The 219463-nt window shown below is 51.1% G+C and overlaps 44 protein-coding genes across 44 annotated transcripts; 25 read left to right on the top strand and 19 right to left on the bottom strand.

The window, feature by feature from the left end:
* Positions 1-15872: 15872 nt before the first annotated feature.
* SEC23_2 (GTPase-activating protein S23) lies at positions 15873-16582 on the top strand (the record flags this gene model as incomplete). The annotated part of the gene is made up of 2 exons (XM_065758877.1): positions 15873-16034; positions 16091-16582. Coding segments are annotated over 2 exons (654 nt in total), but the record flags the coding sequence as incomplete, so codon positions are not given.
* Positions 16583-16778: 196 nt separating this feature from the next.
* On the top strand, positions 16779-17979 carry SEC23_1 (GTPase-activating protein S23; the record flags this gene model as incomplete). Its single annotated transcript, XM_053196647.2, has 2 exons — positions 16779-17723; positions 17776-17979. 2 exons carry the CDS (start codon positions 16779-16781, stop codon positions 17977-17979), a joined length of 1149 nt encoding a protein of 382 aa, XP_053045802.2.
* A 1072-nt stretch (positions 17980-19051) lies between these two features.
* RPL12 (60S ribosomal protein uL11) lies at positions 19052-19755 on the top strand (the record flags this gene model as incomplete). Its single annotated transcript, XM_053196648.2, has 4 exons — positions 19052-19055; positions 19129-19162; positions 19221-19341; positions 19423-19755. 4 exons carry the CDS (start codon positions 19052-19054, stop codon positions 19753-19755), a joined length of 492 nt encoding a protein of 163 aa, XP_053045803.2.
* Positions 19756-44130: 24375 nt separating this feature from the next.
* N0V96_010202 (uncharacterized protein) lies at positions 44131-45033 on the top strand (the record flags this gene model as incomplete). Its single annotated transcript, XM_053196650.1, has 1 exon — positions 44131-45033. The coding sequence occupies one exon, from the start codon at positions 44131-44133 to the stop codon at positions 45031-45033; it is 903 nt and encodes a 300-aa protein (XP_053045805.1).
* A 12488-nt stretch (positions 45034-57521) lies between these two features.
* Positions 57522-57910, bottom strand: N0V96_010201 (uncharacterized protein; the record flags this gene model as incomplete). Its single annotated transcript, XM_065758876.1, has 2 exons — positions 57522-57826; positions 57907-57910. 2 exons carry the CDS (start codon positions 57908-57910, stop codon positions 57522-57524), a joined length of 309 nt encoding a protein of 102 aa, XP_065612643.1.
* Positions 57911-59188: 1278 nt separating this feature from the next.
* On the bottom strand, positions 59189-60498 carry N0V96_010200 (uncharacterized protein; the record flags this gene model as incomplete). Its single annotated transcript, XM_065758875.1, has 2 exons — positions 59189-60373; positions 60490-60498. The coding sequence occupies 2 exons, from the start codon at positions 60496-60498 to the stop codon at positions 59189-59191; spliced, it is 1194 nt and encodes a 397-aa protein (XP_065612642.1).
* Positions 60499-69627: 9129 nt separating this feature from the next.
* Positions 69628-71613, top strand: srp72 (Signal recognition particle subunit SRP72; the record flags this gene model as incomplete). The annotated part of the gene is made up of 2 exons (XM_053196655.2): positions 69628-70370; positions 70428-71613. The coding sequence occupies 2 exons, from the start codon at positions 69628-69630 to the stop codon at positions 71611-71613; spliced, it is 1929 nt and encodes a 642-aa protein (XP_053045810.2).
* A 658-nt stretch (positions 71614-72271) lies between these two features.
* On the bottom strand, positions 72272-76014 carry N0V96_010198 (uncharacterized protein; the record flags this gene model as incomplete). Its single annotated transcript, XM_065758874.1, has 2 exons — positions 72272-75863; positions 76010-76014. 2 exons carry the CDS (start codon positions 76012-76014, stop codon positions 72272-72274), a joined length of 3597 nt encoding a protein of 1198 aa, XP_065612641.1.
* Positions 76015-79461: 3447 nt separating this feature from the next.
* ECM14 (putative metallocarboxypeptidase ecm14) lies at positions 79462-81148 on the top strand (the record flags this gene model as incomplete). The annotated part of the gene is made up of 2 exons (XM_053196657.2): positions 79462-80058; positions 80114-81148. 2 exons carry the CDS (start codon positions 79462-79464, stop codon positions 81146-81148), a joined length of 1632 nt encoding a protein of 543 aa, XP_053045812.1.
* Positions 81149-81917: 769 nt separating this feature from the next.
* Positions 81918-82261, bottom strand: N0V96_010196 (uncharacterized protein; the record flags this gene model as incomplete). Its single annotated transcript, XM_053196658.2, has 2 exons — positions 81918-82122; positions 82227-82261. 2 exons carry the CDS (start codon positions 82259-82261, stop codon positions 81918-81920), a joined length of 240 nt encoding a protein of 79 aa, XP_053045813.2.
* A 1107-nt stretch (positions 82262-83368) lies between these two features.
* On the bottom strand, positions 83369-84108 carry N0V96_010195 (uncharacterized protein; the record flags this gene model as incomplete). The annotated part of the gene is made up of 2 exons (XM_065758873.1): positions 83369-84083; positions 84104-84108. 2 exons carry the CDS (start codon positions 84106-84108, stop codon positions 83369-83371), a joined length of 720 nt encoding a protein of 239 aa, XP_065612640.1.
* Positions 84109-86168: 2060 nt separating this feature from the next.
* Positions 86169-87507, bottom strand: N0V96_010194 (uncharacterized protein; the record flags this gene model as incomplete). The annotated part of the gene is made up of 3 exons (XM_053196660.2): positions 86169-87192; positions 87254-87349; positions 87401-87507. The coding sequence occupies 3 exons, from the start codon at positions 87505-87507 to the stop codon at positions 86169-86171; spliced, it is 1227 nt and encodes a 408-aa protein (XP_053045815.2).
* Positions 87508-88599: 1092 nt separating this feature from the next.
* SMC1_2 (Structural maintenance of chromosomes protein 1) lies at positions 88600-89339 on the bottom strand (the record flags this gene model as incomplete). The annotated part of the gene is made up of 2 exons (XM_065758872.1): positions 88600-89313; positions 89334-89339. The coding sequence occupies 2 exons, from the start codon at positions 89337-89339 to the stop codon at positions 88600-88602; spliced, it is 720 nt and encodes a 239-aa protein (XP_065612639.1).
* Positions 89340-89341: 2 nt separating this feature from the next.
* On the bottom strand, positions 89342-92572 carry SMC1_1 (Structural maintenance of chromosomes protein 1; the record flags this gene model as incomplete). Its single annotated transcript, XM_065758871.1, has 2 exons — positions 89342-92360; positions 92565-92572. The coding sequence occupies 2 exons, from the start codon at positions 92570-92572 to the stop codon at positions 89342-89344; spliced, it is 3027 nt and encodes a 1008-aa protein (XP_065612638.1).
* Positions 92573-94412: 1840 nt separating this feature from the next.
* On the top strand, positions 94413-96095 carry N0V96_010191 (uncharacterized protein; the record flags this gene model as incomplete). Its single annotated transcript, XM_053196662.1, has 1 exon — positions 94413-96095. The coding sequence occupies one exon, from the start codon at positions 94413-94415 to the stop codon at positions 96093-96095; it is 1683 nt and encodes a 560-aa protein (XP_053045817.1).
* A 940-nt stretch (positions 96096-97035) lies between these two features.
* On the bottom strand, positions 97036-98981 carry CDH1 (substrate-specific activator of APC-dependent proteolysis; the record flags this gene model as incomplete). Its single annotated transcript, XM_053196663.1, has 3 exons — positions 97036-98402; positions 98455-98582; positions 98641-98981. 3 exons carry the CDS (start codon positions 98979-98981, stop codon positions 97036-97038), a joined length of 1836 nt encoding a protein of 611 aa, XP_053045818.1.
* Positions 98982-106957: 7976 nt separating this feature from the next.
* N0V96_010189 (uncharacterized protein) lies at positions 106958-108202 on the top strand (the record flags this gene model as incomplete). The annotated part of the gene is made up of 2 exons (XM_065758870.1): positions 106958-106966; positions 107006-108202. 2 exons carry the CDS (start codon positions 106958-106960, stop codon positions 108200-108202), a joined length of 1206 nt encoding a protein of 401 aa, XP_065612637.1.
* Positions 108203-111699: 3497 nt separating this feature from the next.
* On the top strand, positions 111700-112327 carry naa20 (N-alpha-acetyltransferase 20; the record flags this gene model as incomplete). Its single annotated transcript, XM_053196666.1, has 2 exons — positions 111700-111868; positions 111924-112327. The coding sequence occupies 2 exons, from the start codon at positions 111700-111702 to the stop codon at positions 112325-112327; spliced, it is 573 nt and encodes a 190-aa protein (XP_053045821.1).
* Positions 112328-115004: 2677 nt separating this feature from the next.
* N0V96_010187 (uncharacterized protein) lies at positions 115005-116992 on the top strand (the record flags this gene model as incomplete). Its single annotated transcript, XM_065758869.1, has 2 exons — positions 115005-115008; positions 115194-116992. The coding sequence occupies 2 exons, from the start codon at positions 115005-115007 to the stop codon at positions 116990-116992; spliced, it is 1803 nt and encodes a 600-aa protein (XP_065612636.1).
* A 2064-nt stretch (positions 116993-119056) lies between these two features.
* Positions 119057-120351, top strand: N0V96_010186 (uncharacterized protein; the record flags this gene model as incomplete). Its single annotated transcript, XM_053196669.1, has 3 exons — positions 119057-119301; positions 119378-119733; positions 119792-120351. The coding sequence occupies 3 exons, from the start codon at positions 119057-119059 to the stop codon at positions 120349-120351; spliced, it is 1161 nt and encodes a 386-aa protein (XP_053045824.1).
* A 1724-nt stretch (positions 120352-122075) lies between these two features.
* N0V96_010185 (uncharacterized protein) lies at positions 122076-124965 on the bottom strand (the record flags this gene model as incomplete). The annotated part of the gene is made up of 3 exons (XM_065758868.1): positions 122076-123141; positions 123279-123435; positions 123486-124965. The coding sequence occupies 3 exons, from the start codon at positions 124963-124965 to the stop codon at positions 122076-122078; spliced, it is 2703 nt and encodes a 900-aa protein (XP_065612635.1).
* A 552-nt stretch (positions 124966-125517) lies between these two features.
* On the top strand, positions 125518-125988 carry N0V96_010184 (uncharacterized protein; the record flags this gene model as incomplete). Its single annotated transcript, XM_053196671.1, has 3 exons — positions 125518-125545; positions 125602-125741; positions 125842-125988. 3 exons carry the CDS (start codon positions 125518-125520, stop codon positions 125986-125988), a joined length of 315 nt encoding a protein of 104 aa, XP_053045826.1.
* A 3370-nt stretch (positions 125989-129358) lies between these two features.
* APL4_2 (clathrin associated protein complex large subunit) lies at positions 129359-130413 on the bottom strand (the record flags this gene model as incomplete). Its single annotated transcript, XM_065758867.1, has 3 exons — positions 129359-130186; positions 130352-130358; positions 130409-130413. 3 exons carry the CDS (start codon positions 130411-130413, stop codon positions 129359-129361), a joined length of 840 nt encoding a protein of 279 aa, XP_065612634.1.
* Positions 130414-131140: 727 nt separating this feature from the next.
* On the bottom strand, positions 131141-133798 carry APL4_1 (clathrin associated protein complex large subunit; the record flags this gene model as incomplete). The annotated part of the gene is made up of 4 exons (XM_053196673.2): positions 131141-133295; positions 133349-133537; positions 133603-133726; positions 133789-133798. 4 exons carry the CDS (start codon positions 133796-133798, stop codon positions 131141-131143), a joined length of 2478 nt encoding a protein of 825 aa, XP_053045828.2.
* A 1520-nt stretch (positions 133799-135318) lies between these two features.
* Positions 135319-136315, bottom strand: CMD1 (Calmodulin; the record flags this gene model as incomplete). Its single annotated transcript, XM_053196674.1, has 7 exons — positions 135319-135353; positions 135417-135558; positions 135609-135679; positions 135748-135873; positions 136026-136041; positions 136124-136180; positions 136313-136315. The coding sequence occupies 7 exons, from the start codon at positions 136313-136315 to the stop codon at positions 135319-135321; spliced, it is 450 nt and encodes a 149-aa protein (XP_053045829.1).
* A 1401-nt stretch (positions 136316-137716) lies between these two features.
* On the top strand, positions 137717-138971 carry tlg2 (t-SNARE affecting a late Golgi compartment protein 2; the record flags this gene model as incomplete). The annotated part of the gene is made up of 3 exons (XM_065758866.1): positions 137717-137757; positions 137871-138415; positions 138484-138971. 3 exons carry the CDS (start codon positions 137717-137719, stop codon positions 138969-138971), a joined length of 1074 nt encoding a protein of 357 aa, XP_065612633.1.
* Positions 138972-139182: 211 nt separating this feature from the next.
* Positions 139183-141601, bottom strand: N0V96_010179 (uncharacterized protein; the record flags this gene model as incomplete). Its single annotated transcript, XM_053196676.2, has 2 exons — positions 139183-141418; positions 141594-141601. 2 exons carry the CDS (start codon positions 141599-141601, stop codon positions 139183-139185), a joined length of 2244 nt encoding a protein of 747 aa, XP_053045831.2.
* Positions 141602-142841: 1240 nt separating this feature from the next.
* clc1 (Clathrin light chain) lies at positions 142842-143678 on the bottom strand (the record flags this gene model as incomplete). The annotated part of the gene is made up of 3 exons (XM_053196678.2): positions 142842-143306; positions 143360-143583; positions 143636-143678. The coding sequence occupies 3 exons, from the start codon at positions 143676-143678 to the stop codon at positions 142842-142844; spliced, it is 732 nt and encodes a 243-aa protein (XP_053045833.1).
* A 1156-nt stretch (positions 143679-144834) lies between these two features.
* Positions 144835-146285, top strand: N0V96_010177 (uncharacterized protein; the record flags this gene model as incomplete). Its single annotated transcript, XM_053196679.1, has 4 exons — positions 144835-144932; positions 145007-145098; positions 145185-145385; positions 145435-146285. 4 exons carry the CDS (start codon positions 144835-144837, stop codon positions 146283-146285), a joined length of 1242 nt encoding a protein of 413 aa, XP_053045834.1.
* An 836-nt stretch (positions 146286-147121) lies between these two features.
* On the top strand, positions 147122-149521 carry MDL1 (ATP-binding cassette permease mdl1; the record flags this gene model as incomplete). The annotated part of the gene is made up of 1 exon (XM_053196680.2): positions 147122-149521. The coding sequence occupies one exon, from the start codon at positions 147122-147124 to the stop codon at positions 149519-149521; it is 2400 nt and encodes a 799-aa protein (XP_053045835.2).
* An 849-nt stretch (positions 149522-150370) lies between these two features.
* N0V96_010175 (uncharacterized protein) lies at positions 150371-151322 on the top strand (the record flags this gene model as incomplete). The annotated part of the gene is made up of 3 exons (XM_065758865.1): positions 150371-150377; positions 150521-150527; positions 150587-151322. 3 exons carry the CDS (start codon positions 150371-150373, stop codon positions 151320-151322), a joined length of 750 nt encoding a protein of 249 aa, XP_065612632.1.
* Positions 151323-153071: 1749 nt separating this feature from the next.
* Positions 153072-154478, top strand: N0V96_010174 (uncharacterized protein; the record flags this gene model as incomplete). Its single annotated transcript, XM_053196682.2, has 1 exon — positions 153072-154478. The coding sequence occupies one exon, from the start codon at positions 153072-153074 to the stop codon at positions 154476-154478; it is 1407 nt and encodes a 468-aa protein (XP_053045837.2).
* Positions 154479-159277: 4799 nt separating this feature from the next.
* Positions 159278-160373, top strand: GLG2_2 (glycogenin glucosyltransferase; the record flags this gene model as incomplete). Its single annotated transcript, XM_065758864.1, has 2 exons — positions 159278-159285; positions 159557-160373. The coding sequence occupies 2 exons, from the start codon at positions 159278-159280 to the stop codon at positions 160371-160373; spliced, it is 825 nt and encodes a 274-aa protein (XP_065612631.1).
* A 433-nt stretch (positions 160374-160806) lies between these two features.
* GLG2_1 (glycogenin glucosyltransferase) lies at positions 160807-161823 on the top strand (the record flags this gene model as incomplete). The annotated part of the gene is made up of 2 exons (XM_065758863.1): positions 160807-160814; positions 160956-161823. The coding sequence occupies 2 exons, from the start codon at positions 160807-160809 to the stop codon at positions 161821-161823; spliced, it is 876 nt and encodes a 291-aa protein (XP_065612630.1).
* An 860-nt stretch (positions 161824-162683) lies between these two features.
* On the bottom strand, positions 162684-164936 carry HRD1 (E3 ubiquitin-protein ligase hrd1; the record flags this gene model as incomplete). The annotated part of the gene is made up of 2 exons (XM_053196684.2): positions 162684-164341; positions 164393-164936. 2 exons carry the CDS (start codon positions 164934-164936, stop codon positions 162684-162686), a joined length of 2202 nt encoding a protein of 733 aa, XP_053045839.2.
* A 21464-nt stretch (positions 164937-186400) lies between these two features.
* Positions 186401-188662, top strand: N0V96_010170 (uncharacterized protein; the record flags this gene model as incomplete). Its single annotated transcript, XM_065758862.1, has 2 exons — positions 186401-186908; positions 187326-188662. 2 exons carry the CDS (start codon positions 186401-186403, stop codon positions 188660-188662), a joined length of 1845 nt encoding a protein of 614 aa, XP_065612629.1.
* A 3084-nt stretch (positions 188663-191746) lies between these two features.
* N0V96_010169 (uncharacterized protein) lies at positions 191747-192589 on the top strand (the record flags this gene model as incomplete). Its single annotated transcript, XM_053196687.2, has 1 exon — positions 191747-192589. One exon carries the CDS (start codon positions 191747-191749, stop codon positions 192587-192589), a length of 843 nt encoding a protein of 280 aa, XP_053045842.2.
* Positions 192590-194856: 2267 nt separating this feature from the next.
* Positions 194857-198541, bottom strand: N0V96_010168 (uncharacterized protein; the record flags this gene model as incomplete). The annotated part of the gene is made up of 3 exons (XM_053196688.1): positions 194857-197859; positions 197909-198318; positions 198376-198541. The coding sequence occupies 3 exons, from the start codon at positions 198539-198541 to the stop codon at positions 194857-194859; spliced, it is 3579 nt and encodes a 1192-aa protein (XP_053045843.1).
* Positions 198542-199090: 549 nt separating this feature from the next.
* On the top strand, positions 199091-201423 carry N0V96_010167 (uncharacterized protein; the record flags this gene model as incomplete). The annotated part of the gene is made up of 3 exons (XM_053196689.1): positions 199091-199214; positions 199267-199434; positions 199481-201423. 3 exons carry the CDS (start codon positions 199091-199093, stop codon positions 201421-201423), a joined length of 2235 nt encoding a protein of 744 aa, XP_053045844.1.
* A 1959-nt stretch (positions 201424-203382) lies between these two features.
* N0V96_010166 (uncharacterized protein) lies at positions 203383-204232 on the top strand (the record flags this gene model as incomplete). Its single annotated transcript, XM_053196690.2, has 2 exons — positions 203383-203590; positions 203652-204232. 2 exons carry the CDS (start codon positions 203383-203385, stop codon positions 204230-204232), a joined length of 789 nt encoding a protein of 262 aa, XP_053045845.2.
* A 1586-nt stretch (positions 204233-205818) lies between these two features.
* Positions 205819-208473, top strand: N0V96_010165 (uncharacterized protein; the record flags this gene model as incomplete). The annotated part of the gene is made up of 1 exon (XM_053196691.2): positions 205819-208473. The coding sequence occupies one exon, from the start codon at positions 205819-205821 to the stop codon at positions 208471-208473; it is 2655 nt and encodes an 884-aa protein (XP_053045846.2).
* A 797-nt stretch (positions 208474-209270) lies between these two features.
* RPL17B (60S ribosomal protein uL22) lies at positions 209271-210029 on the bottom strand (the record flags this gene model as incomplete). The annotated part of the gene is made up of 3 exons (XM_053196692.2): positions 209271-209429; positions 209519-209920; positions 210024-210029. 3 exons carry the CDS (start codon positions 210027-210029, stop codon positions 209271-209273), a joined length of 567 nt encoding a protein of 188 aa, XP_053045847.2.
* Positions 210030-211045: 1016 nt separating this feature from the next.
* NOP1 (Small subunit processome complex component) lies at positions 211046-212255 on the top strand (the record flags this gene model as incomplete). Its single annotated transcript, XM_053196693.2, has 4 exons — positions 211046-211217; positions 211293-211408; positions 211476-212136; positions 212197-212255. 4 exons carry the CDS (start codon positions 211046-211048, stop codon positions 212253-212255), a joined length of 1008 nt encoding a protein of 335 aa, XP_053045848.1.
* A 473-nt stretch (positions 212256-212728) lies between these two features.
* Positions 212729-213565, bottom strand: N0V96_010162 (uncharacterized protein; the record flags this gene model as incomplete). The annotated part of the gene is made up of 1 exon (XM_053196694.1): positions 212729-213565. One exon carries the CDS (start codon positions 213563-213565, stop codon positions 212729-212731), a length of 837 nt encoding a protein of 278 aa, XP_053045849.1.
* Positions 213566-219463: the final 5898 nt, after the last annotated feature.

Genomic DNA, 219463 nt, shown 5'->3' with positions numbered 1-219463 from the left:
TAAGTATTTTATTTAATAATATTACCTTTTTTATTTCCAATAAGAGTAATAAAAATAAGTATAATACTCTTTTAGGGACCTTATTATTAATTAAGAAAAGCTATATAATATTAATAAGCTAAGTAATATATTTTATATATTTTTAAAAAATAATATCTTTATTTAAATACTTAAAAAAAAGATTAGTTTTAGAAATAAATAGAGAGCTTATTATAGAAGTAATACTTTTACTAATATATTAAAACTAATAAAAAGAACTTTAGGCTTTTATTATTATTATTATTTAAAAAAAATAAAGGATATTAAGTATTTTATTTTATTTATAAATAAGTTAGTATATTAAAACTAAAGTATCCTTAGAGCTACTTTATACCTCAAGTTTAATAAAGTATTATTTAAATATATAATAAGTATTATTATATTTATTATTAGTAGTACTAACTTAAGAATTACTTTTTAATTATTTAATATCCTTATGAAATATAGTATTAATATAAAGGGTATACTCCAACTACTTCTTTATATTATAAAGCTTTTTAATAATAATATAAATAATTTTAATATTCTTTTTAATTATTTTATAAAGCTGCTTAGTATTATTATTTAGTTAGCTAATTATAAAAATAGTATTTATTTAAATTACTATTAAGTAATATATATTTTTAGCTAGCTCTTAACTTTAATATAGAGGGTAATATTTTTATTTTAATTATATAGGTCTTAAATAAATTTAAAATTAATTTTATATTACTTAATATTACTAAATAATTCCTTATTATAAATTTAAATAAGAAACATAAGTTTATTAATAATATAATAAAAGTATATAAGCTAATTATTTATATAATAAAAAAATAGAAATTATTTTATAAACTAATTAAAAAGATCGACCTTAGGGTTAAATATAAAGAGCTTAGTATTCTTATTAATATTTATAATACTTTAGTACTATTTATATAAATAATAATTTTATTCAAAGTTACTAATATAGAGGGGTATTTATCTTCCCTAATTTTTATTTTTAAACTATAATATCTAATAAAAGGGGTATACGTATTTAGGAGTATTAATTACTTTATATAATTAATTAATTAATTATTACTTAGCGTCGTATTTCTTTTTAATATAAGTAACGATTTATTATAATAATTTCAAAAAATTAAAATATTATCGTTCTATTTTAAAAAATAAAACTTATAAATAATATTAAATAATATTATAAAAAAAACTTAAAATAAGTTAAGATATTATTTATATTAATTTAATAAATATAGTTTAATATAAAAAAGAAGAAAGTAAATTAATAAGCGGAATTTAGGGCCCTAGGGTTTTAGGCCTAGCGGTTTAATAATTACGTAACTTATAAGGGGTCTACTAAGTACTTAAGGCCCAGGCATATAAGGGCCTAGTACCAAGCACTATAACATTAGTAATTTAGTAATTATCTAATTTATAAAGGGTTTATTAAGTACTTAAAGCCTAAGTATATAAGGGCTTATTACTTAGTATTATAATATTACTCCCCTTTAATATAATAAGTACTATTTGTTCATTTAGTTATTTTACTTTTTACTAATCGCTCGAGTAGTTTTTAATATCGTTTATATAATAATAATATATATAGTGGTTTTTTTTCCGGCTTTATAGGCATAAAAAATCGACCTTAATAAGATTAGGCTTTTAAAAAAAAATTATATAATATAGTATACTTTTTTAATTATATAATATATATAATATACCCTAAGTATGCACTTAACTTAATATAATAATTTTAATACGAAAACCGCTATATAATTCAAGATAAGTAAGTTATTTTACATAGTAATATTAGTTAATAAAGTTAATTATAATAGTTAGTTATAAAAGTTAAAAATAGCCTTTTTTTAATTATAAAGGGTTTAAATTTTAATAATAACGTAGAGGTTTTTTGAAAAAAAGGGCTGAAAGGGCTAATATTTAGCTATTTTTTTTAGAGCTTATAAAAATTCTTTTTATTTATATTATTTCCTATATTACTTATAAACTACTCTCTATTTAAACTAGGTAAATTATTAAATAAATTACTAAGTAAATTACTAAATAAGCTTTATTAGTATATAAACTAAGTAACTAACTAAGTAACTAATTAAGAGGTTAGCTAGTTAAATAACTATATTAATAAGAACTTAATAATACCCCTTGATAAGTTTACTCCCTTAAACTAGGCCCCTTTTTAATTAGCTTAATATTATAGCTATTATAATTAATATAAATATACTAAAGAAATAATAAAATATTTTTTAAATAATATAAAATTTAGCTAAGTAATAATATAAATACTATAAATAGCCAGGTTAATATTAATATTAAATTTTAATAAATTAATATTAGTCTAGCTATAATAATTAAAATAAGTAAGTTAGAAATATAAAAAGTTATAGTAATAAACTAATATTTAAAATAGTTCTTATGAGCTCCCCTAGGTAATAATAATATTTATATAAAAAAAGAAATTATATTAAATTTAGTTATTTACGTAGGTTAGTATTAAGAGGTATTATATATATTAAAATAAATAAAGCTTATTTTTTTAAATAGTTAGAACTTAAAGAACTTTACGTAATAAAAGGTTGAGAATTAACAAAAAAAAAGAAAATAGTCGAGTTAATTAATTATTATTTTAGTTAGTAATTAAGTATAGAGCGTAATATACTTAGTTTTCTTTAATACGTAATATATAATACTACCCCGGCAGATTACTCCGTCGGGGGGATAATAATAATATATAATATTAATAAATATTTCTATCATTTTAATAAACTATTTTTTTTAGATTTCTTTTTTAACTTTCTTTTTTATAAAGTTTATAACCACGGATCGAGGCGCTCTTTATAATACTTAGTTATTTATTTCAAGCTTTTATAATTATCTTTTTATAAGCTATTAAAACCTAATTAATTACTTATTACTTGCTTTTTATTCTATTATTAACTAATAAAGCTTAATACTTAACTTTTTTATAGGTATTAATAGAATAAAAATTAATATTAGTATAGCTTTAGTTTATTAAATAGTAAATAGTAAAACTTATTACGAAAGGGAACTCGAAGTAAGTCGGAACGTTATTATATTAACTTAATAAATATTACTTAATATAAAGAGGAAAAAAAGTAAACTAATAAGCAGAATCTAAAGTATTAAGTTTTTTAAACTTAATAATTCAATAATTATATAATTTATAAAAAACTTTACTAAGTACTTAAAACCTAGGTATATAAGGGCTTAGTACTTAATATTATAATACTACCCCCTTTTTTATTATAAAAAAGCGTAATTTATAATATTTAATTATTTACATAAATTCTTTATAATTATCTCTTTATAAGCTATTAAAATCTTACTAATTACTTATTATTTTCTTCTATTTTATTATTAATTAATAAGCCTTAGTATTGAATATTTTTTATAAACGTTAATAAAATAAATATTAATATTAATATAGCTTTAGTTTTTTTTAAGTATTAAATAATAGAATTATTATAAGCTAAAGCTTATTTTTTAAAAACGTTTATTATAAGCTTTATAAAATTTTAATAATTTAAGTATTATTATTAACGTTTTTTTATATTACTATTATAAATAAAGAAATATTAACCTTATTAAGTATTTTTAATTATTATTATGACTTAAGTATACTAATTCTTTATCATATTACTCTTTTATACCCTTACTATTATTTTTTAAGTCCTTTTTTAACTTAGTTTTTTAATAAAATATTAAATAATATAATTTTATAATTATTAATAATTAAAGTTAATAAAAAAAATAAAAATTGTTTTATAATTATTTACGTTAACTAAATAATTATAATTGAATTATAAAGCTTATTAATAATAAATAATATTCTTTAATAATAAATATAGGGGCTTTTATTATACTAAAGGGCTTCAAAGTAGTTAATTATATTTAATATTAATATTAATAAGTTAAAGTAGTATATTATAGCGCTTATAATAGTTATTATTATTATTAATATAAAAAGAATTCTTTATTAATTTTTAAGACTAGTTAAATTAATAAAAGAATATATAGTATTATAAAATAAAAATTTTAGTTTTTAAATAGTAATTTTAAATTCCTTAGTAATAGCGTTTTAATAAAGTTATTAAAAAAGAGTTTAGTAAGCCCTTTAGGCTTTTTAAATATTTTTTATAAATTTATTATAATAAAAGTTATTATTATATTATTATTAGTTTATAATAAAATTAAGCTATTATTAGCTACTATTTTTTAATTATAATAAGAGGTTTTATAATAGTCCCTGTAGTTATAAAATATTATTAATAAAAAACTTATAATATTACTAACGTATTATAAAAGCTCTTTATATTATATTATATTAAGTTATTATTATATCCTTTTTAATTAGCTTAGTATTATAATTTATTATATTATATTTATAATTAAATTTATTATAAAAGAGAACTCGAGGTAGGTTAGAACACTACTTATATTAACTTAATAAATATAATTTAATATAAAGAGGGAAAAAAATAAATTAATAAGTAGAATCTAGGGCGCTAGGTTTTTAAACTTAGCGATTTAATAATTATATAACTTATAAAAGGTCTATTTAATAAAACCTCGTACTTAGGCTTATTTATATTATAATAAATTAATAGCGGGAGGGTCTTAGTATTATTTTAATAAGGGTCTTTTATAATTTTTTATAATTTATTTAAGTAAAAGATTTAAATAAGTTTTATTTTTTTATAAATAATTTTATAATTTATATATTATTTAAGCTAGTATTAATAATAAATTAGGGCTAGCCTAAGGTTATTATAGTTTATTAATATTTTTTAATCTTTTAATAAAATATATTTATAAATACTTTATTATTAATTTTTTAAGTTATTAAGCTATTAATAATAGTTTATATATTTTTAATATCTTATTTAAATAACTTTTATGTTACTTTTAGTAATTTCTTAGGTTTTATAAATATTTTAGGCTATTTATTAAGTTTTTATATAATTAAGCTTTTTTTTAATTATATTAAAGCGTTTAGTTCTAATAACTTAAGTAAAAAATAGTTAGGGCTAGTAATTAAATTTAATTTTATAAAATAATAATCTTATAGTTTTACTTAGCTAAGCTACGTAAATAAAATCTATTATAAGTAATATATTATTTTAATTATTTTAATAATAATTAACTAGGGGTTATAAATACTAAAAAATATATTAATTTAAGATCTTAATATAGTTATTTATTTATAAATAGTTTATTATTAATAATTATAATTTAATATTATAAAGCTTATAAAGCTCTTTTTAAAAAAAATTTAATATAAAATAAGAGCTATAATTAAAAATAATAATTTTAAATAGCTTAAAAAATTAATAATACTTTTTTTATAAAATATTTTATTTATATTTCGGGCTATAATAATTTTATAATAGGGTACTAAAATAACTCTTTTATTTAGCTTATTAATTATTATATATATTAAATTATATCTTTTTTAATTAGGGATATTATTATAAAATTTATTAAAATTTATTATTATAAGTAGTTAAGTATAAATAAAGCCTTAGCTCCCTCTAGGGGCTTATTATAAAACTTTTAAAAATAATAATATATATAATAGTTTTTAATATATTAATATATATTTATTATAAAGCTAGGTTAATAATATTATTATTTAATTATTTTAATTATTTTATTACGGCCTAAATATATAAAAAAGTTTTTTATTTATAAATTTTATAAATTATTATAATATATAAGTTCTTTTTAAGTATAACGAGCTTATTATTTATTATAAATAGCCCGTTATTCTAAACTTTTTAAATATTTATAGCCCTTAGTTATTAATACTGTATTAGGGTTAATAATATTATTATTAAGTTATAATTAAGTTTTAGTACTTTTTTAATTAATAAATACTTTTAAAACTCGTTTTTTAATATAAAGGACTTAATAACGAGCTTAGGCTATTAAGCTATAGTTTTTAATAATACTTATAACTTAATAATAATATTTAATAATAATAAGCCTAGTAATAATAAAACTTAAGTATAATTAGCCTTTTTTAATACTTATTAAATCTTAATATCTTCTTTTTTTTATAATAATATATTTATTAATATATTTTCTTACCTTAGTTAATATTAAATTTAAAAATTAAAATTAGCTAGGTATTAACTTAATAGGCTTATTATAAATTTAAAAGGCGCTTTATTATAAAAAAATAAAAGTAGTTAATAATTTATAATAATATTAAACTTTTAATAATAGCTAACTAGCTCTATGTATTATTTTTTTAAATAAATTATTATTATTAATATCTTTTTATTATATATAATATAATTAAGCTTTATACTATTTATAATTTTTTAAATAAAACGTAACGAGGGTATTATAAGCTATTATTTATTTATTACTAAATTAGAGCCCCGGTATATACCGAGTTTAATATATTAATTTCTAAATATATAAATAATTCGGGTTAAAAATAGTAAAATATAAGTATTATAATAAAAAAACTAGCTTTAGTACTTTAAATATATTATTATAATCTATATTAAACTAAAAAAATATTTTTATTAATTAGTTTTATTAATAGCCTAGCTAGGTATTTATAATCCTTTATAAACCTTTTATAAAAAGTTATAAAATCTACATTAAATACCCTTTAATAATATAAGTAGTTTTTAATTTTATATTATAAAAACCTTATTCTTATTTAATTATATATTATTAATATTAATTACGAACTTTAAGTACTTTCGGAATAATAATATTAAATTTATATTTTTTAATATTTATTTATAGCCTGGCTTTTTATAATTAGTTTAGTATTTTTACAATATATTTATAATATTATAAAAGAGTTATTTAAAAAAATAAGAATATTATTTATATATATTATATAAAAGTTATTTAAGTACTTTATTAATAATGTTATTTATATATTTCATAATATATAATTAGCTTATTATAAAAGCTAAATAATAATATTTATATTTATATACCCTATAATAAATATAAAACGTTATAAAGTCTTTTAAAACAGGGTTAAAATAAATATAATAAAAGGCTTATTTAATATTAAGTTTAATAAAAACCTTAGTTTAGCTTGATTATAATAATGTTTTATTAATTAGAAATAGAGGGTACTAATCCTTTTTATAATCTTATTTAGCTTTTTTAAAATTAATATAAAATTATAAACTATTATTGTATTTTTTAATAAATAAAGTTAGTAAAATAAAAGGGTATTACTTAGCTTAATAAATCCTTTTATAAAGTACTTTAAAAAATAAGCTCTAATTATTTTTAGCTCGGGTAGTAATTATTTATAAAGGGAGTAATAAATAGCTTTTTTAGCTTCCCTTTATAAGCTTTATTTTATAATTATAATTATGGTATAATACTAATATATTACTTATTATTTTATTAAAGATATTTATTTAGGGCTTTTAAGGCTCTAAAAGCTTTATAATAATAAAATCTTTAGTTTTTAATTATTATTATTTAAGAGGTCTTTTTTATTTTTCTTATTTATTTTTTAATTATTTAGTTTAGTTTATATAATAAGATCGATTTTAATTTTATATTTTTTATATTTTAAATTGATTTTAAACACTAGGGTATTAATAAAAATAATATTTAAAATACTATTTACTCCCCTTATATTAAATAAAAAATCTACGTAAGTTTAGCTTTTATTAAGGGTATTACTTAAGTATTAATAAGCGCGTAATTTATTTTATAAATACTTTTAATATTATTAAATTTTTTATATATATTAGTTTTATATATTAGGGGTTAATAAAGTATTTTAATAAGCCTAAATAATACTCGCATATTTTATAATTACTTATTATATTATATTATATTTATTTTTAAATATCTCTTATTATTACTTAGTATTAATTTAGTATTAAATATTAATAATTTTAGAGGTATATAAGTCCTCTATATCCCTAATAATAATAAAGGGTATATTTTATAATAATAATTCTTTAAGTTATATAAGGCGCTCTATAACGTACGTTAGGTTAACTTTATAATACTGAACTATTTTTATTTAAGGATTAGGTCGTAGCGCCCTATATTAAGTTAAAAAAAAGGGTATTTTTAAAAAGACTTAATAACTAATATATAAGTTAATAATCTATATTATACTAACGTTTTTAATTACTTATTATTAAGTTTAGTAATAAGGATAGGGACGTAGTAATTTATTAAATAAAGCTACGTAAAATTCTTATAATAATAGGGTTATGTAATTATTTATAAATCTATATATATTAACTCTTATATTAAGTAGGGCTTTTAAATAAATTTTATATCTATTAAATATTATTATAAGTTTAATTTTTAAAAGTTACTTTTTTATAAAATTTTATAAATTTATTAAATAAATTACTAATCTTTTATTTTTTATACTTTTTCCTAATTAAGAAATTATTTATATTAGGGGGGCCTAGTTTTCTAAGTTTAAAATATATTACTTATTAATAATACTTATAATAATTATAATAATAATAAGCTTTTTAAAAATAATCCTAAAAAACGTAACTAAATTTATTATAAATAAAATAAGTATTATTATTTTTAAGTTTTTAATATAAGGCTTTGAAAAATAATCTTATAGTTAATAACTTAGTTATAAGTATTTTACTTAGTAATACTACTTTTTTTATTTTTAATAATAATAATATAAATAAGTATAGTACTTTTAGGCCTTATTATTAGTTAACAGGGGCTATATAATATTAACGAGCTAGTAATATATTTTATATATTTTTAAAAAATAATATTTTTATTTAAGTATTTAAAAATAGCTTAGTTTTAAAAAATAAATAAAGAGCTTATTATAAAAAGCGGCGCTTTATTAAGACTTAGGAGCTTATTAACGTAAATAAGCTTAATAAAAATAAAGCGTTTTTTAATAAACGTCCTTTAATATAATAAAAAAAGTATTTAGCTTTTTAATTAGTATTATTTATAATAATAGGAGCTAGTATAAGCTAATTTAAGCTTATAAAATAGCTAATTTATTATAATAATCTTATTAAAAATTAATATAAAATAAATAAATTTAGTTATAATATTATTAATTTTATTAATAATATATTTTTAAATAATAGCCGTTAATATTAAAGTTCGTATTTTTAAAATACTTAGTAATATATTAAAGTTAATAAGAGAACTTTGGGTTTTTACTATTATTATTACTTATAAAAATAAGAATATTAAATATTTTATTTAATTTATAAATAAGTTAGTATATTAAGGCCAGGGGTACTCCTTACGGCTACCTTATATTTTTAAATTAAATAAAATACTACTTAAGTACGTAATAAGCTTTTATTATTATTATTATACTTATTATTATTAATATTAAATATAAAACTATTTTTTAATTATTTAATACGTTTATTAAGTATAATGTTAATATAAAAAGTTTTATTTAATTTTTTTTAATATTTTAAAACTTTATAATAGCTTTATTAATAACTTTAACGTTCTTTTTTAGTTATTTTATAAAGCCGCTCGGTATTATTATTTAATTATTTAATTATAAAAACTAATATTTATTTAAGCTAGTATTAGGTAATATATATCTTTAGTTAGCTCTTAACTTAAATATAAAAAATAGTACTTTTATTTTAATTATATAAGTCTTAAATAAACTTAAAATTAGTATTATATTACTTAGTATTATTAAATAGTTTTTTTATTATAAATCTAAATAAGGAATACGAGCTTATTAATAATATAATAAAAAAAATTAAGTTAATTATTTTATATAATAGAGAGTAAAAACTATTTAATAAGCTAGTTAATAAAATTAACCTCAGGGGTTAAATATAAGGAGCTTAATATTTTTATTAGCGCTTATAATACTCTAATATTACTTATATAAGTAACGGCCTTATTAAAAACTATTAATACGAAAAGATATCTATCCTCCTTAACTCTTATTTTAAATTATAATATTTAATAAAAAAAAGTATATATATTTAGAAAATATTAATTATTTTACGTAGTTAATTAATTAATTATTATTTAATATTATACTTTTTTTTAATAAGAGTAGCTATTTATTATAATAAGTTTAATAAGTTAAGATATTATTATTTTATTTTTAAAAAAATAGAGGTTATAAATAATATTAAGTAATATTATAAAAAAGAACTTAAAATAAGTTAAAATACTACTTATATTAACTTAATAAATATAACTTAATATAAAAAAAAATTTAAATTAATAAGTAGAATCTAGGGTACTAGGCTTTTTAAGCTTAGTAATTTAGTAATTACGTAACCCGTAGAGGGGTCCGTTTAATACTTAAAGCCCAAGCGCATAGGGGCCTAGCGCCTAGTACTATAATAAGTTATTTATAAAACTTTATATTTAAGCTTATTTATATTATAATAAATTAATAATAAAAGGTTTTAATATTATTTTAATAAGAGGTTTTCTATAGCTTTTTTATAATATATTTAAATAAAAAAACTAAATAAGCTCTATTTTTTATAAATAGTTTTATAATTTATATATTACTTAGGTTAGTATTAGTAATAAACTAAGGGCTAGTTTAAAATTATTATAATTTATTAATATCCTTAATCTTTTAATAAAATACATTTATAAATATTTTATTATTAACTTTTAAATCGTTAAGCTATTAATAATAGTTTATATATTTTTAGTGTTTTATTTAAATAAGTTTTATATTACTTTTAACAGTTTTTTTAAGTTTTATAAATATTTTAAGCTATTTATTTAGCTTTTTACATAACTAAAAAATTTTTTTTAATTATATTAAAGCGTTTAGTTTTAATAACTTAATTAAAAAAATAATCAGGGGCTAATAATTAAATTAATTTTTAAAAAATAATAATCTTGTAATTTTATTTAATTAAGTTATATAAATAAAGTCTACTATAAATAATATATTATTTTAATTATTTTTATAATAATTAACTAGGGGCCGTAAATACTAGAAGATATATTAATTTAAGATCTTAGTTTAGCTATTTATTTATAAATAATTTATTATTAATAATTATAATTTAATATTATAAAGTTTATAAAGCTTTTTTTTAAAAAAAATCTAATCTATATTAAAAATGATAATTAAAAATGATAGTCTTAAATAGCTTAAAAATTAATAATACTTTTTTTATAAAATATTTTATTTATATTTCAAGTTATAATAATTTTATAATAAAGTATTAAAATAGCTCTTTTACTTAACTTATTAACTATTATATATATTAAATCCTACCCCTTCTAATTAGGGAGTATTATTATAAAATTTATTCAAATATATTATTATAAATAATTAAATATACGTAATAGCCTTAGTTTTCTTAGGGGCTTATTATAAGGCTTTTAAAAAATAATAATATATATAATAACTCCTAATATATAAATATATATTTAATATAAAACTAAATTAATAATGTTATTATTTAAATATTTTAATTATTTTATTATAACTTAGGTATATAAGAGCTTTTTATTTATAAACCTTACGAATTATTATAATATATAAGTTCTTTTTTTTAAAATATAATAAGCTTTACTATTTATTATAAATAACTTATTATTTTAAACTTTTCAATATTTATAGCCCTTGATTATTAATATTTATAATAAAACTAATAATATTATAATTAAATTAGAATTAAGCTTTAAAACTTTTTTTAATTAATAAATACTTTCAAAACTCTTTTTTAATATAAAGGACTCCAATAATAAGCTTAGATTATTAAATTACAATTCTAATTCTACCCGTAGCTTAATAATAATATTTAATAATAACAAGCCTAGCGGTAATAGGACTTAGGTATAATTAGCTTTTTTTAATATTTATTAAGTCTTTATATATTTTATTTTTTATAATAGTATATTTAGTAATATATTTTTCTTATTTTAATTAGTGTTAGGTTTAAAAATTGAAATTAGTTAAAATACTGGCTTAATGAGCTTATTATAAGTTTAAAAAGCCCTTTAAGGTCTGGCCCTGCCTTATTAGGGGCCAACTTTACCCTTATAAGTAAGCTAGTCTTATTAAAGTTAATATTAAGTTTTTATTACGTATATAATAAACTTTATAATTAATTATAACTAGTTATAACGTACCTATATAGCGAGTAACGTATTATAACGAGCAACGCACTCTTTATAACTTCTTAACTATTTTTTATAAATTAACTTAACTATAATATACAAAATTAATTAAAATTATATATTACCCTCTTTTTTTATTATTATTCTAAATTATTTTATAAGTTTATATATTATATTTAAGTTTTTTATAATTATTATATTATTATATATATAGTTTAATACTCTTTATATAACCTTTTTTTTAAAAGTTATTCTTTTTTAATATTAATATTTTTTTTATTTTTATTTTTAGTATTTTTATTTTAGTATTATTAAATAACTTTTTTAAAATATAACTAGGTTTTTTTTATTTTTTTAGTACTTATTTAATACTTCTATCCTTATATAAAACTTACAGTTCTCTATTTTAATAATAATAAGCTTATAAATTAACTTATTAATATTTGTAATTTAAAAATTAATTACTTTATATATTAATATTAATAAACTATTTTAATATATTTAAATTTTATTTTAACTAGCTCGTATATTATTTTTTGCTTATTAAAATAAAAAAATATTATTTTAAAAATTAAAAAAAAAGTTATTTTTTTATAATATATAAAATTTATATTTATATTATTTTATTAATTTCCTTATTATATAAGTATTTTAACAGGGCTAAAGTACTTATTATTAAGAGGTTAAAGCTCGTATAATAAATAAAAAGGTATATAAAAAGTAATAATATTTTATTTTTTTATAATATTTATTAAAATTAGTTAATTTATAGCTATTATAATTATTAAAAATTAAGAAGTAATAAGAGCCTTTTATATAAGTTTTTATATATTAATTAAAATACTTTAGTTAATTTAAGCTAATAATATATATCATTTATTTATTTTTTATTTAGATAGATATATTATATAATTAAAAATTAATTATTAATATATTAAAAAAAGGAGATAATATTTACTTTTTTATAATAATATATAAAAAATAGTACTTAGCTATTTATATATATATTTTAAATAATAAAAACCTATTTTTAATTACTAAGCTATTTTATATAAAGCCTTTTATTATAATTAAAAGTTATAATAACTTTTATATATAATAATATTCTTATTAAGAAGCCCGTTTTATTAAAATTATAAATATTATTATTATATATTCCGTACTTTATAATCGTATTTTATATAAAAAATAAATTAGCTTTATATAATAATAAGATCTTTAACTAAGGCCCTTTAATAATTAATTTAATATTAAAATTATATTTTTAATTTAAAAACGTATTATATAAAGTTCTTTATTTATTATGGTTTAATATATAAGGGTTAATTTAGGGACTATAAAAATAAAAATAGCTCTTTATATAAATATTTTTAGGTCTTTTTTAATAGCTTAAAAAAATAAGGATAATTTAGTTTTTTATTTAAAGAGGATTATATATTTATATAAAAAAAAGGTATCCTAAAAATAATAAAAATAAAATTATAAGGACGTACGTCGCTTATTATGATACGTTACTTATTATATAAGTACGTTAGCTATATTAACTATTAATACTAATTAAATTTAAAATATTAATAAATTTATTATAATATATTAATTACTTTTTTAATAATTAAATATTACCTCTTATTTTTTTAAATTTTTTATTTAATAATAAGTTTTTTTAATACTTTTTATTTAATATACTTAGTTAATATACTTATATAGTAAGCGGGCTATTATAGCAGGCAGGCCACTTTTTATTACTATTTATACCTCTTCTTTTTATAATAACTTTTTTCTAACGTACTTATATAGCGAGCGGGCTATTATAGCGAGCGGGCTACTCCCTTATCGTACCTTAAAAAATCGATTTTTTAATTATTTATTAAAAATCGAATATAAGTTTAAAATATATAAAACTTTCTAATTATATTTTAATAAAAGTTATTATATAAAATTAAATATTTTAAAAATTATATATAGCTTAATTATATATATAAGTTTTTAAAGGTTTAAAAGCTATATATATAAATTATAATTTTTTAAATATTTAATATTATTATATAAATTTATTAAAAACTTATTTAAAAAGTTTTATATATTTTAAACTTATATTCGATTTTAATAAATAGTTAAAAATCGACTTTTAAAAGTACGATAAGGAAGTGGGCGACTCGCTATAATAGGCGACTCGCTATGTATATACGTTATATAAGTAATTATATAATATAAAAAAACTATTAACGTATTAGATTAACTTAAGACCCGCTTATTTAGAAATTTATTAATATTATATAGGTATATATATACGCGATTAGATAAGTAGAAGTAATAGTATATAGATAAATACAAAATCCTATAATATATATACATAAAATAAAGTTAAAAAAAATAAATATTAATAATATTAATGTTATTCTTAATAATAGTAATAAAACGATTTTTAATACTATTATCATAAATTACTATTATTTTAAAAAATAGTAAACTTAGTTAAGTATGCGGGCTTATGAAATAATAATAATATTATATATTTAATATTACTATTAACACGAGATTAATTCGTAATTATAAACTTTATAAAAAGAAAAAATGAATTTTTTTTTAAAAAATAGTTTATTGAAATAATAAGAGTATTTATTAATATTATATATTAATACTATATAAATAATATTTAGAATTATTTAAATAGCTAACAAAAAACAAAATATAAAAAATAAATAAAGCTAGGAAAAAACCACTATATAAAAGTTATTAAAAATAACTTAAAAGAACTATTTTATACTACTGATGGCCCCTTCCCGCTTACTCTCTAACCCGAGTAGGTAATATAAGATCCGAACTTTATCCTATAACTAGAGCCGAGGATTCACCGGTTCTTAGCCGTACTCAGTCAGCTGAACTTCTTGGGTGCCCGTGCGCTCCACCTCCTTACACACAACCGTAGCCGCGCGCTAGAGACCCACAGACTTGGTACCAGTAGGTCACTGGCAGGAACGTAGCTCCACCACAGCTTGTTCCTGACACATTGCCTCCACCCGTAGGCCACAGCTCAAAGCCACCGTCTTGTGGTAATTGTACCGTGGCCAAACCAAACCAACCTGCTTTCTCCGTCGTATCCTCTATTGGACACACTAACTTTCGCGCGCAACCTATTTGCTGGCAACTTAAGTATGAAATAAATGTACTATTGTTCCTGCTCAAACATCTGACACTGACCATATTTCTCAAGATTCACGCCGTATCCGCATCGCCCGACTATCGATCGCCGCAGGACAATCACACAACGATGGACTACGAAGCTCTTAAGGAGCAATGGAGCGAGGTCGAGGACCGCGATGGAGTTCGCCTGAGTTGGAACGTGTTTCCTAGCTCTCGCATGGTCAGTTGCGCTTGGCAAGGTGTCTTTCTTCATCTTCTGACATGTGCTTATGCAGGAAGCATCGCGCTTGGTCGTGCCGATTGGGGCCAACTACACTCCTCTCAAAGAGAAGCCTGACACACCACTCCTCCAATTCGAACCGGTGACTTGCAAGCAACCTTGCCGCTCCGTCCTCAATCCTTTCTGGTGAGTAAAACGATTTGAGTTATCTAGATCTAGAAATCTAACGTGGGCCAGTTCTGTGGACGTAAGAGCCCGTCTCTGGATCTGTCCCTTCTGCCTGTCGCGGAACCCTCTTCCGCCCCATTACAAAGACATCACCGCCAATGCGATCCCCCCCGAACTTCACCCTTCCAACACTACAATCGAGTATCGTCTCTCGCGGCCGGCTCCAAGCCCTCCCATCTTCCTCTATGTCGTCGACACCTGCCAAGAGGACGATAGCCTCGCTGCGCTCAAGGAGTCATTGGTCATGAGCCTGAGCCTGCTACCCGAGAATGCACTCGTTGGTTTAATCACATATGGCACGATGGTAAGTACCATATCCATCGGGTATCCCATGGCCCCCTTTGCTGACCACTTGTCAAGGCCCAAGTTCACGAAATTGGCTACACTGAATGCGCGAAATCATATGTGTTCCGTGGTAGCAAGGACTACTCTGCGAAGCAGGTGCAGGAGATGCTCGGCTTGCTCTCACCAGCAATGCGACCCGGCATGCCCCAGCAACAACCCGGAAGGCCTATGCCTGCCGGCCCTGCGTCGAGATTTCTCCTGCCCGTTCAGCAGGCCGAGTTTCAGCTGACGAAAGCTTTGGAGCAGCTTCAGAAAGATCCATGGCCCGTAGCCAACGACCGCAGGAGTCTGCGCTGCTCCGGCGTCGCTCTCAGTGTGGCTGTAGGACTTCTTGAGTCTTCATTCCAGCACGCCGGTGGCCGCATTATGCTCTTCGCCGGTGGACCCGCAACAGAGGGACCCGGCATGGTAGTTGGCCCGGAGCTGAGAGAGCCCATCCGATCGCATCACGATATTGACCGGGACAACATCAAGTACTACAAGAAGGCACTTAAGGTCGGTACTTAAATGAGGTTTCCCCTGCATGAAAAAGGCTGACACTAGTCGCTAGTTCTATGATATCCTGGCCAAGAGGACCGCTCATAATGGTCACATCATTGACATATTCGCGGGTTGTCTTGATCAAGTCGGTCTTTTAGAGATGAAAGGCCTTTGCAACTCCACCGGTGGCCACATGATTTTGACCGACAGCTTCACTTCCTCTATGTTCAGGCAATCGTTCATTCGTGTGTTCGAAAAGGATGGCGACGACAACTTGCTCATGGGTTTCAATGCTACGCTCGAAGTACTCACCACCAAAGAGTTGAAGGTTACTGGACTGATTGGTCACGCCATTTCACTTAACAAGAAATCGACATCTGTTGGAGAGACGGAATGTGGCATAGGCAACACATGCTCATGGAAGATGTGCGGCATCGACCCTAACGCAAGTTACGGCGTATACTTCGAGATTGCAAGTCAGGGAGGCCCAACGCAGCATCAACAAACGCCACAAAAGGGCATGATTCAGTTCCTCACTTACTACCAACACTCGTCCGGCCAATTCCATTTGAGGGTTACGACAATTGCCAGAAATCTCAGTGGCCCAGCTGGCGATCCAGCCATCGCACAATCGTTCGACCAGGAAGCTGCTGCTGTTCTGATGTCTCGCATTGCAGTATTCAAGGCCGAAGTTGATGACGGCCCGGATGTCTTGCGCTGGGTTGACAGGATGCTTATCAGACTCTGCTCCCGCTTTGCAGACTACCGGAAAGATGATCCATCTTCCTTCCGGCTCGAGAAGAACTTTACGCTGTACCCACAGTTCATGTTCCACCTCCGAAGGAGTCAGTTCCTACAGGTCTTCAACAATTCCCCCGACGAGACGGCCTTCTATCGCCACGTTCTCAACCATGAGGACGTAAGCAACTCCCTCATCATGATACAGCCTACGTTAGACTCGTACACGTTCGATCAGGAGGGTGGCCAACCTGTGTTGCTGGACTCGACTTCCATTCAGCCCACCCATATCCTTCTTCTCGACACTTTCTTCCACATTCTCATTTTCCACGGCGAGACGGTCGCCGAGTGGCGCAAGGCGGGATACCAGGACCAGGAGGGCTATGAAAATTTTGCATCTCTGCTCGAGCAACCCAAGGAAGACGCAAGAGTAAGATCCCTTCCTCCGTTAATTTTCCAGTATGTCAGTTAACACTATGTAGGATCTCATCACCGACAGATTCCCACTTCCTCGATTCATTGTTTGTGATGCTGGAGGTTCTCAAGCCAGATTCCTCCTGTCTAAGCTCAACCCATCGACCACCCACACTACTGGAGCTTATGGCGGCGTGGGTGCGCAAAACGCCCAGACTATCTTTACTGATGATGTGTCTCTGCAAACCTTTATGGACCATCTCATGAAGTAAGGAACCACTCAATCTTTATCCTCTTCTAATTGACTTGCTAACCCTGAGTGTTAGGCTGGCCGTAAGTGGTACAAACTAGATGACCGAGTTGCGTATCGTCACGGGCTGAAGGAGGATAGCGGTGCGGTGCCAGTAAAGGTGGTGGCCGTCTTGTTCGTGCCAAGATACGACAAATCCATAAGATGGGGATCCAGGGGATAATTGCAAATTGAAGCCTTGCTATTTCTGGCATATAAGACTTCTGACTTTGCCGTAATTATGAAGATAAATGCCAATGAACACTGAAGAATTCTGTGTATGACTTCACTTGCGCGAGCAGGGCGGAAAAATGGACCTTGGGCTTTGTGAAACATATCGGATTCATTCATGAAAGAATGGCATATGAGACGATCAGTTCAACGTTATTCAGTCTCTACCTAAGTTAAGGTATTTGACCTGGCATATGTAAAGCGTGACAGAGTGGGGATGTGAGGTAGCTCGAGGACCCCGCCCCCACCAACGTGATTGATTAGGTACCTACTAGGTACGGAGTGGGAGCGTAGCAAGGCAAGGTGATGCACAGAGCACACCAGGTACCTGTAATCGTACCCCAATTTTCCTAGGGCAGTGCCGCAATCGCTGAGGTGCAATCCGTACTTTGACAACGTTGCCTTTCTGACGTGTGGCTGGGATCAGGTAGCGAACGTGGCTTGGTCTACCTATTCGTCCGCAAGGTAAGGTAGGTACCTACCTACCTTAGGTACCTTGCCTTAGCGAGAACTGATAAGAAGATAAGATAGGTAATATTTATCAATCGGTGGCATTTTAGGTGCGAGTAAACCACGTGACAGTTGCGGCTTTCTTTGGCGAAAAGAGCAACAGTGGAGCGCGAAAAAGAGTCATTGGCCAGGCTTTTGTGCACCAATTTTCTCCACTCAGCCACAGAAATTGTGGCGCAGTATGTTAGTCTTTTTTGCCTAGGGCTGCGAGAAGGCGCACAGAACTAATCAACATTTTCCCCCGTCCAACTCGGCCTCAACTCCATCTTTCGACACCAACTTTCCCATCAGACCCAGATCCGAGAGCAGACACGATGCGTGAGTGACCCTTTCGACTGCACTGCCATGAGGCCGAACAAGCGACGACAAGGAAACTAATGGTTCACCACAGCTCCCAAATTCGATCCCAACGAAGTCAAGGTCATGTACGTCGCACCTTCCCCAAAATCTTGAATATTCATCTAACGCAATTTGCCAATATAGCCACCTCCTGGCCACCGGAGGTGAGGTTGGTGCCTCCTCCGCCTTGGCCCCCAAGATCGGTCCTCTCGGTCTGTCTCCCAAGAAAGTTGGTGAAGATATCGCAAAAGCCACTGGCGACTGGGTATGGCAATCTCTCCAACCATGAACTTGTTGACGCCTCCACAAGCGAGCCAGAACAGTACTGATAGGGATGAACTTATAGAAGGGCCTCCGCGTGACGGTCAAGCTCACTATCCAGAACCGTCAAGCCGCCGTCTCCGTTGTCCCCACTGCCTCCTCCCTCATCATCCGCGCCCTCAAGGAGCCCCCCCGCGATCGCAAGAAGGAGAAGAACATCAAGCACAACAAGTCTGTTCCTTTGGAGGAGATCATCGAGATTGCGAGAACCATGCGCCACAAGTCTTTCTCTAAGACGCTGGAGGGTGGTGTCAAGGAGATTCTGGGAACGGCAAACAGTGTTGGATGCCAGGTTGACGGCAAGAGCCCCAAGGCCATCACCGATGCTATCGACGCTGGTGAGATTGACAGTAAGTAACCCCTTGCCTCTACCCAGCTGCATTTCAAACCCGAAAAAAAGTTCTTGGAGTGGCCGGCTAACCAGAATAATAGTCCCCGAGGAATAAAGGAGGTCAATAGCAGCACACTCTCGCATGACTTCTGGAGTTTAGGATTGGTTCTGCATTAAGGGGACTACCCAAAAGGGATAACCTTGGGCAAAGAAAAAAAGAATTGCCAAATGACCAAATGATAAAGTTTCCAAAGACGGTTGTCGCAACCTTGCCCGCCGCGAACTATTGCGTTGTGATATCGAGGTCTTCGAATTGGGGTGGGGATTTCTACCCGGAATCTCGGATGTGCCGTGGCATACTTACGTTCTGGTTTCAAGATAGTCTGAAGCTTCTCAGCAGCAGAGCCATGTCCATAATAATGTACTGTACTCCGCACGCCAAATAGTTTCGTTTGGCATGGCCAAGAAAGATGCGATTGCAGCATTGGTAATGGCTTCGAAGAGTAGGCGACCTCGAGGAACCGGTTAAACATCTGTTCTCACACTCGTAAGGTAGATGACAAATGATGTTCGATGGATTGCGGGCTCTAGTGGTGGGCGGTGCCGAACCGTGGATGTTCGTGTGTTCAGTTGTGTCCTGTGACTACCTTATGTCCAATAAGTATGGTTTGATGCTGGCCAAAAAAAACTCTAGAAAAAAACTAAATGATTCAGACTGCGCAATTGGGTCACCAAAACATGGATGGGAATGCCCTCTTTGGTGCTTGCACAAGATGAGAAGAAGTTGACGAGGGAAGGAGAAATATTGCATCTGGTATAAGGTAGTAAATGCATTCACCAAGGTGCGTATGGTTGGTAAAATTAGCATTGTCTTGGGCAGTGCAGCGAAACCAACGTGTTTGGCACTAATGCATGGATCCAGGCTTGTCACCTCACCGGCGGGCGTTTAAGATTGATAAAAGGTCGGCTTGCTTCCATTGCTGGGTTTGCTGGGTGGTTTTGCCCGCCGTTCCCCATTACTTTACTTTACGTCTAACTAACAATGAGTGACTTGTCCACGACTGATGGTATCCGTATGATGTATCTACCTCATTCATTCAATGAATTTGCGCCCTCAGCCAAGAGCTTTTCCAAGTCGAGTGAGGGCCTAGTGTTACCTTGATGACTTCCCTGCTTGAGCAACCCCCCTCCCCCAATGGCCGCGCTTTAATACTGCCAGGTTTTGTTGCGGCATTCCCGTCTTGAACCGCTAGGGATAATAGCGAATAATACATACGGAATATCCGTACCTGTAATGTGTATAATCGCTCGTCTCGACTACTGCTGGAGGTTACGATGTCACCCTTTCCCAAAATATTTGCCATTCCCTCCTCCTTTGCATCCCTTTGTCTCAAGTACCTATGAGCCGCTGCCAGCCGCTGCCTCCTGTCCTGTAGGTATCCGTACCTCCTTCGTTACTCACCTTCCATTGTCTGACCGCTTTTGAGAAATATGGAGCACGCCCCAGTTGTGAACCCCCCACCTCGCCCGCCCCTGTCACCTACCTCGCGTCAAGCCTCAGGGTACCTTTCCTCACCTCATCACACCCACCCCAGTCACGACATCCGACTTTTGAGTAGCCAAACCCCCAACCCAAGGCACCCCATGCCCATGGTCCGCGCATACAAAATACTGCGCAGACATGTGTCTAGTATCCGTACGGAATAGTGCGCTGACCTTTCCTCACGCCGTAAGATACACTCTGCTCTTGGATACGTACCTCCGCGTCAGGCTGGAGGTCATAAGCTGGGAGAGAATCTGGAGACTTCTTGACAGATCCTCGAGACGAGATTGAATCTGGGCCATTGGGTAGCCTTCAGGTCAACTCGCTACATCGGGCTGCTATTCATTCCAATAGTCTGGCCGTCGACTTCTGACCTCCTATTACACTGCTGTGACTGCCGTGACTGCCTGAGTGGTCCGCCCAGATGATCGCCTTATCTATTTGACCTGCGCTTCTTGCTTCTCCCAACGGCTGCCGTGCTACGGCTACCACCACCACCACCCGACTGGGGCTAAACTGGGCTGAATCGCATTGTATCTTCCTACCACAACCAAACTTGTAGCCACGGCCACGGCTGCAAGCTATAGCTGTCATTCCCGCTCCCGTCGCGGCTACCGCCACCCACGGCTACCGTTACTGCTGCTACTACTTCTACTACCACTGCCGCTACAGATTTCGCACTAGTCGCATTGTATCTCGTTCCGCCCTCCACGTTGCTTTCGCATTCTTCTTCTCGTCAATAGAGGACCACTCGATCGACCGCCTCAACCTTTTCTCCTGCGATCTTTGTCGCTGGACACGTCGGTCAGGGAGACCGTCTTCAACGTTGCCGTCCTTCCATTAGCCTCTCCGGCCTCCCATTGCCCCGACCGACGAACCCGGCGCCATCTTTACGACCCAACGACGAACCTCTGTAAAACGAAACAAAAATAAATAAAAAACGATTTTTTCTCGACATTGCCTTCCGTCGCGCTTCGTCGAACTTGAACCACAAGGAATTCGGACCCCTAGGCTTGAAAAGGCCGCAGGGCAGGTGGCATTGCTATCGGGCATTGGCACAGCCGTTCGCTCGAGGCGTCCCAGAGGCCATGCCCGTCAGCCGGCCTGTCAGCCATGCTTTAGCCAGCAGGCAATGACAACTGGTTCCCGGATCGATATATCCAGCCCGGAACTCGCAGCACTCTCCTTCGTGCTGAGCTCGCTCATTCCGCGCTCCGCTTCATGATATCCAGAAGCGCCTCGTCGTCTTCATCACATAACCCATGTTGCCTCTAGTTCAGATGCACCATACGGTGCCACAGGCGCCAAACTTCGATTCCCTCCCGCCCTTCCAGCAGTCACAACAGCAGCAGCAGCACCAGCCAGAAGACTACCCACCGCAACAACATGACTACCATCTGCTCCCTCACTTCAGCACGTATACATTCGATGAGAACTTACGCTGCCTCCCAGCCGGCTCGGCGAACGCTCTTTTCCCTAACGGCAAGACGCCACGATCCTTTCCAGTCCGGACTTCACACCCCAATCAACCGATTCAACGCCGCACGACGGCCACAGGCCAGTCGCATTTTCTTGACGGACCGGAACATCAGTTGCGACGTAAGACGCCGAGTGGCACTATTGAAGCTGGCTACGATGGTTCACATGCTCAATACGCCTCGAGGCCTCCGCCCCTGAAGCAGATGGCGCTCCCGGCGGTTCAAATGGCGTATAATACGAATCGCCCTCGCCAGACCACCGACCAGATCCGCAACTCTTTGCCTGTCCGTGATCACGCAGGCGGTAGTTTGAATTTAACGCCTCCAACATATCAACTATGGCCCCTTGCACAGGACTTGACGCACCAGTCGATGCACTCTACCGTCTCTCCGGCCTCTTCGCAATATGGGTTCAACACTCCGGACACGGCTGCGCTGTTTGGCTCTACTCCTCAGCTTCATTCGCGGCCTTCGCTGTTCAATACCAACCCTTACTTCCCGGGGACTCTCCCTTCTGGAAATACCGGAGCCAGCATCCCGGGTTTACTACATGTAGCCAACTCGTGGTTTCCGGCGCATCAGCAAGAGCAGAGCTATGTCGGCCCGCCAATGCACCATACCCCGTCTCCGTCACCATCAATGTATGACCATCGTTACTCCAAGGTGCAGAATCAGATAATAGGACCATCTGCCCACTTCACTCCACCGGATCCTTACGCTCACCTATCAGCATATGGGTCTGGCTTTCTACAACCAGCACAAACTCATTTGGAGGCTCTTACGCTAGAACCGCACCAATCTATCGGCGCTGTTGATTCTATGAACAAGACACATCCATCCGCGTTCAGAGAAAAAGCGCTGGCTCAAGCGCACCGAAGTTATGTCGATTTACTCGCACTCTTGCATCATGGGCGCAAAACTCAGCAATTGAGGCCTGGCTCAGCTTTGAGCACTACCTCAAGAATGGTGGTATATCCCAAACCGCCTAAACAGCCCATCGTCACCTTGGCCCCGGACCTCTTTTTCCCGGGAGATGCGGCAATGATGGCCAACGCAAACCTCAGGAACACCCAAGACAGCATGCTATTCGGTCCCTTGGGAGACAAATTGCCACTCACCACGCAGCACGCTGGCTGGGACGGAGTTCAGGATTTCCGGCATGTCAATTTCCCGGTCGCGAACACAAGTGGCTCCTTGTATCCGAATCAGACCTCGAGAGGCTCACCTTTCGCGAATGCCAAAAGCTCCCTAGAGCTTCTCACTCGTTTATGTGAGCACTCCAAATGGAAATGGATTGATGGTGTTCTACTGGGCGGCTGCTTGCATTACGGCCTGGAACACTTTGAGGAAGCCTTAGAATGGTTTACCCGAATCACTTCCCTGGAGCCGAAGTAAGTCTCTATCCCACCTCTGCTATCTTGCGTCTGGCTTCTACTGTGATATTGCGAGCTCACTCTTACTGACTCGTCATGTAGCCATGTGGAAGCAGTGTCGAACCAGGCAGCGACTTTGTACTGCCTGAATAGACAAGAGGAGGCGGAGAAGTGCTGGTTGAAGGCGATCAAAACTCGACCGCAGTACCTTGAAGCGGTAGAACATTTGGTCGGTCTGCTGTACAAGAAGAAAAGCGTCGACGCGGTTGATGTCATCAGTTTTGTTCAAAAGTCTCTTAAGCTACCAAAGGGGTCAACAGGGGAGACTGGCTATGAACCTGCCGCTGCCCGAAGAGATGCTGCTTCCAGCCTGGCGGCTAGCCTTCTAGACGAAAGCCGAACCCAGCCTGGCTTTGGTTCGAGCGGTTATGCCATTCCAGGTACCGAAAATGGCCGCATCCTCGCATTAGTCCATGCCAAAGGGACAATGCTGTACAGTCTGAAGGATATCGCAGGGGCGTCTGAAGCCTTCGAGGAAGCTGTCTTGATCAGCGCAGGAAGGAGAACAGCATCTGTTCAGACGTTGGTCCGACAGATCCAGCAAGTTCTGGCACCAAACGGCAGCAATCGCTGTGTCAGTGATACGGCGACGCCGTCTCGCCCCTTGTTACTGCCACCTGAACAGGCGAGGCGCACGGCAAAGCTGGTTTTTTCTAACAACGGCGATCTCCCTGGACTACGGTTCGTGCCTGAGGGCGGCCCTAAGCGAGCGGCAATTCAAACTACGAGCAACTCGCTACTTTCTCTCGCCAAGATATTCCAGGACGCCATGTCCTCTGGCTCACAGGCTGCCGGACTAGTCAGGAAGTCGGCCGGCGTTGGTGACATTCTTTCTCTTTACTATCTTTCATTGTCACTTCAAGAGAGCCCATCTACGGCAAATAATGTAGGCATTCTACTTGCCAGTGTACAGCAGCCCATGGCAGCAACATCGAGTCAGACTTTATCGTCATTGCCTAGTATCCCTGGCATTACCCCTGGCAGTGGACTCGCTTTGGCTCTTGCGTACTATAATTACGGGCTTACACTGGATCCGAAGCATGTTCACCTGCACACCAATCTCGGCAGCCTTCTCAAGGATATTGGACAGCTGGACCTTGCGATTCAGATGTATGAGCAGGCTGTTCAGTGCGATGGAAACTTTGATATCGCCCTGACAAACCTTGCAAACGCCGTCAAGGATCGGGGGCGTATCAGCGATGCAATCACATACTACAAAAGGGCTGTTCACTCCAATCCAGAATTTGCAGAAGCAGTGTGCGGGTTGTCTACCGCCTTGAACTCGGTTTGCGACTGGAGAGGCAGGGGCGGCGCACGACTACAGGGGGGCACATACGATCGCTGGCATGTTGACAATGAGGGCATGTTTTTCGATGCTACAAAGGAAGACCATGGATCCGGCCTCACGAAGAAAGTTATCGACATCGTGTCTCGCCAACTCGCTGACGCGTCAACTTGGGGCGTTGGCGTTCTACAAGATAACGACATTGCCGTATTGGTTGCACAGCTGTGCTTGGTCGACGGGGAGTCGGAAGACGCCCATTCTGACTTCTCGACAAAGCTACTTAGCTGGTCCAAGAGTCCTTGGGAAGGATCGCGTCTGCTGAGGCTCGTGGAGCGTGGAGCACGGGCAGCGATGCGGCGATGGTATTGCGACAAGTTTGTTCGGGGCTCAATGAAGCCAGCCTCCGAGTACATGCGTCCTCAACTGCCGTCTACCCTCGCTGTACCGTCCGCTCCAACAGTTTTACCATTCCATACCTTCACTTGCCCCTTGACAGCGAAGGACATTCGCATGATATCACAACGCAACGCGTTCAGGATCTCATGTTCAACACTTCGCTCTCCCTGGGTTCCAAAGACAGTCTACCCGCCGCCTGCGCCTCCATCGCCTCATCTGAATGTTGGCTATGTTTCTTCAGACTTCAATAACCATCCCTTGGCTCACCTGTAAGACGGCTCGAATCGATTCCACGTTGCCTTGCCGCAGCCTGTACTGACATCTTAACAGTATGCAATCTGTTTTCGGTTTTCACGATACCACTCGCGTAAAGGCATTCTGTTATGCCACAGCAGCAAGCGATAAATCTGTTCATCGGCTGCAGATTGAACGTGAAGCGCCCGTATTCAGAGATGCCAGCACATGGACTTCGGACAGGCTAGTTGAGCAAATCGTTCAAGACAATATCCATATCCTTGTCAACCTGAATGGCTATACTAGAGGTGCCCGCAACGAAATTTTTGCTGCGAGACCTGCTCCGATCCAAATGTCCTTCATGGGCTTCGCCGGCAGCTTGGGTGCCGAGTGGTGTGACTATCTGCTTGCAGATGCCACGGCAATCCCCCCGGAGACATTACGCCCTTGGCGTGGTAACCTCTCTGTTAAAGACATTTTCGATGATAAAACTGAAGAAGGCGATGGAGACTGGATCTACTCGGAGAATATTGTGTTCTGCAAAGACACTTTCTTTTGCTGTGACCATGCGCAGTCGAGCGACCCCGATGAACATAAAGTATCATGGGAAGATGAGCAGTGTCGACGGTGGAGCATGCGGAAAGAGCTGTTTCCTAATCTGCCCGATGATACCGTTATCATGGGAAACTTCAATCAACTATACAAGGTTCGTCATTTTCCGCTTATTTAAGCATCACCACCGGAACCATTAGCTAATTCGGTTTCAAGATCGACCCTACAACGTTTCGGACATGGCTACGCATCCTGGCACAGGCTCCCAAGGCCATTCTATGGCTCTTGCGATTTCCCGAACTGGGAGAAACAAATCTTAGGAGGACGGCGAAGGATTGGGCTGGGGAAGAAGTTGCTAGCCGAATCATATTCACGGACGTGGCACCGAAGAACCAGCATATATCCCGAGCTCGCGTTTGCGATTTATTCCTCGACACTCCCGAATGTAACGCGCACACCACTGCCGCAGATGTATTGTGGTCTAGTACGCCTCTTCTCACACTACCACGATACCCCTACAAGATGTGTTCGCGTATGGCGGCTTCAATTCTCAAGGGCGCGCTGCCCAAAGGTCCTGTAGGTGTCGAGGCAGCAAAAGACCTCATCGCTGGCAGTGAAGACGATTACGAGCTCTTTGCCATCAGACTAGCTAATGACCTATCCTATCGAATTGGTCGTGGTGGTTATGGTGAAGGCAGGGGTCGGTTGGCAACCTTGCGCAAAACACTGTGGGACAGCAAATGGACCTGTGCGCTTTTCGATACCAGGCGATGGGTGGTTGATCTAGAGAGGGCCTACGACGAGGCGTGGCGGCGATGGGTAGCGGGAGAGGACGGAGATATCTACTTGTAGAGGCTCCAGCATTTCTTTCAGGGGCATGGCATCTTTGATTACGCTTTCATGTACTGGGACGAAGAGCTCGCGCCCAGTACTTACTTATACTTGCCGAAATCATGTTAGTTTTGGGGCAGTCTTCTTTGACTTTCATTCTGGATGCACCACTTGGTACTTGCAGGCTGGCTTAGGTGCTGGCCAAGTTTAGACATCAGCGGCGGGAGTCCCAGGCGGAGGACATGCTATTGATTTGCTTATACACCAGTCCAGAGCAATGCTGCTCGATGGGCTGATCATATCTTTCCCTGCTTTGACGTTACTGAGGAGAACTCAGTGTTGGTTGCGGGATGGAGTCGGCGTTTGGAGGAAGGCTTGCTTTAGAGCAGGCTATGATGTACATAATAATACCCTGGGCCTCTTTCCTCGTCCATGTGAGATGTGAGGCCCTCGCGATCCACGTTTGATTGAAATCGATTGCTTTTACATACTAGGCTTCTACCAGCCATCAGACCATCCCAATCAAGGTTGAAACTTTTATACTCTTTCATCACCAACACGCTCACGCCTTCCTCTACGGGCTGCATCTGCAGAGGCTTGAAAGCGACGGCCAGTAGACACGACGAGCGTGAGAAAGCTAGGCTGGTTTGAATGACGGAGGTCAAGACTGGGATGCAGCATAGAGCTATCGCCACTCCCTTTACCTCGGATGGAAGGGAAAGCGGAAACAGGATACTGATCCACCAAGCGGTTGTAGCCAGTACCACCGCACCCATCGTGGACTTGGAGTGGCATTCGTGCCATGGGAACACTAGCGTACGGGGGAAGCTAAGCAGGCGGTAAGAACACCGTTGACTCGTTTCGTCAACCGTGAAAATGCCCAACGTTCCGTATAGCAACCAATAGTAAGACGAGGACTTCAAAATGTTTCTCCCTCAGCATACGAACTACTACGAGAGGCTTCCAAATGGAGATGGGGGGTCGGCATGGCTCACTAGTAATGACGCTCGAACTAGGCTTGACTGAAGTAGATTCCCCCATTAGTTGTGCGTGTGTCTGTCCGAAGACGATTGTCGCACCGCTGTCGAACCATGCCCTTTCCTACTTAGGAGCACCGGGGAGGAGGATGAACGCCACGAACGTGGAAACTAGGTCTTGGGGCCAGATCCGTTTGCTCGATAGCACGGGGATAATGATCGTAGCCTGGTAGCCATCCATTCGACAACGTTTGGGCCGGGGAGTGAAAGGGAAAGCTGTATTGAGAAAGGCGTCATACTTCTTCCAGAGCAAGAGTGGGCGTGGCGAAGTAGTCCAACGACTCGGTGAATAAGACCATGTGCGTTTTCGTCTCCCAACGATAAAGACCATGAGGCGTCGTTAATTCGAGCAAGAAAGACAGGTCTGAAATGATGTGCGAGAAAAGGTCTACATCCTTCAATCAGCTCACTCGCCCTCCTCTTGTTAGCCCCCCTTCCCCGTTTTATCCCTGAGGACAGTGACCCGCGAACCCTCACGACAGATTCGGCCAATAATTGCCCATCTAATGGAAAACAGAACCATTAAGGGGTTCAGGACGATGATGCTTATTCGATGAGGAAGAAGGGCTTGTGCGAGATAAGAGTCGTGGGCCTGGAGGACGTACACGACCGTTCGAACCCGTTCAGTTAGATCTAGGTGGCACCCCGTGATGTCTCGAGGCCGCTGGCTGCAGTACCAAGAACCACATCAATTTGGCGTTCATGAGGTTCCTGTCTGTGTGGACATGGTCGGAAGTTCCATATTCTCCTTCCTCTCATGCTCTTAGTGTTGCAACATCACGACGGAACTCTAATAATAATCGCCATAACAACGAAATTTACAGCAGAAGCAGTAACAAACGGAGCAAACAGTATTATTTCAAAAGGAATCTTGGCGCATACGAGATTCATCGTAGTTGAGGTAAACTAGCAGAAGGTACCAGCGAGATCTTCCTGTCCACCATTTGCAGTTGTCGGCCGTCTTCAATGTCTCAGCAACATGGAAAACGAGATGAGAGCAAGTACATTAAGGATGAGGTCAGATCACATAGAAGTCTTCATTCCAGTCCCACGAAAGAGCTAGGATATGGGTTCACTGATTCACATCTTGTGGCTGGCTCGGGGCCAGGGAAAAGGGCACGAGGCGTAGGTCGAATCATGGCCACATTATTCGCGACGGTAACACTTTCATGGCACCCTCGTCGCTCGTCGATAGTCCGAGCGCATATTACTGGCCAAAGGGCGGGCTGGCTTGGTATCCGTGGATTTGGTTGGAACTGCCCTCGTTGGTGAAGCCATTATGACAGAAACGTGGCTGGCTAGCTAGACGTAACAGACCGTTGCTGGGAACCGTTGTGCTGGTAGCGCCGCCGTGGAACTAAATAACGAGACCTCGCTCGGACATTCGTCTGTTAATGCATGCCCCGGGCTGGTACTGGCGCCGAACCCATAAAAGCTTGGTCCTGGCTCATGCCAACGACATTGAAGCCGCGGTGAAGATGTATTTTTGGTTCTTCTAGTGGGCCGTCACCGAGTCGGAGAGGTAGGGTACGTCAAGGACGGCAGGAATATGGTCAGTAAAGCAATCATTATCTTGTGCAGCAGGAGTTCCTGCGAGAGGGCGTACTGAGGTAGACACGGAGGTGATGATAGGTCATCTCGGCTTTTCGAATCCTTACCATAGCCCTCGTGATTGTCTATGAGGAATTGGAGCCTACCGAGCAGCGAGGGCATCGGGGCGGCCTTTCGCCAGAGGACCACTGACCGCAGAGAGAATCGCTCTCATGCTATACGAGGGAGGGGATGCTCGCCCGCCGTGTAGACGACACCGCATCCATGATTCTGCTATGGCCATAAGCTGTAGCCGGAATATTCTCTCCACAAGGCCACTCCGACGGTTGGGTCTCCTCAGAGCTTACCTCACGGTGGGGAAAAATGACTGACTGCCCAGGTATTGGGTTCACCTGAGCGGAAAGAGCTCCAGCCCTTACCATTGGCTACTCGAATCCTTGATGTAATGGAATGGCGAGAGGACGGTGAGTGAACGTACGTAAACGATTTGTTGCTCAAGCTTCGGTATCGTTGCGTAGGGTGGAAAGGGGGGATGGATGCACGTCTGGCACGGAACGTTCTCGCCCCGAAAGTGCACCAAGGGCGAAAAAGACTGATTGGACGGCTGTATAAATGGCACTGGGCAGAAGCTGGAGTTTGGGAGACGGGAATAGCGTAGAAGCGCAGACGTACGGGGACGGGGATCCAGGAAACTGGTGCGAAGGTGAGGTGAGGAGAAGAAGGACAATGGCCAGGCGGCAGGGAGCCGGTCGGGGCGAGAGTGACGGTAACATGGCCAGGGTAAGGTACGGGGACAGTGATGAGGAATCAAATGCACAAGTTCAGACAGAGCTGATGGGAAACCGGCCGGTGCTTCTTTACATTTCGGAGCTGATATGCCCTGCATGACAATGGTGAGTTCCATTGTTGTATTCTTGCGGATACCTTACCTACGTTAGACTGAGGTGTATTCGTACATACAGCCAGCCTGTGTCCTATCACCCCGTGATGGTCAGGAAACGACGACGAGCCGGGGTCAGCTGGGAATAGATGCAGGTGAGGTGCAGCTGGAGGTGGGGATTCTTGTTTCATGAAACCGACGGGTCGGTTAAAAGCTAATGATTCTCTCCTGCTTTTGCGGTGAGATTCCCATGTGTACAGAGTAGCTATGTACTCGGCATGTCCTGGCTGGAGATCATTGGTAGGCCCAGGGGAGGGGGAAAGGGGCCAGGGATAAAAATTGTAGAGGTGGATCCGTTATGAACGGGGAATTTTAAGAAAAAAAGGACGGGGATGCAGCAGAGGGAAGGGGCAGCATATGAGGAAAATGCCAAATCGTCAAAATTCGCTTGCGATGTCTATTTGTGGCCTAGTCCAGCTAGCATGGGGTGCTAGCCTGTATCCGTACGGAGTTTTCTTTTTCTTTTTTCACCAAGTACCAATGGCCCCGGGAGAGGAGGAGGAAAGGGAGCCTAGTTGTTGGAGAGGATGTGGAGCTACTAATTGTACAATGGTAGGGCATGCTAGTATCATCCCAGAACAACGAGTCGACTACAACTATTGAATCGACAATACCATGCTACCGCCGTATGCATGGTATATGTGTGAGACGATGGTCTCTACAGCTGAATGCTGAATTTGTTGGAGCTGAAGTTGAACCTGCCGAGTCCGAGGAGGCCAGAGGAGAGGGGGGAGTTGGCGGCGCAATTTGTTTGGCAGAGGTGCTGACGGCGAAAGGAATATGGGCAAATTAACCCTCAGGTGTGACAAACGACAGCCAACCATTGGCATCATCGTCAAGACTTGCAGCATGTCTAATTGGATAGGGAATGCACTTGCTGTTTATTCGTATGTCATTTGCGCCTCCGGCCCCGTAGTGTCGGTCCGTCCGCTCGCCGGCCCATTGCCGTCAGCACGCTACAGCACACCCAACGTCGAGAACCATACAGCTGGAAAGGATGCCAACGGCCTTTGCTTGCGGGTTTCAACGTAGCCTATTCCTTGGTACAGCGGGTGCCACGACCCTAGGGGACCTAGCCGCCGGTGTCCCAAGCCCTCGGGCGCAGCTAACACGGACGAGGTACGCAAGCCACAATCAGCGCCCACGGCGTAGGGCCTGTCAAAGGATATGCTGCTGGCTCCGGCCGGGCCCAACGCCGCCGATCATGGCGTCGGACGAGATACCACTTTGGGCACAATTGTCCCGGAACACGCTCCAGTATCGGCGGAGGCAGAGTCGTCCGTCCTTCCAATACAGCGAGCCAGTCGGCAGTTGAAGCCGATCTGTCTAGGTAATCCGTCCCGACTCTTCGTTTTGCCGTAGCCGTGAGCGTGTGAGCGTGAATACTGTCATCCCATACTAGGTAACTCAGACATCCCATTTCCCAAGGGCTCGTTCCGTCGTAAACTCGCTGACACATATCCTGCATGATCGGGTCTTCAACCTCGCAAGCGTAATGGTTTATCATCATCCGGCCCATCCTCACGAAGCAGCATCAGTTTCACAAAGAAACGGTATTTGATCATTCAATGTGCCAATATGCGGCTGGACAAGCGTAGGAACCCGGAGCCAGGGATTATATCCAAGCAACGCTGACAGTATCCGCATTGATATGATGGTAGGAGATAGTGAATGACGGCGCCGTCACCCCTTCGCCGTTGAAAACCCCTCGAGCTAAACATCTGGACCTGGGGACTTAGGTCCCAGTGGAATGGGAACGAGGAGTTGGGCAGGCAGCCACGGCGTCCAGCCCAAGCATGTCGGCAAGCATCTACACTACCTGTGCCAGAGTTAGCGTCGACCCGGTAGCGGGGCACACCGTCGGGTACCAAGGTATGACAATTTCTCGTGGAATGGGTGTGTGCTACTTGCCGCTAGTGGGGGTCTGGATCCATAGTTACGGACGCAAGCCATGCCACCCCCTAGCATCCCGTTGCGGAGACCAGACTGTCGACGGACGTAACCGTGAGTGTGATGAGGTAGGTAGCCATAGGTACGTTGCGATGCCATGGGGGTGCACCCATAAACACGGACAAACAAGCCATGTATCGCTCGTTTGTCAAGCACTACCTTGTCAACTGGGTTCTGTCTCTTTTTCGTCTGCCGCGATTTACGATTTGACGCTTGTATTTGCTTCTTCTTCTCCATCATCTGCGATCGGGTTCTCTCGTCAGTTGGTCTCGTCCACATCGGCCTTGGCTCAGGAGGAAGAGTACCCAAGTACGAGACGCCATCCATACAAGTCTTATGCAAGGTGCCTGAAATGGGCTCTCTCTGGCGAGAGCGTGTACTCGCGTCAATGTCCGTCTTCGTAGAAACGTTCCGTGCAAGGAATGCGAATAGCTGCATGCTATGTGAATCATTATCCATCCCGCGGCCCCAAGGCCCATGCCAGCCGTGGTCCCAATCGTTTGGTTAGGATCGAAATGGGGCTTGAATATTTGGACTGGGGTCTGGCTACCCTACAGCCGGCTTGCGGTAGGACTAGGCGTTGTGGCAGAGGAGGAGCTTGGTGCCTCGTGGTCTGGAGAATCCTTTGTAGGCCGTTGCCTGGGGGCCGGCTAAGCCGCGATGGGTGAAGTCCCAGATGTTGATATTCGTCGGGGTGTTTCCCATTACTTCCGCATGCGTCGAGGTCTCGATGATGTAGATGACCGCTTACACTACGCCTGGCAGTTGCCGACAACGGGCGCAGGCCAGAGGCGGCGACTATGGCAGCGTTTCGAAGGGCTTGGAGATGTTGTGTCCGCATGCGGCAGCTTTCCTCGCAATCTAGCAGTGGCTCAACAAGATGAAAGGAGCCGTAACCAGACGCGGCGTGAAGTACGTGCGTAGTGTGACGGGCTGTCGTCTTTGGGATCCTTCTCATCGGCAGCAAGCAGTGATCTTCGGGTCAAGGCTGTACTTGGATGATAGGTCTCGGCCGGGCCCAGTACCTAGAGTCGTTGACAAGGACAATGAAGAGCAAAAAGTGAAGATCGAGACATAGCCTCGTGTGGGCATCCTGGCCCCACAGCATCGACGATGAGAGTAAGGTAGTGAGTGGGCGAGTGACGCTATCTCCGGATGGTATATTGCCGCGCCAGAAAGAAACATTGACGGATTGGGACTTCGTATCTCGTCGGCACCCCTGCTCCTCAATAGCTAATACTGGGCGTATGCCACCGTCCTTGGGCAGTATGATACTATCGTGAAAGATGCAGACCCGGTAAGGCGTGCAGAGGTGGCACGGGTGGAACCGACGCTCCAGACGTTGGCGGAATCCTGGCAGGTTCGGGGGCTGCGAAAACTAGAGAGACAGCCGGCATACGTACTTGTTGTAATGATTGTCATGTATTAACCTAATGTTACTTCTTCATCCTTAGCCTTGATCGGAAAGATAGCGAAGGGAATGGAGGGCGAGTGAAGGTTGTATCAGTAAAGTCGGAGAAGCACTGAGAGCCTCATTTCCCAAGGTAGCTGTTGTTTCTTGGTCTTCTCGTTTGTGGCGCGATACGTTGGTGGTGGTGCAGTCCCTAAGTTCTGGTTCAACGCTCCGGACGGTGCTGTCCTGCAGATGCCGTACCACCTCACTTCCATGCAAATATGCGTACATTGTGGTCCCTGCCTCAGGTTACCTCGCTCCTTTGGATACCTTCAGGCGAGAAAGTTCATAAGATAAGGTATGGACGGTGCCAGTGGTATACCTACCTAGGGTACCTTAGGAAGGCAAGAAAGGCACCTTACCTAATGTGCCCTGGGCGCATGAATTGGCGGGGAAAGAAGCCGCCGTTGGCTCTTTCCGGGCGGCGGGCGGTCCCAGCAGAATGGCTCTGACTTTTGGTTGGTCCCAACAGGAAGGAAGGTGTGTAAGCCTCCCGGCGATCCGCACAAGGACCTTCTTGTCTTTCTTCCTTTGAACGCCAACTAAAGTGCTCGAGGCACTATGGCACCCTGTCACCCGCACGCCAACCCCCCGTCAATAAGATCAGAGGTGCTATGAGGAAGGAATGACCATAACTGCACTATCTGTACTTAGTTTGCATCGACAACTCACAAATATCGTCTTCTCTTCGTCAACTTCTCATCTTGACACCTTCAGCTTGACAAGGTAAATTTGCATTTGTATCCGGACCGAGTTTGAGGGGACGACATCAAGTGACGGAGAGTTCCGGTGCTGACTGATACCCAAACTCTGGCAGGTTCTCGTCCATGCTTTGGTTACTTTGGGAGTGCCCAAAGCATCGTCCCTGTTCCGTAGACTGCAGACAATACCTTGGGTTGGATAATTGGGGTTCTGCAGACTCTGTACAAAGAGTTCTAGTATTATTTGCCTCCGTCTCCGCGTCCGCGTCCGCACCAGCTCTACCATATCCTGGCCTACCTTACGCGGAGAGCAACAAGACCAAGGATAGGTTGGCATTGGCAGTGTTCTTCTGCAAGGCACCTGTGGTAAACCCCACAGGGGAGGAAATAGGACGGATCCAGCCCAGGCCCCAGGGCTGCGGACCCCGGTGTCGACCTCCTTCGCTGCCAAGACGAGCCGCCATACTCCATATCTTATCCCTGCTCTGCCCGTGAAGAGAAGGCAAGAAAAGGCAAGGGATCCCCTGGAGAATTGCCAAGGGAAGTATCTCGCCTTGGCTATTGCGGCTTGCCGTTGATGCTGGTGCACGTACCCAAGGCAGGGTGTCTGCCAATGTAGGTACCTGGTTCTCGCCTGGATAGCCAATCAGGTCCTTGAGCCTCTCCAGATCTCGCATTGCCGGCCACATTCGGCAGGTGGTTCTTGCAGCTGAATGGAGTCGAGGGATACGTACTTGCCTAGGTACCTCACCTATTACCTAGGTACCTAGCAAACCCATCCTCCACTGCCTTCGCGGCTTCCATCTTACCCACCCGTCCTCACGGGCAGGCTCGTCACCATCCGTCACCTCAGCACTGACGTGTGTATTTTTACTCAGCATCCACCACGCCGAAACGACGCCAAAGATTCTCAGATGTCGGTCGGCGATGAAAAAAAAAAAAAAAAAAAAAGAAGAAAAAAAGAAAGCTGCTCCTTTCCATCCCACTCGTTGCTGCCTTACTTTTGGTTGAGATTGGGCCCATGAGAGGCTCGCTCTACCCTCTCTGATGCTCCATCTAGACGGATGCTGCATGCACTGCCATACTAGTCTCCATACAGACAGAGTGCAGCTTGAAGTCTGGGCTCTTGCACTCTACTCCGTGGGTACGCAAGATACTCCGTACTCCTTACCCCGGTTTGAATTCATCAACAAGACAAGATGCCATTCTCGCCAAGTATGGTCAGAATAGGAAAACGCAACGACTGCGGCTGCAAGACACTCATCCGTCCCCTGCCTGGCACTCTCACGTGCCTCGCAGCCTGACCCTCACTCCGTTTTGTTCTTACCTTGCCTTGCAGATGCTTCCGCACGCCGTACGCACACACTTTGTATAATAAAAACGAGAATTCAGAATGAGGCAGAGCGCGGTGGAGGGGAAACATGCAGCCCTTGGCTTTCTTGGCTACCTTCTCCCACTTTGGTCTGCTGGTAACCTATCTCACTGCTATCTTATGCGCTATCAGACGTTGCAAAAATAAGACAACAAGCTAGGTACCTCACCTCACCTTACCTTACCTCACCTTGCCTTACCTTACGCCACGGAGGATGAAGGGTAAACATAGACTCTGCAGCACCGTATGCCGGTCGATGTCCGTGTCTGCAATTCCAGTTGCGCCTTGCATATGCACCTCGATTTCAAATCCTATTTGCATTCTTCATTTCCTTCTCTCCGCCTCTCGTTTCTTTCTTTGCTTTTTCTGCCTGCATTTGATCTCCCTCTTTTGCCTCGGCAGCTCGGGGCACAGGCTGAGGTGCCAGCAATGAGCATCCCATCTCCGCATCGTCCGTAACTCTTCGGCCCTACCGCTCTCTGGACCCCGGAAACGCAGCAAAGCTTTAGGGTTTGTTGATTCCTCAAGCTCAGCGTATCTTGCCATGGAAACGGGGCGTGTGCATTCACGTGTGCGCAGGCATACATTTTATTGCGCTGCTTTTCGTTCCGTTCCACCCATCATGCGGGTGGCATGAGTCCGTGACGTCCAGTGGTAGTAGCGCCAGGGCGGCTATTGGAAGCTTGCGGCGAATGCGAATGCGCGCCCCAACACCGTCCATCTGTGAGGTACTGTCATCTGTGTAAACGGCCGCCGTGCCCAAGGCCAAATGTACCTCTCCACCCGTTTCTGCGGGCAATGAACATCCCTATCCGATCCCAGGTTTCACGACCTGGACTTCAGGTCAGGACTCAGCAGCCAAAACAGACGGCAGACGCGTCCATTTCTTCCCTCTTTCACGGTTTACCCCTCGTCTCGATACCGTCCAGAAGCTTGTCATGATTTGACATAGCTCATCTCATCATCAGCGGAACATCACCGTCGTTACATATCTTGGCGTTATACCTCGCGGGCGGATGAAGCACGACGGGTGAACTACGCCTCAGCCTTGTTCTACGTAATGAAGGCACCAGTGACATATCGGCTTAAAGTGACAGATACAGCTATCGTGCTATACCACCCCATTTCAAAACCAAGTCAGAGTTAACTGACTGGCTGCCTGTGCCCAACAGTCCGTTCACACTCTAACCAGTGACGCGGACAATACGCTCCGCCCCTGCCACCCGCTGGTCCCCTTACCTAGGCAAAGCTTGGCTCAAAGGACAATGGTCTGGTGTTTGGTACGAAGCTTAGGTGCTACGGTCGATGGCTAGCACCCGTTGTGTGAGTCTCCCACATATCTCGCCTCTTGTTCTTTCTATTGACTTGGTCGAGCCCTTGCGGCCCGTTCGCTTTGAATAAGGGCTGGGCATCTGCCGTGGCAAGCGTGGCTTGGAGTGAGCGGGGTCCTCTCGCGCTGAAGCCGGGGCACCGAAGCCACTATTCCCGGAGACATGCATCAACCTGTGTGTAGTCATCGCCTTCGCCGTCTGGAGTCTAATACACAAGGTACTTCGTGATGCAGGCAATATCAGTCCACGGGCAATGCGAGCGGGGTCAGAAACCGTCCTTTCCTCTTTCAACCTTGGTTCACTCAGCGTCTTTCAAATGGGCTTTGCTGAGGCATTACTCGACGGTCTAGGGTAGGTGCTACGGATACGGATACTTTGGCTTAGTAACTGGCTTTCCCCAACACGTTTATCTAACTCAAGCTACTGCCACCACCACCTTACAGTTCTGGGCCGTTTTTGAGTGCCGGTTTGCGTTGATCTGGCCATCTAGTAAATGGTATCCCGTGCCTTTGTAAATCACAATTAGTAGTCATGACACAGAGGTGCAAGGCCTGCTGCAGAAACAGAGATTGGACGTGGCCGAGATGCCATAACCCCCATATCAAATCCTGCCGTGCCACAGTGTCTGATCATCGAAACGACTCATCGACTGCTGTGCTGTGGCTCCGCTCTGATAGCAGAGACAGGCAGCTGAACCATGAGGTCAATCCACGACAAGACGACGTGATGATGCATCCGTGACCGCCGCCCGAAAACAGCGTTGCAATCGCCGTGCACACCAAATGCCATCTCGATGCTCTGAGGGACTCTGATGGACACAATCTTTGACGTTGCTATTTCCGGCGCGATAGGTAAACAAGGCAAATCCAGTCCGGCGCACTGTTAGCGCTAAATTCGTACGGATACGCCCGTTTTGAAGAGATACTGTGTATGTAGCGCACCTAGTGTTCGAAACAGAGGTACGTGCCTATCACGACTCTGGACAGGTTGAACACAGGCGGATGCGGGGGAAGGAAGGGTCCTGGACTCCTGGGGTCCTGGGTCTAGAATCCCGGGCGACTATTGACTCTCGAGGTAGGCACAAAGTCAGTCGCAACGTACAATTCACAAAGGCAAGGTTACCTATCTTCCAGTACCATCAGGCAGGTACGGATCGAGGCGTACCTTAGATGTACGGTTCCTGTGCGAACATGGATACGTACCGCACAATTACACATCTGTGAGCTTACTTAAGCCGCGGCATCAGAGGGCAGGGTAGGCATGCAGGCCAAATCCTGAGGTGAAGTAGAGACGGACGGGAGACCGGGCAGGACGCAATTCAAATTTCAAAGAGTCTCAGAGCTAGAGACCGATACCTAGGTACCTACCCTATCCGAATTCCATCATAAGTACTCGGTAGCTTCGTAGCACAATTCGTGGAGCTTGGCTCACTTGGCGAACCTGGAGTGCCTGGCCGGTTGATGTTGACGTTGACGTTGACGTTGACATTGACATTGACATTGACGTTTGACATCGACGTTGACGTCTGGCCGAACGCTTTGGTGTTCCTTTGGTCGGACCGTTTTCCTCAATCTCTCTCTGTTTCTGTCTCTGTGTCTCTCTCTGTGTCTCTTACACACACTCACACACGCACACCCTCACCCTCGGCCTATCAATAATTCGTGCTCTACCGCCCGGAACCGCTCCCCTGCGGTATCGTCCGAGAAGAGCAAAAAATCATTTGCAATTGTGCAACGGCGCCATGCCCATTGTAGCAATACGCCATCCCTATTCGTGTTCCTGACAAACACTACGAGGCCAATAAGGTGCCAGATGAGACCTGCCAGCTCGTCACAGACCAAAACCCGCCCCGACGTCTGATTCATGCACTCCCGTCACTCCTCTCCATCCACGACTGGCTCAGGCACGGAAGTCAACCACGACTATTCGTACCCGTACTTTACTTTACGTACGGATACCTATCTACCTCACTCATCCAAGCTACGGATATACGACGCCCACAATTCACTTTGACGTCAACTTGTGCACAAACACCTAGCGCGCTACCACCTTTTTTTTGGGGCCTATGTTCGGGGCATACGGCAGCACGGACTACGGTGCAACCAAGCCTATTTCCATTCACCTCCCGTCCTTGCTATCACCAGTCAGCGCTCATTCTTGCTGGCCAAAATCTTCACTTCGGCTACTTGCTGTGTTACAGAGGCATCGCCTGGCCCCGCCTGGCAGAAGTCGTGTTAAAGCTACCGGCAGCCATCATCCAATTTGGGCCTCCGGTCCTGGACTCCGACCTCTGTGTTTTTTTATCCTTCCAATACTGCGTTCGCTGCACTGTGATTTCTCTACTTTTGTTTATTCTTCGGTACCTGCTCGCAGAGTACTCCGCAAGGTCAAGCCGGCAGAGTAGGTGAATAGATGCCAAAGTTGACGGTTGAGGGGCAGAGCACATGATAGCTACCCTTACAGGGCCCACCAAGAGCTATTGAGATCGGATTGTTTCGATCACCCAACCAACCCCACCAATAACGGTCTTTCGTCCCGAGGTATTCATTCCATCCATCCACCGACGTCTCTGTTCACGGTCAGACCTGTCCTTTGGCCTCCCTGAATTGCAAATCTCTTGACGCCTGAATCCAGGAGTTGTTGATGCATTCAAATGCACACTGGCCAGAGTGCGATACGCCAGCCAACGGCCATGTTGCAGACCGAGAGACAGATTGGCGACGCGAAAATCGGGTATGTCCTACCATACCTCTTCTCCTCAGGCTTACAGGTCCCTCACGTTGCCACTTCTTACACCACACCTGGCATGATCGCCGGTCGCGCCCCCTCTCCCCTCCAACTGGTCGCATTCCAGTGATTGCCCATCCCGGCCAGCTGAACACAGGCAAGACGGGCCTCCCGTGACGACGAATGGGCGGACGATGAATGTATTAATGGCATGACTGTTGCTTCCGTCAACTTTTACATTCATGATTCCGGTCTTGTGTGAGCAGCGTAATGCAGCCGTTTCCAGCGAGGCCGGGCCTGATGCTCTCCGATCTGATCTCGGCCAGTCCATCCGTCTATCGTTCCTTGGTAAGACCGAAGGCGGACTGGGTCAGGAACGTGAACGGGAACGGCAAGAGTCTATAGGGGTACCGAGCAGGGCTCGCCGGAGAACGTCTGCGGCGTCGACGTGGGACAGGTGCGCTTCACGCTGCGTAGAGTATCGTGTCGACTCGCATCCGCATCGCACAACGCAAGCAAGCCGGGTACAGACACTGCAACTCCAGAAAGCTTGCAGATTCTGCACCAATGCGCGCCGCCATAACCTTGACCAACCAACCGTACATGCAGAGTCTGTGCAGTGTGCGACTCGCACTCGGTTGGCCTGTTGAGCTGGATCAATGTGAGATGTGCAGCTTAGCAACAAAGTCAGTCGAGTCCATCAGCTGAAAACAGTTCGAGTCCGACAATTCCATAATTTGAGAAATTCAAACTGAAAAACGAAGGAGATTACACAGAAGCAGGGAAAAGTCTAATGATGAACCAAAAGATCAATTCAAGATGAACAGATGTCAGCCTCATGGACGTATCGCTCGTGCTTCCGTCGTCTGTGCCCATCTCAAGAAGAGCAGTTTCAAGGTGCGTTGACCTCCGTCTGTCCAACGAAGGCAAGTGAACAGTATCAGACACATACGTTACATTTCGTCAGGTAAATGAAGCCTGATGACCGAGCCGACGACGATCCCTAAGCAGTTGAGGCTATCCGAATGCGCCTGGCAAACTTCGTCAGTCACCAATCTCTCAACTCGGATCCGCCCAAAGTGGCGCCTCGTTGGTCAGTCTCAGTTCAACCACAAACAGGTGAGCTGCAGCAGGTGAGTTGAGGTGAGGAAAGGTGAGGAGTACGTCTGAGATTACGATATCAGCGAACATGATTATCCGTCGACCAGATGCCACCTCTGCTAGAGCCAGAAGCCAGGAACGAGTCGGGGAGACGAATCAGCTATGCCTAGCCCGCTCCGAATGCGCCTGCATATGCCGTTTCTTGGGCACCTCTTGGATAGGCAAAAAACAGTTGGACCTCCACGATCGGCAACCCTCGTCGTTCATACTATGCCTCATCCGTCCATCCAACAGCGGCCGATTCCAACAGCGGGCCACAGCCTGGCCAAATCCTAGCCACATCCTAGCATCATCCTGGCATCAGATCAGAGGGCATCCTGTCCCGCTGGGTCCATGGCGTTGGCTTGGTTTTGGGCTGTGGCTTGAGCCGGGGCCGCTTCGAGAGCCAGGGACAGGCCCCAATGCCACAAGTCGAACAAGGATTATCATCATCAGCCAAGCTGGAGCCGGGATAGGGATGGTCGACAGGGACTAGGGCGGTACGACGAACAAGACAAGGGCCGGGGGCGTGCGTCTCGAAAAGAGATAGCCGCAAGTCAAGCTTGCCGATTGAAAGAAGTCTTTCCCGTCGTCTGGGTCTGGTCGTGGCACCAGCTCCAGCCATGGTTCGTAGGTTCCCTCCGGCGGTCACTCTGTCGTCCATGTCCAGTAAACAAGTGTCGAATGACCTTTGGACCAATATTTAGGTCAAGTTGATACCACCGATGTAAATTGATGCGAAATGATAGCTCAGGCTCGAGAAGGCATTACTTGAAGTTACCTCGAGATGGGGAGGAAAGTGAATAGAAAGAAAGGCAAGAGAGAAAGAGGGGGAAACAGTTGAGGCTCATTGGTAGTACCTAGTGGTGGTGGAAGGTACTTCCATAGCTACCCAGAGAGCGGTAGGTACTGCTTACTGCGTAGGTATGTCGAAGACGGATGGCCCACCTTGTGGGATAGGTAGGTACGTACACTGTAAGTGACAAGCGGCCCCGTTCCGTACCGTGATTTGAGGTGATCTCTCACGCTACCAGTTTTTCTCTCCACTCAAATCACTGGCTGGAGAGAGCGACTCGGGCCTGGATCTAGGCCTTTCTCCTTCCAAAGCCCCCATACTCCGTACCTTTCGTACCAGACCTTGAGGTACCACATGAAATGTACTTGTCTCTTCCGTTGCTCAAAGGCGACGACAACGACAACGATAACTACGACGACGGATATAGCTAATGTAGACCTGAGCATTGGCACTGGCTCTCTCCGTGTCTTTTCTTCTTCTGCTTCTCTTTCTCTTCGCTCCCACATCTCTTGCTGTTGCACACCCACGCCCTCGCCCATCCCCACACCTCCAGTTCCCGATCTCAGAAGAAGATGTACTTTGAACGAGAACCTCGCATGCCTTTTCTAGCTTTGTAGCTCCCTAATATTAGGTTCACCCCCAAGGTTATTCTTCTGACCCCCAAGCTTGGACGTCTGCGGCGGCTGGCCCTTTCCCAGCTTCTTCGGATCGTGCTCTTCTGCATTCTGGACCTCTGCCTTCCCTCCCGGAGCTGCCCATGGGCCACCAAATACCGCTCGCTGCCACTACCGCTGCCGCTGCCGCTGCCGGTAATGTTGGCACTTACCCATGTACGAAGTACCACTTCTCACAGACCTGGGCTCGCTCTCGATTCGGACTAGGTGGGCGTGGACTAAGTAGGCGTGGGTGTAGGCTTGGAAGTGGGAGTAGGAATAAGTTTGAGTGAGCGTGGGACATGGGGCGTGTGCCGGGGGATTTTCACGAACCGTCGCTCCACCTGCCATCATCACCCATCACCCGTCTCTTCTGCTTCTGCGTCTGCGTCTGCGTCTGCGTCTGCGTCTGCTCTGATCCTGATCCTGATCCTGATTTTGATCTACTCGTCTGGACTGGGGCAAGTTCCTTTCATCTACGACACCCCCCGTTCTCATTCTCCCACCCTCTAACCAGGTTCGATCCAAACCTTATCCTTTCTTATTCTTTCGTCGTTGTCCCCCAGGCCCTCCAATTTTATTCTTGTAGTCGGTCACGTACGCAGTATTCGTACCTACCTACACACCTCCTTCTGAACGCACAGCCTTTCCAACCTGAACGCTTCTGCTTTTGGCTCGGTTTCTCCACCACGCTGCTTCCACCTGCTCAACAACATATATACGCAGACATCCCACGCTCATCCAAGACCTTATTCAGCCTCCTCATTCCCATCATCAACTTGCCATCAGCCTTCAATTACCAGTCTACTGCTACTGCTACCATCTTACTTAACAATTACATCTCTTCTCCTTCCACACACATACACATATATTTACACACACACACACACACACACACATACACAAGTATCATCGTCGGACTCCCTTGTATTCTGTCGATACCGATACTTGCAACTCAACACTCCAGCCACTTTCTCGCAACTTCGTCCACAGCTAAAGATGTCTCTCGCTTCTCAAAGGAGAGGGCCTTGGTCCCAACAGGAAGACGCCTATCTCATGCAGCTTGTCAACGACCAGGGCCCATTGAACTGGGTGCGGATTGCCCAAGCCTTGGGAACAAGGACACCGAAGCAATGCAGAGAACGATTCCATCAAAACCTGAAGCCTACTTTGAATCATGAGCCCATCACTCCCGAGGAGGGTGCCCAAATCGAGATCCTCGTCAACGAGATCGGCAAGAGGTGGGCAGAGATCGCAAGACGGCTGCACGGCCGCAGTGACAATGCCGTCAAGAACTGGTGGAATGGAAGCCAGAACCGCAGAAAGCGTCACGATCGTCGCAGGGCCAACCAAGGCAGCACCTCCGGCTACGACGACCGCAGATATGGTCACTCTGGTTTCCGACCCACTCTCACCATCAACTCTCATGCCGCCTCCTACTCTCACACGAGACACGGCATGTCGTCGCCTGTCTCTCCCGCCTTCTACACCCACAGCCACCCTTACTATCAACTCGAGTCGCCGCTTCCGTCGCCCAATTCTACCTCTTCGCCCGGCAGTGATGGTCTGGACGGAGAGACATCCACCATGTCCGATGCCGCCTCAAGCTATACCACTTCCCCCCAATGCCTCTCGCGCGGTACATCGCCATCTGTCCAACTGGCACCGCTCCGCATGGACGAGAACTCGGCCCCTCGCTCGCTGCCTTCCTTCGGTAGCCTCCTCAATGCTCCAAGCGACAGGAAAGAAGCCGGTCACATGCGCCTGCCCTCTCTTCCATCCCACCTCCTCACAGCACCCAATTCGCCCGTGAGGAGCACAGTCCAGCAAGCCCTGCCGCCTACTTCTCCTTCAGCTGCGGATAAGGACTCTAGAATGGATGTTTCCGCGCTTCTGGGTTGAGGAAACAACGTGTTCGACTTTTACTTTTGTCTACTTTGAGAGATATAATCCTCATTTATGCCATAATGTACCACTAAAGAGTACATGGGTTCTGGAAGCGCGAACCATATCAAATGGGCGGTACGTCTGGAAACGGGACGTAAAACATGTACCCTGTACTTTTTTTTTTCTCTCTCTCTCGTTGATTTGATACCTGATATTGAAACCCTAGCGAGGGGATGGCGCAATTGGGAGACCTGAGAAATCAAAAAGGTCTGGTATGGGACGGCGGCAGGATGGTAGAGACTCGGGAACAGGATCTCACCACCGCCCCTTGATTTTAGCTATATTATCGTAAAAGGTGTATACATCACCAAATAATCAAAAAGCCACGAAACCCCATTTACAATCACGGAAATGCTATAATGTGAAAAATTGGCATCACAATTATAATTTTCAAGTTTTCTTGGGCCTAGGTACACCATCTAGGTACGAATACCTACACAAGCACTGAAGCGGTCCAGGTCCTGATCAAGTCGGCAGTGTCTGGGCGAAACGAGAGGGGTCCCCCACGTTGGTTGGCAGCCACGTCAGCGACGATGAGTGGAAACCTCAAACGTCCAGGGCCAGACTTCCCATCGGTTTTCTCTTAATAGTTGTTCCCCGCCGCCGTTCGTTCGGCTGGTATGGATCTTCGATCAAAGTTTGTGCAACGTAGGTGCATATACATATATGGCTCATTCAAAGTGACTGTGTGGCGCGAGGTGCAAGGAAACCCGCAGGACCCAGGCACACAGGGTAAACACATCAAGGTAGCCAGGCTTACGGGTTGATGACAGAGTTGGTGGTTGGTTAGTGAGCGTGCAAACTCACCATCTGAGCGAGGTTCTGCTGACATCGGATGGCTGAGATGCTCCAATTGCGGACAGGTAAGGATCGCAATGGCTCAGGTAGCTATCAAGGGCGCTAGACAGGGACAGGTGGTACAGGTGAGGCGGAGGACAGAGCGTTCGGTCAGGGCCAACGCTCGCAGCCAAACACGAGATCGGGGATGTTCTGCTGCAGATGAGCGGGTGGGCTGTACCAATGTCGATCATGACGAGGATCATAGCAGCGGCATGGGGCAGATGGGAAGAGCGATGAGCGGCGGGGACAAAGAAAAGTGAGAGAAGGCGAGCAGCGCAACATGGGGCGGCCGTCATGCATTGCATCGCATGATGGATAAGGAATCTGTCGTGTCTACCTTATTCGTTCACACGAAAAGATCTCAACTATCAATTGAGTCGAGGAAACATTCATTGTCTACCTTGCAGGCACGTACGGGCACGCTGGTTACAGTTTCGTAGACACACGGACGCTTGCCCTCTACACGTGTAATCTCATGATGGCTTCGTTCCTTGACAAGACCTGGTAGACGCACGCGTTTATCTACCGCAGTAGGTACGGAGTTAGTAGGGCATTTTCCGGCAACGGAACATGTGCCAAGACAAGATGATTCGGTCAATCAATCTGATGCAATACCAGATGCGGAATCGACATGAAGATTTAGCCGCATGTAATTGGAGGGTAAGCCAGTGGGGGACAGAGGAGGAGGGGGAAGGGGGGAATAAAGCACGGCCAAGAACCCTCCCCCGTTCTCATTCCCCTGCTCACTGAAAAAGTCAAATCAACTTGACGGCCAATCTCATCACAGGTTCCCAAAAATTTGTCCAGAGGGGGAGAAAAATGCAAGAAGTAAGAAAAGCATTACCTCGGTATCCCCTGTTTGTGAACTAGAGTATGGAAATATACGAATCTTGGAAACTCTGTTCTCGTCATCGGTCCTCACGTAGGCAGGCAAGACCCATGGACAATGCGAATCCGTACGGAGTGATTTCCTCACAAATGTTTTCCCGAGATGCTCTGCACCTGCCTGCAAACCTGCCTACCATACCTGCCTACCATACCTTCCTACCTTCCTACCTTCCTCGGGTACTTGGCTGTACGGGGAAAGCGAGATCCGACGAAGACGGCGGGAGGAAGGAGACAGGGAAAGAGAGAAGGAGAAGGAGACGGCGAGGCGGGACAAATAAAAGGTGACAAAGTGACCTCGACGGATGTATCTTTCCCATCCTTCCCTTCCATTTCCGTCTGGCCCCCACCGCCGCCCCTCCTTCTTCGAGGCCGATCTCCAAATCCGGAGACGAGACGACGTCAAAGAGACGGACTCGACTTGAGATGGTCAAATCAGCCCGACCCGACGACCTATGTACCAATGCTCTTATGGCTTTGCCTTGACAATTCTTCAAACGACGCAAGGACGAGACCCCTCTTCTCTTCTCTTCTCTTCTCTTCTCTTCTCTTCTCTTCTCTTCTCTTCTCGGTGCCCGCGTACGGATACCATATCCCATCCATTTTCCTCAGGAATGACGAATTGCAACCGAAACCAAACAGAGGAGGAGCACAGACGTGGCCAAGGCAGCGCGGCTTCAATGTCTATCAAATCAATCAAACCACTCTCACAGATAGTTGGCACTTCTTCACATCTGCTGCCGAGGCCCAAGGATCATTTTCGTCCAATGTCTATTGCCTGCTGCATCGCCACCGGTGGTGGTGGTGGTCGTCGTCTACCTACGCATTCGCACCGCACGTACACACGCGCGCGCGGTCGACCAACCATTGAGGAGTTGGCGAGGCATTCAGTGATCTATCAATGTAGACAGCAAAAAATACAGGAGAAGGGGGGAAGGGGGGGGACCGGGTGCCACGGTGCACCGTGATCTCCGCCGGACCCTGGTCGGCCGCCCTCGGAATGTTTGTGTCCCGTTGGCGATCCCTGGTACGGAGTACAATCAGCGGATGGCAGCAACCTGGCAGCGAATTGGCACCGGGGCCGTGCTGATGGGATCAAATAGGATCTGCGGCTCTTTTGGCCCAGAAAGATTCGACACAACGGGGGCAGCCACCCAGCCAGCCTCGCACACTCGCCCTATTCATCCCTGGAGCCTGTCACTTTATTGCGTCTCTTAAGATCTACGTAACATGTATCGGAACCTGAGCTTGCCCCGCGACCAAGCGAATCATGGCCATGTGTACGTGGTAAAGAAAAGAGAACCTGGAGCGGGCCAAAAGAAGGAAGCTGGCAGGTACACCAGGGACCAGTCGTTTCCGACCTGGCTGATCGAGGTATCAACAGACGCATACCAAAATTACGGATACCTACCTAGGGCGAGCGATCGAAGCAAAATTGACCAACAACAGTCGTAAAGTAACCACGCAGGCGTTATGAGCACGCATGGACGATGCAGAGTCCTCCATCTCAACTCGACCAATCGTGAGCCAAGGGAGGGTGAGAGGCGTTGTCGTCCGAAGCGCTGGCGCAGCTACCAAGTCACCGTTGACCGTTTCAGTCTACCGCCCAGAGAGAACCACGACGTTCACCAGTAGGGTGAGAGCCTGGTCCGCGGCGACCCATATCCAGATGGTACCAGGAAGACCAGACCCAGCCATGCGGGCCGTTTGCAACCACAAGAAAAAGACGTTGGATCGTTCGGCCAAACCGACACCCGTCGCCCGCAGCACAGCGTGCGTCTTTGGATGGAAGGCAAAATGGCAGCCGTTCCTCTTCGTTCTAACGACTGCAGATCTCGCATCAATTCTCCTCCTTGACGTCGTCGTCATTGATCTTTGATGACATTCTCGGCACGCATCGTCATCGGTGTCCGCAAATTTGCATCCCTGGCTATTGACTTCATTTGCACCGCAGCAATATGGTTGAGAAAGAGATGGAGAAACGAATGTGTTTCCAGGGCCTTCACCAAGAGAAAATGAAATGAGAACATCGAAAGTACGTGCGTATCATACGGGCGAAAGAGACCGTTGCTGTCTCCACATAACGAAAGGGAAAAAAAGAGGGTGTTCATACACTACGGACGGATGTTGAAACCAAACCATACTAATCACAGGGACATGGCAGTTCTTCGCTCTGCCACGCAGTTTGTGAGTACCCGCAGGCCAGGGGTTCAGCAGCTGAGAGACCTCCTTGGCGAAATGATTCCACATCACATCGGAAGCCCGGCGATCATCTGCGTTACTAGGATCCAATCTCAACATGACTTCAGTGAAGGATGTATTGGGGGGGCAGCGGGGAACCTAGGCGATTCTTGGCTGCCACTGCGACGCTGTGAGAATACGGGTGCCGTTGCAGTTGGTGATCATGCCCAAGAGGGTTAGACAGGTTTTGGTCGTCAATGAGGAAACGGGCACGAAAGAAAGAGGGGGAAGGGGTGAGATCAAGTGGAAACCGACGTACAGAGTAGGTAGTGTACGGAGAGAGAGACATGGGGGGACACACCCAATTTCGTGGGTGAGCCCCTGGGCCAGTAGCTGGATAAACGATGTGAGGTTGAATCTGAGATGCAATTGCATCTGGGCCCAGCTGTGGTTCTCGATGGAACAGTCCCTACGGAGTGCTCAGTATCCGTAGGAGTTGGATTGGATCCGAACGGATACCAAGTAATATAGAGTAGTATTCGTAAGATAGACGACTATGGGTCGACACGGCCATGGACATGTCCGCCCCATGCCCGGCGCCCCGGGCCAATGGGCTCCCGTCGATCAACGGTCGGCCAGCGGCATAAGCGCAGGCGAACGGGGACAAGGGAACTGGGAGCTGGAAGGGGACAAGGATGGAGCCAGCTCTCGTAGCGGGAAGCCTCACAAGCAGGGGTGATCAAGGCCATCGCCATTTAGAGAGCGTAAGCAGAATGCATGCGGTATATGGGGATATGCTCCGCTCTCCAGTCCGGGTACGTAAGTACCTACATAGGTGACGGTACGCTACTCCTCCGTAAGGTAGTGTGCGAAGATTCGGTCCCCGGACCATCCAAGTCGACCAAGAGAATGGGAGTGGGAATCGCAGAAGCTCTTGGTGGTATTGCCGGAACCCCACCAACGTAGCTACGAAGTATTCGCACACCGTACACAGAGACAGACAAATGGTGAAGAACACGCGACAGGGGAGGAGGCGTGGGAGGAAGCAAGCACGGGCAAGCTTCAATATCAATCTCAGCCCGACAACAAGGGGGACAGGGTGGATGGGAAACAAAATTTGGCCTGTCCATCATCCATGATGCACCAGCCAGCCCGTTACCTAGTGTATGGAGTACAGGCTACGAACATCCACGGATACAGGCTGCCTACCCACCGCCTCTTTGGCTGCATCACACGCCTGGCACACACGCACTCTCTCCCGGTCGGTGCTCCGCATGCGCAGCATCATATCGAGATTGCAACGTGCCAACCCACCGGTCAGCCACTCAGCCCTTCAGCCGTTATACGGGTGCCTGCTGTCTCTCGCCCCTGGGCTGGGTCTCTTGTGTGTCTGAGACAAGAGGCTAGACCAGGGCCAGGCGGGTAAGGTATTTGCAATTCGGTACCCGTACGTAAGGTAAGGTGCGCGGGTATGGCCCTGCGAGAGTGATTCCTGAGTCCTGACACGTCAAGCGAGATTCTCGTTGGCGTTGGCTGCTGTGCGCGTTGATCAACCGACCACACACTCTCTCTCTTTCTCACTCTCTCACATCGGACTTGTCATATCTGATGGGTTCTTGACTGTGGAGTGTAGACACATTCTGCTGCCGTTGCAGGGCCACACGCCTGCCATGGACCCGACGGGGGGTTTGCCATGGTGGGCGGATTACGGAGTACTGTAGAATCCATCATGCCCCATCCATTGTCCGCACGTCATATCCGCTCTCAGCTTGCTTTACCTAACCAGACCTTTCCTTCCTTGGATAGCTGTGCGAACAGACGGGTCTCCCGATCTTGTAGCTGCCGTCTGCCGTCTGCCGTCTGCCTGCCCGTTGGTGCTCTGCGAGGTAACCGTACGTACGGTGCAGACGTGCATACTTTGCTGCCATACCTTACCTTAGGTAGGTACAGAGGTCGTGCTGCGGACTCCGTACGGATTACACAGCACTAACACTAAACAATGTGTTCGCCAGAGAAGACTGTTATTTCCTTTTCTTAGCCCCTGCCAAATAATGTTGATTAGTGACGATACCTCCTTCTTACATGCATCCATCGCTGCATACCTTACCTTCCAAGTTCACGTAGGGCAACAACAGGTCACCCGTTCACGCCGTTGTCTCTCCTCGAGCACGTATAGCCCGATATGCGTCCAAACTAAATGCGAGCACATAATAAGGATATTGAGGCTGCGAGGGCGGGATGCTACTGATTGGCAAAATACACACCCGTGTCCCTCCCTGTCTCAGACACACGATACCCGGCATGTTTGTTTGTTTGTTGTGCAAAGACTGAGATGGACAAACAGGCCGGCCCCCATCCTCATCTCACCCCATGGTAAAGGAACACGATCCCCCATCGAACCCCGAGTTCCAGATCAAATGCAAATGCAAATGGGAATGCAACCTCAACTGCATCGGTAAACCACCCCCTCCCCCGGACCCGATGGTTCCACGACAGGGATGACAAAAACAGTCTCTCCAAAACTTGGTCCCTCACCGGTTCCCAGACCTGCAGAACGGATATCACTACTCATATCCGCGGCTGTGGTTCACCCCGATTCGATCTCGGCGTGCAACAGACAACAGGAAAAAGGAATCCCAACCGTCACAGCCAAATAATGTGAACCCAAATCCTTTTTTTTTCCTTTTTTTTTCCAATCCAGGACGGGAGCCACACAGCCCAGACATGATGGAGATCCATCCACGATCCACCTCCCACTCTCCCACCTGCCCTGCTTGCTGCAGGACGTTTACGAACACTTTGTCGGCGGATGAAGCACCTTGCCCTGGCCTGGCACTTGCTTGTTGTTCTCTGTGCGTGCGGTACACTCCGTACGCATACCCATGTTTCGAAGAAGCCTCACGGCCTCAGCCTCACTTCCCAGCTTCTTCCCTGGTTCTCTTTCCTTCCTACCAAGTTACTCGATGGATGCTTGTTCTTTGCCAGATGTCGCATCTGTGACGTCTTGTCCAAACTCGTATACGAAGTCACCAACAGAAATCCCACTTAGAATAGCCCCTGATCAACGTCGGACGTAGCATCCAAATAATGCATCTCGAAAATTAGATGCCACCAGGTTTTCTCACGAACACAATCTTCCCAAGACCCTTGCCTGCTATGTAGAACGGCGTCAGGACCCAGTATGTCCTTGGTGTTACTCTAGCTGGTTAAAGCCACACGCCTCTGGTAACGCCACATTTCACGGAGTTTGGCTCCGGTACAAGATGGAAGAGACCCTAGACGCTGGTCCCAAGTAGACCTGCGAGCAAGTAGTTAGGTGAGGTACGGATGGAAAAGCCGGTAGAGCGAACAGAGCGAGACATGCCTAGTGGTGAACCTATCCTGGGCGCAAATTCCATCATGACAAATATTGCCCCACCCTGGTCCCTCCAGTCCTTTAGTCTTTAAACCTGTCGTGCCTGTGTGTTGACTCTCGGGTCAAAACAGTCAGTACCAAGAGTGCATCTTCCGGGTGCGCTAAAATCACCTACTGCCGCCTGCGCAGTACGTACCTTGTGTGTAGGGCCAAATGACAGACAGACCATGGTCAGTGCCCAAAATGGAAGCGACGACAGCATCACATCTCATTATTACACTGCCATCGACACAAGACTCTCTCGCACGTACACAGCCAGCCACACCGTCAATGCAGGTCCATACTGCAAAGACCACCATCGTTCCACCCTCCTGCCGCCGCCTACCTACTTGCATTGAGCTGAAGGTTTGCTATCGAAAATCATGGTGAACTAATACCCTGAGCTGACGATGAGATAGAGAGACAGAGGTAGGTAGGGAGCGAAGAAAGGAGAAAAGTGGCTGCATAACGACGCAATTACAGTGAAACTACACGATACCACCACAAGATGGTGCGCGTCGGCCGCAGTTCGTGTCTAGGCCATTGGGGCGCCAACACCTCACAAGCGTCGAACTCTTTCCTTCGCGGCATCGTTCGTCGCCAAAGACGCTAGAGGACTTTTGGCATGACTTCATGCCGTGTGCACAGATATAACAAAATATCATTGGTACCTCACCCCTCTCAACATTGCGGTACGAAGTGCCAGCCAGTCATGTCTCCTTAACTGAACTATGCGTCCGAAGGGAAGGGAACGAAATGTCAGGGAGCCGGTTCAAATCAACATTTGGTCCGATTCACAACAGTGGCGCTCGGTTAGCGGCACAATACATGACAGCATTTGTTTGACTTTTGTATGGTTTATCAGACTTTCCAACATTTGTCATCTTTTTGTTTTCCTCCCCTCTTTCCAACGTCAGGAGGCGAAGAGTTTCTTTTTATGGTCTACGGGTCCAAAGGACCCTTAGGGCCCTGGCTGTCCAATAGACGCGTGTCCTGCCTCTTCACACGGACTTTGAACTGCATTGACATCCAGTCTCGGGTTCCGATGGCACAGACTGGGAAACAGACGACACTGAATATGAGGATGATGAGGAGGACGACGACGACTTCTCTTTAAAGGAGGAACATCAGACTCACGGCATAAATTGCCAAAGATCCGATGCCATGCGCGGCAACACTCGATAGACGAAGGTAGGGAGACAATGCAATTGTTCTCGGTGCGGTGCCTCGCGGCTTGGCAACTCGAATCAGCTCACTAACTACCTTGTGTAGCAAAGCCGTCGATGTTCAGGACCACCCTTAACGCCTCTATTTGCACTCGTCAGTCCACTTGGTCTACTAGCTGCAGACCATCAGTACCGTTCCACGCGTCCGTCACAACGCCTTTGAAACCTTCTCTGCTGGAAGATATTCCTCTTGTGTCGGACTCTGAGGTGCCACGGTGCCGCGGGAGAACGTTATACTTCACCCGCCGCGCGAGATTTTTGTGTTCACTTGGTCTGCCCGCATATTCAAGTGACGCAAACGGTTATCCCTCTGATCGGGCTATACACGGTGGCTGTGTGGCAGCCAATACGCGAGAAGCAAAGTAGAACGGCTTGAAGTCTACGACAGTTATGACTCTCTGCTCTAGACGTCTAAGTTGGAGAGAGAGAGAGAGAGAGAGAGAGAGAGACAGAGAGAGAGAGAGAGACAGAGAGAGAGAGAGAGACAGATAGAGAGAGAGAGAGAGAGAGAGAGCAATTTCGAGGGCGAAAATTCCATCCTGGTTCGCGGCTTGTTGTCTTTCTAATCCCCTTTCTTTGATCTCATCAAGTGATGATGATGACCTCGGATGTAGTTGCAGTCTGCGTTCGCGATCAGTCTCGCAAAGAACAAGTACCCTTTCTTACGACACCATCCAGTTATCAACGCTGGTAGCTCTGTGAAGTAAGTCACTTCAACAGTCAAGCCGAGGCAGGGAATGAAGGGAAACCTTCTCTTGCTCTCCTCTGGCCGTTCATTCGATATCGTTCAACTCAGATGCCAAAGGCTTTCCATACATGAGTAAGTTGAAGGAGAAACAAACAGTGCAGCCCTAGTCAGACAAAATTCAAGGCCACTCCCGCGATAGGAGTTCAAGACTTTCGTTCAGCGGATAAAATGGCGATACACAACCACTGGACGCGGTCATCCCCGAGCCCGTCAAGCCGCCGCGCAATACAATATGCACCTAGAAGGATGCGGACGCCGGAGGCTTGGAATCGCAACGGTCGAGTCGTCGACTCACAAAACACCATTGCGACCATAGTCTTACCCGGACTTCTACGTAGTCATGGTTCAAAGCCAGATTCATGGGGAGAGAGGGGGGCGCTAGGAAACCCCGACAGAATGACCCAGGAATCTGGTAACGAAACGCCTTCGCTAATCAACCGCCGGCGTTCAAAGTTACAAGACCGTTTTCGTTTTCCCTTCTTGCCTTCGTCAGTCACACACCCTCTTATTCCCCTTCCCAGTCCCCTTCCCGCGTCCGGCCGTGTCCGTGTCCGTCCATCTCCGTGGTGCGCGCAGAGTGGCTTCTGTTTGGAACGGCGGGCCTTCGGAGCAAGTGGCCGCATCGGTGCAAGTTTGTTTGCAGCAATCCCTCCCCCCTCTCTCTCTCTGCCTCTCTGTCCTCGGTCTTCCGCTAATAGGAATGCATTCCTCCGGCCGGCCCTTAAGAAACGGGGCCCGGACGCCCGTCCCCCAAGGTCTAGAAGTCTAGAAGTCTAGACTCTTTGGATTTTTTCTATACATAATGTTGAGCCTGGCCTGGTAAAGCCTGGGCACTAGCGGGAGTTTTTAGATAGTGCTTTTCTCCGTCCGCCTAGGGGAGGGGGGGCGTGAAGAGGCCCCCGCTCTCCCGACTGTTCATGGCTTCGTTGGGTTCTTTCCCTTTCACTAGTCTGTTGTTTGGTAGTGGCTTCCCCTTCCCCTTCCCATGCCCGATTTCGTGTCACTGGCCGTGCCGGATATTGCTACTCATCTGGGGTTGGCGAGGAGTTTGTCTTGACGCCTACAGTCTACCCAGTGTTTTCATCACATCGTATTTTTGGCGTATTTGGAATCGATACTATTGATCGGAAGACTTCAAGTATTGTATGGTGTGAATGCCAGGCTGTTAGTCGTTATTGCGGTCACATATAACTTCTCACCAAGTGTGCTCGTGACGGAGGATGTTGTGAATATATGATATATGGTAAGTGACACCAAAAACCTCCTCCTATTCGAGCCATGAGCTTGTACGCGTCCATCCGCGTTCGGCCCGTTGCACACGGCCCGCAGTCGTCTCCTCTTTCTTCCACTGCCTCGCCTGATGATCTGTCCCAGGGGTCGGTTTAATTCTCCCCTTCGCTTCGCGAGCTTCGCTCCGGAACCCTGGTGGTTGTTCAAGCAAGGGTCATGGGCTCTCGGAGAACAGGAGGAGAAAAAAAAGAGGTAGTCTCCTGCCGGGGGGGGCCCAAGGAGCTCACGTGGCATATCCATCTTCCCTTTCCAAAGCCAAGTCTGGAGCTTTGCGGAACTCAGTCTCCCGTTTTGGCATGGGCACATACTTGTACACACCAGCTTTCCGACAGAAACGGCTTCATGCAAGCGCGAGTAAGGATTGAGGAGTCGATGATGGGGGGCGTTAGGTCACCAGCATCCGATGGAACACGTCATGTCCACAATGGCTCGATCTAGACTGCATTTTATGGGCTTTGGGCGCGATTGACACACATGGAGTGACGATGTTCCAGCCATTCATGCGATCCAAGGAGAGAGAAAGAGAGAGATGTCAGTCAACATGGCCTTGAAACCGCAGTAAGCGTAGGCTACCGTAACTCCTTAGGCAAGTACATTCTGCTAGAAATCCCGCCCTTTCGGAGCAAAAGCCCGCAACCATCACAACCACGCGATATCTGCTTCTAGCCTCTGGACCAACCTGGGGACCAGCCTTGGCCCTGTCCCTCGCTACTCGTCCGCTTCGAGGCCTCATTTGCCGCTATGTGTGTTTGATTTGCGCCTGTGGTACTTTGCTCCGTTGAGCTAGCCATGCCATACCCTCCGGCTTCATTGCTGACGGCTCTCTGTTTGTTGCCCAAGGACTCGTGGGACGATTTGTGTGAGCGGGAGCTTCGTCGTCTACGTAGGAGACTAGGTCTCGTGGTCCGTCTGCCGCCTTCTGTGCCGATTTGCTCTACTTCAGAGCTGCCTTCGAGGGCATTGCCTTCGTCTTTGTCTGGCGACTCCTGTGTATCGCTGCGAAGTATCTGATCTTGCTGGTTGTAAGGCCCTGCAGTGACTGATGGCCTGGAAGCCTCTTCATCTGACGAAAGGCGGCGCTGTAAAGGGAAAGCCTCTGGGCTGCCCATGCAGATATCGTTTTCGTCAGAAATACCAGCACTGCCAGACAGGGTCTGTAGCCGAAAGCTATCTTCTCCAGCATCGAAGGAGAAGTCTCTCTTGTGGCGGCGGGTCCCTGAGGTTTCACGGTCAGTCGTGGCCGTCATGACATCCGGGTCGGTACCTGTCGGCCGCTCATGTTTCGGCATGCCCGTTGCGGCCGATCTGTTATCAGCCGATTCTACGCCGGTGTGGGGTGCGTCCTCAGGCCGGTAATGTACATCGTCATGCTCACCCGTTCCAGACATGTCGGCTGCTTTTGCGGACGATTCTGGGGTGGCGGTTTGCGCGGGTGGTGCCTGTCGCCGTGATAGTCGAGGCTTCATGGACTCCAATCCAGGCAACCTGGCTGTCTTCTGAACCGATGCTAACTTGTTTGCTTCTTCTTCCGATGAGCTATCCAATGCCAAATTGACCGGTGGAAGGAGGCCCTCCTTCTTCCTGCGTCTCGAGGCCCGTTGTTGTCGTCGTTCAGCCTTTCTCAGACCTTTGCTCAGTTCAACATCGGCATTGTCATCCAAATTAGGTTGCATTGACACTGTGCTGTCAGTATATACACGGTACAAATGATACGGCAGACGTTTCTGTGTACTTACAGAAGGTTCGATGGTTCAGGCGGGGACTTCCAGAACCCATAGAAATCCGTGTGTTATCTAGGCCGTCGGCCTTGCTGGCGCCGTCATCACCTACGCGGATCCGGTCAGCAAACGAATTCAGAGTCCTCCCCGTTGTTGAAGTGCTAATGACCTTTCTGAGGACTTTCTTTGGCCTTCTCGACCCTGGCCTTGAAGAGTCGAGAGGATCTTGCGCTTCTGTCGACGAGACTGCCAGACCTGGCCAGAACCACTGCACCAACACCTGCAGGCGCCATATCAACGAGAACTAGTTCCATACGTTTGATCTCAGCGCGGAAGTCGGCCTCCTTCGACTCCCATTCCTCAGACATCTTAGTGAATTCCTCAAGACTCCTCAACTTTGTCTCCTTCTCCTCTGCGAGCTCCAGCTCCGTCTTCTTCAGCCGCTCCTGGAGATCCCAGTAACCCTCTAACAAATGCAAGATGTAAGAGTTATACTCCCTGGGAACCGGATCGAGGACGTTCTTGGTCATCATCGTGTAGTGTAACGCATTAATCATCTGCTCCAGTGAGAGAGCACGTTCCGTCTCGTCTCGCTCTTGATACCACACTGTATCGGATGGCTCAGTTGGCTCTGCTGGTGATGGCGACAGCCGATGAGAGGACGACTGCGAGCCGTCTGATCTGATGCTTGGGCAGTTGCTTGTGCCTAATCTAGCAGCACTTAGAACATCGAGACTCGCGATGCGTGGAATGGGCTTCCACTGGCGCGATCGAATAGATGGAACGCCAAGGTGTGGAACGAATTCTTCTTCATCGGGAGGCGGATTGCTCAGCGTCAGCTCTGATCTTCTTCGCCGGGGAGGCAACGGTTTTGTCCATAAGAAGTCTGCCATGTTGGCTGGCTAGTGGCAGATACTGCAGGGTTCGCAACTGGGGTGTGCTAGTAAGTGTGCGTCAACCAAATCGGTATCGAGTACTTTGGTGCGAAGGGAACGAACGTGGTGAAGTGTAATGGGGGGGTTGGTGGTGGATTTTGGGATTGATCGTAAGAGACGTGGAAAAGGTGATGTTGTCGGCGACCGTTTGACGCGTGCCTCGACTGTTGTTGATGAACCAATTTCGCCTTCGAAAGATGAATGTTCCGGCGAGATGATAGAACAGGAGAGAACTCGGGTTCTATGTGAAAATCACCGCGGGTGATTGAGTGAGGTGAAAGGCGAATGAAGTATGATGGTGAAGTTTGGATGAGATACCGCGATGTACGCGGATGGGAGGAAGGATGGGCAGACGAGGAGTCGAAGTCAGGGGCGTTTAACCGATTGGAAATTGCGAGCACATCAGATCAGGCGTGCCTTCCTCCGCTGCTACACGATACAGGAACTTCGGCCAAGGACAGGAGCTCCTTCTGCCCCGGTGTTCTGCTCTCGGGGATGAATACACAAGAGTGGCTGTCTAACGAGGCCTCAATGGCCTGGGAGTTTACTAATGCAACTCTTGCCTCCATACCCAGCTGTGAGGGGGCCACAGTTGGAGGATCATCCCAAAATCCTGTCAACTCCCTCTGGGAACTACGAAGAATATGACGAAGACGATGTACGCGGCCGATTGAACAATAACTTCACACCACGCAATGCCCAGCCTGAACACACCAGTTGCTATTACGAAGTGTACCTTTATCGCGCTAGCCCATGGCGAAAGTTCAGACCTCTATGGTATCTAAATGGACAGCGTGCGCCGTCTGTTGTTTTCCCCAATTCGTCGTGAAGAAAGTCTCCTTCGTCTTGTCAACTACCAAGATGCTTGCATACGCGCTCTAGGTATTGAAGCGCTACGAAAATAGATCCTCTGCTTTCTGCCGCCGACGGCCACGGCCTTCTAACTTGTCAGCGAAGAGCTCTTTTCCGGTATTGCCACCACCTCCGAAGCGGCTCGGGAACAGCTCCTTGACGTTCGCACCCGCCGCGCCCTTGATGGAGAATCCAGCACTGGAACCCGCAATGTCGACTCTATCCCGATCGAATAGGTCTTTCCTGCCGTTGCGGTCGTTGCTCACGCTCATCTTTTGCTGCATGATTCGTGTGGCTTCGTCTGCACCGTCCATGACTCTGTCCATATGCGTCTTGCCCATCGACGAGCCCTTAATGGGAAACAATTCCTTGGATTTGTTGTCCTCAGCCAGGCGATCTCTGATGCCCGATGCCCTTTCCCTATTATTTCGATTGCTGGCCCTCGGCGCGCGTGCTGCCTCAACATCCATCGCTGCGTCGCCATCCAGATCCCGCATAGGTGAAGCGGAACGATTTCGTTGCCGTTTTCCTGCTCCTAATGACCGTCCCGGGAACAGCTCCTTTTCCTGATTGCGAGACGCATAAGATCGCTCGTCACGCGGAGTCGAATCTCTTGAGCGAGATCTCGGGCGACGTGCTGGTCTGCGGTCTGCCAGTGTGTCCTCATCGTCATCGTACATGCTGGCATGGAACACCTCGGGGCTCGAGTCTCGGTCGCGTTGATTTCTTCCACGGCCATTGCGACGACGGTCATCTCCGTCCCGATTGCGATATTTGTTCCTGTTTCCCTCACGTCGTCTTCTCTCCTCTGGGTCGAATTCGGGGTGGAGGAGGTAGAACCGGCTTCGCTCAGCAGCGCCTCGTATCTTCTTGTCGGAAACAACGGCGAATCGGATTTGAAGATTGACGTCTGGGTGGGATGCGACGGGCTTGGCAGGAATCGTCTCCATAGGAGGCAATTGAGTTACGTCGGCAATTTCAATGGCGCTCAGTGCTGCCAGAGCCTCTTGCGCCGTACTTTCCGACCCAAAGAGCAGGTTTGCAGATTCGTCATCGATCCACTCAACTCTCTCTGGAGTGCCAAAGTGACTCTTCACGTAGGTTTTGATGTCGTCCGTGGTCAATGTGTCCAGGCCTCGGATATGTACCTTATTCCGCACGATGGTCGAATCTTCTAGGTCGCGTTCGTTCGAGGGAGACGGCGCTATAGCGGTTTGTGCGATGTTCTGTTCACATTAAAGGTTAGCAAGCAAGCAGATGAGATGCAAGTTACTCCACCAGATACGCTACGTACTGTGCCGTCACCAATCGTCGCTGTCGGAGGTGCGAAACCGTCGGCGACGTCGTCCATGTTGATATCGTAGTCCATAGCGCCTCCGTTCTGGACTTGATCTGCAACGGCGTGCGCTCGTATGGTGAAGGGGTTAGGATGGGGAAGCTGATCGCGAGATACTCGACGCGCTGCCAGGAAATCAAGCTTGTTCGATCTGCCGTAAGTGAGTACTTAGAAAAGAAAGGCTGAGCTGCGGTACTTTTCCCCCAATTTAAGGGTGGCGGGTTTGTAAAGTGGAAGGACTGGCCAAGATTGTAGAGGAAGAAAGAGAAACTAAAGGTACGTGACAAAAGGGTCGTTGATGAACCCGACGTCTACTCGACGGAGCTTACAGGCCGCAAGAGCTTCGGCCGCTTAGCGTCGTGGAGAATGAGGCTGACCGTGCTGAGCGGCACCATTTCCACTTTTGGTTTAGTGGACACGGAGAGCTTACGGCAGGTGGTAGGCACTTTTTTTCGGCACCTGCCGGATCTCACCGGCTCCGAGTCTTGCTCTGCCCGCTAACTTTACTTCCGTCTAGTCCGAAAAGTCCTCCTACCCGGGCTTTACCGGCATAGGTACCAATTTGGATTTCACGGGCAGGAGCCATCGACGTTGAGCGTAAACAACAACAAGCCTACCACGCCGAGAGTTTGCAGTTTCTCTACACCTTAAATCAAACACAGCATTGTGACAGATTGCTTTTTGTTCAAAAAACCAAGACTATCCAAGACTATCCAAGACTATCACTAAGCTATCTCAAGGACTTTTTGTCTCTTCCCGAATTCCCGAATTCCCAATTCCCCTGTACATTTGTAGGAAACTGACCAAGAGGGTGCTTCTCTGTGCCCTCAGGCGTAAATAAATGAAATGGGTATAAATGTCCTCTATCAGGTGGATCGACCTTCTATCGTCTCGAAAGACCTCATTCGTGAAGCATTGGCGCCAGTGCAGCGCGCAGCGCGCAACATTCGCCACTGCTGCTTCGAACAGTCGGGCCCTGGACGCCAAGCACGCGTCTAAAATGCAGTAAAAACATATCCCACAGGCCAAAGTGAGACGGCGAAGGGGCAAAGTAATGGAAGGAAAGAGACCAAGTATCTCACACAGTCTCCAAACGCCTCCGCGATTCAACTAGACTAGGTAGGCAAGTGGTCCGAGGTGTCTTGGTTCGAGAGCCGTCAGAATCGCTGCCTGTCGTTGCAGCCGTTAAGCCAGCTGTTCGTGACATCTCGGATGCTGCTCGTTTCAAGTTTGGGAGACTGGGAACAATATCTCCGGCTGAGGGTCGATCGTGCTCTTCCATGCGGTCGTCTTCAACTGGGTCATTAGGATCTAAGAAATGATCGTAAATCCAGCAATTTTCGAGACCCTCTATGAATATCGGAGAGTTTCGTAGAAAGTGCCATGAAAACTTGTCCTGGCGCATGGCTATATAGAGAGAATCGATCTTGCCGTTGGCCTCGCAGACGCCACAAAACTTCTTGAGAAAGTTGAGATCATAATCGCTATCAACAAGTCTGGAGTCTAGTGGCCTGAGCATTGGAAGCCCTTGGAGCTTTTCTGCGTCGCAAAGCTTAGCCTGTAGCGGCATCCAGGATCTTCCTCTGAGTAGGCTACCGAAAGACTTTGTGACAGCCTCAACGAAAGAGTCACTATCTGGACCGCCAACTACCACAGTCCGATGAAGACCTCGGGACAAGCAGCGCTTGTAGGCATTGGTGTCTCTTTCGAATGGGAAAGGCTGAGAGGCTGTCGGAAGAAGTGAGATATGAACTGTCCAAGCACCACAGTTGCCTGAACTCATGATGGAGTCAGTGGCGCTGATGGCTGGCGAGGCACGGGCAGCTTCTCCCGGATTGGCATTGGCCTCAGGTTGTGAACACAGAGTGGCTATCAGCGGCTGTTGCGCGTTGGAGGCCATCACGGCGTCTGACCGTAACAAGGTTGCTTCTTCTCTCATGTTCGGGATCTGGCCACCTCGACTGGCTAAAGAATCATGATCCGACTCGAGCTGTTCCAGTCTTTCTTCGATGCTTTCGTCGGCGTCGAAGAGCTCCATTTGTCGATTGCTGACGCTTTTCAACTCCCCGTTGACGCGTTCCATGTGTTCTGACTGAGAACGAAGGGTTTCCCGGAGATGAGAGGTTTGACGCTCAAGCTGCTCAACAGACTGCCATACTCTGTTGATATTGCGATAAGAACCCTTGATCTCCTGGCCTATTTCTTCACGGCTTTTGTCGACGAGGTCCTCCAGCTCGCTCACTCTGGCAACGACGGTTCCTAGGCCACCTTGTCTCTGCTGGTCAAGTTGTTCTTCGAGGGCTTGAAGTCGCTGCTTCAGAAGCTCAACCTCCTCTCTAGTCGATGACGGCTCTGGGGTCTTGACATGATAGCAGGCCATGTGCCCACAGTCGCAACTAGCTCCGGGCGTAGATCGATTGAGAGAAAAGTGAACACAAGCGCATCGTTGACCTTTGATGCCAGGTACCAGCAATATGTAGCGGCATTGACCCTGGGGTAGAGATTTCTCATCGACACGGCCAGTTGGGCCTTGCAACGGCGAGGGAGATGAAGTCGTCGACATGAAGGGTGAGTTGAGGCCGGAGTTCTTTGTGACGAGCTTTCTTCAGATGAGACCAGCGGCTGCTAAAACAGCATGGGGTTGAGTGGAGTCTGACTACAGTCGAGTGTGGCAGTCACTGTTGGGGCGAATGCCAGTAGCTCAGAGAGGGCGACGAGCGGGAGACACTGAATACGATGCAGCGAGGATGAATGGTTGAGCCATGGAATGGAAAGGATGGCGAATGTTGGCAGTTTAAGGTCGGCGGCGGTGGTCGGAAATGCAGGAAACCAACCAAGAAGCATGGGCTTGACGAGGGAGCGAAAGGCGAGTAAACAGAAGAGGAAGTCGGATGTGAAGAGGACTGGCGGGGACGGCTCTTTAGATAGCAGACCAAAAACCGGGAGGTGGACCGGGACCGGGAAGATCAAGGCGTGGGTCTGGGCGAGGTGCCTAGATTCGGGGTTCGATGTCTGGGGTAACGTAGAATACCAGGAGCCGAGCTGGGACTTGCGATACGCGACGAGCTGGGTATCTCGTCGTACAGCAGAAGAAGCACGGGATGATGGGGCCAGCGGGGCGGAGGAGTAACAATAAGATATGGATAGCGATGGCAGGACTTGTGCGCGCAACGTGTGTTGTGGATGTGGCTGTTTGTTGGTGCTGGAAGACAACGACTGTACTCCGTACAAAAGTAAGGTAGGTACTCAGTTTTGGCGGCCGAGGCGGATGGGAATGACTGGGGTTGCGATTAGGGAGAATCAAGTCGGGAGAGTCATGGTATCGCAAGGTAGACAAGGCGATTGTAATACATGAGATGCGGCGATTCAGGTTGAGAATAGGAAGGGCGAGGGTGAAGGTAGTGGGCCTCGAGAGGTGGACGGGCAAAAGATGTAGACGTGGGCGGAGCGGAAAGGAAGTGGCATTGGATGGAGATAAAAAGGCGTGTCGTGTCGAAGGGGCAAGGGGGGTGGGCAGGCCGCAGGGTGACCGGGGAGTCTAGGGGAGAAGCCGAGAAGGGGAGCGGTTTGTCAAGTTTTGCAGCACATACTTTACTTTACCTACTGTGTATAGATATTCCTTTGAATACTCCGTAACCATCCGTTCATTCCCACAGCACGCTATGAACCGGGGGGTGTGAGATTCCCTCGGCGTGCAAAGGAGGGCTTGGGGAGAGAGTGAATACAAGAGACATGACGACGACAAAAGAGGAAAATCAGGGTCGTTTGCGTGGTGAGGATGGCGAGGTGAGGTCTAATTGCGTAGGGAGGGATGGGATGGGCGCGATGCAGCGCGCATTGCAGTGCAGACGGAGGCCAAGGCATATATCCGTCGATGATTCGAGGGCCGGATTCGTCAGGGCCAGGAAGAATGAGGGAATTGGAGTTCGTCGCAAAGTGCGAAAGGGCGAGGCTGGCCTGCAGTGATCACCTAGTAGGTACCTAAGGAAGGTTCCGGCTGCCCGTAGGCACAGCGTACCTGAGATGAATGGTTGCTGCTCAGGAGTGGTCAATAATGGAAGGCACTGGTAACATTCGCGGCGCAAGGTAAGGTAGTTCCCGTCTTTCCCCAAGTTGCTCTCTCGTTGTCCCTTTCTCTCATTCTCTTTTGATCGTCACTGCCCGTCCTTCGTCCATCCACCTCAGCATGAGACTGTGAGTGTGCGGATACTCCTTACGAGTACACTACCTTAAGGTACCATGAGGATGAGGTACTACATCATACGGGGAAGCGGGAAGCGGCAGGCGGGAAAGTGGATTATTCGCGCGGGATTGGGGGGTGAGGGGACCACTGGGGAAACGGGGGGAGGGGAGGGGCCGAGGGTATGATTTCATTCGCAGGGGAAACATGAAGGTTGGGGGGCTTCCTCACCTAACCTACCTTACCTAGGTCCACGGGTACCTTCTCGCACTGGGCGTTCCCCTGGGAAGCCAATCAAAGATACCTATCATTTGGCTGGGAGACACTCGAAACTTCAAGTATTCCCACCACGAGAGATACTTACGGGAACTACCTTACCTTAGGTAAGATAATAAGGCAAGGCGGGAATCCCACACCAGCCGTGGCATGCCGCGCCGTTTTTCGACATGACAGTTCAGGTTATCAATCAGCTCAACCAAACCCCCAAACACCTTACGGCCAAACCATCATCAACGCTATGCGACACGGTGGCGAGTTGTTACGCGCATCTTCTAATACCGTACATATGTGACTAGAAGAGTAATTATCGTGGTGTAAAATTAGCAGAACAAAAACAGGCAAGCAGGATATCGACGTTGACGTTGACCTCGATCTCACTCGACGCCCGCAGCCCGCACGCAATTCGCCGCCATCGTGCCGACATCTTCACTCGCGCCAGACGGTTGCCATGTGGTGCAAGACGGTTATTCCTGGGTTCGTCAAGGTACCAAAGGTAAGCATCCAAGGAAAAGCAAGAACCCTCCCACGCTCTCCCGTCGGCGCCCACCCATGTGCGCCCGTCAGATGCTCGAGAGACAGCCTCTGAGTGGTCCATGTGGGGGACCAACCAGATAAGACGCACTGCAACCATCAAAGTCTTACCAACCCAATGGAAGGCGCAGATATCCTCCATGTGTGCCTGCCTGGTGCTCTGTACCTAGGTATTCATTGTCAGATTGCGTACCGAGTACGGAGTACCTCGCCTTGGACTCTCTGACTGGTATGAGTTCTTGCTGCCGTTGGTAGCGCTGTCCGTGGGTATCAATTATTCACATGTGCAATCGCGTCTTGTGCCCCTTCCACATCCTCCTGTAAGAGTAAGAGTATGGAACGGCTGCGGGCGCTGGTGAGCAGGGGTCCGATTGCAGTCGGCCGGTTCGGACGTGGATTTTTCGCACTCGACAGCTAATGGACAAGAATCACTCAGTACCCAAGGTAGTCGAATCTATCCTGAGTCTTGAGTCCTGAGACTCCTGACTACGGAGTACCTTACTGACAATCACGCACCTCATGACGGTTTATGGTGGGTGTTTATTAGGTAACGTTCTTTCCTTCCCGTCAAGGTGCCATTACCGCCCGACTTTCGGCCATCCAGGTTTACATACCTACTGTGTACGCCAGATAGAGACCCTGCGATATGTACCTTACTTACCTTAAGGCAGGTACCTGTACGGATATCGCAGCCTCATATGCGCAGGTTGAGGAGACTCTTTCTCTGGGTACTGATACCCATCCACGCCTCTATCGCTTTCGAGACATCTTTCCCTTCGTCTGGGCTCATTAATAATATTCCCACCTAGGTACCTAGGCCATGGGACAATGAGACACCAGTATTGCGACGATGCATCGCCCCGCCATCCATGCTGTGCACTTCACACATACCTTCATAGCAAGGCGATTGGCGGCATCTGTGCAGATAACACAAGCTGCACAGCAGACCTGGGCATGAATGTGCATCGGTGAGGTAGGCCGCTATCTGTATCTCTACCTTAGTGTCGTCTAGATCAACGACACCGACCGCCTCGAGCTGCCGACGTCACGTCCTGCTGCTTTCACAAAGTCAAAGAATGATGAATGTCAACCCAACTTGACCTTGTTCGTCAAGGTACAATGTATTCCACCGAACATTAGACACAATCGCGAGACTCGGTGAGACCTCTGGAGCATGTCATTGGTTCGCCGTCTACCATGGCGACTGGCTTCCTTGCGGAAACGCCATCCGATCCCGACCTTTATTCGAACCCAACCCGCCAACTCCCTCATCCTCATGGCCCATTCCCAGACCGACCCTTGTCGGCTCTGGCAACCCTTGATTCGGAAAGCCCTGCTTCGGTCCCTGGCCCCATCTGCCTTATCAACGATTCAACGCCTTTACCGGCGGATAACGGATGCCAACCCGATATGCTCAATGAACTCACCGCTGCGGCGCTGAGCGAGGCCGCCCATCTTCCATGTCGTCGAGGCAAGGATGCCGACCGTGGCTCGCGTGGCAAGCTCAAACCATATGCATTCGACATATGCCAAGCGGAATCAGACGTTTGACCATTTGCGAACGTCTGTACGGAGTACTTTCTTCGATAACAAGTAGCTCGAAGCCCCGAACAAAGTGGCAGACCAAATACAAACGCCACACCTCCTTCCCGGCAACTAAGACCTGCGGCCGGCTGCCAAATTCCATCATAGGCACACCTCAAGAGGGCTCAGTGTCATTGCTCTTACAAGTCAAAATGCGTGTTGCACCTGTTGCCGTTCAATCATTGTGTTCCTTACGAAACCCCGAGCTGAGGTTGTGCCATGGGATCGACAGGCCAGCTGCGTATTGCCGTCCATGATGGGCTACTCGTCATAAGATTCATTTTTGACAGAGAGGCATCCCCCCCCCCCCTTTCTCTCTCTCTTAAAGTACCCGCTGGTTTCAGTAACTTGGGTGCCTACAGGTGGCTGGGAAGTTTGCGCATGTCAGCAACGTCGTGATGATAACGTCGGCGGGATGTGAAGCCTGTGGCTCTTTTTGGTGGGGGGTTGGTCTCCTCCCACATTCCCATCCTTAGAACTCGATGAATTCTCTCATGTGTTGTCGACCCTTTCCCGAAGTCGACAAAAGGAATGCGAGTATTCCTTCAAGCAATCCCTCAGCATTTCCGGCCAATCCGCCGATGATGTACCAGGATTGCTTGGTACGGCGGTTACGGGACCAACCAAAATGCTTCGTTCTCTGCGGTTCCTAACAGTGCGCCCTCGACCAATAGCCCAGCCTCGTCCGTTATCACAAATGCCAGGACTCCCCTCATCAAGATCTTGGGGAGATGAGTTGAACGTAGGAGCATCCGAAATGCAGCGTTCGTCTCAATCTGCAGACTGAATACAGAACGAGGCCGACTCGGGTCGAAAATCACGAGGTCAAAATGGCCTGCTTTGGCGAAACCATCGACTCGCTTTTGGAGGCATATTCTAAGTGTCTGTCTCTCCTAAAGGGCCTGAAGGGAGCTCGTAACAGCAAGCAGCCTCGACAACTTCGAAAAAGCATTCGCTCTGACAGGGCCAAGGTCCGAAGTGTATACTCTTCGAAGCTGTCGGTGGCTGGAACTCATCTTGAAAAGGGCGACGGTGCGTGTCCCTGCGTGCAGCGGCTTTCCAAACTCATGTACTAATATATCACAACAGCCGTAGCTCGATCTTCTGTGCGAAGAGTGATTAAGCGTCTTACATCGGCCACGACGAACTTGCTTCATCTCATGACCAGAGGCCAAAACCCGGTCATTGACTACCAGTCACTCAAGACTCTGTCCAACTCATCACGTATTGATGCCGTCAAAGCGATCAATGACCTGTCACGGAGACTTAGCACTCCGTCCTTGAAGTCTAGCTCGTCCGGGTCGAGTAAGAAGAGCAAGCATTCGAAGAGGATACTTGCGGCAGACAGCAAGTCCAAATTGAAGGACAAGGAAGCCTCGGGGCGCAAACTTCTCAAGGCTACAGCGGAGGCGGCCGAAACAGAGACCAAACCTGGAGAACCTACCTATATACAGCACCTCAAAGCCGAAAAACGTATGTCCATGGCAACGATGTCATCGGGCAGCACCAAGCTTGGCGAGATTGCCCCTAATAAGTTGCGACGAAGGACATCGGAAAAGCCGCCATCGACAGACCAGTTCAGCGTTGCGCCAACATATCCGTTGAGACCTTACCATCAACCGGAGGTCAAACGCAAAAGGCTGTGGGGGCTTTTCGGGTGACGATGAACTCGCATCTTGACGAACGACGTTCACTCTGCTCATTTGGCCCGAGAGCAACAGAATCTGGTCTACATCAGGCACGAGAACGTATGATAAAGGAACACAAAATTCTAACCCAGGCAGCTATGACGGGGAATAATAGAATGAGATATGATTCATGAGAATAACGACGTACGCAAACTGCAACGCTGGTATAGGCGTATAGGAAGGCCAGGTATGAGTATCTATATCACACAGGTTTGGGCGAGGAGCAGTGCATTGCGACCCAACCACATGTTTGAAGCAATAATCTACAGATTGACGATGAAGGAAACTCTCGACTCTGGCCGCTTAAACCAGGAAGATCATACATAGATACACGAATCGGAAACGGCAAGGTTGTGTGACTTTGAATCTTGTGATACATTATTGATGATCTCAACCGACTAAGCCTCATTTTGATGTCGGGAAGGGTTCATACTACCCGCGCTGTTGGGAAAAATTCACACTTGGGAAAGTAAAATAAAAACAAAGTAAAGAAAGCCAGCAGCCTTCAGGGCACTCCGAACCCAAAAGTAGTCTCGAGTACCGCTACACGCAATCTGTATGGAGGACTACAAGTGGGACACCTGAGCTGACGGCGCTGGACGTCACTGGCTCTGCCCCACCATCCACATCGACGTCGATTCCCCATCCACCTCGAATGGGCCCAAGCGTGTCTTTAACTCGATATCGCCTTTCACATCGTGCTCACACGACGACGCCTAGAACGACGGCCGAACACCTCAACTCAATCGCTGGCTGTCGCCTGGAGTCTAACGCCATTAAGCTGTCGATCAAAACTACGGAGGAGCAGCAGAATATGCAGCACCGCCCCTACTAAATCATCACCACACATTCCTCGCTGCCGAAGTCGCCCCTCACCTCACGATGCCTTCAGATCCCGCCGCGAACCTTAGCGCCGTGCTGCGCGCAGCTTCCATCGAAGACCATGAGGAGGTCCTCAAGGCTGCCAATGCTTCTCTGAAAGCCTCCAAGACTGACATCGTTGCCCAACGTACCCGCGTTGTTGCCCTTCTCAAGCTCGACCGCTTCGACGACGCCCTCCGTGCGATTGCCGACGGCGGTGACAAACTCGAGGACGCTAGCCTTTTGGAAAAGGCCTATGCGCTTTACAAGACGGGAAAACTACAAGAGGCTCGCGAGGTCGTCAATTCCAAGACGCAGCGAAGCTTCCGCCACCTGGTTGCCCAGGTGGCTTACCGAGCCGAAGACTTCAAAGACGCGCTCGACGTCTACAGCAGCCTATTGGAGGATGAACAAGGAGAGGAGAGCGATCTCAAGATCAACCAGCTGGCGTCCGCCGCCCAGCTGGAATGGAAGGTTTCCAACAGCCTCGACGGAGACGACACGCCTATTCCCGCCGCCAAGGATGCCGACACCTTCGAGCTTGCATACAACATTGCCTGTGGTATGATTGCTCGCGGCAAGCTTTCCGAAGCTACGAAGCTGCTCCAGAAAGCACTGCGCCTCTGTGACGATTCCGAAGAGCTCTCCGAAGACGACAAGAAGGCCGAGATGACTCCCATCATGATCCAGCAGGTCTATGTCTACACTAGGTTAGGCAAGACAGAGGAAGCTCTCGCGATCCAGAAGCGACTATCCATTTCAGAGTAGGTTGACCCAAAAACTCTATCCAAAGGAGGTTTGCGCTGACTTAATTTACCCAGGGACTCTGATGCCGAGTCTCGACTGATTGCGCTGAACAACACCTCAGCTCTTGCTACCGAGGTAGCCAACCCATATCTGGCCCAGCGCAAGTTCGACACTGCAGCAGCCCTCAGCAAGCAGGCGAAGCTTTTCAAGTATCAAGAAAGCCAGTTGGGGCAGAACAAGTACATTCTTGGCCTGCAAGCTCAGAAGTTTCATGGTGTGTATGAAAAGTCGTCAAAGGCACTTGCAAAGGTTTCGCCAACAGTGTCCGTTGACACAAATGGCCTCTCGGCCATCAATGCCACAGCCTTTGCTTTGCGTCACTCCAAGGCGGTTGAAGTGAAAGAGGTTCTCCCTTTGATTGAGAAGCGCCCCACAGATGTCGGTCTGCTCCTCACCATAATACAGCTGTACCTCACAGCGAACAACCCCGGTGCTGCGTTGTCCGTCCTTGAGCGCTTCCTGCAGAACCTGGAGAAGCAGGGTCCATCAGAAGTGCGCTTCTCTCCCGGCCTTGTTGCCTTGACTGTCTCTCTCTATAGACAGCAGGGCCGCCATAGCAACATACGGTCAGAGCTAGCAAAGGCATCGTCCTTCTGGGAGAAGCACGATGGTCGCCACGTCGACTCCCTCCTCCGTGGCGCCGGTTCGGAGCTCCTCAAGTCATCTGAGCCTACGGACCTTGCAGCTGCTGGCGCTGCATTCGAGAAGCTTTGCCAGAAGCCCGCTGCGGACCCTATTGCCGCCGCTGGCCTTGTGGCATCCTTCGCCACATCAGACAGAGCAAAGGTGACACCTCACCTCGCTGGTCTGCCTCCCATTGACGACCTCCTCCGGGGGGTTGACGTCGACGAGCTTTTCAACAATGGCGTCGCCACCACTGCGCCGGCAGCCAGCCAGGCCAAGAAGCGCCGCCTCGATCAGCCCGCCGACGCAGGCAACAAGAAGAAGAGAAGAAGAAAGCTGCCCAAGGACTATGTGGAAGGCAAGAAGATGGATCCTGAGCGCTGGCTGCCCCTCCGCGACCGATCCTCGTACCGCCCTAAGGGCAAGAAGGGCAAGAAGAAGGCACAGGAGGCGACGCAAGGTGGCTTCGTTAAGGAGGAAGAGACGTTGGAGTTAGCCGGCGGCGCAGGATCTGTCAGAGTCGAAAAGGCGCCGACGACGTCGTCGAACAAGAAGAAGAAGAAGGGCAAGAAATGAGGAAAGGGTGCTATAGGACCCATGAGCCCCTCTATTAAGAATATTGCTGAAGGTCATGCTTATCCTACCATGGCTGCACGACCGAAATAAAAAGTTTCTTATTGATCCTTCTACCATCAAGAATCCATGAACATGACTTGAGTTAGAGAGATTACTGGCAATAAGGTATTGGGGCAGGGATCATGTTTGATTGTATATGCGCTCCACTCCTGCAATGTACCTCTCTCTGTGTACGGCCCCCAAATCGACTGTTACGATGCTGGCCTTACAGTACAGACTCCTCTCTCAGCCATCAGCCATCCACAGTACACGCATATTGCTCTGGACCGATCACATGTCGCCATTTTCTCGAACCACGGTTGTTGATAGTAGAAAGGAGTAATTTTGAATTACAGCCGAGGAGCCCTGCCGGCCCCTACTACCTGCGCATCCTTTTATGATGATGCTGTTTCTCCTATGGCCCCTTCCTGCTCACCCCTCTCTATCAAATCACTAGCTGCCCTTTTTCTCCCTCGCTGGTATCTTCCGTTTTCTCCTGACCCATCTCCAGATCCGCATCATCCGATGTCAACTAGGTCTACAATGTGTGCTTGGTATTTTCCAACATGAACAATCGCCTTTGAAAGTTTTGCCTCTCCCTTTCAATCATGAGACTTAACTAAGCCTTGACTGCCTGCACAGGCGGGCTAGGCAGTCGTTGCATCTCAGCACCCTTTTCATCTTCCTCCTCCTGATCCTCCATCTGGGGTTCCAAGGGCGTCGAAGGCTCAGACGGGGTTGCCAATGGAGTTGCTAGCGCAGCAGAGATGGGCTTTGGACTTATGATCAGTTGAGGGCTGGGTATGGGCCGTGGGCTGACGATTTGCGGACTGCTCACAGCCGCCTCGTTCTCTTCTTCGTCTCCGGACTCGTTCTCGATTGGAGGGAGCGGTGTCCTTCTTCCCTCGGAGAAACTGACTGCTGCCTCGCTCTCGCCATCGGATGGCACCGAAAGGTGTCCGCCAAAAGCGGGTGCTTTCGATGCGTGTGCTGAAGAGTACTTGCGATGAAGTTCACGGAAACTCCTGGCCGTGGCCGTGCTGGCGCTGGCGGCTGATTCTCTTCTTTCTGTCGGTTCCAGCGACTCATTCAAAGCGTCGTGGTAGTCTTCTGCAACGCTGATGGGAGATGCGGGCTCGTCTTGCTTTCGTTGCTTCATGCGCTCCTCCGGGGTAAGTTGTTGTAGTTCGGAACCGAAATTGATAACCGACGCCTTCTTTCCATGTACCACAAAACTGCCGGAGCCCCTGGCGAGCACGTCCTCACGGCTCGTGTCATCTGCGCCGCTGCCTGAGATGATTTCCTTGCCCTTTCTGCTGCGGTGGTGTGAAAGATGGCCAGCACTTTCTCTGAGTGTGCGTTGGAGGCTTCGCCGGATCTTGGTCTTGTCTTGTTTATCGATGGAGCCAGGCGTATCTCGCGACTCCGAGGCATCTCCTGGTTCGGAAAAAGACCCTGTTCGCTTCCGTTCCGGAGGCACTCGCCCCCGAGAACCCGACTCAAGCAGACCGGCTTGCTGTAGTAGCGCCCGTTCATTTGCATCGACGTCGTCATGTCGGTCATTGTCTGCAGACTGTTCGACGGCTTTGCCTCTCTTCTGCGTTGAATGCTGTTGCGGGCTGTAGAAAGTCGGCTCGCCAGATGATTGGCTGGAGCTGGAACCAGGTCTCTGAGGCTGGACACGCTCTGCCGACTTGGAAACCTTCGAGTCCCATGAGTTTTGATGCTTGTGTGGGCTGAAAGTAGCACTGGTAGGCGGGGTTTGATAAGCTTCAGTGACGGGGGAGTCGGGCTCTGCTTGCGGAGTTTTCGAAGGCTGGATCGTTGAGACTGCAGCAGATGATCGCCTGCGCCTGCGTGCCACACTGTTTGCCGACACGGCGTCGAGAATAGAGGGCCTTTCTTTGGGAGAGGGTGATGTCTCACGAGGCTCTCGGCCGTTTTGAGTTGTGGTAGGAGTTAGACCCCGAAGACTCTGCTCCTCAGCTAGATCCTTCAACAGAACATCCCGATGACACATTGATTTCCACATGTCCATGCGAGTCCACTTGATCTTGACATCCATGTGAGCTGCAGCTGACAAGATCTGATCTCTGGTCTTGCCTTGGATAGGCGATAGGATCTGAAGGTGCCGGGCGTTCCTCAAATGTCCTTCTAATTCTTGCTCCTTGAGAGCAATTTCTTCATCAGCTTTGGCGACTGCGTCCATCATAGTTTGCCGTCGTTGCGCTTGAATGGACTCGGCCTCTTTGTGGTCAATCTTGCCTCTAACAATGCTTACATCGCCTGTTGGAGTCTGGATGACCTGAGCAGAGGCCGAACTGCCGAGTCTCCTGATGCCGCGCCGACTTTGGCCCTCGTAATTGCCTCCCACAACGCCCCTCATGCGAACGCCTGACGTCGTGAAAGCCGCCGCATAGTTCAGCTTGGCTAGCCAGTCATTCATCTCTTCTTCGTTATCGGCTAGGAGAACCTCCTCCACATAACCGCTGGGCTGAGAATATTTGAAGGCGTTCTTATGCTTCTTATAGGTGGAATCGACGAGCGCAACAGCTTCCTTAGTCGGCAAATACCCGTCTGGTTTGAATTCCGGAAGAGGTGGTTTGAAGGTAATTGGCTCGCCGTCGAAACCCTGCTTGACGTGAGACTCGTACTGGTGCATTAGGTTTTTAATCCAAGTGGTGTTGCGAAAAAAGTAGAGTTGAGCGCCTGTGAGAATGGCTCCCCATTCCTGCCACGGTGACCTCGTCTTCTTCTTCTTCACATCTTTGCGCCACAGAAGCCCGACCTTGGTGATCTTGATGTCGACAACACCCTGTGCCGCCTCGGCTGGGTTGCTGGAGCCCTTGTCATCGCGAAAAGCATCAGGCCGAGATCTGGCTGACACGATCTGCAATACTCCGGTTCTGAAGAATGTTCTCTGAAGCTCCTTTACGTTAAGATCTTTTGCCGTTCCTAAGTAGTTGTAATGGTCTTCGAGTTCCATTACGTCTTTGAGACTCGGTCGCAAGATATCCAGCTTGCCGTCTATTATAAGTGTGTAAGGATCAAGAGGCTCCCGGTTCGACCTCTTCGCCGTAGTTTCCGGTGTGCCTCCTGGGAAAATCGTCTTCCGCTTGGCCCTGTTTGCCAAAAGTCGATCGCTGTTGAGGTCTAGATCATCCTCGACATGAATGAAAGGGGTATACGTAATGTTGTCGTAAAAGCAGCTCAAGACCGAGTCTGAAACACCCTCCCCTTTGGTATTCTTCAAGTAATCGGGTTGCTGCATCTTGTGCTTGTTGTTCTTATTGAAGACATCAGTGTGTAAAATAAGTAGTGAGAATGCGACGAAGTACGCCTGATCTGGAGAGGCATAGATGCCAGGGTTGCATTCGTGGTAACGGTTCGCAAAAGCCTGTAGACACCGGTCTATTTGTTGCGTCTCCTTTGGTAATTCGGCCTCCATGAGCAGCTTTCGGATAGCCATATCCATTGGGTACTCAAAGAAGCTGAAGCGGCGCATGTAGCTCCGTAAGACTGCTATTGAGAATGGATCACTTCCCTTAGACAACGCACTGGCAATTACTCCGCGACTCAATATCTCCTCTATTCGAGCGAGGTACTTGACGGGCGTCTCATCCTCAAGCCTCTCGGGTAGATGAATCGCTTCCCGGGCAATCTGTAACGAGTTGTTCTTCGAAGTGTTGGATCCAGGCGTTGCTGGTGTCAAGCTGCCTTGTCGACCCTGGCCAAGGTCAGAGTTTTGGCGTAGTCGGTTCAGCCCGAACAGGTCACCGAAGCTTTTACGCCCAACCGATGTCGATGCCCGGCCATTTCCAGGGTCAAGATGGCCATCCGTGGAATCTCTTCCTAGAGAGCTCATGGTTGAGGATCTGCCACGGCGCTGTAAGCGGGCACGTGTAGGAGATGACTGTCCCGAATTTGTCGATCCTGGTCTGAACAGAGCAGTAGCGGGTGAAGCATTGGGCTTCGCAGACTGCTCACGCGCAGAGGACGCCACGGAGTTGGCACGTGTGCTGTGACTCGAATGAGGCCGCGAGCCTTGTTGTTGTTGTTGAGGACGAGGGGTTCCCTCCCTAGATGTAGAAGTAGCTGCCGGCTGCGGACCGCCGAGAGACGAAGACGATGTGGCGGGGTTGTCAGTCGAAGGCTTGCCCTTTTGTGGTAAATGAGACAAGTCGAACATTGGCGCTGCAGCCTTAGGTTTCCTTCGGGGTAGGCGAAAGAAGCTGGAGCTTGAGGGTACGGGAGGCGAATTGCCTATGGTGTTTGTAGCATATAAGTGTTCTCCTGAGCTAGCGTCGGAGCGCGACGATTCGGAGGCTCGATTATTGGGAAGAGAAAGGTTGGGAACGTCATGATGCTCTCCATTCGTCGGCGATCTCGAAGATGCCGGGCGGCCAGGTTCTTCAAAAGTCACGAGAGTCGGCCGATTTCTCGATGCCATGTCTTCTAATCCGGTCTTTCTTCTCGTTGACTTCCACGTCACCGCCCTTCCGCCTCCATCCTCGCTATGTCTTGGCAATTCGCCTGAGCGTCGAAAGCGGTCCGCGAGTCGCATGCGCGATTGTTTCTTCTGGGGAACCTGGAGGTCGGCGGTGGGAGCTGTCGTGATAATCTCAGGGGCTAGTGTAGCTGGTTAGCAGAGTGATCGTAGGAAGACCCGGTCCTTGGCTTCGCGAGAGCCGTTTGGAGGAGTGGCTAGTAGAAACATACGGCGAGGTACAGGAGGGGGCTTTTCGGCCTGTTGTTTAGCCCTGACCGACAATTGCGAGTCGGATGCATTGCGAAACCTCAATATGGAGAAACGACGGTGCTTTGGTGTCTCTTCCTGAATAGGAGGGGTATCTGGTCGCGCATCTGGGTCATTGGGATTTGGTGGGTTGAGAGCGCCATCATCGTCGTCGGATGGCCTAGGTAAGGCCAAAGATGTAGACGGAGGTTCTTGTATCGAAATGGACACAGAGGGTCGCGGTTGTTCCCCTTGAGGTTCCTGGTCCTGTTCCTGCTTCTGCTCCTGCTCCAGCTGCGAGGGGGGCGGCGGTGGCGGCGATAATGGCAATTTGAGTTCGGGGATCGGACTGGGCTGTTCGCTGAGTTGTTGCTTCTTGTGTTGTTGTGATTGGGGTCGAGAGAGTGACTGCTGCGGCGGCGGGGGCGGCAGCTGGTCTGTCTGTTGGTGGTGGGATTGAGGTCGCTGGGGAGGGAAATGTTGAGGGAGCGGTGGTAGCTGAGGCGCAGTCTCGGTCTCAAGAATGGTATGGCGCCTCATATCGGTCTCGCTGACCATGTTGCCGCGACGGCGTAGGAAAGGCATGACGGCGATGGGTCATGGTTTGCCAGGGATATATCGTCAGAAGTGGGAGGATGACGACCGCGGTCGAGGTCACGTCTGGGTGGTGCGGTGGGATGCCGTACGATCCGGACGTTAAACCATCAGCACAAGGTGGAATTGTTGAGTACGGAGGCGGAAGACATTGGCAAGTCTAGCGGATGGAGGATGCGCGGTGGAAGTTGAACACAAAGGAGGAGAATTGGACGGTAGGGAGCCCGAGTAAGCAGTGTCAAGGTGAGGTCAGGTTTGGTAAGGCCAGGCGAGACGGGGCGAGGTGAGTTAAGGTGAGGTGAGGCAAGGGTGTTGTTTATGTTAGGCTAAGCGCATTGCAACGCAAGAGACAGGATGACCGGGTTTGGGGGTAGGGGTCCTTAGGTTGGCGGCTGGATATGGTAGGTGTAGGTAATTATCCGTAGGCTGGGCCTCTGCTGGCGTTGGCGTACCTAGCCGCGTAAGGTGAGGCAAGGTACCTCTTCGTACCTTTAGGGGAAGGAGGACGAAGGGAGGAGGGAGACCGAGGACTGTGAACAGCTGGATGTGGGGGGGGATAGAGAGCGAGGAAAGACGTGGAGAAGTGTTTTGGAGATATGACTCCAAGGCGAGGGAATCTAAGTGAGGCACCAGAAGTCGAAAGTAAGGCAAAGAAAGAAACGTCGTATAAGATAGGTACAGTTAAGGCTGGATGCAAGAAGAAGGAGGTTTGATGTGGAAGGGAAAAAAAAGATCAACAGGGAAAAAGTACACATACGACCCAATTGGCATTGGCGTTTGCCTGCGCTGTCGTGGGCGGGCAGGTAGCGGCGTCCCAGTCTCATACCTAGGCAAGGTACCGAGAGAAAGGGGGGCTGCTGGAAGAAGAAGGGTTAAAGGAGCCATGAGGCGACAGACAACAGATAGCAGAGACACTCAATACTTGAAGGTAGTCACACATGGCACCTTATTAGGTACTCATCACTTCAGTACTCGTACAAAAGGACACGACTTTGATGCAAGGTCATGCTGCATCACGGGCATGCGACGGACAGCGGCGAGAGTTAGGAAGCTACGGATAGAGAGGGAGAAGCACTGGGTTATGTAGACTACCTATTCAGAATACGCTATCCGTACTCCGTACTTTAGCAGAGTCTGGGACTAATAATATCCTGGGACTGATGCAGTCGAGCCGCAGCAAACTGGGAGTGGGCCAGTTCCAGGCTGAGGTGGCACGCATTTTTTGCACACGTACCCAGCATCCGGGGGCTGGGCTGAGGTTCTTAGCCTCCAGGTAAGTAACGTGGTAGAGATCCTAGGACGGGGCTTAGGTAACTTGGGCAATATGTTAGTTTTCTTGTGTTATTACCATTCGTATCTACTAATTCCTCAGATAATGTCCTAGTTCAGGATACAGGATACGTTGGCTTGTGTGTCTTACACCGAACTAAGGTCACCGTGGGCAGGAATACCTGCACTGCATATTGGACGACGAGTGACGAATCCGTGGACAGCTAGGCATGGGAGAATGAGAAAGCGACGGAGAGAAGTAAGGTGCCTAGGCAACGCAGAGAAAGGAGGACAAGCAGGGCCATGCCTGGCGATCCTTCAACTGCCAATTTGGTGAGCAAAGGGCCATGTTGAGATGAAGCACCAGGGCAGACGCGACCAGTCTGAAATGAAGAATACGCTGGCCGGGCTGCGGTCCGGGCACCACATGAAGCCCACCTTGCTGCTCAGTGCTCAGTGGAAGACTCTCTCGCCAGGACTCAGGTGCAACTTGCAAGGGGCCTAAATACCTAAGGTATCGAACTCGTTAGGTAAGCTAAGGGATGAGGTTCAGGGACAGTCCAACCTCTGAACTTTTGCACCTTTGATTGACCCGACGGGAGTGCCGGTCCAGCTAAGAGGTACCTTCCATTACATAAGCACCCGATGTCTCAAAAAAATAAAAAAATACAAGCACCAATTGCACTGTTCTCGTACCTCGACTGTTGCCTCTTCCCAGCGTTGCTCACATCCCTCAAATACTGGAACACATTGGGTTGTGATGAAACCTGTGCGAGTTCGCGGCAATAGTCAGATCTGCATTGCTGGAAGATATCACATGTTGGCTAGCAAACATCAGCATTGCTCCCTCGTCCCTGAGAGGGAATGACATGTACAGTGATCCCGTCACCGACAAGGATCGTGTTGCGACGGCCAAATCCAGTTACCCAACCTACAAGTAAGCGGCTGCCTGAGCCTGCTCCCTGCCGACTCCAAGGTGAGGCAAGGTCAGCCGTGCTGTTGCATTCTTATCGCTCGCTCACTTGCATTTTCCTGAACTTCGCTCCATCCTCCGGGTCCCCGAGAGTGTCGCGATTCTATCGCTACAACACCCCCATCATCGCCATTGACACTCGGTCGCATCGCCCACATCCATCACTCCCTGACGTCGGGCTGAATTGACGTCAGTAATCTTCGACACCCGCCCATCACAATTAGCCTTGCTCGTCGCCATGCGGCCTCACGTCGTCTTGTCTTCGCTGGCCAGCGTCGCCGTTCTAGTCCCCGCCGCCTCCGCTGCACGTTTCGACGCATACCCCGAATACCGCCACGACGCCTCCACTACTGCCGTACGAGCCAAGTCTGACCTCTTCCCTTTTCTGAAAAGACTTCGGAATGGCGTCGTTGAATTCGTCTTCGGCCCTCATCCTGCCAAAGCTAGCCACCTGACATCCCACGTCCGAACAAGCCTGCGAGACGATCATATCAATGAAGTCGTCTTACGCTTCAATCTCACCACCGCGGAAGAAGAGACTGCCTTTGCCGCTGCCGCCGCCCGGACCTTTTTAGATATTTGGGCCTTCAACCACGAATTTGTCGATGTTCGGATTCGTCAAGATAATGTTCGATCGCTGCTCGGGCTTCTGCCCGACTCTCTGAAATCAGCTTACTCGACGTTGATATCAGATGTAGCAGCCGCTGTCTACGACACATATCCAGCCGTCGATGTCCCGGCCCAGACTTACCGCATCCCCAATGGTCGCGCAAACCTCGAGAACGCGCAAAGCGGGAACGAGAACTACTTTTTCCAGGATTACCAGAGGCTTGATGTATGTGACCTCCCATCCGTGCAAGTATCGCGGAGTTCGAGCTAATGCGTTCTAGACAATCGTTCAATGGATGCGCTTAACCGAGGCTATGTTCCCAGCCATCACCGAAGTTATAACTATTGGGCAATCCTCTGAACAACGAGATATTCTTGGTCTCAAGGTCGGCATGAAGACCCGGGCACCAGGTAGCGAAAAGCGGAAGACTGTCGTTGTTGCGGGAGGAATGCATGCAAGAGAGTGGATTTCCACGACAACTACCAACTATGTCGCTTGGTCCTTTATTACGGCCTTCGGCAGAGAGCCCATGATCACCAAGCTGCTGGAGCACTTCGATTTCGTCTTCATCCCGGCAGTAAATCCCGACGGCATCGAGTACACCTGGACCACAGACCGACTGTGGCGCAAGTCCCGGCAGGAGACGGGCATGTCTTGGTGCCACGGTTTCGACCTCGACCACGCCTTTGGCTATGAATGGGGCGACTACTCCGAAAACGACCCTTGCTCTGAGAGCTATGGCGGTAAACAGCCATGGCAGGCGGCCGAAGCCCGAGCTGTGGCAATCTGGGCGAGAAATGCGTCCTTGGAGGATACCGAATTTATTGGTCTCATTGACCTCCACTCCTATTCTCAACAGGTACTATTTCCCTTCGCATACTCCTGCGACGTGGACCCACCCAATGTCGAGAACCTCGAAGAGCTCGCCGCTGGGCTTGCCAAGGCCATCCGTCTGTCTAACGGAGAGCTGTACTCGGTCACATCGGCGTGCGAAGGAGCCGTCGCAGGACGAGGCTCTGCACCAGGCGCTAAGCGTCTCGAGACAGGCGGTGGCTCGGCCATTGACTGGTTCTACCATGAATTGCACGCGCATTACAGTTACCAGATCAAGTTGAGGGATACTGGCAGCTACGGCTTCCTTCTCCCTAGGGAAAACATCATTCCCGTCGGCGAAGAAATATTCAGCGCGATGAAGTACTTCGGAGACTACCTCCTTGGCAACAACGGAATCGAAAAGTCCGTAGGAGTCTCGGCACCAACATCCGACGAACCGGATCGCAGTTTGGAGCTTCGACGACTCAGGAAGCGCAAATAGTTAGGCAGTCCAAAGGATGGACTTTGAGTCTTGATTATCCAGCTTCATCTGTCCAGTGGCTCTTGTTGGGAGAAGCAAGCCGAAGACCAGCGAGAGAACAAGAAAAGTCGGTGGCGAGGTGTAGCAACCAGGGCGTACGACACGGAGTTATGGCGATGGTAGGAATTTGTTCAGGTATAATAGTCACGGTTGTACGCAGCGGTTATTCAAGCAATGGGTCGGTTCACTGGGACATTATTGTGGGACATGATGGTCGTCTATTCCCAACATTCTTTGTATGATTTTACAGCGACTAGTCAAGCAAGAGATTGGATCGTATTCCACAAATAGCGTACCGGGGTGCGAAGTCTCCTTTACCAATTCATAATCATGGCGAGAGCGGTGTAGGTGGAAGTGAACTTGAGGGCGGTGTCGAAGAGGAAGGAACCAATGGAGCCACTGCGCATTCACATAGGAGTTAGCTAAGGAGTTTCCGGGCGGGAAAGTAAATCTCAAGAAGAACAAGAAGCGGAGAGGAGAGGTCTTGGGGCAAAAACAAACGCACCGAGTCCTGCCTTTGGGCCCAGCGCCGCTGGTGTAGCCAAAGGCGTAGAGAATACGGGACAGGGTCCAGCCGGCGCCGAGGACGGCGCTGGCGACGGGGAAGCGCAGGCCGGAGATGAGGAGGGCGCCGAGGAAGGAGGGCTGGTTCTCGGTGAAGTTTGCGTGGGCGCGTTGTGCTGTGACATGATCAACGTTAGTGATTCTGGCTTCTCTTATGTTGTCTGCCTCAGTAGGACGGGAGCAGAGGGGCAGAAGGGCAGGAGCAAACCGTACCGCAGTTGAACTGGTATGCCTTGGGGTCCTTGTCGGCCTGCTCGTTGGAGGCGTAGGGGGCCGGGTAGACGAGGCCGCTGGCCTTGCGGTACTTGCTCGTCAGGAGGACGTGGGTGGTGTTGATGAAGAAGGTTGAGGCGGCGACAAGGAGGACGTAGCTGTCGGGGAGGGAATTGGTTAGCTACCCTGAGCTTCAAAGGTATCTGGTTCTGTCTGCGGAGGGGAAAGATAGAGAGAGGGGGGAAGAGCTTGCGATACGTACCCGTACTCGTCGGGGACCTGGAGAGTGAGAGGCATGATGGCGATTGGGCGATTGAAGGGAGAGGTGATTAGAACAAGCTTGCTAGATTACTGATCTAGGTGTTCGTGCAATTGATCAAAGTAAGGTTTGGCGGGATGCGACTTGGTTGTGTGTATAGAATTGACAGGCAAACGGCAACGCAATGACCATAGTCTTTATATTTGCTAGTCTGCGACCTAAAGCTACGTAATGAACGTGTCCTTGCCTGGGGGGTCGTATCCGTACAGCTCGAGACGCCAGACGTTTTGGTCCGGGCTTTCTCTCTCCATGTCCAGATCCAAAAGAACCAAGGTGGTCTCCGCTCCGCTCTCTATCCCGGGCTACATGTTCGTACCCTGAGCTGCCTTGCGTTCTTGGGCAGACCATCGTGCCGTGGCACCGAACCTGCCCTGTACTTTTCTGTAGGCGGATACAAATGCGTACACCTCGTGGTTGGGCGTGGGCTTTGGAAGATGAAAGAAGAGGACTGTCGGGGCATCTCAGGGGTGCAGGACGGCCACATTTTGAGCCCGATGGCCGATGATGGCTGAGATTGACCAATCACTGTCTGTCCGGCGAACTATGAGCGGGGCCGTTTTGACGTCCTGTTGTGCGGACTTTGAGGCGGACTTTGGACTTATCTTAGTAATTGCCTGCTCGTGGAAGAGAGCGCATGAGATTCCTCCGCAGCATACGAAAGTATTGTGCTGCCTTGAGATTTCAACGACAAACGTGTGAAAAGGGAAGTGAGGTTATTCCCATAATGATATTGCCTGACATTTAACCTTGCGCTGTTGTCCAGACACAAGTTACTTATAAGTGATTAAGGTTGGCAACGTTTCGGGACTTTTGCGCGTTTGGCAGCTCTTCTCTCCCAATAAGATGCTGACGGGGAGTTAGCACGCCATTTTAGTACCGGCTTCGCCATGTGATCTGCCCCTAGGATCTCTAGGGTCGATGATATGTATCCGTACCCGGGTCTTTTACCACGAGCTCGCCAAGGACTCGGGAGGCAGACCATCTGCAGCCACTTCCGAAGGCGCCGGTGACGGTAGGTTGAGGTTCCAGAGTACCGGGTCGACCGGTGCTGGGTTCATGTAGTATTTGTTAGGTTCTGTAACGATTCAGCCGGTGCACCTGTCCTCGGGAGGAACCCAGTCGAGGCCCAGGCCCTGGAATACCCTCCTCTCGGCTGTCAACATGTCCGGGGCTCGCCCGAGATCGCTGCTCTCTAGGTCGACCCAGCTGCCGTCGAGCCGGCTCCGGATTCCACTACTGTCAAACTTGTAGCTCTTCTGCTTCTTGCAGTACCGGCGCAGGTCTCGTTGAAACGTCGTCTCTCCGCTCCAGCCCAGGACAGCGCATCCGGCCGTCTTCCAAGGACTGATAATAATGTCAACGCGCCGATGCATCCTCTCTTGCGGTCCTTTCCCACTTGTCTCCGGTTCCTGCCAAACCACAAGGGCCTTGTCCAGTGAATCGAAGCCGCTTCCCCTGAACTCATTACCCTTCCAGCTGACAGGCTGCTGGTCCCGCTCGCTATTGTGTTTACTCAACACGAGCGTATGCGTTATATGACTGGTCTTTTCCAGACTCATGACCAATTTGTCGACAAAGTTCAAAGTGACAGACTCGTCCGGGTGGCTCATCACCACGTCGACGTCCCCACTACCTTGTTTGCCACGCCGGTAGCCGCCAACAATGACAAGCTGAAAGTCCGAGTGGATACTGCGGGCGTGAGTTAGGATCGTGTCGGCGATAGACTCAACTTCAGTTCGAGGTATCTTAAGCTTGAACTCGTCGTAGTACTTGACGCCGATCTGCTGCACGCGACTTAGACTTGCCCAGCCATGTTCGACAACATCGTCCAAGTCTCGCCACCCTGTAATTGCTGGTCAACAGCACGTTCTGGCCCAGAAAGGCAGTAGCACAAACCTCTGCTATAGAAATCACGAGCCGTAGCATCACCAACTCCCCAAATATCGTAAAATGTTTGTATGACGGCGAACTTGGTGTCCGACTGTGCCTCGTCCGCCTCAGGAAGCCTGCCGGTTTCCTTCCACTCGTGCCACAGCTCCGCGATCTTAGCGCCGCAGCCAGGTAGTCTCGCAACTTCTATATGGGACGTCAACATATGCCAGGCATTGATCGACGTCCCTCCCAGCAATCGTAGGCTCACCTTGCGGGCTGGCTATTGGGTGAGGATATGCCGATATCGTAGCTATCGAGGTTGAATACGCTCTCACTCCTATTTGATCGCCCCCTAGTTTCCGTATGGTTCTGATTGTCTTGAGCCCATCGATAAATGCAGAATTCGGAGGATCAACTGGCGTAGATCTTTGGCAAGCATATGTCGTTCTGAGGTACTGAGGAACAGGTGGCAGCTTCAGTGTTGAGGCGTTTTCTGATGTTGTCTGTCTGATCAACGAAGGCACTGATCGGTGCATCCCGGTAGGAGAATGCGCCTTCTTCTTCTGCGGTAAAAGACTGCCTTGTGCTTGAGATGAACCGTCAGCAGCAGCGCGGGACAGTATGTCACTTCCCCTAATAGTGACAGGCGCGCGGTCTTCATCCTGCTTAATGCCCACATAGAGAACATAGTCATGAAGCGGAAGAACCCTGCCCTGCGCAAACGAGTCTTGGAGCCACGCCAACTTCACGACTTTGACAATGTTCGCATCGCCGGCGAACTCATCTGGAGCTGACGATGTTCCAGCGAGCTGCGACGTGCCTGATCCAAACCTCTGACCATCTTCCATGTACACTGTAGAGTCGCTGTCACTTCCAGAAGATGCCCTTTTGCGCTTCCGAGGCGTGACGAGATGCGCATCTGCGGCAGTTGCTACATCTACCGGATCTGTCTGTACCTTCTTTCGCCTGAGTTCGAAAAGCGCTCTTTCTCGTCTGAAGATGTTCCCGACGATGATCTCGGCCTCGCGGATGTCGTATGTCAGACTTGGAATTCTTCCCTCGAGCTCATGTAGTTGATCCGCCTCTAGGTGAGTGGGAAGGAGATAGATCGCGGGAAAGTCGAGATCCGCCATGGCCCCTGGTCCGAGTTGGCGCGTGGGTCGCTGCAAAGGACGAGTCTGGTGATGCGAGGAGGCCGGTCTTTTGTATGGTCATGAGTGACATGAATGCATTATAAGTTGTTCAGTGGTTGTTATTCGTGCGATGTTGAAGTTGGTAGCAGAGTGTGGATGAGATTACTTGCCCACTCTCCGTGGCTGCTTTCCTACCGAACAGGCTGGTGGGTTTGCTCTGCACTTTCAATGCGACTGAAGCTTGTCGCGGGGTTGATGTGGAGGGAAGAGGAAGTGCCTTACGGACGGTGCGCGCTGTCGGCGATTCGTTCAACTCAACGCGCTGACATCATCGTCCCTGTACCATATGATTTAGCACACATCACGTACTTCTGCCACCATATGTCTCCTCAAATACATTTCGAATTGGTCTTTCTGGCCCAAGGAATTTTCTGGCCCAAGGAAGAACGCCCCGCTCGAATTGGATTCTCAGACCCTCTATTGCTTTATTGGGATCAGCCTGGAATAGGCAGGATACATCTACCTTAGGCTAGATATATCTACCTTATTCGGTATCCTCACCTTTGTTATTCGAGATATATTTAGTAGGGCACTTCTGCCCGCCTACCCATAGAAGGAATCAAGCTTGTAGCTTCTTCCATTTCTTCTGTTCGTGCTCCACTTCCTAGGCACTCTATGTATCTCCCGTTTGTGTGTCCTATTCTTACAACAACGGGATGCTTCCGTGGGCCTGAGAGAAGGGAACTTGGGATGCAAGGGGCGACGGGCAATACCGCCAACCTCCGTCAAATCCTCAGCCACTCCTCCGTCATGATGCGGAGTCTCTTCAAGCCATTCCTTCATCAAGACACTCTGATGCTTTGATGTCTTCCTCGCACCCTTAGACATCCTCAAACTCCATGTCTTCGTCGCTCTCGCCGTCATCCCCGTCCGCTGGCGCTTCCACCTTGACCTTCTTTACTGCTCTTCCTTCTGACTCTGGCGAGGGCTCAGCTTTGATAGCTGGTGCCGGGGTTGCGATGCTCGGCGTGACATCTTCGAAGGCGTCTTCATCCTCATCGTCGTCGTCATCTTCCTCTTCCTCCATTGCCCGCGCTGCCTCAGCCTCTTGCTCGGCCTTGAGTCGGGCGAAGTAGTCATCCAGCTCTGCATGTTCTGGGTTGTCTGCCGACTTTGACAAAGCCCCCTTGTCGTCCACCTCCTCAACCTTGGTGGCGGGCATTGGGTTGGCCTCGGCAGAGAAGGACTCGCCCGTGACCGTACTGTTAGACATCCACGAAGGAAGTGCATTTTGCTGTGCGACCTTTTCCTTGCGGGCCTTCTCCGCTGCCTTCTCAGCCTCTGAAGGTCCGTCCGCCGTTGAGATGCTGACTGACATAGACTTGGGCCCAACATTATCGAGACCCTTGACTGATGTTGGCTGCAAGGATGAAACGGGGATGGTGGTTACGCTCTGGTAACTGGCGTCGCGGACAACTGGCAATGCTTTACTAATCGCAATATCAAAGGTGTTGTCCGGAACAATCATCTCGTCTATGCGCGGCAACAGTTCGGTGATGAACTTGAACTGGTTATTTAGTCGTGTCGACTGCTCGTGGCCTGTGGAGTTGCGCTCGAGATCGTGCGTAAGCGGGCCATTGCACCGGTGACAGACAAAGCCAGTAGGGCCAACGTTGTCTAGCACCTCCATTTGCGTCCATTCTGATTTACATCGTCCGCAGAAGTATTCCTTGCGTTCGCTGGCCGGCACCGTGGTGCCTTGGATTTGCTTGTCGACTGTGTACACACGCCATTTGATGGCGTCAATCGTTTGGCGGTAGTCAATGTAGTAGTAGGTTCGGTTGACAGGACGTGGCTTCGCCTCGGGATTCTTGGGATCTTCTCGATATTCCAGTCTCGTGTACCTAGGTAGTCGTCGTTGTCAATCTCTGAAATCGCAGGAGGGAGCTCAGGCGCAAGGCTTACACAGCTAGAAACCGGTCTTCTCTAAGCTTTCCACACGCCTTGTGGAGATCCTTTGTGTTCGTTGCCATCAGATACGCCAAGTCGTCGTCTCGGAGGCTGTCAAAAGTAAGCAAATATTGTGCTGTAAAGCAGGAGTGGCAGACGCACGCAGAGTGAATGATCAAGGCATCAATGATCAAAATGAATCGCGTTTCGTAGAAGGCGCGCATGACAGACTTGACGAGAGTCTTCGCGAGATCCAAAGGCTGAGCCATGGTTTCGACCGAATATCCAATATCGCAGGGAAATACCGATTAATGATGCTTGTTTTGAGGTGTAGTGAGGCCGAGAGAACGTTTGCTTGGCGAGCTTAGGAAGTGAAGTCCATGGCAGGGTAGGCTTTCAGCAGCAGCGGCTTGCACTTGCGCATGCGCTTGCCACCAGCAGGAGGAGGCCTGTATTGACTGCGATTCGATCGAAGGCAGAAGTTTTCGAAGTGGTCAGCCTAAGGACATTGTCTTGCGAAAAGCAGAGGTGGGATTGCGCCGTCTTTCACAGTTGTGTAGTCGAATTGCACTTTGTCTTTGGAGAAAAGATCTAGGCAGCACGCATATCCCTGGGGCGGGCCTGGCCGCAGGTCGTAAGGCAAGGTAGCTATTGCCTACCTAAGGTAGGTTCTTCTAGTGTGTTCGTAAGTGTCTTAGCCCGTACCTTGCAGGTCTTACAGGCGGATTATCCACTTTGAGCACAGCGCACTTTCGCGGAATGGTACCGCGGTGCCCATGACATATCACAAAGTTATCTATGAAGTATAAAATACGCTATAGCACGGCAAATGTAATGTCTTGAGTCTGAAGTAGAACCTTCATGGGTTTGTACCAAATAGCGATCCGCTGGTGTATGATAAGATTGCTGTCTATCATTCACTTAAGAAGGCAGGCCATATGTAATGGCTCACTTATCACACGGCAATGCAGACCATTTGATTTCCAGCCACATCAAGAGGAAGAACAGACGCTATAATAAGAGAAACCATCCATTGACATGAAGTTCAACATTCCACCGGCCGTGTGACAGTCCAAACTCCATTTACGGCCCTGCCGGTTCTCAGCGTGGCCGCGAAGCTACCCTTGAACCGCCTGAGCAAACTGGGATTTGGGATGTGAAGCAGCTTTGGAGAGCTGACTTACACTCTCCTCCCCCAAATCAAAATTACCGAAAAGCCCCAAGAACGCAGAGCTGGTATCGTAACTCGTCCCTTTACTTCCCGCGCCGGGAACCCCAGAGAACCCACATTGCATCGCCCAATTGTACTAGGTTCTTCCTCTCCTTAATACATGCCTCCAAATTCCCCACTGTCTCCTGCCTCATGCATACTTTCGAAGCTGTTTCCTGGTCAGTGATGGATTCATAATTGCTTGTGGTGGAGAACTTACATCAAGAGTCAGCGCTCTGGAACTGTTGACTTCTTGATCGCGATAAACGCCGACCAAGCTCTCACTGTCTTGGAACAAACCGGTCTTGAGACTGATGACAATGAACTGCATGCCAGGTCCAGCATGCTCACGGATGTACTTCTTGATCTTGTCGACATTGGCGTTGTCTAGCGCAGCGTCGACCTCATCTAACACGAAGAAAGGGCTTGGCTGATAGCTGTGAATCGCGAACAACAGAGCGAGAGCAGCCATTGTCTTTTCTCCTCCAGAGAGATGCTCCATGTCTCTGAATCGCTTCAGCGGCGGCATGGCGTGATACTTGATACCCGAAAGGTAGGGCGTGTCTGTATCTTCCTCAATATCAAGGTACGCTTGGCCACCAAGAGGGTACGCTTCTGATCGAGTTAGATCCTTGTACACGTGCGAGATTTGTTCTTGGATGTGCGTAAAGGCCTTGTTGAACAGCTCGTAGCGCTGGGCCTTGACGTGATTGAACGCATCGCGGGCCGCCTTAAGAGCCGCTCTGGAGTCTTCGAATTCCTTCTCCGTGTTCTTCAGCCTTGACTCAACGCTCTCGAGCCTCTCAATCGCCCTCATGTTGGGGTTGAGCTTCTCGAGTTCTGAGGCCAGAGATGCAATCTTATCCTGCAACTTCTCCTCGACACTGGCATCGTCAGACTGCTTTGAGTGTCAGCGAATTTTCACTAGGCCCCGTTCTAAAGGATTTGCTTACCGTCTTCATCTCCTCGTCTAGGGCGTCGTAATCGATTTCGATGCCGTGGTTCTCGAGAGCAGCTGTCATCATGTCTTCGTCGTCCACCTCCTCATCGACATCCATGGCATCGGCATCTTGCCGCAGCATGTTGTCCTCATTTGGCAAGTTGTCAAGCGAGCCCTCGAGTAAAGGCACCTGGATCTGGTCAAGTTTGCACCGCCTGAGCAGGGCGAACTTGCCCGCGCTGTTCTTCTGCACCACAGTCTCGAGAGCATTGATTTCTTTTTGCCTGGCGTCGATTTCCTTGCTTCGCTTGTGCACTTCAGCCTTGGCTTGGGAGACCTTTTGGCTCTTCTCCTCCAACTTGCCACGGTACTCCTCGAGCGTCTCGCTAAGCGCATCGAGCTCGTCAGAAATTTCGTGACTGGAATCCTCAATATCCGACTTCTCCCGTTGAAAAGTCTGTAGGTCGCGCTCAGCCCCCTTAAGAGTTTCTTGCAGCTTCTTAAGACGTTTCTCCAGGTTGCTGTGCATGTCACGTGCCAAGGTGAGTTGACTTTGGAATCTAGACTTCTGCACCTCGAATTTGGTCCGCTCTTCGTCGGCTTCCCGTTGCATATCGCGGTGTTCTGTCTCGTAAGCCCGGATGTCGCTGAAACCGAGCCTCCTGCAGAAGTCTGAGAAAACCTCGTCCTCCACTTGTGCAATGGCATCCGAGAATTCCTTGACCGTTCGTTTTGTTGCTTCAAGTTCCGCCTTCTTCTCCTCGTACTTGGGATCGAGCTCGTCAAGCTGCCTCTCCTCGTTGTCCCTCTCTCTCTTCTTTGAGTTGTAGTTCTTTTCCAAGTGCGCCAGCTCAGCCTTGGCAGCCGCCAGACGGGGTTCGAGGCCGTGGATCTCAATCTGAAGAGACTCCTCGGCAGCGCTACGCCGGCCAGACTTGGGAAGCTTCTCGATTTCCTCCTTGTATTTGGCTGCCATCTTCTTCAGAGGCTCCAAGTCAGTGTTCTCGAAACGTCTCTTTCCACCCTTGTCCTGGGGGCCACGGCCACCAGTCATCATACCCGTCTTGTGGATGACCAAGCCGTCCAGAGTGACCGTTTTGACAGGGATCCGCTTCTCGTACGAGATGACCTTTGCGATCTTCTCATTATCACACACCACAGAGCTACCACAGGCGTAGGCCATGGCGCGTTCGTAGGCAGCGTCAAAGTCGATGGTGTCAATAGTCAACCGAGCTCCCGAAATGCCCTTAATAGCCGAGTTCACCGCGTTGACCTTGATGTTGTCGAGAGGAATGAAGGTCATGGGCGGGAAGCGTTGGTCTTTTAGGTACTGGACACACTCGTGGCCAGTCTTCTCCGTGTCAACAATGACTGAATCGAAGTCGCGGCCCAGTGCAATACCAACAGCCTCGTCGAATTTCTTCTGTTTGGGCTTGCAGAGATCACCGATCCTTCCCTTGACGCCAGGATAGAGTCGCTTCAGGTTATTGACCATTTCTTTCATCCTGGCTTCCCTGTCATTTTGTCTGCGTCCATCATCAGCCTCCCGCAGTTGCTTGGCCACAGTCTCAAGCTTTTCTTCTAATTCTGTGCGTCTTTGGCTGGTTCTAACACGCTCGGACTGAATTTGATGGTATTGCTTCTTTTTCGTGTCGATTTCCTGAGACAGTGCCTTGATATTGCCCTCAGTTGACGACTTGCGCTCACCGAGAGTCTCTAATTCACCCTCATATTTCTCCAGAGCGGCCGAAAGGGTATCAACCTTGCCCTTGAGGGTATTGACGGTGACCTCGTCAGTCTTTTGTTGGCGGATCAGATTATCGAGCTTGCCTTGGTTGCCAGCGACCCTTTGTACAACCTGTGAGCGAAGTAAGTTGTACTCTTTGCGGTCGTCGTCACTGAGCTCCTTGCCCAGCTTCTTCATTCGTTCTTTAAGCTGCTTCTCGAAATGTTGCTGGGCTTTCTCGGTTGTCTTGAGTCGGGCCTCGTCTTCCTTGATGACCTCGGCCTGCTTGTCACGCTCTTTGCGCACCGGCTCCATTCGCGAGCGACCCTGTTCAATGTTGCGGGTCTTTTCCTCAATCTTTGCGTCAATGGGGATGAGCCTGTGCTCCAATTCGTCGAACTCGCGCTTCTTGGCGTTGATGGCCCTTTCCACTCCGTTGACATCCTTTGCCGCCGCTTGCTGTTCTTTCTGGGCGGCTTCGAGTTTCCGCCTGAAGGATTCGACGTTGCGTTGGAACTCCTGCAAGTTCTGTTGGTGGTCGTGAATTTGCTCAGTAGACTCGTCCATGCCACGTTGAAAATGATAGAGCTTCCACAGAGCATGTTTGACGATGGCTTCGTCTCTCTCGTCCGTCTTCTTCTGGAAGTTATCTGCCTCCTTCTTCTGTTCCTGATATTGCTTGATCTCGGAGTTGATACCGCGTCTCCGGTGAAGCTGAAAGCTTTGGTTCTCAGCAGCTTGCTCAGCTTCAGTCTGCAATCGTTCGTATTCGGCCTTATACTCGAGACTTCCAGAGATTTGTTCGATCAGTCTCGTGAGGTCTTGCGGTGACTGCGCGGCGATGGCTTCAACGTCTCCTTGGAAGACGAGGAAATTTCTAGCCTTAATCAGGATGTTCTCGGACTCGAGCGCTTCGTTGTACTGCTGGGCTGTGACGACACGATCGTTGATGCGGTACTCGCTAGATCCCTGGTTCGTGATGGAGCGCTTCCACTTTTGCTCGTCACCAGCATCGTCCTCGTATACAGCCATAACCCATGCAGTCTTTGGGTCTGTCCTCGAGGCTTTTTGCGATAACTCATCTCCGTCGCCGTTCGAGTGACCATTACTGCCATTCGCTTCAGCAGAGCCATCGTCGTTGATTTTCGAGGTTTTCAGCACGCGGCCACGGTAGACTAGATCCTTCAGGTGGGCTGATCGAAGATGCGACGACTTGATACCAAGCACGAAGGAAATCGCGTCCATGCTGTTGGAAGTGGCGCATTAATTCCAAGTCACGGCAGCGCAGGCAATCGGGTGGACTTACGAGTTCGACTTGCCGGATCCATTGGGTCCAATGATAGAAGTGAAGTATGAGTCGCCGAACAAGAGGATATGGTGGCCCTTGTAGGACTTGAAGTCTGTGGGGTGACATGGTCAGCGCGAGAATGGCATGAAAATGGTGATGGACGTGGGCATACTGAAAAGCTCTAGGCGAATGAGCTTTCCCATCTTGTCGACGGGTTGTCGCTAGGCACGCGACGATGATTGATACTGGTTGTACGGTTGTAGTGGGCTTGGGTCGCGGCTCGTCGCAAACGCAGTGAGGCGCGCAAGACGAGGGGGAAAAAGGTCGAGTCGGATGCCCAAGGCCTGGAAAGCGGTACTAGATTGGTCGAGCTATAGGCAGAGACTACGTTATATAGCAGTAGTCAAGTCGAGTGTTGAGGGCCTCAAGCTGGCCTGGCGCATCGCGAAGAAGCACTCGGATGGGATGGTATCTTGTCTATCGACAGCGAGGTCGCGGTGGTTGAGTCTACTTGGATTTCCCCACGCGCGTCTGAGTGCTGCTGCAGCACCTTGACGCGACTGGCAAATAATTACGGGCCACACACTGAGGCTGAGCCGATACGCGCTGGTAGGAGCACAAGCCACCTCACTCTGGGCGGTAGGAAGTGGCTCCACCTCTCACGTGACCCACCTGAGACCATAGGTATCTGGGTGCAAGCTACCTACCTTGGGTACCTTGCCTATCCGTGGGTATCTCTCCTTATGGTAGGATGTCTACCAGGTATCTACCTACTGCGTAAGGTAAGGTAGGTAGCAATACCCAGGAGATGTCAGCTGCAGCCAAACCTCCACTGGGACTCTTCTGGTTCTAACCAACCAGAGAAGCAACCAGCAACACCTGCACATTTTACGGGCAATCGCTGAAGCATACCTACCTTAAAGTATGGAGTCCAGACTTCAGAGGACATCTGCAAGAGCCCGGTACCTTGAAGTCGCGTCCACCTATCTGTCTTTCCCGTCCCCACTTGTCCTCGAATCCAAGTGCCGTTGTGTTCAGTGCATCTTGGCCTGGTCAGAGACACATACGAAGTAAGGTATCCGAACGCTAGGTACCTACCTATAGATTTGAACCCCTTAAGCAGGGTACCTAACTTGACTTCTCGAGCTTTGGTTACAGCCATGAAAGCAATAGGAACGCGAAAGCAAGGATAGAAGTCAGGGACACTTCCTGCTTCAGCGCGTGAAATCGCCTGGTGCCAGACCGTCCAGTTCTTGACACTGGAGCGCGATGCGGATCACCCGACAAGCTTTAGATGGCGGAGCTCTTATGCCCTGTGACGTATCACGAAGCGACCCCTGTTGGAAATGTTGGTCCAGCTCCCCGTCGCCAGGCAAGAAATACATCTGCAGCTGCAGCCAGTCAAAGTCTTGCGACATCAATAGTGGCGGTCAATCAGTCAACACGTGTAATTCATCGCCAGCGTCCTCGTCCTCAACGTGTTCCAGACCTACCTTATTCTTTTCCGCCCTCCTCAACCCCCTACACCTTGTCATTTGCGTCCACCCCGCCCTCCCATATCCGAGTCACGCTGCCAAACTACCGTGCAGCTTGTCACCATCGTCAACCTAGTAGTGCCTACTAGTCGAAGCCAGCGGTACCTTATCCCGTGCCCTTGCTGCTATCGACACCTTTCTTCTACAAGACAACTTCCATCAGCACCAAAACCGTTCCTCTACCTGCCTCGGCCAAGCTGTGTCTATTAGGCACATTGTCGAAGCACCTGCTCCAAGCCTCGGAGATCTTGAAATTCATGGCTTGACCTTGGTGAACTACCCAAATAGGTGAGCTCTCCCTTTAACTCCTGTAGCCCTCACATGCCGTTTCTGCAAGCGCGCACCTCTCCATCATGGGCCGACAAATTCACCCACAAAGACTAACATCTGACTCAACATCATCGTAGACCACCGACAGAAAAATAAGACAATCAAACCGACACTTCATCCGGACCGTCTCAGATAACTGTCGAAGATGGAAGAATCAAAACCAGTGGATCTACCTGGCGCCAAAGGCGAGGATGTCCAAACCGACAGCGAGGCTGCTTTCACTCCCGACCACACCGAGACACAATCCGCCCTCAGCGGCTCTCCTCCCGACCACGATGGCCTTCATACCCCGACCCTTGGCCCTGTGAATTCGGGTAGCCCCAAGCTTTCGAGACACGGGTCCTTCTCTGGTAGCAGTTCCTACCAAGAGGACTGGGACGTTTTCCCGCCTCTCGACCGTATCTCTGTCCTCGATCTTCTCGACAACTTTGCGCTCCCACAGCAGCTGGAGAAACTGCAAAAAGGTTTCTCCGCCCAGACGCAAAAGGTTCGCAAGTCCAGGGATGCGTTCAAGAACAAGAGCCAGCACGCGCGAGAGCGCATGGTGGACGAGTGGCGGCGACGCGTTCCTACCGCCGACGAGCAGCTAGAAAGATACAGGAAGCGGATGCGCACCAGCGTCGACAAGCTGGGAAAGCAATGGAACGACACTAGGGTGGTTACGATGCGTGAGAAGGTCTCATTCATCTTCGGCGTCATGAATATCTTCGTTAGCGGTCTTCTCATGGGCGGATGGCCCGAGTACTTTCACTTGTGGTACACTGTCCAAGTGTTGTACTTCATGCCCATTCGCTACTTCACCTACCATCGCCGAGGATACCACTACTTCCTCGCCGATCTTTGCTACTTCGTCAACCTGCTCCTCGTTCTCAGCATCTGGATCCTCCCTGGCTCGAGACGACTTTTCCTAGCCACCTACTGTCTCGCATTCGGCAATAATGCTGTAGCGATCATCATGTGGAGGAACTCGCTCGTCTTCCACAGCTTCGACAAGGTCACTTCGTTATTTATCCATATCATGCCTTGCGCAACGCTCCACTGCATAGTTCACCTATGGCCAGCAGATCTCCAGGCCAGTCGTCTACCTGCCATCTGGGCTCTGAAGCATTCTCCTGCTGGCTCGAGCGGAGGCTACGGAAATATCGTCTCCATGCTCGCCTGGAGCTCCGTTCCCTACGCTATCTGGCAGCTTTCCTACTACTTCTTCATTACTGTTCGTCGGCGTGACAAGATTGCTGCCGGTAGGCCGACATCGTTCACTTGGCTGCGCAAGTCATACTCCAAGACCTGGATCGGCAAGGTCGTTCTTTCTTTGCCCGATGCTCTGCAAGAATCGGCCTTCATGCTGATCCAGTACTCGTACGCGGTACTCACCATGCTTCCCTGCCCCCTGTGGTTCATGAGCAGGTATGCCTCGGCGGCATTCCTCTCCATAGTCTTCACCTGGAGCGTATACAATGGAGCAACCTACTACATCGATGTCTTTGGTACACGCTTCCAAAAGGAGCTCGAAGCACTGAGGGCCGAGGTCAAGCAATGGCAGAACACACCCGAAATGGGCGGCCAGTCACCCCTGATGACGCCCAATCCCGAAGGATCAGCGCCGAGCGAGCTGCACCTCACAAACAGCCAAGACGGAGCAAGCGGTAATCTCAACTCGGCTTACAAGCACGAGAATACGGTCATTGAAGAGAGCATAAAGGCCGGTGCGCAGTCCGATCGGATTCCGCTGCTGAGCGAAGAGCTCTCGGCTCAAGGAGTGGCCAGTGGGATTGATGGGGGTGCTAGAGATGTAGCCAAGGAGAGAAAGGCAGCGGGGGCATCTTGAGTTGTCACGTTGTGGAGAATGGTTTTCTGAGAGCTGGGAGCTATCACCTGTTATGAGCCCCTTCATTTTTGGTTCTAAGCGCGAAACGATCATCATGTCACTGCGAGGAGTATGTGGTCCGCCTGTTTTGTCTCATCAAATCGATATCCATTGAATACTTTTAAAACCTTTCTTGTCAAAGACTTTTCATTGTACTGCTTAGTTTGACCTCGAACGGCGAGGCCGAGCTATGGTATCCGTCTGCGTATGGGCAAGCCTTGTCTCAGTACTTGAGCGGATCGTAATTTGACAGTCTCCTGACTTCCTTGGAAAGATGAGGCTTCATAGGTCCTTCACCTCGGGGCTCATCACCGATATGTTGAGAACATGATGAGAGCAAGATTTGTCTTGTCCATTTACGCTTGACCGAGGAGTGGTTGCCCATATGACCTACCCCTCGACCAATACTGTGTGATAGATGCTATTTGAGCGCTTGGGCCTATGGATGGATAAAGATGAGTTCGGCATCTCCTTTTCGTTGAGCAAAACCCCAACCTTCCACGTGTCCCACGTTCTCAAGCCATTTGAGCTGAGCAGCGTTGTTTGTTTGGCCGTTTCCTCTCATAAACCACCCGCTGTAAAGCCAGATAATAAGAAGGCTTGTTAAATCACATCCCCCCTCCCCCAAAAAAAACATGAAAACCCGAGAAACAACGATGTCCTGTAAGCCCCCATCCCCAATCTGAATGACGCCCATTCCATGCACATGATGCAACCGGTAGCTGGGTATTTACGTTTCCTCTTGCCCATCAACATTTCCCAAGAAACAGAATTCGAGTGCTCGCTCCATATTCCCGCCTGCCACCAGTCCTGTCCGAAGCCGTTATTAACCCCCCCTCGAGCCAAATGAAAAGGGAGATGATGGTATAATGTCGTATGAAGAGCCTGCTGCTCCAATCTTCTACCGGATGACGCCCCAATCCGATAGTCGCCCTCCGTCGCTATCTTCTCTGGCCCCAGGTCGTCGTCCAAATGCGTTCCAGAATCGTAGTGTCTCATCTCCTGCGCCGGTCACAACGGTTCTGCCGTCCGGGCTCATAGCCAGGTAAAGCACACGATACGTGTGTCCAGTGAGACTGACCACCTGCGTCATGGAAGGGTATTTCCAGACGACAATCTGGTTTTGACTATAACCGTGTGTCGAGACAATCTCATTGGAGTTCTTGGACCAAGCAATATTGCAGACCTGGCTGCCAGTATCGATCTCGTTGATGACAGATCCGCGGACTGTGTCGTGGAAGATGATGCGTCGATCAGCCGTACCACCACCTGAAGCCAGCAGTCCCCGTTGATGCGGTGACCATGCAATGGCCTTGACAGCCGCGGTGTGGTCTGAGAACTTCCACAATGGTGTCTCGGAAAGCTTATCCCATACCATGAGCTTGTTGTCGTTGCCACCGCTGGCAAGCTGCCCGTCTTCGCAGTTCCACTTAAGACCGCAAACCTCCTGCTTATGGCCGACGAGCTTTCGGAGCCACTGGTCGGGGGCCCGCACGTCGCGATGGTAGATGAGGCGGTCGCGAGAACCAGATGTTAGGATATGAGTGTTCCAAGCCAGGGAGCCCACTCGTGCCGTGTGACCTGTCATCGTTCGCAGTCGCCTTGTCTTTTCAGCGTCCCAGATTTGGACGAGGCCCTTGCCGGTCCCGATAGCGATGTGGGTTCCTTTCTGAATCCATGACACGCTCGTTACCGTATCATCCTCGAGCGTACACAGCTTGTTGACGCGACTTGTCTGAGCATTCCACATGTAAACGCTAGACCCGAGCCCAACTCCCAGCACATTGGCACTACCCCAATCCACCAAGTTGAGATAAAAATCATCTGCCAAATCAGGCGCGTCGAGAACTTTGTAAGGCACTTTGCTGACCGCTCTCGGTTGCCTCCGTGGGCTAAGCAGCATCTGCTGACTGTTGAAGCGAACTGGCGAAAGGCTGTAAATCTCGGAACGAGTATCGAGATTGGGACCATGCCGGCTCTGCGGTGTCCTTGACGGTGTTAGATGGCCCGCATTGCTCAGGTTCCGCGGCGACATGTAGGAGAAGAGATTCTTGTGGGGAGTGGATGGCGTGAGAGAGGATGGAAGAGAGTTGGTGGAAGCGTTGTTTGGCGGCGTGCGAGACCTCGTGGAATCTCGAATATTGGCCGAATGCGATGCAGTGGATAAAGTATGCTCAGGAGACATAGTAGGCGGTGTTGCCTGCGGTATTGAGCCTTCGAAAAGCTCTGCGCGGAGCAGCGTCGAAAATGTCCGGTTTGCTTCCTCAGCTAAGAACGGTTAGATTTGTCTTCTGCGTGTGAAGAGGCGTAGGTGGCTCACTCTTTTGAAAGTGTAGCTCTCCGTGAGGAGTACGCTTCTTTTGTTTGGACGGTGTCGCTGGAGAGCCGTCTTCGTGTAGCAAGTTGAAGCTGGCTTGGAGGTCCTGGCCAGTTCGTGTCGGAATAAATCTGGCAGAAAAGACTTAGTCAATAGTCCTTGACAATGGTCACGGCTATGTACACCTACCTGTCACCATTGATCCTCTGGCGCTTCCGGTGTGGGCTGGCACCAGGTGTGCTTTCCCTCTGTGATCGGTGGTGCATCTCACGTAGCAAAGCACTGTCGACAGCGTCGGGGTCGAAAGCACTGGATCGAGCTGATTCACTAGGTCTTCTGCTGTGTTGAATCTTGCGCTGGTTTGTATTTTCCAAATATTGGCGGTTCTCGAGGAGACCTCTGTCGGAAGGAGGGGGAGGTGTTGCGAAGCGAGTGGGTGTCGCGGTTGCCGAATTACTCGCATCAGCTACTGGTCTTTTGATGGAACCAGAAGCGCCGAGGGCAGCTGAGGAATCGGTCGGGAGAGTCATCTTGACTCTTCTGCAATAAGCAACGGAGATAGTCCGTGAGGGTTGCGCGAAGAGGCTGAAGTCTAGCGAAGGCGGCTGGGACGAGCGTCGCCGGGGGATGTGGCGGGGAATGATAGAGCACACCAAGCACCGACACCAGTGCGGGCCTCAGAGAGCGGTGATGGTGTCGTCGCAGTCGGGGAATCGGGTCGACGTAAGTGATTAAAGTGATGCGCTCGCAGTTTTCGGAGAATGAAGTCGTTGCTCGAATTGTCGGCGAGTCGTCTTGGTCGGTCGGCGCGGCATACGAATCACCACCTTATCCCTGACGGCGGTGTTCAAATCGTTGTCGTTCGCATGCTTTTCCGTCAGGCGGTCGCAAAAACTTGGGCGCCGGCGACGAGATGCTGGGATTAATGGCGCAAAACGGGTCGAAAATAATAATTAGTCGAGAGAGAGAAGAAAGAGAAGACAGCAGGATGGGCGTCGACGGGTGGTGAAAGGCTGTTGAACGGTGGATTGAGTGCAGATTCGAGATGTCTGAGGCCACGGGGTGCAGGCTGGCGTCGCAGGAAGCGGCAAGAGCCAGCGGCGGAGGAAGGTAGGCACGGTGGTGAGTGGTTGGGCGGGTAGGAAGGTGTAAGGTAATGGAGGTACCAGGTGAGGTAGGTAGGTGCGGTAAGTAAGGTCAGTATGTACCTCAAATTGACAAGCACCGCGGTGGTGAGGTGCAGCGGTTCTAATCGTGACGGGAAGAGGTCCAGCGGCCAGTAAGGAAGGTGCAGCCCGTCCAATACTGGTTCCGGTCTAATATGACCCAACCTCACTCAAGCAAGTCGCAAGCATGCCAGGGCAGAACGGGTTGTTGTCGGGGCGGGGGAGGGGACTCTCACTCAGAGGATGGAAACCACGAAACTCAAGGGCGTCGAGGAGGTTGAGCTGGGGGAGTCGCGGCAAAGGGAGAGACGCTAATCTTGTTAGGGCTTTAGCGTCGACGGCAGAGCAACAAGAACAACAGCGGTGGTCCCTTCGGCCGCTGTCTGGGTAAGGTACGCGGGTATCCGTAGGCAGCGCGCACTTCCATTTAGGTACCTGAGCTACTATGCAACTTTTGTACTGTTTGGTGGTTTCCAGAGGTACCTTGGTGGTGCACTTTGATCCTTGGACGCGACTGGCGAGGGAAGAGAAAGGGCGTCTGGCGTGACTGGCGTCAGTAGGTCCCGCACGGCAGGGTGGGGAGGGAGGGGGACAATAACATTGACCAACAACCCAAGGGGAGGGAACCGGGAAGGGAGACGAGACCGGGGATGGCGAACAACAACAACAAACAGCCCGTCCCGTCGCCTGTCGTTCAAGGGCCAGCGCGATCCAATGTTAGAACCTGGCACAGAGTTGATGTTTCTTGTCTCTCCTCTTCCTGCGACGGCCGTGCAAAGCAATATGAGGCAGGCCAAACAATCGAAAATAGCATACAGAGGACCTTAGCTTTAATTGTTGACTTTTGATTCAAGTATTTGTCCAGGAAACTATTTCAATAGTCAAACCCAATGACAATTCTGTTAGGTGTAGATCTCATAATAACACTTCGCCATCACAATATTATGTTGTTTGGACTGGTGCTTGTTTTTGGCCTCTCACTTACACTATAAAAGTCACCCCTCACTATAAGTCAAGGAATACCTACGTGTTGAAAGAAAGCCACAGTGAGATTGACCATAGTGTCAAGCTTGTCAACGAAGGTATCTGAAATTGAAGCAATTGCTTCTCGGGAATATGCACATAATTTACCGGTTCGACTTCTCATGTGCTTTTAAAAATGCAGGCCTCACTGAGTTATCGGGACTTGGGTGGGTTTTAGTATGTATGAGTGTTGATTGAGATGGGGAAACGTCCTCACACCCACCCACACCCAGAGACAAAAGAAGCTATGCAAGGCACCAGATGGGACGGTACGGGACGAGACAAGTCCAAAATGGGATGGCAGTCGCGATGAAACGCCCCTTGTTGTCCACGTAAACGGAGGTTGGCGTCAGTTCTGGATGTTTGTGTACGGACAAAAGTATGTCCTCACGTTTTCCCCTCTTCCATCGCGCTCCCCTATTACACGGGAAGTGCATTGTCGCGTCGCCCGTCTCGTCAGAAATCAAGGCCGTGTTGCATTCCAGTAGGCTCTTTTCCCGCCTCCCTTGCGCAAAGAGGGGGAGGGGGGCTGGGAGAATTGTTTTTGTTTGTGTGTGTGTGTGTGTGTTTTTCTTCTGGCCAACCTAAGTTTCAATGGCCCAAATTCGGGCCATTGGGCACCTGCTGCACCTTAACTTTTAGCACCTTCGGGAACTCGCAGCCAGTCGACACGTGCTGGGCGCTTTGTTTTGGCCCCCTGGGTGGGGACCTACGGATACACCAGGACAAAACTAGGTAAGAAAGACCAGCCTCCGCGGTGTCGCAGAAGCCAACCGATGGAATTTCGTAAACAATAGTGCTAATCATCAACTATCCACCAACAGACAACAGCAAGATTATCGTCGACCATGTTTTGCTGCCATGGTGGGCGATTACCTACACAGTAAGTATGTAAGCGCAAGATCCAGGGGACTCACTCTCGATGCTCATTGATTTTTAGTTCCTGGCATGGCGCTCAAACGCTCGAGCTGAGGTCTTTTGCCCTACGTCATTTAAAGCTGAACGGACGACGATAAACAATGACGGGCCATCTTACGGTGGCCACGCGATGCGACGCGTGTTTTCGCGTAAAGCACTCGCGCGCTTCCAAAAAGGGGCTTCACTATCCGCAGATCTGGATACGCGGATTGTTGTTGCACAGTTTCGACATGACGATGCACACTGTCAATCTCCACTGTACCTTACCTAAGGTACCGTACATTACTCCGCACCACATATCTACCGTGTAGTAGTGTACCTAAGACAAGGTAAGGTAGGTAAATCTTAGATAAGCAGACACGTGCTACCCTGCACTCACCCCGAATGCTTATGTAAGGCCAAAGGTGCACTGGGCACTGGTAAATTGGCAGCAACGTTCCCACGCTCCAAATCCCAACCCAAATGCAAGAACCTTGAGCTGATCTACGGATACGGGTAGCTGGCTAGGTATTCATGCCGTCTAAACCCTTCCAGCTTTCCTTCATGCACAACACTCAATAACCCAGCACCAAAACTCTCGCTACTTGACGACCAATACGTCGTAGCACATATGGCGCATCTTCGCCCCCACTCCCCTGCAGAAGAGCTGATCAGGAGATGGCCTGGTATTATCCTCGGACTGATTGATACCTAGGCTACATGGCCTTTTCGGGACAGAAGCTCCTCGAGTGCCTGCCGCCAATCTTTCCGGACTGACATGCGTCTTTTGACTCGTTGGCCACATGCAATGATCCAAGTCCAACAAGCAGATCCCTCTCAAACCCCAGTTTCTATGCGGGTACCTGGTCTACCTGCTCGACCGAACTCTCGGAACCCCGCCAGCCGTTCTCAGCTCGTGTGAAGCTATCTGCTATTTGCTCCATCGAGCAAGGCAGGTCCCCGGCGGAAATCAGCTCTCCCCGCTTACACGAGCTGTCAGGGCCAAATGCGAGACGACAAGGACAGAGTACGAATGAACTAGGTACGCATACAGATAGAGTTTGCTTGAGGCTCTTGCATCAACGGCTCTCGCCGCCTTGCCTACAAAGCTATCCCCGGTATACTTGCACTGACAGAAGGGGTCCAAAGGGAACGTGGGAAACTAGACAATCTCCGGGTCCCGTCTTTTTTCCCATCCTTGTCCGAGAAACCAACAGCGCTTTGGCCATTGCACCTGGGGGTCTTCGAGCCCCTTCGTCAGGAGGCAATGCTATGTACCTATTGCTGGCTATCTCCATCAACAACCAGAGAGAACGTGTGATCTTCGCACACATTGCGCTAGAACAGATGCAGCTCGCATTTTGGGTGTGGACTTGCGCTGACAGTGACAGACAGCGTCATCCCTGATTGCCATGCTGACTAGCTACTCCGTACACTCGCCACTCAACACTAATCCGTACCGCAATATTTCGTACCCTTCACGATACTCCGCCTTCCAAGGTTCGCAAGACCACGAGCCGGCAACGCTTAGTTCCGAACATATCTTGGTGGGATGTTGACGGCGGCATACTGCAACTATTGAGAAAATGCCTTCCGTCACGGTTTTTATCTCCTCCAGACTCCACCACTCCTTTAGCCCAGTCTCCGAAGCTGCCGTAGCTGATCTGCTCTTCTGCCATGCCGCCGGCAACGTGAGCTTTGTTCCGCTTTGCCGCGTGGGTGTCTTACTTCGGGACCTTGGCGATCCATCTCGCCGCGTGCTCTTTCTATGTAATACAATTGAACCATCCGCAGATCGTCGACGAGATATGACCTGTTGTGTTGGAAATCGATTGCCCGATGCGAGAAGTGATAGCCCTACAGGTACCGAGGAGTCAACCCTCGTCTCGTGATACCGAAACTCCACGTGCCCTGGTAGCTCAGTGGCGGGACCTCGAACAGCATTGATTGACAAAGACGGGCAAACTCCCGGTACAATATCAGGGAGACTATTCATCTGTTCGCGATCAACGAGAGATCGCAATACCGGCAAAACAGATTCACGACTCAGGTAACTCATTTTGGTTGTTCTCGACCGTTTGTAATTACTCTGTGGTAGCGAATTGATCGCGTACGAGATTCGAAATCATCTCCAGACCATTTTCGAAAATGATATAGTCCGACCGCCGATTCAGGCTTCAGATCGCAGCTCCGAGGATCGAGGGGATCGAAGAAAGCACGGGCATCGACAATATACAGTCTGGCTCCTTTCCCACGGTAAGCTCTGCCATGCTCCATTATATCGGTCCCAAACATTGGAGCGAGCGATAGGACGCGAAAGTTGATTAGGAGATAGTCCCATATACTAGCTCGACTGTCAAATGGCACTCGCCAGGCCGTGAGCGCCGCCCTTTTGCCCGATTAGGACACTGGTCGAGGCCCGGGTCCTGGGCCGCAGTGGGGCCGGGGCCGAATTGGTCCAAGTCTCGAAGCGTGGGCTCCATGGGGGTCCTGGAGGTTTCTCGACACATCCCTGCTGGGCCACCTCGAGACTGGAGAAAGCCAAGAGAGTCCGAGTCTGCAACTACCCACGGTTCGCTGAAGAAATCTCGATTCTCAACCCCCAGCATCCCCGTCTTTGCCAATTGAGGTAGCATAGACAGGTGTTGCTCTTCCATCTTCGCGCCCAATCCTACACCACCTAGCTATGTACTGTGGCAATGAGGTCAACAAGACTGCCATAGTCAACCTGCAGTGTACACGGCGCCCTGAATTCTACAGAAGACCCCAGGCAACTCTCTTACCGAAGTTTCGTCTTGCCTCTTCTCTACCATCGCTGTTGCGGTGAACGTGGTGAAATCCCACCACCAGGAGGTCACATCTTCCAGCAAAGAGGTACAGCTACTTTGGCATCTCTCACAGCCACTGCCTGAGTCAAGATGGCAGCAGAAGAGGCAAGCGTGGCAGGGGAGTCAACGGACACGGGGGACAGAGAATAGCGTGTACTGGTACATTGTTGAAAGAAGGTAACCATATTGCATATGCACTCTGGTCACTCTACTACCTCCCGAAACTAACCTAATGCTAGGAAGCTTGTTGTGCTTCCCCGTCAAAGCCCGTCTATGATCTATCTCCTGGCTTGACATCGCCGTCTATCCTCCTCTTACTCAGCATGGCTAATACCAGGCCTGACGTCTTCATTGGTAACGGTGCAGAGCGTGCGAAACAGTTTGCAAGTGCCGATTTGGGTCGGAGCATTCATGTCGCCCCCCTTTAGCCTTTTCTTGACATATCAGGATGGCCCTGGCATCGCCGAACCGTTGACAAGAAAACTATGGATGACGACGGCTGGTTCACCCGAACCAAACGCCCCCAAAGGCCGTGCAGTGTCCGTGGTTCAGATGAGCAATGGGACTAACCCCAACCCGTCAGCAAAATGTCTAGGTTCTGCCAGAAAGCCAAACAAAGACTGCCCGGCGTCCAGGTTCTGGCCTTCTCAGCCTTCGGAAATCTCTTTTGCGCGGTCAGGAGCTATACTCAGCTCTGCTAGTGGGCGATCATTCTCCGCTCGGCTGTCGAATGGTATTCTCCCATCACCATACATCGTGGGAACCTCCTTCTCACGCAGACTACTGCAACGCAACGCTGTGGGTTTTCAACCATTCTTGTTTGATTGCCGCCAATGTCGGCGCCTTGCTGGGGGCCCAGCCTTGACAGAGAGCAGGGGACGGGTTGACGGGTACCTGACGAAAAAGTATGTTGGTTCTTTCCATATGTAGGCAAATGTGCCTGACATGCCCGCTTGCGCTTCTTCCGCCTCGCCCGCCAATAGTTTAGTATCGGCGTCCGTCGATCTTTGGTCTCGCACACCCTCCTAGCTTGCTATCTGCTTCGTCTCTGCCGAGCCCCTCTCCTTTGATCACATCCCCGCTGTTCTATATGGCGCCGTCCTGCTCGCTGGCTGGATGACGTTGCGGGATTGCCCATGGCTGGAGTGCCCCACGGCTATCTTCCTTTGACATTTGATGCTCATCTTCTTTTCCCACGATCAGCACTCTTCCAAGCCCAATATAAATCCTTCTCCGTTCCCCCAACGCCCGTGGCAATGCCTCAATCACCAGAGACAACTCCGGCCCGTGATCATTCTGGACCACGTTCTGTATTAGCACTATTCCGGCGAAAAAAGCACATGGCTCAGGTCGCTGCCGCTCACAACACAAACCACCGCCGACACAGGCACGGTGAACTCACGCAACCTCAAATGAACGGCTACAGCTCTCTCAGTGTCACATCCCTGCACAGTCAGAAACAGCAACAAGTAGACTTTGACGAAGGCGGCGCCGATATTCCCGACATCCCGCTGAAGCGTCCAGTCACCAAGATGCACCAGGACCGTCCCTTGAACCCGTCAAGGTTCCAAGAGGCCTGGGAGGATGATGAGGATAGGAACTGGACCGCACATCACGGACATGGGCCCATCAATCCCAATACCATAGCTCCTCGGCCAGATAGAAGGTAGGGAGAGATATCAATCTGCTGTATATGTCAAGAGCAATGCCAGCTAACACGTCACCAAAGCGCTGTCCGTTCTCCTGAAATTCCCCCAAGAGAAAGAGGCAGAGTTAAATCTCCCGAGCCTCTCCACGTTCAGCAGCGGCAAATGTCTTCGAGCCCACCAAGGAGCCCGAGAACGCGGTCTTCGAGGTCCAGGGCCAACTCGACATCATCCTCGTACCAAACAAACAACACATCACTCCCAGCTCTTCAGACCAAAGGCGCTGGCGATGACGAGATTCTCGAGCCCTTGGCAGAAGAGGAAGTCGAGCCCGGCTCGTTTGATCTTGTGGTCCCATCTCACGGCGACAACGGACAGTACTCGTTGGAAAACCGCTCCGAACTCCTCTTCTCAAAAGACCACCTACAGGCCATTTTTGATGATCACATACTCCTGCAACGATTTACCGACTTCCTTCACCATGCCCGGCCCGACTCGCTACCCCTGTTGACTTACTTCTTGGACTGCTTAAAAGCACTTCGAGCCATTGCGTATGCGAATGCGATCGCGGGTGGTCTCGACACTTTGCCCGGGCATGAGTTCACAATGGCAAACACGGACAACACAATCAACAGCTCCCTGAGGAAGAAGGCCGAAGCAGCTTTCGACGTGCTCGTTCAGCAAGATCTTCCGGCCTACATCACCCAAACCTGGATTCAGACCGTCAGCGTGTCCATCAAGAGACGTATCACAGGCACCCTTCCAGTCCAGCTCAGAGAAATGTCCGAGGGTTTGGCAGAAGTGTTTTGCTTGACGGATCCTTCGAGAAACGACAACCCCATTGTCTTTGCTTCTGAGGGTATGCATTTACCTCCTTCGCATATTCTTCTTCTTCCACAGCAGCTGACTTTAATGTACAGAATTTCACCGCACGACTCAATACGGCATGAACTATGTCATTGGCCGCAATTGCCGTTTCCTTCAAGGTCCAAAGACCAATCCCTTCAGTGTACAACGTATCCGTGACAAGATTCTGGCTGGAAAGGAGCACTACGAGACCTTCCTCAACTACCGCAGAGACGGCTCCCCATTCATGAACCTCCTCATGGTGGCGCCGCTCTACGACAGTCGCGGCACAGTCCGCTACTTCATCGGCGCCCAAGTCGATGTCTCCGGTCTCGCCAAAGAAAGCTCGGGCTTGGATGCCCTTCAGAATCTAGTTGTCGAGAAGGAGGCAGCCGGCACCATCAACGGCCAAAACCAGCAGCAGCAGCAGCGATATGACAATGAGGAAGAAAAGGACGAGTTCGAGGAGCTCAGCGAAATGTTCAATATGAACGAACTCGAAACCGTACGCAGACGCGGCGGAAACATGCACCGCGTCCCGCAAGACGAAGGCCAGGCCGCATCCTCGACAAACTGGCAAAAGCCACGCATCCTAATCCAGGACGAATCTTCCTCTGTCCACCAATCCAACCCAGCCGTGCCCCTGACGAGCGGCAAGCTTTCCGGCGTCTACGAGCACTACCTCCTCGTCCGGCCATACCCTAGCCTCCGCATCCTCTTCGCCTCCCCTTCCCTCCGTCTCCCGGGAATCCTCCAGTCCAACTTCATGGACAGGATCGGCGGCTCCAACCGCGTCCGCGACGGCCTCTCCCAGGCCTTCGCCGACGGCCACGGCGTCACCGCCAAAGTCCGCTGGCTGACCAAGTCCAACAGCGAAGGGCGCGTCCGCTGGATTCATTGCACGCCCCTGTTGGGCAGCAACTGCGCCGTAGGCGTCTGGATGGTCGTCCTCGTCGACGATGAGTCCGAGGCCGGCATGAAGCGAGGGAACCAGGCGCCGCCCGTAGACGGCCGGCTCCGAAGGGCCCCCGGCATCGCGCAGCAATTCCAGCAGCAGCAAGCCGGATCGCAACACCGTCCCTCCGTCGACGACAAAATGTCCCTGTCGAGCTTCGCTGCCATGAACCGCGCCCGCGACGAGGTCCAGGTCGACGCCCCCGCCGACTTTGACGTCGACGTTCCCTCCGAACGCCCCGGCAGCCGCGCCAGCCGCGCGAGCAAGTCGAGTCGGCTCAGCCGGGGTCCCGTCAGCGCGCAGCGTCGGCCTCTGATCCCGGGCGGGTTCGATGACCCCGACGGAGGGCCATCCCGGCCTGCGTATACCGTAAGGCTGGAGGAGGATTAGTCACTCACAGTTTGGTGCACATTCTCTATGTGTCTCGCAAAGTTTCTTGTTATCCCCAGGATGGGCGGTGTGCCGGAGGTGCCGTTGAACGTTGATCTACTTGATACCATTATAGTTTTGTGCCCTTATTTTAGCCTTGTTATGTCGGAATCTCTGTACAACGCGGATCTAAATCTCCCATATACCTGACGGAACCGGAGGAACAGCGAAAGTAAAATACTACTAATAAATTAATCTCACATCATATAGGATCTGTCGCTGATTTACCTACTTGACTCGCAATGTGTGTGCTAAAGCTGGGAAGCGAAATTTCTCGTCATTGTCAGTAAACAGCTGGCTACATGATAAAAGGAAGTAGTCATATTCCCCATATCAACAACCCTTAGTTGGACATTGCGCCGTCTGTGATCACCTACTTACCCGGCCTGGCCCTGCGTAATGATGCGACGCGACTCAGTTGTGCGGTGAGAGCCTTGAAGTATTGCAGTACCACGTAACCCGACGTTTAACCGCTTCGACTTTGAATCTTCAGACTTGTGCTTCCTGCCATCTGGTTGCTAAGTTTGCGTTGGAGAAGAGTATAGTTCCTAGCTTGAGTACCAGAACTCTGCTGTCTGCTCTTGATGTTGTTTCCCTTCGTAGAGGCAGCGATACCTGCTCAGGCATGGTTCTTCATGTTTCATCGACTCGTAAAATTCATGTAGTCTAACAAGTTTGCGAGCGCTGGGAATTTCCGCCAAGGATCCCGGATCTACCCAAAAGCACGCCCTTGATTTCTATCGCCCGCCTGACCCAGACCTCAATATCCAGTATTAGCCAACCTCTGGGAGCGTGAGTAATCCACCTCTCGAACCCGTCCTGGCAGTAAACCCAGTCGTCCCTATCATATCCTCCATTCCGCAAGGTACGCATAAACGGACCTAGGCCTGGGCAGCACCGGCTTGCTCCAGTAAGCGGGCCCGCCAGCTATTGCATACCTCCTCGAACCCTCCGACGACATCCCCGCATACGCCCGCGCACTCGCGGTTGGCCAACCTCTCGCTCCAATTACCTCGGTTGATCCACCTCTCACCCTCCTCCCGGAGCTCTTCTTCCCTCTTGATCTCGGCAACCAGCTCCTTGGCGCTCTTCAACCGACGCGTGGCTGTTGTGGTTGTTTGCCTAGACATGTGGAGAGTGTCTGAAAGGTAGTTGAGGCTCTGGACGAGGTCCGATGTGAGGGTGTGAAGGGCTGTGAGAGAGTCGTAGGCTTTTGTTGTCGGTCGCGGCATCGACTCGGATAGCTCGATCAAGAGGGGAAGCAGCTCATCGATCGTCTCCGAGTCCGGCGGTGGAACGAGTGGAGAGAGGAGCGGGAAGGTCAAATTGTGTAGTTGCCGGGTCTGATGAGTCAAGTGGGTAGTGAGGGCCGAATGAGCGGTGATGAGTCTACTTTAGTTAGTCAATGATCACAGCTGCGGGTGAAGCGTCTTGAACTTGCCTTGTCGCACTGCCCTCGACGCCGGCTTGCGAGCCCAAGTCTCTCAAGCCCTCTGTTACCCGGCTGAAGACACCATCCGTAGGTCCTCCATTACTCTCAGTGCCCCTCCTCGCCAAAGACTCGACGGCATCCATCTTGGCAACGAGACTGGGCAGCATGCCGGGGGAGTCAAGATCAGACTCGGATCCATATTCGCTTCCGTCATATTCGCTCCCGCTCCGCCGATGACCGCGTTGAGCGGCTGGCGGTGGTCCCAGGTTAAAGTTCTTCCCCTTTCCGCCGGCATCGCCGAGACTTGCAACATCGACCCCGCTGTCTCTTATTCCTTCAAAGGTGGCTTCTTCAACGTTGATATTTGGTGTCCCGCTTCCGTTGTTCTCGGCGTTGTTTGTCTCTTCTTCGTAGTATTCTCCTTCGTCACCAGAGTCGGAGAAGGCGTCGGCCAGTTCATCTGCAAGATTACCTAGGCCGTTGCCTCCGTCCATGCCTCCGCTCGCATATGAGATGTCCAGGGCGTCTTGGTTGTTGAAACTGCTGCGCAAAGGCGTTGCGGGATCGGCGGAGGACCTAGATGTTCGTCTATTTTGAGGGGAGGAGTTGACGCTGTTGTACTGGTACGAGCCGTCAACGCCCGAATGGTTGCGCGAGTGTCCCGGAGTTTGAGGCATCTTGACGGTGTGACGAGGGAAAGTTGCTATCGGTCGGTCGGCGAGAGCAGCGGCGGACGTGTTCGATGAAGCCGTCCAAGCAGCACTTTATGATGGCAAAAGGCCGGGTCGATGATGACGCTCCGCAACGTACGTGTGCTGGCAGCCCAAATAGTCGAGTATGAATGCAATGTTGTTGCTTGTCTGTCCCAGGGTTGCTGGTGCAGTGATAAACAACAGGGGTTGTCGCATCAAATACACGGCAAGGAAGATCCAGGTGGAGATGGGTGCGGGAAGCGTGTAGAGACGGCCTTGTACCGGGAAAACAGCAGTCGTGCGAAAAATGGGCTACCTAAACAGCAGTCTAGGCGGAGCAGATATCAGTGTTGGCGGCCCATCCCATGCATGGAAGTCAGGGAGTGTTGTGTATAGGTCTGGTGGCCGTGGGCGAGGTTGAGATTATCACTGGTTTTATTAATTTCAGAGGCGGGCTGATATCGGTTCGGCGCCAGCGATCCAATTAATGCAATCCGGCGGGCTCTGCTTTGTTGTTTGATTTATCGGAAGAGGGATGGATGGAGACTATGTTGTAAAGAGAGAGAGCCCTTGCGCCTGTGCGTCACTCACTAGACCTTTAGGTTTTGGCGGTGGACATAGGCTCAAAGAAATCTCCGGGAGAAAATGTTGTCGAAGAAATGAATATCATACTCGTCTTCGTGTGGTGCCTCGAGGCTGGTAATACTGCCGACGGACCCCTAGTGCTGTGTCTCAGAAACTCTGACCGCTGACACTGAATCTGAATCTATCCGGAAGGGGGAAGTTGTCACTCCTCCTGCTAGCACTGGCAGTGGCAGACGTATGGTGGTCTCTGCATCTGGCTGATGTATTTCTCCCCTGCTTTAACTGCGAAAGATACTTGCCAAAGCTGCACGCGCCAGAGCCTCAGGTCAGCACAAGAAAATTAAAAAAAAACACGCTCCCGTCTTTCGTGCTTCCCCTCCATTCGCTTCCAGTCAGAGATGGAATGTGGTGGAGTCTGGGCCGTTGTCGTCCCTTATCTGGTACCACTGAACACATAGAACCTGGAAGCCGCACGACAGCTCCGAAAAGCTCCTTCTCAATACTACGGCAGCTATTGATGAGGCAGGAACACCGATTCCGACTCGACCTCCTATCCTGAGGCTTTTTTTTTTCTCTTTTTTTGAGCACTTACCTCTCCCGAACCGTCTTACACTCCTTGCCGCCTGCGACAGCTCCTTCCGCCTAGGTATCTACAATTGCCATCTCCCGACGTCGACCCCTCCCTTGCAGCCTGGAACCCCCCTCCGTACCTCAATTGATCGCCGGTCGGGCCACTCATTGTGGCAGCCATGGCAACCTTTCGCCGCTTCCGTCCTGACGATGTCAACAAGTTCTCTAAATGCAACCTCGACCCTTTGACCGAGACGTATGAGCTGGCCTTTTACCTCCAGTACCATGCCAAATGGCCAGCCATGTTCCAGGTCTGTGAGGACATGAACGGCAATATCATCGGCTATAGTATGTTTGAGAACACAGCCACGCTTTTTTCGACTTGTCTGACTTGATGCTTTAGTCATGGGCAAGCTGGAGTCATCACCCGACGTCTACAAATATTCCGAACACTACCTTCCCTGGCATGCCCACATCACCGCTCTGACCGTTGCGCCAGAGGCGCGAAGGCTGGGTATCGGCAAGATTCTCTCCGAGCAGCTGGAAGCCGCAGCCGACGCTAACGATGCCTGGTTCGTTGACCTGTTTGTTCGCACAAGCAATCACAAGGCAATTACATTTTACAAGAGCATGGGTTACAGCGTCTTCCGCGTGGTCAAAGATTACTATGGCGATCATGCTACAGACCCTACCCGCGACGGCGAGGACGCTTATGACATGAGGAAGCCAATGAAGAGGGACGTCAAGCTCGAGCATATTAGAGATGATGGGGAGAAGCACGAGGTTGACCCATCTGATGTCTGGTGAAGAGCAGACAGCGTCAATTCTAGCAAACCCCGACTATCATTTCCTCGCAAGCCTCGCTAGGCCGTCTGTGGCTCATAACCACGCTCCATCGACTTGATAGACGCTCCCGCTCACGAAGGAGCTCTCTGGGCCGAGCAGGAAAGCGATGACGTTCCCGCACTCATCAGCAGTGCCCTGACGTTGAAAAGACGTTGGCTCGTCAAAGGTGGCGTCGGCTGCGCGATCATGAAATTTCCAAGCCTTCTCCATCAAAGGTGTATAGATGGCGCCGGGAGCAACAGCGTTGACTCGAACCTCTCGGGCACCGTTCTCGTTGGCCGCCGCTCGAGTGAGCCCTATCACGCCGTGCTTACTAGCATCATATGCGCCGTGCTTGGCAAAACCTATCAGAGCTAGTCAGACGAGGGAAGCTTCACACGTTTGAGCAGTAGGAGGATTGCGGCGTACCCTTGATGCCATGAATTGAGGCCACATTGACAATGGAACCGCCGTCCGCTATGTTTCTGAGTTCCGCCCTGAGACAGTACATGCAGCCTGTCAAGTTGACAGCAATGATCTTATGCCATTCGTCATCTTCAAGGTCCGCGACGGCTCGAATTCCATGGTGTTTGCCAATGACGCCGGCCACGTTTGCAGCGCCGTCCAATCGCCCGAATTGCTTTACTATGCCATCTATCCAAGTCTCAACCTCGTTTTTAACGGACACATCCACTTTTGTTACCGAGAAAGACGTCCTTTGCTCCGTAAAGTAGGCCTCGGCTTGTGTCAGGGCTTCAGGGTCGATATCTGCAAGGCACACAGTGGCACCCCGCTTCGCAATGATCTTGGCCGTTGCAAGGCCAATACCGCTGGCCCCTCCAGTGAAGGCGTATACTTTTCCCTCGAGCGATGCCATTTCGTCAGCAGTACGGTGTCGTGTTAGAGAAACTATTGCAGGCAAAGACTATCTGTGGAATTTGAGGAAGTTCACAAGCGCACGTCGAGAAATAGCTCTCAAGTGTAGAGCAGTGCAAGGTGTCCCGCGTTTCCGACGCAGATCCGCGTCCAATCATGTCTTGGACACCCAGCTAGATCATCTGCGTTCGCATGAAGTTGACCCGGCCCGACGCAGGTGAGAGTTTTGGGAAACTCCCCATTACAAGATGAATGATGGCTAGCGGTGGATGGTTGAGCCTCTGAGAGGCCCGTCGAATAATGATACATTTGTTTCAGAGGAGTAGAATCATGAAATGCGAGCTAATACAATGGATCCATACTTGCTAGCCTATCTCGATTTCATGTGAACGGAATTCCTGTGGTTGGCAGCGTAGTGCATGTATATGTTGTTGGGGAAATTGTCGTTTAATGTCATCAACTTTGTTTACTAATGCTTCCATCCAAACTTTGCTTCACATTGGAAACCGGCTGGAAAACGTGCAAACATAAGATGGTGTTGGAAGTATACCGTGATTTGTGCTTCCAGAAGGTTTAGAAAAACCAGGTGACAGAGCTGGAAAGGGAGGCGCTACACGAGATGATACTTACCTGCACCAAGTTGGTGGTAGGTAGTTGGTAGGGTAGTTGAATAGGTAGGTGCAGGTGGTGTCCCTTCTCCAAACCTTCGAATTTGTGAGCTCTCAACCCCGCACAAAGCAACCCCGCCGTCTCCGCAAAACAGGGGGCTCGTGGCGCGGCACTTGACGTTTGATTGGAGCCGGTCGAGTCGCGGCCGCTGCGTTCATTGGCCGTCCCCAACCTGGGCGGATCACGATGGGAACCGAATAACCTGTGTGCGATGCGCCGATGCAGCCTTGCTAGCACCTGACCCGCTCTCCTGACGTACATCCGGCCCTCTCCTGCAACCGCACTGCTGATCCGGTGCTTTACCTGTGACCCCAGGCGTCACCTTCAGCTACGACCCCAGATTTCTCCAACTGTTCCCGTGTCGGCTTGGAGCTTCTAGACGTAACCCAAGTCAAGGTACCTCTCGTCGTCGGCTGTGTGCCACAGCTGTCAGCCGGTGCTTGGAGCCACTTGTAAAACAAAGCCGAGGAAAAAGATGAGGTCGCTTCTTGCTTGAGTCGTTGTCTCCCTGACTTTTCCTCAACTTCACCTGTTCCCTCTCTGTGTTCAAAACTGTCGCCATTCTCACTCTTTGCGAAGTTCCCAGCCTGTGTCTTAAGGAGGCGCAACCTTTCCTGCACACTTCACTTTGGCACTCCCGTTACCTTCCTTGATTGCAGCCTCTTTCAGTGCTTGATCCCGCCGAGTATCCGTCTGTTCTCGGAGCTGGTTCTCGGGAAGCTCACTCCATCATGCGTTTATCCTCATTGCTGGTCGTTGCCGCGACGGCCAGCGCTTCCACATTGACTCCTCCCGTCCTTCCTCTAATTGTTCGCAACCCGTACCTGAGCACCTGGCTCGGCAATGCTCGCGATGCGCCGTGGGAACATTGGCCATACTTCTGGACCGGCTCCAGCGTAAGCTCTCCTGACTTGCTGTCCACTTCAGGCGCGCGGCCTGGCTAACTGGGGGTGATCTCATTAGGTCGGATTCTCGGTGATGGCCTCAGTGCCCGACTCCAGCACCGTTTACCCTTTGCTAGGTCGGCCCCAGGATTCCTTGCCCCCATCTTCCAAGTGGGTTTGACCGCTTTCCCACTCTGTGATTGTGAATTGACATGCCATCAGATACTACAATGTGTCTGTTCCGTCCTACCTGGGCGCAACCTTTGACGCCTCAACGACGAACTTGACCTACTCGATCCCTCCTCCTCCCGGATCTTCCACGCCGGTCAAAATTGTGCTTTCCTTTCTCTCGCCCATCACGCCCACCTCGACCTTCCGACAATCGATCCCTGCTGCGTATCTGACTGTCCACGCCGAAGGGTCTTTCGACATCAACATCTACATCGATGTCAATGGCGAGTGGGTCAGCGGCAACAGGGACAATAGCATAGTTTGGGAACTGAGCAAGGCAAAGGCCTCGCACAAGCAGAGTGCTGCTGCCCTCAAGACCTGGCAAGTTGGCAGACAGTACCCGCAACTACTGACCGAGTTTGCCGACCACGCGGAATGGGGCACTCTGCATTTCACCGGCCCGGCCGACGTCTACCACCAGGCCGGCACGTCCGCGAAGCTTCGCCAACAGTTTGCGACCAAGGGCTCCTTGACCAACGAAGTCGATACCTCGTACAGAAAGATCATGGACGAGGAACCCGTCTTTGCCTTCTCCAAGACATTTCACCTGAGCAGTAAGACGGGCAGCGAGTCGACGTCTGAGGATAGTGTACTTTTCACGTTTGCTCTGGTCCAGGACCCCGTCGTCCAGTTCGCGGCTGCGAGAGGACTGACGCAGATGCGCCCGCTGTGGTCCTTTTACTTTGCCACCCCGGCAGAACTGATCCAATACCACTACGATGATTTTTCGGCGGCTAGCCTACTGGCAGGGAACTACTCGAACCAGCTCGCCATCGATGCGTTCGCTTCTGGATCATCAGATTATCAGGACATTGCCGCTTTGTCAGCGCGTCAGGTCCTCGGCGCAACGCAATTCTCTGGAACCCCGGATGACCCGATCCTCTTCCTCAAGGAGATCTCTTCTAACGGAAACTTCCAGACCGTCGATGTGATCTTCCCCGCGTTCCCATTCTTCCTGTACACGAACCCTCGCTGGCTGGCATACCTGTTGGAGCCTCTGCTGGAACATCAGCTCAGCGGACAGTATCCAAATGACTACAGCATGCATGATCTGGGTGCCCATTTCCCGAATGCGACGGGACACCCCGACGGAAACGATGAATACATGCCTGTCGAGGAGTGCGGAAACATGCTCATCATGGCACTGGCACTGGTCAACGCCTTCAAGTACGACACGCAGCCAGCGTTCCTCCAAACTGTTGACCAACATGCGCATTCCCATGTATCCTTTGAGGCGGAAACCAGCAGTGCTCGGCCCTGGGCGCTTTCCATGGACTCCTTTGGCATAGACCGTCTCTCAGATGTTGCTGCTATGAGGGGATCGAAGGAGGCCGAGAAATGGGCGTCCAGATCCTACGAGCTGTGGACCAAGTGGACGGGATACCTCGTTCGCGAATCCCTGATTCCAGCCAACCAACTCTGTACGGACGACTTTGCTGGATGGCTTTCGAACCAGACGAACCTGGCCCTCAAGGGTATTATTGGTATCAAGGCGATGGCTGAAATCTCTAACATTCTTGGCAAGACGGACGATTCAAAGTACTACGCGGACATTGCAGCCGACTACATTGACCAGTGGCAAGGCTTTGGTATTTCCAGGGACGGCACGCATGCCAAGCTGGCATACACCTGGTACGGTTCCTGGACCACCATCTATAATCTATTCGCAGACTCGCTGCTCTGCTTCCACTTGCCCGAGGAGAAGAAGTCGACCCTTGGCGGACGAGTCACCAAGTGGTTCCAAAAGGCGTTTGGCGTCGAAAAGCAATCGACGTTTGTGCCGGACAAGGTGTACAATATGCAGAGCAACTGGTATCATGCCGTATTGCAGCATTACGGGCTCCCCCTCGATAGTCGCCACCTCTACACGAAAAGTGACTGGCAGTTCTTCGCCGCTGCGGTGTCGAGCAAGAAGACCCGGATGGAGATTCTCCAGAGCGTTGCGTCATGGGTCAATGAGACCACAACTGGTAAGTCGGGGATTTGAACTCGCCACTTTCTCACACGTTTTTCACTGACTCTAATGTGATGAAAAGACCGCCCATTCACCGATCTCTACGAAACGGAAGGAACTGGTGGCTGGCCTGGTCCTCACTTCATGGCCCGGCCGGTCGTTGGAGGCCATTTCGCCTTTTTGGCACTGGAGAGAGCTTGTGGGGGCAAAGCCGTCGATGGGTTGAGCTTCTTGGACGAACCTGCGTCGTTTGCGGAGGTGAATGTCGGGAAGGCGCTGGAAGCTGAGATGGTGAGCGGAGGTGTGCTGGGTGCAGAGCAACAGGCAGTCATGGAGGATCTGTAAGGCGTGGGCCTTTTGGCGTGGATGCTCTGGATGCCATTTGCCATATATTTATATGGCGCTATTCAGCGAGGTGTTCATGTCATAGTCACAGTCAGCTGGTCATGACTAAGAGCATCTACCCAAATTTCGAGTATTCGATATTTTGCAATATGTTCCATCATCGCAGCCCAGGTGAAAATGTTCCCGAATAGGTAGAAGAAGGATGCTACATTGCGCCAGACAGGCAATTGTCTTGGCGTCGTTCTTTTATTCTGGACGCTTGAGGGTCTCTTGAACCTTCCTCCCATGTTGTGGCCATGGCAACTGCCCCTTTGTTGACGAAGGATATTGTTCATTGGCACTTATCCCTGCATACAAACTCTTGGACACTGCGTACTTCAGTGAGGCGACGGACCTGCAGTGTAGCGAGGTAGTTTGGTACTCTATAGACCACCTGGTAGAGAAGTATTAATGACTTCGGCCAAATATGGCTTCTCAATGGGTGGATGAAAGAAAATACTAGAACAATGGGCCCGGGAAATCTGAATGGGATAAAGTGACATGCATGTCCATATCCAATTCAAGAAATGCCCATCATGCATGGGTTCGGTATGGATCGTGCAGTAAGTCTCATTGGATTGAAAAATCAAAAAAAGCCCTCGCATTGGCTGACTGGCGACAGGGAGATGTAACAGTACTTCCTGCGGCGATTGGCTGTCTTTTCCCTTGCTGCTCGTGCTCACCCACGGTCTAGGAAGTGCCTGGCACCAAACACCCACAATTCTTGCCCCAGCAGACAGTCAATCAATCAATCAATCAATCAACCAACTCATCCATGGAATCGACTCACGAATGGTAAAGGCGTGTGGTGCGTATGCGTAGGTATCCCACCACCCATCACCACCCACCATCCTCGTGTACAGCAGTAGGCATTGGGTGTTGTTTCCTTCTGGTCCATTCCTTCGTTCGCCTACGTTTTCACCAATACCGAAGACAGGGCCGAGCCATTGAGAGTACCATACATAGGTTGCATAACGTAGGTAGCCTGCTGCAAAAGCTTGCATTTTGTCCGCCTTCTTGAATTCGCCCATACAGCTGACCATTCAGGTGCTGCGCCAACCCTGCGCCTTCCCCTTCCGTCACAAGCTAGGTAAGGTAGGTACATTCACCGGACCTGGGGTGTACCTGCCGCTGCTGCTGTGAATAGTGGTATTACGGTCTCAAAGTAGGTACCTTTAGGTAAGACAAGCAATGCCTAGTACCTTGACTACCTAGCTGCAAAGACAGGCAATGCAGGCGCGCCCATACCGACACACGCACACTACACACCACACACACACACCCACACACCTCACCCATTGACCCCGTGGACCTTTCTCTCCCTCTCTACCTCTCTCTGCACCTCGACCACAAACGTCCCTTCCTTCACCTCACTTCCTTCACCTTTCCCTCCCTCCCACAATCGGCATCTCAAAGCCTCGTCGCTTCCTCAATTGATGCCCTTCGTCGTCTAATTACTACATCGACGATTGTACCAAAAAATTTCCTATCTTCCTCCGGTCTCTTTTTTTTCCTTCCACGTACGACTCCCTTTCCTTATTTCCCCAAGGTTCCCCTTCTCGTTGGGTCCGATCCGCTTCGCATCCTCCCTTCTGACCAATCGCCGCAACAGAAGAGTCTGCGTCACCGGCTTTCGCGTCGTTGGCCAATTCTACCCACAACCAACATCAAACACTGTCAACGAACAACAACTCGTTTGTTCACTAGATCATTATGGCTTCCACCGCTATGGATTACGAGGCCGCCAACGGCGACCGCTACGATGGTTCGTTTTTTCTCGACACAGACCGCCCCCCCAAGCACGACGAGGCGCTGACAGACCAACGCGACACAGACGAGGCTCCTCGTTACGAGCGCGACAACCGCAGCGCCTCCCCTCGCCCTGCGCGTGATGACGGAGACTCTGGACGTCGTCGCTCTGCTTCGCCCTCTGGCAACGGTGATCGCGACCGCGACCGGTAAGCAAACACAAAATTTTGATGATTCCCCTTTTGACAATATTCGATTGCTGACATGTACTGTTTCTCTTTCCAGTGGCGCCAAGGACGAGACTGGTTCCCGAGGTGGCGACCGTGACGATGACGGCGCCATCAACCCTGGCTCCAACCTCTTCGTCACCGGCATCCACCCCCGTTTGACCGAGCAGGAGGTCACTCGCATGTTCGAGAAGTACGGTGATGTCGAGAAGTGCCAGATCATGCGCGACCCTCACACCAAGGAGTCCCGTGGCTTTGGCTTCGTCAAGATGGTCACTTCTGACCAGGCCGACGCCGCCAAGGAGGGCCTGCAGGGAGAGCAGATTGAGGGACGCACCCTGAGCATCGAGAAGGCTCGTCGTGCTCGCCCTCGCACTCCCACCCCTGGCAAATACTTCGGCCCCCCCAAGCGTGGTAAGCATTTAGTCTTTCAACAAAATTTCAGAGAAGTCACTAATGCAATGTTTGACAGAGGGTGGTGGTGGCGGAGGTGGCCGTGGAGGCCGTTTCAACGACCGCTACGACGACCGTCGCCGCGGAGGTTACGGCGGTGGCGGCTATGGAGGCGGTGGCTACGGAGGTGGCCGCGATGACCCCTACCGCTACCGCGGATACGAGCGCCGTGGAGGCTACGAAGACCGCGGCGGTGGCGGCGGCTACGACCGTGGCTACCGTGAGGACCGTGGCTATGACCGCAGCTACCGTGAGGATCGGGGCGGCGCTGGTGGTTCCGGCGGCTACGAGAGACGCGAGCGTGGTGGTGATGACACTTACAGCAGCAGCGGCCGTGTCGATCGCTACGGCGGCGGCGGTGGAGGACGTGAGGACCGTGGCGACCGCTATGCTCGCGGTGGCGATGACCGCCGCGGCGGTGGTGCTGCCGGCTACGAGAGACGCGAGCGCGCTGGTGATGACACCTACAGCAGCAGCCGTGACCGTCCTCCTCGCGATGCTCCCGCCGGAGGCGCAGCTTACGCTGACGCCCCTGCCCGCTCCGAGGGTCGTGAGGCCTATGGAGGTTGGAAATCCTAGTTCTAGTGATTTTGCTGTGGTTTCGATGCTAACGTGTCTAGGCTCTCGCTAATTTCTTAACGCTCTCTTCCCGAGTCGTCAATACGCCCGGTTTGATGGCGACTGACGGATCATCCCTTTCCTCTTTCCTAGTTCGATCGATTACGGCGGATATCCCAAAATTTGCGTCTCATGAAGTTCTTGTGCACTACAACTAGTATGGGATGGATCACAAAATGGGAATTTTCGGCCTGCGTGGTTCACGGCTTCTTAACCTCGGTTTCTCGGTAACAATGGCTGTAGGCGAGAACCAGCTGCCTTTTATTTGGGTGCTGTTTCTCAACCCGGTCTCTGCAGTCGACGAATGTTTGGCGGTCTCTATGGTAGCTATGGCAAACAATCAACACGGCAAAAAAAAAAAAAAAAACGGCAGGCATCGACAGGCTTTGGCCAGAGTGACAGTCACTTCCCCCTCGTGGATCAGCACTTTCGTTACACCACATCGTGGGCCTGCGGCGGTCCACGATTGTTTCTACGCACCACTTTCCACCTTGTACCATTATCTATCGCGTCCCACATCGGGGTCGAGTCGAGTTTGAGACGGCTTCGCAAATCCGACATGGCTCTTTCGATGCAATTATCAGCATGATAAGATGTTGACCAGCAATGCAACATGAATGACAACCGCATCCCTTAATACAACTATAACGTAACTGTGCCGCCTGAACGCCACTATACAAATTCAACCCTCATCGTAAATGAAACGCCTCTTTTTCCCGCCATCCACACCCTCTATTGTTCATTTCATCGTCATGCCAGCACAAATCAGTGGCACGGGATTCAACGAAGTCGTGGCCCTTGCTCAGCCGCGTCATTCTGATCACCCACCTCCAGCGCTCCTTGGCCGTGTTTGGAGCGTCACATGGCCTACGTGATAACAAAGCACAAATTTCGTTTCAAAGGTATTTCTCCCCTAATGCACTGAACCAAACTGACGCTTTAGCAAAGACACCGATTCTATAGTGAAAAGTCGTTCCCCTTTGGAATGTGGATGCCTGACATAGCCTTGGCGTCCATTTCCCACGTTTGTTTCGCCACTTACTCTACTTCCTTTTTTTCCCGCCAACTTTTTCCGACTTCACGCGTGCGACCAACCTAAGTTCCAACGCGCAGTGCGGGCCACCTGTCAGGCCTACCCCATCTGCATGTCTGCTGTCTCAGTCACGTTGCGGGGTTTGCCTTTCGCGCGTTGGTTTGAAAACGTTTTCTCCCGTTCCCGCATAGCTTCTGGCAGGGCTTTCCCTACTGTTGCAAAGAAGTTGCTCAAAGGCATCGTGGCTCAATCCTTGGTGAGGTCTGCTGTATTTGGCAGCCTGCGCCATCTGGGTCCAAGTAGCGTTCGATGTCGAACGTAAGAGGCACAATGACAGTTTGCCTGGACCAGGCCAATTGTCTGCAGCTTCTCACCTCTCCATCAATCTAGGACCGCCTAAGGGGTTGATCAATCTTTCACGTTCTCCCGCTGGGAAGAATGATTGCTACACACCTTGTACCCGAATGGTAATTGACAGCACGAACCAGATAGGCAGTCTCATAGCTTAGTGCATGATATAAGCACGAAGTCATTGAAAAGAACCAGACAGTTCCATCTCGTCGTACCAGCTTTCTAGAAGTTTAAGAATCATCCATCATTTAGTCGTGACTACTACTGCCAGTATATATGATCTTCAACTTAATACCCGGCCTCAGTCATTTCTTGGGGCCTGTGACTGGTTGGGCGCTGGCGCAGGCGCACCAATAAGCCAACCAACGCCTGACGTCAACGTACCCATTGCCGCCTCGCGTAGCTGGTCGCGCTTCCTCGCCCTGGGGTGGTCATCATGCCCGTCCCATTCGCCATCAGGCACCGTACCTGATGAACCCGGCGCAGGGGCCGCAGCTGCTGCTGCAGCGGCGCCACCACCGGCGGACTGCTGTAGCGTTGAGAGCGCTGTGAAGTTGCGAGTCGCCGCGCGAGCCGTTGCGCGCGAGAGGTCGAATAGCGACATGGGCGCGTCGTCCCCGGCCTTGCTCGCAACCGCGGCTGAAGGGCGGGCCTGCCGTTCGCCTGACGACCGGTGTGATCGTGCCGCCGCAGGGGCTGCGTCGAAGCCGCCGGGCATACCAGAGTGCTCAGCAGCACCCAGGTCCTCTTCACGCGCAGCGTCCTCTTTGATAGCCGAGTCGAGCTGCTCCTCGCAGCGGCGGAAAGTTTTGAGGATCTCCTGTAGCTGCGAGGGAGGCGCAATCCGCAGGGCCGTCGCGAGACAGTCTATTCGCTGTTCTAGGTGCCTGATGTCGGGATTCCCACTGGCGTTGCCCAGGTGTGTCGGTCGTACTGTTCGGGCACTTCTGATGTACTGTCCAGCCTGCAGAGCAGCCCTCCAGGACCAGTCGTCGTCAACCTTGACCGTGGAGCCCGTCGATGCGTTCACCCCGCCGCTGAGGCGGTTAACGACGTATGAATACGCCGTCTCAAAGTCGTCTTCTTTCAAGGCTGCTTCGATACACATGGCTGTGATACGTTGCGTCGCAGCATCAACCTGCTGCCCATTGTCTTCGGCTTGAGCTGCAGCTGCAGCAGCTGTGTTGTTGCGGTCCACGAGTCCGGCGCGAACCATGTTGGTTCCCACATCCAAGAGGTCATGAAGCCGAGTGTAGCTCTTCGGGTTCTGCTCTAAAACTTTACCAATGATGGAGATGGGATCTGAGTGGACTCGCAACACGATAGGACTGAATGGCTCGCCTTGCCTCAGGACTAGCCGGTATTCGCTAAGGGCATGTGTTGCTTTTAGCAGGGAGTCGATACGGCGCCGCTCAGGGAGGGACTTGTGAATTGTTTGAGGGAAAGCATTGATACTGAAGAATCATTAGCGACAACCCGTCGTGATATGGCTTTTCCTACGTACATCTCGTCACATTTCTTGAGACCGCCCCTCACGCGACTCGGATTCGACGCACTGTCGTACGCGTTGAGCGCAGCAGCTACGATGGTCTCCTGCACTATTTGCGGCGAGAGCGGCTTGTCGGTGGCATCCTCGTATAAGGACCTTGCGAGCGAATACCCTGACCATGGTTAGCAAAGCAGAGTGACAAGTCGCATATGGTACACTTACGCGCACTAGACAGGAGTGCCCTCAGGATCTCGGTCTCGATGACTTCCGGCTTGACTCTGGCAAATATTCCCATCACCTTGCCCTCTGGTGTAGGCGCAATGCCCCAGTTCCGGAGCCAAAGAACCTCATTTCGTGCCTTGACCCAGTACGTTTCGTCGTTCTGGGGAGCCTTCTCGGCTAATGTGTGTATCAGCTGGATCACCTCGGCCTTCTGGTCTCGTTCATCTTGGATGAACGCCAAGTCTCCGGCCCTCTTGATAGTGCAGGGTAGTCCAGATTGCGTCAGTATAAATGCGCTGAGGATCAGGGCATGGAGAAGGTGTGTTGACTTTCTCGACGGCTTGGTGAGAGGGTTGGAATCCTTGAGCAGGTCGTCTCGCATGAAGGCAGTGTTCTTGTGGTTCAAGACCCCATCGCCTTCCAGATACGCAACAGCAGATAACGTGTCTGCGCCCTCACTTAGTGACATCATATCATCCTGGCCCAGCAGGTCCATGACCTTCCTCAACATTTGGTGAGCTCCTTCGAGCGCTTCTATGCTGGCCTCCGGTACCAGGTAAGCGCACGCCATGATTGCTCGTGCATAACGGCGATCGAGATGCTGCTGCTGCTGCTCACTGAGCCATACAACATCATGCTCTCCCAGATCTACGTCTACAGCGCCTCCCCATTGCTCAACGGCAGCAACAGCCACTCTCCAGGAGCTCGAGCTCTTGGCAAGAAGCCATTCGAGGAAGCGTTCCCATCCAGCACTATAAACGCTCTCGTCTGTCGATTCAGACTCTTCTAAGCGTTTCCACCGCGCGTCGTTATGTAGCCAAGGGACAAGCATGCATCTGAGATCTCTCCCAATCAAACCATAATCCTCCGGCTGCACGCCCGTCTGGGACAAAAGAGCATCAATGGCGGCGCCATCTGGGAGACTCTGAAATTCGGCCAACGTATAGGGCACGCTTTCGGTCGGGTAGTATTCGTAATTCCTCCTTAGCAGTGGCAACAAGGTTGAGACCATCCAGACTCGGATACCTGGAGCATATTGTATGAAAGGGCCGAGTAATTCGGGAAGCTGATTGAGCAGGCCGGCCTCTTCGTCGACACGGTGGGCTCGGTGGAGGAGGAATAAAGCCAATGGATCGTCGTCGGTCTCGACCGTGATATCCTTCCTAGCTAGCGGTAGCAAGTGGAGTTTGCGAACCTTTTTCGCAGCATCTTCGTCCGACAAGTTCTCGACGATGGAGTAGTCGATGTTCTCAGCTTCGCGATCGATGAATTCGCCAGTCGAAAGCTCCTCCAAAAAGGAAACGTAATCGCTAGAACTGACTGTCTCGGGCAGATAGGTCAAGAGGACGCGCAGAACGAGGTCCTTGCGTAGGACCGTGGCATGTCGAGAGGCGAGAAAGGCCAGGCTTTCAATATCGGCGTGGATGGCCAAGTGTACAGCCAAAAGCACAAGCTTCGGCGGGGACAGGACGAGGCTCATTCTGCGGAGATCCGAGGCATATCCAGTCTAGTGTGTCGTCGGGAACTTTTACTGTGAACTGGCCACGAGGTGCTGGTGCTGGACTCAGTTGGTCATAGGAACTATCGCGAACCGATGTCGGTATATCAGGGTGTTGAATAAGTCGACAGGTGCAAGCGCAAGTGCAAGTAGGCACAGGCACAGGCATCAAGGTCCAACTCCCCGAAGCGTGTTCAGTTGGGAACTTAGGTAGGGTGCATGCACTTAGCTTTCGTCATAAGGCGAAGGTACCTGACCTGAGGTGCTGAGTGGAGTGAGTGCCAGGTGCTCCGATTGGCAAGCGGGTTGATCCAGGGAGGCATAGACGCGCGCTAGCCCCGAGAACTCACGGTCCCGGCGGAAGTGCTATTGGAATCAGGTACCTTCTGATAGGACAATATTTGCCAGACAGCCGCGGACTCTTCCATTGGCATAACCACCTTCCAGACTTTCGACTTCGCGATTGCGTCTCCACGACAGTATCCGACGACTTGAAGCTTCACCCACCCACCAACCGGCGCTTGTATATCCACAATGGCCTCTGGATACGGACTTCACGGAGGTAATCTACCATTCCCGCTGCCATTGATGCCGTACTAATCCTGTGACGCCGGCTAGGCCCATCGCGGTGCTTCCCCTACTGGCAGGAACTCCTCGGCTGCTACGTCGTCAACACCAACGGCGAGGACCACTCGGAGAAGAAGAAGTGCGGTTTGGCTCTGGAGGATTACTACGAGTGCTTGCACCATAAGAAGGAGGTCTGTCAGGCCCCTCAATCCCTCAATCCCTCGATCCCTAAACCCCGGCATTCCTACCACTAGAGGACCGATCACTAACCAGTGATACGAACACACACAGGCTGCGAGAACGAGGGCGCTTCAGGCTGCCTACCGAAAGGCCGAGTCGGCCAGTGCACGAGACAACGCACCGAGTGCGGGGCAAATACGCAACTTGGGACTACTCGGCAAGGAGGACGACACGAAGGCTGTAACGGGGTCGAGTTGAGCGAGATAAAGCTAAAGCCAGGCTTGAGAGGGGCGAAACAACATGTACATGGCGCGAACCGAATAGGTAGCTTCTGCAAGCACCAAATGATCAACACCAGTTTTCTTTTCAGTGCATGGAGATGTATCGCTTGCGTGCTGTTCGGGGATCTAGAGAGGTGCCAGTCCCAACTGAGACGAGACACATCTTCTACATCAGAATATTGAAATGCGTTGAAGTCACCCAGCATATGGATGGTTGTGGTGGTGGTGGTGGTGGTAATGATGTGCTGTTACTAATCTCAAAGCAGTGGGCTTACCATACGCCATCTGAGAAGGCTGTGTAGGTAAACGAAGGGGAAACAATTGCCAACGTAGCTCAGTTACTGAGCTTAGCCTCACTGGCGAAACTCGCGAGGGACGGCGGCCGGAGCAGTCAGCCGGAGCAAGGTAGCATGTATACGTACCAAGGGAAAGTGCAGTCTTCAATTCATTAGAAGCCGCACCTGCCCTAAAGAAAGACCGGAGTAGTCGATGATTCACACCCAGAACAATATTTCGATGCCCTTCGCTGCTACTTCACCTTCCAGTTTCTCCAGAGGCATATTCCCGATGCACCAACCGGACCAGATTCTTGCTCCTTCCACATCCCCTCGACTACCCTTACAGCTGCCACTGATAGCCGTTGCCTTCCTTCACTTCAAGTGTTTTTCTGCCAGCTTCACGGGTTCCATGGGAGACTTCGTCGAACTCGTTCGCCAAGGCATCACCAATCACCAGCCACAGAGTCACAATGCCTAGTTTCAGGGGCATCGACATCTCGATCGTGCCGGGTCCCAACTTAGAGGGGTTGCCCGAGCTCCCTCACCCTGAGTCCTCCTCTGTCCGACTTCGGAGTCCTCATGCAACAAGCCCGATGTCGACCACGGCTTCCAGCTTCACTTTAACGCCAGAGAAGTGTAGACCGACAACGTCCGTCTACATTCCCTCGTCGCCAGGTTTGTCACTAGTCTTGCTTGCTTTCCCTGCATATCACAGCGGTTGGTCGGAATTGACATAGATACCCAGGATCCCAATTTCACTTGAGGTACTCAATCAACAAGCCTCCCACGGATAGCAAATTCTTGTATTTCAGAATGACCATGAACGGCCGTCAGGTAGTTTCTTGGGGTATCAAGTCGCATGCCACCCAGAGCCAGATCGTTAGTCATGCTCTGTACGAGCCTGATACCAAGTGGCATTATCGAGAGTGTGGCGTCACTTATAAGCGTGAAGGCATTGAGAAACGTTTCTTTCACTTCACGCCGCGCTCCGAAACCTCCGCTGCCATGGATGGCGGCCTTATCGACCTGCAGATTTTCCGATCCTACGGACGAAGGAAGAGGGCGCCTCAACTTGATGACTTTCGCAGTCAAGATCAATATGGTATCACGTAAGAACTCTTTTCATCCTCCACTCAAACACTTTGACTAAGTTTATGCACGATATAGATCACCAACCGGCGGCCTCGTGGAGTCGCCTCAAGATCTCACATTTTACGACTGGGTCCTCGTCGACCCTGTTGACTCTCCGTTCGCCACATTCCGCTTCTTCTACCGCACTTGGGAAAACCTGAAGGCATTGAATTTGGTCTCTGAGGCGCATTATGAGGAACTTATGGCTTCAAATACACAAAGTGGACAGCTGCCTAACAGACCAAAGACCCCAAATCACAATGAGACTGAAAGCTATCCTCGAACCCATCTGAGACCATTTGGCCTCGAATCTCTTGACGGCCTGGTCTTTGAGGACAGTAACACAAATCGGGACAAGACGAGGGACAGGCAGAGCTCGACTGTCGAGAGAGACTTCTACCTTGAAATACCACCCAAGCTCGCTCCTCCGGCGCTGCCCTCGACCAGGATGCCTCAACCCAGCAAGCTAGCGCGAGAGATTCGGAAGATTTCGGACCCTCTTCGACCTCTGCCAATGCTTCCTGATTTTGAGCCATCCATCCGCAGGCAGTCATTAGAATCAACGAGGGCACCTTCAGTCACGCCATCGCTCTTACCGTACATTGACGAGTCGAGTGGTGGCGACGAGTTTGAGCTCGGGGTCGCCAGACAGGTAATGCTGCCTTCTCTATCTCAAGAGCTCCCTGAGACGGATTCTCGACGTCCTCTCCCATCTCCTCCCCGAGCACTTCCAGCGTCTTCATCCGACTACGACATGACGCCTCCTTCTACGGGTGGCTTGGAAGTACTCAATCGGGTTGGGAGGCAGGAGTATATTGCCGTAGCGCGTGCGAATGCCATGCGGCTGAGAGGTTCGTCCATCAACAGTCTGAACTTCTCAGGGCATTCTATTCGAGATCCCAGGGGCGTCGGCTCTGACCCTGGCATGACGTCAATTGTCGATAACTTTGACAATATGAGCTTTTCGGAGGGGAGAATGGCTCAAGCGAAGTCCATCGCCTTTGCGTCGCAGGCATGGCAGATTGAATCTCAACAAGGGGAATATTCGAGAGAGGAACGAAGGCCAATGAGACTTCCGGGTTCAAGAAGACGGTTTCGAGTTGTCTGCAGGACTATTATGATCGTAGGAATAAGTTTGCTGAAAGAAATGGAGCACTTCGGTGATCAATTCACTGATCATGTACAGAAGCCAGCATGTTTCAGAAAGGTACTAGAAGCTACTGACCGAACAAAAACAAAAGAGACTCGCATAGATACCTTCAGTAGATAAACATGCAACGCTTTTCTAAATGAGGGAAGGAAGATGGAAATGAACAATTATCAGTGCATTTGAAAGGTTAAAGATCCATGGATCGCTGTAAAAGTGATGTTGCGGGCTTTTGTAGAGCCCAGAGGCTTCATAACGCCGTAATCTTGAGACATATATATATATATAGTTATATATAAATTTTGCATCATCTTACCCTAAATACAATCCGTCTGGCATGGGGTATACCTTGATGAGTAAGTCGCCACCAACACGGGAGTGTTTAAGCAGGATTGATTAGGTTGAATCTCCCTTGACGGTATAACGTTGCTTGCGATATTGACAGATGTCGGCGAGGCTGGTCGAAGTAGAGCCGCTGTGACGAAATAACTGGCGTTAGCGAACACGAAAACCAGGGACTCCCTCCTAGTACGTGCAACATCAGCTCGTTCAAACCAGAAAATGCAGGGAACTATTGTAACATTGCCCTCTGCCGACTAGTTGTTTGAAGAGCCTCTATGATTAGTTCGTACTTGGAATGTTGATTTCTTACTTGTTCACAATATTCGTGCCAGAATTTCCGACTTCACACGCCACAAGTAGAACCTCAACATCCCTCAGAACTATATCCCACTGGTCAGAACTGATCGATCTCGTAAGGTATAAATAGACAAACCCCCTGCGCCTCTACATCACCACCACCTCTCACACAAAACCCGCTCAGGCCTTAGATTCAACCCACTCTTCGACGTGAGGCTCTCGACCAACTCATCAGTCATGGACGGGATTCCACAAACATACACCAACACATTGCCGCGTTCCGCTTCGGGCCCCAAGGCTTCCGCCACGTCCTCCAAACCCATGCGACGCCTCTTAAACGGGACGTCCATCTCGTTGCAACGTAGAACTGACTCAGACCTTGGAGACGCGGGACCCGGACCGAGGCCAGTCAAGAACATCCGCATCTGACCACGAACCTTTTCCCGGCCAAAAATAGCCGCCAGCCGCTCCATGAAGAGGATCTTTTCGGAATCGAGGATGCTGCTCTCGCCAAAAGAGTCTGGCGGTGACGGCGGCACCTTTGTTGAGTACATGAACTGGACGTCGTATGGGCAACTGCTCCTCTCCCCGTCCACCCCCTCTACCCCTTCCGCCAGGTGGCTCACGATACTCATCAGTGGATTCACTCCGACGCCGCCCGCGATAAAGACGATTCGCCGCAGGGAGGCCAAGTCGGTGATCCCGGGGGGTGGCCAGACAAAGGACCCGCCGACGCGGACCTGAATCTCTGGTTTCCTCTCTACTAGAGAGCGGTCCTCGTTCTCGTCGTCGTCGTCGTCGTCGTCGACGGGCTGATCCCAGAGCCAAGCGGCGGCCGGGTTCGTCGGTGAATTCTGCACCGCGAGCTCGAGGTATGCAGATCTCGGCAAGACGGCCTTGGATGGCGGGCTGGTGAGGGTGAAGCCGCCTGCCTTGGGCACGCCGGGGACGTAGGTGTCGAGCCATTGGCCGGGGAGGAACTGTTTCCCGTAACGAGTAAGTCACATCTAATCGAAACTTTTGGCAATGTGAGGCCAGGTCACCCGGGAAGAGCCATGGTCAGAAATGGGGAAAGTCCGCGCCATGTAAGTCGCGTCTGTGAACCTCGTCTTTTGAGGGGAGACAAATCCGGATGACGAGCGTACCTCGATCCTTGACCCCTCCTTTACCCCAAGCCGAAAGAGACGGATGTCTTCGTTCACGGCATTGACTCTGACAAGTGTGACGCTATGCAATGTCTGTCTTCCTTCATGAGTACGTAGGTACTGCTTACGGCAAGACAGCTTGGGGTGGGCGGCTTCCTACAGAATCCCGGGGTTGAGCCGCCGTGCGCTCGGTATGCGACGTCGACGTTTCACCCGGCTCCTTGCCCATATTTTGAAAAGTAGATGTGCAAGCGCGAACTTGAGGGGGCCGGACGAGGAAACGACTGAATTTGATGGCGAGGGAGCTTGTACGCGGTTGATACATCTGTTTTTCTGAATTGTTGTTGGCTCCGCTATCGAGGTAGGTGGGATGGATGGATGCCTGCACCGAGGTCGGAGAACTCGGTGAAGTGTGTGCATGTCATCGACCCGCACTTGGCCAAGCACTACAGCACAACGACAACGACGCATAGATTGGAAATTGCCACGTCGACACTAGAGCTAGATGTGTCGTCACGGATCGAATCCTGTAAGAAGCAAGTGATTTCAACGACGGTGTGCTTTTAATTGCGCCCAATCTTTCATCCTCGCAGATCTTTCTATTTTTCAATACGCTTGCCTTGTCATCGTAAGTATACAAGCCCAAGCCATGTTCAAGTCCACGCCACCGCCCGAAGAGACATGTGCCAAATCAGGACGGCTCGGTCCAGTTCACCTGGTCCATCACTTCCCCGGCAGACGAATGCCCGTACCCGATCCTCAGACGTAATCGCAGCGGCTGCGAGAAAGTTAGCAATGTGACGAAGGGTACAAGAGGAAAGAGGGGAAGAAACGTACTCCCTTGGCTCCAGAAACAATCATTCTCTGGGTGGCTTCAGCACCAGGACCGACATCCGTGCTCGAAATGGCCATGAGCTGCAGCTTCTGCGTCTTGGGAACGGCTGCCTGTAATCCCACGTTTGACAAAGGACCGGGGCCTGAGTTTCTGAAGCGACCTATAACTTGGACTAGACCCTCGGCGTTGCGTTGGATCTGGAAGCTGACGTTGAGACCGTTGTTGTCGTAGACAGGAAGGCCTGCGGGTGCCTGCGGAGCGGCCTGCGCCTGGGGCGGAGGGGTTGCCACGGCGGACATGGACGACATCAGGTCCATGTTCGAGCCACCCATAACTGGTGCAGGGGAGCCCACTGGCTGGGCTGGACCTTGGGAGAAGAGGTCCATGATCGAGGCTGCCTGGGATTGTTGCGGGCCAGGAGATGTTGATGTAGGGGGCGATGAGGTACCGCCCAGAATGTCAGCGAGAAGGTCAGTGTTAGAGGCGCCACCGGCGGCGGGTGTTGTTGTTGGAGGGGTGTCCATGAGGTCGAATAGGAGATCCTGCTCGGTCGGCTTGACGACCCTCGATTTCCTGTTGGCGGCCTTGGCCTTCTTTGTGGTGGTCGCGGCGCCCAGTACGCGGGATTCCTCCTTGATTTGGGGCGGCGGCATCTTCTCAAGAACACCAGAGCGGATCTGGTCGTACGAGAACAGGTTGGTGTACTCAACAGCTCTTTGCTGAACCTCAACATCCAGACTTGTCTGGTGGACTTCAAGCAACCGGCGGATGCGATCGAGTTGCGCAGGATCCGACAATCTCGCCGTCAGCTTAACGAGAGCCGTAACGATGTACTCGGTTGAGACTTGAGTCGCGTGGTTGCTGTTGAGGATGGTCGTGAACAAGTCGATGAGTTCGTGCTGCTTGACCTCCCGAACCAGTTCTTCCTCTTCATATTGCCCACCTCTCAAGAGGGCATCACCGTATTCACCGATGCACCACGCTCCGGCTTGTGTCAGACTCTCCTGCGTAATATCCTTTTTCAAGTTGATGTAAAGCTTCTGAACGGCATAAGTCTGCAGTTCAGGGGTAGTGGCCACCAGTCTGATAAACGATGACATGATGGGCTCCTTAACATAATTGCCGGCGAGCGTCAACACTCGCAACATTGTGTCGACGTGCCAACGCTTGTTCGGTGCAAATTTGTCGGCAGCAATGCCTATTTGACTGGTCATGGTAGGCTTAAACTCGTTGTCGGCGACCTCCAAGAATGCAAGTAACTCCCGGATGAGGACCCGCACGTTGCTCTCGTTTATAAGTGTGAAACTGAGTTCGAGCGCTCGCCTCCTGATGCTGATATCCGGGTCTCTCAGGCACTCCAAAATGGTGTTGCGGTGTCTCTGGACGGCGTTTGGCTCGATGGCGACTACCTTAATGAGAGTGTTGAGCGCAACATAACGGATGTTGTTGTCGCGATTGGACAGGAACTTGCCCAGAATGTTGACACCGAGCACGCGAAGACCAGAATCCGCCTCGATATCGAGGATGGTGAGGACGGCCTCATACAAGATGGAGTTTCCAACGTTCTTTGAGGAGTCCGTATTCGTCGCAACCTGTGCCAGAATATCGTTGATCTGCTCACTGACATGTGCGTCGCCCGTAGCCAAGGCCCTCAGGAAGCGGAGGATCTTGACTTGCACAAACGGATCGCTAATACCTGTAACGTCATGCTCGGGAGCATATCCAGAGGTTGCGAGAGCCTTCAGTGTCTTGACCAGGTTCGGTACAAAGATCTTAAACTTCTCGACAATATCCTCATCACCATCCGCATCTTCCTCTTCGTCGGCCTCGCAGAAGCTGGTCGCCAGAGTCAGACCGCACAGCTGGACGCCGTGGTTTCGGTCGGCCAGCAGGTTGCTGACCTTGTCGACGAAGTGCTCTTTCAAATCTGGGACCTTGCGACATATCCGCATGGCACAGAGAGCCGCCTTCCTTCGAATATACGGGTTCGATGTGTTGACGCAGGCCTCGACTTGCTGGAACAGGTCTCGCGACATCTCAATGGAGGCGATATTACCCAAGGTGCAAAGGGCCAGACCGACGACATACTGGTTCGAGTGGGCGAGGTCACTATTCCATATCAGCTATGGTGTTAATGGCTAAAGTGTGTTGTCGGTCCTTACTTCTGCAGCGAGTTTGTAACAAGCGTCAAGACCTCCTGATTTTCGTCGAGCAGCAAACTAGTAGCGAGATGGCCCAGTCGCTTGTCGGCAAATCGTGGAGAGGCCAGCAGCTTCAGGCATTCGATCTGACCAAAATGTGTTCTCTCACCGAGGGTGAAGAGGTATAGGAGCTTGGCAACATTGTTCCGCCTAGTGATTGAAGTCAGCCCCGATCTGTGGTGGGATTCCTCTTGGAGTCACAATTTATTGCGCACCTCACGCTGTGGTCGCCGCTCTCTTCTCTGAAGCTTGCTCGGATGGAGGCGCTCTCTTTCTGAATAACGGCTCGTTCGTCGGCGATGGTCTTGGCAGCGCGAACGTTGCGGATGAACTGCTTCACTGGAGTATCACCTAGGTCAGCTCCAGGCCACCGACACAGGTACAGAGGGGCTTCATCATACAAGAACTCATGTTGGGCGACCGGGGGGATGGGCCCGCGGAGGGCCTTGGACAGGTAGCTGGGGCCTGGAGGAGAAAATTGCACGGAGGGGGTTGCAAGCTCGTCGAGAGCTCTCGAAAGGGCGAGTCGCGATTGTCGAGGAGGTCTTTGAGGGTCGTGTTCCGGTAGACTTGCTCAGGACCGACGAATAGACCAGATAGACGGGGCCAAGGATGTCAGGCCCGGCGGGTTGAGCGACATGCATCCGTGGCCTGGCATTGGAGGTGCACCGTGCAGCGCCGTCACAGGTGTGGGGCCGACGTGTAGACTTGGCCCTACATTTCAGGCGCAAACTAATTATCTGGTACTTGGGGGGCCATAGGCCTTTGATAAGGGGGCTTTAGGGGTCCTTCAGCGTGCCGTGTAGTATCAACACTGTACCTAGGTAGCTGCCATCCATGTCCTAAGGGACCGGACCGGAAGGTAGTGGGATCTTGTGCGCCTACCTAGTCTTCACCACCCAGTTAAACCTCACATTCTCGAGTCTTGTAAGGCCTGAGAAGCTCCCGACCTGGTCTTTCTCATGCTGCATCCGATTCACATTCTACTCCGTCGGAAAGTGGAAGACTAACTTGAAATCTGAATATTAGTTTTCTAAAAGCAGGGGCTTCCATTGACGATGCGTCATGGAGCTTGTTGTCGATCTTACGTGCATTATATCAAGATATTCCAAGAACGTGATGGTTACGACAACAGATTGCAGTCCCAGGTTTACTTCAATACACGCATAATTGGAATATTTAGAGGGGTGGATCGGGGCGGTGCCTGCAGCCCTGCCAAGCCAGATTGCTCTGCCGGCCTAGCTCTGGTTCACCATATTTCAGGCCACGGGTAATACGTGTGGCACAATGCAATCATCTATCCATCTCTATGACTCCGTACTTTGATGGACAGGCTTATACGATGCTTCTGTTGCCCGCAGTCATTGTCAGCCTGGGTGCATCAGACTAATATGCCCACCCAATGAAGGCTCAAAAACAGTCATCGGCGCCATATCTCAGCATGTGATGCTCGCCGTAGAAAAGCCAAGACGACAAACAAGCGCCTTGCGCCAGATCACAGGTAAGATCAAGCTTCGCAGTTGTAATTGATAAATTCGCCGGGATGATTGACTTTTGCATTCGCCGCCCTGGAGGAGACCCCCTTTCTAAGCGTAACTCCCGTATCATTCAAAATAAGTCTTGTGTCTGTGTCGGTGTAGGTGTAGGAGAGTGTGTTCGTTAAATAAGCATCGTGATAGAACGGGAATGAAACAGGCAAGTGTGCTGGCAGCGAGACGAATGCATAGAGCCCCCCCTCAACCGTCCGAATGTCAAACTCGTCCTTTCGCTGGTTATTCTCGTATGCCAACTCCCACGGTCTAAAAGGATACCTTCCGACCAGCCTGACCCTGCGAAACCTGTTCGTGTCGTTCCTCGCAAGAAACAAATGCTGCGTGGCCAATGTCACCGTGAATGGGTTCGACCTACAGCCGCTCGAGCAACTTGACGCCTTACTTCTGCATCATGAGTTGGACGAACTCGTTGTCTGGAAATGTTTGTTAGCAACGTGAGCGACGGGCAGCGGGAAAAACGTAGGTCGCCCTCTTACAGTCAATACGTCCATCGCCGTCCTGGTCAGCCTCGCGAATCATCTCATCAACCTCATCATCGGTGAGCTTCTCGCCGATTGAAGTCATGACGTGGCGAAGCTCGGCGGCGGAGATGAAGCCGTTGTTATCGCGGTCAAAGACCTGTCTCTGATTAGCACTATCTACATGCGCGTTGCGCCAGATCTTCTCACCTTGAAGGCTTCACGAATCTCCTCTTCGGAGTCGGTGTCCTTCATCTTGCGGGCCATCATGGTGAGAAACTCTGCCAGGTCATTCGTCAGCGAGCCGATTCCGTGTGGATGGTTGCCAGTGGTTGCTGCGTAAACCTACCAGGGAAGTCGATCGTTCCGTTGTTGTCGGCGTCAACTTCGTTGATCATGTCCTGGAGCTCCGACTCGGAGGGGTTCTGTCCCAGGGAGCGCATGACGGTGCCGAGCTCCTTGGTTGTGATTTGTCCTGTCCGTATTCTTTAGCTCCATGCCCTGGAAATCCACATGATCAAGTCTCGATAATGTCCCAATGCTTATCTCGTATCGGAGCTGTCGCGGGAGTCGAAATTGTACGAGCGCGGGGTCGAGAGAAAGGGAAAGGGGGGAGCAGGTACTGACCATCGCCGTCCTTGTCCTGTATTGATGGGTCAGCTAACGTTCAAAAACACCTTTCGAGGAAACGGAAAGACGTCCGGGACGGACTCGGAAGGACTTACAAAGAGGGAGAAGGCCTCCTTGAACTCGGAAACTTGCTCTTCGGTGAGGGAGTCAGCCTAGATTGGAGGTAGCCGTGTCAGTTCAGCTCGCCGAAAATAGCGTCGGTAGCCCCTCAGTCGCGGGGTTACCTCACGAGAGGTAGCATAAAGGCGGGATAGAGGATGGAGCTCGGAATTTGGGCAACTGACCATGGCGATTGTTGGCGATGATTTGTTGTGGGAATACGGGACTGGTTCTGGAAGCGGTCTACGTCGAATGGGGCCGTAAGGTATGGAGTTGGAAGATGTTCACGAAAGTGTTCGCAAGCCTTGGCCAGATTAGATGCTACTGGATGCCTTTGGGGGGTCGAGCTTTTCTGTAGTGTGCAGCTCGTGGGGGAGAGACAGGGGCAGACGGGGGAGAACGTCGGGCGAGAGGGGGCCGCGGACGTCGAAGGGTCGAAGCTGACAGGCCGCCTGCTCGGTCTGTGGCTGACCGGGGCAGCCATAGGTTGCCTTAACCACTGGGCAGCGGGCGTCTTTCCAGGACGGTAGGCGGTAGCTTCATCTCTCAGCGTGTCAAGGCACCGCGTCTCCCAGCTTGATGGGCCAATCTATGGCGCCAGGGGTCGCTGTGTCCTTGGCGGTGTCACCCAAAGATACAGACTAAGGTACCTTAGAGAAGGCCCCTAAATGAAAGGGTCTGGAAGGTGCCAGGTGTCCAGGCGTCCCGTCGCGCCCACTGCCTGGCCCACTTGTACCTATTTCCCATCCATTCCACTCTTCACCTTAATTAATTGAGCAAAGAGTGGAAGAAAAAGCTGACATAAGACATCCTGAAGCGGTGGATGCATGAAGAACAACATACCAATTGACGTCGAGCAGTGCCGCGTCGCCAACCTCAGGTACCTAAAGGTGCCTTAATTACAGAGTTCCCTCTTAGAGGCAGGTTGCCTCGACGGTACGGAGCCATTAGGATTTGGCGCGGCCCACACGCGGCTCAATCCGCAGACAACCGAATAAGACCCGTGGACCTGACGCAATTCGTCCCCATTCCCAGAGGCTCCCATCCTGGCATGCGATACCTGTCCAATTCATCAGCGAGTTAATGCAAGCTTGTCGGCGCATTTCAACACAGGGCAGCATAATCAACCACCACCACCACCACCACGACGCACTTCACTTTACTTTACTTCTTCATCCTATCACCATTGACTCGTGATCCAAGAGCTTCCCTGCTTGTCCGTGCTTGTCCTTTGTTGAGAACTCGGCCTGGCTATCTCCCAAATCAACCACATATCAGCTTCTGCTAATTATAAGTGCGACCCGAAGCTGAAAGCCGGCTGGACCTGGGATCTTTACGGGCATTAGACAGCTAAACCGGTTCCGGCCTTGGCACAACTAAATCATCTAATCTGACGTACATTTCCTAAAAGACTCCCTCGACCACACACCATCCACGTCGCCGCAACTTTGTGCTCGCCCAACGCCAATGGTGTCCTGTTCCGTGATTGCGACCTCTCGTTCATGACGGCGACCCTGAGCGGCCCGCGCAGCGAGCGACAAAGGACACCAGGCTGAGCAGCGCCATCGCGGCCTACTCTGGCGTCCGCTATGTGGCGAGACCGCACGAATCTGTACGTGGAGTCGCCCTTGTTCGCCCCTTCAATACCCGCATCGTCTTCACCTAGGCTACTGTGCCCGCAGCTAGCTAGACGGGAAATCAGCTCAATCAATTGTTTTGCTAACAACGCATTCCGGCCTACAGCTATATTTCCTATCGGCAGTCGTACGCGCACCACCCGACAAAACGGACAAAGTACAGCGGTAGCGCGGCCGGTGGGAATGGCTTCGGCGATGTCTTCCCGGGGAACACCAGCTATGCCAGCGGCAACGACGACACGCGTGGCCTTCTCTCGGCCGGCGCCTTCGAAGACGATGGCGATGCCGTCATAGAGATGGACCTCCTGCCCCCACGCTGGGCCGACATATCCGACGAGATCACCGATCTGCTCGCCGACATAGCTACCAGGAGCCAGGCCCTTGAGCGCCTACACCAGAAACACGTACTGCCAGGGTTCAACGATGAGGATGCGAAAAAGGCCGAGGAGCGGGAGATTGAGAGGCTCACGCAGCAGATCACAAAGGGATTTCACGACTGTCATGGCTGCATTCAGCGGGTCGAGCAGATGGTGAGGGACTCAAAGCATTCCGGGACGATCACCAGCGCGGAGGAGACTATGGCGAAGAATATCCAGATATCCCTGGCTTCGCGGGTGCAGGAAGCAAGCGCGCTGTTCAGAAAGAAGCAGAGCGCATACTTGAAAAGTCAGTACCGCGGGATATGGAGGGAGCAAATGGTATACTAACAACGTATGTAGAACTGCGCGGGATGAGCGGCCTCGGCGCGGGCGGCGTAGGCGTGCCAGGCGAAAGGGGATCAACACCTCAACCCTCCAACTCGTACCTCGACCCGTCCATGGTCGAGTCGGACGCCGACAGGTCCTTCTCGCAGTCGACGCTCCAAGCAACGCAGCAAAAGCTCCTGCAGTCCAACGATGCGGCCATCATCCAACGCGAGCGCGAAATTGAGGACATTGCGCAGGGCATCATCGAGCTCGCCGACATATTCCGCGACCTGCAGAACATGGTCATTGACCAGGGCACCATGTTGGACAGGATAGACTACAACGTAGAGCGGATGACCACCGACGTCAAGGGGGCCGAGAAGGAGCTCGTCATCGCCGACACGTACCAGAAGAAGACGACCAAGCGCAAGATCATCTTGCTTCTCCTCCTCATTATAGCGGGCATGATCATTCTGTTGGTCATCAAGCCCAAGAAACGCGGAGGCGGCGACGACGAGTGAAGAAATCCAAATGGGCACTTCAATGAAGAGACGAAGAAGTTGGTGTAAACTAAATGTATGAATTTTCCTATTTTAGAACAATGTCTAGCGATTATGGGATCCATCGTCGACCTGCAATGATAATCAAATCATCCAGCATCGCTGTGTCTTGGGTATGAGTGTTATTTATTACATGGTGTTACAAGAGGGACTGCTCTCGCCACGGCGACAGTCATGATCCTTTCCTTTGCCTTCCCCGTGCCTCCGTCATGAGGTCTTGTAGTTCTGCGACCCCTGGCAACAGCCTGCGTCCAGCCGCCTTGTTGAAAAGCTCCCGAATGCTACTCAACGGGGGCAATCCCGCATGCACCCTAGGCACGCTGTTGACTTGGCCGAGGTACGTCCGAGCCAGGCATTTGACAACCTCGTCTTGGACAACAGACGTTCGGAACGGGATGCCTCGCTCATTCAGTACCGCGAGCAATCGCACACCTCGGGCGAGAGGGAACCCGCCGCCTGGAGCCTCCGTATCCGAGAGGCAATTCCCCGCAAGATCGAGACATCGCGACCCGCCGGCTTTGAATCCCCAACGGACAATGGCGGCGTGTAGAGCAGGGTTGTCAAAGATTCGGCGCATGGGGTGCTGCTCATGGGATATGGGCAAGTCTGTCGGAACAAAAACGTTTCTGGCCGAGCTCTCGTCGCCCAACGGCGGTGCATCCAGCGGATGGACCGGAAGTAGTCCGGCATTGGAGATGCAAAGATGCCGGTACGTGTCCAATATGCCAAGGCTGACTTCCTCCAACACGTCGAAGCGGCCGAATTTGCCGAGCCCGAAGAGTACCTTCTGCCAGTACCGCGAGTGTAGAGGCTTCTGCAATAGTGTCAGGCGTGTAAGAAAGGCAATGGCTGTGGAAAACGCCTCCTGGTTGAGTGTGGTTGTCTTTGGGTTCCATGGCAAGGGGTCGAGAAGACTCGCACAGATGTGCTGTATCGTTGATGCATGGACCTCGATATCCATCGTTCGCATTTCATCCAGCAAAGCCAAAGCTTGTTTGAACCTCCCTTCGTCGACAAAATGGTGCAACAAGATGTTCGACGTCGAGTCGACCGAGTCTTCCACCATTGCGGGCTGGACAGACAGCAACAACCGATGTGTTTTCCAGTCTCCCTCATCAAAGGCCTTGTCACGAATGCTGGCAAGCATCGCGGGGTCGTCGAAGACGTCTGGATGTATGTCGGTGTGCAGCAGTTCCGCGAGAAGCTCGTCCTCATTATTTTCGGCAAATCGTTTGAGCACCCATGCGTAGGCTGAATGCCCAATGCCAATATTGACTGTCCGTAGCTGTTCGATCCGGGCCAAGACCCCTTTGGCCGTCGGTTCGCGCAAGGCAATTGACTGGAGTGACAGAGGGCCAATGTGGTGCACCCCAAGGGCGTGAACGGCATGAATTGCAAAGTCAAGAGGCACCCAAGAGCTTGCAAACCACCGAGCTCCAAGTTTGTCACTGTGCTGTCTTCCCGGAGGCCCACTCTCATCGCCATGTGTGTCATGAATGGCATCCCATAATGATTCGTCCTGGGCGTCCCAGTAGGCCTGGGAGTTCAAGCCAATGACAACCTGTTCCTCCAGTTCGAGGGTGATGGTTGGGTAGTAGCGGGCAAGAAACCTTAGATACGGCTGTGACTCGGTATTCGGCGGGGGTAAATCGTTGCGATGTATGAACGCATGTCGCCATCCAGCGCATTGTTGAGAGAGGCCGCTCTCGTAGAGGAGGGGGATGATCTCATTGTATAACCCGCGGTGTATGGCTGTAAGATAAAGAGCTTGTAATATCTGTTGCATGTCGACTTCGCTGGTCCGCGCGAATTCTCGTAATAGGGCACCAAAGGCTTCCTGTCCAGGGTCAAAGTTCGGCATCAGACGCATGTGCCACTGCAGTGCTCGCCGGTACTGGCCCTTCCGGAGACAGTGCGAGACTGTCGTCAGGTATAACGACGGCCATCGGGCAGAATTATCATGAAGGAGACGCTCTGCGAATAACACAACATCCTTCAGCTTGTCCTCGTCGTGAAGGACGTTTTCCAGAATAATGCTCCAAAATGATTTTGCTTCTTCGCTCGTCGTGTCCCTCCATGACTTGCGTCGTTCCACAGCCTCCCAAACAGCAAGAACACCGTCTCTCCCTGGCTTTTTCTTTGCGGCGGTAAGTACGCTGAGCCAGAGTGAAAGGTCAACCTTGTTCTCCGGTATTCCGCCGAGTTCAACATCGGACTTGCCGGGAAGCCAGACGTCTCCTTCTGAATCGATATTGGTGCCGGGATTGGGTTCTCGTTGTATAAGACGACCTCGAATGGCTGGTCGCGATCCATATGCCAGACTGTCTGAAGGTTTTGGCGGGCTATCCGTGTGGGTGGTCGTGCTGCTCGCGTCGCGGACATTGACGACTGGGTGCAGTAAAGTTGAGCTACATCTTGGAAGACTGGATGCGCGCGGGTCAAGGTTGGGAGCGCGCGACGAGAGATCCGAGGTAGCGAAGCTTCTGCGTGAATTTCTTGTTAACGCTGGGACTGTTCGTCGAATCGCGCCGAGTCCTTGATGTGATTGCCGCCGGCCGAGGCATGCTGCTCTATTCAAGTGACAGAGGCATTGCGAGGCCAATTGCATTGCCCCGCGTGAAGAACCAGCAAAGCACAATTGCGTCGAGACGGGGCATGAAGCATAGCAGCCGACACATTGAACACAAGCTAAGGTTCGGTGGCGGGCTGCATCGCGAGGCTGAATCTGCAGGAGGAATCTAGCTATGGCAAGCTTGGAGGAAGTTCAGACTTGGCCAAAAAGTTCCCAGGCAATATCCATCCGTCAACCGAATTGAGCTCAGCGCCATTCGTCGGCCTGTACCTGGAAAGCGGGTCCTGCTGAGTCAGTCGGGGGCCTTTCGGCCCACGCAAGGCATGAGCCCATCTTCCTGATTGCTCCGTCCGTCCTTCAAAGCCGACATACGAGAAAGCCTTCGAAGCTGTAAACCACCACCAAACCGAAGCCAATCGCAATTGAATCGATCAAAATGGGGTACGTGCCTTTTTAAGAGACGAGCGACCGACCGGCGGTCGACGGAGCGCTCTCGCCGTCAATCGCTGTCCATGTCGAAGTCGAGAACAATTATCATACGAGGGCATTTCTGACGTCCACACAGTATCGTCGACGCGAAGAACAAGGTCCCTGACCTCCAGAAGTTCTACCAGGCCGCCTACAAGGACCACACCCGTGTCTGGAAGATTGTATGTCGAATTGACTCTGGAAATGCGCAATTGGCGCCAGCGCCGACGGGCGGACGCTGACTCGATAATCGCAGAACCCTCGCTCCCGCTGGTACATGATCCCCTACGTTACCCTGCTGTGGGGATCTCTTGGTGGTATGTTTATTACTTGCTCGTAATCTCATTAGAACGAAGACTTACATCCAGCAGCCTCCTTCTACGGCATGGGCCGCAAGGTCCTCGGCTACAACACCTACTTCGGCAAGGAATAGACGCTGCTCGCGATGGATACCACCCCGTAGCGAGAGACTCGGGACCGGACTGTATGATTCGTAGGGCGACCAATAGATCAAATGGACTTCACTAGGCCATCCTTCCTTAGTGAGATGTTGACAAAAAATGAGAAACGTAATGACGTTGATCGTGGGAGCTCTCTTTTTTGACTATGCCTGTCAAAATAATCAAATGGCCAACCTTTTCCCGCTCCATTCATTAGGCAGAAAAGGTCATCTAGAATACACATGCGCATCGGCACCGCAAGTAACGTCAAAGTCTAGTAGTGCTTGAGCGTCACCCAACCCTCTTGGACGGCGACAAGCGCTCCTCTCATTCATCTCTTGTTCGCAGCATCTAGTAGCCGCTGGCTCCAGGTGCCTTCTCGTCCTTCTTCAGACTGATGAGGAGCTCGCGGAAGCGCTCCTTGCCGGAGCCGGAGGCGCCACCCTTAGAGCCCTTTCCGCTAACATCGACCAGCTTCGCGATTCTCTCCCAGCTCGTGCCGCCGGAGACAGTATCCTCACGGCTGGCAAGGAACTTCTCAGCGTCCTTTTGCGTCTGGGCGATACCCTTCTCCTTCTTGGCATTGTAGTTGTTGTAGAAATCGTCAATGTTCTCTCTAGCTTCCTTGATCGTTTCCTCGCGCTGCTGGGCGAATTGCTGTGCCCGCTTCTCGTTCTGCGCATCTCTCTTCTCGCGCCATTCACGGATGACCGCGGGCTCCTCTTCCTCCTCGACGAAGGCGTTGTAGCCAGAATTGTAGTTTACGCTAGGAGCAGCAGTGATACCAGCGCCGGGAATCTCGCCAGGGTTGACGGCCTGTGTATTCATCTGTTAGACGGATCGTGGGGCAAAAGTGTGGTATGACGAACCTCGTTCTGGGCAAGGTCTGGGAATTGCGACTCGAATGTCGACTCCTCGCTGATGACGTTTCCGCTACCTCCACCTCCAAGGAGATCATCATCGCCCGCTCCAAAGGCGATGGCATCGTCGCCGGTAGCAAACTGATCGGCATCGTCACCAAGAAGCGCTTTCTCGCGGGCAAGGAAATCGTCGGTAGATGGTTCGGCGCCGGTGTCCTTGATGTCGGTTTGGGCTGCACGCGATCTGTCAGCCTGATAAAACACATTTGCGCTGAAACTACCTACCACCCGAATCAAAATCCTCTAGCGAAGGGAATCTGTCGGCCATTTTGATGTCTGGTTTGTGGGTTGTTGAAGAATAGGAAAGATGGACAGGTTGTCGACGTGGCTGCTGGGGATCAGATGCCAAGGTACCGATCGGGATAGAATACCGCCCAGAAATAAAGCTGTATAACCTGGTTGTCAATAACGCAATTCTCTGCCAGGAAGCGCTTGAATGCAATAGTGGTTGCAGGCTTGTAGAAACAATTTGAGGTGAAGTACGGAATGTAAGGTACCTTGGATATGTGATAGGGACAACAGGAGGCTACCTTGGATGGGATATCTTGCGGTGCTTGCCGTGTGCAGTGTGTAGTAACAGGTATCCACTTTGAAGCTGTCCCCATCGGTTAGTTGAATGCGCCTCTCGAAGTGTCACCCATGTGGTCCGAGCAGCCCCCTGTGGCTGGAGGTTTTAGAGGGAGAAAACATATGTGGATAAATGCATATACTGGATACTGCGAAGTAAATCTCTACTTAATGCATTACTATAGAGAGAGCAGGAGCGACCACGTCTGAGCCATCAGCGTTGTTTTGATTCTGGTTGACCTCCGTTAACTGACTCCCGTATCGCCATCTCTCCCGTCACCAGCGAAGTCCACCATTTCATCTCACGAACCAGAATTGCCATAATTCTGGGCCTCCAATCCATCTGTCTTACTGTTTGGCCACCTGTGCAGGAGGGCTGCCAGATGCATTGATCTGGACGCTTTGCGGAAGCAGCTTTGGGAGGTCAGGTGTTTGCTACTAGGATTTCAGGCCTAGAGATTCCATTGACTGACTGATTGAATACCTTCCTGTCCTTCTTTCCCTCACTCTGTCCCACTCACTCTTTCATTACTTCCTTTCATTCTCCGGCCTACCTTACTTTGCCGACCTCACTACCTCGCTGGTCTAATATCGTTTGAAGCCTTTTCGAGCACTACATTTCGGAGGGTTTTCTTACTTCGACAGAAGTTCTTTAAGTCGTCTTCATATCAACCTTACCCATCCAAATTTCAATTGCAGCTGGGGTTTCCTTTTAAATCAAAGGAAAGAGCAAGGAAACGCATCCGCCCTCAGACCGTGTTTGCTTCAAGTAAGGCAACTGGGCACCTTGCCATTGCGGACACCGTCGCAGAGACCATTTTCTACATACCTACAACACCCAGGGGGCCCATACTCAAATGGCGTACAACGACGATGCCGTGCTGGCAAAGCTATCGGCCCTGAATGAGAGCCATGACAGCATTGCAACTGCTGCACAATGGATTATGTTCCATAAGTAAGCCAAGCCAATGAGCTCCGATTCCCATACCTTTCTCACTTCAGTGCAAACTGACTTTGGCCTCTTTACAGGAGACATGCAGATCGCACAGTTGCACTATGGATGCAGCGTCTTCGAGACTCATCAAGCACCAAGAGACTAAGCTTGGTCTATCTTGCAAATGGTAAGAGCCTTCAAGCATTACAAAATCTTGTCTTCCTGATGAGGATTTATCTATATATAACATGAATGATTCTAACACATTCATAGAGGTCACCCAGCAATCAAAGGCTCGACACAAGGGCGACTTCCTTGTTGCCTTTTCTCCTGTCATCGCTGAGGCAACGGCTTTAGCCTACAAGGGAGCGCCGGCTGAGATCCAAAACAAGCTGAGAAGGGTCATTGACGTCTGGAAAGACCGCTTCATCTTCGAGCCGCCGGTTCAACAGGCCATCGAACGCGGCATTGATGGTAAATATCTTCCCTGCATACGACAGCAACATGTACTGATGATGCTTAGAACTCGATAAGGCTCGCGGAACCGCCAAGGCAAACTTCGCTAGCCCCGGAATTGGCGGTGGTGGTCCTTCCGTTCCAGCAGAGCTCACCCCGCTCGTCACTTCCTATACCAATGTATCGAAGCTCAACCTGCCCACTAAGACGGCTGTGAGCACCGCCAACCAGGATTTCGAAAAGGTTACCGACCCCTCGACACCCGTCCCATCGGCTCCCGTCTACGCGGCAAGACTTAATGGTCTCTTGAAGAGTTTGGCGAGTGCTGAGGGCGCTGTCGCAGAATGCGTTAAGGCCCGAAAGGGCCTCATTGGCGAGTTGGAGAAGATGCTCAGCGCAAGTCAGGAGGCACTGGCGAACGACGAGAGGCAGCACGCCGACCTGATGTCCCGTAAGGCGGAGACGGAGGAGAAGAGACGTGAGATTGAGCAAGCTATTATGCGTGGATTACCGACTCACGAGGCTTCGCAATCCCCTGGCAACGGAACATCCAAAACTCCCGAGCCTGAAAGACCAGAAGTTGAGGCGCTTACACCTCCCCCAGTGGAGGCCTTTACACCGCCGTCGGTAGAAGCCCTGACCCCTCCCCCTGTCCACGACGAGCCGCCTGTTCCTCATCACGCAGAAGAGGATCGTGCCCGCTCAGCATCGAGCCAGGGTTTCCAGCCTCCAGCAGCTTCAGGCATCGAAATGCTGTCAGCCCTTGCTTCACAGTATCAATCTATTCCTGTCTCGGCAAACGGTGCGAAGAAGAGACGCCGAATCGACGGAGACGAGTTCCCTGACCTTGGAGGTGATGATGGAATCGATGCCGACGTAGCAGAAATGCTGCGTAAGGAGAGCAATGGCAGCGCCTGAATAACCAGTTTATTACAGACTGCGCCACTTCGACTGCTCGTTATGCCACAGACACGACAGTGAGAGGTTTTGGGCAAACAGGAGCATGTAGTATTATACTAGAGAGCAGGCTGCAGGCGTCACTAGTTCTTACGACCAGCTACGAAGATTGATCGAACACTCGAGGGCTCACTATGGGAGGGAACCTCGACAGTTGTACTCTGAATCCTAAACCGAAGCAGGAAACAATCTCTAGGCACTGGCCATCCTTGGGAACATGGTCTGAGGTGGAAATCAGAAGAGACAAGGCCAATCGCCAGCTCACGTGTTTATAGTATGTAAGAAGCAAAGAGGCCAGGAATCACCACAAACAGGGCAAGCAATTAGTTAAGCCGATTTGATTCCTTGAAGATGATGAAGTGATGCAATAATGTGCAATTGAACCAGAGTGAATGCGTGAACCGCATATTGATCAACCTTGCTGCCGCAAGTACCTTAGTTGCCAATTAGTGCTGTTCCTTCTGATCCTCGGCTGCTGCGGAGTGACGGGAGCATTCAGGTCGGCGAAAAGACACTCCCGGGCCGACTATCACCGAGGGGGCCCTGCTAAGGTCAGGTAGCGGGCAGCAGCGTGCCGTCCACTGTCAGCATTCCTCCGGGTACGGGCTATGCATCGAGCGCTGTAAATTTCTAGTGCAAACCGATGACGGAATCTTTCTGGTCCTTTCGTAAAACCACCTAGGTCGTAGCTGTATTCATGCGCAACCCGTCGAGCTTCTTCGTATAATGGTGCACCCTCCTTCAACGCTTTCTGACTATGCGCCTCCCATGAGATAAATTCTATTTCCGATTCCACCATGGCTATGGAAGTAGTGCGATCCGCGGTGTTGCTCCCGCACCGCGCCGGGAGCTGCCCGACGACATTGGCATCGCTGATGACAACCCTCCCCGGCCTGCGCAATACCTCGACGATACCGCCAGTACTACAACATCCTCTCCTGTCACAGATTAGAAGCTTCAGTTCGAAGCCCGTTCAATCATTATCTACAGCGCGCTCCGCTGCCATCCAACGATCTTCGCTACAACGACCCGTTCCTCTCTCCCAAAAGCCTCAACTGCCCGGACCGATCGCGATCTTGCGCTATTTCTCGAACGGATTTTCCAAGCAACGAGACTCCCAGCCTACAACGCCAGCTCCGGCTACGCGAGACGGTGACAAGGACGCGAACCAGACCGATACCACGTCACGAGACCCCGAACAACCTGATGACTTCCAAAAGAGCGAGCGGGCTGCTAAGGCTGCCCAGGTCAATCTCAGTGCCAAGTTGTCAAAAGAGGGCAAGTCGCAAGGCGGCAAGGCCGGATTTTCCGAGATTTGGCGATTGATCAAGATTGCGCGGCCGGAGCTGCGGTGGCTGGGAATCGCCATGATCTTCCTCGTCATCTCTTCAGGAGTCACCATGTCCATCCCGTTTTCCGTCGGCAGAATCCTCGACATGGCTACTAAAGACCCTGCCGAGGACGCGCGCCTGTTTGGCCTGACCATGCCGCAGTTCTTCACAGCATTGGGTGTCATCTTGACCGTTGGAGCCATGGCCAACTTTGGACGCGTCATTCTCCTGCGTATCGTTGGCGAACGAGTTGTCGCCCGTTTGCGATCGTCCCTCTATCGACGAACATATGTCCAGGATGCCGAGTTCTTCGACGCAAACCGAGTTGGAGACCTCATTTCGCGACTCAGTTCTGATACTGTCATTGTCGGCAAGTCAATCACCCAGAACATCAGCGATGGCCTGCGGGCTCTTTTCAGCGGAGGAGCCGGTTTCTGTGTCATGGTTTGGCTTAGTCCCAAGTTGACTGGACTTCTCCTCATCATGTTGCCGCCAGTCGCAGTCGGAGCCTTCTTCTACGGACGCGCAATCAGAAATGTGAGCAAGGGAATTCAGAAGAATCTCGGTACCTTGACGAAGATTGCCGAAGAACGCCTCGGCAACGTGAAAACGAGCCAGGCATTTGTGGGAGAGGTCCAAGAAGTCGGCCGCTACAACCGCCAGGTCAAGAAGATTTTTGCCTTGGGTAAGAAGGAATCTACCATCGCTGCCACTTTCTTCGCCTCGACGGGCTGGGCTGGTAACATGACCATCCTTGCCATGCTCGTTGTCGGCGGTAACTTTGTCCGCGACGGCGCCATGACGCTAGGAGACCTGACATCTTTTATGATGTACACGGCTTTCGCAGGATCTAGTCTGTTTGGTCTTTCGTCTTTCTATTCGGAGCTGATGAAAGGAGTGGGTGCTGCCAGCCGCCTCTTCGAGCTGCAAGACCGAAAGCCCGGCATCTCACAGACAGTCGGGCTCAAGGTGAAGTCGGCACAGGGCCCGATTCGGTTCTCAAACGTTTCATTCGCCTACCCTACACGGCCTGCTGTCAATATTTTCAACGATCTCAACTTTGAGATTCCTTCAGGCAGCAATGTCTGTGTTGTAGGGCCTTCCGGTGGTGGTAAATCGACCGTTGCCGGCCTGCTGTTGCGATTCTACAATCCAATCTCTGGCTCTATTACAATCAATGGCGTTGACATTTCCAAAATGAACGTCAAGTCACTGCGACGCCGCATTGGCATGGTTGCGCAGGAACCTGTCTTGTTCTCTGGCTCTATTGCTGACAACATCTCCTATGGCAAGCCCAATGCCACCCGAGCTGAAATTATCGCGGCTGCAAGGAAGGCCAACTGTAACTTTATCAGTGACCTTCCCTCTGGATTGGACACGCAGGTGGGAGCTAGAGGCTCGCAGCTGTCGGGAGGTCAGAAGCAGCGCATCGCCATCGCGCGAGCATTGATCAAGGACCCCGATATCCTTATTCTTGACGAGGCCACATCTGCCTTGGACGCTGAGTCTGAGACGCTTGTCAACGCCGCCCTGACCTCGCTTCTCAGAGGCAGAAACACGACCATTTCTATTGCTCACAGACTGTCAACTATTAAGCGGTCTGACCTGATCATTGTCCTTTCCAACAACGGCGGAGTTGCCGAGATTGGCAAGTACACGGAGCTCTCTGCCGACAAGGACAGCGCCTTTAGCAAGCTCATGGAGTGGCAAATGAGCGGCGGCGATGTTCCCGACCCTCGCTCTAGCGATAGGGCTCATATCACAGAAGAGGAAGAAATCGAATCTGACCTAGAGCGGGAGGAGGGTGAAGAGGAGGTTGAGGAGCAGCTGCAGGAGGAGACGAGGGAGAAGGAGACACGGCGGTAAAAAAGCGTAATCCGCTTGGTCTTCGGACAAGAGTAGGATTGCTTTAAAGTGGGTAAATGTGTGATTTTCTCGTGTTTTATATCAAAAAGGCTGCTCAAATATGAAGCAGCGGTTCGGCAGCAACGGCGAATCACTTCCTGCCATGGCGCAGCTCACACCGTGCTGCCGTCTTGTGTACTACAAACTATCCATCGGTTACACAGCATCATAGAATAACTCCGCTCGATCTTGATGGACGTCGGGAGTGCTCCAAATCTAATACTTTGAATGCGTTTAATCGCCAGGAGACAGGATGTGAATATGATATATGAGGTACTCTTCGAGTTGCCAGAATCATAGTACGAGATCCTCTAATTGTCTATCTCGAGTAGCACAGCTCTTGACACCTTGGAAGCTAGAAAAGTCTAGTTTAGAACTCTTCATTGTTCAAGCCGATGCCGTTCCAAACGGCAGGTCGGCGTGCAAGTACCTGTGTCGCTGGGCCAAAAACGGACGGGAACCGGAAGCTTCCATTGGAGAAGTTGGAGTTTACAGTAAGCTCCGAGCTCCCCATGTCTGCAAGCGGAGCTCAGCTCTTTGAGTGCCATGGCCACAGCGCCACCACCACCACCACCACGCACCTTGGATGTCTTGAATCCGAACCCCAACAATAACACGTGAATTTCATCTCACCTCATCACTTCTCATAACCCGTGGTTCATCGTGAGGGTTCCGCTATATACATGTATTTACAGCCATATCGGCTTGCATCTAAACCGTCAACCGATTTCAGAGGATCATCGTCGTCATCATGGCCACGCAGACCGAGGGCACCTTTGAGGTGGACGGCCATAAACTTCACAGCACAACATGGACGGTAAGTGAAGACTCACCTCATTTACTCCCTCACTCCCCTTGGTTTATCCCATGATGGAGGATAATCACCCGGGCATAGCTGACGCTGCACCATCAGCCCGAGGGCCCTATCAAGGCCAAGCTCGTCTTCGTACACGGCTTCAGCGACCACGTGGGGCGGTACGACGAGCTCTTCCCCAACCTCGCCGGCCGCGGCATACAGGTCTTCAGCTGGGATCAGCGCGGATGGGGCCGCAGCGCCGCGACCAAGTCCGATCGGGGCCTCACGGGCCCGACGTCGCGCGTCCTTGCCGACGTGGCCGCCTTCATCAAATCCAAGCTCCCGTCGCCTCCTCCGGACGCGCCGCTCTTCGTCATGGGCCACTCCATGGGCGGCGGCCAGGTCCTCGCCCTGGCCAGCGACCCACAGTACCACGACCTCGTCGGTCAGGTGCGCGGCTGGCTTCTCGAGAGCCCCTTTATTGCCTTCACGCCCGGCGAGGAGCCGAGTTTCCTAAAGGTCTTCTTCGGCAAGCTCGCGAGTAAGGTCCTGCCCAAGCAGCAGCTCGTCAACGAGATCCCCGCCGAGCACCTCACGCGCGACAAGGCGGCGCAGCAAAGCATCCGCGACGACGACCTCATGCACAACACGGGCACGCTCGAGGGGTTGGCGGGCATGCTGGAGCGGACGGACCAGCTGGCGCAGAACAAGCTGACGCTGAGCGGCAATGTCAAGAGTCTCTGGCTGGGTCACGGCACCGAGGACAAGACGACGTGCTTCAACGCCAGCAAGAAGTGGTTCGGCGCGCAGACGACGATCGAGGACGGGCATCATAAGCCGTACGAGAGGGCGTATCATCAGCTGCACGCGGACCTGTGCAAGGACGAGTTCTTCAAGGACGTTGGGGATTGGATCCTCGAGAGGGCTGGAGAACCTGCGGCGGCGAAGCCTGAGTCCAAGTTGTAGGAGACTGGACGGGCCCACGACATCTCTTCCTCCGCTTATGATCCATGGGGCCGGTACTTGTGTCTTGACTTCCTGGTTGTGGTGTATAGCTGTGCTTAGAAAGGCCCAGGTAATACCTGCCCCCACGCCAATCCCTATGGTACACCAGAGCTAAGAGAATGCCGTTGGCATGGTCGTTGCCGTTTCTTCGTGGGATCAATGTATAAGTTCCTTTTTAGCAGTATATTAATATTATTCGAGGTATTCGCCCTTTCTACTCTCAGTTAGCAAGATTTCCGACCCATGGATTGATTCTCCATCAGATCATTCCTTTGGTGTTCATCTTCACAAGCCTGTTAAGGTACCTAGGGTACGTTTGTACATCGATGCCAAGGTTACCGAGCGGGTGGAATGTGGCCCGGTTCCGGTTGTGCCCGAAGCACATGAGAAACGGGGGACCCGAGTCCAATGGCGGCCCAGTTCTCCGGCAGGTCTCGGTCTCCGGGGGGCCCTCAAGGTAACGGCTTGTTTCGAAACATAAAGTCGACCCGCATCCCCGGGATTTTAACTTCATCCCATTCATTTCTGTACCTTATTCATCTACGGATCGTGAAGGGGGCTCTCTGGGCCACCGCTTCCGCAGCGTATGCGACAGTGCAGCAGTTCCCCACTTGTCTCTAGGTATTAAGAGCTGACCGTCAGAGTCCGCTCTCATTCTCTCCCTATTGATTGGAAGTACCACAAAGAAAATTGCTTCTATTATCTGCTTTCAAGTCTCTTTATTGGTCTCGAAAGTTTGCTCGAGAGTCCCAGGAAGAGAACGAGAATGAGTCCGATGAAGTCATCGAGATCGCCCAACTTTCCGGCTCTGTCAGCTCTGGTACAGGACCGAAGCATTGCACTGTCTGGCGTGGCGTCCAACACAGAGATTGTGTCCACCACATTATCCAGCGCTTCAACAATGAGCTATTTGGTTGGGCGTCACGTACTCTGTCCCCATGCTTTCCCTGCAACATTGGTCGCTGACAGCCTCAAGATGAAGCGAAGGCAGTTTCTCACTTATTCAAAGGGCAAGTCCACCGATTTTCTCTTTCGTTATGCAATGTCATTCTATCATTTCAAGCCTACAATATGCTAATGCAACTAAGTCTAGACCTATCCAGCACCTCAATCGCGTCGCTCAAGACGACAGTTTGTCTCCTCTTCCCCGTGGGCAAATGATTGGCCCACAATCATTTTACCTCATGAACATGTTCTCTCTTTCCATGTCTAACCTCCACCTCCCCGGCACTTTTGGCGAGCTAATCAACGACACAGCAGAATAAGCAAGAGACGCCAACGCCAGCGGGAAAGAAGCGCACCTCACACGGCAGCAGCTCGACGACAACGCATCCCGTTGCACCCGCTATCCCCGCACATCCTGCAGCGATCCTGCCCCCCAGCAGTTTTGCAATACTCTGTACCAAACATGGTGTCTTTCCCGAAAGACCGCTTTGAGAGGGGAGAGAAGGTGTGGGCTTTGTTTGTCGGGTAACGACACAGGTTCCGAAGCTCTTTGAAATACCATAGGCGACATGACCCAGACGCCGAATTTCCATTCTGCATCACCCTCCATCCGCTTCCTTCGCCACCCTTCCTCTTATCTCACAGCCCGTCGGCCTGGCTTATATCGATACACTGGAAACAGGGGATCTGGCAACGTCATATTATCAAACTGTATCCTTTACTGCGAATAACTTACGGTTCATAAATCTGACGCCCGCTGCCGCCATGGAGCCCGATCTCTCCATGAGCATCACCATGCACCCGCACCCCTTCCGCCTGCACACGCCTTCCCATCTAGCAAACACCTCCCGCAGAGGCTCGATGCAACTCTCCAGCGAGGATGCCGCAGCCAACGCCTCTAGTACGGCCATAGAGGCCGCACCTCATCATCCCGCCTCGAACCATGAGAAACACGAGCCCATCGCCCGACACTCTTCCGCCGCCACCGATGTCGAGGGCCAGCCCCATTTGCGATCCGATTCGGACCCTTATGGTCTCTCCGCGGCCTTCAAGACGCCAGAGGACCTCGCCCAGATCAGAGCCAACACCTCGCGCAAACGGGACAGTCAACCCGCCACCGACAAACCCAGCGGTAGAACTTCGCCAAACGGCTCCTGGCGTCAGGGCCACAAGGTCCAGAAGTTCTACGAAACGCAGAACGCTGCCATCGAGCGCATGCTAAAGTCCGTCGACGAGCATGTCGCCGAGGCCCGCCAGGAAGCCGGTGACGACCAGCTGCAGTTCCGGATCGCTGTCTGGGGCTCCTTTGCCGCAAACATCCTCCTCACAGCTCTACAGCTGTACGCTGCTATCAGCACCGGCTCCCTGTCGCTCATCACCACAATGGCCGACGCCATCTTTGACCCCATGAGCAACTTGACCCTTATCCTGGCCGGCCGCGCGATCAAGAGGGTGAACCCGCGCCGCTTCCCCGCCGGCAAAGCCCGCCTCGAGACTGTCGGGAACATTGTCTTCTGCTTCCTCATGATCTCGGTCTCACTCATCATCATCGCCTTTGCTGCGCGCGAACTGGCTACTGAGAGGGAGTCGGCCAATGAGACAAAGGCTTTCCGCATTGAGCCAATCGTTGCCGTCTGTTGCGCTTTCGCAACCAAGTTTGTGCTCTTCCTGTACTGCTTTTCCCTGCGAAACCGATACTCCCAGGTTCGCATCCTCTGGTCCGACCATCGCAACGACTTGCTGGTGAACGGCTTCGGTATCCTCACGTCTGTTGGCGGTTCAAAACTTAAGTGGTATATCGACCCAACTGGTGCCATAATATTGTCACTGATCGTATCCGGCATCTGGTTGCGAACCGCCATCGCCGAATTTTTGCTACTCGTGGGTGTGACCGCCTCGATCGAGACCCAGCAGCTCATCACCTATGTCTGTTTGACGCACTCCCCTGCCATCCAGGGTATCGATACGGTGCGTGTCTATCACTCGGGCCCACGGCTCATCGCCGAGGTGGACATCGTCATGGACCCCGCCAATACACTTGCCCAGACGCACGATGTGGCAGAGGCGCTGCAAGTCAAGTTGGAAAGTTTACCGGATGTGGAGCGGGCCTACGTACATATCGACTACGAGACTACGCACAAACCGGAGCATGCATTCAAGAAGGACCTGTAAAGATGTGTAATAATATACGCCAAATAGCCGATAGCGAAGCTATCACAAGAAATATTGAAGAGTATTATTATCATAGTTACAGCGCAACAGAACACTGATGTTCCCGATTATTCTTCTGGGGCCGGATCGAGTGATAGGAGCACTTCATGATCATATTACCATCCCGTTTCGACTCATCAAGTCCTCAATACCAGTACAATTTGAGGGCCAGCCTCTGTGGACATACTTTGTGCGATTTATATGAACATTCGTTCCCCAGTAGTGGTATGGCAAAAGGCACAAACTCTGCTCTTGCCGACAACATCTAAATTCACTTGACGTTAGCATCCCAATGCTGTCCTAAGCAAAGAGGGGATACGCACTCTGCCACAGGGCTGTCTCGATGCCCCAAAATACTTGCTGGTGATCTCTCTGCTCGTTGTTCTGCATGCAGCTCAGCATGCTTGCGGCATTCTGACCGCTTCCAAGAGATTTGAGCCACTGGTCACAACAACAGCCCGGCCGAAAAGTAACCGAGCGTAGCTGAAGTAATGTCGATAGACGCAAATACTGGATAAAGGGGTCCATCCGGTGGCTCTGCGTCGCGCGCAGCCTCAGTCCGACAACGAAGTCATTGCGGCCATAGAGAATCGGGGTGGCTTCTTGTTCGATCTGCCTGCATGTCTGTAGAATCTCGACGTGGGGTTTCCTATGGGTGAGGGACACGACGCGAGGTCTCGGACGGGGGGCACGTAGGTAGGCGATTTGGTGCTCCGGCGGCTCAACTTTGACATGGAGCTGGCGGCGGCTGCTCGACACGATAATGGGCTCCGGGTTGAGGAGCAGGAGCTCGTAGATGTCTAGGCGGAGCTCGTAAGGGAGATTGAAAAAGTCTAGGCGGCGCGGGCGAGGCTCCGCGGTGATTGGCCGTAGTGGCTATAAGAAGTGAGTGTGCTTGAACATTATAATTGAGACGAGTTCCGGCAAGGATCGCTTCCACGAGAAATGGACAGGTCTGTGAACATGCAAATGGTATCAGGGCCTATTGTGGTAGGTAGGTAAATAGCTGACAGGCCCTGAGTGTGTAAGAGACGACCAGTCCAGTGACTGTAGGACTGAAAGTGCCGTGCCGGGTAGACCCTTGATGCAGATCATCAGCTTGAGCTGCGAGAGCTGTTGGATCCCCGCACCGAGATGCGGAGATGGTCCACAGGGTCCTTCTTGCTTTGCCCACCTCAATGCATCCCTCAGCTCATGTGACGTTTATGTAAAGTGTTGGGGTGAGTAGGTAGGCATAGTGCCATGGTGCTCCAGAGTGTAGAAGATGGATACCCATTCCCAGACGGTCCACACTCGTGTCCCACGTCTCCCAGCATCCTGCCCAGCGGCATGGTATAGTTCAGATACGGAATTTGATGATGGGCAGAAGATCAAATGCAGACTCACAATGGCGGCTTGCTTCTGTAGTTCTGGCTCCGGCATTGACCAACCAGGACTGGGCAAGTAGATGATCTCGTCTGTAGCGTATTGGTGGTGGTCATGAGCACCGGGACCTTCCATTGTGGATGACGAGTATGATGCAGCAGTCTGTCTGCAGCATACCTAGAACTGACGGAATATTAGGCGAGCTGGGGAGGGACGTGAGGCATGCAGTGGTATGCAGTAGTAAGGCGGGGCAAAGATTGAGAGGATGAGGTGCCGATGGACGGATGAGGTGAGAATGAGCCCGACAAGAGGTGTTGGAGAGTTAGGCCGTGTAGATTAATCCGGCGCATGGCTCGGTTCGCGTTTCCAAGGGTCCTTTGTCTATTTTTTCTGATGGGAACACCTTTGTCCGATCGAGGAAGATCCCATGTCCCGGATTACTACGGATAGGTAGGTTACATAGAAAGCACGATAGGTCCAGTAGCCGTGGGCGAGACATGCGGGAGGGGAGGTGCAAGGAGCTTCCCGAGTTCACCTCACGTCATTTCCTTCTCCCGATATTCCTTTTTCCAACCACGCAACTTCTCAATGGCAGGCAATGCGAGTCTGGGTCTTGGGGGGGCTAAGGAAGGAAGCCGGTAGATGCGGGGAAGCTGCATTCATGTCATGAAACTTTCCTCCTTCCCTTCAACTACCTAGCTAAGGTATCTTAGGGAGGTTCTATTACTCCATAGATGGGTAGGAACTACGGACATGCCACACACACTTTCCCAGCTTCGACAGCCTGGAGGGTGGTGAAGGAGGGGTTGGTGACTTTTGCCCACGGGCAGTTTTCCGCCTCCGAATACACTACCTGAGCGTGCTGGTTAAGAAACCGTGGGAACCTAACCCAGGTGGGATTGCCGTCATGAGGTGGTCAAAGTGTAATGTCCATTATCGGAGCCAGGAAAGGGTTGAACGATGAACCAGGATGACTGTGGCGGCTAGCAATGGTTATGCACGTAAGAACCTAGATCACCTCACGAGGGGTTCTATAGTAAGGATGTCCGAGGGAATACATCAGACGGTTTGGTGATTGGGATCTGTGAGCATAGAGATGGAAATTTGCTCAACTGACACGTCCATTCAATGCCCAGCAATGGGGGGAAATTGCTGTTGAGACGGGTGAGAAGTTGAGAAGCATCTCTTTTGGGAACCAGCAAAAAGCTCCGAGACGTTCAGAAACTGCGTCACGAAAGCTGAAGAGAAATATCGAGTGGTTTGGGGGCTTGAAGGTACCAGAAATGGACAGGGAGGTCCAGAGTCTGAGAGAAGAAAGGGGCCTGCGTGCCAGTCTTGCCAATACTTTGTCTTTTACTCTCCGCATGTTTCAATTCAAAAAGTCTCACTCTCAAATAATTTTCAAGAGCTCTCTACTCTCCTACACTGATGTTCCCCTACTTTCCCTCATTGGTACCTTCGGACAAGCTATCTTCGGTATCATAAGGTACCTTACGAGCTGTTGGACGGTCTTTTCCAATCGTCTTGTTCTTCCTTGATAAACCCTGTGCCGGGCTAGCAGAAGCTGTAGCAATGTCTCGTGCCTCAAGTTCCACTATCATGCTGCAAGTTGTGGGACCCAAGGGCGAGTGACATATTTATATGGGACGTTCCTGAAGTACCTTTGACAAGGTTGGAGGAACGAGTCTTGAGCCTCGACAAGAATGGCCTGAAATATCTGCGTCGCGTGTGGCCGTTGAGCCTTCATTTCTACCTCTGGAATTCTCATTTAATAAGGGAATGGATTGAGGAACATGACCGCTAAACGTTTAGGTCGAGACCCTCAACGAAGCTGACCATCCAAGGGATATCTGTTCACTGAATTGAATTAATTAGGAAATCAAGGAGGGAAGACCAGACCGGGACACAGTCCGAAAAGGTGCACAAGCTCTGACCTTCCTTGGCAGCCGTTCGAGTCCATTGCTTTTCAGCGCGCGAACCTTCAAGGTGGGTTGCTTCCAAACAGGCCGGGACTAAAGGTACCTTAGCATGCAAAGACCCGCTGGAACGGCGCTGTTCAAGTGTCCAAGTACCTCAGAAGCTTGCGCATCGCCTTCACAGACGTCAGATGTTCCTTACCTAGGTACGTATGGGTACATAGATACTTTGGGTCGTCGAAGCTCTTGCTTCCGCTGACGTCTTCTCGTTGCGTCCGTCCTTCCATCTGCCAAAAAAGAAGACGCGCGTGCCTACCTTGGAATATTTTGCTTCGAACAGCTTATCTGGAACAGAAAAGTTCTTTCTTTCTTTGGCCCTCATCCTTCTACCCGTACAGCAACAAAGGCATTTGGAAAAGCTGGCATTATAACCCCCCAGCTGTATTTGTTCAGTTGCAATCTCCGTAGCTGCAACGGCCTTGCTTGTGCAGCTTCCCAACGACCCACGCCGCCCTTTCTGTCCTATCCGAGGCCGCAAAGCTCTACCTGGGTCCCCAGTCACGCATTATCGACCTCGCTACGATACCAATAGCTCTGCTCTCTTCCCACTCAGATAGAAGTAGAGATACCTGAAGCGTTGGACTAAAGCTGCTGCTAGCTCGTCTTCGTTTCTTACCGGTACGTCCCTATCAGGTTGTGCGACTCTACCTTAGCTAGGTAGCTTTGCTGCACAATGACCCGAAGCTCTTCGTCTTCGTAGTTCGTACAGGACGGAAAATGACAGGCATCGCGACTAACAACGATTTCCCGCTAATGACATGATTACGAGCCACAGACCAGCCGCTTGGCTGTCCAGACCCTCTACGTCCCATTTCGCGCATGCCTCTTCGCGACAGGCGTTTACCTTTGATTCACATCTTCTCACTCTGATAAACCAGCGCTGGTGACGTTCCTTTCCCCGTTTGCTCTCCTTCCTCCCGTTTTCCCACCTTCCATCTACCTCTTCTCTCCCGCAACGTCGTCTCCCAGGTAGGTCCGGATACATGACGGAATACGAAGAAGAACCACATCATATTTGCAGGCTCCTCCGCGGATACTTACTTACTTCTCGCATAGCCAAGGTACCCTGGCCGACATCTGCAGCGAACCCACTTCAGAGCTGCCCTCCACCTCCACGCCTCCCTCTCTCTCCGCACCAGCTCGCACCTGGACTGAACCTGGACCGGGCCTCGACTTGGACGTGGACGCACGGCTCCTCATCCCCGCCACACCCATCCGCTGCCCGTCACTTCGCAAACAACTTTTGTCGTGCCACTCAACACCACCAACCTCCTACAAGAACACCTGTAATATACTGTTCATGGCCTCTCGCTGAAAAACAGATCTTCTGTCGTTGTATCGTTGATCCTGCTCTTTAGTTTTGCGTCTCGCAACGCCCTACACACACAATGGCGCCGCTTCGTGGAGGAGAACAGGTCTATGCGACGGTTCGTATTCCCAACCGCCATCGCAAAGCTCAGAGGGCACAAAAAAAAAAAAAAGCAAACAAAGAGCTAACAGCTACTTTCGTATAGCTCCTGTTGAACGACACATACCTTCCAGGTTAGTTTCTGGCCTTCGCTTTACTTTTTGAAGCTTCGCTGACCCTTTCGCAATCAGGCGCATTGGTTCTTGCTCATTCTCTCCGCGATGCTGGCACTTCGAAACAGCTGGTCGTTCTCGTCACGCTCGACACCGTATCTGCCGAGGTCATCACAGAACTCAAGGTGAGCTCGCGACAACTTTGGCGCCAATTGACCTCTCTGAACAACGTACTGATGCCTCCCCGGTGCAGGCCGTCTACGATCATGTCATCCCCGTGCCGCGCATTCGCAACGCTCGACCAGCGAACTTGTACCTCATGAACCGGCCTGATCTCCACTCAGCCTTCACCAAAGTCAACCTCTGGCGACAGACTCAATTTTCCAAAATTGTCTACATTGATGCCGATGTCGTCGCCTATCGAGCTCCTGACGAACTATTCGACATCGCCGCGCCCTTCTCTGCCGCACCCGATATCGGATGGCCGGATCTTTTCAATACTGGTGTAATGGTTCTGAGCCCCAACATGGGAGACTACTATGCGCTTATGGCAATGGCAGAGAGAGGCATTTCTTTCGATGGTGCCGACCAAGGTCTCCTCAACATGCACTTCAAGAATACGTACAACCGCATCAGCTTCACCTACAATGTCACACCCTCGGCGCATTACCAGTACGTGCCTGCGTACCGACACTTCCAATCCAGCATCAACATGGTGCATTTTATTGGCCCCGACAAGCCGTGGTTCCAAGGTCGACAAGCGAGCAAGGGAGATTCGCCATTCGAAGACATGACTGGAAGATGGTGGGCCGTTTACGACCGGCATTATAGAGTTGCCGTGTGTCTCCCAATGTCGTTTTCTTCTGGCAGAACAAGAGCTTACGCCTCTATAGGAAACAGCACCTGCTCCGCCACAAGAGCAGCAGCCACAGGTTCAGGAGGAGCATACTCCTGTCCAGCAACAGCATACACAGCAGGAACAGCAGGTCCCTGAGATTGTACAGTATTTTACTAAAGGAGAATTCCAGCCGCAAGCTGCGCAAGCAGCATCAACGGGTGAGCATTATCACGGAGCGGAAACGCCTCGTAATCATGGTAGCACACACTACCAGACCGCGCCCCCTTCCTCGGGTCATCCGGCTCATGGTCCTTCCCACCATGATGCTCATGATGCTGGCTCTTCCCAGCCGTGTGTTCATCACGAACAGCCCCATCATGGTCAAGGATCCCAGCCTGAGATCGCGTATCAGGCTGGCCATTCGTTACCCCCTTCGAGCGAGTCATTTGGTGCTTTTGCTGGAACGCAAGCTGAGGCTCGATCAGAGCAGATTTCGGCACATGAGGGGCGGGGTGAATCAGTACCAGTGGAGCAACCAAGAGAGCCAACTCCTCCGCCAGCATGGGACGCTCAAAGGTTCGTCAATGATATGACCTAGTGGTTCTTTCTCTAATACTAACTCTGAACCAGACAACCCCCACCGGCAGATTCAAGACCAGAGGCACTCAACTTCCCTTCACAGACGTATGAGATGTCTCAGGACCCCGCTCCATTCGTGCCCCCCCAACGATACCCGAGTCCCCCAAGAAACATGTGGTATGAGGTTCCGAAGGATAAGCCAACGCAGAAGCCTCGTCACCTCTTCCCGTGGGAAATCAACCAACCCAAACCGACCAGAGTCTTCACTGCGGATTTGGCCGAGCCGGAAGCCGAAGAATCTTCGAGCACGCCGACTGGTGAGCACGCGGCGTCTTTCACGGCGTCTTTCACGGCGTCTTCCACATTCCAGGCTCCCGCTGAGCCGTCTCTTTTAGGATCATCGACGACTGGTCAAAAGAGCGAGCCCAGCACCCCAGCCACTCCAACTATCAAAGTCAGCCCGTCGGACCCTTGGACCGCTTTTACACGTACGAATGCCTGGGACGAAGTACCCGAAATCGAGCGTTACGTCGAGGGTCTCCAAAAGCATCGTCGTGGGAAGAGCCAGGGCTCGGTGGGAATCTCTGATGGAAAGACAGCAAAGGAGCATGGGCTCAAGCTCACAGACTTCCCTAGCGTAGTCGACAGACCTAGTCTTCCAGTCACTCCTGCACCCATCCGTCGGCCAAAGTTCTGGGGCGGTGGCCCCAGACCTGGCGACGGAGAGGATGATGAGGAGCTGCCGGTCGCCCAGGGCGTGCCGCCGCAGACTGACTGGGTATGTGTGCATGGAATTCGGTGGACTCCCGCAGACTGTCTTTGCGAATATACTAACCTGCCCTTGCGCCCCAAGGACCCTTCTGCACAGCTTCAGGAATTGGCTAAGCAGCAGTCAGAGGCTTTGTTGAAGAAGCTCGGTGGTGGTGAAGGTGGACCCGAGGGTGTGAGTCGAGAGATCCCAAAACGTTCCTTGCCGTTCGGCTCGGAGGGGAGTGTTTTCACCTACTTATGTTGCGCAGTCGTCTAAAGGAGTGGTACTCAGTCCGCAGCCGGTGAAAGGCAGCGCGACCACGAGTGTTTTGCGCAATCTGGGTGGTGAGCAGGCACAGATCCAAGAGCCGGCGTACCAAGGTCCGGGTACCGCCTGGGAGAGGGGAGAAGGTGCTCCGTTGTGGGAGACGCCTGCACTTCCTACGGAGGAGCAGCGCGATGTGCTCGACACATAATGGGTAATGAAGTGTGGGACTCCTGTCTAATAATTACATCATACAGCAGCAATATTTCAGGCTTACGAAGGATGGATATGGTGGCATATGGCAAGGAAAGGGGGGAGCTTCATTGTATTATATTGGTGGCAATGTTTCCGAGGTGCCGTTCATTGTGGATGGGGGGTGTGAGGTGATAATGTCGAGACGAAGGGATGGCGAGTCGGATGAAATGAATTGGTACATATACATACATTGTCAATATCCCTGCTTGTGTAGGCAGTATGTTTCATTATCTCGTCGATTCAAAGCTTGCATCTAGACGGACTTCTCACTTCAAATTAAAGCCTTCCAGGTGTAGATGAAAACGCTTCGCGAGATTCTACCAAATTTCAAATATCAATCGTGCAGTATACTTATATCGATTCATAGTCGCCAAGGTGTATGTACGATATTGGATGGATGGGTGATTCACTTTCAAGCCGTTTAATAGCTAGCACGTTCGTGGGATACTCCCTTGATTATATTTACCATCATGGACAGAAGACGCTTTCTCGAAGAGTGCTTATCTCGCGTACTTAGTATTCGCTAGTAATCCTACAGAAAATTGGTATGATTTTTACACCTCAACCAGAAAGAATCCCACCCCAAACGCCGCGTAATGCCTGCTCCTTGGCCGTATTTATTCGTCGTCGTCAACGGCTTCCTCAACCGTCACAGCCTTGGCCTTGCCCTTGCTACTACTACCGCCCTCCTCCTCGGCGCTTCCCTCGGCCACCGCGGGAGCCGTGGCGGACGTCTTCTCTGGCAAATTTCTAGGCGCATCCTCATCGTATCTCGGGGCTTCATCGACTGACGTCTCCGATGGTGCGTTGTTGCCCAGTCCCGACAAACCACGCCCGTTGCCGAAGAGCTGGTTCGCTCCGCCCCAGTTAGGTAGCACAGGGTTCGGGGCAAGGACCGGCGGCGAGTCGGTCTGATTTGTGGACACATCGAGACCAGAGCCGGCTGTTTCCTGTCTTTGCTCATGGGTGGTAGAGCGTGTTGAGAAGTCATTCGCAGCAGCGTGAGTTGAGTCGGCATCCTGGGTCACGCCAACAGCTGGAGCTTGCGGGACAGGTGCCTCTGAAGGCTGGGCTGTCTCGCCTGACGCTGACAAGGGCCTCTCGGGGAAGGGTTGAGATCCGGGAGCGCCTTCGATCCGCTGAAGAGGAAGAAGTGACCATCCAGGTGGGATCACTACGCCTTCTGGGAGCTCTGAGCTGCCGGCCGGAATTGCGTTGGAGTGGTTTGCAGCTCCATGCCGTGTTACCACTGGGCCGTTCACACGCAGGGTATGATGGATGGGCACTTGCGATAGCGACATTGCCGGAAGTGGCATCTGCTGTGGCTGGCCAAGATTGAACACCGGTGGAGTCAATCCAGGGTTCTGGGGTGCGTTTTGCGCCTGTTCTGTGAGCTGTTGCAGCTGGCGGATGCGGCTCAGTTCTGCTGTAAGAAGCTGTAGCGTCTGCAATTCTTGGTGCATGCTCTGAAGGGTTGAAACCTCCCGCTGTATCATCTGCTCGAGCTGTTGAATCTGCTGCCGGATAGCTGGCATGTTGTTACCGCCTGGCGTTTGTGCAGCGGGCGTAAAAGGGCCAGCGGGACCTCCCTGAGCGAAGGGTGTAGGGATGGCCTCCTGAGGAACGCCCATTTGCTGTGCCAACTGCTGCATATTCTCGCCCTGGGCGAAACCGAGGCGGAGAGGGCCGAGCTGGAAGACTCGCGCTGCGCCGTTTCGGGGCGGTTGCTGAGCTGGCTGACCGCCGGGAGCGGCGCCCGGTGCATGATTCACAGGTGGTGGCTGGCCAGGTGGGATGGCAGGCGCAGCTCCGAGACCGCCGAGACCAATTCTAGCGAACATCGCGTCCCGATTCTGCGGTGCGGCGCCATTGTTGTTGTTGTTGTTGTTGTTGTTGTTTGTAATCACAACAGGGCTTCGGCAGGTAGGACAGACTTGTTGACGCTCAAGCCAACTCTTGAGGCATCCAAAGTGCAAAATGTGCCCACATGGAAGCTTCTTGGGTCGCACACGCTCAACGGCTCCATTGCTTGGGTCCCAGGGACGCATTTCCTCTCGGCAAATGATGCATGTATCTTCCCGTCCCAAGTCTTCTTCGGTAGCGTCAGGATACTTGTTCATGTCCTCGACGGCCTTGCGGTAGCGCCAGAGTGCTGAACCCCTCTTGATGACAGATCTGGCTGTCATGAAAAGGTCACGCATGATGTGGATCGGCAAGCCGTAGAATGTGAGCAGGATACCGAAGAACACCAGATAGATGGCCAGTTTCACACAATCTAGATGGTGTCAGAACATGGCCGCGACCGCAGCGTTTCGGTGTAGCTTACCAGCAATAAGGTCAAGGATCAGGATCCACTGACCCTTTGCCTCCCATCCAGGAACCTCGATGTCCATTTCATCAATGTCCTCCTCGCGAGGCAAGTCAGGCTGGTCCTCGCCCGCACCGTTTTGTTCGCGCTGTCGGATGAGTTCCTCGCGCTCTTCGCGAACTTGTCTTCGTCGCTCCTCCAAGCGCAATCTCGTTTGTGTCTTGACAATGTTCTGCTCCATCACTGACACCAAGTACCGGATTCCGGTTCGTGCAGAGCATGTTGCGAGAACGGCGAACTCAAAGAGAAACATGACCATCATGTTAGGACGTGCTTGTTGGATGACTGTAGAGACAGTGTATCGGAGGAGCCAAGTGTCGTAAACCAAGCTTAAGAGAAGTGACAAGCTGAGCCTGGTATGGAAGAGACCCGGGTTCGCAGGAGGCTGTTGTTCGAGAACCTCAACGCGACCGTCGCCGATCCAGCCCCAAACCTTTCCTGTCACCAGTGCGGTGAACATGACGAGGAACCACGCGCCAATCTCCTCCCGGAATATCGTCATCGCGAGGCATGTTTCGGTAATAGCGAACCAGGCTTTTTCGGAAAGTTGCTCGACTTCAACTTGTCGCAGCGGGCCATACAGGAGTCGTTGCAGGCCGTATATCAGGGTGCCGTAGATGAGGTATATGAAGTTGACCAGGACCTGGGAGCACTGATTAGCTTCGTTCGCGGTGGGATGACGGGGAAGGCCAGGCAACGCACCAATAAGCAGAAGTTGCTCTGCGCAAGGTAGACCATGGCCGAGTAAAAGTTAGCTCGTTGGTGGAAGGCTGATACGACGACCGAGGCCGCCAGGGCCGTGGAAACCTATGTCTCTGGGTCAGCAAGTTACAGCTCCGAGATGGAGCTATGCGAATGGAGCTTGTTCGATAGCTCCAGCAGCATCACTTACCCCTGCGTACCACGCGAGCCTCATCTTGACTTTTGATGGGCTGTTAGCACGGGAATTGGTGATGTGGAGTGAGGGAAGCCCTCAAGTGCCCATGTTGCTGATGCAGGCCAAAGAAAGTCCGGATGCGCGGTGTTGGCGTGGTAGTACGTCTCTTTCGGAGGCCGTAGTTGATGCCACGTTAATGACAAGCATCCACTTGCTGCGGTGGATTACCTGAGCAGAGCAGTGACGCCACAGTATTCAACTACCTTAACGCGGCAACGGGGAAGGTTGAAGGTGGAGCACGTGATGGTTCGTTACACAAGCACCCGTAGGTCGGGACTACTTTAAGCCGACTCCGGCCGTAATCGAACGGTAGGTACGGATACCTTAGGCCGGTCCTGTCGTTTCTTATCTCACTCGCCGAGCCTCCGATAAGTATGACAGTCATTCGTCTCCCGCGATGAGATGGACGACACTCTCCTCATGTCCGCTTGAGAACGGACGGTTCTTGCGAAAATAGATGCCAGAGTCGTTTCCCAAGTCAATGCTGAGGAGGGCGAAGTGATCTTTCTGGAAAGTCATCTATCTACTCTAGTAAATGCGACAATGACAACTTGGTCCTAAATCTCACTTCCTCGCCTCGTCTCGTGCTTCATCCATGGCCACGATGACAGCTGGATTGATGCCCATTGCTACTCCGGCGCTTCTTACGTCGCTGAGGAAACAACCGCACGTCCCCAAGCATGCTTGGTACTTCATTGCTGCCACGACTTTGACCATATTGAATCGACCGGATGAGATACCGCAAGTCTACAACCATGTCATGAAACACGGCCTCGGGCCCGATGATGTGAAGCCGGGCCCGGAGGAACAGCTCACAATCTTGAGAAAGTTACGTGAAGCACTCGTCAAGGCCTCTGCAGTCGGAGGGCTCCCCAAGGTACCGAATCGATAGAATACTCCTTCCTCTACCTGGGAATAGTCACTGACATGAAGTAGACCATCAATTCTCTCATGGAGTTGAAGAAAGTGACACCGGAGCATCTACTGGATGAACCGCAAGGTGCTAATGATACACTTTCTTCATCTCCAACCGCTCGGCATATGGACATACACCACACGCCCTCTTCCAAGATCTTGCAGCGCGGGCAGGGCTTTTGGGATAACATCTACGGCAAGATATCGAGACGTGTAATGAGTCAGATGGACCGCTCGGGCACAGAAGATCTCGGTTTGACTGCTCGGCTGATGTATGGGTATATTCTTAGCAATACCAACGTTCTGTCTCCAGTGGAGACATCGTACGTTCTCATTGCTGGGCTGATACCGCAGGATGTGAATCCTCAGCTAAAGGGCCATCTCAAAGGCGCTCTCAACGGCGGCGCATCTGCTGAGGAGGTTAGGGCTGTGAGATACATCGTTATGGACATATGCAAAGCTTCAGGCATGAGCCAACTCGGCGAGGGTGTACCTGGTGGATGGGGCTGGCGAAGCGAGGTTGCAACTGTGTGATGGCTATGTATGCCATGGGGCGAGATAGACGGGGCGACGGTATGGCAGTGAAGACTATCTCGATATGGAGACTTTGGAGTGGCTAAGTCACAACAAGTGACAGCGTGTGATAGTAAGAAAGCCCTCACAAGGCTTCTCAGCACCGAGGAAAGCCTCGTTGTAGGCAGAATGATATCCTTCCTGCAACACATCACGCATCGCGATACTGGGGATGAGGCTCGGCGGGCAGTCAAGAGGTTCCGCCGCGGTCACAATTCCGCAATAGACGAGGCCGGAAGCGATACACTTAGCGACGAGAGCACGGCGAAGATTGACTGGCCCACAAACGCTGACACCCAAAGTGTCCGAGTTGAGTTGTGATATTTGTGTTCCCGTGATATGATAGACCGTGGTACGAACGGAGCCAGCTGCCGCGCTGCAGGGCATGGGGGTAGTCGTGGACGGTGGCCCTGCGCGCATTGCATACATACATCATCCGTACACACTCACATACGGCCGTAGGCAAGCTTCTTTGATACGGACTGGGGGGGTTCTCATGGATATTGAAACCCGTTGTATAGAGCCTTGTCCATCCCCAAGCGAACCAGCTGTCAGCATGGAGAAGAGATACCTGGCTGCTACGGTCTGCCTATGTCGTGCAACCCTCCCCCATCCCCAAAGATTGGCGCTAGGTTTCCGGGCCACACGATGGGTTCGCGCCGTGGAGATCAGTACATCGCGTACAGCAGCATGCTCTGTAGGGAAGGTCGTAGCTTGACCGGGATGGTGGACTACCAAGCTAACTCTACCCATGAACACCAACCACACGCATAGTGCACACACACCCATGAGAGGAGTTGAGGGCATCACCAGCAGCTCCGACGCCGAAGTCCGAGGAGTGCGATTGATACACACACCAAGATTTGCGCCCCAAGCCGGATACGGCCACTGGATGCAACAGCACATCATCCTAGGCATTTTCCCTCTTGAGAAATGGCACCCCTAGATCCCCTGCATTTCTGTCTGTCCGTGGCTTCTGCTTGGCTACCACTCGGGTGGAGAGTTGCGAGAAAGACAGGGCTACTCAGGCAAGCCAAAGGCGACGGGGGGACCTGGCTCTCTTGAGTCTGCATTTGCGGCTTTGCCAGGCACCGTGGCACTGGCCCACCCCCCGCGGTTAAGGGAAGAAGAAACAATGACAGAATTGGCGTGTCGATCTTTCCAGTCTTTCCCTACCAAGGAGCACCCCTCCGAGCGAGGTTCAAGGATCGACATGTATCCGTACGAATACCGATTTACCGACCTCTCTTTCTCTGGGTATTTCCCTTTTCCCTGCTGTTACGCCTCTGCCTGTTATTTCAACCACACCTTTGAGTCTTGACGACAGAGGGGAAGGGGGGCGATTCGCTCGGGAAGAGATGTGCAAGAGTGGTCAGCGACCATCTTCCACCTCATCTTGCAGCGACTAATTTCGGATGGCTTTTCGTCCGGGAACATGAACATCATCTCCATGCCTGCTCCCCTGTCGCCCATGCCCTTGTCTTGTCTTGGACTCCGACTCCGATTCCGATCTTTGGCTACCAAGTCTCTCAACGACATCAAGTCATATGTAGCGCCGGATTTAATACATCTGGATCGCTCAAGGGAGCCGCAAAATGTTGCTCATCGCCGGTAGAATGTGACGACGTCAAAATACTTGGCCGCCCCGGTTCGCCGCCGGCTGCTTGCTGGTAATCTACCCGCCACCTACTCATCCATGATGCTGTTCTTCGGCAGTGGCGCGCGAAGGATTGAGACTATCGATTTGGTCTGGTCACAACTGTCCAGGACTCCAGGTTTCCTCATCTACCGGCCATGTCAACCCGTCACACTTCCAACCCAAGTTCCCACCTCTCACGTGCCTCTCCGCTTCCGCCTCCGACTCCGACTCCTGCATAATCGCCCGTACCAGCCTCGGCCTGTCTCGCCTCGCCGTCGGTGTAGTCTTTGCAGAACATCCCACGCCGCGCCTCCCATCCCCGCAGCAGCGAGGGTATCGCGAGGGAAGGAGGGTCCGGGGGAAGGACAGACTCGTCTAGATTCACTGATTCAACGAACACGCCAGCCCTTCCTCTCAGAGCTAACAAGCTAGACCCGAATACTCTACGCGAAGCCTGCCATCGTGTGCTCCAAGCTTCTTCCCGCGCTCGCCTACAAAGGCGACCCCTGCGCAATCATCAACACGTGGTTTTGGACGAGCCTAGGGCCTTTGAGGCAACATTGATCCGTCCGGTGTGGCATTTCGTCGTCTAGCCTCGCGGACCCCTTCAAGGAGGGAAGAAGAATCCCTATCCCGCCCGCAAGTTGCAACCCTTCGCATCGTCGGGAGGCGGGCGTGGCGCCGGCCAAAACCCGCTGCTTCGGGTCCTACACACTTGAGTTGTGAGACCCGTTTGCGATTTTTGCGTTGTTTTGTTTTTCAACGCCCGTTCATTGCCTCTCATCACTGCGGCTTCTTTGTTTCTGAATACCGCGCGAGGGGCGGTCAGAATCAACCCAGCCCCAACTCCCAAGGTTCCAACTCAATCTCTCTTGGCGTTTTGCCTCAGTTGTCTAGAATCTAGATGCTGTTTAGCCACGATGCGTTCCTTTTCTTCATCTAAACTCTACTGGCCCTCTAGCCCACAGACTAGCCTAGCACAGGTACAGATGGCAAAGGGAAAGCAAGGGGACGGGGGAGGCAGAACAAGACCTCGACGTTTTGCTCATTGTCTCTGTGCTGTCCCGACCTCTCGGGCGTGTGGGCGTCCAAGGACTAGTCAAAGCCCGCGTTCCCCTCTGGTCTAGACCTATTCCCCTCCACCCCTTTCAACGGTATCGTACCTAAGCCCATTGTTCGAGTCGACAGTAAGAGGGAGAGGGCGACTCGCGTTGGGGGCTACTCTTACGCTGGCTTAGTGGCCCCCCCTTAGCAGAAGCCGGCGTGACGCCTCTTTTTTTTTTTTGCTGGGATGCATGTGTTAGTCCCGAGGGTCTGGGTGCTTCGGACCCAAGACTGCGGTATGGCAGATGGATACCATCACGGGTAGCTTTGCCTTATTTCGCCTTCGCTCAAACGCTGGCGACAAAATCTCCCGGCACTGTTGCTGTTTGTGGTCACTTTTCATCTCGCACGTACGATCTAGTCCCCGAAGTTACACGCGGCGGGCAAGGACGGCAGTCTCATCCCAAGCCGGGGTCCATCTGTGCCCTCGGTCGAAGGTCGAGTAATTGACTTCTCTAGAAGTGCCGAGAGATACTGGATGTTTTCCTCGACTCTTCCCCGTTGCTATGCATCGCAGGGAAGAGGGGTGCGATATGGGACGGCGCCACGAGGAACCAACTCACAAAGAAGCAAAGTCCGACGACGCCGGTATCTCAAAGGCGTTTGTTGGACACTAGTAAAAACCCTCGTTTATTACCCTGTCACAAGCCATTGTAACTTTGCCCATCCTGCAAGTAGAGGTCCCCAATGTTACCACCCAGCATCCACCTACCTGTCTATCCCATCACCAGTCACCAAACCGCTATCCTATTCTGCAACGCTTAGCTTGTATGGCGCCAAAACAAACCAGCCAAGTGGCCGGCCACTCTTCCTTTGGTTCAAGGACCGTGGAAAAGTTGGGCAATGTAGGACCGCTCGAGCGAGTGAGACACCTGCAAGGCCGGGGCGTCGCAGAGTTGACGGCAGAGACCACGCGCCACGTCGTATAGAGAAAGCTGGCCGGTCAAAGACCTCAACTTCCAGGCCCTCGTGGCAGGAGCCTTGATGGTCCAGGATACTTTCGCCTGATGCGGGTTTATCACAAGGTGGAAAGGGCAGGCCTGACTTTGTTTCTGGCATGTGAACAGTACTGCACGCCTGGGCTCCAAAGATACGCACGCCTTCCTTCGTGTTTTGTCAAGCGTGAAGAGTCTTTCAGACATCAATTCCCGGTGGGCCGCCAAAAAAGAAAGAGCACACCTTCAAGCCTGTTTTATATCTTGATAGTCTCATACTATCTTATGCCAGTCTTCGGACTCTTGTTCATGGCTGACCCGTGGAGGAAAAGCAACAGCCATCCAAGTCCGCAACTCCGGGCTGGGCCATTTGTGGCACTCCGGAGAGAAAAGAAGATGGTTGTCTCTAAGAGCTTAGGCTCCTCGTCCACCTTTCCTCCCCGGCCCGTTGGAGGGGAACCAAGGCACGGCAGGATCTGGTGGTGGTGGTGGTGGTGTGTGTACCTTTTGGTGTCGTTGATGGTGGTTTACTTTGTTAGTGGTTTTTTTTCTCATACCAAGGCTAGGGATGGATGGGCTGCGTTGGTTCCTATCAGCAAGGGTTTTTTTCCCTCGCGGGAAGCGCCTCTCGAACCGGACTGTTGAGAAACTTCAGTCGTTGAGTGTGAGACTAAAGTACAGCAGCAACATCCCCATGAAGGGCCTTTTTCGTGTAACCACTGCCTCCGTGATGGGAGGAACTCGGCCGATATGGACCACATTGTCCTATTGTGTAACAGTAGTCTCGATACACAGACAAAAACACATAAGCAAAAACAACATCCAAGATATCACCAGGGTCACCAAGAGGTCCCGACCACCTTGCCTCCGGCGCCTCCTCTACACTCTTGCAGGGCGCTACGGAGAAATCTTTCCCTCAAGATCAAGTGCGAAAACCGGAGAGAGAGAGAAAGAAAAAAAAACTCCCCGAAATAGGGGTCCGGGCGGGTTGATCCATCACCAACACCCGCTGCCGGCAGACAGTAGACGCAGTATCACAGCGTCTGGGCTGGGCTGGGCTGGGACTGGGCTTGCTTCCCGCCTCACATACATCTCTTTTTCGTGGCACGGGGACGGCGTCCGGACAGCCTGGTACAGGAGGGGGAAATGTTGTGTGATGTGGTCCTTAGACGCCCCCTCTCCTCCTCCTCCTCCTATCGGCGAATAACGCATACACGTACATTCATGGCTACCTCTGCACACCCGTCTCTATTGAATTCAAGGGACAAACGATAGTAGGCGCGATATCATGGAGTAGGGGGGGGAGGAGGGGGTGTCCACGCTTGAGAACTTGAGCGCCTCTGCGAGAAAGAGTATTGGACGAAGACCCAGCTCAACAGTGACAATAACAACGCAGCCATGGTAGTCAAAGACTGGGCTGCCTCCCAGAAAATTTCTTGCCAAAGAAAACCTCGCTTCACGACTACTTGGTGGTTGTCGAAAGCTTCAGTATTCTGCAGCCCCCCCTCCCCCGGGCCATTTTCAAGCATGGAACCCCCGGCCCGCGGACAAGACCGAACAATACTCTTCTGCCTCCCAGCCAGACAAGCCTCTATGTGCTCCGTAGTCGCGGTAGTGTAATACGGATACCGCTGGAGAATCAAACCTTTTTTCTTGTCTCCGATGTAACGTTGAAGGGGAAAAAAAAGCCCCTGGGCCCAGCTGCTGCTGCTGCTGCTGCTGGACCCAAAGTGCCTGAGCACGACTTCGCATTTAAGCGGCGGTCTGGGAAAAGAAGAAAAAGGAAAGAGAACAGCCTTGGAAAGAGAAGAGCCCTGGGGTTCCTGGGATTGGCGCAGGATCTACACTGCAGGGAGACCCGGAGAGAGAGAAGGAAGAGCGAAATGCGGCAGAGTCCAAGAGGAGGAAACTTGGAAACATAGAGTAAGGGTAGCGAAGACAGAAAGGTGAGGCTTGTGTCATTGCGTAATTCCGCTGTCCTGGCAGATCGTGACATCGTTTCGTTTCCACCGAGAGAGTTGCCTACGGATTACCTACGGAGTTACCAGGTATCATTGCCTATCCCTTCTGCATTTTCTCATTGAGATCATGGCACGCATGGATGATGGAAGCACTGGATCTCGTGGATCACCCTCTGTCATCTGTCTCCCGGACCCCCCCTCCCCTTCCCCTCGCAGACACGCAGACAGAGAGAGAGAGACCGGGGGTTCGCACATCATGTTTGATATGTCGATCACTATTCACCTCTCAGAGAAGTCCCACGGGTGACGGCTCACCTTGGACGTAGCATCGGATCTACAAGACGGGTAGCCATAATTCCTCATCAGTGGGCAGGGTCCAGGGGGAACTTGCCGCAGACCGCAGGCCGCAGACCGTACGTACGGACGTGACGGAGAACGGAGTAGACGAGGGAGGGGGATGGGGAGGGGATTCAGTATCCATTCGTACTGCGAAAAATTCGGTATAATACTTCCAGGGCCCAGGGGTGAAGAGTGATGAGCCCGTGGGCCTGTCTTATCCCCCCCAGTCCTCAGCTCTCCACACGTCGATACGCCAAACCTATTTTGGAAAGCCTGCATACTGGTAACAGGACAATCTCCCGCGGGCCAACCTATCACAATGAGCAAAAGAAAAAAGAGCAGACGGGAGTCGGGAGTAGGAAAGGGTTGTTTTTGCAAACGGGGGTAGCGCCGATTGGTAAGAGATGCGATTTTCTTCCCCTTTGGTTTCTTTCCATATCTCTCCTCCCTTACCTGATACTGCCGGCTCTCCGAGATAGTGGTCCGAAAGAGGAGGAGCAGATGACTGAATGCAGTTCCCATTGCGCGATTGTGATCCTCTCTCCATTCGTTCTCAGTGATGGGACGATAACGAACGTCTTATGTCGAGTAAGTAGATACTTGATCGGACGAATTTGCGGGGGTGCTTGAGAGCGTGGACGTTTGGACCGAATGTATCCCAATTACACGCTTTCTCACAACGAGTGAGACCTGATGGAGGGGCCAATTGCAAGTAGCGCGTAATTGTCTTCAACGACACTCCATCATCCTTTTGCTCTCCCCGTCTGCCAGGGCACAAACACGTCAGGTAGCCATTTGACGCCCATTCGACGGTCCAGGCCAGGCCTTCCCCCCGCTGTGTTTCTCCCCCAAGAAATTGTGATCATGGAAGCAGTGGGCACCGATCTCGTTTCGTTTCTTTTTCCTCCACGGAAACTGGAGCATCCGTACTGTATGTTGCATGTCCGGGCGCCCACTTTTCTCAAGCAATACGTGCCTAATGCCCATAAATCCGGCGCCGACGTAGATACTGCGGAATAATAAAGACGGGCGAGATTTTGCAATGGCCAAGGCAAGCTTGGCAGGGAACTGGGGACATTCTGCGGAAAGTTTGGAACGGGGTTGAAGCCTGTACGACACTGCCGTAGGTACGTCCATTTGGTAGTGTACTCGTAGTAAGGCCGAGGAAAGGAGAAAAAAGTGATCCGCTCTCCATGTGAACGAAGCCCAAGAGGTTCATTTCTGGCCAAGCTGGATCGGGTATACGACTGTTAGCGGGAGGGGCCCTTTACTGCGTAGATGCCGCACCTGGTACTGGCGTGTGATGGGGGTCAAGGGACTGACCACCTTACCTTGGTTTTCAGAACTCTGGGCGTGCAAGGCATAGGGATGCATAGCCTGCCCGGGCCTCGTTAGCGAGCGGCTTCGAGTGCCATAGCGCCCAGGGGTATCCAGATCCATTGTAGAGGACAAACTGGCTTGCCTGGATCACCACTGTTCACTATTGTGGTGTAGTGTTGTACTGTGATGTAAGTCGGTCGAGGTGCAATGTATGTGGTGCAGTAGGCGAGGCTTTCTCTGGGAGAGCATGAAGCAGCGGGGGAATGTGTGCCTTGCGGTCCCCGCTCTTTTTCTGTGTAGTGTACTGTGTAAGGCATCTGTAGACGGTAGGGGAGACGCTTGTGCTGCGTGTGTTCGGAGTTTATCTCGTTTGGGGTTAAAGATAGAAACCTTGATTTGACGCGTGGTGGAGACGTTTCTTTCATTCTTTCTCGCTGCCTCGATCAAGTCAATACGTACCGAGTCATCAAAGTCTTGTTCCGTCTCCCCTTGCCCACTGACCAGTACGGCGTAAGGTACGTACCTCTGTCTCTCACGTGTCCTGCACTGCTTCTACATCTTTCCACCCCCCTTCTCCCCCGCCCCGACCATAGGTAAGGTAGGTGGTCCACAACTTGCACTCTCACAAGCCCCACTCCTTTCATTTCTGTGTCTTTGCTCCTCTTGCTCTTGTTAGTAACACTGAACAAGTGGACACTGGAGTGTTAACTTTTCATGGGCGAGGATATGGGCAGATATGCCATGCCTCTTTCACCAAAGACTGCCAATTGCTCCTCCCCATTTCTCGCTGCAAAGGCCATGAAACGTCAAGGACACGATCGGTCTGAGAACGGCTTGGTGTCCTGGCAGTTCCTCTTCGAGTAGCCACACACATTCATCACAGGGTCTCCTAGCTTTCCTCTCAGATCCATGGCCCTGGGCCCTCTGGCGAAGCTTTGAGGCGAAAGCCTCCGTCCGTGGTCTGGTCCTGGCCCCCAAATGGAAGAAACACGGCCAACACCCAGCGAATTGGTGGTGGCGAGCTCATCGTGCTTCAAAGGAATGCCTACAGGACACGACTCTGCAAGTAGGTACTGTTGTCTGTAGACTGTCAACAACCGACTCTCACAGCCCAGAGTCGAACCGTCGTCCCAGGAGTCTGGTCCATCACGCTACACGCTATGCCAGCCCGGTGCCCGTCTACATTGGCAGACCTGGCAAGCCGCAAGCCTGGGGGCATATGCCACCAGTCCGCTACAAGCCATGGCGGCACGGACAAAACCGTTAATCTTGCCATACACTAGCACCATCCAAGACCATCAACGCAGTATCGCGCCGTCGTCGCCCTAGCCCAGTAGAGGCCCAGACTAGACTTGGCCGACGTCGCAACCTGCCCAGGCATGGTGATGGTCTGTGTAACAGTCTTGAGCCCTTGGGGGCAGAAGACAAGGCCCACGGGTCGGTGCTTGGCTCGAGTCTTCAAATCGCTAGCATCCTCCCGCCCCGCCGTGCCCGCTTCCCTTCCCACACTTCCCCGACGCTCCAAGACAGCCCGCCCCATGCCGTTTCGGGCCTGGGCTCCCTTGTCATTCTCGTTTACCATTACTGTTTTCGTCGCAAGCGTCCTCAGCATCGATTCGGTAAGGCAGAGCCCTGCAATATGAGATCTGCGGAATCCAGAGAAACGGGTCCTGCAAATACACGCTCGATTTGCTGCCCAAAACCCTGGTGTTCATCTTCCCCCCCCCTCTTGTCTGGCACGTCTGGGTGCGTGCAGCATGTGTGGGAAAGAAAATATGGTGAAAATGATCCCCAGGGCAGGCAACTTGGGCCCCTGGCTAGCGTCTTTTTTATGTACAAAGCCTGCATCTCGTCTATTCGACACAGAAAAGCAACCACGGTCGAAATGCTGCTGCCTTGAGAGACATCAAGGCCGGCTCTGGGCCCTGGCAGCTCGTGACCCCGCCCGCGTTTATGACATCCGCATGACCCGTGTGGATCATGACGGCGACAAGAGACTTGGGAGTCAACGAGGAGTCGAGAATCGAGACATACCTGCAATCGTCTTGTCTTCAGTCATGGGGTGCCGCGACGGCAGTTGATAGTTTGTATACGGATAGACAGGCCTGAGGGATGCGTTTAACCCTGCGGTAGGTAACAGTACGGAGCATGGAGTACGGAGTACGGAGTTAGTTTTATTGATTTTGTCGGCAAACGAGACACCCAACCTTTCTTTGCCTGCCAATGCTTCTGCTCGAAGAATGCGAACCCGCCAATCCGAGTCGACATGCCATCGGACGCGAGCCATTGGCCGGCGGCGGCCAGGTATGCAGTGCTGCCCCGGGCCGTGGACGATGTTAGAGCTTCTGACTTGGATGCAACGACTCGACACGACAACGACTCAATAGGAACGCCTCAGTTCCTAGAAAAGGTCGGGTTTAGCAAGTGAAAGATGGGCATTTGAAACGTTGGCATGGTTATTATGAAATGGCAACCAACGACCGAATCTCTGCGGGCCCAAGTCTCAGCCATCCGATGAGGCAGTCGTCAGCCTAGCCAACGTCGTCGACATTCGAGAACCACACAAGCCTCAACGGTTGTCGGTGGTATCGTGGATCGTGGAGTCCCACCCTGTAACCCTAGGAGAGCATTGTTGGACGAGGTACCTACTGTTTCCATACTCCGTATGGTGACTGATGATTGACTGAGCAGTGGACAGGCCTTGAGGTAGAGGCTTGAGGACGAGGAATGTGACTCCGTAGGACACGGAATGACAGTGGATGGGGTCTCTCATTCCGCGGTATTGAGGAAACGGAAATGCACTGACGCCTTCTGATTTGCTCATCTTGGCTCTTAGTGGATACGAAAAGTACGTATCCGAGATGTTTCCCTGTGTGAGGTCTCTGAGAGGTCTCTGATAGGTCTTCGAGGCCTCATCCCCACCTACTGCTATTTTGTTCGGCGACGCCGATCCCAAGGAACCTTAATCATCGATCGTCGCTCCACTGACCAATGAGAGATGTCCGTTTCAAGGTCCAATCAAAAAACGCTGTTCTCTTCCCGCGTTCCGCCGTCACCGCCAGGTGAGTGACGCTGCAATGGAAATCACGACAGGAAATCCACCGTGGTGCCGCCCCGCAGAATGCGAGGTGTAACCCAGAACCATTGAAGAATGCTGGTAACAATGACGATGCTTCGGAGAAGGTCTTGAAGCCTTGGAGGAAAGCCATGGAGCACTTCTTCCGTCTGCGTGGACTCGGTATCTCGACTGTGCGTAAATTCCTACGCTTGACCGACGATAGGGGTCTTCTGTCCTTTGGCATAAGACAAAAACTAGGTACCCTACCTTGGGCGGGGGAACGGGCTTGGTCTGATAATCGAATGGTTGGGGCTCAAGCCGTCTTGACGTTTGAGCATCAACCTGAACCCGCATTCCCGTCATGTGTGGTCTCGACTCCCATGGGCCATGGGCCATGGGTGTTCAGGCAATTTCCAACTGCTGCATCCATGGTAGAGTACGGAGTACTTTGTTGCATGGAAAAGTGAAGCCCGTACGGACGGAGTAAGGTAGCATTATGGACATTACCAGTCAGATCTCCAATCTTTACGGATACAAAAGTGAAGTTGCCCGTACCTGCCGTATGGCTGTGGCCTGCCAGCCAGTGGAGGAAAGTCGAGGGTGAGGCTATCGCACAGCTTGCCAAATTAGGAAGTGGACTGGTCCGTGCAAAGTACCCCTCCCTTTTGAGGTCTCCACCTTGGTACTGACGACCCTTGCGCTGTTCGTCCCTGCACCTGCCTGCCTGTCGTCCCGTCCGTCTCGTCCCAAGCATTCGGATGATGGGTGTCGGTGTCTCGAGCATCTGCATCCTGTGGCCCTAAGGTACCCTGTGCTTCCGTTTGTGCCTCACCTCCGCATCTTGGCCAGCCAGCCAGTGATTCGAGCAAACAAACTACGACAACATGGAAGATGATGCAGGATCGCCCCGTGTCCACATCTGACGCTCGCGACACTTGTCTCTACCACAGACTTCGCAGTCCAGATATAGTCCACCAACACCCCCGGTGCCCCGGCAGGAAACGCGTTTTCGTGGAAAAGCCAATCACAACGAGAGCAGGAGCTAATTACGGATACTCCTCCCCTCTGCATTGAGTGGTTGAGAACATGAGTCCATGTCTGGATATTCGTATGCTTTCAAGACCTTAAGGTATGACAATATCTGAGGCGAGGAAAGAAAGACATGCGCCAGATGCCGGTACCTTCCCGCAATGTTCACGAATGGAAGGTAAGGTACGTTCCTTAAGGTACCTAGTTTCTTCCATTACCTTACCTCAGCAATTGCCCAACGGAAGGCAGTGGCTGTGGAGGGAGTACCGTACCTTGGGAACGACGCCGACGGCGCCTTCCCCTGATCTCACCCTCCCTGCAACTGCAACCCGACCGTAACTGCAACCCGACCGTAACTGCAACTGCAACTGCAACTACGACTGCGACTGCCTGCTGCACTTGCGAGTTTGCCAGCCCGGCGGTGGCTGGCAGACTCAGCCCTATGGATGCTCCCACCTCCCAAGTTGATCCCGATACCCAGTCTTGCGGTTTGCCAGTCTCCCAGATTCCCTAGTGTCATCAGCCACACATGCGCGTTCATCAATACTACATTGTAGCCTGCTACTGAGGGGGCCACCACGACAGAGTCAGAAAAACGAAGCATCCCAGGAGTCGCGCTGGCGCTGGCGCCCACGGTAAGGGACCCGGCGGTTCGGAGACACGAAAGCATCCATCGTTGGGCTTCAACACCGACATGGGCAAGGCACTGCGAGGTCATCTCCATGGCCATGATCCATCATCCATGATCCAAATCCGACTGCCGATGCAACATTCTGGGGCCGGCCAGAAACATACGACAAAAGATGCGATGCCATGCCGCCCTTGACGCCAATCTCCAATGTACTCTGCCCCGTCGCGGCTCGCCCTCGTCTACCTTTGCCAGAAGAAGAATGAAACTTAATTTTACAATCCACTGTTCGTCAATGGCCTCGAGCCCACCGCCAACATGATCGATTTTCGGCACCATGTACCTTGTCCCAGACAAGCATTGTCCCGGCTCGCCTGAATCGCCATCTGCGCGTACCAGACTTCGCATGGGACGCAGCCCAATTTCTTGGGTCAGTGGATCATGGTCGTCGTCCTGTGTGGGATCGCTCACCTTACGGACTGGTCTAGACTATAGAGTCTATCGCTGGCCATTGCCAAAGTCGTATTATCAATCCCACCGACAGTCGCTTTGCTCCAAAGTCCCATATCACAGCGGCTGCCATTGCGTTGTACGTCTGGTCAAAGTCACCATGATCGTCTCATCTCCTCGGCCCATTCCACCCTGCAGCATTTCTTGCACCCTCGCCAGGCTTGCCGTCTTGCCTTGCCTTGCACGTTGTCAGTCAGTCATGAGATCACTTATGAACTTGATTTTCGATAGAATACGACCCCCCCGCATAGCCATAGTTATGCACCGACCAGGCGGCACAGTCGGATCTGGCCAATGCCATTGCAGACGAAGCCACGATTCCGCACGCCAACATGCACAAATCTCACCCACTCTCTCTCTCTCTCTCTCTGGTTGCCGCAATCGTCACTATCCCGACCCATGCTTCACTTCTGCCCATCCACCGGGAGCCCATGCCTGGGCCCCCCATTCGCTCTTTTCTCACCCCTTGGTCCTGGCTTATTCGGTCAGCACGATCCAAGGGACGGTCCTCGTTGTCTTCGCACGTACTCCAGATCATTAATGACCAACAGAGCAAGCGACCCCTATTCACTACAGAGTCGAATTCTACCTTAGACGCAGCCAATGATATGGCCGAGCCGCGGCGGCATGGGAGGCCGCAATCATCCAACATTGAGCCAGTGCAACGGACGCTAAAGTGTCCGGCGAGGGGATTCGTCCAGTCGGTTGAACCAATGAAAGAGCCAAGTTGGTTCCCGACCCCGTCACCCTCTAACATGCCATCTCCCTGCGTTCGACTGCAAATTTAAGTGTGTACGGAAGGATTTTGTGACAAACTTTTCACGATGAATGCATAAAAACACCCTGACTACGGGCAGGAGGAGCGTGAAATGAGACTTTGCGAGTCGTGGAGATCATCAGGGCATCCGACGAAGCCTCAGTCCATGTGTTCTGGGCATGCCATTGATTCGATAAGGCTGACCGTCGTCGACTTCTCTGGGCGCAGACTCGCTTTCCTTGACTGGACGCATGGCGGCGTCGAAAGAACCCGACGCGCGGGTTACAGGAAAGGACTGGGCGGCACAGGAGCGGCTTGCGTGCTGCATGTCTCTTTACCCAACGCCGGCTGGCTGGTTATACCTCAAAATGGCGGGATCGCTCCCGTCCCCTGGCTCCACACGAAGACCCTTGAGCTTCAGCAAGCCACCAAACGAAAGCATGCAATGTTGTGCTCGTAGAACAAGGGGCTTGTGGGCTTCTCTACCCCGTGCTATCATCCACCTTGGTCGAGTCTCACTCACGGACTGCTTCGTTTGAAGCAATGGCACGCGGGTCCAAAGACGAGATGACGCTTGCAACCCGCATCAGCACAGGTGTGCCAAGGAGAAGAAGAGCATGGCGGATTCCGTTTGGCTGGTTTCTAGAGCATTGCAAGTCCCGGCCGGCATACAGTCCTTCTGACCAAACGCCTTTCGGAATCAGAGACACCAGGCGAATACCATAAGCTCCGGCGAGAATCTTTGGGTCTCGGCGAGCACCACCTTCAAGTCGACGCGGCATCCCTACTTGCGTTACTCGGAACGAACCTACGCATCCTCGGTGACCAAGAGAGCCGGCCGTCAAGGTCAATATCCCGTGGATACATTGATCAACCGATAGCGTTGTACGGGTCGCAAGGACCACACATGACGTTGCTATAAACACGAGATGACGGTAGGAATACGCCGTGCAAAGAATGCTACCTACAGATATTCGTACATGCATCATCCTCTGTCCCGCGGACCAGGCAATACTAGATGCCAATTATCGACATGCTTCCACGTTTGATGACTGCAGGGTTTCTGAGGGAGAAGAAGCCCGGGTCGGTAAGGCGCATCCATGTTCCCAGGAAAGCGGGATGGAGTCAAGCCGGCGAGTGCAAGGTACCACTACGTGCCACGAGCATGAAACATTGGTGGATGCTCAAGTCACTGAACACTGCCCTCACCCGTCGTGGCATCTGGGTGGCAGCCCTTGGCAAGGTTGGGGTTCATCGGGGCTGGTGAACGACGACAAGGTTGCACCGCCTCCTGGATTTCTTTTTAAAGATTTTGACTATCTCCACGGCAAGGATAGTGGGAGCCGTAAAAGCACCAATCAGAGGCTCTCGACCAGGGTCTCGGCCAGATGAGCCACCGCTACACCTGATCGGGCGACATGTCTCGATGGACAATGTTATCCCACGTTGGCTCTCTACGATTTTTTTCGCGGTGCGGAGACAACTCGAGTTCCCCATGGCTTCCATGGGTGCCTCGTGTGAGCTGCCCCGGCTGGTGACCCATGATGCGGAATGGTTTGGTCAGTAGCGCATCGATCTCGCCAAGCGAAACCACCCTATGCGTGTACGTCTGAATGCGACTGATATTGCGAACTATGCTTTGGTCAATGTCACTCTCTAGGGCATTAGCGACAACTCAAGAAGCAACATCGTCGAGACTTGGCGACCTCTACAAGAGTAGGAGAGCGTGAGATTGGCCTTGCTCAGCCCGTGCGGCAACGGCCGTAATCCCACGCAGACTAGTGAATTACTTCAATTTCCATCACAGTCCTGCGCGCTAGCAATAAGGCATTGTTTGGTACGCCAGCAGACGATGATGTTCCAATGGTCCGGCTTCACGTCTCAAATTCACCAACCCGATGCGACGCACATAGTTATCCAGGAGTTCGACGTGTCATACGCTGTGCAGAGGCTTGAGACCGCCGTGGCAAGTCGTCGCGAGGCAACGCCAAAGCAACAAACCCAGAAAGGCTATCTAGGAGCACTGGCTTGCCTGCCACAATGGAGACGAGGCGTTGAAGGACAACAACGTGAATCTTCCAGAGGTCGGCACTAGTCTTTTGTCTCATTGTGGCCGGTGCTTGGTAGCATGAGGACTGAGGACGAAAAGAAGCATCTAACCACCAGAACTTTGGTCTCCACCTGCCGCACATACATTTCCCAAGGGGCCGGTTGCACCAAGATCAAGTCTCGGGCTGGACCATTTCGAATTCTGGCCAACGACTGGATGGAATACGCCTCTAGAGAGCGGTGCCGCGACGTGGTGCGTCTAGCGTGCGATGACTATGACCGAACGGCTCTGGAACCCTTCCAACGTCTGAACCCTTGGACCAGCCAAAAAACCCGCCAGCCCGGATTGGCATGGCATCACAGACAAGAGACTCAGTCACGCCGCTTGGGTCGTGGAACTCTATTTGGGCCGTCTTGATTCTTCGAAACTCGATGTTTTTGCCGCGTGTCGTGGCCGGTGGCCGGACGGCTGTTCCCAAGGAAGACCTTGAACCACCAGCCCACCTTATTGTCTCTGCCAGTCGAACATGTACGATGCAAACTGTACCGCACACTGGAACTTGGAGGCTTGACAAGATTGAGCTGCCCGGATCCCGTTTTGGGACACGATGCCGCGAACAAGATGCTGACACGCATCGCCATCCTAAGGCAGGGCGGGAGGAACAGCAACATTAGTGGCCGTCACAAAGACATGGATCGGTACAGATTCTCTCTCCTGGCCGTACATGATCCCATTACCTTTGAGGAGGCACGGGCGCCGTCGTATGGTTCGAGGTCGCTATATCCAGTCAACAGTGCTACCCACACTCTAGGCACCGCCTGGAACAGCGCGATATGGGGTGACTGCAGGACATCCAATGTCATGTACAACCTCTAAAGGCTTTTGACTAGTAACTTAGAGGGACGGATAAGGCCGGGCTGTGCACACCAACAAGTCGAAGGCGGGCCCGGCTTGCACACCAAAGTGCTGCCACGGGCTGCAAGCGTGGAGAGAGAGGCGCGACGCCGTTCATTGGAGCAACTCCCACACTCATGTACAAAATCGCAATGGGAGAGATCCCTGGGCCTGGGATGAAGGAGGCTTGTTCAGCACAGCACGAGTACCCGCAGTGTGCAGTGAGTAAAAATATCCCGCCCCTCAACCACCTCGACACCTGACCTAGAGTAAGCAACGCAACACCATATGCGTACCGGCGCGACCTACAGACATAGAGCACGAATTCAGACAGACTCGTAGAGTGTGGGAGAAAGTACACCGCAGAAGCACCTCCCGCCAGTGCCTCCACAATAACCCGCTCCCCCCTCACCCACGATAACCCCCGTTTTGGAGTCAAGTTATGCCATTTTGAGGCCAACATGCGGAGCGCCCAAGCTGTCACTGACGCATCTGACGTACACTGGCGAGTTGTTGTCGCTTCAAGATACGACTTTGGCTATTGCTATCCACATTTGGCTCTGAGGTTGGCGAAAGGGGGGCTGTGGCTGTTGGACGTGCTTCATGCATACTATTTTCAAGTCAACTTTCTTTTCTTCGAACCCTCAGGTTGCTTTACGTCCGTCAGCATATGCAGGACCTTGCATATACCGCTTGCTGTTTACAAGTCCTTGAATTTACAGTACGGTCGAAAGTTGCGACGGTTTTTTTTTCGATGTGAGAGTTGATGGGCGAGTGGTACAGGAAGAAGAAAGCGCTGCATGGACCGAGAGACGTACGAATGCTTTTGTCATTGTGCAGTCCAGGCTCGCAACATGAGCTGCATATACACTGGCGATCCAATATATCTCCTTGTGTATGGAGGACGAACCAAGGGACGCTGGACGCATGGCCGGCAGCAGAGCGGGAACGGATGGTTGAGCCCTACGGAGTACTTGGTGCAGTGCTTTGCAACCCGGTTGCGGCGACGTCAACACCTCCCACAGCACACGGGTCAATAGATCCAAATCATACCGACGGCATCCCGCGGCGGCGGAAAGCGACGCCCCTCCAGCACCGCACTTGACTGGCGGGGGAACGGTTCTGCTTTTTCGTACGCTTCCAACAGACTACCGGACTACGAAGCGAGATACTTACAGTTGCAGACGGAGACTCTCAACTGGGCCCATGGGCCTGACAAGTTACTATCTGGGAATGCTTCGTACAGCATCTGCACCTTCACTACCTGTCTCATTTGGGGCCCCTGCCAGGCCCCTCGCGTCTACTGGGACAGGACCCGAGAGCACTGGACCGCTCAAGGGGGGATTAGCCAGATACCAGGGTCTGCACCCAACTTCAGTCTGCTCCGTTGGCCAACTGTACATGCAAGAAGTATTGTCTACCGATACTTCTGTTTTCCAGGGATGTACCAGGCCCAAGCTGCTGAGGGTCTGGCGGCCCTAGTCAGCACTGGCCCAAGGGGGTGCTGGCTGCCATTCTGTTGCGCGGCAGTGGGTGTGAGGCCTGGTTGTCGGAGGCCACCAGCTCAGCCAGCGAAGTACTGAGTACCAGATCTATCAAGTACCCATTGCTACTGCGCACTATGGCTAGCCGTCACCATCTCGTTCCCAAAGACCGGTCTCCATCAACGCATACGGCGTACAGAAGTTGTCAACGACGACGGATGGTTCCTTTTCGCTCGAAAGCTAATGAATGTCTGTCTCTGTGGCACACCACCGCGGCAGACGGCTCAGAGAGCACGACGGATAGAAATGAGAGACCAGTTCAGAGACAGATCTTGGCATCCCGCATCGGTGGGCAGAGACAACGAAGAAGGACACGCCCCCCTCTCTCTGAGTCTCTTGAAAGTGTCCCAGTCGAAGGTCGAAAACCCGAGCCTGGAATGGACGCTGTTTCGTGGCTCTACTACCCGGCGTCCTCAGGCCGAGCCCTCAGCCAAGTCAAGCAAGGCTAGTTCGTTTGGGTGCGTACAGTATCTTGCGCTAAATGAGGTATCCACGGGAGCAGAGGGGACAAGAAGAGATGGTGCAGACAGGCGAAGAGGAGGAGGAGCAACAAGAACGAGGGACGAAGAAGCCGCCTCTCGTCCAGTCTATCCACGCCCACCACGCACACGCCCCCCATGGACAAGGCTCACGCCCACACACCCACGTCGAGGTCCAGCAACCACCCTCCTCCCCACCACGCCCCTTTCCGCTCAACGCACCCCTGACCCCTGCCGCAAGGTCGGCGTACGGTACGGTACCGCCTCTCGCTCTGGCGTTGCTGCTGCCGCTGCCGCTTGCTCGCTCTCGTCGCTTTTGCTTGTTGCTCTGCCCTACGAGTGTCGACATTGCAGCAAAAACACCCCTCCGCCCCCTGGGCGTTGGTCCCCTGTCCTTTTTTGGGGGTTCACCATCTGGAGGAGACTGATCCGCGTCGTCCACCGGGCCCCCAAGTGCCAACAGCAAGCAAGCCACGGCCGTCGAACCCATGTGCCCCCCGGTCTGCAAGATGTGGTGGTCTTGTCTCTGCGTCTGTCTGTCTGTCTCTCTCTCTCGCTCTCTCTCTCCCCAAGAGCGTAGCTCGCAGCCGGTCTATATCAGTCGTGAAGCCCCCAAGGCTCTTGGTGATTTGTTTCTCGCCCCCATCAGTCTCTACATCCATCTATCAGACCCAGATCTCTGGATATCCACGACACCAAGACGGCGGTCCATCACCTCGTAGTCTGTCTCACGTTTCGAGAAAGACATCCTCCACCCAAAGCGTCTTCTTGCTTCACTCTCACCAGCAACAACTCTCTTGTTCCTACACTTGGTTACTTGACGCGGCAAATACTCAGGAACCATATCCTCGGAGCATACTACCGCACTCAAAGTAAAGCTCGTAGAAAGAGAGAGAGAAAGCATTCGCCAATCATCCAACGGCCCGGTACCTCACAACGCGGAAACGCCGCGGGCATGAACATCGCTGCAGGTGCGCTCACCAGCCCCACATCCAAGCAGGCGCAGCACAGCGCAGCAGCTTTTAGCAGGTCAAATAGTACAGACGACTGACAGCAGTGGGAAGAATAGCAGTGACGGCATAATAAAAGGCAACTGAACGAGCAGTGTGGCTTTGCTTCGGACTGCGCGACAGCAATAGCAAAACAGCCAACCAACCAACCATATAACATCAACTCTGGAACTTCACTACAACTCGGATTTGACCGAGAGGCCTTCCACAGATCATCACCCTTCACTTCTCTCTTCACCACATCCTCATATACACCCACACACACACATACATCTACCTACAAAATGGCTTCGATAGATCAGTCATATACTATGCTCCCTAGGCACTTGAGCCCCCAGCACCACGACGACTACATTCTTTACCCTGAGCCACCACAGGGAGTCTTCAGCACAGCACCCATGGAGATGAGCATCCCTGCCGACGCCTCTTACATGTTCCCAACCTCCATGGCAATGGATCACCAGCCCGCCCTCTACGATAACAACTTTATGTACCAAGGACGCACATCACCTGGTCTCTACGAGGACGCCGAATTCCAACTGCCTTCTTCCAACCTTTCTACCGCATCAGCACCATCGGCGGCCTCTTCCAACGTAGGCTCGCCCCAATCCCACAACGACCAGCCGGCGCCAATCCTCGACTGGGCGCACCCCGGCATCGCTGTGACCCCGGGCATCGTGCCCCACGACTACTACAACACCGCCGGTACAGAGTACTCGACCTACGCCGGCCCAGGTATGGAAGACTTTGCAGCTTTCGAATTTGCAAACACCAAGCCCCCGGGTTTCGTGGGTGAGTTGCCAAACGCTTCTAGAACCACTCTTGCGCCCTCATCTCGCGCACTTTCTTCTTTTCCTTCTGCTTCACTCGAGTCAATTGGCTCTCATTCTTCCAGTACAGCTATAGCTTCAGCTGTGCGTGTGCGCGACTCGGGCCCGGTGCTGGACACTCACTCGTCCTCCTCATCCCCTGTCACGCCCGCATCGCGCAAGTCAAGCTTGTCCTTTGTCTCTCCTAGCTCTACTTCCTTCTCTTCTCCTCCGGCGCCCGTCTGGGGCCACTCGCCAAAGACTCCTCGAGTCTCTACTTTCTTTTCTCAGAGCAGCGGCCATTTCATCGCTCCTCTTGGTTCTTCTTGTTGGTTTTCCTCTGTCAAGCAGCCTCATCCTTATCGCGAAACGCCCGCTGACCACCTCTCCGCTGCTCCAGACCCTTCTTTGATCCACCCCGACATCAGCCGCCCCATGATGAGCAACTTCCAGAACCCCAACCAGTATCCCACCTCGCCCGCCCTCTCGCCCTCATCACAGTCAATGTCCATGGTTCGCACCGGCAGTCAATCGCCCTTCCTCCACAGCGGCTTCCAACAGCAGCAGCAATTCAGCCCCTACGCTACTCCCGGCGACGCCCGCCGCCCCAGCCTTCACTCATTCCCCTCAACTTACTCTGATGGCAACAACTACAGCGGCGATGAGGGCAAGGAGAAGCAGAGATGCCCCCATCCCGAGTGCGGCAAGGTCTTTAAGGATCTCAAGGCGCACATGCTCACGCACCAGACTGAGAGGCCCGAAAAGTGTCCCATTGTGACTTGCGACTACCACGTCAAGGGATTCGCTCGCAAGTACGACAAGAACCGCCACACCCTGACGCACTACAAGGGAACCATGGTGTGCGGTTTCTGCCCCGGCTCCGGTTCAGCGGCTGAGAAGTCGTTCAACCGCGCTGATGTCTTCAAGCGTCACTTGACAGCCGTTCACGGCGTCGAGCAGACACCGCCCAACAGTCGCAAGAAGAGCAGCAGCGCCAACAGCGGCAAGAAGCTCGCGGGATATCCTCCCGATGCCACTGGCAAGTGTTCCACTTGTTCGCAGACCTTCTCCAACGCTCAGGACTTTTACGAGCACTTGGACGATTGTGTGCTGCGTATTGTGCAGCAGGAGGACCCTTCTGAGGCCATCAATGCTCAGCGCCTGGCCGAGGTTGAGAACGACAAGGAAGTGCACCAGACGTTGGAGAAGAACCATTTGCCCACGCAGACGCAGATGCCCTCAAACGAGGAGGAGGACGACGAGGAGATGATGGAGGATGATGATGAGGAAGACAGCAAGCAGCGCGTCAGCGCGTCGCCCAAGAGGAAGGGCAACCCGGTCAACGGTGTTCAAAAGTCGCGCGGCCTCACACACTCCCGTGGAGGCGGCCCAATGCCTGTCAAGGCCAAGGGTCGCAAGAACAGACGCGACTACCCTTCTTCTTGGGGCTTCGACAAGGGCCAGATGACGATGAAGAAGCGGGTGATGGCAGTGTTTGATGGACCTCGGCGACTGGCCAAGGACGACATGATGCTGTCGACAGATCACGAGGTGCGCATCAAGCTTACGGACGGCAACAACTACGTGACGGACCTGGACGTGCAGACGCTGAAGCGTGCCGAGGGCTTCCTTGGTGCGACGGATGAGGAGAAGGGACCCTGGATCTCTGACGATCCGACCGAGGAGCAGCTGCGGGAGATGCAGGCGATGCTTGAGAGCTGCCAGACGGCTCAGTAATGGAAGGCAGCGGAGGACAAAGTCATTGAGATGCTACAGTTATCTCTTTTTTTTTCAATCTTTTCTTTTCTTCTTCTTTTTTGGCGGGAGCGATTTGAAGAGCGGCAAAAAAAAAAATCTCTACACTACATTTTGGTGTTGCATGGTTTGGCGCAGACTTGTACGGGACTACAACGACTGGCTTACGAGGACGGGAGGGACATGAGGTTCATGATGATTGGACGGAACAAGTTCCATGTTGTTTGCACCTGAAGAAAAAGGAGCATTTGATTGATACCCTATACTATATTACGGCCCAAGGCTTGATGGTATAAAACAAGAGATACTTGTCACTCTCACTTCTACTCTCACTCTCATTCTTCTCACTTGTGATGCAGGAGTTACAACCGTGATGCCTCGGGTATAGCAATGATGCGATATGGGATAACGAATCCCGATCTGATTGCGGTTCGGAAACAAGGGATGACGGAACAGGAACAGGCTGACGGGTTTTGACAGCGCGACAGGGTCAGTGATTGGCAGCGAGAGATCGGCAGCAATAGTGTCAAGCAAGGAGGAGTGAGGGATGGTATAACCGTGCCGAGGGCCAGCAGCGGTGTTACCGGATCGGGGATGGTGATGGGAAGGGGGGCCTAGAATCCCTATCAGGCGTGTCAGACTTGTCAAGGCTATCACGATGTTAGATTGGGGCCTTGGTTTTTTTGTTGTGCGACCTCAGCTAGTCTAGCCGCTTTTTTTTCATGAGAGGCCCCCTCACCCCTCTCCGGGGACTCTTAGGCAGCAAGAATAAACGATGAACGGTGGGCTAGCGACTTGGTCGGTGGTCCCGACTTCCGCGCTCTGCCGCGAGGATGAGGATGGAGCCGACGATGAGGATGACCGATGGTCGGCCTGTTTAGGTAGCCCGTACCCGTACCTGTGGCTGGCCAGGGGGGAGGGAGGGCAGGCTGACGGGATTCGGGATCGGGGGGATGGATGGATGGTTGATGACGATGGGATGAAAATGTAAGGTACGGATTACGTTTGTTCGTGTCAGGGTAAGGTACGTAAGTAAGCATCATACCTACCTATGCTGTGGTTGATGACCCAAGGGGATGAAAATAGCCATGCATAAGTGGCATGCACATGTTGTGGCCGCAGTATATTGTCGGTGTGTGTGTATGTGTGGTTGTGTGGTTGTATACTAATTACAAGTATTTTGCACATTGGGGGAGAGTACGAAGTACTGCGGTAGGTACGCAGTAACTTTGGAAAACTCAATGGAAGAAAAGAGTGTGGATGGTTTGGATCTGGGGCAGGGAAAGGGAAAGGGGATCTGGTTTGCGGATGCGGGTGCGAGTGGACGGCACAGGGCGGCACAGCCACTGCACTGCACTGCACTACCTCTATCTTTTTTTTCTTTTTTGGTGTACCTACGGATACTGTACCACAGTAAGGTTGGGTACCGTCCCTGGCGGTGATGGTGGTGGTGGTGATGACGGAGAGGGAGAGGGAGCCCAGAGGGGTGGAGCGGAAGGTCACCATCCACCCACCAGTCCACCGCCGGGGCGCGCGAGCAGACTGTTGTCGGGATGCGGGTTCCTGCGAGTACGGAGTACCTAGCAGTGCTAAGCTTCGGCTACGGGGGGGGGGGACCACTCTGCACTCTCTGCAGCGATTTGTTTGCACAGCCACCCTACGCTTAGGTTCCCTCCACTGCAAGAAGGACCCGCTGACGACGATTTTCTCCGACAATGTGGTCCCTGAGAGAGGCCCCCAACGCACCGACCGACGGACAGCCCAGGCGGGAACCTGGAGGGGAGAAAAAATAAAAAATATCGTGGACAGTGTGGCTATGTCGCGGCAGCATCCGCGCCGTGGTATTGTTCTCCTCTGCCCAGTCCCAGGGAGTCGAGGGCTCCAGGTTCGTACCTTGCAGAGCATCCCAGAGAAGAGGTTTGAAGTAAAGTACCTTACCTTTGCACGCCTACTCTTACTATAGTGTACCACAGTAAGGTACGCAGTATAGGTGTACTGACATGACGACCTGGGTGATCCTGACGTTTCTGTCCAGGGAAGCTCCCACCTTCGCGATCAACCCTGCGATGTATCCAACTATTACCAACATTTACTGCGTACACTTTACCAACTTACCTTACTAACTCACCTAAGAACTGGCTCATAGGAAGGTTATGTCAACTCTTAATGGGCAGCGGTGCCCTGTGCCGTGGGTGCGCGTCCACGTCCTCTACGCCTCCCCGTCCCATCTCTTGCAGTCTTTCATGCCGTGGCGCATCGTGAGGCTCAACACTTTTTTTCCCATCCCACATCACTGACATCAGACGCAGACGCGGAGGCGGACGCGAACGCGGTTCCTTGCGGCTCTGTTGGCTGTGCGTACTGTGTATGCGTGCTGCCCCCCTTGAACTCCTTCTTCCTCCCGTCGGTGCCACCGCGAGATCTTTTCGGCATTGACAGACGCCACATCTCTTTCGTCCCATCTTTTGAATTTGACGTGTTCCCTGTTTCGTGGCGGTGTCCGTTCTCGGTCTCTTTTTCTGTTATTTTCTCTGCATTGGGGCTTTCGCTGATTCGGACTCGCTGCGCTGTGCACGATGCCGCTGCTGGCCGGTGGTGACTGGGAGGTGTATTCGTAGGCACGTTGTAAGGTATCCGTAGTGGATGGCGGGGCAATTCGACTACCCCGCCATGGCCGTTTGACCTCCTCCTGTCCTTGCACACGCACACACCAAACACTCGCAACCCTTCGCAAGGGCGGAAAAAAAAAAGACGACAATTTTCCCCCATTTGCCCAAGTCTTTTTTTTGCATTACGCACCACCCTCAACGCCACTGCGCTTCGACGGCACTCTACTCGCGACAACTCCTTGTCGAACTCTTCCTCGTCGTCGTACTCGCTCTCGTTCGCTTCGGTGTTTGTCGTCCTTCGGTCCCCGGCGTCTCGACCGCCCACCCTCCTCCTCCTCCCCCTCCTCGACATCCCGGGCCCCCGGCGCTCTTTCTCCGTCCAATCCGTCAACAATGGCGCTCACATCCCGCATCTCCCTGACCGGCCCGCCCGCCGAGTCCCCCTGAAGACTACCTCATGTCCTCCCTCGGCGTAATCTTCCCCGACGATGTCACAAACCAACACGGCGACGCCGTAAACGGCATCGAGTACACCTCCCCGCACCTCCGCCGTCCCCTAACCTTTGAGCTCGCCGAGCCCGACGCCGCAGACGACCGCAAGCTCTTCAGCCACTACCTCTGGAACTCGAGCCTCCAGCTCGGCGAGTTCGTCGAGGCCGGCACCTTGGGCATAGACACCGCCGTGCCCGTCCGCCTCGGCCCGCCCATGTCGCACTTTGACGTTCGCGGCAAGACCACCCTCGAGCTGGGCGCCGGCACCGCCTTACCGAGCATCATGTCCGCCCTCCTCGGCGCGGAACGCACCGTCCTGACAGACTACCCCGCTCCGGCCGTCATGAAGACCCTCCGCCTCAACGCCACGCGCAACATCGTCCCCGCCGTCTCCCCGACGGGCGCCCTCACGGCCCGCGAGGTCCTGGTCGAGGGACATTCGTGGGGCGAGCTCGACGATGCCTTCTCCCTCGCCAACAAGCACGCCTTTGACCGGCTCTTCGTGGCAGATTGCCTCTGGATGCCGTGGCAGCACGCCAACCTGCAAAAGTCCATTGCCTGGTTCATGCGAGAAGGCTCCGAGGCCCGCTGCTGGGTCGTGGCCGGGTTTCACACGGGTCGGCCCAAGATGCGCGGCTTCTTTGAGGAATCCGCGCTGGCGGATGCCGGGCTCGAGGTCGAGACGGTTTGGGAGCGGGACTGTGACGGCGAGGAGCGGGAGTGGGCTTGGGACCGCGGCATCGAGGACGTGACGATTCGGAAGAGGTGGTTGACTATTGCCGTGCTTAAACGCAAGGCTGCCGCCTGAAAGAACCAAAAAGGACAAAAATAAGATGTAAAAAATATAAAAATGGTGGCCACCCATTAGTGGCTACGGCCCAGTGGACAACTCACACCAGGCAGGGATGGTATGGGGGATTTTGGGCATGGGGGTTTAACTTATATGAAGGATGGTGCGGACCTTGACAGTCCGCTCTCTGTCCCTGATGCTGAGACATTCAACGACATCATTTCTCGATTCAGCTCTAGCCTCTAGGCTCTAGACTCTAGGCCCTATCCGAGGTCCCGCTCCATTCTCCGGGGGAACTTTTGCCTCTTTTTGTCATTCCCTCAACAGCTCACTTACTCTCATCTCCTCGGAGAAAGGGGTGGCTGAAGGGTGGGTAAAGTTGGTCGCCCGCGAGGAGGAGGAGGAGGAGAAGGAGGAGGAGGAACATGATGATGATGATTTGTTTCGTCCGCAATCGGCTCTTTACACAGGCAATGGCATAAACAAACAGGAGCAGAAGTATGAACAGAGAGCAGGAAAACAAGGAAAGGAAAAGAGCATCTTTGCTATGCTCGGGTACCAGGCCCGGTGCGGCTGAAATCCCAAAGGCCTTGAAAGCTCAAGAGGTTCCGCCTACGGCCCTACGGGTTACGGGTTCTCTCCTATTTCCAGCTGAGCTGAGCCCGGTTCACGGCTCTTGATTGGTTCAATGTTAGACATTGTGGCTGGCCCCTAGGCCTCCCCTTCCTGAGATCTTTGCTGGTGAGGAACTTTTGGTTGACGCATGGCGCATTGGAATCATTGAAACCGTCGTCGTCGCTGGGCTGTTCAACTAGGTATTGAGTCCTTTTTTTTTTTTTTTCCTCGACCTAGAAACTTTTGATGGAGTAAGCTCATTTGGCCATTAGCCGAGGTGGTCTAGACGCAAAGCTGGGACTCGAGTATTTGAGTTTTTACTGTTTTATGGTCAACGGCCGGTGGGAGAATCGTACTCGGAATGAGGTTTATTTGTGCTCGAAGGGGGGGGACTATAGCCTAGAACTAGAAACGGAGTTTGGTCCGAAAGGGGAGGCCAGACCTATCAATAGAACTTGAACCCCCTTTGAAGCTATCCACGCACAGCATTGAGATCTACCTGAGATCTACCTACATCAACTGTTGAACTCTTTCCCCCCATTGCTTGTCGTACGGAGTATCCGTACTTCCTACTTCCTGCAGCATCGTAACCAACTCCATCACAGACTGGTTTATCTTTCTCCAAGGACCCCCCTATCGAAGCCCATCTTGCAATTCCTCTTCCCGCCCTTTCCACTTTATGTTCTAGGCATCTGTATCTCCATTCCCAAGCACTCACATGAGACAAAGGATATCAAAGGTTTTTTTGATCAGTAATCTTTTATTTCGTTTACCACATATTGCCATTGGTCGTAGTGTATCCATATCATGTTGTTAAGAATGACAACTTCAGCTGTGCAGCTAGATAGAGACATCTTGCATACCTGCCAACCAGACGCATTCGCATTCGGTTTCGCGAGAGCCCCTCTCCCCCCAGGAGCTGAGGGGCTGAGAGAGAGAAAGAGAGAGAGAGAGAGAGAGAGAGAAAGAGAGAGAGAGAAAGAGAGAGAGAGAAAGAGAGAGAGAGAAAGAGAGAGAGAGAAAGAGAGAGAGAGAGAACAGGTTGAGATAGATACGTAAGTGGCAGGCAGGCAAGTAGGCAAGTACCAGCAGCAGCGACAATAAACATGCCCGTTCTCTTTGCGTCAATCTTGGCATTTTTCCGTGATTTGAATCGGCCGTAGGGATGTGATGAACGACGAGTGAGGTCCTACTACTCCCCCGTGACCGGATGCAGCGAACTTCGTAAAAGGAAAGGAAAGGATACGGATTACAAGGGCGGCGTCCCATTTCCTATTCGTGGGCACCTCCACTTTACTCGGGACCTTGGTTTCCCCCGTCTGTGATGGCTACCTTACGCTACATGGCTTTTCTTTGCAATGCATTGGCGGTGGCTTGTCCGGGAGACATTGTGGTCTGTGAAGCATTATTCCGATTCACGGCAGCAATGGTTGAGATCATAAGAGTCTTGCAGTCCCAATGCCTATGCTGTCACAAAGATCAAGCAGATCCTCTCATCTCACCTGCATTGGTACCGCTGGATATAGGGAAAAAAAACTCTATGAGGGCATCATCATTATCGTGCTTTCTCCTCTGCCTTGCTATGTTTGTCCTCTACGGACCAAATCTACTCTACATCAAAACATGACCCTCCCCGAATCTCCAAGATACCAACCACCGCTACACGGCCACTAATTTGGCGCCTCAATCGACGGACCCTTCTCATCCACCTTGACGATCAAGTCGTGGTTCACCCTCAAATTCTCCGCCGAGCTGAGAGCCTTGGTGACCGTCGTCTCGTGCCTCTCCTGCGTGATCCGCCGCAGCGCCGTCATCAAAAACCCGGCCACGACTTCGACGGACCACTGGTCGGGAATCAGCGCCAGCACATCCTCGACGTCGAACCAGCCCCCGAAACGCTCCAGCAGCGCACCCGTCTGCTCAATCTGGTCGCTGACGTCCTGTATGGCGAGGAACTCGCCGAGGACAGCCCGGAATAGCCGCGCTTGCATATCGTGCGTCGGCGTGCTCTCCCGCCTACCGTCCGGACGGGTGTAGATGCTCGAACCGCCGCGCAGGCAGTACGAGACAGCCGTATCGTAGTCACCCAGCTTGTGTACGAGGAGCCGGATGGCATCCTCGTGGCGTCTTTCGCGGCCGTCGAGGATGATGGTCTCCGGGACGAGAAGCTCGTCCGGCAGCGCCGAGATGCGCTCCCTGATGGCGGCGGCGTCGTACTGGTGAGCACCACCCAACAACTGAAGCAGCCGCAGTCGGCTCTGCCAAACCTCGTCGTCTTCGGGGGCGTTGTCCGTGAGGAACTGTCGATATGTCGGTTTCGGAGCCTGTAGTGCTCTGTATGACGTGTACGTGCCGGCAAACGCGTCTCGGCTTTCTTGCGACGTCTCTAGATCGCTAAGAACAATGTCCAAGTAGTAGGCGATGAGGTCGTTAACGTAACCAGTGTGCCCCTTGCCGAAAACAAGATGCTCTAGGTAATACTTGACTGCGTCGGGGGCCTCTTCACGAAGGATGGCCACAACTTCCGCTGGCTCGAAGCCGGGCGCCTTGCCTTTATCTTCTGCAAAGATTTGTACGCCTAGCTTCGGGTTGCGGCTCGCGAGCCAGACACCGTACTCCCTTACGAGAGCCTGGCTACTAATCTTCGTGAGATACTCGCGGACGCGCTGTTCTCCATCTTGCAACTCGCCTCCATAGTCGGCCTCACCCTCGACGATACGCCGCCAGGTTGCAAGAACGTCGCCCGCCATCTTGCGGCTCTGGTATAGTCGACTGAGTACGAAGAGGCGGTGGTATGACTCCAAAAGAGAGGCAGCTCGATCGAAGCAGTCTACGCCCTTGTCGACAACATCGTATAGCTCTGATCGGACAGACGAGCTCTTCCTCGCCAGGCCTACGGGCGAAGTCTGGTCAAGCTCGAGGAGCACCAGTAATAACGCGGCATCGACGGTACGGAACACCTCACTCTCGTCTGCAACGCTGCCAAATCCCTTCTTCTTTCTCCACGCGGCTAGGAACCGCCGCAGAAACTGTACGACTTTGCTGTCGAGGTCCCCTATTGAGTGGCTGTCTTTGTGAAAATGCTCGCTTTCCAAGTAGTTCTCCGTTGTTCTCTTGACGCCGCCAAAGATCCAGATGCCTCTTCGGCTCTCAACAATCTCATTCCGTAGGCCGGGTATCAAAGACAAAACAACGCGAGGATCCAGACTACTCTCCACCAAGACTTCCTCCAAGGCTTTCAACTCAGCGTCTGTGAAAGGCGCTTCTGTCGCATGCAATAAATTGGTAAGAAGAAGAACGCCAGCACGCTGGCGCAGGTAACTGAATGTCACAAACTCCAGCTCCGACTTGGCATCCTGCCCTCTAAACGAGTTGAGTACCGTGAAGATTGCACGTCGGTTGAGCTTGGCCGGGTCTGACGTCCCGTCTTGCTCGCATGCAGCTTCTAGTCTGGCTTCCAGCCGCAGCAACATTGGGTTCCGAATTGCCCACCAAATGTGATCCTTTGCCCACACTGCTATCCTGGAGTTGGCATTTGCCAGTCGTCTTGCAAATTCACTCTCTTCAGCATTTCTGTTTTCTTCCCACCCCTCGGGTAGTGCGTCTTCTTCCTGGGAGTCTACATCACGCTCGAACAGTTCTCGTTCTTTTGTCATCTGCTCTAGAGATGATGCGGTGCGAGAGTCTGCGCTTCTCGGTGAGAATATCGGGTTTTCGGCAAGGCCTCCAGGAAACGGGGAGAACTTCCTCTGGCAAAGTCTTTCGACAATCTCTTCGAAATGGGTCTCGTCGGTACCCATCAGCGAGCGAATACCCAAAGGTGTCGTTTCATCTCCTCCTGATGTTTCCGTCTCCAACCACCATTTGGAAGTTTCTGGGTCCGCCCCGTCCGGATCCCATCTCTGAATCTCCAGTCCGTGACGGAGCCCTGCTTCCGAGTCCTTCGTCATGGATGCAATGACATATCCCTCCTCATCCTGCTCCAGTGTCATCCTGGATGATGCTTGATTAGATGATCCACCGTCAACCACCACTTCTCGCGGGTATCTGTCAAACTCGACAGTCGGTCTCGTTGGGTCTCCGTCAAGGTTCACAAACATCCCGATGCCGGGGTCCAACGGTCCAGTGCCGGTGACAAGTAGGAACTCTTCGGCGGTCGGCGAAACAATGTGGGGTTTGAGGAAGACGGGAGCCGACTTTGTTGGAGAGGTCTCCGCGCGAGCAGTACTAGGCGCCGCTGGCAAGGGCTTGTCTGTTAATGGCGGCGGCAAGGGGCCTTCGCCCGAGGGTCTTGGACTCGCAGATGGAGTTGGTGGTGAAGATCCTTGCCGTGTGCTATCATCAGCTCCTCGAGGGCTGAGGTCCCTCCGTCCACCGCTGAGCAGACCGCCCAGGCTCGTGCTTCTAGCATGGCCGTGAGCGTCACCAGCGGAGAGGAGTGGTCGGTTGTGGGCGGCCGATGCACTTCTCAAGATACCGCCATCTACACTGCCTGCAATATCTTGAGCCTGGCCTATTTCACCCGCAGGCTGTGAGTCGTCCAAGGAGGATATGGTCATAAGCGGAATTCTAAGCTGCCTGCCAACATCGAGCAAGGAGTAACTTCGTGAATCAGCAACACATGCAATGGAGTCGCGACGGATCGATATTGTAGTTCCGGGTACGTCGATGTTCTAAATAGGCGTTAGCCACTCATCGCTTACAGGACGAGGCATTGCGTACCTTGACTGCTCTTGCAACCTCCCCGATCCTCACAACCTGAATCCTTCGCATCAACGACAGGAGGATAAATACCCCTGCAGCGGATTCATCAACATCATCTTGGGGATCGTTCAAGTCCACCCCGCCAACCCAATTGCAGTTCTTCACCTGCGTAGTTCCGAATACGGGGCTGAATTCGGGCAAAGAGTAGAAGGTGACGGTCTGGTTACAAAGCACACAAGCCTTTCCGACTTTGGGCAAAAGGAGAATCTGTTGGATGCCTGGGAGGGCGTTGCTGTTCTCGGCAAAGGCCGGCCGCAGACGGGAGGCAAGTATAAAAGACGGTCGTCCGGTCGGATCGGCAGGGTCGGCTGGGATTTGAACGAAATGAAGCAATTCGGATGCGCTCGTGCCGATGTATAGGTTGTGGTCTGGTGGAAAAATGGTCAGCGGAGTTATCGGCCATGGAAGAGGTGGTATCTACCTACCTAGGTATTCAACGCAATTAATCTTGGTCCCCTCGTCAACACCATCTGCCGACAATGGCACATCCTCCAACAATGTGCGCAGGACAAAGGGCCCGTCATTGCGGGAGATCGCATTGGAGCTCCCGGACGCAGAGGAGGTCTGGTCGTATGGATCCTCGGATGCCATGTTAAATCAGTCGTGCTATCATGAGTGCCGTAATGCCATTGTCGAGCTCATGCGACGATCGTCTCGAGGCGCGAAAGGGTCGTTCTGCTGGGAATATGATGCAGCTGGGAAGCTCCGAAGCTGGGCTGGTAATCTGATGACATGGTCCAGTGGTGTAGGTACATCACCTTAGGTACCTACAGCTAACCGTAGGCGGATTACGTAGCCCACCTGTCCTGAGTGACCGGGTCGCTGTGCTAGAGGTTCTGGCGCAGGCATGTGCCTGGGGCTGCCCCGTAGGGACGGAAACGACCAGCTGTTGCTGCCTCTGAACCCCTGCATGCCGTGCGCAGCCAATCAACTTGCTGCCCGGAAAGGGAACACGTTCCCCGAACCAGCGAGCTCAGTCGAAACACTTTCGATCTGTACCGAACGACAACAGCTACAACGGACACCGGCGGATTGAACCACAACTCTTCAACCCCACCGTCAACCTCGACTTCTTGGAGTTCCATGGGCTCCCGGTGATGAAGTGATCATTCAAGTTGCGACCGAGAAAACCGACCCAACATGGCAGACGTAGAATCCGTCCTGGCGGCCAATGCCAACGCGCCGCAGCCAGACGCACCTTCAGACACTCCCAACCTGCCCGAGGGCGGCAACAAATTCCAGCATGCCATCTCGGCCTGGAGAAGTGAGAAGCCTCCCTTGGCTGTAGCTTTGGAAACGCAGTCTGACCGAGCTAGCTATCGACTACACGAACCTCGTCGCAAACCTCGACAACACTGCCTCCGAGATCGTCACATACCAGCGAGACTCGACTGTTCAGAGAAAGGAACTAGCCCAAAAGACAAAGGACTTCAGGAAGCTCGATGATACAACAAAGTTGGGCGAGATCAAGGGCCTATTGAAAGGTATGGCGTCTTCATTGCCGAGCCGTTACTCTCACTAAACGAATAGCGTACCAAACTTTTATCGATCTCCTTACGAACCATTCAAAGTCAATCAACTCGGCCTTCCTCCAGACATACACATCCTTATCCGATGCGCCCGACCCATACCCGCTTCTTGAAGCGTCGGTCGACTCGATGCTCGTTTCCGAAGACACTCTTCCGAAGCTGACTGAGGAAAACCAGCACCTTCAAAAGTCCGTCGCTAAGCTGACGACCCAGCTTGAGGATACCGAGAGCAAGTTGCAGACAGAATCTGCCGCGAAGAGGGAGCTCGAAAGCAATCTGGATAGCAGGGTGAAGGAGGTGGAGGCTTCGTGGGTGGCGGTGCTCGATGAAAAGAAGGACAACTGGGCCGCGAAGGAGAAGACATTAGAAGAAAAGGTCGAGAACCAGGAGCGTCTGCTCACCGAGATCAAGGCGAGCTACGAAGTCAACCAGCGCCTCGGAAAGACAGACGATGGGGATGCGGAGGGCCAGGCAGGCCACGTCACCAGTGCCGAAATCGAGATGCTTCACTCAGACCTAGACCGGACCAGTCAGCGACTGGCCGAGATCGAGGCCCGGAACGAGCAACTGCGACTGGAACTGGCACAGGCAAAGTCATCCGCGACCACCCAGACACCCACGTCCTTGGAAGACGACCCTGCTTACATGCGCATGCGGTCGGAAAATTCATCACTCATCCGGAAGCTAGACGCTAGCAGGGTTGAGAAGGAGGGGCTCAAGCGTGATCTGGATTCCAGGCTGCGCAGCTTGGAGAGAGAGGTTGGCCTGCTCAAGGAAGAAAGGGACAATCTCAAGTCCAAGGTGCAGAAGTGGAGTGACTACGACGACGTGAAGCAGGAGCTTGAGGTACTCAAGAGCATCGAGTTCTCCACGGGCGATGATGATGATGTGAAGGATGTGGTCGAGAGTGTCACAGAGTCCAAGGGCCAAAGTGACACCTTGGAGAAGCTTCTCTTGGCACGAAACAAGAAGCTCGGCGACGAGCTGACCATTCTGCGCGTCTCCCACCAGGACTTACAGACTAAACTCTCTGACCTCCAGGAGGACATGTCGCGAACGAATATGGACCTCGAAAAGTCGCAGAAACTGAACGAGCGACTCGAGAACGACCTCGCGACACTGCAGTCAGAGTCGTCCAACGCTTTCCCTTCCGGCGCGTCGGTGGCAGGGACTTTCAACCGCTACGCCCCTTCAATCGCACCGGGACGAAGGGGAGGAGGTGGTGGTGGAAGAGTTTCGCCAACATCGTCCATCATCAGCGGAATCGACCCCCGTATGGGTGGTGGCGGCGAGCCCATGGGCGGCGGCTCCGGCATTCTGCCAATGATCACAGCGCAACGTGACCGTTTCAAAAAGCGAATTGCCGAACTAGAAAGCGAACTGTCGGACACGCATCGCACCGTCTCGCAGCTGAGACAGGAAGTATCAGCTCTGCAAAAGGACAATCTCAGTCTTTACGAGAAGACGAGGTACGTCTCGACATACAATCGGGCCGGACCCTCAGCAACGTCGTCTTCAGCGGCATTCTCATCTAACCCGAACCCTTCAACGATTTCCATTGGAGGCAGCGGCAACCCGGGGATTACAATGGACAGATACAAAAAGGCATACGAGTCGAATATTTCGCCATTTGCCGCTTTCCGAGGGCGGGAGTCTGCCAGGGCCTACAAGCGAATGAGCTTCCCCGAACGAGTGGTATACTCAGTAACACGGATGGTGCTGGCCTCTCGGACTAGTAGAAATCTATTTGCGGCGTACTGTGTCGCGTTGCATTTACTCGTTTTCTGCTCGCTATACTGGCTCGGCACGGTGGACGTGGAGCAGCATGCCAGCAACCTTGGCAAGTCGGTAGCAGGAGCCGCCGCCGCGGGCGCCGGGGGCCTCAAGGGAGGGGCCGGAAACGGCCACGGCGACTGGCAAGAGGAGGGATTTAGTGGGCACTAGACGGTGGTCAGTAAGGTGTCTACTTGGGTTGACGACGAGAGAGAGAGGGAAACAAGATGGATGTCGATTAAGCCAGCGACGAACGACTTTGTGGGCGAAAACTGTATGCATAAAACTTGTTTTTTACCGACAACTGTACGATTGGGCGTTAGGACAAGTGGTATGAACCGCGGCACTACTTTAACTTGGCTTAGTGAGGGATCTTGTCAGAACACAGATGCCAGATCACTTTGAATATTAGCTACCGGGGATGAACGGGAACTTGTTCCATTATCCGAGATCATCTGAGCGAGATCATACCTTGCTTTAGATGGCGTCAAGCAGCGTAGGAAAGCGTGGCTCCCCACCTGGTCCACCACGATGTTCTATTCTAGGTTTTTCTTTCCCGCTTCGACCTAAGGTACAGTAGGTAGGCTTTCTCCAGTCCCGAGCTGCCACCCAAATGACCAGAAAGACCAGCGACAATTCTCATTCGACGAGGGATTCCCGTTTGACGCTGGCCCGTCTGCGCGGCCCGGGTGGGGACATGAACCCTGCAACCAATGAGAGGCTGTCGCGGCCCTAGTTGGAAGCGCGGCAAAAGAAAGCAAACCTGACCTTGGAAAATGTACAAGAGCGGGTACATGCAACGTGGGCGCGTCGCCGGGTCAGAGACGGGTACAACTTTTTACAAGGTGCAACGAAGGTGGTACCGTCCCTGGGTAATCTCAGCTGGTGCGGCCTATCAGGTGTGAGGGTTGACGCGATCTCTCTTGTTGCTATTTCAGGTTTCTAGCCGCTGTGGTTCGCTATTTCGAAGGAGACACACACATGGGGATACACACACACACACACACACACACACTCGGTCAAAGTCCAGATGAGGCAGGCCTTGTCTTTCATCGATACTCACCATGTTGATGCGGTTGAACAGACGGATCAAGAAGGACAAAGGCGGACTGAATAGTGCCATGTAATAGGTAGGTAAGGTAGGGTATAGCCGTTTATACGGTTGACAGAAGATAACGCCTAAAGTCGTCTTCACCATCCTCACTCACATAGTACTGCTATCATCCAAAATGACTTGTTTCCGTGAAAGTACCTCAAATACCTTAGGTAAGTGACCCAATCTCAATTTCAGTCCATATAAGATAGACGCAAACACACGGTCGCGACCTCGAATGCTCGAGTCCCAAGCAGCGAGCACAACACCCTCGAAAACGTGGAGCGCGTCGCTACCTGTCACCACTCAACGAGGCCGTTCGAAGCGGGCCGGGCGCTTACATCTCCCCTGACCCCGGCGAAGATCGCCTAGCATCCACACACCCCGCTGGTATTACTTGCATCTCTGCCATTCCACTCATTCGCCCTCGCTCCCACCCATCATCGTCCTCCTGTCCTCTCCCGCCCGTGGTACGGTTGCATGGCATGGCGGCTGGCAGTCTTGAACCATGGGAGCCGCTGCGAATACCGAGCCGTTGCCTCGCACACCACGGCGCCCCTCCCCCGGCTAGGTATCCTGTCCCCCCCGCCATCTTTTTTTGTAACCTTCCATTGAAACCATGCCATTCTGGGCAGGTCAGGAACCTAACGCCCTAATGAGATGCATTGGTGGCCGTTTCTTTGCCGCCGGGGGAGGAGGTAAACGACGTTAGGATGCCGTGGTATATTAGAAACGGCTGCCCGCTTGCACTACGCAACCTGTGTAGCCCACCCCTTCATCTACCACGGTTCATCTCATATATCGAGAGACGAATCTGCTTCGGGTTTTCTTGAGTTTTTCATCATTTCCTAGTCTCGTATTTCATTGGTTTCGTTTGGGTTTTTACTTGCTTGAAATTTTGGTTCGATATTTCCACTCTTCTGGGGAACGAAGCATAATCACCAACACCAACAACCGAACATCATCGAATACCTTGACATCCGCCTCTTTCTACTCCACATTATCACCCCCAGCACACGCGATCACATTCAACCAACATGCGTTGCTCAACACTGTTGGTACCGGCTCTGGCATCCCTTGCCCTTGCTGCGCCAACTTACCCCACGCTCAACCTCCAGGCCGCGTTACCGGGTAGCATCGAACAAATCTCCGAGTACTTCAACATGCTTGCAAACAAGGTTCAGGCCACCAAGTACCTGTCCACCGCACCAGTCTGCGACCTCTCCACGGCTAAGCTACCTGAAGGTGAGTTGAGAGCTCCCCTAGCTTGATATGAAGCTTATATGTACTAACACCACATGCCCAGCCGCAACCGAGACTCTCGGCAAGCCCAGAGACGGCCTGACCCTCATGCACATCGCCATCGGCCGTGGCACCCAGAACTACACCTGCGACACCAGCAACTCGACAGCCGTCCCCGTCGCCACTGGCGCCGTCGCGACCCTCTTCAACGCCAGCTGCGTCGGCTCCCTGTACCCGGACCTGCTCGACAAGCTGCCCGTCGTGGCCATGGACTTCAACCTCACCGAGGAGGAGACGAACCGCCGCCTGGGGCCGAGCAACCTCGCCATCTCGGGCCACCACCTCTTCACCGGCAAGGGCGTCCCGCTCTTCATGCTCGAGAACGATGGCGCGTCCGTCGGCGACTCGTACTGCGCCAAGAACGCCTCCATGCCCGCGCCCCTCACGGCCCAGTCCGGTCAGCACGGCGAGGCGGCGGTCCCCTGGCTCCGGCTGCGTACCGTCGAGCCCAGCACCGGGGACGTCCAGGAGGTGTACAGGATACACACCGTCGGCGGCAGCGCGCCGGCTTCGTGCCAGGGCCAGGCTGCTACGATCGAAGTCCAGTACGCTACACAGTACGTTCGAACTCACCCTTTGACTTGAGACTTTATGAATCCGTGTGACTTACAAGAAGCTTTAGATACTGGTTCTTTTCTGGCCCCGCCCAATGAGTCCGTACCGGCTTGATTAGTACCCGTTCTGCGGGAAGAGACAACAACTGTTCTGATTCGAAAGGCGTTGGAGGTGTTTTTTGGGTTACGCAGAAATATGGTATAGTTGTTCTTATTCGATATACCATCATGTATTCCCACGGCAATCATATAGGTCATCAAATTATCGATGAAACTTGTGTGCTGTGGCTGGAAATTAGGTCGGCCAGTAGACTGAAGCCGCTAGATAACACCCGTAATGGAATGGTCGTCTGTTGAGTATTGAGCAACCCATGGAGGTGTTTGTGTTGATGCAGGAGTGAATGTTTGTTTCTGATGTTTACAGGCAGGGAGAGTGGAGGAATTCGTATTCCCTAAACGGCGAGAATTCGGCATGCCGCCCTTTAGTCATACTTTATCAGTTTGGCGGCCAACTTCAATGAGGAAATGTTCATCGCATCTGTAAGATGAGTGTGATACAATGAGCGAGCCATCAAGCGCATATCCTAAGGGAATTTGAATATCAGAACAATTAGTAATGAGGCGAGTGAGATGAAATTGGAAGGAAGGAAGTATTCGGTGAGGTGCAAGTCTAGTCTAGACTCTAAGGTAGAGAAAGGTCCCTGAGTGGGCCCACCACCTAGGTAGCCCCGCCCCGGTCCTTGCCGCAAGCACCCCGCCAAAAAGCACAGCGGATTGCAACTGCCAAACAATCCCATGTTGAACACCTGGAAGGGCTGAGGTAAGGTACTTGCTGATCCCTAGGTAAGAGCCCCACCTAGGGCCACACACTGGTCCGAGCAGCCAATAGTGCAGCTTCTTTTGTCTGAGGTGACGCTAAAAAGTGGTCTCACAAACCTCCGACCTGGGCACCTGCCACCAGTGACTTCACTTTTCTCGGCTCCTGCTGGCTGCGCTTTGCAGAGAAACCCCGTGGACTGTCACCTCTCTGCTGGGATTTTTATTATTAATCCAATTCATTGCTTCAACAACCGCTTCAATATCCCGCTTCAACCGAATATCTCTTTGAGCCGATTGTTCACATTGTTTACTGCGCATAGTCAATAGTCAGGTACGCAAACAGCAAATAGTCCCCTCATCATGATGCATTATTGCTGACTCCCTTGCCAAGACGATTGTGCACCTTTTGACGATTGCTCAGTCGCCCGCGACTCGTTCTTTGATCGATTTTTTGCATCCGACCAAGCGCTCCTGCAGCCACGAAGCACAATTATCCAGCGAACCACTCATTGCTGTCAATAATCAATATTCGCTCAATTTTGGGACAGACTGCTGTCAAGCAAAATATATTACAGTCTCCCATTCCATTGCCCGAATCGTCCGACCCGATAGCCCACTGCCGAGCGACCGATGAATACCGAGCTCCTCCGACTCCCTCACTGAGCCTCGACAATCGACACCAAGTCCACCTAGCCAAGCTCACCCATGCTTGGTTAATCAACGGTCGAAATGAACAGAAGGGCACCTGCTTCTTCGGAAATGCCCTGCAAACGCCGGCGGATACGAGGACAGAGTGCCATGACTTCAGACCCTCCCCAGCTCACCTGGCCCATTGGCCGGGTCCCAGTCGAGATCTTTGACGAAATCACCACCTACCTTTCCCGGTCGGATGTTAAGAACCTCCGCTTGGTCAACCACGAGTTTGACAAGATGATCTCATCCAAATACTTCCGCAACGTCGTGGTTCCTTTCCGATCGGAGATGTACAAGGCGAGAAAGCAGAAGTACCTGGACGATGGAGGTCAAGGCCAGCCTCAACTTGGAAAGGACACCCTCTTCTCCAGTGGCATGCGCATTTTCCAGTCTTTCGGCGAGCACATTCTTCGATTTGCCTTGTCGCTCGAGCTGGACGAGGAGAGCCTCGCCTACCCTCCCATCAAGCCGACCCAGCAAGCCGTTACCTCGTACTGGGGTATCTACCGCTGGCCTCATGAGTCGTACAACCGGTATGCGGAACTTGAGGGGCTTGAGCAGACTGCCGACGAGACAGCGTCCATGACGGAGGCCTTGAAGTGCCTGGTTCAGGTTCAGGAACTTGGGCTGTGTTGCGATGCTGGACTCGGTTACCTTCTAGGACCCGACCAGCAGTTGGAGAGCCCTCCTCTGCCTCACCCGGTCTTTGGCCTTCGCAATCTACGATACCGAAACCTGCAGCGACGCCTGGCGCGAGCCGACTCAGACACTATGAATGCCCGAAAGCTCGCTTTTGAGAGTCCTCGAGATTTCAAGTACACCGTGCTGGAGGCCATGGTCATGAATGCCGGCTACACGCAGGAGCAGGCTAAGGACGCGATTGCTATACTCTTGAGCACCGAGAACGTGTCACTGACAAACATTGACTTTGACGAACGTACCGCCGCTGCCGCTGCCGCTGCCGCTGCCGCTCAGGCGGCTGCCCATGCAGCCCAGACCACCGCAGAGGCTCGCGCGGGCGTAGCTGCTCACGCCAACCAACACAACCTTGCCAACATCGCCCAACTCATCGCTCAGGGTCAACCTGCACCGTTCTTCAACGCTGCTGATTTTGATCCTCCCGATCATGATGACGAAATTGCTGAGGCGAGAGCGGCGGCCACTATGCTTAATGAGCTCACGGCTGGCCATCCACTGCAGCCCAGGAATCTGACTAGAGCTCAGAAAGAAATGCTGCTGGAGCTGGAATGGGCCCACCGAGCTCTCATTCAATCTTACATCCTCGCCCTCATCGACAACGCCCGGATGAATAGCTTCAATGTTCTGACGACCTTGACGATCGCCAAGATTCCAAGCAGCCACGTCTACATGTTCCAGAGGTCGGATTTCTGGCAGAGTCTGCCCAACCTGACCAACGTTGCCCTTGCTGTTGTAGCCGATTGGCGCCAGGTGTCTAAAGTTGCCCCTGGTTGCGTCGAGGACAACTTCGTCTCGCCCGTGGAGGCGGTGACTAAGGTCCAGCGTTTGATTCAGGATCACATCGCGGCACAAGTCAACATCAAATTCCTCCATTTCGAGTGGATTTGTGGTGGCGAGTTCGCACCCGGCATCACCCAACGAAATCAATACGTGCTTCCCGCTCCATTCTGCTCGCCGATGCAGATGGTTCATCCTGAAGGTGCCAAGTCGCCAGACGCCTTGCTCAAGCTACCGCACATCAGACACCTGTCACTCAAGAACTGCTACTCGGCGCCTCACATCTTTCTACAGGTTTTGCGAACAATGGGATTCCAGTCTCTGGAAAAGTTGGAACTCGAAAGTGTGTCTCTCACGGGCGCGCCCGCGAGAAACCCCGGCGCCGAGAATGCGTTTGGACCTGCACTCGTTATTGGCCCGGCTCATGGTCCAGGCATTGTACTTCACGGACATGGCCAGACTCAAGGTGCGCAAGCCGCGGGTCCGAATCAAGCGCCTCCGTTGCCGCCGACACCTCTCCAACCGCAAGCCAACCCGGGCTTCGGGGGTGCGCCAGGGGTTCCAGCCGGAATGGTGGTCCCTCAGGGCCCGCTACATGCTCCTGGCATCCTGCCGGCACATCTTGCTGAAATTATGATGCAGCAACCTCTTCCGCAAATCGCCAATGTGGCGAACAACGCGGCGCCGCCTCCCCCTCCACCCGATCCGATGGCCGGCTGGGGTAGAATGCGACCAAGACAGCCACGACTACTGTCTTGGGCTGGCATCATTGAACGTCTCGCACCGACTCCACCGATTCAAGAGATCATGGTCGGTCAAGGTACCGAAGATGACGAAGAGGATTGGGTGGAAGACTTTGTACGGAAGGACGACGGATTCTCGCTCCTGCCCCAGCCACACAGTCTCGTCAAAAAGAAAGAGTTGCTCAGTATTCACCACATCTCCCTCAAGTCCTGCGGCTACGTGGTCCTGGACATTCCGATGGTTGACAATCATAGCATCATGCCAACCACCTCCCCTTGGCAAGAGCCTGCGGAAGTGACTGCGCGTCGGCGGGAGCTCATGCCCTTCATGCAGTCCTGCGGCGACAGGCTGGCGGCTAAGATCACCAATTATCTCAGCAACCAGGAGCACTTTAACCTCTCGACCGCCTTTGGTATGGACACGGAGTGGACTGGTGTGTACGATGAGGAGGTTATTGAAGCTGCGAAGAGGGACGGTATCGTTCATCCTGGAAGAGGACGAATCACGGGTATGATTACCAAGATGGCTGAACAGGCTTGAGCTGCACCGCTTGATTACGATGAAAACTGTATAACGAACAATTTGGGATTTGGGTGGGCGGCAGGAGTCTTTGATTTTTCGGCGTTTTTGGCAAAAGATACCACGGGCTCAAAATTGGGACGGAAAGAGGGGCGGGATAATGACTGGATGAGGGACCCATAACTCCGTAGTCACCTTATAGTAGGAAGACAACAAATGTTCATAACGCAATCATTGTCATCCTTGCCTTGGAGGCCAAGCTGAATCGCCTCTCTTGAATTGCAGTTGGCAAGGATGGGAGTGTTCTACAGACGATCGGAGGGAGCGGTATGTCAAGACCCGGGTAACTGAGACTCAGGCAGCGTACCTTAGTACTCCATACTCAATATAGGGGACGACTTGGGGTGATTTGATATAAAAGCAGGCCAAAATTAAATGCATTTCCTCGTAACCGTTTGACGCCGATTGCCGATCATGATAAACTAGGGATCGCCTTGGGGGGGAATCATTGTTGCATGTTTGTTTATTGGTGGCCCATGCAGACCGTTGCGCGTGTGAATTCGCATGCCAATCCCTAAATGCCATGAGACCATAGCCTTCCTGTACACCAGCATATGAAAAGCCGCAAAGTTCTTTTTTGTATTTGAATCCACGCATCCATCCACGACCCAAAGACCAAATCCATCCCATGGGGGGGTGTGGTGTACCGCGTTTGTCCACACTTCGCGCCGACCCTTTTTGCCTCACGTCATGAACCGCACACACGCCACAAAAATCGAAGATCCATTCTTAAAAGATTAAAGAGTTGGGAGATTCGCTTATGCGGCGGTGATGGCCTGGCGGGTGCGGGCACCGCGCTGGCGGGAGTTGAGGCGGACGTCCTCGCGACCGGCGACGGCCTCGGACTTCTGGACAACCTCCTCGCCCTCGGTGAGGATGAGCTCGATGTGGCAGGGGTTGGACATGTAGGGGTTAATCTGTGGTATGTGTTAGTTCGTCCACGTTCTACTACTGGTCTCTGTCGTTCTCTTTCTTCTAAGAGAAAAGACTCGGGTGGTAAACATACGCGACCGTGGGCACGGTATGTGCGTCTCCGTTGCTTGGGGGCCTGGTTGACCTGGATGTGCTTGACGACGAGGTTGCCGGTGTCGAGGCCCTTGGCGTCGGCGTTGGACTCGGCGTTCTTGAGGAGGCCGAGAAGGAACTCGGCGGACTTGACGGGCCAGCGGGCCTTGGTGACGCCGAAGGCCTTGCCCTGGGCGGTGCGGCCGATGGAGCCGGCGTAGCGGCGGAAGGGGACGGCCTCCTTCTTCTCGGAGACGTTCTCGAGGAAGGTGACGGCGCGCTGGAGCTTCCAGCCGTTGATGGCCTGGGCGGTCTCACGGGTGTTCTTGAAGGACACACGGAGGTAGGCACCGCGCGCGCGGGCCGACTTCGCGGGGGCGATCTCTTGAGCGGCGTAGCGAACCTGAAATATGACGATGAGGGTCAGTCTTTTGGGTTCTGGGATATAACGAGCATGCATGTCCCCATGTGTTCCCGCATGTTCCTCATTCCTCCTCTTGGTCGACCATCATGAGTGACATAATTGAGTCACAAGTCCAGTTTTTTTTTTCTTCCTTTGACATCGTGAAATTTCGACCCTCTTTCGACGAGGGGCAAGGGAATCGTCTCGGCGGCTGCAAAAGGGTCGAAATTTCGTCGATTACACTAATTTCCTCCTCTTCTCGTCGAGGCGGAACACAGGGAAAGCGAGCGGCGGTGCGACTTACCATCTTGATCGTTGGGTGTGGTGATGGTTTCGGTGGTCGGTCGGTGGTCGGTCGTGGGCTGGCTGTCAGAGTGAGGTTAGAAGAAATTCACAACTTTCGTTGACCCTAGCCCTCCTGCGCCGGGTTGGCTCGCTTGCGGATCGGGAAACGGCAGGGGGGTCGGCCTTAGGGTTCCGCAACCCTATGGGGTAAATGGATGATTTCTTCCACCTTTGGCCGGAGGAGAAATCGCATGGAAAAAAAAAAAAAAAAGGATGAGACTCACGATGCGTCTGATGAACTGATGAACAGCCTGAGACCTTTTTGGAACTTTTTGGAATGAGATTGCGGCTTGGGAAGTTGGGACAAATGGAAAGGATGATATTTTGAGGTGTTCTTCAATTCCGTTGCAAGCCAGGTACTGGACACCACCACCTGAGGTGGTTTCTGACGCTCCTGCCTTTCCCTGAACATGAGACCCACCTCTCAGGTGGACCCCGTGTCCCTCCTTATCTAATCGCGAAAAGAAAAAAAAAAAACTTGCCGGAAGGCGGCTCCTTTGAAATTCCGCATTGTCCAATCACCTTGATGACCCCACAATCTTTCTGTCAGTCTGGCCCGTGCGTACTCTTGAAGCTCTCAGAAAAAAAGTCCGACGAAAAATTTCAAACACCCAGCCCAGTATCCAGTTGTCCCAACCCGCCACCAAGAGGATTAGCATTATCTGCGCCTCTCACCCCCAATTCGACTCTACTTTCGCAACTTGGGAACTGCCAGTCTTGTTCTCTTTCTTCTTGCAACAACTAGTCTTTTCCGACTACCCGACACACATTTAAAAGACAATGGCTCCCTTCACTCCTCGTGGCGGCGGTGGTCGCGGCGGCGGTCGCGGTGGTTTCGGCGGCGGACGTGGTGGTGGTGACCGCGGTGGCTTCGGCGGCCGTGGTGGTGGCCGTGGAGGTTTCGGTGGTGACCGTGGCCGCGGCGGCTTCGGTGGACGTGGTGGTGGTCGTGGTAAGTTCTTGAGAGAGAAACTGCTTTTCGCGATGTCGACTGCGGAAGATTGAATGTGCTAACATGATCCTGTAGGCGGTGGTCGCGGTGGTCCTGGCGGTGCTCGTGGCCGTGGAGGTGTCTCCAAGGGCGGCAGAGGCGGCCGCGGTGGTGCTGCTGGCGGTCAGAAGGGAGGTCAGAAGGTCATCGTGGTATGTCACAACTCAGGCTTCTTCTTCTTCTCGTGGTGAAGATTTGTCCATTAACAAAAGATCGCAGGAGCCCCACCGTCACGAGGGTGTCTTCGTTGTCCGTGGCAAGGAGGACGCCATCGCAACCCGCAATATTGTCCCCGGCGAGTCTGTCTACGGCGAGAAGCGCGTCTCTGTCGACAACCAAACCCAGAACGAGGACGGCACCACCACAACCACCAAGATCGAGTACCGCGTGTGGAACCCCTTCCGCTCCAAGTTGGCCGCCGCCGTCATCGGTGGTCTTGAGAAGCTCTACTTCGGCCCCGGCTCCAAGGTCCTCTACCTCGGTGGTGCCTCCGGTACCTCAGTCTCCCACGTCGCCGATATTGTCGGCCCTACCGGCTTCGTCTACGCTGTCGAGTTCTCCCCCCGTTCCGGCCGTGATCTGATCGGCATGGCCGCCAAGCGCACCAACGTCGTCCCCATTGTCGAGGACGCCCGTCAACCCCTCAAGTACCGCATGCTCATGCCCATGGTCGACTGCATCTTCGCCGATGTTGCCCAGCCCGACCAGGCCCGTATTGTCGCCATGAACGCCCACCAGTTCCTCAAGGTCGGCGGTGGTATCCTCATCTCTATCAAGGCCAACTGTATCGACAGTACCGCCCCCGCTCACAAGGTCTTCGCCATGGAGGTCGAGAAGCTGAGAGCAGAGCGCATCACTCCCAAGGAGCAGCTTACGCTAGGTTGGTGACCCCCTCTTTCTCCTGGAAGTGAAACCTCCCATGACTAACACACTATCACAGAGCCCTTCGAGCGTGATCACTGCCTCGTCGCTGCCGAGTACTCGCGCTACGCGAAATAAATGTGAAAAAGAAAAGGGAGAAAAAAGTATTGTATGCGTTGCGTAAAGAAGAGTGGTGGGTGAGCGGTTGAATCTGTACATTTGCGAGATTCCCACGAGATTTGACTTTTGCTTCAATGGGTACGGTCGGTCGGACTTCATCTGGACAGGCGTTAGGAATTTAGGACTGGTCTAGTTCAAAACTTGCATGTTAACCCATATAGGTATTCAAAAAGTCCCTCGCGGTGAAAATGACATGTTTAATGGGCTTATAGACTTGAATAGGAGTAGTAGTTCGTTGCGCTTTTTGCTGTCTCATATTCTTTTCCTTCGGAGCAAGTGACTCTAGTAGTGACTGACATCCGTTTTGATGCGCTACCGCTCCCACTCTGTCTGGCTCTGATTGCCTTCGTCATTAGATTCGTCAATAAAAGCTCCCGAAACCCCTTATTCCCAACGTATACATCTAGACTTCATGCAGCCCAGCCCCCGCTTCACTCAATCACATCCACAAGACTTAAACCAAGTACCGGCGCCCCACACATCGCCGACCCATCCTCTGTCTGATCGGCCCACGACACTAATTCCGATGAGAGCTGCGCCGTCGACCAGTCCTCCATTTGCTGCTGCTGCTCCTGCCCACCCCCGATTCTCCACCGATCCTCGTAGCAGTCGTACTCCACGAGGTCGCGGGCAATGTACACGACCCGCTCCTGCTCGGGCTGCCAGTCCATCGGCTCAGCCGGCCCGCCCACGCCGACGCTACGGGCCCACGACTCGACCGACGAGCGTTGCTCGTCCAGGAGGGACAGGATGTGGTTGCGGAAGCGATAGTTGTCGACGACGAGGTCGTTGTCCTGTTGCCGCTGATGTATCTCGTGTCTGGCATCGTCTGTGATGCTGCGGCGACGTTTCGAGGCTCTTTTGATCACCGGCTCGAGCTCGAGCTCGGCCTTTGGCTTTCGGCGCCGGCGCCTCACAATATCCAAATAGCCGCCATCGTCGTTATTCTTTCGGTGATCTTGGTCATGGCCCGGTGCTCTTGCAGTCCTGAGGACGAGGGCTGTCGAGGGTGACCCTGGTGGCATAGGGATCATCTTCAGATCGCCATCCGTGTCCGACTTGGCTTCGACTTGGCGGCTGTGCCGGTGACGTTTGGGGGAACGGGGAGGGGGAGGATGTTCGTACAACGACCGATGTCTTCCTGTTGCATGGTATTCGACGTCTTTTCGAGGAGGGTATCGACGGGTCTTGATGGTAGGGAGACCTTCTGTGAGACTCAGGTCCGGCTCTGGGCTTGCGTGCCTGCGTTTGGACGCGCGTTTCGACATCCTGTGTCCTCGTGACATCGTGTCGTTCCTCATGTAGAGGTCAGATCTCTTGAAGAGGGGCGTAGCGAGGATATCAATATGCGTGATTATCCGCCATCTGAGAGAGTTCAAGATCAAGATTGCTCAGACTCTGCATACTTGGAAATGATGAGATTCAGCTGAGGCTATCCGTTGATGAAGTCTTCTCATTTTTATCTTCGTTGCACCTAAGAAGCTTGCTCGCGCAACTTCTGGCCTTCGACATTTGTGAAGTTTCAACAAAGCTGGAACAGCCCAGATCTTATTCTCCATCGACAGAAGGGTAAGTTTCTAGAAGCCAACAAGCAAAGACTCCCTGGATATGACGAACAATGTGCTAGAAGGTATCCATAGAGGCCAGCCTCGTTCAACCTCGAAACTGAACAATGAAACAATGTCAGGCCTCACAAAGATCTAATAGTGATGAGTTGAGGCTCTTCTCCCATTGTGACTTCTCGGGATGACATGTCGTTTCTACCCCCTTCCAGCAAAATGCTTCAAAGAAGCGGTATCCTGCCGCTTCGATGGCCGTGGATGAGACATGGGATAAAGCCTACTTCAGCATTTCGAATCGCCAAAGCCGAAAATCCGAGCAGCTATCGCGTTCTAATGAAGCCTGACGGACGTCGCTCGACCTTAGGTTCAGATGAAAGCTGTAAATTGACAATATTAGTAAAAGAATGATCGGCTGTACTGTCTACTTCGTAACTCAATTGCGAGCTTACCGAACTTACTCTACTGCATACTCAAAATCAGTAGAGCAGTTTGATTTTGGCAAGCTATCTCCTGTTCGGCCTTCCATCGACAAAAAGATTATTCATGAAATTGGACAACGATCGCAATACTACGACTGAAGCATGCTTGGGACCATCACGGCGCCATTGCCCCGGCCATACTGAACCAGGCTTAGATTCACCGAAAGAATGGCCGAACTTCTTTCAGCGTCAGGGTTCACTGAGAAGTCGGCCAGCGGGCGGTCTAGACTCCTGGTAACCCAGATAGTGCTAGGGGAGAGAGTGTAGGTCAACGGTCAACCGACCGACGACGAGTATGTCTCGTAATTTGGACTGCTTGTTTGACCTCGGCGATTGACAACTTCAGACGTCGACTGAAGTAGTCCGCCTCATCCTTTTACCCAGAACAGTCCAAACAACCGAGCCGTGCCTCTCTACCCTGACCACATATCAGTGGTACCTTTTCGAACGCCAAGTTGCGTTACCCTGACAGCTGGGTGTTACGGGACGACAAGCCGAAGAGACTTACGAAGAACATGCCTGGTCACAAGAGAATGTTGGAAGCCTCGGACTCGCCTTGATCAAAGACACCTGGGAAGTAGATGCTCTTCGCCGCAATGTGAAATGTGACAACATCCCCTCCCCGCGGGGTTCTCTCGGCTTCCTTTGGATCCCTTCAACCAGGCCCTTGCTACCTCTAGCCTCCTTCAGTAACTAACCATGGTCTTCCTGTCTGTCCCGCGTGGTTGGATCAGACAGAGGGGACCATCGAATTCTAAACCCCCCCAGAGAAATATAACCGATTCAGCTTGCATCCGTCAAAGCGTTTCGGAGGACTTGTTCAAATTTCGCGAAAGTCGCCGTGGTGGCGTACACATCCCTGATAGAAGCCATCGCCCTCCTTTCCCGAGAATAATCGTTCGGATCTATGTATTACCCCAGACGCTAGCGCTGTCAAGAAAGCGGCACGTTGATTAGAGCAACCCCCCAATGAGGCAGTTGGCTCGTGTGTGTCCGCGTTCTCTTGCGATGACTGGATTACAAGACCAGGGACTGCACAGAAGAAAGTTGAGCAACGGGGCCTTCAGTTGCCGATATCTGTTTCCTATCACCAAAGTGGCTCTGAAGGTCGCTCTAAAACTTGGGCGACGCTTTCCCTGGGCCGAGAATCAAGATACTGAACGATGGCTTTTTTTTTTTTTTCGCTCTTCATCACCTTTGTCTGGGTTTGGAGTGATTTGTGAACAAAGATACGAAGGCGGCTGCAACGAGCGAAGAACCTGGATGCGTATACCTTGGGATGAATCACGACCTTGAGGATTTACCATCCAGACCTCGTTCAGCCGCTCCCTCCCATCTCCGCGTCTCTCTTTCCTCAGCCTACTTCACCAAGTGGGGCCAGGGTATATACCCCCCTCTCGATCCCATTCCCATCACCAGCACAGCAGCGCCCGTCTAGGTCAGCGAGGTTAGGTCAACCTATGTGCGAGGTGGTTGAATGGTCAAACAAACAAATACTCCCATGAAGTCAGAGTCCGGGTTGACTGAGGGGCGTGCTGTTCGAGTCCGGGCAGGGGCGTGGATTACAAGGCCAGTATACCCCTTCCTTCCTTTTGTTTATTATTTTTGTATAATGTCCAGACCATCAGACCAGGAAAACACCAGACCAGGCGAAGCCAGCGGCAACGAGATCAGACAAAGTCGTCACCACCCAGCAGGGAGGACTACATCAGAGTGCGTAAGGTACCTGCTCGATTTTCATTGCTCAAAAGGGTGTCGACACCACCGCCTTGGCCGAGTCGACAGGGGAAAGTTCTCCTATGCGGCGTTGTGGCGGCTCATGTTAATTCTGGCAGGAACGCACAGACGAGAACCCCGAATGGATGGCCACGTTCAGCTCCTTCTGATCACGCATATTGCGCATGAAGGGCAGATCCTTGAAGCAGGCAAGTCTGGGGTGGGAGAATGTCGACATTTCGTGACTAGTGTGGTCTGGAACTGCTTTGAATACCTGTAGACTGTACGGATAAGTGAGGGGTTCTGATATAGGCATTAGTGAAGAAACTTCGGATAGGGCTCTCTCTCATTGTTGCCAACGCGCTAGGCTTCTTTGTGTTTCTCCGCAATCTGCCCACCTTTACTTTGTCGAGTCATCCAGATCCATAGATCCATCGCCGTGGAGCAGAGGGTCATCGACCAACAATATGTTAGAGTTCGACCACATAGTACCTACCCACGAGAAGCCAAGACGAAAGACCTGGCCGTGGAACCTCTAGGCATTTGGGGAGAAGGGCCACTCCCGAGGCTATGGTCAGCCGGGAAAATGCGCTCAAGTCCGTCCAAGGTAACAGTCTTGGAGCGCTGCGATCGATGAAACACAATTTGACCCCCCTTCAGAGGCAATGGACCGCAGGCACCAAGACCTCGGATCTGTTGGAGGCAAAGGTAACATGGTTCGATACCGTCAGTGGCAATCAGCCTCGGGTGCCTCTCTTACACAGATTCCTTGCAAAGCTCTTTCACCGGTGGAACATAAGAAAATGGACAATCGAGGTTAAGATGCGCCGCGGCAAAAGGTTTGGCACCGAGGGTCGAGGCTGTCGAACGACAACGAAGAGCTCAAAGAAACATAAAGTAGGTGACCAGAACGCGGAGGCGCGGCATAAGCCGGTAAATTAAGCTGATGAATGAAGACCAGCTTGGGCTAGGCCCTATGGACGGGACCCGCGTGTTGGCTTTGCCATGGTTGGGCTCTTGGAAGGCCGGCGTGTTTGACTTGAAAAGCTTGGTGGTCGCCGATTCCCAGGAGAGATACCTACGTACGGATACCTACCTTAGTACGGATATCTGTGCGGTACGTACCGATGGCCGGAAGAGAACCCCACTTTCCCCGCTTGGAAAAGGCAGGAACAGGCACCTGGGTCCTGGGGGAAGAATGAGTGGTGCAGTGTTGGGGTAAATGTGGGTAAATTCCCCATCTTCAATGTCACCCATCGTGCCTTCCCAAGTTCGTTGTCACCACCAGAAACCTCCTGGCCAGTGCCTCCTTCTCTTTGGCTCCTGGCCTCCTATTCGTAGGTACCTTAGCCTCCTGCTTCTTCGCCCCGGTCGACCGCACCCAACCAAGTTCATCTTGGAGCATGCAATGCAGCACTGCAGATTCACGAGTTTCCTCCCCCAGACTTTGCCATCTTTATGCATTTTAACCCTTCTAGGCCTCTAGGCCTCCCATCCTCCGGGCTTTGGCAGGCCTGGTAACTAATCAGCGTTCATTCAGAACCTCCAACAGACACCTCGGTACGGCCGTACTATCCCGTCTAGGTCTTCAAACGACGGCACAGCTTGTGCCTAATTGTAAGGTGGCTGTCTGAAACTGGGGTCGGTCAAACTCGATGTAAGCTACATCGCCGAGGTCTAGCTAGGAAACCCATCACCTCGTGGTTTCGTCCAGTCCAACAGTTCATTCCAATAGCCATCTTCCACAGATTTGTCTCTGGCGTGTGGCGTGGCACCGAGCAGGCGGAACCACGAATTTGCAGACGGCGCGGCGCTGGAAAGTCTCGCTCCGTCCTATCTCAAACCCATAGGAGACCACACTCCAGAGTCCAGACGACATCACGCCGCCGTCGACTTCGTCTCGGTTTTAATTCCATCCCACGAGCACCCGTTCACCATCAGCTCCGAGACATTGTCGATCGTGGCGCTTTCCACGTGGGTGAAGCTTGCGCCGTGCCGCCAGCCGGTCTGAGAGATGTTGGGACAAAGCAGTACCCAGCAAAATCGATGGTATTTCGAGTCATTGTGGCTCGCCGTCAAGCTATTTCCATCCTAATGATGAATGCTTTGAAAGGCCCAGCGCGAACCACCAACTGCACACTGAACGTTGCGTCCCGAAACGGGAAGGCTTCCTATCTCGAGGGGTCAGAGATCAGTCTTTGTTCATACCTGATTCACTATGGCTGTGTCACTAGCACATCGGATGATACGGTGAAAGCAACGTGGACGTCAATCTTCACTAGCTGCCGCCCGCCCTCTACGCATACAGCGTGGCAATGCTCTATTAGATTGGATGGTGCTGTACGGAACTCTGCAGCAGAACGTCAGCACCCAGGGCCCGTTTCCATCAGCACCATCACAGAGTTGCAGAATGAGACCCTCATGCGGCTTAAGCATTTCGTTGAAAGCAAGGCCAACTAGCCGTACAGTCTACGGAAAACTCACAATTTCCTCGAGTCGTGATCCCGATGATTTTATCGCAACTACCCTGCTAGCCTTGATGGGGTCAGCAAACACGAGCTCCCTTTGGTCCAACGACGACACATCCAAATTACAGCCCTCGATCCCTGGTTTGTGGTGGCTTGACAAGGGTTTCACTAGGAGGATAGAAGTCGAGAGAGGCATCGGTGGCGGCAGGCCAGGAGGCGCCTGAATGCCAGACAGTTTGGGGTTTGGAACCGTGGTACCCTTCCGCTGACCATCCCGCCGCCTTGACCATGGTTTGCACGTCCAAGCTCTCTGAGAAAACGTAATATTTCCGCCTGAAGTACATGGCTGACTTGGGTAGGATGAATAGCTCCCATCGCAATGCCTGCTCAGGGGTACCCGATCACCATGAGGAGGCCACGCGGTGAGGGAGGATGGTGACGGCCATCACTCAGGGAGTTCAGAAATTGATGGCAATTTTGTTCAATGAATACGGGCACTGCAGAATACCAACGGATATGCAGCTGGACAACTCACCCATCCAACGAAGAACTTTGGCCCAGGGCCAGGGGAGCCTTGCAACGGCGCTGCTAGAGGGAATTGACCAGGGTCCCCTGGCGTCCCCAGGTTCGTCCGACCCCGCGCCAAGCTGGTTCCAGTGGGCCCGGATGCGGCGAGCTAAGTCCTTCACTTGGCCTGTTCCAGCTTCGACAACATCCTTCCTCCTAACCCCCTTAGTGCTCTCTCACTTCACTTCACGCGGACATGACAACCACACCAAATCTCCAGCAATTGCCAGGTATCTCTAGCGTCTTCTATCCCGTGGTTCTCTGCCCAAAGAGGGTGTCCAGGAGAGTGCTCACGTACTTACACGCCCCGTCCCAACATGGAACATGGTCTCGACAGCATCCTGGCCAATCCGGCCCTACACAGCCCCTGCTAT

Source organism: Colletotrichum fioriniae (genome assembly GCF_027942845.1).
Source record: "Colletotrichum fioriniae strain IMI 355084 chromosome Unknown scaffold_13, whole genome shotgun sequence".
NCBI lineage: Eukaryota > Fungi > Ascomycota > Sordariomycetes > Glomerellales > Glomerellaceae > Colletotrichum > Colletotrichum fioriniae.
The sequence above is the reverse complement of the archived record's forward strand: the minus strand, read 5'-3'. Positions and strand labels throughout refer to the sequence as shown.